Source organism: Aulonocara stuartgranti, assembly GCF_965226115.1.
Source record: "Aulonocara stuartgranti genome assembly, chromosome: 16".
NCBI classification, from domain to species: Eukaryota; Metazoa; Chordata; class Actinopteri; order Cichliformes; family Cichlidae; genus Aulonocara; species Aulonocara stuartgranti.
This window is the reverse complement of record NC_138952.1, coordinates 14216024-14422551: the sequence shown is the minus strand read 5'-3', so window position 1 is coordinate 14422551 and position 206528 is coordinate 14216024. Positions and strand designations below refer to the sequence as shown.

The following is a 206528-nucleotide window of genomic DNA, read 5'->3' as shown; positions in this document are numbered from 1 at the left end:
CTTAAATATGACTTCTACGCTTAAGATGTCCTAATGGAGATTAATCTTCAGCATGCAGTGGCTTCAAATCCACTGCGTCTCTCATGGAAGAGGAGAGATTAACAGAAATCTGCCAGGGAGGATGATAAGTGGGTTTTTTCTTTCCTTTTTCCAGCTCACACAGGGACTGAGGGTCTGCTGAGACGCTGAAATGACCTGTATTGTACCAGAGAAGCCCTTAGCATTAGTATGGTAACCAGCTTCAAGCAAGGACCTTCAAAGTCTGTCAAAGAAATTGTTCGTGGCAGAGACTCTTATGCCCTGCAGGAAGAAGTTCTCAGAATTCAGTCAAGGGTCAGTGAAGTTTTCAGGCCGAGATATAAAAAGCCTTTACTTTAAGATGAAATTTAAGTGGACAAATACTCAGGAGTTTCTCTGGGACTGCTTGAGAAACCTAAATGAGTCAGACAATTTTCTTCCAAGTTAGGTTAATGCAAACAGATTTGTAGGAATACTCGCAACATAAGGAGGAAAATCCCAGGGTGCTACATACACTGAACAAAAATATAAACGCAACACTTTTGTTTTTGCTCCCATTCCCCATGGGATGGACGTAGAGACCTAAAATTCATTCCAGATACGCAATATAACCATCCCTCCCAAACAGTGGTCACAAATCAGTCCAAATGTGTGGTAGTGGGCACATCTGCTATATTGAGATAATCCATCCCACCTCACAGGTGTGCAACATCAGGATGCTGATCTGACATCATGAGTAGTGCACAGGTGTACTTCAGACTGCCCACAACAAAAGGCCACCCTGGAATGTGCAGTTTTGTCTCACAGCAAAATGCCACAGATGCCACAAGCAATGAGGGAGCGTGCAATTGGCATGCTGACAGCAGGAATGTCAACCAGATCTGTCGCCCGTGCATTGAATGTTCATTTCTCAACCATAAGCCGTCTCCACAGGCGTTTCAGAGAATATGGCAGCACATCCAACCGGCCTCACAACCGCAGACCTCGTGTAACCACACCAGCCCAGGACCTCCACATCCAGCAGGTTCACCTCCAAGATCGTCTGAGACCAGCCACCCAGACAGCTGCTGGAACAATTGGTTTGCACAACCAAACAATTTCTGCACAAACTGTCAGAAACCGTCTCAGGGACGCTCAACTGCATGCCCGTCGTCCTCATCGGGGTCTTCACCTGACTCCAGCTCGTCGCCGTAACAGACTTGTGTGGGCAAATGCTCACATTCGATGGCGTCTGGCACGTTGGAGAGGTGTGCACTTCACGGATGAATCATGGTTCACATTGTTCAGGGCAGATGGCAGCTGAGAATGTCCCAGTTCTTGCATGGCCAGCATACTCACCGGACATGTCACCCATTGAGCATGTTCGGGATGTGCTTGACCGGCGTATACGACAGCGTGTACCAGTTCCCACGAATATCCAACAACCTCGCACAGCCATTGAAGTGGAGCGGACCAACATTCCACAGGCCACAATTGACAATCTGATAGACTCCATGCGATGATGTGTTGCACTGCATGAGGCAAATGGTGGTCACACCAGATACTGACCGGTTCTGGGTCCCCAGACCCCCAATAGCGCAAAAAACTGCACATTCCAGGGTGGCCTTTTGTTGTGGGCAGTCTGAGGTACACCTGTGCACTACTCATGATGTCAGATCAGCATCCTGATGTGGCACACCTGTGACGTGGGATGGATTATCTCAATATAGCAGATGTACCCACTACCACACATTTGGACTGATTTGTGACCACTGTTTGGGAGGGATGGTTATATTGTGTATCTGGAATGAATTTTAGGTCTCTATGTCCATCCCATGGGGAATGGGAGCAGTAACAAAGGTGTTGCGTTTATATTTTTGTTGAGTGTATCTAGATATAAACAGTGAATCCTTCAAGCCAAAGTAGGTCCATCTTACACAAACAACCATGTGGCATATTGATTTAGGGATCAGTACATCGTTACCGTGTTGAGTGAGTATAGGGCAGACGCATATCTGTTCATCATTCAGCCAGCAGCAGACCTTACTGATGGCATTTGATGGTACAAAGGTCAAAATTTCAATTGGACATATGAGACTAAACCATCAAATCAATGTTTCTCATCAACTTGATAGAACATAAGCAATCACCCTCCTTCATGATGAAACGCAGCACAGAAACACAGGACTGCATGCTACCCACTGTGTGAATCTTATTTCTGTGGACGTGTCAGGACCTTGTCACAGCTGTGGGGATGGAAGGAGGTGATTGTTGTTCCCATCTGGCCACGTAATGAGCTCAGAGCGAGACACAGGGTTACTAATAGAAATCTGTCATACGCCACATACAGCACAGTGGGAGCAAAACAACAAACTGTACAGCTGTTTTCGCTAAAATAAAAGGAAGCTGGCATTTCATTTTGAGCGTCTCATTTTATAATTCTCTTTCTCACTTACTGTCACAGTGTGATGCGATTCGTCCTTTTACAAAATTACTCCAATTGCAAGGCTTGTTTTTCCTGGGCTCACTTAGTTTGTGAGGGAGGAGGCTGTGGAGCTGAACCGCTTAAGTGCAGCAGTTCATTGAAATTCATGTGGGAAGAGCATGCAGAAGTGGTCTGATCTCTTTAGAGGACCTATTTCACTTTCAAATAAAATGTTACAGTTGAAGGGCAGCCGCTTAAAGGCGTCAGGAGAGCGCAAAGTAAGAAAGTATGGATAGCTCCAACACCAATGCCCCTTTGGTCTTTACCTCAAAAGTGCATAAGAAGCAGTTTCAGCCTAAATCAACACTGAACACAAACCTGAGTGCCAGTCTGAGTTTAAAGAGTTAAAAGTGGGATGGTGGGAAATTTTGTAGTACACAAAGAGCGTGAATGAAATACCAAAAATGAGGGCCAGTGGATAATGTTTCAAAAGCTAATCATTTTAATTTCATTTGTGTAATAGGCCTGGAGGGAAACAGGAATAGATCAGTCTGCTTAAAAATGGCACCTAAGTTCATCAGTATTCCTCTTTCATAAAGTGAGAATTGATGCAACAATAAAGAGGGTTTTAGTGTCTATTGCTGCAAATACACTGCAAGAATGCAAGTCATCAAGTCCAAGTTGATGTCTTTAGATGCCTCATCCTGTCCAACCAATACTCAAATACCAAGTGAATGTGGTACTGCAGAAACAACAAAATCATTACTGGAAGTGCTGAATGTAATAAAAAGGTTGGTGGTTTGGGTTCAGTCCAAACGTTCTGTAAGCTGTCATCTGGAGTCTACAATACTACTGGACTACAGTGTATGTGATATGATATGGCATAGAGGATTTGGCTTAGTAAACCAACCGGTAAGTAACCAAAGACCTAAAAAAAAAAAACCCAAAAAAACCCAAAGCCCATAAAGTAAACAGGAATTCAAAACACAGGTGAGATAGAGAATAAATCCAAAGAACATCGTTAATTCAAGTCATCTTGAATGTGGTGTTGCTGTTGCCAAGACGTTGAGTATATCATTTTCTCACACAACCATCTCAAGTGAGAATGATCGAAAAGAGAGAAAATATCCAGCGATTGGCATTTTTCTGAGTGAAAACGCTATCTTAAAGTCAGAGAAGAATGGTCTGATTGCTTTGAACTGATAAGTAAACAGTAATTCAAATAATCCCAAGTTACACCAAGGTGTGCAGAAGAGCATTGCTGACCACACAGCAAACCGAATCAGCAGAAGACCACACCAGTTGCCACTCCTATCAGCTAATAGGTCAGAATTTGGCATAAACAAGATGAATGCATGGATCCATCCTGCCTGGCATCAAAGTTTCAGGCTAATGATGGCGGTGTGATGTTGTCAGGTATGTTTTCTCTGCACTCTTTGGACCCCTTAATTAAGTGAGTATCATTTACACATAGCCTACCTGAATATTATTGCCGACCAAGCCCAGCAAACCACAGTATTATGACCACAGTAAACCTACCCAACTTCTGATGGCTGTGTGATGTTATCATGTCAATATGGACTAAAATCTCAGAGGAATGTTTCCAGTACCTTGTTGAATCTATGCCTTGAAGAATTGAGGGAGTTCTGAAGGCAAAAAAGGCCCAACCAGGTACTTGCGTGTATCTAATGATGTGATTACAGATTAGACACAGAAGAGGGTGAGATGCGAACATGCAATCAATGACAGGTGAAAATGATCAAGAAACGGACCATGCAGGAAAACTAACCTTCAAAGTAAAACATGAAAAGACCCAAAGAAACAAACACAGTCAACACCAACAATGAACAAAGAAACACAGTGGGACTAAGGAACAAAAGTCTAAGTGAGACAAAGGGCAGAGAAAATAAATACTAGGGAAACTATTAATTATTCCAACAACAATAATGATAATAATGACTTTGTTATATAAGACTCACATTCTACTAGAATGTCCAGCACATAAAACACAACAAAAACAGGTATAATCACAACAGGCAGCCAGCAGACCGTGTCCCTTTTCACACTCAAGGAACAAACACACCTTACACAGAGTGGGATGAACTGAGGTTACAGACTTTCTCCAACTCATGATCATGACTCACAACAGATGTTTATAGGCTGTGTTTGCAGAGTCAAGGTCATGTTAATCCACATCACTGCAGAGCACAGTTTCAGTTATTTTGGTTATGTTTCATGAGAGAGTCGTGTAAAGCAAAGGACTTAGTTAAAACAAAACAAAACAAAACAAAAAAAACACAACACAACAAAACAAAACACGTGATTCCACAAAATTCAATGCAAAAGGCAATTAAACACCATTTCAATTCAATTTTATTTATTTAACACCAAATTGCAACAGCAGCTGGCTCAAGACCCTTTATATTGTAAAGTTGAGACCTTAAAATAATACAGTGAAAATCCTTTAAGCAAGCACTTGGCAACAGTGGGAAGAAAAAACTCCTTTTTAAGAGGAAGAAACCCTGCCAGAACCAGGATTGTGGCCACCTGCCATGAAAGGCTGGGGGAATACTATTAAATGTTCATTTAAATATTCATTAAAAAATTTAATAAAGAATCCAAGTATTGTTTTTCTTTGTTCTGCCCAACTCAATCACTGGTAATGGCTGGTAAATGTGCACAAAGGTATTTTTTATTTAATTTTTTTGTTGTTTAATTTTATTTGCAGCATAGCAATTAACAAAACAATTCACAGGGCCTGTGTATACCTGGGCTTCATATGCAGTCCCAGAGAAGCGACATCTGTTCCACACCCACATACCATACAGTGGGAAGATCATTTATTTACATGACAAATGTAGCGCAAAATCATCTATTACATGTCAACAGACTAAACCGATACGAAGGACTTTTCTGTGCATTTTCTGGTATTAAACTGGTAAATAATTTCTGGTTTTGCCATCTGCTTATGTTTCTCTACCATTATCAATCTACTGCGATCAAACGCAACCCACACAGGTTGTCAATGTTAAACTCTTGATATATGCTTACAGCTCCCTACAATAACAGCAAGCACAACTTTGGTTTGACTAATGGTTTGTTTGCGTGGCAGATAAGGATTACCCAGAACCACAAAAAAACCCCAAAATTAAATCTTGACAAAATGTTATTTTCTGGTAATTACAGATGGTGAAGACACAATCTAACTCTGTACATAAGAATCGATTAAATCCACTAAACATATTCATTAAAATGTAGCTATAGTCACTTTGCTTGTGCACCTTAATCTGCTAACTACATGTTTATCCAGGAATACAAAGGACCAGATGTACAGTTTGCATTTAACTTTTCCTAATGCAGACATGAATACACTGGTGATTTGCTAACTTACTTACTGAGCCTGCTTTCTTACACCACATAAATTAAATTCACCTTAGAAAACTAATTGCTATTTTGAAAACAGACTGCAAAGTCTCTATATACCATACCGTGCAGCCTTCACAGCCAAATAATTAGAGAATATACTGTATAGTTTTTCTTATCTTATTGGTTTAAAGGTCTTTAGTATCAACATACACATATTTTAACCTCCTAAGACCCGAACTCTTTCATGGCATGCATATTTAATTTTTCTTTGCTATTTGGGTTGATTGGGACCTGATGAATGTAAAAACAAAGAATTACCTGTTCCTTTTTTTCTTTTTCTTTTCTTTTTTTTTTTTTACCTAATTTTGGTTTCTGAGAAAAATGAGATCAACATATGAGGACATTCGTTTTAAATGTTCATAGAACAGTGGCAGTATAATGTCCTCGTAAGTGGATATCAGGCCCTTGTAGAGAAAAATTAGGTATTTTGGTCTAGACATCCCAAAATGTGATGTCCACATATGTGGACGCCAGGTCTTAGGAGGTCAAAGTACAGTATTGTGCAAAAATCTTTAACCACCCTTATTTCTTAATATTTTCTTTCTCCATAAAGACTATTGGTGATTTTCACCAAAAATTTCCCAATTTCGATGTTTGACTTTAGACCTTTTGCCACCGATTTTCAGTCCAGTTGTTGTGTAATTTGGCCTAAATACCCCAGCCTTTTCTCCCTGTTTCAGTTCCTTAAAAACACAATAGATGGATCAACTTGAGGTTCAGATGGATCTCTCATGTCCTGTGTCAGGTATTTGCTGGACTTTTCCCCAGTTTTAAAGGACACAAGTATACTGTTCGTCTGCTGTAGATAGTGGTTTAGGTCTGGCATTTCTTCTTTGTTCCTCTACTTGCCCACTTTCCTTTAAAGACACACCGTACACACCATGCTGAGATATGTCAAGTTTTTGGTAATCACCTTGTAGGTGCAAAAATACTATTTTATGCCTGTAAAACTGTGTTATCTTTGCCAGTATTCATAGATTCGACTGAAGAAATTGTAACAAATGTGTTTTTTTAACAACAAGATGTCGGTAAAAGAAATGCCTAAAGATATCATTTAAAATTGGTTCTTAGTTCTCTGTTATGTGTAGACACAAGACTGGTTTATCCCCTGAGCTAGGTTTCCTTTTTAAGCTTGAATGATTCATAGGTCAGTGTTAAGTGGCTTGACAAATTAAAAAAACAAAACAAAAAACGGCACAAAGAACTGAAGACTGTATAAAATATATTTTATATACAGTCATTGATTTAGACAGTGGTAAGCTCACAGTGTTTTTCACTTTGATTTAGCTTTTCTGCTATTTTTATAAGTGTAATAACATTGAACCCCTGAATTCCCCTTAGAGGACGTTTTATATCTTGTATGAACCTTTGTAAACAAATCAACAAGAAAACAGATTATTAATTATTGATATAGAATATAATACACATGAATAAATAAAAGCTATGTGCTCACGTGTAACACAGCGGTAGCTAAGCTCCTGTGCTTTTGTTTTTTTTCCTAATGAGCCCGCAGGGTCCGCTGATAGAGAGGTTTTTCTGCAGTTCTCCATGTAAAAACTGGATCCAAAAGTTAAACAGGTTTGTGTGCCTCCGATCAGAGATGCCTTCTTTTTACTGCCGTAATACATTAACCTGGCAGGAGGAAAATGTGGCCTGCCTTAGCATTAATTATTGAAGATAGCACAAGCAACAGTCGGAGCCTGGGATGACTCCGGGAAGCGGAAGGCAGCGTTGCTTAGCAACCAAGGGGCCAAACAAGCGCGAGCACCATTTCGGCGTGTTAGCATTTTAGCTAATTAAACTTTATCCTTTTCTTTTTAGCATATTACTCTGCGCTCAGTAGTTTTATATTTTTAGTTTAAATATATTGTTTAAGTTGACCAACAAATGGCAGGCAAGAAAAAGGAGGCAACGCTGCAGGTTGTGTTTTTGTGATTTTGTGGGGTTTTTTTTAAAGCTACTTTTATCATCTCTGGGGATAACAGTTTGTCTTTTCATATCCAGGCTTCCGTCACAAACCAAGAGCAATGGGAAGAGATTCTTGCAACCAAGGGTTTAACAGGTAAGATTTTCATCAGTAAAAGAGCTGTTGTCCTAATAAAAATGAACGCTCCACGAGAACTGTTATAAAGATGTTACAGCGTGATGTGAAGGACTGCTGGCATCGTCATTACTTATTTGCTGTGTTCTGCTGCCCCCCTGTGCTCAGTGTGATAATTGTACCAGCCTACCACACCTCCTTTCTGTCCTCCTGTCTTGTACACACACACGCACACAATCAGTTGCTGACTCTCTCATTGCAGTCGTAGATGTGTATCAGCAATGGTGTGGTCCCTGTCGTGCTGTGGTTAGTCTCCTGCGAAAAATAAAGAATGAACTGGGTGATGACTTGCTTCATTTTGCCACAGTAAGAAGAGTCAATAAAAAATATGAAGAATTTAAAATTTTTAGAGAAGGACCTTTGAAATTGTGTGTGTGAGTGTGTTTTGGTGCAGGCTGAAGCAGACAGCATTGATGTTTTGGAGAGGTATCGAGGGAAATGTGAACCCACCTTCCTCTTCTATGGGGTGAGTGTGTGTCTGTGTGTGTCGCTGGCCACTCTATTAGGTATACTTATTCAACTGCTCAGTAACACAACTATGTAATCAGCCAACCCAATGTGCTCAACACAGGAGCAACTTAATGCTGTTAGGCAAGTAGACGTGGTCAGAATGACATGCTGAAGTTCAAACAGAGCTTCAAAATGGGGGAGAAATGTAATTTAAGTGACTTTGAATGTGGCATGGCTCACGATGGAAAACTGGAAAAATGTTAGCTGGTGATGTGAGGGTAGGGTCAGAATTTGGCATAAACAACATGAAAACATGCATCCATTCATCCTTTGTACCAACTGTTCATTCTGCTGGTGGTATAATGGTGTGGGAGATATTTATTTGGCACACTTTGCGCCAACTACTAACTGTTTAAATGCCACAGCCTACTAGAGTATTGTTGCTGACCGTGTCAATCCTTTTATGACCACAGTGCATCCATCTTCTGGTGGTTGCTTCCAGAAGGATAACATATCATATTGCAAAGCTCAGTCATCTCAAATTGGTTTCCTGAATATGACAATGAGTTCTCTGTACTCAAATGGCCTCCAATCACCAGATCTGAATCCAATAGAGCACCTTTGGAATGTGGTGGAATGAATGATTTGCAGTGCAGTCAACTCGAAATCTGCAGCAACTGTGTGATGCTATCATGTAAATATGGCCAAAAAACTCTAAGGAATGTTTCCAGCAAGTTACTGAATGTATGCCATGAAGAATAAAGGCAGATCTTAAGGCAAAAAGGGCTCAAACCCAGTACTAGTAAGGTCGTATATGCCTAATAATGTGGCTAGTTGGCTATATGCTATATAGTTGACTGTATAGTTCAACGACAAAATGTGTGTTCAGTGCTTTATTACTAAGATAAGATTCAGTATACTTTTCTTATCCCAAAGGTTGCGAAATTTCTTTATTAAATTAAGCATAATCTCAAATGTATTAGCTTAAATATGTAGAATTGTATATAGTTAAATAGTATCCAATATAATATGACAAAACACCTTTCAATAAAGATGAAAACTAACTTTAAAATAAAAATAAAAAATGCAATAAAACAAAGAGAAGTAAACCTATAAATTAAATATTAAATGATTGTTAATAATTATATGAATTATTTAATTAAATAAAAGCTGATTAACAAAGTGATATATGTGTGTGTCTCAGTTTCAGTTTCAACATAAACAATATCAAACAAATAAAAATGCCTTATTAAAAGTATACAAATCAAATATCAGATGTCATCACAGTGGCTGAATATAGGATTTTAATGTCGCAAAAATGGCTTAGTAAACACAGAGTGTTAGCATACTATTATACTGTGCCAGACAGGTTTGTGTGTTTTGCTGTTTTTTTATACACAACTTCTGTCTCTAGTTATTTCAGTCTATTTCAGTTTATGATACCTGTAGCCTGTAATGGTTATTACAATTATTAAATTAAATTTGTTGCATTATTCTGTATCTACATTTAAGTATAAGCAAGTATGCTAGTCAAAGAAAGAAATGTTTTGTGCCGTAAAATATTGACTCAATATTTGCTTTAAATCCCCTTTCTCAGCATGTCTTAGAAAGCCCAAACATATTCTCAGTTCAAATGAGATTGGTGATTTGTTTATCAAACACAAATAAGTCATTTGAAGTCCTATGAATTGGCTCAATTTAGTGCAGTCTCAAGCCAAGTGATCACAGAATGCAAAAAACCCTTTGTATGTACAATATTGTCATGTGTCCCACCATGCTGCAACTGACTGACTGACCAAGGCCAGGCTATTCGCATGCTGGATGCTGGCATGTGTTGCTGCAGTCTTGTTCACGAGAGCACCATGTCTGATCGAGTGTTCTTGGTGGAAATCTGACTAGATGGCAGTATCGAGATGAGGCGCTCCAGTCTTTACTTGTCCCATTCTTGCAGCAGTACACCAGCAGCATCTCTTTCAGCAGGAAAATGCCCAAACCCACACTGCCAGAGCCATGCAGGCCTTTCCATATTAGGAGCATATGCAGGCATTCCCTTACCAGCATTCAGTCTTGTTATGGGTGATCGTTTGCATCACATAACCATCTTCAGGTACATTCTCACTACTAGCAATGTGCTTGGTTTAATTGAGGGTGGTGCCTGGTCAGCGCAGCCAGGAAACATGACACCACTCACTTGATGTATATTAAGTGAATAATTAATGTACCTAGACTGTTCTCACATGGGACCAGCATATAGATTTTGTACTTGCAATCTGGCTGGTTAAAGTTGAATATCTCAGATGCAGCTAAAATTTCAGGCCTGTAGTTTGTGTGTGAAAATGGCTTTAGAGCCATGCCCCCCTTGCGGTGAAAAAATATTCTGTAAATTAAATATATTCTGTTGAAATATTTATTTGTCTGATCGAAATTACACTTGTCTCTAAGCTTGTTGCTCTTTTTAAATTTTTAAATATTTTTGTGGATCGCTTACATAGGCCTCTAAAGCCTTTTTGTATCTCACCATTTTATAAATGCTAAATTAAATGTAAAAAAAAAAAGTTAACTTATTACTAGGCTTGTGTTGAATGAACAGGGTGGGGAGCTGGTGGCTGTACTGCGTGGGCCAAACGCTCCCATGCTTCAGAGGATGATTGTGGAGGAGCTAGCCAAAGAGAAGCTGGTCCTGGAGCAAGGTGGTGAACGCAAAGTGGTGAGGAGCTCATTATACACATGAATTCACACATATTTCTGCCAGAACAATAGAGTGTTTCTCTGCAGACATGCTGCCTTGTCACGGCTTGTTAAAGCATTAATATTAATTAATTTTTCTGTTCTAAGTAAAGTAGTCCATAACAACGTGACAGTAAGCCAGCGTGTATGTTACCAGTGCTGAAAGCAATGTGACTAAAATCAAATCAGTCTGTGTTTATTTTATTATTTACCCGTTTCGTTTTCCTACAGTAGTATTTCAGAATTGCTTCTGTGGATGATGGCTTTTAGCCACTTAAGTCAAGCAGCAGAAAATATATCAGCAGCTTTTTTTTAGGTGTTTCTTATTTATTTTTCGACATTTAGAGTAAAAATAAAGCCTAATAACCACCAAGTTCATGTCAAAATCCTGTCAGTCTGACACTAATAGTTGTGTATGAATTAGTCTTTTGCTGCATCTCAGGGCAAAACAGACAGCCTGCACTCTTTGCACTGTCATTTCCAATAAGTATGGTTTAAAAGGCTACCAGTTGAATGTATTACATTTATTTATTTGTAGGTTATTTTTATTAGAATTTATTAGTCGCTTGGCGAGTTAAAATAACCTGTACAGGGCCCTAGGGCAAAATTGGCATTTACTAATAATTTCTGGACTTCAGAGAGCAGTTGGTTTTCCTGAAAACAGACGTGTAATGAAGTCGAATATATATTAAATTGTATCCAGCTAAGTAAAGATTTTGTTTTAATGACATTTGGAGCAAAAATAACAAACATTTCCCGGTTAGAACCTAATGCTTTACTGGGGTTTTTTTCTATATCTTATGTGACTCTTGGGTGGAAAATAAAAGTTATAAAGCCACGTTAAATAATACTAAAGCCACCATTAGCCATAGCTGTAGTTTATACACACATATGTAAAGACAGTCATGTTTAGGGATTCATTATTTTTATTTCCTTTGTTGTGTCTTTGTTAGGTGAAAGATAATGGTCTGACAGATGAGGAGAACAAAGAAGAGGAGGAGTTGCCACAACATTTGGAAAATGAAGAAAGTGTAATTGGTACTGTGGAAAAATATAATTGGCAGTATTTTCAGTGCTGATGTTACTTATCATTGGTGTTTCCTGTTGATTCTGTGGAATATTTTGCATTCTGTCAGAATTACAGATCATCACTCAAGCTCCTCTCTTCTCTTGCAGTCCCTGCCAGTAAATCCTACACAGTTGCCATCATTAAACCAGACGCCGTTGCTCACGGCAAGGCAAATGAGATTATTATGAAGGTACATAAAGAAGATCACTGCTCACATTGGGAGAAGGAAAGATTGTCTCAAGCTTTCCTGCTGATATTAATTCATTATGTTGATGCTGATATTCTCCTGGATAGATTCAGGATGCTGGCTTTGAGATCCTGGCGCATGAGGAACGCACGCTAACGGAGGCTGAAGCTCGAGATTTTTACCAACACAAAGCAGCAGAGGTGCGGTATAGCGAAATAGAGGGGAATGGTATAGAATAACAAAAAGACAATTCTTCTCACAGACAGAGGCTTATTGCATAGATTGACATTCAAGTCAAAGTGAGGAAAACTGATGATGATGCAGTGAATGTTTGTGATGTTAGCCAGGGCCATTAATATTCTGAGTCAACATACCGGTAGCAGAGCAGTCACGACCAGTGCAAAAATCATTCAGTTACTTTGCTACACATGACACATCCATCTGCATTTTAGCACGGGGCTCAAAATAGAGTTGCTGTGTAAGCAGCTTTTTTTTCTATTTTGCTTATGGTGCTGTTTTTGACGAGACCAAATTGTTATAGATACAGAAATTTTAAATATGTGAGAAAAGCCTGGGAAATACTACTGCTGAGAAAATAATAAATGGGCATGAGTTGTATATGTATTTGTTTTTGCAGGTTTTGTATTCAGTGCATTAACATATGTGTCTGTGTCTCGCCTGCTCTTTGTATGTGTTGGTGGTTTGTAGGCGTGCTTTGAGGATTTGGTGCAGTTTATGTCCAGTGGTCCCTTCCATATTCTAGTACTCTCTCAGGTAGAGGGATCTGCAGCCGTTGTACCGGCATGGCGTGAGTTTATTGGCCCAGCAGACATAGAAGAAGCCAAGAGAGAAAATCCAGAAAGGTTAGTTACTGGAAATTATGCATATGATCCAGTGTCATTAAGTAAATTATAATTTCTGGGAAGTACAACATTTGTTTGCAGCATCGACATTTATCTCTGCACTGCTGATTGCAACAGTGCGAAACAATCTGGAGTCTGGAAAAAGGAACAAAAAGCACATTGTCGCCTGCTCCATCAGACACACCCAAACATTATGCTTCTCTCTGGTTGAGCACCAGCTGAGCAACCATCTGGTCTCCTCTCCTTTCTCCCCCCTGGCTTCCTGCAGCTTGCGGGCACAATACGGCACAGAGACACTGTTCAACGCAGTGCACGGTAGTGAGGACAGCGACCAGGCCAGCAGGGAACTCGCCTTCTTCTTCCCCAACTTTCGGACGGCCTCGGTAATGGAGCAGGATGGGGAGGAAGAGCATGTGGAGAGGACACTGGCTCTCATCCGCCCCGACGTTGCCAGGGAGAACAGAGGTGGGGCTCATGCCAAATGCACAAGTACACACGTGGGCAAGCACAGATACACCTTCAATAACAGCTCATATTAACAGCGAGACTGCTCCTTGACTCCTTCACCAAAGGTGTTGAATGACACTGTACAATGCAGTGAAAATGCACATGCTTATTTTAGGTAGACTGCTATGTTTTCTTTTTTATTTCATATCCCTGATTTTGCAGAAGAGATCTTAGATCACATCCACAAGTCTGGCTTTATAATAGCGCTTCAAAAAGAGGTGATGCTGTCAGAGGAGCAGGTCAGACAGTTTTACTGTCAACATGTTGAGGAGGACTACTTCCCTGCACTGCTCCAAACCATGACCAGGTAACTTTCAACAAACTGTATAATTAATCCAGAGATTTTCTTGTTTTGTTTTTATACTCCAGATGATTATACAACAAGTGTATTTTTACAGTGGGCCGGTGCTGGCTTTGGCTCTTGCCAGAAAAGGGGCTGTAAGTCATTGGAAAACCATCCTCGGTCCTTCTGACATCAATAAAGCCAAAGAGGAGAGTCCAGACTGGTGAGTAATGTGCACCACAGTGAGGAAAACTACCAGTAGAAAAGCAGTGAAGTTTAAAAAGCTAATCTACTGTCTGTCACAGATTCTAACAGCTTGTTAGAGAGAACTCGGCACTCTTTTCACCTCTCTTTTTATCCTTGTCAAGAAAAATTACAAAAAGAGCCAAACAACACAAAATCAGCTAGATAAGTGGTTCTTAAAGTTGGGTGCAGGGACTCCCTGGGTGTCTTTGAGTCTGATTCTGTCTGATTCCATTGCAGTCATTGAAAATGGAAAGGGACGGGCATTTATAAAGCACTTTCTAGTCCTGCTGTCCACTTAAAGCGCTCCAGACTGCAAGCCAAATCTAACCACACATTTACAGAGATTTAAACACATTTTCTCTCATACACTTTCATCCACCTCACAACCATGACCAGTTTAGAATCACTTATTAAATGTAAGTATGTTTTTGGACCCTGATCACACTCACACTCTTGGGTGAGGTATTTCAGGCATGTCCCACCGGGTGCAGGCCCCGAGGCAGACCCAGGACACACTGAAGAGATTATATCTCTCGGCTGGCCTGGGAAAGCCTTGGTGTTTTGGTCTTCTCTGCCTAGGCTGCTGCTCCTGTGACTTGGCCCTGGATAAGCAGAAGAAAACAGATAGATGGATGGAATTGAATTTTAGCTCTGCAAATATGTAGTCAGTCATTTTACACTCCACTGATTATAAATAAACAATTTTTCTGAAAAGTTGATGGTAGAGGGGCATACTGGGAAATATATCACTCGTACTTTCTGACTTTGCTTTAATTTGTGCAAAATGTGTATACGACTTGTTGACATCCACTATGACTAACTAAAAACAACTTTTTTTCTTTATATTTTTATAGAGTAGATCCTTGGAAAAGCAACATTTTAAATTATGTTTTAAAAGTCAAAGAAAAGAAATGACTCTAAAGAGGGAAGAGAGCAGGATGAGTATACTTTGGATCTGAGTAGTGTTTTCTGTTTAGTTCTGAGTAGTTTGTGTTTGAATGAGGAATTATATAAATGAGTAAATTGACTGGTTCTTACATAGTGCTTTTCTACTCTACTGGAGCACTCAAAGCGCTTTATACAACATGCCTCATTCAAGCATCCATACAAACACTTTTTTATGCCTAAGTGCTTCCTATCTAACATTCATATACATCTGTACTTTGATGGATTCACTACCGACATTTCAACTGCATGTTTGGTGCGGTGAACCCGTCCAGTCTGTGAAGACCTGTGGCTTATGAGCTTCTCTCTTTGGCTCCATACAGACATTACAGTGTCTTTATGCTACTTTAGCAAAGCTAAATCTGTTTTGGGATTGTGGTAGCCTCAGTGACAAAGATCTTTGTTTTATATAAGCTTAGATAAATTGTCCATTCCCTGACCCATATATATCTGCTCCAAGACATTGTTAAAGGATGAACATTTTCTTTTGCAGACGCATGAACTATCTGTATTTATTTTCAAACAGCAGTGCTTTGACACAATTAAATATTGTCTGTTGTCTTTCTCTGTCTGCAATGCGCCATATGTTTCTGTGCTTTCTAACTGGAGTGGAATCAAACAAGGCAGTCTGAACAGAAGTGAAGAAAATGACAGTTAAATTACACAAAAATTACTCATTAAATTACATCCTTTCCTTTGAAAATAATTTCTGGAAACCATCAATACTTTCTTTTCGACGTGGATAGTGCCAGACAGTACAATCACACTTGTAATTTTCTTCTTTGTTTCCCTCGTACTCAGTCTAAGGGCCCAGTTTGCAGTGGAAAATAAGCCTATCAACCAGCTCCACGGCAGTGGAAGCCGCGAAGAGGCAGAGCGAGAGATCAGCTTCTTCTTCCCTAAACAACAGACTGTGGCAGTGATCAAGCCAGATGCAATGGAGGAACACAAAGGTCTTTTTATGACACAGAAATGCTTGACATTACTTTTGTTTTGACATATTTTTCATATATTTTTGCTCCTCATTCTGACAGAGGCTATTTTGGAGGAGATTCGTGGCCGAGGTTTCTCTGTAACAAGGCTAAAGGAGACCGTGCTGTCAAGGGAGATGGCTGAGGAGTTTTACAAAGAGCACAGAGAGAAGCCTTTCTTTAACCAGCTGGTGGAGTTCATGTGTCGGTTAGTCTGCTCTCGAATACAGCCACCAGAGCAGTGCAAAGTGACAGCATACCCGCCCTAATTCCTGCTGCCACTCCAATTTCTAATGGCACTTTTAACAGTAATCTTAGCAGCTAAGAATCAAGGCAGCCTCAGGCGAGTGGCTGCGAAGTGCATCTCAGTTTCATTCTTTGTCCCACATCGCACATCGAGATTTTAGAGCTATCTTCCGCTCCGATTAGCTCCTTCACTTGGCTGTTACACAACTTTTTGGACAAAATGAGAGAGTTGAGTGCAGCTGGTCACAGCAGCCTGAAAAAATGTCTTCAGTGCCTCAATATTAGCTCAATTTTAGCCTTAATTATGGATTAATAGTATTAATATATGCAATAAGGATGGCTATCACATGAATCTAGAGCTCCTCCTTGAATAGCTTTTATAGAGCTCCAGAGCGTCAGTAACAGCTATTAACGGATACACATTTTTACGATATAATCTTGCCGGCCACATTTCAGTGTAAAGTAGTTCTAGCTACATTTTAAAATATAGTTATTTAAAGCCTAAAGAAGTAGCATCATTTAACCTAGATACCTGTTCTGGCCCAGTTTTAACAGAGACACCTGCACATCGTTTTTTACCTGCAGTGCACCATATTCATCCTTACAGTCAAATGGTGCTTGTTGTAACAATAGGAAGTCTCCCATTGTTGCCCTAGACAATTTAACTGCATTATTTTGTGTGTTATTTCAGTATTAAAATAGTATTTTGTCATGTTTGTTATTATATTTCAAGGTTATATCAAAGGCAGCATACGAGGCCAGACTGAAAAGCTGGCCTCGTATATTTGGTTATCCAAACTTTCCAACAACCAGATGCATTCCTCTGTCTTTGCATGTTTGCAATCATATTGCCAAACATGATAGCTTTACAGTTAGACAATCCTTTCACTCACTGTGGCATTTTCATTACAGCGTGTAAACATCCCACAAATGTTTGTTTCAGGGGACCCTGTATGATGCTTGTCCTCACTAAGGAAAATGCGGTGGAGGAGTGGAGGGCCATGATGGGTCCCACAGACCCGAACAAGGCAAAGGAAGCGTCCCCGGAGTCTCTGAGGGCTCGCTTTGCTGCAGACATCCTCCATAACTCAGTTCATGGTTCTTCCAACGAGCAGCACGCGGAGGAAAAGATCCGTTTTATCTTCGGTGACATCAGCACAGATGCGGAGCTCACCAGTGACGATCCCATTTCAGGTGACCATATAATGAGTGTGAAAGTCTTTACCATCTGTCACACCATCTGGTTTCCTCTAAATAACAATTTGCAGCTGATTTTTTACATCGATTTTCTTGGTGTTAACTAAATTTTTCTTATCATACTGAAATAAATCTTTTTTTTGTTCATCTTTGGCTAAAGAGGAAGTAAAGGCTGCAGAGAAAACCAGAAATTATACAATCTTCAACTGAAGGGACTTGACCCTTTAGAGTCTGCACTTTTGCAGAATTTAAGTTGCTTTCGCATTGATGAGAAAGCCATAGAGTATTTTCATCACTTTACAAAGACAGGGATGAGGTATTGGTATCTGTATGTCTACTGACTTTATTAATGGCCATTTTTCTGTGTGTTAGTCAACAATGTAGCTAAAGAGAGACTGAAATTGGGACACCACAATTACTGTTTACTGTGAACACTGAGTAGATACATCTCTTTACAATGACAATCAAGATTACTTGCACAAGAAGAGGCGTCTCTCCTGACTGAGAGAAAACTAATGCCACTCATCTCCATAATGTCACAAACAGCTGCTGGAATTGCGATGCAAACTGGCGCTACAGCCTCTCCGTGTGTAGGGAATGAAGTAAATCTTGATTGAATCATACCATCTCATACCTGCGGAGGAAAATTGCACCTCCAGTGTGCTGTATCTTTTTTCTGTTGCCATGTTTTTTTAATGCATAATTAGGATCAGGGGACAGAATCTTGAATCTGTGTGCAGCCCATGTTTGATAAATTATGAACACTGCAACAGTGTTGTTCAGCAAAGCCGTTATTACTTATCAGCAGTGATATTTAGAAGAGTTATCTTCAGCATCCCTCTTTATTTTGCAGATGACCCACAAACAGGAGGAAGCATCGATCCAGAGCACTCAAACTGAATCATCACACCTTGTGTTTTCTCTTCTATTATAAGCTTAATGTGTAAAATCGTGGGAACAACAGAGCGCCTGCCATTCTATGAATCATGAAATAAACAAGACAAATATATATCATACTTTTTACACCTTTTGTAGGTGGCGTATCAAGACGGCACATTCAAGAAACACTGTAGACGTGTTCGCTTAATACCGCCGTCGACAGTTTGATGGCTCTCTCAGCTCACATCAGCAGCCGCGGGCTACGTGACTAAAACCAGGATAGTACAATCACCAAAAAGCGACTGACAATTTCAGTGTTCACAGAATCCTTTAGTGAGTACACTGTGCCACTATCAGTACCTTAGGTTGTCTCCTGTAATTTACTACCACAGTGCTGTGATAATATGAACAATATGAAGGTAGTATAAAGAGTGTTACTCCTGTTTATTCAAGGGGTGAGTAGAGGGGACCGTAACAGAGCAATTAGGCTCGAGTTTTTTCCTTTTACCGTAATTATTGCGGGATATTGCTATAACAATGGGACATAAATTACACACTGAAACTACCTTAATGAGGTGCATGAATAAAGAAAATATCTAACAGCTCTAAAAAGCTACATAATTGTTAGTATTAGGTATTTCTTGCAGATCATTTGAAAAAGGATTTCAGAATTCAACCACCTTGCAACCTCCAGGACTGAAAAATGAAGGCAACATGGAAAAGGAAAAAAAACTGCAGTTCCTCTCGAGACTTGTCCTCCCTCTTAAGGGTGGCTCCAAAAGTAAATCAATCCCCATAGCCTCTCATGTTAAAATTGCTGATTTCAGCCAATTAAATAACATGTTTTCAGCCTGGTATGAAAAATTGGTGTCTGGTGTCACTCACCATATGACAACCTGGATAGGCTTCAGCCCACCCACAACCCTGAGTGGGATGATCTGTTAAGAAAATGAATAAGGAACTAATGTCCCTGTTCATAGTAAATGCACAAGGGCAGTGAGAAGCTAAGGTTAAACTCACCCATTTGGGGACTGTTAAAGCTTAAAATTAGGGGCATGGCTACTTTTACTAACAGACAGGCCAACATATGCTGCTTCCAGTTTGTAGTGAAGGTGCCTAATGGAGCGTCTCTAGTGGAAATATGTGACTCATAAGACAGCTTAGTATGTGGTAAAATTAAAAGATCCACAAAGGTTTTGCTCAGTTTTGGTGAGTGAAACAAATATTTTATCAGTCTCCTTCTTAGCTCTAAATAGTTTATAGATGCTGCTCTAATCTAATCTGAGTCAATGAACTGGACTTCTTGCCCATCTTAGTTTTGAGTTTCAAAGTTAAACTTTGGTTGTGTTTTGTATTTGGAATTGTCTGTACTGTGTATTAGTTTATGGCTTATCTTGTTAAAAAAAAAAAAAAAAAAAGACTTATCATTTGCTGATAATTTAGCACGCCACATTCATGTAAATTTGGTCATTTCTGGCTTCAAATCAAAAATTCATAAACTAACAGTTACATCACAGGTGGTAACATCCTTCTTTTACATACAGTCTATAAATTTAAAACCTATAAATGACTATAATCCAAGTTAATCTGAAGTATCTTGAAGGAGTTTAAACATGTAATCTGGCCACCATGCAACTTAAAGGATGTCAAAAGGATGGTAGAAAAAAATCTTCACATTTTCCTGTATTAGCAAAACAAAAAGATTTATTGTAGTTTTCACCCATTAAAATAACTTTCAACTCAGTGCAGGCATGATGTAGCTGAGATGTAGGACTAGGCTTTGCTCCATGGGCAAACCCAAAAAATGATGGCAATAAAATTGGTCAATCATCGGTCTTTGTAGCTCCACTGCTTGCCCGTACTGGTGCCGTGGTGCTGAGCAGACGTGGTTTCGGGCGGAGTGTCCTCCCAGTCATTTGCGGCCTCCAACAAGATGGCCTCATCCATGTCGTCATCTGCAGAGAATGATCTCTGGAACATCTCCATGATGCTCCTCTGGGCAGGATCCTAGACAAACAGAAATAATCAGTGTGTTTTAAAACATAAATGTATATGTAAAAACTCTTAACAACACTATACATTATTAATTTACATACAAATACACAGTTTACCTTGGAGTGGAAGCTGGTGTTTTCTGCAGTTTCCGAGAGGTTTGCCTCAGAAAGACCCACTTGCTCCAGGACATTCATCTTTTCCTGGATCATGGGCCTGGAATGATACATAAATAAATATCAGTCCAGCCCTTCACTCACTGTTTGTCACAATATGCACACCAGTCAGCCCACATTAACCCCTCCTCCTCCCTCTGCTGTTACAGACCAAGACTAATGAATGTTGCAGGAAACAGTCTGAATAGCCACATAAATGCCTGTAGTTGGGTCATACAGTATTTCCTCCTGATTGACACATACCATAGGTGATCATCAGCAGTTCCCTTGGCAACCAGGTAGTGAATGTTCACACTGCTGGTTTGTCCAATACGATGAACTCTATCCTCTGCCTGAATGAGAACCTGCAGTGGAGGAAAAAAGCTTTTTCCTTTATAGCAAAAAAGAGCAAAGGAGTTTCACAGCTTTAGAGAATGATTCTGGCTTTTCATTTAGCTGCAGTGACCCCAAAAGGCCAAAGACTCCTCAAGAAGAAAAATCGATGAAAAGACATTATTCAAGCTTTTAATTTATCTGCCGACAGCTGAAATTAAAGCACTAGTTTCCACCTGGAACTGAAGCTGTGGCTGAATATGTGCTTATAATGAGTCACATTTTTTCTGCATTCGACTCCTTTAAAAAAAAAAAAAAAAAAAATCTAACCCGCATAAGATGTGTGCTTCTGGGAAATGTCTCCTTTCAGGTTTTGGGGGAATTTATCACATTGTGGGTATAAGAAACAGAGCGACATAATGTTTCGAAGGCTACCAGGAAAAAATAACCTAAACACATGGATGATTACTAAAACACACACTATGGCTGGATTATAACATATAATCTAATGTCATAATGTAATTTTGTGTTCTCTGTTACCAGAAAAACTGTGGTGTTCATGAAAGCGCAGTTCCTCTAAAGGCCACTTGAGGGTAGCTTAAAACGTGAGTCAATCCCCACAGACTCCCATATTAAAATTACTCTGCTTTAGAGATTAAATTAACACATTTATTGTCTTGTAAAGAGCAGATTATTATTTATTTTTTCTTCTCGGTAACTAATTTATCTTTTCATAACAAAAGTGCTTTCATATCTTATATTTTCAATTTCCTTTCCCTATTTAAAAGTTAAATGCTGACAACCAGTATTAATACAGTAGCCCTCTAATTTTCGGATTCAGCTTGGTAGCATTAGAACACTTCTTGTTCTATATTTGATGTGTGGGCCGAGAAGCAAACCGGAGCTTTTTAAACAGCGGGATTCCAAAATATTAAAGAATGGTGTTACTGACAGTGTCCTTTCAGTGACAGCGGAGTGTTTTGCAGGGACAGCTTTCCATGTCTCACCCCGGGGTTCCAGAAAAGCTCAGCGAAGATCACCAGGTCTGCAGAGTGCAGGGTTAGGCCCATATTAGCTGCAGTGATGGACAGTACCGCCACACAGGTCTTGGCTGAGTACTGAAACCTTTCGCACAGTTGCTGTCGCTCCGCTGATGGAGTGCTCCCATCAATGCGGATAAAACCGACATTCTGAGGAGGAAGTAAACCTTTGTTATTTTCTGAAAACAATCGCTCAAAAATAATGACTTATTGCAGCAGACCAAGATAAATCACCAAATTAATTAAATAATCCCATCCTTATTAAACTTGAAAGAACAATAAGTCATAGTAGTAGTGCTAAAGCTCAAATGTGCTCAGAGCCGCCCACACTTGTTCTCCACAGCTACTGAAGGACTTGACCCGTTTGACGTTTACTCCCACAAAAGATCTCATCTGAGTAACCGGTTTAAAACAAACAAACAAACAAACAAAAAAGTTCAACTTCATTCTTCTACGTCACAGCTGCATCACTTTCCACTACTAGCCCTTTGTGTGGGGTATCATCAGTATGTGTCTTCCTTACTTTTTTCCCCAGCTCGGTCGTGATATGATCCAGGACTAATTTATGATGGGCAAACACCAGAAACTTCTCCCTCCCACACTCCAGCATGTCTATGATGTACTCCCTGAGAGGGACAGAACAACATACTGCAGAGCTGAACCATTTCAAAAAAACATTGAAATATTCAGTCTTTATCTGAAGTCTTGGTTATCTCCAGTGCGGTGCAATCATAATGCTCTGACAAAAGATTCTCTTTCATTTTACATTTTAATCTCAGCGCTCATCAAATATAAGCTGATTCGACTCACTGATCCCCACCATTAGAGAGTCTGTACTTACATAATGGCTTGTAGCTTGGCTTCGGCTGTGTGGTTATAAAAGACGAGGAGGGCTTCCTTCTCTTCCATTTTCTGAAAAAGAGATAAGGAACATCACAAGATAAGAACTGACAGGAGATTCTGTTTGATGATTTGATAAGACTGCCATTACTCGGAGGAGTACTGTGATTATGCACAATCAAGCTCAGCGACTCACTCCCATCGGGCCGTATAAACACTCCAATGAGGCTGGGCCGGAGAATTCTGGGTCGTTTAAAAGCATTTGTGTGCGCTTGAGGCTCGAGGACTGAGCCAACACATCTGATTACCTTGGGCTAACTAAAAGCTTCCTCAGCCTCTTCTTAACAGATTTGTCTTTTTAGTCACAGTCTTTGTTATGAATTTTGTATTTTAGGAGCGTACAAGCAATACAAGTGAAGACATAAAACAAATCCTACTTTTGCAGATATTGTGATATTTTATAACTACTGAAATATACACTCAGGCACTTTGATTTTGACCTGCTTTTGTCTTCACTCTTTGTGGCACATTCAACAAAGAGCTGGAAACATTCCTCAGAGGTTTTTGGTCCATATTGATGCAGATTTTTTGGCTGTACAACCATAAATTACATGGTCAGCAACAATACTCAGGTAGTGTCTGGTTTTTAAAGGATGCTCAGTTGGTACTAAGGAACCAAAAGGGTTCCAAGAAAATATCCCTGACACTATTGCACCACCAGCAGCCCGAACCAATGATTCAAAGTAGGATGGATCCACGTTTTCATGCTGTTTACACCAAATTATGACCCTTCTGTTGTCCTATTTTGCTGCACCTGTGAACTTTAGCCCAGTGCTGCTGTAGCCTATCTGCTTCAACGTGTTGTGTGTTCAGAGATGCTCTTCTGCAGGAGTGGTTATATGAGTGGCTTCCTACCCAGTCTGGTCATTCCCCACTGACCTCTGACATCAACAAGGCATTTTCAGAGAACTGCCACTCACTTAATAATAAATAATCACTTTCTCCTTCTCAGACCATCCTCCGAAAACTGTAGAGATGGATGTGCGGGAAAATCAGGAGTTTTGGGAATACTAAGACCAGGCCAGCTCATCTTGACCATGACTATAAATGTATTGAGCTGCTGCCATGTGATTGGCTAATTAGATGAGAAGTTGAAAAGGTACACTCAATAAAGTGTCCATTGAAAGTATATCCATCAGTTCTATGATTTCCTGATTATGTAGAAATGATTAGAAAACACAGTATTCAAATTCTATTACCTTCCCGGGTTTCAAAGGTTTCAACACCTATGACTTACATTGCGATGTCCTTTGGCCAGCTGCTTGGCTGCAGCTGACAGAGCAGCTTTCGTGCGGGTGTTGATCCCATCGATGGTCACCGTGACCACCTTGCGCTGTTTAGCGGGAAGCTGGGAAAGGACCTCAGACTTGAGACGGCGCAGCATCAGACACTCCTCCAACAACAGCTTCAGCTCTCCAAGATTAGAAGAGCCTGTGTAGTCCCAGCCCCAGGTCATCTGTAGGTGCAGTGAAAGGCAAAAAAATAAAAGAACAGGTGATAGTGGGAATGACTGGTGGAAAATAAAATGTGGCATGTAAAAGTTCAAATGTTATACTTAGAAAGAGTTGAATGTAAACTTTAAGATTTTTTCTTTCTTCTACAAAAATTTGCTTTAATAAAAGTCAAACATGTGTTTAAACACCAATACACCAGTCATAAGCTTACACTGGTTTTACAGCATGCACTAACTGTAACCTCATAAACCTGTTGTGTACTTGTCAGCAGTCCTATGAATTATTTAACCCATTTTGCAAATGCTAGACATCTCCGATCAAGAACTGGACACTTTACAAAGTAGGCGAGGCACAGATATATCTGCTGGCTAGTCTTCTAATAGTCTCATGTGTCCTGGAGTCACAGTCACATACAAGTAAACAGCACTAAACATCAATTAGTGTAGCAAAAATTCTTTATAGTTAACAGACTACCTGTCTGGCATCACAATAGCGGATCCCAAACTCATGGAAGCGTGGAAAGAGTGTCGGTCTGACGGCCAAAATCTGAGTGTACAGCTCAGCCGGTCTGGACATGGCGGGGGTCCCCGACAGGAGAATCACTCTCTTCGCTACCTGAGGATGGAAAGACGGACAACTCTGATCACAGAGAACTGTTTACTCAGTCTAGTCCATGGGAGCAAATTATATATTTTGATTTGATTACCGTATTTCCCGGACTACAAAGCGCACCTGAATATTAGCCGCACAAGCTAAAATCAGTGGAAAATCCTGTTTTGTACATACATTAGCCGCACCTGACCAAAAGCCGCAGGTGTTTCAATGTTGACTTATCATATGTAAGAGAATATGCACAAAGGGAATTGTCAGGAAAGAGATGGCTGTTTGGAGACATCACTTTTATTAATATTTTGAAAAACAAGTTATGGGTACATATTTGCATAACTTTTTAGGTATATGTGCAAGTAGCGGTAATTACAAGTACGAAACATGTGCTGTGCTTCATAAATGAGTAACAAATGTAGTACATAACAATAACCTACAGCACACCAGAAAAATAGATTCGGACTACCTTTTAGGCTCAGGTGCAGCGACACGGCTTTAACAAGAAGAAAAGTCAGTCATTCACCACCATCTTCCTGCGCACTAAAACCACCAAAGTCCTCTCCTCCAGTGTCGGAAACGAACAGGCTCAGGATGGCTACGTCATCCACTCTCAGCTTCTTTCATTCGTTGTCACTTACAAAACCAAAGAAATCCTCGTTGTCAGTGTCAGAGTCGAACACCCTCAGAAGGGCCGTGGCAGTGTCTTCCTCTCCATAATGCAGCAGTCCAGCCCTTTGAAATCCGTTGGTGATCGTGGATGTTTTCACACTTTTCCACGCTGTCAGGTTCCACCGGTGGAGTTGAGCATAACTTGCTTTTCGCAAGTTTATCGCCGCTCGTCATCCACGACTCCCGCTGAACGCGTAGCGTTAATTTGAAGTTTGTTTTTCGCGCTATTTGTACAGCACTATGTTGCCTGGCGGATGGACACGTGACCAACATACCACTCTTGAACCCCGATACTGTGTGTCTGATCACATGCCCTCCTGCCAGTCAACGTAGTGCCGTACAACAGCGGAACAAACAAAATAAATCCTCTTACGATATGACAAAAATCTTGGACAATCCATAGAAAAGCCGCACCGGACTAAAGATTTAAGATGGCGGCGCGCACAGACGCAGCGGCCCGGAGCTCCTACACTTTTGCACTTTTGGTGGTACTGTGTATTATTTCACACAGTCTGGGGTTACTTCAATACAACAGAGATGATCTACTACAACTAAGCCGTGGAGATCTTCAACTAACATCCGAGTATCTCATCCCCCCGGAGATCGTTAAGCAACCCCCGGGGCTACCCGCAACAGCAAGCCGCAGGAGGAGACGTTGCGAGCGGAGGCAGAAGAGAGGCAAGCGGGGAGGCCTGTAGGCACGGCTAAAGACTAGTCCGTTTAAACCACCACTCCCGATCATATTCCTCTCCAACGCCCGTTCAATCCGTTACAAACTGGATGAAATACGACTGCAGATCGCCACTCGACGGACTTTTAATAACTGTTCGTGCATGATTTTCACTGAAACCTGGCTGGACAGCGCCATTCCCGATGCGGCTATCGATCTAGCAGGCCGCACCGCCTATCGAGCCGACAGGTCTGCGGACTCGGGTAAGAAGACTGGTGGGGGGCTGTGCATCTATATTAACAACCTGTCCCGGGATCTGTGGGGCCGGGCGGCGCTGCTGCACTGGGCCCGGTCTGGATGGGCCTGGGCCCCCTTTCCCTGGCGGGTCGCGGAGTATGGGGGTGCCTACTGGGGTCAGCGGGGGAGCTGGCCCCAGGGAGGGGTCACTTGCCCCTCCCTTCCTTCCCTCCCCATCTCCAGCTGCCTCCCTCTTCCCGCTCCACCACAACCACCCACACATGCAGGGCCTTGGAGTAGGGGTATGTCACCAGGGTGCAGAGGAGGCTACCCCCCCCCTGTCCCCTTCTGGCTGCCTCTGCCTCAATTTTATCCCACAACTTAGACATTCACATTACTCACACTCTCATTACACATACATATAGGATCTTGGGGATGGGCACGATACACGGAGTCCAAAGTACCATCAGGGTGTACACCCCACCCCTGGCATCGTTGCCCACCTCTCAATTTTAAATACACGTAGACATTGAGGGCCAGCAGGAGGGACCATGCGCTTACCTGCTGCTCTCTGGCAGGTAGCTCCAAGCCCTCCTGGGTTTTAAATGCACCTTAGAACACACATGCATCAACATTACAATGAACGGGTGGAGGGAGGTTCGGAGTCTTCTCTCACCCCCGTTCTCTGCGACCTGCTGGAGCAGGGGGGCTAGGACTAGGAGGAGGAGTTGGCCGTCCGACTGGGGTCTGGAGTGTGGGGCCTTCCTGCTGCTGCGGAGTCGGGGCGGTCTGCCTCCCCCCACCGCAGGGAAAAGGGAAACACCACCTGGGTCTGGGTGCAGTTCCCCCCTCCAGGGGCGGGGGCACCTAGACCCGGTTTGTAGAGTACGCTTGGGGAGTGTGATCGTGTGTACAGCGTCTCTTCATGTCTGTCTCCACGTTGGTTGAGTGTGGAGTAAGTGCATATGAGAGCATGAGGGTGGGAATGGATGTTTGTATCTGTGTGTGCCTGTATGTCTGTGTCTATATGTCAGGTTGGGTGTCAGGCGCCACCTCTCTGGGGACATCTCAGGCCCTCCAAGGTTTGGAGGCCTATCTCCCCCTACCACCACTTCCCCTGCCGGTGGCGGACCCCCTCAGACATCGGTGCGTTGGTGGTTCTTTGTGTCCGGGGATGGGCGTCCAGGTACACACCGGCTCACTCCTTGGCGGCCGCTTATCGGGGCCTGGAGCCTAGGGCTCGCTCGGGCCACTTCGGAGGTGGGGTGCCCCCGGCCTCTCGGCCTGGGGCTCGGTCACTCAGGCGCAGCTGGCTGCCGGCGGAGCTCACGGGCGCGTCACTGCAACTCCCCCTGGCTTCTGCTCCGCGGCTGCTGAGTGAGCCCTCATCTGGGACTCTCCTCAGCTCTTTCCGGGACAGTGGCGCAGCTGCCCCTCTGTTGGTCTTCCTTGGTCTCTTGTGTTCTGGGGGCCTCTGGATGTCTGGAGTTTTGATCTCCTCCACACCTGCTTCACGCCCTGGAGGACGGGGCTGTGGCCCCCCCACACCCTCTAGCAGATTATTACATGAAGGAACCTTTTAAAAAAACAAAAAACAAGCGCGTCCATGCTCACAGGTGTACACACGGGTGATCACACCCACAAACTACACCCTTTTTGGCTCCTACCTCAAAGCACACTGTGTTCTGTTGATCTTATGTGCTGCACAATAATGTTTAACATTTAGTATTTACTGTCATATTCCCATATATCATTGTGATGTTGTTTATTCTATTACTCTTGTTCTCTTCTGCTTGCTTTCTTTTTTCTTTCTCAGCAGGTGATCCAGGTGATTGATATATGCATTTTTTTTCTCTGCCCGTTCTGTTGGTTTTTGTCTTTTGCCCTTCTCCCCCGTCCCTCTTCTCAGCTGTTTCTCTTTCCCTCTTTTTTTCTCCCCTTCTTTCCCCCAGTCAAGTCTGTCCCGTATTCAGTAAGTGAAAATAAAATAAACAATAAAAGGTGAATCAAATGGACCATTACGGCAAGGCTGGGATGGTCAGTTTGGTAAAGTAAATCCGTTGGGCATCTTTCTTTGCCTTTAGACAACAATTCTGATGGCAAAAGAGCCAAACGGGACAGGCCAAAAAAGAAAAAAAAAATAATAATAAATATATATATATATATATATATATATATTAACAACCTTTGGTGCACGAACGTCACGGTAACGGAAAAACTGTGCAGTACAGAGGTAGAACTGTTGGTGTTAAAGTGCCGTCCATTCTATCTCCCTCGGGAATTTTCTGCCGTTTACATCTGCGCTGTTTACATTCCACCAGATGCTAATGCTAAGCTAGCGTTAGCACAATTGAGCAGCAGCATCAATAACAGCCTGGTAGCACACCCGGACAGTGTCTTTATTGCGGCTGGGGATTTTAACCACGCGGACCTGAAATCTGTACTTCACAATTTCCACCGTAATGTGAAGTGTGCTACCAGAGGAGATAGAACGTTGGACCAGATGTACACCAACATGGCGAATGCGTACAGAGCCCAGGCTTATCCCCACCTGGGTCTGTCAGACCATCTCTCCCTTCTGCTACACCCAATATACACACAAAAGATCAAGAGCACTGGGATTACAACCAAAACCGTGAGAACATGGCCGCAGGACGCTATTCCGATGCTTCAGGACTGTTTCCACTGCACAGACTGGGATGTATTCAAGGTGCAGGACACTGACAATCGTGTCGCATTGGACAGTTACACCTCCACTGTCTTGGACTACATCTGTTTCTGTGTGGACAATGTAACAACTTGGAAACGATTCCGTGTGTTCCCTAATAATCCACCCTGGATGACACACGGAGTTCAACAACTTATTCGAACAAGGAACAACGCTTTCAAATCCGGGGACCAGGAGGCATACAGTGCTGCCAGGGCCAACCTGAGAAGAGGCATCAAGACTGCCAAGCAGCAGCACAGGAGGCGTATCGAGGCCAGGTTTGAGAACAACACAAACCCAAGGCAGGTCTGGGAGGGCATCAGGGCTATCACGGACTACAAAAGAAGAACACCATCACCCTCAGCCGACAGTTCTACTCTGGCTGAGGATCTAAATCTCTTTTATGCCCGTTTTGACAGGGAGAACACCGACCCTGTCCTGTCCCCTCTCCCCTCAACCGACCCGGTCCTGAGCACTCATGAGCTGAGGCGTGTGTTCCGGAGCATTAACACCAGGAAGGCGGCCGGGCCGGATGGAGTGCTGGGCCGGGTGCTAAAAGACTGTGCTGCGGACCTGGCGGACGTCTTCACCTCTATATATAACACCTCGTCCTGTTCACTGGTACCATCCTGTTTCAAAGCAGCAACCATCGTTCCCATCCCAAAACAGTCAAATGTCACATGTCTGAACGATTTCAGACCTGTGGCACTCACCCCCATTCCCGCCAAATGCCTGGAGAGACTGGTCATTAAACACATCAGAGCTGCTTTTCCACCATCCCTGGACTCGCACCAGTTTGCATACAGGGAGAACCGGTCAACCGAGGATGCGATCGCCACAGTGCTGCACACATTACTGAAGCACTTGGAACACAGGAACACCTATGCACGGCTCCTCTTTGTAGACTACAGCTCGGCTTTTAATACCATCCGGCCATACAAACTCCGTCCCAAACTCCACCAACTGGGACTTAACTCCTCTCTGTGCAACTGGATTGTGGACTTCCTCACTAACCGTAGACAGAGTGTCAGAGTGGGTAAGAACACCTCTTCCACCCTTGTGGTCAACACCGGTGCCCCTCAGGGGTGTGTTCTGAGCCCTCTGCTATACACTCTCTTCACCCATGACTGTATTTCCTCCTGCGCGTCCAATCTCATTGTTAAGTTTGCAGATGACACTACAGTGCTCGGACTTATATCCAACAATGATGAGACAAACTATAGGACAGAGGTGCAACAACTAGAGTCATGGTGCCACGACAATAACTTGGTCTTAAACACCAAAAAGACCAAGGAGATCATTGTAGATTTCCGGAAGAGGGGCCATAACAACCATCTGCCTCTCTTCATTGGCAGTGAGGCGGTGGAGAGGGTGAGCAGTTTTAAATTCTTGGGGGTAACTGTGACCGAGGACCTGTCCTGGGGCAACCATATCACCTCAGTTGTACGGAAGGCCCAACAGCGCCTCTACTACCTGAGGAGACTGCGGAGCGCACACATTCCCAGATCTCTGATGTTGAACTTCTACAACTGTGCCATCAGCAGCGTTCTGACGTATGGATTTCTAGTGTGGTTCCCCAGCTGCACCAAGGCCGATCAGCAAGCACTCCAGCGGGTGGTGAAAGAAGCTGGCAGAATTATTGGAACAAGTCTGCCAGAGATCAGTAATATCTTCCCCACTCGCTGTCTGAGGAGGGTGCACAGTATCCTGCGGGACCAACATCACCCTGCGCGCCACCTTTTCCATCTGCTGCCCTCAGGGAGAAGGTACAGGTCTATACAGGCCAGAACATCCAGACTGGCCAACAGCCTGTATCCACAGGCTGTGAGGCTCCTGAACTCTCTGCCCCCCTCTCACGGACAATAACCATATCCAACTTCTTAATAGCAATGAACTGGTCTGCATTGGTGCATCATATCTTTATTCACTTCCCCCTCCTGCCCCCCCCCTCCCCTCTTTCTTAAATAGATAACTATCATATCTGATATCATATCTCACAGTACAATAATATTGAATGGGTTGCATTGTTGTATTTTGTCATGTTTCTCAGGTCTTTGTCTGAATTTCTACGAACATTATTGCTAAGGATTGTCTTATTGCATTGGAGTCACACTGGGTTAAATATGTACACTTGGGTTTTAAGGGGTATTTATTATTTTCTTCTTTTTTTGGGGTTGTATGGAAGCCCCAAACGCAATTTCATTGTTCTTGACAATGACAATAAATAAATAAATACTAAAATACTAAATACACCTGACTAAAAGCCGCAGGGTTCAAAGCTTGTGCAAAAAGTAGCGGCTTATAGCCCGACAATTACGGTACATGTTTTTAATCTTGGTGGAAAAATAACCATGATATTAATAGTCGCATGGACTGTGGATTTCGCTTAAATTGTAAATTGCAGAGAAACAGATAATTGTCTGATGGCAGAAATCCCAGATCTGTTTGCCTTCAAAATTAAATCAATTGTTCAGCCAGCCTATGGGCTATCTGACACACAGATTTACTGAAATCTGGGCCTTACCTGAATTTTAATGAATTATGAGGGGAAACCGTTCAAATATAATCTAATAACAAATCTAATTTGTGACCCATGCAAAGGAAGGAGGAAAAAACAAACAATCCCTATGGTGTATCTAACAAAATTATTAATCCCAGTAAAACATTAAATAAAAGTGAGAGAGAGAGAGAAAAAAAAAAGTACCTTCAGCAGAGGCAATGCTGCTTTACAACGAGCAGTCTTCATGTTTTTCAGAAAGTGAGACTCATCCTACACAGAACGACACGTCAGCGAGGATTTAGGAACCTTAACCTGAACATGAATGTGAACTGAAAACAGCCATGTTTAAATAATAAGCTCACCATGATGAGAACATTGAAGGGATTTCCTGGCTGCTGCTTGTCCATCCTGCTCAGTAGGTCATAGCTGATGATGTTGATCAAACCAGACCGCAGACTGTCTTTGGCCTTCACCACTACGTTGATGCTGTCAGGAGTCAAGGAGGGAAGCCAGCGTCTGAAGGCCTGCAGGCACAGATAAAGGTTCGTGTGAGAGAGACAGACTGAAAAAACACTCTCAAAGCATCAGGATTGGTCTAACTAGCACTGGGATCCCACCAGTTTCTTAAATTTATAGCCAACATTACTTTGTGAATAACAGCCAATTTATGTTTTTCCACCACAAATAATTCATGGTAACCACTGCAAGAGTGCTCCCATTGAAAAACAATCAATCATGCAGTTTAGAAAAACTGCCCACTGACAATTCGCTTACTCTCTTGCCATTCGCTTGTCAGCCCAGTTTAAACTCATTAAATTATAGCTCCTGTGCTGTGCTGTACATTTGGCCCAAAGCACAAGACTAACAGACAGAGGAAGTGTCCTTTAATGGGACGACATCCGGTGACTGGGATTTCAACCTCTGATAAGAGGACTGCGTTTCGTCCTATTTTGGGGCGGGAGGGGGGGCTGTGAAAGTGAGTGAAATTGGTTTTGAAAATGCACTGCTGCTGCAAGTTAAACAAAAAAAATAGATGCTACAGAACATAAGACACGGATGGTCACTGACACTAGAAAGTACTGAAAGACAGGGACAAAGAGATGTTAATATTTCAAAGTCAACCATTTTTGGCTAGCAGACCAGTTGCCACTGGTTTTCAGTGTTACCTTTTTGGCCTGCTTCCCTTCATTAATATGGATCACGCTCACGTTCTGCGTCAGTTGCTGTTCATCTGCTATAGATAGTTTTTTTATGCTAAATGGTCTGTATTTGTATAGCGCTTTACTTGGTCCTAAGGACCCCAAAGCGCTTTACACTATACACAATCATCCACCCATTCACACACACATTCACACACTGGTGATGGCAAGCTACATTGTAGCCACAGCCGCCCTGGGGCGCACTGACAAAGGCGAGGCTGCCGGACACTGGCGCCACCGGGCCATCTGACCACCAGCAGGCAACGGGTGAAGTGTCTTGCCCAAGGACACAACAACCGAGACTGTCCAAGCCGGGGCTCGAACCGGCAACCTTGCGATTACAAGACGAATGCCCAACTCTTGAGCCACGATCGCCCCAAGGCCTGAGGACACAACGACCGAGACTGTCGGAGCCTGAGATTTCTTTTTTCTCCAGTTTCTTCTATTCTTTAGAGGCTAATAGCTCTTTGAACCACCTTGTTGGTGCAACAATACTATTTTTTCCCCTTTGTCAAATTGTGTTAACATTGGCAATTTTTGCAGACTGAACTAAAGAGATTGGAATAAATTATGATTTTTTGTGAATATGGTCTTTGTAGAGACAACAATGTTTCACCCCAGTGTTGTGTAGCGTCACAAAAAAGAAATCCTCTGGTCAGGTACAAGGACTGGGCTGAAAATGAAGCAGTTGATACCCAAATAAAAACTTGGCAAGACCTTCAGAAAGCCATTTTAAAAATGACATCAAAGACTGTCTACTTGGATGCAAAATATAAAGAAATGAGGGGTGACTCAAGACTTTTGCACAGCACTGTACCTAAGATTACAATTTCCCAGTCTACTTTTCTTTGTCACAAAGAAACAGAAAACTTAATATCAGTTTTATTTTTAAGTAGATAAAAAGCAAGCCATGTGAATATGTTTCCTGTGGATCTGGTAACAAATAACTGATGTTTTTCTCTGTTTTGAAAAGTTCAAGATGAAACAAGTAATCATTTAACTTGAAAAGAACTAATTAACAGTGCATTTAAATATTTGATTTCAGGATAAAAACAGTCAAAGGAAAGGAGTCAAATAAATACACCATGTATTAACACCTCCACCATAAATCAGTGCTTCACAGTTCTAATTATCAAACGCACCCATGAGACAAAGAAATGGAAGCATTAAATTCAAGGCTGCCATCTTCGCTGCTAAGATAAAGCACCTAACAAAGAGCAAGAAGTCCACAGGGAACCACATTAACATTCTTCAAATGCAGAGAGAGTTAAGCAGAAACCAGGATTATAATGTGGAGAACAGAGTTTGAGTCAAAGGACAGTAGAAGGATATCCTTAAGACGGCGCGTGCTGACCGAACGTGACGCTATTAAATGGAAACAAAGCGATGAACTCTAGCACCTCCTAAGTAATGAGCTTATTTTTCTTTAGGCACAGTTTTTACCTCAGCCCAGGTGAATCGTACAGAGGACGGAGTCGCCACCAACAAAGGCCACTCCTTTTTGTAATAAGCTGCTATACAGATGGCCTGAATAGTCTTTCCCAGGCCCATGTCATCAGCCAGGAGGAGGCGGCCCTGTTTAGACACTGCAAAGCTGCAGAGACAGAAGGAAATATTTAAGATAAAAGGTCATTACTGGAATGTCTCACAAACAGTGGCTTTTAATGTGCACACATAGAAGAAATTACAAATAAATAACTGTTTATTGTTATTATTGGCTACACTGCTTAGAAAGAGCAATAATGACTACCCAAAGAGACCTACTTGACTCCCTCCCTCTGGAAGGGCATGAGGCTTCGGGTGAGAGAGGGGTCGATGCTAGAGAGGTCTGCCTCAGGGACGTTTAAAATCCTGGCTTCAGTCCCATCAAACCTGGCAGAGAAAGCCTGGATTATTGCCCTGGGAAGAGGCTCCACCTCCACTGCTGCTATCCCACTGAGGAGATCCACTGGGTATGGAACACAGCGCGGTAAGACAAGATGGCAAATGTAACAGGGACATTGGTAGACCTGCTAAATAAAGCCAGTGTCATTACTCACTGAGTCTCTTATAGTCCTCGAGTGAAAAATTCCACTTTCTTGTTTTCATGTCTGCCACAGACAAAAAAAAAATCTGAGATCAGAAACCACAAAAGCAAAGAGACTGTCAAAAAAACAAACATAATCAAATAAAGCCACTGTTACCGTAGTTCTTTGTTGGCATTTGCTTGAATGCTGCAATGACATCAACATGGTAGCCAATGTCCACCTCAAACTTTGTCTGGGACACCAGAATGCACTGGCCCTGCAAAGTGGCTCCGGGCTTCTGCCAGCCATTACATAACTTGAGCAGCGCTGCCAGGGCCGTGCCGTCCCGAGCTCGGCTGGTGGCCTCCGTCACGTCCACCGCTTCCATTCCCTCCAAAGGTCTCAAAGACACCGAAGGAATGGCAGCTGCTTCCTCCACTGCAATACGGGGTCAAGAAAAAAAGTAATGATTTAAGACAGAGTTTGTTTAAAAACAGCAGCGTGCATGAGTTGAGCTCCTGAATATGGAAGATCCTGTGAATACTTCCGTACTTAGCTGTCGGTAGTCTTCTAGACTAAAGTTCCACATCTTGGTGGCAGGATCTAAGGCAGAAAATTGCATTTTTAATTCCAAAAGCCAGCAAAATCAGTATATAATACAAAATAACTATTTTAAAATTGCTAATCATCCTATATAGGATTAGAGATTTATGTTCATAAAAGAAGATAACAGTTTTTACAGTTTTTGCATTAACTGTTTAGGAATTACAAAAATTTTATATATATTTTCAGAGACTATTTCAAGCAGAGAATAATTGACTGGTAAGCAGTTTTATGGCCAGGTGAGGCCTGTTCCCTTTTATGACAAAAGAAACTGACATAATATCTAAAGCTGATCCAAAGTGTTGAATTTGTGCTGTAATTTTAAATATGACATCCAATGAGATCTCAGTGCAGTGAGGGAGGCCAAGTGCATGATCATAAGAAAAACTCAAGAAAACAACTTGACAGCATCTAACCAAGTCAATAACACTTTTAGGAGGTAGGTGTCACATTGTAAATGTCTAGTCACATGGTTGATATGACTGTATACCAATGGCTTTTGGTGGTCTTCAAGAGTAACAAGCACTGAAAATTCACTGCAAAATTCACGGAGTAACATATCAGCTGCAAAACAGCACAGTAAGCATCTCAAACACTTACCATAGTTTTTTGAGGGGATGGACTTGAAAACAGCAATAAGCCCTGCATGGTAGCTCACTTCTACCCTGAAACGGTCTTCTGTGTGAGGTACACATCTTCCCCTTACAGAGATGGCAGGCTTTTTTGCAGGTACGACATTTGTAGAGGTGGGGTTAGAGGAAAGCTGTGCCACTTGACTCTGAGCAGGTTTACTGGGCTGCTTGTAAAATGAGCCAACTGCACCTCCGGAGCTGCTGGATGAGAGTTGATGTTTGCCCTGAGCTGGCCCCACGGGGATGCTTCCTTCAGGAGACAAGACGGAGCTCCTCAAATGTTGACTTACCAGAGGAATTGAGTTAGTAAGAGTCTGCAGAGACATATAATACGAAGCATTATAAAACTATCCTCACCGACAGTAAATGACTGCACATTTAAGCATAAACCCCACCTGGTTTGAAGATGCAGAATTACACACAGTGCTTTGGTTGAAGTGGCTGCTAGTGCCAGGCAGCTGCTGCTGACTTTGGCTCTGTGGTTCCCTTTTTAAGGGAGGGGGGAAGCATTTTGGTCCCGAGACTGAGGTTTCTCTGTGCTGAACTGAGGCAACAGGATCCGGACTCTGTTTGGGGAGCTGTGTTTGCACTGAAGTACTTTTGGAGCCTACTGAGGGCTTAACATTGGTGCTGTTAGCCTGTCCAAGTCTTTGGGCTCGTCTTTCTAAAGCCTTCCGCCTGTTCTCCTCAATCATTCGCTGTTGCTCTGCAGTCAGCTGATTAGACATGTTGACAGCTAGAGCTATCTAGCAGACATCGGCTACAATCTAAGACACCCTACGTCTGCAAAAAGGTGATCTGTGTAGATCCATGTTGCCTTTTAGAGCTACTAACTTCGTTTTGTTTAACGTTATCTGCACTGCTGCTTCTGTTGCTAATGGTAGCAGCTAGCGACCCTAATCTGGCTGCTAACAGTCAAACTTAGCAACATAATATTATCGGAACAACCACAGTAGCATTAAAGATACTTGAACTTTAAGCCGTCTGAAGCGGATGACCCCAAAATACAATCTAAAAACAGCGAAGTCTGCAAGAATGTCGTCAGCAGAAACTTTTAACGCTAGTTTACAACTTCTTGGTTCAGGATCTGGCGCGCAGGAAGTGACGTAGGAAAACAAGTCGGCACGTGCAGGTAGTAAAGGCAAAAATAATCTACTCTTGAGAAACTACAACGACTACAGGGACGTTTTTATTGCCATTAACCACGGCTTTAAAAAAAATCATTTTGTACTGATAAAAACCGCGAATATGTTATCTTAAAAAAACAGGAAAATATTTATTTATTTTGCAATTTGTGATTCTCCACTATGAAGGTGACACTATTGCTACCGAAGTTTACGTAAAACATTTACATTTGTCTCTAATTATCAGTTAATGTGAGTATTTTTCTGCTCTAGTACGCACATTTTGTTAATACTTCTTACGTAAGACATCTAGTTAAAGAGAAAATGGAGAGGTTTGGAGGGGGGTTATGCTGTTATGCTGACTTTAGCTCAGTATTTCTATAGTTTAACTTAATCATTTTCTGCTGGACCATCTCTAATTTGCCTAAACATTTTATGGTCGAAAGTTTAGACGTATAAAATGATTTCTTCTCCAGCCAGTGGAGGAGCAGTCATTCACAATCTTACCTTCATATATGGTCACAAGGGCGATTGTGGCTCAAGAGTTGGGAGTTAGGGTTAGGGTTAGCCCGGTGGCGCCAGTGTCCGGCAGCCTCGCCTCTGTCAGTGCACCCCAGGGTGGCTGTGGCTACAATGTAGCTTGCCATCACCAGTGTGTGAATGGGTGGATGACTGGATATCACACCAAGTAGACAAGGAAACCTTGCCTTGCAGGACTACTCACATGAAGTGAACACCTAAATCCTTTTTCCCATTACTCTTAATTGTTTTGCCATATTTATGTACAAAATTGCATTGGTACTTGTACTTGAATTATTAGAGTCTTTTGGCAATGTCTGTGCACACAAAATGGGTTTATTTAATCAGCCAGTATTCAGACATTTTTTGATATGTGTGTCGTGTCCCAAATTACAGATCCTGATTTGATTTTATGCAGAGAATGACCAGTCAAATTTTCAGGCTTTGATCTTTAATCGCTTTTGGTGTATTCATGTTCAGAAAATACCTCGATATGAAAGAACATGCTGGAAGTACCTGATGGAGTATTTTGATATATTAGCAATCATTGTATATGTTATAACATTTTTTGGCAAATCAAGTAGAAGCACAACAGTAATTTGACATAGAATGACCCATTTGTTTTATTCCAAGCGTGGTTCAGCTTGCACCAGCGTCCGTCAGTTCATCATCTTCCTTTAAGGCATTTTTTCCTTCTGATTGGTTACCTCTAACAAACCAAAAAGGGTTTCATTTAGTAACGTTGCCTATATTTTATACATGGCACTGCACAGGATCTGCGTGACAAAATATTGTAAAGAGCATAATAAGTCCACTTTAAAGATTTAAAGAAGCTTTGTCTGAGTCTCAAGTGCTGGGTGATGGGTATACAGATACATGTGTACAAATATGAGTTTTTTCCCAGAAAAACCATCAGAAAACAAATTTCTGAGGTCTCCTAACAAAATTCAGCACCAGAATTTTGTAGCTATAACATTTCCTGGTAAAAGGTAGAATGGATCCCAGTGAATAGCAGCAAATTCAGCAAGCCAACACATCATACTGTCTGTTCAAAAAAAAAAAAAACAGCTGAAGATGAAAAGAGGATAACTCCTGCAACAGGATAATAACCCCAAACACATCTAAAATTCTACAATGGAGTGCTTCAAAAGGGCCAAGCCATGGCCATCACAGTCCTCCAGCTGAAACACCATCAAAAAATTCACCTCAGAAGTGTAGTTCATGCAAGACAGCCCTAAAATCTACAGAGCTCGAAGAATTTTGAGGGAAGAATGGGTGGAAAAACCCCCCACACATGAACTAAAAGCCTCTTAGCTGACTACGAGCTGCATTTACAAGCATATGGTACTTGTCAGAGGTGGTGTCACAAAGCACTGGCCATGCACGTTCCCCAAAGTTTTGTTTCTGGCTCTTTTTCTTCATGGTTATGTTTGAAACTGTTAAAAAAAAAGAGAGAAAAAAAAGTTTTATTTCAAGTACTGAAGAAATTTCTTATTTAACTTCATGTCTTTTGAAGATAATGTCAGCCTCTTCTTCCTTAGCTATGTTTGATCAGCGCTTTAAAGTTTGTCTCAACTTACCTGCTGCTCTCTGGCAGGTAGCTCCATGCCCTCCTGGGTTTTAAATGCACCTTAGAACACACATGCATCAACACTACAATGAGCGGGTGGAGGGAGGTTTGGAGTCTTCTCTCACCCCCGTTCTCTGCGGCCTGCTGGAGCGGGGGGGCTGGGAGGAGGAGTTGGCCGTCCGACTGGGGTCTGGAGTGTGGGGCCTCCCTGCTGCTGCGGAGTCGGGGCGGTCTGCCTCTCCCCACCGCAGGGAAAAGGGTAACACCACCTGGGTCTGGGTGCAGTTCCCCCCTCCAGGGGCAAGGGTACCTAGACCCGGTTCGTAGAGTACGCTTGGGGAGTGTGATCGTGTGTACAGCGTCTCTTCATGTCTGTCTCCACGTTGGTTGAGTGTGGAGTAAGTGCATATGAGAGCATGAGGGTGGGAATGGATGTTTGTATCTGTGTGTGCCTGTATGTCTGTGTCTATATGTCAGGTTGGGTGTCAGGCGCCACCTCTCTGGGGACATCTCAGGCCCTCCAAGGTTTGGAGGCCTATCTCCCCCTACCACCACTTCCCCTGCCGGTGGCGGACTCCCTCAGACATCGGTGCGTTGGTGGTTCTTTGTGTCTGGGGATGGGCGTCCAGGTACACACCGGCTCACTCCTTGGCGGCCGCTTATCGGGGCCTGGAGCCTGGGGCTCGCTCGGGCCACTTCGGAGGTGGGGTGCCCCCGGCCTCTCGGCCTGGGGCTCGGTCACTCAGGCGCAGCTGGCTGCCGGCGGAGCTCACGGGCGTGTCACTGCAACCCCCCCTGGCTTCTGCTCTGCGGCTGCTGAGTGAGCCCTCATCTGGGACTCTCCTCAGCTCTTTCTGGGACAGTGGCGCGGCTGCCCCTCTGTTGGTCTTCCTTGGTCTCTTGTGTTCTGGGGGCCTCTGGATGTCTGGAGTTTTGATCTCCTCCATACCTGCTTCATGCCCTGGAGGACGGGGCTGTGGCCCCCCCACACCCTCTAGCAGATCATTACATGAAGGAACCTTTTAAAAAAACAAGCGCGTCCATGCTCACAGGTGTACACACGGGTGATCACACACACAAACTACACCCTTTTTGGCTCCTACCTCAAAGCACACTGTGTTCTGTTCATCTTATGTGCTGCACAATAATGTTTAATATTTAGTATTTACTGTCATATTCCCATATATCATTGTGATGTTGTTTATTCTATTACTCTTGTTTTCTTCTGCTTGTTTTCTTTTTTCTTTCTCAACAGGTGATCCAGGTGATCGATATATGCATTTTTTTTCTCTGCTTATTCTGTTGGTTTTTGTCTTTTGCCCTTCTCCCCCGTCCCTCTTCTCAGCTCTTTTTCTTTCCCTCTTTCTTTCTCCCCTTCTTTCCCCCAGTTAAGTCTGTCCCGTATTCAGCAAGTGAAAATAAAATAAACAATAAAAGGTGAATCAAATGGACCATTACGGCAAGGCTGGGATGGTCAATTTGGTAAAATAAATCCGTTGGGCATCTTTCTTCGCCTTTAGACAATAATTCTGATGGCAAAAGAGCCAAACGGGACAGGCAAAAAAAAAAAAAAGTTTGTCTCAAAAGTTTAACCATTAACTAAGGGATATCTCCTACATCAGTGAAAGTCAGCTCTTAGCTATCTATAAGACAAAAACTGACTCCCAAACCAGATGTGATGCCACAAATCCTGCCTGGAGGTGTCGAGCTCAGGGGAAACTTTTCAGCAGAGGTGTAAAACTGAATTGTTCCCAGAGAGAATCAAACATACAAACATTTTTTTTCCAAGTAAAGTGGGACTTTTAAGAAAAGGCCTAATTACTTACTCCACCTCTGCTGTTATATAATCTTAGTTTGTGTCTGCTGTTTTTCTCAAAAAGTCCAAAATGACGGTTGGCTTATTTTCAACAGCACTTTAATCAGGCACTACTTTGCACCTGAGATGCGATGTAAGAGCAATCACTGGCAATTATCTGCCAGAATAGAAAAGCAGCAGGAGTGAGAGGTGCCAGTTTAATGTGTCAGTTTACTGTTGGCAATCCATTAAATGCTCACCCCATGGCCACCAGCTTGACCACAGTCATACAAATTCTGACAACCCCCCCTAAAAAACACATTTCAGTTGGCTGACAGGGTCCAGTCACAGGTGTGTTCATTTCAATTGTTCAATCAAGCTGCACAGTTGCCCTGACAAGCCGGATAATTGCTCACCCTTTGTCTACCCAGCTTCCCTGGAGTTGTTCTATTTGTCAAAAAAAAAATAAACCAAGGGAATTTTCTGAAGTAGCAACTTTAAAATACTTTGAGTATTTTTGATGCTATTTCTACTCCACCGCATTACAGCTAAACGTATTATACTTTTTATTCTGCTGCATTTGTTGGTAGTTAGTGACTGCTTTTTCTTAGATTTAAATTACTACCCAGTAGAATAAAAAGTATAAAGGTCCGAAGGAGCTGCATTAAAGAAAGTAATGAGAGAGGAACTTTGTATGTGAGGGTGGTGCAGGACATCTAACAGCGAGATAGTGGTGAGGTGTGTGGTAGGAGTGAGGAAAAGGAGAGCCTGGAGAGGTGGAGGTATGCACTGAAGTGATGAGGAAGTAGAAGCAAGACTGATGAATGGCTTGGATGTGGTGCCAGTGCCAAAAAGACGTGTCGGAGCTGAAGATGTTAAATTTTCATTGGGAGTGACCAAGATAGACAGAATTAGAAGTGAGTTTATCAGAGGGACAGGCCAGGTCGAGCGGTTTGAAGGCAAAGTTAGAGGGAGAAAATGTTGAGATGGCTTGGACATGTGCAGGGTAGGGAAAGTTGATATATTAGAAAAAGATGCCAGAAAGGAGGAGAAGAGGAAGAGCACAGCAGAGAATCATGGATGTAGTGTAGGAGGACACGCAGAGGGTTTGTGTGACAGAGGAAGGTGGGATAGGCCCTATCCCATCTTACATCTCCCACCGCTTACATCTCACCCTATCAGATAGGGTGAGATGTAAGCGGACGATCAGCTGATCTCCCTAAAGGGAGCAGCTTAAAGAAGAAGAAAAAGAAACTACCCAGTAGTATAGTGTAATTCGAATGTGTCATCTTTAATGTCAAACTACCAGGAAAATCTTTGGCTCACTCTGAATAACATCTGTATGTTATTTTGTTTAATTATTACAAATATTAATAAATCATCGTGTGCTCTGGGATTTGTGATGGAAGTGGTTGATGGATTGGGGGTTTTTTTTCTTCCACTTGGGAACCAAATGAATAATTGATTTTTTTTTTTAAAGAAAACAGATTAAGACAGTCGTGCTACTTTTTCTTAAGATTCTCATTATAATTTGTCTTTCACAACTTGGTTTGAACATTTGTTTTATGCATCTTTTTATTGCTATACTGCTTAAAATCAGACGCATTTTTAAATTTGTCATCTAACCCTGCACCTCCCCCTTTTCCTTGTTCATACTTGATGATTTGCAATATTGTATCCTCTTTCACCCTATTTATCCATGCCACACAACTACACCATTTACCTGAGATATTACTAATCATTTCTGCTAAATTATTTGTGCTGTGTGATATTTCTGCTAAATTTGTGCTGTGTGATAACTGGATTCTTTTAATAATTAAAGGGAATCCACAACTTTAGTTTCGCCTCTTTTTGCCAGGTGTAAAGGCAGAAAACACCTACCCCCTTAAAATAAGATAAAACAAACACCGGTGTCACCTTTAACTTAACGTCTCCTTGTATCCCTGAAACAAATAAGGAAGCATATTTGTCTCCGTCCACAGTTGTAGTAATGAGTTGGCTGCTTGCATCACTGTGCGGTGGTGACGTGTGGCGTCTGGGAGCTGTCCCAGCAATCATGGTGCTGAAGCTGCAGCACCAGTTCAGCAGCCAATGATCACAGGAGAATCCGGGGCTACGGATGCTTTCACCCGGAGCAGGACAGTCCGACCATCGCGTTGGATTTAAACGGACGGATTTAAACCCTCCTGCTTGCTTGGAAATTCGATAATTAGGGATGTAAACCTCACTGAGACTTGCCAGCGACCTGCAGTCTGGCTGAAAATCTATGGGGGGGGGGAAAAAAACGAGACTGTGAGTCGTGTAGAAATCGGTGTAGCTCGCCAGGTAAGACAGATTTTTTCGCTTCCCTAACATGGCACGCCATCGATCGACTTAACGTGGTGTGAAAAGCTTACAGGACGTCGACAGCTCCACCGGTTTTAAAGCGTGGCTTTCGTTGTTGTGGCTGGATTTTATTTTTAATTTCTAATTTTAAGATTGAGCGCTGACATTTTGTTCTCTATCTCAGTTCTTTGAACCAAAGGCAGATTTAAATCTTGGTCTCTGCACACGTCGCGAATCCGGAGGGAGAAGCCCGTCGAGATAGTTTATGTTGTAGAGAACAGGCAGACTATTAAGGCCATGAAATGACAGTGGACACTGAGTGAGCGGGCCATAACCTTATTACTTGAATGCATATTCCTATCAGTCTCATATTTGACTTTCCTCTAATAGCCGTTTCATTCATTGAACTTAGGCTAATGGCTTCAGACACTTGTTTGCATAGGAGGGATTTTTTTGCATTTTATATCCACACCCTCGTGGGAAGACAATAAAAAGCACCCAACCTAAATAAAGTGGATTTAAAAAGAAAAGAAAAAATCTTAAAAGGCTGCTTTGAAACCAAACAAGCGCTGGAAGACGCACCTCAGCCCCCACTATCCCATCCCACCACATATGAAGAAGTGTTTGCTTATGACGGGGACGCATAGAGTACATACTGTTTTCTTCCAGCACCTTTGGATGGTACTGTGAGTTTCTGGCCGGAGACAGCCTGATGCTGCGCAGACAGGGCATGCTGAAGAGCCGCTGTTGCGTCCTGCTTGGTGACCTGAGGGTGCTCCTGCTCGGGCCACCGGCGCCGCCGACAACGCTTCCTCCGCTGACCCCCATGAGCGGCCAGGCTTCGGAAAGCCATGAAACAAGCGTCACCGTCCCCGAGAACAACAACACGTTAACGCGGAGCCACCAGCACCCCGGGGACCGAACTGCCCAGCCTGCTGCGGGAGCCACCGAGCCACCGGGTGCAGAGCGGCCGGTGGCGGGCTGGGTCGATGCTGCAGAGCTGTCGGCGGCCCTGCGCGGCTGCAGCAGCTCCTCCGATGACTGCTCAAAGGGCAAACTGGAGGAGAGGTTCTCTCTCACAAGCTACACGGAAAGTGGCTTCAGGACGCCTGTGTGCAGGATCTGCTTCCAGGGACCAGAGCATGTAAGTGAAGGAAAAATGTCCACCTGCATGTTTAAATTAGATTAATGCCATGCAATGTCAGCCTCATCCATCAATTAATAATAACTCACCCACACCTGCTCTCCTGGGGTTTGTAACACAATGCAATCTGGTGCTGCTGCTCTCGGAGGAGCATAGGTTAACTGTAGCAACAAGTCCTTCCGCCGAGTGGCCGGATCAGGTGTTGGAAATGTTGCACATTTTGCAGACTTTTCATTAGATGAGGGTGCACTGCTCAGGTTTTATTTATACAGTGAAGAAGAAAAACACTAGTAGTGTCTTGTTAGGGCAGCCAGCAGTGTTGGTGGTCTACAACTCAGCATGAGTCGCATTACAGTAACTCATCAGTTGCAGTTTGGCTGGTGCAGCACAATTGAGCCTTGTTCTAGCTACAAGATTTTCCTGAAAGGTGTTCTTTGGTCTGTTTTTATTGCCAACTTTGTGGTAAAGAGTATAAAAGAGACCTCGCATGATTATGCCAATATTTAAGGTTTAATGCTATTAACTATAATTACATGACACTTAGGTGCTTTTTTGTGTGGAAAATCGAGAATAGTGTAATCTTACTTTCAAAATTATTTAAGGAACGACCCCAATACTGGCAGCTGCAGGGCTAGAGAGCTCTCTGAGCATAGGGCCCCACTGCATCTTGCACTCATCCCATTGCATGGCTTGAAAAGACAGCTAAAGCTAGCAGTGGGAGGATAATGAAAGACCTTGTCCCAGTGGCTGACAAGTGTGGAGGATATGCAGGGATGCCGTAACAACTCATTATAGCCAAACACTGAATTCACATCGAGGCATTATATGCATGGAAAATAAAAAAATAAATAAAAAATACCTCTCAGTCTGCCTCTCACGCACACCACCTGGAAACGGCAACATAATAATAACGTGCACAAAGCAGATGGAAGAGAGCCTTCAAGTTAATCACACCGCTTGCCTCCGCCTTTGGGGCCATATTGATGATAATGTCACAGTACATCAATCAGAAGAGGAAAATGTGAAAAGATGGCCACGAAGAAATAACATTAAATTATATCAGAGAGGCAGACACTTAGCAATTTGCAGGCACATTAGTTACACTGTTTGACAGAGCTTTTGAGAGCACGTTGACAAATATGTCACACCTCGCCTGTTGGTAGTGGAGGTAGAGAGGTTATAAAAAAAAAAATCAAGAAGCAAGATAACCGAGGTGTAGAACATCATTTTTTTATCCGACAGTCTGCACTCACAGTTGCTTTTCCTTTAAGCGGAAGATTTACTGCATCATTTCATGGTCATTGCACAGTGTATAGCCTATGATCTTTCTGTATTTCATCAACTAATTACTCCAAGAGCAATTTTGTGCATCATTCCACCTCTGAGCTCAGACTTTGTAATTATTACTGACATGGGGTCTAGTTATGAGATTGGAAGACAAGGCTTCATCCTTGGTTTTTTTTTTGTTTTTTTCTCCCCAAACTCCATGGATAGTCAGCACATGCTGCACTGCATACAAAACACTGCCTTGAAAATTTGCAGTATTTCCCATGGCCTCCTCCAACACATCTCATTAATGCTTCCTTGAGACATTGCAGCAAGTCAATAGCACTTGATTTCATGCTGTCTTATCATTATGCAAGTTTTTATCTTTTGCCAGCTTTCCTCTTCTTGTTGTCTGAGTTGTTGGCTTGGGTGAAGTCCAGATATGGATCTGCTGAGGTGTAAATGGGTACAAGGAGAATGAGGCTCCATTTAAAAAAAGAGGGATGAGTGGACTTTCTGTGTATCGCTCTGTGATACAGGCAGTGGGGACATTAGTTATCCTCTATTCTTCCTTAGCCTTCAGGATGTCACATAGACCAAAGCAGCCAGTATCTGATCTGACAACCCACCTCCAAAACACTTCCATCCCCAAGGCTGAGATAGGCAAGACAGAGTAAAGAAGGGAGTGAAAGACATCGCTTTCCTCAAGCATCCCACTAGAAAAGAGTCTTGAGTGCCTAGGAGAGGCAGCCATTGAAAAATGATTGCACTGTGATTTAATATGACACCAAACAATGTAATAAGTCCATGTAATCGGATACCTGTCAGAGTTATAAGTGCCGTTTTCCTTGAGGTGAGATTCACAACCAGAAGTACTTCTGGTTTTAAGGATTTCACATTTTCCTTTTAAATTCAGGGAGTTCTATAGGGAATTTCCAAAAATGTGGATTTTAAGAGGTACTGGTGATTGTAATGGTAACTTTTAAGGTATGCCATGAGACAATGCCTTTTAAAAAAAATCTCTCTGATATTACCTCCTCTCTGCAGTAACAAGAAACACTGAACACATAGTCTCGATAGCACAATTTACAGACTGTGGACTGTTTTGTAGAGTTGTTTTTCCTCTCTTGAATTTTATGGCCAGTTTGGTAAGGAAGAACCAAAGAATAACTCTTTCAGCTGACATATAAATTTATATATCAGCCTATTTTATCAGAATTGACTGGAAAATATAATCCACTCTGTAAGACACATACTGCGAACAATATAATGAAAAACGAAGCCAATATCAGATGAAACTGCATGAATTCATGTCTTTCACCTCTGCACCTCGGGTTATTCATCTTTTTCTTCTTCTTTTTTTCTAAACAGCTAACTTGAGACATACATACTGTATTTCAACCCACTATTGCTTCCTTTTAGCTAAAGGTCACTGAGAAGCTTTACAGAGCGCTCTCGGTAGCTTGCTTTATTCAGGCTCCTGCTTTCAGACTTAATCTCGACCTCATCACTCAAAGAATGTGCAGTTTTCAGGTCATAGATTTTCCCACGATACATTCGTGTTATGCACATACTTCAAAAAAGAAGTTTATTGTTTTTTTTAAGTAATGCAAAGGAAAAATTGTGGAATATTTTCCACGTACGAAGGTTACCGAAGTGCTCTTTGAGGCAATCCTCCTACTGTTGTCTTCACGTCAGTTGGATGTTGAAACTGTGCGGGTGCCTGTTGCTTGGGTAGAAATATGTGTTTGCTTTTTCTCCTGAGCACAGATAATGCACTTGCAGAGTGTGTTGTGTCTGAGGCACAACAAGAAGCCTCCAGGGGTCACGTCAGCATCATTCTTTCTGTATGACCCCACAGTGCTGAAGTTTGCTCTGTTCCATCATATGTTGCTTGCCCGTTCGTTGGAAATGGGATATAAACAAGTTGCCAAAATGTTAGATTTTATTTATTCATTTATTTTTTTGGCATTGCTAAAGTCTGTTTTCAGAGGCTGTAAATTCATGAACATAAATTAGAAACCCTAGTTTCTCTTTTTATTCAATTACCTTTTAAAGAGTCATTAACCGCCACTGTAGGCCCGATGGTTCCCATAAAATCAGCACTCAGTGGAACATCCCTCTGCATATATTTTACGATCAGTCATCATAACTAAATAAACTTAAATATTATTGGCCTTCTGCCTCATTTTTCACTTATTGCTCTTATTTTCCTTGTAATTGGTTTAATATGGTTACGTTTATAGATGAAAATTTTTCCCGGCAGTTTTGCAGGTTCTTAAAGAAGAAAAGCCCGCAGACTGATTGTTATTGGGCATCATTGTACAAATCCTCCTTCATTCTGCTTCTGTGCGAGCCAGATTATCATAGCACAGCTTTTCCTTGCTCAGAGTTAATGGAGTTCACTTGCATTGATTCGAGACCCTTAAGAAAATGTGAATAGCCACCTCTAATTTATTTTTATGCCATTATATACATTGCGAGGGAATCCAATTTTCTAAGGAGAAAATGACTTGTAGGGAGGTGTTTTGGGAAAATGCAGCACAGAGATGTGAAATAACACAGCCATATCTTTTTAATATGTTGCTCCATTGTGTTGGGCTTCTTTTCACTGATTATTGCTGTTTGATCAACAAAAGGACATTTAGTTATCACTTTCTCCATGCGTGGGCTTTGGTGCCACGTTTGTTATCGGTCTCTCTTGCGCTCCCTCCAGCCTCGGTTGTATTGGAGTGATCTAGGTTTTGGCTCTTGGCTGCCATCAGGCCAGTCACAGTGAGTGGCCCGAGTCCCTCTGGACACGACAGAAGTGTTCTGGTCCTCCTGCCAATACACTCCCACCCTGGCCATCTGTAGATGGGCCTTTTCTCCCCTAACTCCCTGCTTTTTCCTCTCTTCTCTTCAACCAGGGTGCTGCTCCGTCTGTCAGAGGTGTCAGCTAAATAACAACGTGGAGAAATCATTTGGAAACTTGCTGCATTTTTTACTCTGTTCACTGCTTCGTACAATTTTTGCACTCAGGGTAGACATGGAGAGAAAACACTGAATTAAAAATACCTTAGAAATGCAGTGGCTCAGTTCAGAGAGTAAGGAAGGGGAGGGGTGTTGGGGATTTCTTTCAGCAGACAGCCGGCTAATTTCTTTTTGTTCATTCACTACAGGCTCTTTGTTCATTCTCATTAAGATTAAAATATCTGTACAAGAAGGTCTTGCTATGAATTTTATAGAGCCAAGTTTCTTAAGTGCAGGTCAGAACCTTAAAAAGGTGGCATGCCTACATCTTATGGGTCATCATCAATATCCAATATGACAAGATTAGTAATATATTTTAATGAGCTCAGAGCCTGGGGTGAGAGATTAGAAAACTCATCTGTTCCTCAGGCTAAATACGGCTTAAGAGGAATGTCTAGTGAAGAATATAGCTGAGCACATCTTGGTACAAAATGGAAAAAAAAACCCTGAGAGGTGTCAAATTTAGTGAACTTCATGGTTTTGCTGCATTTTAAGTATTTACGAGCCTTCTATATGACAGAGAGAGGGGAAGAAAAAAAAAAGTAAATGCTTTGGTTTTCTGAAATCTTGTCACATCCAGCTGGATTGAAAACATGATGGAAACGGCTAAAAATAAGGCAGCTTGATCTCTGCTCCCTCACCTGACACCAGTGATGTTTTCATGTGGTTCACACGTCTGACCACCGAGCAGCCGTTCAGGGAGCGAAGGCAGACCTTTACTTCAGCTGCTTTAAGGTGGTAAAGTGAAGGTCATTTTTAAAAAAGGATATAAGAGCCACCTCTTTAAGATATAGTTCAGTGCCACCTAGAGTTTAATAAACCCGCAACACAAACATTTATTCGGCTGTCCGGTCACATTAATCATACAGTATGTGGCTGTCATCGTGCTGACAGAAGGGATTTGAAATGCCCTTTAACAACCTCAGTGACTAACAGTGCCTTCAAAAATGTCACTTTATGATGGACAGGATGTCAAGAAACCATCCTCTGATAACTAGACCAGATACTGGATCTAGCTCTGAACTGTTATGTGAATTGTAGAGAAATGTAGGTCGACCAGAACGAGTATTTTGAGCTTCTTTTGCATTTCTGTAAGTATAAAATAGTTAATGTCTATAGCAGCTCTACTGATGTCAAGAGCTGTGGTTTGTCTGCTCCCTTTGTGCTGTATGCTGCAGCTTTGTTAGGGTTTGCTCTTTCACAGGTGCTTCGGTGACTAATCCTCCACTTTCAGCGGTACTAGTAATCAAGCATTTTGCCTGTCAACTAGGTGTAAGGCAAAGCTTTCATTTCACACCTGATCTGTTGTTCTGCTGTAACAGGCATGCAAAGTGCTCTGCGTGTGTGTGTGCCTAGCAGTGCACAAAGAGCGCTCAGAAAATCAATAAGCCAACACAAAGAAGTGCAAGAAATATAAACACAGTGTAACGCACTTATTATTGTATGTAAAGGGGTTACGTCAAGAGGTAAATAAGATGGAGAGAAAGGGTCCGTCAGCTGGTATTTTTTCTGAATCATAAATCACTTCTTAGAGTGTACTCAACGAAGGTAGTATAAGGCCATAAAATGGTCATCTAAACAATGTTAACCAGCCCATTAAATCAAGTTATATTCAAACCAGAGCAGAACATTTATGCATTTACTTTGGCTGAATTATGAGAAGCTCTTGTCATGGTTAGCAGGGACTAACTTATTCTGCCTGTTTCCTGCAGGGGGAGCTCCTGAGCCCATGCCGGTGCAGCGGGTCAGTGCGCTGCACTCACCAGCCCTGCCTCATCAAATGGATCAGTGAGAGAGGCTCGTGGGCCTGTGAACTCTGCTACTACAAATATCAGGTCATTGCCATCAGCACCAAGAACCCCCTACAGGTGAGCTGTGGGTGTTAAGTTCACCAATTCAGAAATATCACTGTGTCTAACTGAACACTGCAAAATCTCAAATCATAGAACCTTTGTTATGTAATTAGGAGCATGACACCACTTATATGGAGTTACTTGTTTTCATGTCATATTTTGTTTGTTTTGTTTTGTTTTTTATTAAGAAAACACGCATTAACCGCAGCTCCAGCTGGTCTCTGATGACCAGCCAGTATATTTCTAGTACCAGTCCCAAGGCTAGATAAAGGGTTGGGGAGGGTTGCATCAGGAAGGGCATCTTTGCCAAATCAGACATGCAGCTCTTCAATAAGATTGGTCGAGATCCAGGTTAACGACCGCCACCGGTGCTGTTGAACAGCAGGGTGCGGGTGGAAACTGTGCCATTGTTGCAGGAGGTTGGGGAGGGAGAAATGAGGAAGGAAGGCAGTCATGTTCAGAGGATGTTTGGGGTGGACAAAGGATGTTAAATATGGAGCTGCCAAGCAGGAGGAAAAGAGGGAGGACATGCAGGGGGGACTGGTGTGACAGAAGAAGATGCTAGGGATAGGGTGTGATGGAGACAGATGATCCGCTGTGGCTACCTCTAAAGAGAGCAACCCAAAGAAGGAGAATCTAAACTGAGAAATTCAGGGTGGAAAAAAATGAAAGCATCTGAATTAAACAGGCCTTTCCCCTCTGATGTTTAGAACAGAAGGATTGCAGAAGCAGTTTCTTTTTCTGTGATTTGATGGGGTTATGAGAGGCCACAGATTTCTGTTTTCGAGGGTGAGAGCGCTGTGTGACTTCGTCTTTTTGTTGAGTTCAGCCCGATTAACTTATAATCTGAATGTTTACATTAATTGGTTTATGATTAGCTTCTCAATTTTCTCCTAAGCTCTACCGCTAATCCTTCTACTTCTTCTGCTTCTTGCAGTGGCAGGCTATCTCTCTGACAGTGATAGAGAAGGTGCAGATAGCAGCAGCTATCTTGGGCTCCCTCTTCCTGATGGCCAGCATCTCTTGGCTGGTGTGGTCGTCTTTTAGCCCGTCAGCCCGCTGGCAGCGTCAAGATCTGCTTTTCCAGATCTGCTACGGCATGTATGGCTTCATGGATGTCGTCTGCATCGGTGAGGCGCTAAGCAGTTGCGATTTATCACTTTTCAAACTGAATGTAATATTTCTACGTCTTCTTTGAATGGGTTTGAGCATTTTACTACTGAAAATTATATTGAGTGTTTTTCACTCTGGTCACATTAATTCATGAGCATTCAACAGGCAAAAGTAAATGTCAAAAGTGCTCAGGAGAGTGGGTAATTATACATAACAGCTGCCTACAAATAACTGTAAATGCCACGGGCAGTTTCAGTGCAATTAATCCATACCACAAAGTCAGCTGCTTCATATCAATATTTGATTGCATTGTTTGGTCAATCTCTACGATTATTTGTTGTTGTCTTTATCGCTGTTTCTATATTCACAAGGCTGAGATGCTGCACCAAAGCTCACATCATAAATTAAACATGAACGCTGAGTGTTCAAAATTCAGCTAAAGTGGCTTTCACTGCATACATTAAAATGCATTTCAGTCTATAATAAAAAGCTACGGAGCCAAATTCAGCCAAACGTTAAAGACCATTATGTGCTGTCATAACACAAGAGGGATTTTGTTCTTCATATATATATATATATATATATATATATATATATATATATATATATATATATATATATATATATATATATATAAAGATAGGTGCACCAAAGGATTTCTAACAGTTCCCTGCATTGGTGCGTGGGCGTCCAGATTGAAATGTATAGCATTTAAGCCTGCTGTCCTCCTGTGGCGCTCAGAGGCCCACATGTTTTGGACAACTGTGTGATGGCATCTCGCATTAAGGAGACTCTAAGTGCCACTGCAGTAGACAGCAGGGTGTAAGGAAGAGGTGATTGATTGTCTCCGGTTTGGTGCTGTGGAGGATTGACTGTGGAGTCATTAACGGTGCACTTTACAGAGATTAACTTGTCACCTGGTGGATGTTAAAGAGCAAAGACCTGACTTTCACTTATCCACAAAGTTAGAGAGGGAGAGGAGCAGAGTTGAGGAAAGCTGGCAGGATTTTATAAGTAAACTCCAGCTGCTGCAACTGTAGTCATTGGCTTGTTAAACAGCAATATTACATTACTGCTGTAATAAAGTAGTTGGCGAGCAACTAGCAGACTCCTTGAAGATCAATATGTAGTGGTAACACTTAATAATCTCCTACTTTCTCCTTTTTATAAGCAGCATTTAAGCAAGTAATGCCATTAAAATGCATTTAATGCCGTTACAAGGAGATTTAAAAGCATTCAAGTGTTTGAGTGCACAGTATTTTTAATTATTACAATACCTCCTATTTAGATATATTTTATTTAAAATATGTATTATTTTGTTACTAGAATTAGTTATATAAAATCATCATGTTTAAGTTGTTAACAAATACCTTGAACACTAAAAAAGGACTTTGCATGTAATGTTCCATGATGCAAACTATATTGTAGTGTTAAAAAACATGGTTATAAGTGCTAAATGTGGACTGATCCATACATGATGAATTTCCCTTTACATGCCTTTAAAATGGAAAACATGCAGTAAAATATTGGGGTCCAAACAACTTTGCTACAGATGGATTTCAATTTTCCAGATGCTGAGTTCAGTGAACATGAATCAATAAGCAATTTTGAATCTGAGATAAGCTGCTATCGAACGAGGCTGCAGAACGGATGCATTATTTTTTTTTAACCTAAATCCAAATCCAGTCCCTGCTTTTTCTAAGAAATAAAGATTTGATGTCTGGTTTGTGGCGCAGTACTTTAAAGATGAGTTGTTTTGTTCTGTTACTGCCAAAGCTAATACTTTCTTCACGCTTTACCACAGTGTGTCTACCAGTGTTCTGGGATGTAGTGTATCTCAAGACTGCAGCCCGACTGTGACATTGTCTAACTGGTGCTCTGATCTCCACAGCACTAATTGTCCACGAGGGACCTTCTGTGTTTCGCATCTTCCACCGCTGGCAGGCCGTGAACCAGCAGTGGAAGGTTCTGAACTATGATAAATCGATGGACAGCGACGACCTGAAGGACACTACTGTAGACAGGACTCTATCTCAGCCCACCCAGGGCTACCAGACTGGGATAGGAGTATCCACCTCCACCTCCTCGCTGATGGTGGTGGCCTCCACTGCCGCCGGCTCCACCTCCACGACCGTGGTGACGGCCGCCGGAGGAGTGGGAACACACGTGGACCCCAACAGCGGCAGCGCAGTGCCAGACCAACACTGTCCATACAACATCCTCCACCTGCTCAGCCACCTGAGGCAGCCGGAGGCCCGCAGCCAACCCAGCAATAGCACAAGAGAGCTGGTCATGAGGGTTACTACAGTCTGAAGAGTCAGTTGAGGCCTTATCTCACACGAAGGGGAGAGATTTTTGAACCAGCTGACAGCTGAAGAAAAGATCCTGTCTTAACTGCACTGGATTAATATCAACACAATCTTGTTTGTTTGAAAATGCATCTCTGATGTCCTTACATTGATTGAATAAAAGTCAAAGTTGTTTGATTTGCAGAATCGGTTGGAAAATGGTTATTTTGACAGATACGTTCAAAAATATGTGCTTGAATTGTTAATCTGTAGGGAAACCACGTACTGTGGTTTTTATACTTTTTTCTTAACAGCAGCTATAATTTCTTATTGGCAACCTGTCAAGCATCTCCAAAACAGCAGCAACCAAAAGAAAAAGAAAGTTAACGGGTAGTGTGTTCACAGTGGGTGGGTTTTTGAGTATGCTGTACACTCTGCAATCATCTTCCACATGTAGGTCTGTATTGCTCATGAGTCAAAATAGGACACCAACCTACCTTGTGATGAGGTGGTTGCCCAGTGAATGCCATTCACATTCAGTGACCTATTGCAACCAGTTGTGGAAACCAGAGGTTAAGCGTGCAACACCCTCAAACTCTGTGCACAGTTGTCCACCAGGCTAAATGTGGGTGATTGCACAGGTTTCCTGGTGGACACTTGTGGCAACTTGTCTCCAAACAATTGCAGTTCAGCTCGGACCAACTGCATTTGCAATTATCTGACTATTTGTAGAGGAATTTCTTAGTTTCAGATCTGTGAGATTCTAGCAGGGCTCTGAATATAAGTAGTTAATGTGATTTTCTTTGTAGACAACAACAGATTTGTAATTTTACTTTTTTGTTGTTTTGAGTGTGATTTTTTCCTTTACTAGATAGTACAGTGAAGCAAGGAGCGAGAGTAGAGGAAGACGTGCAGCAAAGGACCTCAGGATAGCCTTGCAGGACATGGTCACTTGCTCGATCTGTAAATTAAACCAACACCACATTTTATGATTTTCACTGATTTGTCACAGTTAGTTGCTGTATTATCACAAAGAGTATGCATGTAATTACCAACCTTTGCACACTGACTCTGTCTTCTTGCCATTTCATCACTTTTATTTCACTGTCTGGTTGCTCCAAAGATGCAACTGTCTGTGAGCAGCCACAGACCTGGTCCTCATCTTTGAAGCAAGCTTTTCAAAGGCTCCTACACTGGTTTCCCTACTGTGACTGCAGATTGAATTTAGATTTTATTTAACCAAAGAAAATATTTTGAATGTTTAGATCTGCATCCAAATCTTAAAGTACTCAAATTCAGATATGGAGTAGTTCAAAAGGAATCGGTACATCACTCCATGGTGTCCTTTTCTTCCATACATCACACTAAGATCACATTTAACCAATTTAGAAAAGCAAAAGTTTTGATCTATAGTCTGTTTAGGAACAACACATAGACTGAGACTTCATAACATGCCGCGCAGCAGCTTAGTCAGTGTTTTAAGAATATCATATGTATTCTGCGTGATCTGCAACAGTCATAAAAGTGAGGGAATCACATTTCTAAATCTCATATGCAGGTCTAACCTACTTATGTCATAAACCGTCATGTTTGTAACACTACAGAGAGATGCTAGTGTTGAATTTAGACTTCTTCGTCCATGTTGTGTGATCAGAGAGAATATTACAGTAATATTACAGTAGGTGTGATGTGCACATCGCTATGTGGCCTGATGTAAATCACAGGCAAGATGTAGTGCAGTAAACAAGTTGCCTAAAACCATTTGTAAACATTTTTTCAGGGTTTTCCCCCCCACTACATCAAAGAAGGCTTGATGGATTTTGGGGCTTTTTTTTTTAAGAAAACAAAAACAGCTTTTTTTCTTAGTAATGTCTTTGATGGGCATTTCGTCTGTCACTTTCAATGTGATTTTTGTTGATTGCAGGAAGGCTATTTTTTGCAGCATAGTTTGCCAGGATGCATAAAATGGGGGCTTGTGGCTGAACAATAGAAGAAATCTCTTTTAAAGGAAGTCACCAGCTAGTTTGTTTAATTGCTTCAGCCAGTGTCTGTATTCACAGAAACGCGTTTCTGCTACAAAGCAGTGGTGTCACTTACAGTCCATTAGGCCCACATTCAGGCTCACATTCGGCTCACAAAGCCGGTAATTTCCTCCGTCTCCTGGCTCTCGGATTCTGATGTGCTCTTTGATATTTCTTTCCAGGTCTTGTTTCATGTCCATGAAAGATCAGTTTTTATCTCAGGGGGCAATGCTAAATCATGTTGTAGGAGGGGAGAAACACTGTTAAAAACATCTTCATAGCAGGGGGTGATGGAGGTTGGGAAGGGAACATTCCCCCCCCCCCCCCACAAGGAAAGACACAAGACCACGAGATACTACACAGTGAAGACGCTGTGCTTTATTGCACAATTTCTGATTTGGATGAAAACAACAATTTTTTAAAAATGGATGCTAATTTTATCCATTAGAAGCAAAACCCGAAAGCAGATCATAGTGTGAAGCATTTCTCAGGAGCTCTGCCTCTGGTGCCTTTCAGCATTTTCCAACATGATTTACATTAAATCACGCCATTAGCTTTAAAGCGCATCAAATCGAAAAGATATTTAAATGATGCTGGTGCTTAATGTCAAGCACTCTGTTCTTGCAAGTCTTTGCAGGGAATCAGTGCCATAATTTAAACCTGCCATATCAATATATATCCCTGTTTGCTTTGATATTTGCATCTTCACAAACTCAACTTTCTGCTTCCTCTTTAGCCTTTCGTATTTTTATCAATTAACCTCTACTGTGCTGGATCTGCTGTTTCACCATCCCCTCCTCGTAATTAAATACAGGAGTACAGTATATGCAGAGAATCAGGTAGCGTCGTGATTTTCTGCTGAATTATTTAAGCCGTGAAGCGCTGATATCAATGGGTGGGAGCGGCTGTATAGAAACCACTTGCAAGGAGCTGGGAGGTTGCACAGAGTTCACCGTGATTCTGCTCGTCTCCGTTCTCTTCACACCTTGTCTCTTTGAATTCACAGATGCGCAGACCTAGCTTTGATATGACACAAGGGGAAAAAAACAACCAGATGCATAGGATTTTAAAAAAATATTCTTTAGATATAAAATGGTGCTGCATATTTAAATTCATTTCATATATTTGCTTCGGGGTCATCTCACTTAATTTTAATGGATTGTTTTCAGTATAAATATCTCTGCTCTTAAGTGCATCTCCTTAAACATGCAAAACACTTGCGAGGTTGCTTCAAGCCCCTTTTCCATTATGGTTCTCGGGTTTCAATAGTCCCTGTATACCCTGCACACTGCTTTCCCAGTACACATAATTGCATTTTGCTATTTGTATGCTACAAATGAGTCCAAACTGAAACTAAGGCTGAACTGCTGAAATCGTGAAAAACTCAATTATGCTGCATCTATCAGATTTTCAATCCAATTTGAAAGCCCCCAGTACTTGTGCTATTTGAGGAGACTTGAAGGTGCGAAATATCAGCAGGGCTGCTGTTCTTCTGGTTGGTGATGATGTTCATTTCCAGAACACTGACCCAGAACTATTTTTGCAGACTGTAGGTGTTTAAAAACATATTCTGGTGCACTTGCAAAGGTTCGGCGTCCTATGAACCTTTTGAAACTGAATAAATTGCATACAGCTAATGTGCTATTCATGCGAGTTGTCTGAAGTCTGAATCACTCGGGAAGAAAGCCCTGCATTCACTGCAACTTCTTCTGATCCTGAAAATGAAAAGAAGCATTTTGAATAGCTGGGTTTTTCTTTTTGTCAGGTGAGATGAAATGATGGGTATTATTGGGAAGCCCTAGAAGCAGCAGCGGTCAGCAACAAATTGCAGGAGAGCAGCTTTCACAGTTCTAGACACATTCTTCTTGTTTTTCAATGCAATGATACGCTTTACACCTGTCCTCCGTCGGCTTATTCGTGTTCAGATTTAGAGGCTGGTGGAGGCTGATAAGGCATTTGCTGAGAGATTTTCAGAAAAAAAACCTCAGACATATAGTCAATTTATAGTTATAGTTCAGAGCACACTTGCACACAAAGGAAGAAACTCCAAACAGGAAACCAAGAGCTGAGAGTCACACCGAGGATAGTTACTGTGAAATGTCAGAAATACTACTCCAGGGCCATGCACTTTAACTATGTTAAAAAACACACACACATAAAAAGATTATTGCTTTATCTTCAATCTTCCATTATGTTTAAATAGACTTTTACAAGAGTGGAACCAATTGAAAAGATGAAAGCCGTTCTGTACTTTACTTGTCAGAAATCATCATCTTGCAATAGGAAAGATTAGCAGTGACATGCGTTCCCCTCTCGGCGGCTAATGGGCAGACTGCTTCTGACGACTTGTAGAGCCTTTTACTGAACATCCAGTGTGATGTTTTTACCAAAGTGGCAAAATATGATTTATGGGCAGAGATTTGAACCTTCAGCATTGACGTGTGTGACGCAATCAGCGCTGTCGGCTGTAACACGTGTTGTGATCACGCTACACAGTTTCTGAACTCACTAGTGCTGATGACTCAGGATGTAATCCCTTCCACAGAACAACTGCTTTCTCCTTATAGAATCTCACTAGACTTTAAGAGTTAAATGACATATCCATAGCTTTAATATAGTAGACTTTGCAGTCTCTGAATGGCATTGCTGGGATTTTGAAAATATTAAAGGCATAATTTATTCAAGCTCAACACTTAACCACGGGAAGTTTGATAACTTGAAGCTTAAATGAAGTTAAAAAGCACATATACAGCACACATAATATCCACACCAAAAACCACTGTTGTCTTTTAAGTTAAAAGAAAAGTCATTTTAATCATGTCCTTCAATTAAAGTGTTTCCGAGGTTTTAACTTTCTGAAAATGATTTGATGGTCAAGGAGGACATTTAAAAGAAGTCTTTGGAAATGCAGCTAACAGGGAGAGGTACACAGGTAAGATGGAAATTTACACTCACCAGACATTAGGTGCACCTTGCTGGTACTGGGATGAAGCCCTTTCGTTTTCATAACTGTCTTAATTCTTTGTGGCATACAGCCACATGGCCTATATTGACAGATTTGTCTGGTGCTCTTGGTCAGCAACTATACTCTGGTAGGCTGTGCTAATGAGTCCAAAGTGTGCCAAGAAAACATCTCCTACACCATTACACCACCTGTCTAAACAGCTGATACAAGGCAGGATGGATTCATGCTTTTATGTTGTTTTATGACAAATTCTGACCGTACCAACAGAATGTTGCAGCAGAAATCAAAACTCATCGGACCAGGTAACGTTTTTAAAATCTTCTATGCTTTGGTTCTAAAAAGTGGTTGTTTGATTTACCGTTTCCTTCCTATCAGCTTGAAACAATCTGGCCATTCTCCTCGACCTCTGGCATTAACACGGCATTTTCACTCAGAGAACTGCTGCTCACTGGATATTTTCTCTTTTTTTGAAGCATTCCCTGTAAACCCTGGAGATGGTTGCGTGGAAATATTCCAATAGATCAGCAGTTTCTGAAATACTCAGAGCAGCCAACATCAGCCATGTCATTAAATCACCTTTGTTTGAACTTTGTTTGAACAGGCCGTCTTGCCTATGTCTACATATCTACATGTATTTTAACTGTAGGATATATACTCTGTCCATGCTGATAAATCCCACAAATGGTGTCATTGTGTTTAGCTTCAAGGATGATCGTGCGCTGTTACATCCTCAGAAAACCATGAAACCATGAAAATACGTGAATATATCTGCATGCCATAGCATTGGTCATATTGCTGATGTTAGCAGGGTGGTGATGGGAAGGCTACAACCGCACCCTCCTAATCTGTGAGTCAACCAGCAGGACCAGGTCTCCAAGGTCACGACCAATGAGATTGTGAGCAATATTTCACATTATTACTTTATTTAGTATTTCAAAATACCACACCAGTGGATGGATCACAAAGCCTGATTATGTCATGAACTGAAAATGCAAAATATCTTTTTTTTTTCTGAAAAAAAGTAAAGCCATCCTGACTGGTATTTATTGGTATCAATTAAGTAAACATAAAATTTAGTGAAAAACAGTGCAGTGTTCATAGGTACACAATATGTTTAATTTGGCTGTTTCTTAGTCTGTGTTTAGTCTCTAATGCCTGTTTCCCTTCTCATAATGTTCAGCTGTTCTTCTATAAACATTCATCTAGATGCAGCAGTGGTTTAAAAAAAAAATGTTTCCCAGGAGAAAGACTCTCAGATTGCCTGCCTCTCTCTTAATCGCTCACTTGCTCACTCAGCATCCCTTTGGAAATGCACCCCCACCCTCATACACACACAGCTGCTTTAAAAACAGCAGCAGCACTTCTGCACGGTGGGTCAATGCTAGTATCCCTGCACTTCTCTAATTGAGTCCCTGATGAGAGATTTCCTGAGCTTGCTGTCTTTGAACGCCGATAGCCGTCCACTGAAGCATCCCCGCTTGTAGTCACAGTGTCAGTCTACAGCGTGCGACCTGATTAAAAGACATTTCCAAAACTAGGACGCATCATGCCTCTAAATGTCTGGTCTCAAAGTGCAGTATTCCCAGTTTTCCCATTTTTAACAGTGCTGCTTGGTGACGGATGAACTGGGAAAGATGAGAGCCTTCTCAGAAAATTTCAGTGAGCCTTTTTCATGCCATGTCAAGATCTTCTTTTAGTTTTGTTCTTACACAAAGGAGTTAGCCTTTTTAGCCACAATAGATATCCAAGACCTTCCAATTTGAGTAGCATCACCCAAGGTCATGTATATGATGAAGGAACCAATTTGGATCGTATAACAATCTGTATAATATCTTATAAAGTGTTCTTATATAAAATATTCTTACATAAAGACATGCATTTAGTAGGGTTAAGTTAACTGGTAATTCTAAACTGCACATAGGTGTGAACTTGAGTGCGAATGGTGTCCTGTCTCTATGTGTTAGCCCTGTGACAGGCTGGTGATCTGTTCAAGGTGTAGCTATGGTAGCTGGGCTCCAGTCCGATGGATAATGTCAGTAACAAGCTCTTTTTCCATATCAGCTCCAGCCTCTCAGTATGGAGTTGTAACTGATTAATCTTAATGGTGGGAGTCCTTGGTCAAGCGCAGTGCGGTTATACACTCCAGGGTCTGTAAGTGTCTCTCATAACATTTTTGCCATAGCACATCTACACTTGCATTTACACACTTAAGTTAAATGAAGCATAGAGTTTCAATCATCAGGACCCACTGAGTGACCTCCTCACAGCAACTACAGAGAAGACATGTTCCTGCCCTTCATTCATTATATTATGAATAAAATCAGGGAAGCATGAAAAGGCAGGCAGGTCATCTGTAATAATCTACCCACAGTGTATGACAGGAGAAATGTCCTTCAAGAGATAATGAACGATTTATGTCTCGTAACAATGAGACCTAAACGCAGCAGAAGCTCCGGTGCCAGATTCAAGACTTACAGTTTGAGCCTTCAGTGAGCATTTTAACAAATATTCAATTTTGGTGGGAGTGAAACAAATACTCTTTAATATATCAAGAAATCTCTGTACATGTCTGTGTGTGTTACACCCATCTTTAGAAGGGGTCTATTGCTGCAGTGTCAGCTGTTAAGGTCATTGTTATCAGAAGTGGTCTCATGTCTTGGTTTGGGGGTTTAATGCATGTTGTAAAGCATTACATGGCTGTCTGAAAAGATAGTCATGCTAAAAAAGTGCATCCAAAGTTGGGTACATCCAAAATCTTAGCATTGAGCTAATAAGTAGCCCAGTGCAGTTTTGTAGAATACAAGTGCGGGACACTATACCACAAGGTCACTGGACAGTAAGCAGTGCAGGTAAGATTTAAGTGTTTTGAATTGAGTTACTACTAAAACAGCAACATAAATATTTGGTTTAAATATCTAAACCATTTATGCACCGAAGGGTTGGATCGGTGTCACGTACCAATTCATTTATCTTTGTGGTCTTCAGCGTCTGATTATTCACTGAGCATTCATCCCTGTATGCTGACTCATCTCCTCCTGTGATGAACGCAACAACAGTCAACAAATTTAATTATGGTGTTGGATGGGTGGACTAGTATGCAGCTGTAAGCACAGACGGAGTGGAGGACTGGAATCAGCACACAGTCTTGAGCTGTACCAGCGTTTAGTGTAATGGAGGAAGAGAGGTGAGGGGCCTATTTTGACTCTCTGTGGGCGGTCAGTGAGGAAGTCTTTGATCCAGGTGCAGATGAAGATGAGGAGGCCAAAGTCTCATAGCAAGCTGATTAGGATATCAGGCGTGGTATTGAATGCAGAGCTAAGGTCTCATAGCTACCTATAGTAGTAGTAAAGTTTGTGAGAGTGCACGCATATGGTTGAATGTGTGCGTGTGTCCCCAGCACATGTGTGCCAAGTTGCAGCGTATGTTTTTTCAAGCTTCTATTAAGTTTTTTATTTACTGAGGATTTAAAAATTTAGGGATGCTAGTTTGGTCACAGCAGCAGCTCAGGTGCCGAGCTGTGCCTCTGTGTGAATTTAAATGTTTGACTCTGGAAGTATTTAGAATTTATTTATTTTAATTCTGTAATTTTTGATCACATGGAGTGGCCAAAAGCATGGTGCCACTTAGACGATGAGGTCTGTGCCTGGAGGATATTTACTTGTTGTGAGTTTAAACTTTAAAGACTGGAGTTTAAATTGCCGTTAAGGAGCGTTAATGTGGACTATTTGTGGAATTGTATTGTTTGGATCAGCCGTTTATTGTCAGCTTTGGTTTGGTCTTTTTGTCTGGAATGTTTTTCTTGGGCTATGAAGACAGGTTGGTGCAAACATTTTCATTAATGGTGTGCTAAGAGTGCAGCACTGGGATCAGCACTTTCCAAAGACCTGAAGGCTCAACCTGATGGCTGGATAGCTGCCTTAGCAAATAATTTGCTGTCCAGTGGGAAACGTTTCCCACATCTTACTGCTGATGGCGTCGAGGTCTAATGCCTGGTAGACCCTGCTACATGAACCCACTTGAGGGGTGAGGGGGATGGGGATGGAGACGCAACTCACCAAACCAGCACAAAGAGTGCTGCTACTGCTAGGCAACCCCATTACCATCCCCAGTTTATTGCATTTCTGTAACCATCCAGCTGAGGTCACAGCTGTTTAAGGGACTTGTTATTATATAAAAGACAGCTGAAATCAGTGAGTCTGTTGCTTCTGTGTTTTAGACACACACTATTAGACACACAAATGCACTTTGCTCACTGTAAAAGGTTTGCTGTCTGTACCTAAAATCTGTATGACTCCTACAATGAGCAACTATTGTTCCCTGTATGTGCTGAAGAGAGAAAGAGAGGATTTTTGCATTCAGGAGACATTTGAGAGGTAACTTTGTGGCTGTGTTGTGTCAAACAGCATATTGCAGCCAAAAAGTGTTTGCATACACTGTCTTGCTACAAAAAGTTAATGAACAGTAAGTTCATTGTGTATTGTGCTGCGTTTAAACTGAGCACAAAGTGAAACCGAAAGAAAAGATAATGGAATTTCCCCAGAATCTTGCCAGCTCTTTTGTCTTCTCAGAAGACCTCAGCGTTTCTTCATCTACACTGAAAGTTTTCATCTCTTAAAGAGTCCCAAAACTGGTACGGGAAAGGTGCCAGGTTGGATTTAAAGCTCTGTGTTCTGTGTTTACTCTGTTGCCCTAAAGAGCTCTAAAGAGACTTTAGTCAGGTTTTAAGTCGTCCACTCCGAATCATAACTCAAGACACTCACATAACTCAACAGCCACCTGTGGCCTAAGTAACACAGATAATCTAAAACAGAGAGAAAGCTCACAGAGAAACTGTGCTGTGATAGGCAGTACCTTCACTTCCATAGTTCACACGGACTTCCCCTTCATGCTCTGTAACATTTTTTCTTTACCTTCACTTTCACAGAGAAGCTGCTTTTCGTTTTAATCGTTTAATTTTCACGAACAGCAAAGATTTACTGCGATGGAAACCTAAAGACTTCATCTTATACCGCTGAGGGTAAGACTCTTGAATCAGTTCTGCATGATGTTTGTTTATAGGATCTGATACAGAAGGTGTTCGCAGCATCGATGCAGTTATTAAATTGTTGCTAATGCAGCTGCAGACATTAGTGAAGAAAAGAGTTTTTTAGAGAAGTAAATGAAGCAGTGGTTTGTAACAAGAAACAATACTTACTTGTATCTAAATCCAGCCAGTTACTCAAAAACTTTGAAGTTACAATCGTTACAGTTGACTAAAGGAAAGTTAGACAAAGGCTGAAGCAGCTTCAAAGCAGGCAAGGCCCAAAGCTGCCCTCACGTTTGATCATTTGTCTCCACAAACTCGATATTATTTAACAATCCAGAAAAAATCAGAATAATATATGACAGTTTTTACTGTTTTAATGATCTTTATTGATAATTCAGTGAAATAATTGTCACACATTTTTCATTGGAGTGGTACTGTGTGAAATTCTTTGGTGATTAGGACTTAGGCTGATATGTAGGCACGGCTGCCATCTATAATTTCTATATGAACTCTGCATAATATACAAAACAAACACTAGGGCCATGTTCCAGAGGGCACGTTTAACAAACTCTAACTTTAAATTCTGAACTGATTATAAATTAACTACATTTTGACTTCCTCAAGAAAAAGTTCCTTTTAAATGTTGTTATATCTTTACAATAGCATGGAGCTTGTGAGGGAAATACATATTTTCAAGCCTTGATCTACATTTAAAAAATGTTAACATTTTATTTTATTTCCTCGTGTGCTCTAACGTTTGTGCCACATCTGCCCTAAATTAACACTAATGATAATTATTTTAATTTTCTCTCATGGTTACTACATCAGTATGTACAACCTCTTTAAGCAAAAGTCACATTTTAATGCTGAAATCCACATATTGTTGTTTTCCATGAATTTTAAAGTATACTGTTTTACGTTAGAATCCAAATTATAGTTGTTTACTTACAGAATAGCTGGTTTTAGTGGTTGGATAATATTTATGAATAATATCAGTGAAGTAAAGCGTGTCAGCTCAAATGTGGGTGTAAAATCGTGAATTTAGTTTGTTATTTGTTTGATAATAAAGAATATAAGTTTTAGTTTTAGTTTTTTTTGACAGATCTCTAATATATCTCTGTTCTAATATATTTGTTAAGCACTGTAAGCAAACCACCAGGTTATTCCTTTAAATACTTTTTTCTTTCATTATAAAAAAAACAATTAAAAAAAACAATCAAACAAAAAACAAAAAGCAAGTCAATTTTTTACCCTGAATCATAAACATTTAACTTTTTATCCACATGAACCAGGTTTCCTGCTGCTCACTTACATTTTTTTTTCAGATGTTCTCCTGCTGTTTTAGATCATACAGCTCATCTCCTTGCAAATCTCAGTGAGACGGTCTTCAGTTCAGGAAAGTCTTCATTCTGCCATATAAAATGACTTCAGGAGGAAATTCTTTGACAGCTGCAGTGTTGCTGGTAAAATATTTATCATATAAACTTACAAGAAGCTTTTTAAAGAAAAATTAAAACTATTGTTTTTCCTTCTATGTAACTATTTTGTAACCCCGTCAACATTTTCTGACTCACATCTGCATCACTGTGTGAATTACATGCTAGAATTTCCTCCTGTACTGTCTATTTTTCATTTAAATTGATGCTGTCATCACTATCTTCCTTCTTCACTCATCAGCTCTCATTTTCAGGTTGTTGCACATTTCATTTCATATCTTTCTTCTTTTCCACCTCCTGCTGCTCTCTGTTAGTCGAGCCATTCTCAGTTTGAAGCCTAGTTCTACTTTTAAATGTATTCTTTGTTCTTCTTCTTTGTTTTCAGATAATCATGATGAAAGTCTTCAGTGTCCTCACTCAATCATGTCTTTCAACAATGTATCAAGCACAAGACCTGTGCTGTTCAAAGTGTCCTGCAGGTAAGAGCCAGCTGAATGTTAGAGGCTGATTTCCCTCCTGCTCTTTACTGTCTCTCTATATGTGAAAGTTCAACTTCATACCTTTATAACTCTAAATGTTTCACAGTTTAGATGAGTAACAGCGACATGTATTGAAAATAGTCTGCTTTTTTCTATTATAACAGGAAATCGAGTCAAGACAGATTGCACAGAGACTGCACACACTTCCTGTGTGGCCTGCGAGGATGGAACCCACATGGATAAGCCCAGTGGACTCAAACAATGCACTCACTGCACAATCTGTGACCTAAGTAGGTTTTTATTCATATTTCTTATTTATGAAACTAGTGAAGCTGTTACTGCTGTATAAGAATTAAAAGTGTTAGATAGACAGACAGACAGAACATTTTATTTTATTTCCTCGTGCTCTTTAGGTTCCTCCGGGAAATTCAGTAAAGATTGTTATAAGGGTCCTATTGCTTTGATTTGACATTCTTACCCTCTACGATATGATGTTGCCTACAGATAATATACCGTACTTTAGATTTACATCAAAGTAAAAGGAAGCATCAATTTCATTGATGTTTTCTATAAATATTTTTTTCTGAATTAAAATGTTCAATTGTTCAATCTGACAATTATTACAAACTTTTAATATATCAGTAATTTTAAAATAATTGATTAAATGTTGATCACTGTTATAGTGTCTAATTTTAAGCAGGAAAAACACCATAAGTCACTTTTGATGAATGACATCATAATATCACCACAGCAGTGACCTCTCTGCCTCGTTCTTTCCCAATCCCTAGCATCCTGTCTAACATGCGTCCTCTCTACGTGCTCACAGATTTAAATGTGAAGAAAAAGAGGGCATGCACAACAACATCAGATACAATTTGTGAACCACGGGATGGATTCTACTGTGTTGACTATGACGGTGTTCACTGTGTGGAAGCACAAGAACACAAACCCTGTAACCCAGGAGAATACATCAGCCAAGCAGGTTGTATTCTTGTGCTTACGTGTAAATAAACTGGATGGAATAATATTTCTGTTGCATACTTGCAGTGGTTTCTCAATATGGTGTTATTACTTTGTAGTAAAGCTGCTCTCCATCACTCCACCACATGAATGAACTCAGAAAGATCAAATTTAGAAACTGAAACAAGGAAATGTTTTTAGATGTATTTTAAACTGGTTGTCATTAGACACATATAATTACTCTGATGTCACAGTCACTCACTGATCCTTCATGATGTACATGCTGAAAATGGTGCATATTCGTGTTGATGCAGGAACAGCCTTCAGAGACACTGAGTGCTCTGTGTGCAGCTATGGGACATTTTCAGATGGAACTTTAAAGTTTTGCCGGCCACACAGACCGTAAGTGAAGCTTCACAGCAGATACAGACACGTCTGATTTCCTCCAGCACCAGTGATTGTGGCACATCTGTACATTTTCCTGTAAAGTGTCTCTCTGTCCTTCCAGATGTGAGTCACTAAACCTTAAGCTGATAAGACCAGGAAATGCTACAACTGATGCTCAGTGTGAAGAACAAGATGAGAATGTGGTTCTTTCTTGGATCATCACTGGCTGCCTGTTACTGATTTTATTAATTGTGATACTTATAGCTTTGTGTCTCTGTAGAAAGGAGATTGGATGTCTAAAACGAGGTGAGAGTAACAGAACAATGAAAATCTTATCATGATCTATATAGAAAATAATATTTTTACACTAATTTTTAAATTGTTTTTCTTTTTGCAAAGGCGAAAAAATAATTGTACACCTAATCAACTTGAGGAAGGTATGTTTGAATATCACAGGAGTGTGGACTGTAACGGATGGCAACACCTGATTTATCAAAGTAATTATGTCTTCGTTTTTTTGTTTTTTACTAAGAATGAAGAAAAAGAAACAGAAATAGAACTGAAAATACTGAATGAGAAACCAGGTAAGATGGCCATGAGTTATCCACTCAAACCTGCACTGCCTGATGTCTCTGCAAACGTACAAGAGGTTTGCTATTTAACTGAATATCTTTCTCTCCTCAGTGTGAAACTATATGAAGATTAACAGAAGAGACCCCACCTGCTTGATCCACCTAGTCGCAGTTTTTTCCTCCAGTAGTCAACCACCAGCTCTTTTTGTCTTGCTGACATTAAGGAGGTGATTTTTACCCGACCACTCCACAAAGTTCCCCGACAGCTCCCTAGACTCCGACTCCTGCTCACCCTTAACCCGCCCATTCACTATAGTGACATCAGAGAACTTCTGCAGGTGGCATGATTCACTGTTGCACTGAAAATCTGAGGTGTACAAAGTGAACATGAATGGAGACTGGACCGTCCCTGTGGTGCCCAAGTATTACTAACCACCACATCACACATTGTGCCTAACATCAATAGAAACTGAGGCCTCTCTGATAATGGATGGCGCAATGTAGAGGAATAAAAGTACTGTATAAAGCAGCAGTAAATGGAAAAGGCTGCATTTATACATGTCAGCTAGGAAAGCTTCTAGTCCTCTTCAGTCTGTTCAGTGGTGTGAAAGCAGAAAGTAAAAACATACTCAAGTATCATACCAAAAACATACCAAAGAAAGGCAAATAAATGATATTTTATTGGGTCAAAGTATATTTCAGTGTGGATGATAGAAAATGGATAGGTTTTTTCCAGATAACAGCTAAAATCAGATGAAGGTGATATAGTGCATTAGTAACAGGAGCTTCATCCCATACATTTGAATTCATGTGCACTGTTTCGGTGTGATGCTGCTGTGACTGAGCTTTTTGAGTGACAGCAAAAGATCATACCACAATCTAAAGAAGCTGAAGAAAAGACTTTTTTAATATTTTATTTATGTAATTCTGCGCAATAAAAGTTCATTTTTATATTATACAGTTTATTTCCTCTTATTTTGGAGCACAAAGCTGATTCATGTCATTCACAATACAGCTAAAGTCACATCAGTTTAAGGAACTTGTTATTACATTAAAAAAGCAACTGACATCAGTGTGTGTAATGTTTCTGTACGTCATGGAGTTACATTTAGGCACACAAGCTTTCCATTATGGGCTGATCACTGTTCAGAAATGAATAGTAAGGTTTATTAGTAGTAAGGTAATAGTAAGGTGTATTCTGCCATTAGAGATGTTTACACTGAGCAAAACAAAGTGAAACTGAAAGACAAGAGTTCAGAATTACGCAACCCGACAGACTTCTGTTTTTCTTCATCTATACTAAATGTTTTCATTTCTAAGAGTACCAATATATATGAGAAAAGCATCTGTTTGCTCTGTGAAGAGATTTTAAAGAGTTAAAGCTCATTTAAAGTTCATTAAGACTCTCAGAATTAGTCTGCTCCAGCTCATCATAGTGTATGACAGTCACTTTTACCTCACAGAGGTCATATAAAAATGAAAGTACAGTAGGAAAATATGGAGGTCTACGAGTCCCATAATGAATTAAATAAACATATCCTTAAACATTCAATCAAATGTGGCGTTAATCAATTACAATTGGACCCAAAATTTTCAATTGCCCATAGATGTGAATGTGAATGTGAATAATTGTTTGGGTCATGAAACAAGCAGCTTGCCCAAGGTGTACCTTGCCTCTGGCACTATTACCCACCGACCGCTCCCAGCTCGACACTCCTCCATAAGAAACCGGCCATATAATGTCATGACGGACTGCGCGTTTGTTCTCTTCTGCATGTTCTGCGCACTTTCGCTTTCTCCCTGAAGCTTAGCCGTTGTTTTTGAAAGCTTAATTTTCAAGAAACGGCAGATGTTTACTTTCCAGTGCGTCTTGAACTATTCAGCCTACGGTGCGCTGTGACGGAGACTCTCCGAACTTCGTCTTATACCGCTGACGGTAAGTTCCTTAGATCACTTCTACAGAATGTTTGGTTACAGGCTGTTAAACGAAGCAGCTATTCGGCTGTTTGTAATGCGGCTGCGGACCATAGTGGAGAAAGCAGGTCCGTAGAAAGTGAACGGTGAATAAAACAGTAACCAAAGTCCTGTTCAAGCAATGCTTTGTAACAAGAAACAATACAGACTTTTATCCAAACCAAACTGATCTCTGCAAAAACTTTGTCGGATATAATTATTAGATTTAATAGTTTGGTATTGATGACCAAGGGGAAGTTAATTGCACTGTGTCTTCGTGGATCTAGAGAAAGTATATGATGGGTGCCAAGAGAAGAGAAGTATGTGTACTGAGAGTAGGGAGAAAGTGGAAGCGAGCCTGGAGAGGTGGGGGTATTCTCTGGAGACAGAATATGTGCGAGAATGACAGGTGAGGAAGGTGGGAAAGTGAGCATAGAGATAGTGAAGGTAGATGAGTTTAATTACCTGGAGTCAAATATCCATAGCAATGTACAGTGCACAAGAAAAGTGATGAAGTCGGTGCAGGCAGGTTGGAGATGAGTGTTAGGGGGATTTGTGACAGAAAGATAATAGCAAATGATTCAGATTCACCTAACTTCATTCGTCCCATGGATGCTGTTGAGAGTGAGAGTGATAAGAAGGTATACAAAATGGTAGTGAGACCCGCTATAATGTATGGTTTGGAGATGGTGGTACTGACAAAATGACAGGAGACTGAGCTGGAGAGTTGAAGATGTTAATATTGTTATTAGGAGGGAGGAAAGAGTACATCAGAGGGTCCGCTTTGAAAGACAAAGTTAGAGAGGCAGAGCTGAGGATATTTGCAAAGGAGAGAAACTAGATGTACTGAACAAAGGATGTCGAATATAAAGCTGCCAGGGAGGAGGAGAAGAGGCAGACCTCAGAGAAGATTCATGGATGTAGCAGGAGGACATGCGGAGGGTTGGTGTGTCAGAGGAGGAGGCAAGGGACTGGAAAGGGAGCAGCTGAAAGAGGGCGGCGACTTTAATATGCTAGCTGTAATAAAGTCAAGATCATTCCTTTGAACAATTTTCCATAAAACTGTAGTTCTTCAGTGGTCTCTGCATATTATATGAGTCAAACAACAGGGCCCTGTTCTGAAATGATGAAATCTGAGATGACTAACTCTGAGTTTTGACTTCCTTAAGAGTTGATTAAAATTAGTTCAATTAAGTGAGCTGATTCAAGCACATCTGTATGTAATGAGTGAAAGCTTTCCGTCATCAGGCAAATAAAGAGCTGAGCCCTCACTTTAATCTCATGGACCAAGAAAGTTGAATGCTTATGGTAAATGCTTTCATGCAGAGGAACTTGCTGACAACCTGACAGCTGCCTATCAGTGTTGGAAAGATGTATCCTATAGATTTTGTAGTGAATCCACAATATACGGTCGTCACTGTCTCTGTTCTTACAGGCTGTACACCTTAAACAAGCTGCAGGTGCAACAGCAAGTGAAGACTTTGTCAAAGAACATCTGCAGGTAGGTTCCTGCCGTAAACCCGCTTCCTGTAATACGGACCAGGGAACCAGAAACAACAATTTTATTTTATGTCCTCTTGTTCTTTATGCTACAACTTTACTTTATGCTCACTCACCCCAATATGTTGTTCCTTTAAATATTTTTTTTCTTTAACCTCCTAGGACCTGGCATCCACATATGTGAACATCACATTTTGGGTTGTCTAGACCACAATACTAAATGTTGCTCTACAAGGGCCTGATATCCACTGATATCCACTGATATCCACTGACATTTGTTTTTAAAATTAAAAACAAATGTCCTCATATGTGCATATGAGGCCCTTGTAGGGCAAAACCAGGTAAAAAGATAATTCTTTGTTTTTACATCCATCGGGTCCCATTCAGCCCAAATAGCAAAGAGAAATTAAAAATGCATGCCATGAAAGAGATCAGGTCTTAGGAGGTTAATTATGATAAACAAACAACAAGATACTACTTTTTAACCTGTACCGTAAGGTTTTAATATCCGCATGAACCAGGTTTCCTGCTGCTCACTTACATATTTTTTTTCAGATGTTCTCCTGCTGTTTTAGATCATACAGCTCATCTCCTTGCAAATCTCAGTGAGACGGTCTTCAGTTCAGGAAAGTCTTCATTCTGCTGTATAAAATGACTTCAGGAGGAAATTCTTTGACAGCTGCAGTGTTGCTGGTAAAATATTTTTCATACAAACTTACAAAAAGCTTCTTTTTTTTTTAATGTAACTAATTCATACTTAATATTTTTCCTTGTCTGCAACTATTTAACCCACTCAGTATTTTCTGAATCACTTCTGCATGTGTTTAATTCACCTTGTGAATTACATGATGTAATTTCCCATACTGTCTACTTTTCCTTTAAATTGATATCATAATCCTCACTATCTTCCTTCTTCACTCATCGGCTCTCATTTTCAGGTTGTTGTGCATTTCATTTCATATCTTTCTTCTTTTCCACCTCCTGCTCCTCTCTGTTAGTTCTCAGTTTGAAGCGTGTTTCTACTTTTAAATGTATTCCTTTTTCTTTGTTTTCAGTTAATCATGATGAAAGTCTTCAGTGTCCTCACTCTCTCGTGTTCTTCAACAATGTATCAAGCACAAGACCTATGCTGTCAAAAGTGTCCTGCAGGTAAGATCCAGCTGAATGTTAGAGGCTGATTTTACTTTGGTTATTAAACATGGAGTCCTGCTCTTTACTGTCTCTCTGTATGTAAAAGTTCAACTTCATACCTTTATAACTCTAAAGATTTCACAGTTTATATGAGTAAAAACAATATGCATTGAAAATAGTCTGCTGTTCTTTTATTATAACAGGAAATCGAGTCAAGACAGATTGCACAGAGACTGCACACACTTCCTGTGTGGCCTGCGAGGATGGAACCCACATGGATAAGCCCAGTGGACTCAAACAATGCACTCACTGCACAATCTGTGACCTAAGTAGGTTTTTATTTATGAAACTAGGGAAGTTGTTACTGCATGTTCTGCTGTTAATGTGATGTAAGAATTAATACAGTTAAAGATGGTTTGACATTGATTTACAACATGTATGACTGCATGTAAACGAATGTGACAAACTGGCGACATGTTTAACACACTAACTGATTAAGTAATTATGCCTCGAGATATTCCACATGAACTCATGATCAGCTCTCACGCTCTGCGATATGATGTTGCCTCCACTTAACCTTTAGATTTCCACCTAAATAAAATGAAGCATCATTTCATTAACGTTTTCTATAAATGTATTATTTTAATTAATATGTCAAATCATTCAATCTGTCAATTATTACAAAATTTTAGTAAATCAATCAAAATAATCTTAAGTAACTTTTGATGAATGACATCATAATGTCACTACAGCAGTGACCCCTCTGGCTCATTCTTCACCAATCCCTAGCATCCTCTTCTCTCACACCATCTCTCCATCTCTTTCTTCACCACATCCATGAATCTTGTCTATGCTCTTCTTTTCCTCCTCCTACCTGAAACCTCCATCTTCAACATCCTATGTCCAGTGTATATTCCCTATCCCTCCCTGCACGTGTAGAAACCATCGCGGCCTTGTCTCTCTAAGATGTGTCCTCTCTACATGCTCACAGGTTTTGGTCTGAAGGAGAACAGGACATGCACATCAACATTAGATACAGTTTGTAAACCAGAGGATGGATTCTACTGTGTTGACGTCGCAGCTGGTAGCTGCATGGCAGCACACAAACACAGGCAATGTCAACCAGGAGAATACATCAGCCAAACAGGTTGGTTTCTTATGCTTGTAGTGTAAATAACCTGGATGAAATAATCTGTTTGTTACTTGCAGTGGTTTCTGAATGAGGTGTTATTAACTTTATAGTAAAGTTTAGAAGGATCATATTTGTATTTTTACATTTTTTTAAATCAGAATCAAAGGTGGAGTCACCTGGCACGTGTAATTACTCCGATGTCACAGTCACTCACTGATCCTACGTGATGTACATGCTGAAAATGGTGTAAACATCATGTTTGTGCAGGAACAGCCTTCAGAGACACTGAGTGCTCTGACTGCAGCAATGGGACATTTTCAGATGGGACTTTAAAGTTTTGCCGGCCACACAGACCGTAAGTGAAGCTTTACAGCACATACAGACACGTCTGATTTGTTCCAGCAGCAGTGATTGTGGCACATCTGTACATTTTCCTGTAAAGTGTCTCTCTGTCCTTCCAGATGTGAATCCCTAAACCTTAAGCTGATAAGACCAGGAAATGCTACAACTGATGCTCAGTGTGAAGAACAAGATCAGGATAATGTGGTCCCAATCATCATTGGCTGCTTGTTGACGATTTTAGTTATTGGCATAGTTATAGTTATAGTTATTTATGTCAAAAGAAAGACTCTGTGTCCAAAAAGAGGTGAGAATAACAGAGAACAATGAGAATGGTATACTCACTGATAATATATATAATATATATTATCAGTGAGATAATATATATAATATATATATTATATATATAATATATATATATATTATATATATATTATATAATATATATATATATATATATTATATATATAATATATATATATATTATATATATATTATATAATATATATATATATAATATAATAATATATAATATAATATTTTACACTAATTTCTTTCCGCCTGCAGACGTGCTGTAACTCCAGTTGGATGCTGAGACATCGTGTTTGCAGTGAACAGAAAACTACAAACTTCCCTGATTCACTGCTGTCCGAATTATTACCTGGAAACTGGACGTTATCTGAAGACAAAAGAATAGAAGATTCATAATCTTTACTGCATCATGATGAACAAATGGATGCTATCACAGGAAGAGTTTAGAGTATCTTCTAAACCTTTCCAGTGTTTTTCTAAAGAATTTCTTTTTTTTAAAAAAGAATTTTATTTTAAAAGTTTTGAACTTTAAAAAGTATAATGATGATGCTAACTTATAATTCAATTGAAATTGTATGTCACAATAATTTATGTAGTATATTATTAATATATACTATAATAATATGGTATAGTAAAGTATATAAGGTCTCAAAGTCCCGGCGGGTCTTTCTGCATCAGAAAATTTTTATTTTATTTTTTGGATTTTTTTATGTGGTTTTTAATGGACTGTTGGATAAGTACACATGTTTTTTTTATGGAGATTTTCATCCCAGATGTGTAACCTCAGTTTCAACAAAGTCGGGACACTGTGTAAAATGTGCATTTGACAATAAAGAATGCAGTGATTTTCACATCTTATAAACCCAAATTGTATTCACAGTAAAATGCAGAACATATATCAAGTACTTAAACTAAGGTGTTTATCATTTAATGAAAAATACTAGCTCATTTTGAATTTTATACCAGCACATCTCCAAAAAGTTGGGAAGGGGGGAAACAAAAGGCTGACAAGCTGAGTAGCTAGAATCCGATATCAGACAAGAATGGGACAATATTCCTCTCCCAAAGGTCCAGCAGCTGGTCTCCTCAGTTCCCAAATCTTTATGGACTGTTGTTTAAAGAAGATCAGCTGAGAGTTCTTGATTATATTAGAAGATCTCTGCTCATACTGAGAAACTGAGACTGCAGGCTCATGTGTTGAGACTTGTCAATCACGGGGTAGCCACTCCTCTTAAGAATACCATATGTTTGTCTCTACAGTATCCAACATGGTTGACCACAAATATGAAATATTTATTTAATGCAATGAAACCATGATCCAATTTTAAAACTGATTACTGAGGTTATAGTATAACTGAGCAGTAAGGTCATTTTCCCAAAGGTTTCTGTACAATTTGATTTCATTGTGCAACCAAAGTATCCCCCTGCTGGCCATTGTAAGGAATGCATATTTAAGACACTGCATTAGGCTTGACTTTTAAGAGACACTGAGCCCACTCAGTCGTTTTTATCCACTTAAATGGTGTGCATGACTGATTTTACCTCTGGTGGGCCACGTTTTCATGGTATAAAGTTACGGTCCAAATAGTCCTGCAGACTCCAGTGTTTGTTTTGTCATCTCACAGATTATGTGACCTTATACAGCAAATAGTCAAAGGAGCTTGCAAAGAAAAGCGTCTGGACTTCTTTAAGTTGCTTGAAGACGTTTCACCTCTCATCCGAGAAGCTTCTTCAGTTCTGCAAATAGGAAAACTTTGTCTTTATCCACTGACTGTGACATATACTTTTGCTGATGCTAGCACACCTGCAAATTATTATTAAAACTGGAAAATAATAATGAAAATATCTGCTCGTCTGCCACTTTATTGGCCTGATCATTTCAGTCACATGACAGCGACTCAGTTCATTTAGACATGGTGAAGACGACCTGCTGAAGTTCAAACTGAGCATCATTTAAATGCCACAGTCTACCCGAGTATTGTTGCTTACCATCCTTATCTTACACCATCGTACTTGCTGTTGTTGTCCATGTCACAAAGCTCAGATCATCTCAAAATGTCATCTTGAACATGGAAAACAAGTTCAGTGTAACTCAAATGGCATGTGGAGTCACCAGAGTTCAGTCAAATTGAGCATCTTTGGTATGTGGTTGAACAGGACATTCACATCACGCATGTGCAGCTGTGTGATGTAAAATGCCCTTTGTTGTAATGCCACAAAGGATTAAAGCAATTCTGAAGGCAAAAGGGGGTCAAACCGGTACTAGGTACTGTGTACTTAATAAAATGTCCCGTGAGAGCTTAAATTTAACGAAAAAATTAAACTGCTTTGTTTTGACCACTGGTGGCGCTGTGGAGCAAAGGTTTGATGAGCGGGTCCACGTTCATGTGAAGGGCATGTCACTGTGGCCTTTTTTTTTTCTTTTTTTTTCTTTTTTTTTTTTTTCCAATACTTTAATTAAATTTATGCACATATTACAATCTCTCGTTGGGAGACAACATTAGTGCAACAACATCTTGAATAGGTTGAATAAGAAACCAAACGAAATAGGAAAAAAACAAAAAAAACAAAAAGCACATATATACATATACATAAATATATGAAGGCCATTTTTATGACATAAAACAGTTTCCTTTCTGCGATCACTTTAACATACATGTGGCTTACTTAGTACACCAAAAACACAATCATTAAAAGGATAGAGATTGAGTCCCATTGTCGCATATCAAAGCAGCCTCTTTACATGAATCCCTCAGTAATTCTAAAGATGACAAAAAAGATTTTAATTCAATTTTCAATACAGTTATGGAAGGTCTTTTACTTTGCCATTTGCATTTGTGTATGTGGTATTTGCCCATAATTATCACCACCTTGTGTAGCATGGACAGTTCCTTAGATGGATCACCATTATTATATAAAACTTGTGTTCGAGTCAGTGGGGTCATCCCATCTATTCTTATACTCAACCAGTCTACTAGATCTTGCCAAAAGTCAGTTGTTACTGAGCAGGAAAAAAACAAATGATCAATACTTTCCGCATTTTGTGAACAAAATCCACATGGCTCTACCTCAAACCCAAACCTTTTTTTAAGCATTTCAGCTGCTGGGTAATATCCATTGCATTTCTTTGACTTTGGGGGGGATGGGCCATTTTAAAAAGTGCGTATATTTGTTCGTTATTTTAACATTACTCCCTTTTAGTTTTGTGTTACTGTTAAAGTCGTGAAATAATTTGTTTTTAAATATCTTGTTCATGGTTTTATTATTACAGTTTTTATCCGTCAAAGGAATCTGGTTTAGATGTAAAGAAGGTAGACTAATTTGTGCCTTAGAGTAATACAAATAACCTTGAATCAAACTCAACAGAGGTAAAGGGATTGCCTTACAAACCTTGTCATATTCTCTAAGGGAACACTGAATGTTAAACTTAGCATTAAAAACACCCACTGAGAGAAACTGACCCCTTTCATCAAGTAAGTCTGTTATAAAGATTATGTTTTTTTCAAACCACTCTTTAATAAACAATGACTTCTTATTAATTGTAATTGTTCTGTTATTCCACAAGGTGAAGCAATGTGGTGAAAAGTTATGGGCAAACACCATCTTCCAATAAGACAAGACCTGCTTATGATATTCTGACAGTTTCACAGGCAACTTCAATATATCAAAATCACATTTCAGGAGAAAATCCAACCCTCCCACCTTTTTGAAAATATTTTTTGGGATATGGAACCATATGGAGTCAGGTTTCAAGAGGAAGGCTTTTATCCAGTTTATTTTAAATACTCCAACCATTGATTGAAAATCAATTGACTTTATACCACCTTTAGCGTAATCTTTGACAAGTTGTGATTTTTTAATGTAATGTGTTTTATTGCGCCAAATGAATTGATAGATTATAGAGTTAATCTTTTTAATACTTTTCGGGGTAATGTATAGTGAGTATGCTGGATAAACCATCTTTGAGACGCCCTCTGATTTGGATAATAGATTGCGTCCAAAAATTGTAATATCTCTCGTCAACCAATGATTTAGTGTTTTGGACATGCCATCAATTTTGTCTTTTAGGTTTTTTGATTCTCTAGTGTTGATGTCTTTGTTTAAATAGATGCCTAGATACTTAACTTCATTTTTCACTGGAATCGTCCTCATGCCATTTTCCAAACAATCATAAAGTGGCAAAAGTTCACACTTCTTTAGGTTCAGACACAAGCCTGAAGCTTTAGAAAAAATTGAAATGACATTCAATGCTTTCTCGAGTATTGATTTATCCTTTAAAAATATTACTGTGTCATCTGCAAACTGACTTATTTTCAGTTCAATATCAAAAATGTTTATTCCTTCGATGTCTGAATGGTTCACAATGAGGTAAGCCATTAATTGAGTGGGGCACACTGTGGCCAAGTTGACAGGGTGTTCTAGGAATCCATCCTACCCTACCCGTTGTTTCTGCGCATGCGCACAACACGAAATCCAGTGGCGAACCGTCCTACCTTTGTGAATATGAGCTAGAAACATACTCTGATGGGTAAAGTGCCAAACCATGCTACCTTTGTGAATGTGACCGACAAGCATAGTTTAACGGGTAAAATGAAGTGGCAAACCGTCCTGGCTTTATGAATATGAGCTACAAGCATAGTCTGATGGGAAAAGTTAAGTGGCAAACCGTAATACCTACTTAAATTTGTGTTGGAATTACTCTGTGACAACAGAAATGTGCATAAACTACACTGAAAAAAATAATCAGTGGTATAAACGTAAAAAAATTATTGTAATCGGTTGCACGAAATTAAGTTATGTTTGGTTAACCTTAGTTTTTTATGTTATACCTGCACACATTTTTCTGGTAACACAAACATGACTTTTTTATGTTGTTGTTATGTTTTTCATTCCGGTCAAATATTTATAGAAACCACTTGTTTATCAGACATGAACTTTGTGTTAATTGTATTGGACTACTATGTGTTATATTGACAAGATTATTTTATGGTAAGCTTATTTTATTTTATAACAAATTTCTAATATATAATATATAATATAATATATAATTGAGTGTTCAATAAATAAAACTAAATTAAGGCTGATCCTATTGTATGTACTGTACACTTTCTCTCAATCAAAGAAATAAGCAAAACATTTTTGAACAATGACCTGTATTTTTGAAAATACTACACAGTTGTAACAATGGACTTTCAATTCAGGCTTCCAAAATATACATGAGTCATATTTGTACAATGCATCTCTTGAAAAACATTCCACAACATTCCTCAAAGTTATCTGCTGTAACCTGAATTCAACATTGTGGGGCCTTATGACATCGCGCTTATGTAAAAAATAGTTTTTTAAATGTAAGAGCCATAAGGTAATATGGCAACAGGGGTGTAATTATTAAAATGACACAAAGAAGAGACTTAAAATAACATTATAACCCACAGGCACACAACCAAGAGACCTAAACTGATTAGTATTGGCTTGCTTCTATCACTAAACATCACAATCACTAATACTACACGATGCAATCTGTTTGTAGTGGTGCACCTTGGGAAAAAAATTGCAAACTGGTGAAATTGGTGCAAGGCACCATTTCCATTGAGAAAAATGGACATTCAAAGTTTGAATTTTTTTTTAAAAGAGTCATGGCTTGAAAAGTGAAAACTGCAGTAATAAAGGCCCCAAGTTGAAAAGTGCCAGAAAAATAAGTTTCACTATGTCCTGCAACTTTACCAGTGCTGGCTTAAAAGAAAGGATGGTATATATTCGAAGAGGTAAACATGTTGTTCCCACATCATAACTGGAAAACTGTTCAATCGTACAGTCTGGTCCTGAAAACCTGGGCCTTCTTTGAAAGGCTGTTCCTTTTGAGCTCCATAACCAGTTTCTATAATACCTCGAAGGTATACTTTTCCAGTGGGTAGGTGAGGTTCAAAGTGTACATTAGTCCAAACAGCATTGCAGCTGCTAGGGTATAGTTATCCAAATCCTGCCAGACTCTCTGGCCTTCAAGGACTATCCCGATGTCCTCAGGGCTGCCATTGGCATCTCTTGACTTTATGATGTAAATTCCCATGGTTGTTTCCTTATTAGATCGTTGGATAATGGCTTCATCTGTGGCCTAGAAAATGCAGAATTCCAAAATTTAATTAAACAGAACACTGGTCAAAGAACATTATACCAAATCTTATTTTAATCTGTGTCACTATTCCAAAAAATGTTAACATTAACACATTAGGTGAACAAAAATGGATTCATTACAGCATGTGACTTGAGTCCTCAGAATGCTTAAAAAGGTAATGAAGTGAAATCTCCATGCAAAGAAGCAGAATACTGTCAGAGCACAGAGAGGTGTTCAACTATCAACTCCACACATAGAAAAATGCAGGTAAAAGAAAAAGAAAAAAAACGCACCCATGGTAAATTGTGAAAATCCCAGGTGATTTTCAACATACTCCTGGCATAGAGTGACAAGCAGCATTTTGTTAAAATTATTATTTTCCCTAAAGTGTATACACAAATGAATTTTTTTCTTACCTGGGCCGTGGGCTCCAGAATGTTCTGAAGTCCTCTTCCTATTTGTCCTCCTCGCCTTTTGAAGACCTTTATTAGTTTGTCAGATAGCACATCTATCTGCGAGAGTAATCTGGACTGCAGTGGCATGGTGGTAATGCGCTTAAACTCTGCATTTATCTAAAAAGACAAGTTGTCACATAAAAATGCTGTCAAAATCTCAAATCTCACAAGGTTACATCCACACAAAGTTATATTACTATTTATTAGCTATGGGTCCCATGTTGCTGAGCAGTTCCATAGTTGCCCTTACTTCCAAACCACCCAAAGCCTGTTTGCAACCACAGCAGTTGCCTCCTTCTGGCCATTTTGCAGTTCTGCCAAATGACCCAGAAACTACATCTATTATTGTCATATACACATCAAGGTCTTTCATTAATACTTAGTTAAATTAGTTAATTTGACCTTTCCAGAAAATTTACCTTACAGAATGTGAGATAACATATGCAAATCTTCACTAGTAAATAAAACAATGTTATTAAAACCTTAACTGTAACACCTCTACATAACAGCGCTAGACAATTGTTCTGAAGCAACACCAATCTGCCCTTCAGCAGGGATAAGCACCATATATCGATACAGAAAAAATAAATTTAACATATTTATATTGTCATTATTTTTATCTCTTTAAGCCCTCCTCTCAGTCTCTCTATAAATCAGTTAAAATAATTTGTTGGGTTTTTGTGTGTCTTTAACATGTTATCAGTAGATTACATTCACTGTCCCAGAACATGAAATAAAGCCCCACGTCATGCACTTCCTCTCCTAATGAGTACTGCATAGGTGTCATGCCCTAAATAAACCGACTTTAGTGAAGACACCCCCCCCCCCCCCCCCCAACACACACAGAGCCCACCCCATGGCAAACTAGCTTATTTAACTGTTTAACTAAAACATTTTAGGTACAACCAGTTAACTAAATGGACACGAGTTTGTTAGTCTGTATTCACTGAGAAAAAACAAGCGGATGTGACTGGGCACACACTGAAAAAAAGCTAATGCACATAATATTGTCCCGCAGCTTAAGCTAGCATTATCGTTAGTTAACTTAAGGAATGACTTTCTCAATTCATGAGAAAAACTTCCCCATCTAATGGATGTTCTCTTCGTTTCCTCTCAAACATGTAGTTTTCAGTTTACCTTGACAAAGTAAAGCTCAGCACCAAACGTAAACGAAGCGAAGACAAAAAATGGCGGACCGCCACAGTGAATTTTCCCTCGTAGAACACACCCTGGGGGGTGGAGTTTCAACAGAAAACATAACTATTTTCTGTTATTTTGATATGACTGGTTTTAAAAGACTGAACATCCTTCTAAAACAAGTGAAAGGCGTGAGACTTAATTATGTTTAGACCAAAAATATAAATGATTCATGTTGGATATATTTACTGTATTTTTACTAATTTAACAACCTCATCATTGCATTAGTCGCTTTATGCTATAGCATTACGCTTACATTAGCTTGAAGCTCAAGGTCGTCATTTTATTTAATTTCTTTTTCTGGGCTTACAAACAGGACACACAACATTTAGATAACCGTTACACTGAATCTTGGGTCTGTGTTGAGTCTTCCAGCTGCTGACTACAGAAGCTAGATTGACCTTTCAGCATGTTTATAGCGGCTGTGGCTATGTGCTGGTAATGTTACCGTGTGTGAGCAGTCACATTGGCAGCAGACATGTTTCAACAAACTAGTCATATCCCGGCCCTACATTAGCTTGTTTAATGGTTAAGACACTGCAGGTACCACCACTTACTACAGACACCGATGCAAGTTTGTAATAGTCTGTTAATTTAGACTGAAAGAATATAGAAACAATATTAACTCACATTATATATGTTAATTACTAATTTGCTTATCGCATAATTTCGGTTACCATTAGCTAACTGGAGCCTAACATTGGCCTCTCATGGTTTTCGATAAACAGCCCACATACCTGTAAAATGACAACACCCCAGTAAAAGTCCACATATATAAAGGGTCTACACTCTTTCTCACTGGTGTGTTAGCTTTAAAATCTTATTTACCTTCAAGTGTAAAACTCCAGATGGTAGTAGATTTTCCAAAGCGAGAGACAAAAATGGCGGACAGCGCAGCCGATTTTTCCTTTCCAGGGGGCGGAGCTTGAGGATAAAACACGACTAACTTGTTTCTTTTCAACATGATTAGTTCTAAAAGAATCAATATTCTTAAAGAATATGTGAAAATTAAAAGACAAAAATATGTTTAGATGTGAAATTTAAATTAGTCATGCTGGATATATGAAGTAATTCTATGCAAATTCAACAACCACCCTATTGCATTTTTTTCAGTGTACTTACGGTAGGACGTTTTGCCAAAGTAGGACCGGTGGATGCTGGCTTTCTCACTGAACTACAGGTAAAGACCAGGTATATGTGGATGCAAACACGCCTCCATATATTAAATATATACATTTTTTTTAATTAGACCTCATGAAAATGTACCCAGAAAATGGAAATAGGAACATTTCTTTAAAAACAAACAAACAACAAAAACGTGCTAATTAAAGTAAGCTGCATGCTCGGTTTTCACATTGTCAGCATCTTTCTTTGTCTTAATTCAGGGTCTCTTTGATTTTAAAGTAAGAAAAGCAGTCAATCCTCATCTTTGACAGGCTGGAGGCAGAAAACACTCATCATTTGATTTTCCTTTCAACAGTCTGATCTAATAACTGGATAAAGTGAAAGTATGGTAAAAAAGAATAAAGCTTCTGCACTTAAATTCCAGCATGACATCTCTCACGCTGTATAGCCTTGAAACATAAACAGAGGGGGTGAGTGTGAGCAGCTGTCTCCATGTAAGGATATGTAGCACTGGGAGCTGATGTGTTTGTAAAGCTGCCATTAGAGAGAATCTGCTGTGACTCTTACATTGAATCCGTCTGATCAGGTGGATAAATGGCTTATTTCAGCCTTTTCTATTTATTCGAAACCTCTTAAGTCTCCAGACCTGTCCTGGAGACCTTGCTGATCTCCAGCTGCCAGCAAACAATCATCTGAACATCTCTCTTTCTCCAGTGACGCCTGCGTCTCTAGCGCTCGTTCGCAAACGACCCAGAGCTGCCCCTCCATCCCCCCTCTAATGTTTTCTTATTGGGAACAGTCCCGCTGAGACGGGTGTGTCAGGTTTACCATCTGTACAAATTGCTTGAATATCTTGTAGGTCTCTAATCGCAGCTTGGAGTTTACTTTCTCTTTTCCGTCTTCTCGGTAAGCAGCCTACATTTTATTTTAAATTTACCGGAGATTTAAAGGGTTGTACTGCACGCTATACCGACTGATAGACCGTATAAATTAATCTTCTGGTTACCTCTTTTTTTCCCTACAGTTAATGTGAATTTTAGAATATATTTAGATTCTCTGTGGTGTAAAACAAAAACTTTTTTTTGACTTCTTTCAGAAAAGAAAAAGGTGTTCCATCTCTGTAGTACTCCACTTAACATGACAACATTAATTAATTTTCATTAAATGCTTATATATATTATATTGCATGTTTATTTTGAAAAGAAAAGAAAAGAAACTGCATAAAACATGAAATTACGTTTTAAAGGTTATAATTGGGCCTGTGTCTGAAATCAGTCTTCACATGTTTTTTTCTTAACTTCTAAATGTGTATAAAGTGGATAGATTTTTATTTTTGTGTGCCTGTGTGTGGTTTTTCTGCCATTGTGTGCCTCAAGCTACGTTTGAGGCACACAATGTGTTTAAATAAAGGATTTAACAATACAATTAAGCATCGGCACAGGACACTTTGTTAGGTATAATCTGTATAATGTATAATCTAATAAAATTAAACAGGACTGCTCTACCAGAGAGTCACGTTTCTGATTTACTTTTTATTTGTTTTATTTTTTTGATCACGTTGACATTGAAATGTTAATAAAGTAAGTGGAGCATTCAGAATGCATTGGGCAGCTTTCAGTGCAAGTGCAGTGTGGTAACAGAGAAGAGAGTTGACTTTGAGCATGGCATGGTTGTTGTTGACAGGATCTGAGTGTTTAAAAAACTGTTGACTGGAATTTTCCTGCACAAAATTGGATGATAGAAGATCGTAAAAAACATTGCCTGGTCTGATGAGTTTATTCCTGCTGCAGCATTTGGATGTGATGCTATCAGTTAAATATGGAGCAAAATCTTGTGTGGATTGTTTTTACCACCCTGTTGAATCCATGCCGTGAAGAATTAAGTCAGTCCTGAAGGTAAAAGAGGGCCTAACTCAGTACTTGCAAGCTATGTGAAGTAGCATGTAAATACAGTATGATTTTAATAGAATAAAACTGTTCAGTATGCCCTCTGGGACGTGATAGAGCGGAAGCATTAAACCAAATAAGTTACATTCCATCTCTGTGCAACATCAACATCAGCACCCCCGCCCACAGGTTGGATTTTTATCTTGTTGTTTTTTTGTATTTGAAATTCCTGACATGAAATAGTCTGGAAGCCCCTCCTGCAGACTGAAGTTGCACTAACCAGCAGTTTTAAGCTGAGTTTTATTCATTTGTCATTTCTGATGTTGGTTTATGCTGTTGGAATTTTCCACTTCCAGAAAAAAAATTGTAAATTATCACCAGCAATAACACACCACCGTCTTGTCAGCTCTTATCAAACAGTAACTCTCGTGGGATGGTAGTTCCACAGAATATTTCCTGCTCCTTCTGATTTCAGTTTAATTAAACAGGTGGGATGAAACATGCAGTTTCAAACATTCTTCTGTCTTCTGTTTCCACACAGTGCGGTTGTTCACTGACATGACTTAAAACAACATTAAACATTCCTAAGCGCTGTGTAGACGCCTTCTGTGAACACTCACATGTTTGACAGCTATTTCCTGCATTAAGTTACAGCTTTACAGTCAAAAATAATCTCTGAAGAACAGTTTTATTCATCCCTGCTTGTCTTGTTTGGGTTTTTCTTTTTTGTTTCTTTTCTTTTCTTTTCAGAAAAAAATGACAATGCTTTCAGGGTTTGTCTTTGTATTGCTGGTCCAAACTGTAAACCTTCAACTTACACCTCGAGGACCCAGACCAATACCGGGGCGAGGTGACAGTCCAGAGCCAACGGTACCTCCACTCTTGCCTGAACCCACACCAAGACCTGAAGGCTGTGAAGGTGAAGGTTCCCTTAATTTCTTTCTGGGTTAAAATAATGGTAATTTTTTTGTTTTTGTTTTTTGACTTTAATTGATTCAGCTGTGAAAGTATTTGGATCCTCTGTATACCAAAGTAATCTAGAGTCAAATGTGAGGATACCTGTGTGACAGCATGCAGCTAAAGCTCAGCTAAAGGAAGCACAGCAGTAAATTTGCAACAGAATGGCTGAGAAAACCAAAGAATGGAGCTGTTGCAATGGTACAGTTAATGTCTAGACCTTAATCTGATTGAAATGCTCTGGTAGAAACAAGCTGTGCAGAAGGAAATGCCTGCAAACCTCAGTAAAGGCAATGCTGTAAAGATAAGCGGCCAAATTTTGTCGACGATGATGTGAGAGACTGATAAAATCATACCAAAAATCATTACTTCAAGCTATTGCTACTTAAGGTGGTTCTAATAAGGTGGTTATATTAAGATGGTTCTATAACCTGAAGCAAAGGCTCCAGCTCCTATGTGCTCTTTAATTTCTACACGTTTTAGCGAACATGTGTTTTCCTCTGCAAGACTGCACAATCTTAAACAATCTTGGTTTGCTGTGCTCAGCTAAAAAACACAAACAAACAAAAACTAAGCCAGATGATTGACCAGTTATTTCCCCTCATGTCCCTTTTCAAAAAATAGCTTCAGTCATTTTTGCACAGTGACCACGATTTACATTTATAGACTTAAAAAAGAAAAACACGACGTCCGGTCAGCAAAATTTGAATCTGAGAGGCCTGTGCTATCTATTTAGCATGTAGTAGTTAGATCTCTGCAGCACAACACATAAATGTCTTATAGTCCTCACATTTTTCATCATTTTCATTCTATCTATGTAACCTGGCAAAATCAACCAGCCCAGGACACAAACTACACAGATTAATTTGCTGCTTTTTATTATGATGTTTCAAGTATTAAATAATTAGGGTGAAAGTGATGCATTTCAGCATCTAAAAACAATTTCATTATTTTTCTAATTAAAAGTAACAGCTGTCTTCTCCTCCAGCAGGTATAATCGACTGTCCCATCAGGGTGTACTTCACTATTGACACCTCAGAAACCATCGCATTGCAGGAGCCCCCACCTGGCAGCCTGGTGGAGAGTATCAGAGAATTCACAAAGATCTTTGCCGAGAGGCTGGCTGATGAGGAGTACAGGGGCCATATCCAGATCACTTGGTCCATAGGTGGGCTGCACTTCTCCCAGAAGCAGATGGTCTTCAGCCAGCTCACAACCAGAGAGAACTTCATCAGGAATCTCGCTTCGATCCGATACCTGGGCAAAGGCACTTACATCGACTGTGCCCTCAAAAACATGACTCACCAGATGACCCAACATTACACAGAGACGAAGGCGGTTCTCTTCGCTGTGGTCATCACTGATGGCTACGTGACAGGAAATCCATGTTCAGGGATCAAGGTGATGGCGGAAAAGGCCCGGGATCAAGGGATCCAGATTTTCTCAGTAGCAGCGTCCAAGGAGATCGATGAATTTGGAATGAGGGAGATAGCGAACTCTCCGTATGAGCTGTTCCGTGACGACTACATAGCGGTGGAAATCGTTGATGGGAAACCAAGACTAAGCACTAAAACCATTGATCGTATCGTAAAAGCAATGGTGAGCTGACATCTTTTAGCCTTAAAATGTTGTGTCAGGTGACTCTCACTGACTGCTGTCTTTTTTCTCTTTTTTTTTGCAGAAATACCAAGCATATTTACAGGTAAGAAGGTTACTCATTATGTTAAGTTCCACATAATGAGTGTATGTGCAAGTAATCCCTATTAGCCACAAGCTCAGGATCCAACCCTGTCAGTTTCACACATTTTTTGTACTGTTGGCTGTTTGTGAAGTCAAAGAGAGGATATGTTCCCCCCGCCCACTTGCCTTTCAAATACTCTCTTTACCAAAGACAACCAATCAGAATAAAACTGCCACAAAGGGAAGGGGGAAGGAGCTAAAAAGGCTTGTTTCAGTCACTCATGCAAAGTTGCTATAAGTCCAAGACTGAAACAATGAAGTTGGAAATTAGCAGAATAGCTTCCTTTAAACAATTCTGGTATTTAAAAGGCTTCAGTCTTTTAATATTGTTTTGTTTTTCTCTTCCATCTCACAGTGTTACAAACCAAGATGTTTCGAGAGTCCTGGGCGCCCTGGACTAAGAGGTCCCTCAGGTCCAAAAGTGAGACTTAAAAACTGAATTAAAGTCAATAATTTTTATTATTGCTCGTGCCAATGATTCATCTTTTGAAATGCGTATGTCTCTGGATCTTTATAGGGCACAAAAGGAGACAGAGGCCCTCTAGGGCCAAAGGGTGAAAGAGGAAGACAGGTACCTAGAATTTACGTCTAGAAACCTAAATATATTTTTAAAAGTGCATTGTTATTTACTGAGTTATATATTTGTTACATTTCAGGGTGATCCTGGCATTGAAGGTCCAATTGGACGACCTGGTCCAAAGGTTTGCTGAGCCCAACTCGTTGATGATTTTATTTCATTAAAATTAATTTTATTATTTAACTGATTTAATTAAAATTACACGATGTATTTTTAATCTCATTAATGTGTCCTTTTGTGCTTTTCCGTAGGGAGAGGCTGGTTTAAAGGGTGACAAGGTAAGAGTTAAAATCCTTATATTTCTCATTTCTGTTCATTTATTAAACTGAAGGAAGTGTTTTGGGTGACTAATGGGTCTGTTTTATCTCAACAGGGGGAAATTGGATTAACTGGAGCAAAGGTAAAAAAAAAAAAAAAAAAAAACAGTTTAATGCTTCATCTTCGTGCACCGCAACATCCAAAATTAAGAGCGTTTATGCACTGAAGTTCATTTTATCTCTTCGCTAAAGGGTGTTGCCGGTTCGACTGGCAAGAATGGAACTGATGGGCAAAAGGTGAGTGTTTACGGTGAGATTTTTACTGTAATGGTAATCTGATTATAAATATACTGATATTATATGAATGCTCCTTTGAAATCTTCAGGGGAAAATTGGACGAATTGGAGCTCCCGGTTGTAAAGGTGATCCAGGTGACAAGGTAAGTCGAGCATTTAATATTTATTTGTATGTCTTTGTTTCATTTTAACAACTTATATCAGCCATACAGCTGCATGTATTTCACTGATTCTCTTTAACATTGACTTTTTCTAGTATTGTTAGCATTTCTGGTTAAATGAACCATTGAGACACTTTTTATTTGTCTCTAATAGGGACCAGATGGCTACCCAGGAGATGCTGGTGAAACTGGACTATTAGGTGACAAAGGAGAAAAGGTTTGAATTAAATCACAATAATCTAATCATTTCGGTTCATACTGAAAGAGACAGAGTGTTATTTAGAGTGAACAAAAAAATATATTCACACGATTGCATTTTGGTATGTGGTCAGTTGGTAATTTCAGCACTTGAGTCTAGAGTGAAGTATTCACAGTAATTAGATGGATTCTAGTGAAGTCATTTCCGTACTGTAGTGGTTATCACATTCACCTGATAATAACAAGCCCAACCTTTTCAGAAAAGTGGTCTTGTAGTAAAGATTGACCCTCACAAAGACCAAACAAAAATACATATTAAACCTTGTCTATCTAAAATACTAGTAGTTGGTTCACTTAACAGAACTTACTGTTTTAACCTGACATGCCAGCTTGTGCAGGCATTTGGTGTTTAATCTTAGCAGATCACAATTGAACTTAGCTGAATTGAATTGAACTCAGGACCTTCTTGCTATGCGCCAAAAGTGCTAACCACCATGCCACCAGATATATGAAAGGAAAGTACTGTCACTAGAAAACAGCGTGAAATTTTCAGTGTGCTTCTTAAAGGTGGCACAGCAGAGCCTTAAAGAACCATTTCTAATATTTCTTTAGCTTTAACAGGTGTCAGAACAGCTGAACGATGTGATCTTCTAGGATTAAACACCAAATGCCTGCACAGGCTGGCCTGTCGGGTTAAAACAGTAAGTTCTGTCAAGTGAACCAACTACTATTATTTTTAGTTGGGCAAGGTTTAATATGTATTTTCTTTTGGTCTGTGTGAGGGTCAATATTTACTTCAAGACCACTTTTCTGCCTATGTGGTGCTGGTGCTAAAGCAACACATTCATAGATGATTCACAGATACCGTGATTCATAACATTTTGACTGTTTATTAAACAGTCAAAATGTGCTCTGATTGCCAAAAGGTACAAGCACCAAGAAAGGTCAGAGAAAAATATTTAAAGACCAGCTGTTTGGAGATCTCTAAATCGCCACACGTCTCCTTTATCTTCTGCAGGTCTGGACTGTAGTCAGATAGATAATATAAACCCCAAACTCCTTTTAATAACTGCTTTACCTTGAGGTTGACAAAGGTTTTGTGAAGGAAAGAGAGAGTCTCCTTTATCATGTCATATTAAATTTGTTGCCCCCCATACACACACACACCCACTGCTGCTCTGTAGATGTGCCCCTGTTTCCTGTTACGCTCATACTGCAAAATTTTGCCCAGCAGCAGCTGCATTTCTTTTTGCCTGTTTTGCGTGTTTAACCTTTTCATATCTTTTATTATTAGATTTTGTCTTCCTTTGAAAAAGTACTCCTCTGCTCCTAGCAGACCTATCAACACCACCACTTTCATGGGAACATGCCCACAGCTAGATTGGAAAAACCTGACTGAACTTATCCTGTTGATAAGGACTTTGTGTGACTGCTTAGCCAGATTAATGACTGAAAGATATCCATGGTATGTTGAATTTGCTTGGTAGTGCAGCCTCTTGCTGTTGTGCTAATAAGAGCTTTAGATTATGATATTATGTATTGCCTTTCTGTGGCAACACGTTTGCCTCAAAATTGATAGATTAGGCTTATGTGGGCTGTCTGACCGTTAATTGAAGTATAAACAGAAAAGCCCTCCACCAAAAACACTGTCGTGTTCAAGACGAATGAGGGAACGTGAGAGCAGCTTCAGCCAGTGAATTAGAGTTTAACAGCTCTCATTAGTTAAGGCACTTCTGTGACACTGAGATGTGCATTGATTTGTGGGTGCATTTTAAAATATGCCTGTCACAACGGAAGCAAAAATCCAAATCTTTCAGTTTGTCTTCTTAAAGGATTTTTTTAAAAAGCTATAATTAGGTTTTTGTCTTTTTTTAAATTGATCTTAAAAATACTTGTCTGTATTGCGTGGCACGTGGTGTAGTGGTTAGCGCTTTCACCTCACAACAAGAACAGTCCAGAGACATGCGTGTTTGGTTAATGGGTGATTCTAAATTGGGCATCGGCATGAATATTAAAACAAATGTCACAAATTCCAGAACTCCTAATCTGGACATGCATATCACAGAGAAGCTGAACATTAGTCTGAATAGCAGTTAACATGTGGCCTAACATGTGCCACCAAACAGTGTGCTGACATGTTAGCACCTTCATCGTGCTGTATTCATAAACAGGAACCCCCTCCCTTTTCCAGCCATGCAAACATAACATATGTTATGCAGTGAAATGACAGCACATAAATACAAAGAGGAAATGCTCTTTTTTTCATAATTAAATCATCTGACATAGCTGACGGCTGCAGCAGCTCGGCAGACATTTTTTCGACATTTTTTTTCTTGACATATTTGTGTTTATTCTGTCAGTACATTCAACATGTACAGCTCATGCAGATGTAAATGTTGGTACTGATGATTTCCGTAATTATGCGTCATGAATGTAGCCAAAGCACAGCTCAGACTAAATATTTGGGCTGTGTGCAGACATCCAGTCTCGATCAAAAGTTTAAGACCACTTGAAAAATGACCTAAAAAAGAAAGAAATCATAATTTGCATGGTTGGATCTTAACAAGGTTCCAAGTAGAGCTTCAGCATGCAACAAAAAGAAATGGGGATGAGCCGGAAAAAAATTTGAGCATACAATTTATTGAAAACAATGTTTAAACTGCCTGATCAGTTTAGGACCACACCTCAAAAAAACAAACAAACAAACAAACAAACAAAAAACCACTGTAACCTGCAGGCACTGTGTACCCTAACGTTGTCCTGTTGGAAAACCCAGCTGTTACCACACAGACAATGTTGCTCTCTGCAACATCTGGACATAGCCAGCAACCGTTTGACACCCCTGCACCTCCTGAAGCTCCATTGTTCCACTGAAGGAAAAAGCACCCCAGACCATTAATGCGCCCCCTCCACTGTGGCGCGTAGAAAACATCTCAGGTTGGATCTGCTTGTCATGCCAGTAAGTTTGGAAACCGTCAGAACCATCAAGGTTACATTCTGATGTTTATGGGGCTCCAGTCAGGACCAGTAACGGCCTTAATTTGGTTCAAGGACTGTCCAGTGTCTTTACAGGCAGGCAATTGGATCCTCCAGCTCAGTGCTGGTGAAATTTCTTTGGGTCTTCCACTTTTTGACTTTTTTGTTCCATAACGCTAGGAGTCATTTAAGAAATTCCAAATGACAGTCTTACTGCGCCCCACCTCAGCAGCGATGGCGTGCTGCAAGAGATCCTGCTTATGCAGTTCCAGGGGTGCACATAAGTGAGCTGTTTGAAGCCAGCTCATTTCCTGCAACCACTTTTCCAAGAATACGTGCTTCTTTTGCGGTTCTGACTCCTTCTGACATTTGTTTGGAGGTGTAGGAACACCAAAGTAATTGCTTAAAGGAGCTTGCTTCTTCGACATCTTTAAGAGTTCTAAACAAATGTCTGTCCTCTTCCAGAAAATCTTATGTACGCAAATGCGCGTTGCAACTTCTTATCTGGTGCGTGTCTTTTATTTTGACCACGCATGCGCACCTGCGGACCACTTATGTGCACCCCTGGCAGTTCAACATCCCGACCACATTCAAAAAGGGAACATTTTTTTTGCCATCAGAACGTCATGACAGTGTGACTACCTGACAGAAAATGACAATGAATCCACATTTTTGCACAGATTTGGCCTTTGAATGGCATGTAGTTATACATTTTTGATCAGCTGTAAAACAGTTTAAGCGTTGTTTTCAATAAATTGCATGCTCAAAAAATGTTCTGTCTCGCTCCCATTTCTTTTTGTTACATGTTGAAACTCCACTTGGAACCTTGTTAAGATCCAACCATGCAAAATATGATATTTTGGCATTTTTAAAGTCTTAGATTTTTGATTGGGACTGTATCTTTGCCCATGCTCACTCAACTACAGAATCAATGACTAGACAATCAGACATGACCATTTTTTTCCTTATAAACTTATTTTATTATCGTGGCTCAAGAGTTGGCAGTTCGTCTTGTAATCGGAAGGTTGCCGGTTCGAGCCCCGCCTCCGACAGTCTCGGTCGTCGTGTCCTTGGGCAAGACACTTCCTTAGGGACTAGTAAAGCGCTATACAAATACAGGCCATTTACCATTTTTTTAGAGTTCACTGAAGCTCAGTTATTAATAATGTTACATTATGTCCAGTTATGTATTTTTTGTGGCTTTTCTTTTTGATTGTTTTTGCATTTGTTTAGGGTGACACAGGCCTTCCTGGAAAGCCAGGCCCCCCAGGCCCTAAGGGTAATCCAGGTCTGAAGGTAACCTTCAAATTAAAAAAACAAGTGGAAAAAATACTGAGCGCACAACAAAGATTTTTCTTTACTTTAAAACTGAATGTCTGCTTTTTAGGGTGAAAGAGGAAACCAAGGAAATCCAGGACAGCCTGGACAAAGAGGGAGTCCGGTACAGCCCTGAATTTATTTTATTTTATGATTTTTTTACATGTGCACTAAACTGATGTTACAAAACCAACTCTCAAATTAAACTGTTGACACTTGCAGGGGAGAAAGGGTTCACCTGGGGCAAAAGGCGAAGAGGTATTTGACTCGTGTTTTTACTTGGAAAAAAAAATCCCCATTTGGAAAATAGTTAAAAGAAATTTACTAAATAAATATTCATAGGGGAGGAGAGGAAACCCGGGAATAAAGGGATCACAAGGAAACACTGGGCCAAAAGGGAAAAAGGTAAGCTTTTGTCATTGTTTTTTTTTAATGAATTGTCTTATTGTATGAATGGCATTTCATTTTCCGCTTATTTTTAAGCAAAATTGCACCATTTTAGCTGCTGGTTTGAAATACTGTGAAACACTGGCTTCCTTTGACCTTTTAAGAAAGATGAATTAAGAAAGAACTTTGAGGAAGAAAGTCTGAAGTGTGCTTGTGGTTTTTAATTCTGAGGAACTGAAATAGTGAAATCCCAACTACTATAACACAGTTCTGTCTTTCAGTCGGTCATCTCAGAAAAATTCCTCAGACATTTCCCTGAGCCAGAAGTATTACCTCCCTGTTACTGTTGTGTCTTGTATATATTGGGAAGTAATTAATGGTTTGGTATGAATTCTGACACATTCATTTATTTTGTGAGGGAGAACGAGGCCCGGAGGGAAGCAGAGGTCGGCCTGGGGAAAATGGACTCAAGGGCGCTAAGGTGAGGAGATCACGCTGTGGGTGGATTTTTGATGAGCAATGACTCAGAGGCTTCCCAAGAACCTGGCATGCCTTCATTAGACATTCAACACTGGAGCCATGCCTTCATCATAAAAACACTTATTTTCCAGATGAAAATATCAGAAACTATACAGTAATTTGAAATGATTAGCTTGAAACTGCCAAATCCACATCAGTGAAACTCATCCTGCATGTGCCTGTGTGGGCTGGAGTCAAGGTCGAGTCCAGTAAAAAGGGCTGTCTGTTATTTTCTCTCTCTGACAGGGGGACCTGGGACTACCGGGACCGAGGGGTCAGCCAGGAGAACTAGGCGCCCCTGGACGAAATGTTTGTTCCTTTATAACTTTATCATCATTGTCATCATCATTGTTACTGAATTTCCCGGAGGAAGCCACCCGAGGGATTAATAAAGTTTCATCTAATCTAATCTAATCATCATTTTCTGCTTTTTCAAGTAGATTCTTTTTTTATTTGAATTTTATCTTCTGTGGCTGCAGGGCACGACGGGAGATCCTGGAGATTCAGGACCAAGGGGAGACATTGGGCCACTTGGACCAAAGGTAAAAAGAAAGTCTGAGCATTTCTGTTCATGATTATCAGTAAATAATTTACTCTCATCCACGTTGTTTTTCTTCTAAAGGGTGACAGAGGAAGGCAAGGTTTCAGCTATCCTGGATCAAGGGGACCGCCTGTAACAGCTTTCTTTTTACCTCATAAAATGACCTGCATGTCTCAAGATGTTTCTTCTTGAGGCTAAAGCAACTCTGATATTTAAAGGGAGACAGGGGTGCACCAGGTAGGAGAGGACCCAGAGGGAGCAGAGGTGACTGTGGCGCCAAAGGAGAATCTGGAAATAAAGGGCAACCAGGAGCGCCTGTAAGATGCGATTGTTAAACCACTGATGATGTACAGTTTTACTTTTATAGATGTTTGCACTCATAAACAGGACAGGACAGAGAGACTTGGCCTTATCCGCTGCCTACACTGTTGTCCACAGAGGCTTTAAGTCAGCAAACAAGCCAACGAGATCCTTGATTAAATTCATGTGCAAACTTTAAATTTCCTGTTGTCCATGCTGTTCTGCTGCAAAAAATACCTGAAAGTTGGTCCACACATCCCAAAAATTGTCTTCTCACCTCTTGGAGAATGTGAACCTACAGATGGTTATGACAGCCAACACAGAGCAGCGAAGCACACAGCACTGTGTGACAGCACGACAAAGGGGCAAGAGTAGACTTAGAAAACAGTTGGAAGACACAATCGGAACAAATCAGGGATAGCGAGGCAGGGAATTTAAACTAGATACAGAGCACAAAACACACAAGACAACCAAATTAAGACAGGAAGCAGCTAAACATGCAGACTCATATGCAACACAAGCTGGAAACAACCACAGAGGAAAGACTCGGGGAACAGAGGAGGATCACAAAGGGAACTAATAAATTTAAACTCACCAACAGTGTTGGTCAAGTTGCTTGAAAAAAGTAATCAGTAACTAATTACTGATTACTTCCCAAAAAAAGTAATCCCGTTACTTTACTGATTACTTATTTTCAAAAGTAATTAATTACTTACTTAGTTACTTTTTAAAAACACGATTTACAACCTGAATAGGTGATAAAGCGATAGATCTTTCAGCCCAATTCTACTTTTTCTGCATAATCCATCATACAAAATGTAATCAAATGGAAAAGTCTCTTTTTTTTAAACTTGTTTTATCAGTTTTAATCTTTTAACTTTATGCATCAAGCAAAAATTAAATTATATGCACCATTCTCTGACTTGAAGAAATTAGTTTAACATTTAAACCTATTTTCTGCACATTCCAGCACATAAAATAAAATGTTTTTTTGTGTTTACACTCACTCTTTCAAACAGATGCAAGTAAAACACAGCAGAAAATAAATAACATCAAAGACTAGCGGTCCTGTTGCTCTATTTTCACCTGTAAAGCAGGAGTGGGGTAGGCGGAGGTTTACCCTGGTGCAGGTGTGCTGCACCGATCAGTTGAAGAATCCACGAGTTTCTCTGTGAATTTCCCATTACGTCATAGTGCACTCGGTGCTTGTTTAGGGGTTTTTTTTTTCGTTGTAAAAAGAAGTTTTCTCCCCACGCACAACGAACACTAATGTTTTTGTCACTTTTTATGGAATCAAACTCAAACTAAGGTCAGTACTTCCACGCTTTAAACGCTGCATGCACGCTCATACTCTCTCCCGCACTCGATATATGATCCATTGTTGATCTGCACACAGCTGTTGTCATGAACGTCGCACTTGCTTACATCACTGTCATGAGACATTCTCGCAAACAAATCACGGTTTTAGTAACGCAGTAACGCAGCGTTCCTACGGGAAAGTAACGGTAATCTAATTACCGTTTTGCAATAGTAATCCCTTACTTTACTCGTTACTTGAAAAAAGTAATCAGATTAACGTGTTACTGCCCATCTCTGCTCACCAATAAGTGAATGAGGTACTGAAGATACAAAAACAAAGAAAATGAAAAGCATCTGGGAATATGATAAACAGAAAGCCAATATAGAGCAATTCCTTATTAAAACTAAAAGAGACAAGAGCACTTAGAGTGTCCAACAACCCCAGAAGGGCAAGGTTTATAGATTTTCACATTTAGTGTGACCTTGACCTGATTTTCAACAAATCCAAATCAGCTCAAGCTGTTTTTGCTCTCTACAATCACACAAAATGACCCAATTACCACGAGTATGTTTTCGCAAATTGCATTATATTAAAACGATGCACAGAAATAACACGGGCAGAAAGTAATCAGGTGAAAACATTTATTTGGTCATTTTTTCCTTCTTTTTAATTTTTTTAATGAAAAGTTTCATTCCACCTCCCCGAAACCAATAGTTCATTCTGAATTCTGTTTGCATGGACCGTTATTATTCTACCTTAACCAATCAGAATAGAAAGCTCGGTGTTTCTGGAAATAGATGTTGCTGGGGATTTTTTTCCACCTTAAACTAAGCATTATCCACCTCTGTTGTGTTGTAATGGAGGCAAAAACGTAGCTGACGAAACTGAAAATATCTGCAGTGCACGGCTGCAAGTCATTTGAGGTTAAGTGTTAAAAAACAAATAAATGAGGTTGAATTTAGTCTCTGGAGTGTGAGCATATCACTTTGTCTTTGCCTCACAGTGACAGTTGTAAAATATGGCAAGGTAAATAAAAAATATGTATGAATTAGGCCAAAGAACAATGCCATTTATGCTGCTGGATATTTTACCAGGTGCTGTTTCCTGTTCAAACACATTACAAATGATCAGACCACAGCAGTCCCACAGGATCACATGACACCAGCTGCATGGGTGTACTGTGCCTTAACAACAGTGTTTTTGCACAGCTTTCAGTGTTTTGTGAGTCATTTAGGTTTCATTGACTGTAAAAATGTTTGTATCTAGGGTGAACCAGGCCAGTCGGGGCCGCCAGGAGAAAGAGGGCCTAGAGGAGAACGTGGACCTGATGTAAGCTACAGCCACACAGATAATGAGCTGACCATGCATGCAAGTTTGAGATCCAGGTGCATTGTTCTGTGGTGTGTGTGTGTGTGTGTGTGTGTGTGTGTGTGTGTGTGTGTGTGTGTGTGTGTGTGTGTGTGTGTGTGTAGGGGGATCCAGGACCAGCAGGCGATCCTGGGCTCACTGTGAGTAAAATTTTAAAAAGACTGATGTATTTTAATGCAAGAATTCCTTTACTCACTTCAGTGTATTACTTTAATCTGCACACATGTCACTGCAGGAATGTGATGTCATGAGCTACATCAGAGAGACGTGTGGTTGCTGCGGTAAGAAAGTATAAGCACTCAAACACAGCTTCATAAATGTGGTGTTTAAACGCGCTGATGGTCTTCTTGTTGTTTGTCTCTCAGACTGCGAGAAGCACTGTGGAGCTATGGACATCGTGTTTGTAATTGATAGCTCAGAGAGTGTCGGGCTGACAAACTTTACCCTGGAGAAGAACTTTGTTATCAACACCATCAACAGGCTGGGATCTATGGCGCCCGAACCTACATCAACAACAGGTAACGTCAAGCAAGCAATCGTTCTACAGATTTACCCAAAAGAAATTAAAATACACACCAATCTTCAGTAACACTGTGACTCTGCAGAAACAACTACAGACTAAAGTATTTCAAATCGTGCTACATAAAAATGGTTGATTAATATTCATGCTGAGAACACAACACCAAAACAACAGTTTGTTGTTGTTTTTTGAGCAAGTTGCTAAATACCCAACAAGAGAAAATGAATAATATTACAACTGTGATTCATCCAGGGATGTTTTACTTGTTAAGACTACAGAGCCACTTGTCACTTGCTGACATTATAAATTATGATTGGAGTAAAGCCTGCAACCGCCGTGCTGCTGTAAATGCATCGGTGTTACCGAGTAACCCCTAACAGATTTATCTGTGATGCTTTTCCAAAAAGATTTACAGAAATAATAAATGTAAAAGTTTGACTTTTAGACTGATTAAAGATGTGTGTATCTCCTAGGCACAAGAGTTGGAGTTGTACAATACAGTCACAACGGGACCTTTGAGAGCATTCGTCTCGATGACCCAAACATAAACTCCATGACTGCATTCAAAACTGCAGTGAAGAATCTGAGGTGGATTGCTGGGGGCACCTTCACCCCCTCTGCTCTGAAGTACGCCTATGATAACCTCATCAGGGACAGCAAGAGAGCCCGATCCAAAGTGTCCGTCGTCGTGGTCACAGACGGCCGCTTTGACCCCCGAGACGACGACAATCAGCTCACATACCTCTGCAACGACCCCGCTGTGGTGGTGAATGCCATCGGGATAGGGGACATGTTTGACACCAGACACGACAGCGAGACTCTGGTGTCAATCGCATGCAACAAGAAGGATCGGGCTACTGAGATGAGGCGCTACAGCGATTTGGTGGCTGATGAATTCTTAGAAAAGATGGAAACTGTCCTCTGTCCTGGTAAGCCTGTACCAATAATCTCAGCAGCCTGACAGTACTAGTCCTTGTGTGTTTGTCTAACCTATGATTTCTCACCAGATCCAGTCATTAAGTGCCCTGATCTCCCCTGTACAAGTGGTGGGTTTTATTCATAGTTATATGATTGGTTTATGATGAAACGCACTTCAGGAAGTGATTGCTCTTTTTTGTTTCGTTTCAGAACTTGACTCAGCACCTTGTGTTGCGAGGCCTGTGGATTTGGTATTTCTATTGGATGGTTCAGAGCGTCTCGGGGAGAGAAACTTCCTCCTTGTTCGTGAATTTGTTCAGAAGGTTGCAGACAGGCTGGTACTGGCCAGGACCAGGACCGATCGAGAGCGAGCCCGTCTGGCACTGATGGAGTTTGGCAAGGAGTCAGAGAATCGGGTGGCTTTCTCTCTAACACATGACCCTGTCCAGATTGTTAACAGTTTAACAGCTTTACAGTATCTAGATTCTTCTTCAAGCGTGGCGCCCGGCATCATACATGCCATCAACAACATCCTGGTTAGAGGAAGCGCCCGGCAAACGAGGCCCAATGCAGAGATTTCATTCGTTTTCATTACAGATGGTGTCACTAACAGCGACAACCTGGACGAAGCGATCAGTGCCATGCGTCGTTACGAGGTGGTCTCCACGGTGATTGCCACAGGAAGTGATGTTGATCAAGAAGTCCTGACAAAGCTGGCTATGGGGGACCAGCACGCCATCTTTAAAGCAGAAAAATTCTCAGATTTTTTAAGGTCCGGTATGTTTGATCGTTTCATCCAGTGGGTGTGTTAGAGAGAGAATGCTCCTGTGAGCCAATACTGGTGCTACAGCTGTTAATCCAGCATTTTCAAGGATAATTAAAATTTATTTCAACCTGATAGTATTTTACATTAATGTGGCTGTTGTGGCTCTATTGAGGAAAGCATCCTACAGTGAAACAAGACTGTGCTCTCTGCAGCTTTATACTGGGTCATAGTGCAGTCCTTGATTTTACCCTCTGAGGATATCTCAGATATCTCTGAGGATATTCTCCATCTTTGAGACCATGCAGAGCCAAGAGCCAACTTCATCCTCCACTTTGTTTAACACCTCACATGTGTACTAAAATTTAAATTAAAACAAAACTTTGACAGGATTTTGTTTTAGCAATTTGTAGAAAATCATCCCAACACTTTCATTTTTGGATGCAGATGCAATTAGCAACAGGTCCACTCCAGGCAGCTAAATTCTAAGCTTAGGTCAGAATCAAAAGCAAAAGTTAAAAGACTACATTGTCTGGATAACCTCAGGAGCTCGCGCTTGTTTCCTCTTGAAGCTTGTAGAGCTGCAATGGCCAAACTGATTGGGGAATACACAAGGTTGAAATAAACTAGATTTCTTCTTTAACCCATAGACAGTATATAAAAGAAACACAGGCACCCACTATGTTTGAAAAGTGAAGCCATGTGCCATACAACTGAGGGTCTCTAGGTGCTTCCTTGTTCTGTCAGTGGTTAAAGTAATTCATTGGCAGCTGCAGCTCAAGCAGAATTTATGGTCCCGCAACGGTGGTGCGTTCACTGTCCGGTAGCAATCCAAGGATGGCCTGTCTGCCTGTTGCCAGATGGAGGCAGTGTGCAAAATATGTGGTACAGCAGTCTGTGGGTCACTCTAGCTTGTGCTGCTGTTGGTACATCAGACAGCCGTGGAGAAGAGCAACTTTATAACATACAAAGAGCTGAAGTGAAAATTAGTGTTTAAAAACAATGAAAAGTGTCCAATGTCTGTGCTTTTCATGTTGTATTCTTCCGCTAGCAGTCCCTGCTCTATTCTGGCCCTCTTGTCAATGAATCAACATTCGGCACACGCTTGCATCATCTGCTTCTAGACACGTGCAGTCAGAATGTTGGGAGGCCTGCACCGGAGTGTGTCTGGGGTGGGTGGACACATTTACAGGACCATAAATTACACTTTGCCTTGTGTAACTCAATTTAAGTGGGACTAGATTTTTTTTAATATACACTATATTACCAAAAGTATTCACTCACCCATCCAAATCATTGCATTCAGGTGTTTCAATCACTTCCATGGCCACAGGTGTATAATATCAAGCACCTCCATATGCAGACTGTTTCTGCAAACTTTTATGAAAGAAAACTCTCAGGACATCAGTGAATTTCAGTGTGGTACCGTGATAGGATGTCACCTGTGCAACAAATCCAGTTATGAAATTTCCTCGCTACTAAATATTTCATAGTCAACTGTTAGTCGTATTATAGCAAAGTGATGACAGGGACCCAGCCATGAAGTGGTAGGCTACATAAAGTCACAGAGCAGGATTAACAGCTGCTGAGGGTCATAGCATGCAGAGGTCACAAACTTCCTGCAGAGTCAATTGCTAAAGACTTCATGTAACCTTCAGATTAGCCCAACAACAGTCTACAGAGAGCTTCATGAAGAAGGTTTCCAAGCATAACACAAAGTGTCAGGGTTGTTTTTCAGGAGTGGGGCTTTGCCCCTTACCCTTTTAATGCCTCAACACAAAACACAAGATATTTTGGACAATTTCATGCTCCCAATGTTGTAGAAACAGTTTAGGGAACACCTGTTCGCAGTGCACAAAGTAAGGTTCATAAAGACATGGATAAGCGCGTTTGGTGTGGAAAAACTCGTGAGCTGTGGGCCAAACCTTCTCGTCCAACATCAGTGCCTGACCTCACAAAAATCTGCTTCTAGAAGAATGGTCGAAACTTCACATAAACACACTCCTAAACCTTCCCAGAAGAGTTGAAGTTGTTACAGGTGCCCAGGGTAGGCTGACAATAATAAACCATTAAGAATGGGATGTCACTCAAGTTCATATGCATGTGAAGGTAGACGAGTGAATACCTTTGGTATATAGTGTATATGGATAAGTGGGACAAAACCTTTTCCATTTTGAACCATTGTCAGCATACTCATGGCCCTAATTAAATTGGCATTCCCACCTCAGAAAAAGGGTTTTTTCTCCAAGAGTTTCTCACATGTTTCACCCTTTTTTCCAAATATGGTCACTTCTGGCTCCAAAGTGCTAAAGTCAAGGATTCAACATGGTGATCCACAAACCAAAGGTTGGCATTATGGTGGCAACGTTCTCTTTTTTTTTTTATACAGTCTATGCTTTAAACACAAAACTGGTTTAGTTTGCTATGCACTGTATAATTTGCAAATGATGTCACAGCATTGTGCTTTGCTACATCTTGTCAGAAGATCGATCAGTATTTTCATACACAAAAATATAATGCAAGTCATGCGCTCTTAATCAACCATAAGGCTTTTAATGATTTTTCATAATAAACTGTCAGTTTGTTGGGCACTGCATTTCTGTCTTCTGTAAAGTCTATAAGGGTTTCTTTATTTTTCAGTGCATACTGTAGCCATAATTACTACATAAGTACCACCTTAAGACTCACAAGAACTGCAGTCATTTTTAAAATCTCAAACAGAACACAGAAAGCCTTTGCCTGAAGTATGCGGAATATTTTTTGTAATTTCTAAAGTGAAGTACTTTTAGACAGCATGTGTAAACCACAGTTGATCCATTAAGTGCAGAGTTACAAAGTATGGCAGGACTCCAAGTGGGAGTGAAGGAACAATGGACGGCTGAACTGGTTTGGTCTGGCTGGACTGAGAGCATGCATTCTTTTAATTTCTCTGGAGTCCACCGCAAACACTCCTCTTCCATCTTTTTTTCTCTTTACATCATATCCAGCTGCACAGAGAGGAAAAAAAAAAAACATGCAACCTCTAAGAGTTTATATCTGAGAGCTCAACACATCACACACGCCCCATGTAGATACACAGGAAATGGTTTTAACACCATTCGAGTCACAACAGTTACATAAACACGTATTTAAATAAAAATAAAGAAATGTCAGAAATAAAAACTGCACGCTTACCAAGTCATCAACATCTCCAGTATCTTCAACTGGTGCAGGAGCTGCCTCCTCTTTCTTCTCCTCAGCAACCAGAAACTGAGAAGAAAAAAAACCCAGTTTCAGTCAAAGAAAGAGACTAAAGATCATCTCAAATTCATACGTGTACCAAATTCAAATTAAAGTCACCTGATTAGCTTCGGCTTTGGAGACCGAGCTTCCTTCCACCTCATCCTTGCTGATCAGCGTTAAACCATCTGTTGATCAAACTCAATGTTAGATACAAACTGCCTGAATTTGAGGCAAAACTTTTTTTTCTCCCCGCAAAAAAATAAAATGAAAAAATCACCATTTTCATCAGAATATTTTAGGTTTGCAATGTTTCTTTAAACAATTTTCATAGTTTTTATGAATTAACAGTTTAGGAATTGCAATTATTTAAATATACAGGCCCTCGATTCTAAAACTAACTCAAAAAAAATCAAAACTACCTGGTTTACTAACATAATTTTAAATATAAGGATTGTTTTCAATACTGAAAATCCTTTAAAGCCAATAGATTGAAGTCTAGAAGCTTTGGACATCACTAAATGCTATATTTCCTCCCTTGAGATGATCTGCTACACCTTCACCTCAACAACCTTCAGTTGCTGCTTTTTTGTTGGTCTGTCTGGTTTCAGTTTTGTATTTAATAACGAAAATCTGCTTTAATGAGTGACTGACATGGTGACTGATGTGACCATTGTAGACTTATCCCATTTCTTTCCCTTGGGAAACTTGGGTTGCTTTTGCAGTTTGCTTTTTTTGCAATTTGCTCTTCAATCAGTTTTCAGCATTTGACAGGATCTGAGCAGAGATAATGAACTGATCACTCTGTTTCTATCAGCAATTGCATCCTCAATCAACAAGTGACCACCGGCATAAGACTGCCTCCACTATGTTTGACAGATGATGTGGTATGACCTGTCCCTCGTTGTGGTACAAATTAATCTTGTTTTCATCTGTCCAAAGAACTCTGCAGGCACTGTTAGGTGCTTCCTGACAAAGTCTAATTTGGCCATCCTCTTCTTGAGCATAAGAAGACAAAACCAAGTTGTAAACCCTCCGTTTTTCCATTCATGAAGGCATCTCTTGATTGGACCTACTTCCTTCTGAGTGTTCTTGACTTGGTTAGATATTGCGAAGTTGGGAGAAACACCACAGCTCTAATTAAAATGGCGTATCATACCTTGAACGAGCAGTTCCCAGAACACCTCTAGTCCTCTGTTTGGGATGCTTCCTTTCAGGGACTGAAGGTAGCTATTGTAGTGTTCAGCATTTCCCAGCTGAGTACGAAAGATAAAACATTTAAATTCCGTTTAACAGTCTTGAAAAAACTCTAATCTACATACAGACACATAAGCAAATAATTGTGTGTTCAAGAAAAGAAACAGAGTCATAATCTTATTAAGGCTCATAATCCTAAAAACGCCAAACCAACAGCAAACACCGCATCATCATTCGCTCCTCCAAAGGAAGAGCAATGTGAATGTTTATTTACCTTAACGGATTGCTCTCTGAAAGCCTGGATACAGGTGATGCTTTTCATGTAGTACTGTGTGTTCTTGTTGCTTAGCAACTGCTCTATCCTGTGAGTCAGCTGCTGGCAGACTGGAAGGACATAAGGGTCACCGCAACCAAACAAAGAGATAAACATAATTACAGGGGCTGTACATGAGTGATTACGGTTTATAGTACAGGCAGGAAAAAAATAAATAAATCAATAAATAAATTCTGGAGCTCACCTTCTCCGAACGGAAGAATTTTCTGTTTGATCAAAGCGCGGAAGTCTCGAGCTGGGTCAACACTTCCCACCTGGTTAGGGAATGAAATGGAAGTTTTAAAACGTGTCAGTTAAAAAAATTGATGATTATCCAGAACAGATAATAGTTATCTCCATCAAGGACACTGCGTGATGTCCTGCTGCTTGTTTGTTGACGAGAATATCTGAATAACTTCTGTCATATCCATCCATGTGGATCCAGGTGTTTTCAGGATACTTCACCACTCCACGAGAGGGCAAAATTGAACATTTTGTGCATTTTATATGTTCAGAAATACTTAAGTTTAACTGTTAAGCCACTATCTTGATGCTGTTATCATGTGATCAAGAAGATCCAAAGACTTAATTCATCCATGCTGTAGAAGAAATTTTCAGCCTCTCTTATAATAGAGATCAACTGGATCCTGGATAAAAGAGGCCCTGTAGCCTTTACACAATCTGCTGGAACAATGTGTTGGAAATATATTCATGTGACAACTTTATCTTAAACTAATTTTCCTCCCTATAATGGTTCAGTGAGCTTTATCATCAAAATGCCCATCCACCAACAGAAAATACTGCCACATCTCAAAAGACAGCATGTTTTTTGGAAGGATGGAAGAAGAGCCATTTAAGTACCTGATAGGACAGACAAACAGGAAGGACCGAGCTTGCATAAAAGCAAGCATGAAAGGGGCGAAGTGCACCAGCGGGAGGGACATATGGTGGACAAAGTGGAGCAGGTGTGACTTAATTTCTGTTATTTGTCTCCTCTTTTCGTTCCTTTGTATGTAGATTGAAAAAATATTCATAGGGGAGGAGGCTAGCTGCAGCACAACCACAGCGGGCCCATCTCCTAGGATTATTAAGTCGTCCAGCCCTCCCCCTGATTCTCACCGAGGTAACAGAGCCTTCAGCAATGTCGGCCAAGTTATACTCCTCTGCTTCATCTTCTTTTACTTTCTTTGCCTCGGACTCCTCTGACCTTCAAATGAAAAATGGCAGCTTGTTAATATCTTGAAAGTCAATCCTGCTTTTTTTGTTGTTGTTTTAACATTTTTATAACCAGTAAATGTAAATGAATCTTGCAACAGACTACTGTGAAATGAAACAGCATAAATCATATAATCCTTTCCAATATGCATTATTGTCCATGACGCACCACGTCACAGAAGCTAAACTTACTCTTTGCCAAAAATCTGAGCACTAGTTTTAAGCTTCTTTTTCTTCTCCACTTCAGTGAGAGGAAATTTCCTCTTCAGCACGTCAAGTGGATCCTGGCAGCGTTCTGTAATAACCTCAGGACGATCAAGAGCAGCTTTCAGCCATGGCTCTATCGGAGGAAGAGGGGTACCGGGGCTTACTGCTCGATGGTGCAGACACTAAAATGATGGTAGGAGAGGTGAGCCAAACAGAGACTGAGCAGGAAGCAATTCTGGCTAAATAATAGTCAATTACTAGCTTGTTGAGCTGTAGTCAGACAGATGAAAGCTTTTTCGTCTAAGCTGAAATAACACTCCACATCTTCTTCAAAAAAAGTTGCAATCTGCCTCTACTCAGAAGTAAAAGGAGACCACACTAAATCTCTTTATTGCAATCTGGACTGCAGTACCTGGAAGTGCCTCTGGAAGGCAGGGTTGGGAATGCGATGGGGCTTGAACAAGTCTCTTTGTTCTCCGTTCTCATCTTCTTCTACCAACATCATGGAGTCAATCAAAGAGTCCACAGCAGACAGCTGAGCATCTACAGCAATCACACGACAATGACGGCTCATTCAAGGTTACATCTTAATCTCATTTACACTATACAGTGCAAGTCGAATGAAGTCGATATCATAGAACTGTGGGGCCACAGTTATTAGACCAGCAATTCTGAATCTGTGCCAATATAAACCATGACTTTTTTCAGATGTTTGTGTACAGTGATTTATGCTTATGCACTAAAACGTTGGCTTGAACTGAAAGAACACTTTATCTCTTCTGCAGAAACATTAAGCCTGCACACTGAGGCTGTTTTTCAGTGATATTAGAGACATCTTGCTTTCAAAATAGACAAAAGTTCATCATTTCTGTTTTTACCGATACATAATATTTAAAGCAGAGTAATTTGCAAAACTTCAAATGTACTTGCAGAGTAAGACGATCTTGGCAAAACTCACAGCCAAAAAAGTATAATTAAACAGCAGATTCACTCGACCTTTAAATATAATTTTTTTTTTGGAGGGGGGGGGGACACATGGTTGTTCAGTAGGGAAACTTAAGACTAGCGAATATTTTTGACAGTGAAGGCCTTCTCACAAGCAACTTTGTCGACCCCATCAAAATCAGTTTAACCAAAAGGCATTTCCAGTTGAAACTGGCCGACATATCCTCAGCATAACCATGTATAATATCCACAAAACTTAAAAAGAGGTTATACATACACAATACGGTAATATTATGTTGAAGCTCACTCCGCGAGGCTCCTGACTATGGTAGCTGTAATGCTCCGACAATCCATCAACCAGTGCGGCTTCGTAGCTTAGCAAAGTCGTACTAAAACATTTGACAGATTTTCGAGCGCCGTGTACCACATAAAATCGTTTCGAGGTCAGTAAACACAACCAGAATTCATACATAAGGCACACGGGATTATAAGGGGCACTGTCGATTTTCAGAAAAATCAAAGGATTGATTTTAAGTGTGCCGTATTTTCCAAAAAACACGGTGATAACGACGGCCCGCTAGCATGCTCTACCAAAAATAGTGCTTTGTTCTGTATCTGACAGACGAAAGCTAAACCAGTTCCACACCACTGAAGTTGCAGCATTTTTACAAACCAATTCTGGTTCATCTGTTTCATTCAACGATCCACTTTCGCTCTTCTCATTCTCCGTCGCCGGCACGCTTTTTCCTCCATGTGCGTATGAAAACAAAGGCACTGCGCATGCGCGTTTTACCCATATTCTATTGCGATATTTCATTTTCTTATCATTGCCCAACATTATACCGGTATTACCGTGAACGGTATGATATGGCCCAGCCCTATCCCCTAAAATAGAGAAACGGTACCTGATGGAGTAAACTTTTTGTTTTCAAGAGAAGGAAACGTGAACTGCCTGAGGTCTTCCATGAACGGCAGCTGGATGTACATCAGGCACTACAAAGGGTGAGAGAAGCATCGTTAGCCCTGTGCTAATAGCCACAAATGTAGTGAATATATACATAAAGGAAAGCGGCTCTTCACCTCAGAGTCCTGCTTGATACAGGGGAACGCTGCGCCCACCTGAGGGTTGCTGATGCGGTTAAAAGCGTAACGTACAATAGCCACCATCTGGAGTTCATTCAGCGCGCGGATAAGAGCCGACAGAGCCACTCCTGCGTGCTGCTCACGCAGCACAAAGTTGACAATACATGTCAGTATCAACATGTATTCAACAGCCGTGTAGCATTTATCTCCATTCTTACCTCATCATCCCTCGCAGCAAAGATTTTGATGATTTGAGAACCCATAAACTGATTACGACGTATCTGAAAGAACAGAAACAAAAACAGCCTCAGCCTTAGACAATAAAGCTACTTTCAGTTTTACTCACTCGGGGTTGCCAAAGCACTGCATGTTTGCATTTTTCCCTGGATGCCCCTCCTGTTGCAACCCCAAATTGATCTGTGTCTTCACAGAAAAGTAAACTACCGTGCTCTGTTTGGTGAATCCCAGCACAGCGAAGCACTTCCCATCGTGCTTGTACTTCATCTGTTCTTGATCGACCTTGGAGAAGGGAACAATGTCACTTCCATAACGAAAACCTGGGAGCAGAAAAAAGTGAACTTAAATGATCACCTGAGCTCAGAGTCCGTCTGTCAGTAAGCACAACCAGAATTCATACATAATGCACACCAGATTATAAGGTGCACTGTCAATTTTTGAGAAATTTAAAGGATTTTAAGTGCGCCTTATAGTGCGGAAAGTACGGTAGTGGGAAAACGCAAAACTAAACTCTGTTTGAAATGGTCCTCCATACCTTGGATGATGTCGTCCTTTTGCACCTCTGTCTCATTGTCATCGTCCAGGCAGTAAACCGTTTCTCTCTTCACATCATCTTTCTGGTGAGATTGAGCATCAACTGTAATCCACATTTTCTTCAGCTTCTCATCGGTCACCTGGAGGACGCGACAAGCAACATTTCTAGGTCACAAAACACCTCACATGGAGAACATTTACATGACCGTTACTGGTGAGATAGAAATCAGAAGTTACTCATTACCAGAAAATTACATGAATACACTGCATCTTCTCAAAGCAGTGTAATAAGCATAACACAGCAAAAGGGAATTAACAAAATAAGTTTTAAGCAGTGATTTAAAAACAGTCAGTGATTCTTCAAACCCCGTACAACCTTCTCCAACCTGTACATAAATATTACATCATCTGTTTTTTAATAGTTATTCAACTGTATTCTAAGCACCAGGTATCTGTTAGAATTTTTTGAGTTTACTTAACTAAAATTAAATGAGGCTAACATATCATTTGTGTGATTGTTGTTTTGTTTTTGTTTTTTTTTGGGGGGGGGGGGGGGGGGTTTCGGGCATGTTATGTTTAACTGTCAAAGGCTTGTTAGAAACTATGAAACACATCATGCAGACTTCTGGATGTTAGAAGAAAACTAATAGGCTACTGCTCATGAATGACAGTAAAGGCAGGAAGGTGTCCTTTAAAACTAAACATGTATAACATTTATATAAGAGCTGGACGATAGAACGATAACGATATGTATCGCGATATAACTTTTACTCGATAGAGAAATTAAACTATCGCGATAGACCTCGCCGCTCTTGTCCTCTTATTAAAAAAAAAAAAAAAAAAAAAAGGTCAGCCAATCCAAATTCAGTAGCGCAGAGCCGAACCAATCACAGCCGCAGCGTCACGTCGCGTGACTTGTTACGTACAGCACAAGTGCCAAGCCGCACGTGTGTTTGTTTGGGAAGCAGCCAGCGGGTAATGGAGGAAATGAGTGTGCCGACTAGAAAAATCAACCGAGCGTGACCGAAGAGAAAACAGATGATGGTTCCAACGCCGGAGAGATTGTCAAACGGAAGAGCCATAGAAGTTCCGTAGTGTGAAGGTATTTCGGCTATTTCAAGTCTGACAAAAAACAGAGTAGCGTGCACTGTAAATTGTGCCGAAAGCAAGTCTGGAAATACAATAAACTGGTGCATGCGTCACACTGTGCGCCACGTTATTGTTTCGGTGAAATGAATTTCTACAATACTGTTAATTCTACTCTCTGCAGTGTTTAAATGCTTACATATACACACAGTTACTGTCCCTCCACACATACGACTCGGTTCTGCTTCTATGCCCCAGCTTTGTTTACTTTTCCCCACCGAGGCTTCTAGTCTTCTGATTGGCCAGTATTTCTGCACGGTTAGGAATCTAGCGCCACCTGCTGCTTTGGCATGTTCATAGCAGCGTTTTCCTTCATTTCTGCCTTTATGTGTGGACGGGATTATTTTTTAAAACGAAAACGGAAAATCTCCGTTTTCAAAAATACCCGTGTACGTGTGGACGTAGCCTCAGTCTCTGACTGGAAGCGCTAATTCGTCATTCGGCTTTTGTCAGACTAAAGTAACTGTTAAAACTGTTTGAAAAGCTAAGCTATACAACAAGGAGAGATTGAGAATTTCCTTTTAGTTCTCAGTTTATTTGATATTGACAAAAGTTAGTTTTGTCTGTTCTTCTGTAAAACAAACTAAGATTTATTTTTAGAATTAATATTTTGTTTCTAAGTGGAATTGACAATTTAGTCTGTTTCATTTGTTCTATTTTGAAACTTAAACGCTTTAGCGGCTGCCTTTTGTGTAGTTTGCAATATTTGCCTTTATTTATCTGAAAAAGTCTCATGTTCCTTAAGTACATCTACCCTGTTGAACTTATTATGGGAAATAAATATTTAAATAAAAACAAGCTGCTGATTATTTCACATTTTACTTGTGAGCAACGGCACATTTAAATCTTACAAATATAGTTATTTGGCTTATATCGTGATAGATATCGTTATCGCCTGAAATGAAAAAAACATATCGTGATATGAAAAAATCTCATATCGCCCAGCTCTAATTTATATCATAGTTTATAATATAGCACGTGTATTTCAGCAATAGCCGATTTATTTTAGTGTAGTGGTGGACAGTCACACAGCTTATGTGGGCGTTATCTGTGATACTCCTTAACTATAACTTATCCACGCTAACTTCAGTTAACCATTCAGACAGTTCTTTTGAAATGAAAAACATAAACACTCATGTCACCGGTAGGTTTTCGCTGTGCCAGCTGTTTAAATTACTGCTGCTTATGCAGTAACCATGGTAACCACGGAATCTGAGCGGCTGGATCGACGGAGGTCAGACAAAAATTTTACATGTATGATCTTAAAACAGGACACAGCCACTATACATGCTGGCCTCATATCAAATGTGAACGTAGACTGAGTCTATGTTTGACGTTTGTTTTATATCTAATCTTCCTCTCAAACATTTAAACAGCAGCGAGTCTGCAGCTGAGGGAATATAAACTCAAACTGTCGGAACAAGTTTGATCATTTCTTGCGTGTATTAATTTGGTGATTTATTAAATGTACAAATGTTATTCTAATCTGCAGCTGAGTCTCTTACGCTGATGAAAATGCAGATACCACAGATCGCCTGTTCGACCAATCACATTCATTCCACTTTGATCTGCGACAAACTGACACGCTCATCTCTGTTACAGTGTTGCATTAAACTGCTATATTTTTGTGTTCTTTATACTGTAGATTTTCACGTCTCTGGAATAGTTGGCAATAATCATATTGTAAAATCATATTGATATGACCCGTGAATTATTCCTAGATGACCGTTAGATTAGTTTGATGCTTAAACTCTGGTTAACTCAGAGAGCTGAAGATATTGTGGATATGCTGACCTTGCTCCGTGGTGTACAGGGCAGTTACTACATGACGGAAACACCAACATTATTTCTTTTAATAAAGTTTATGCGTTTATACACAGGTCACGCTGATTATTACACAAAAACCCAAAGATCAGATGTTAATCGGATTTATTTGCTCTCTCTCCTCCTTAAACATGTTTTTAATGTTAGTTATAATTCAGAACTGGCGACTGAAACAGGTATGACACATACGAACATCAAGAAATAAAAAACAGATAAATATAACCTCCGTAAATGAAGTCAGTGTACAGCGGGGATTATGGCAGCTGCGCTTTGTCGGCAATAATAACAGCTCGATTGCTTGCAAGGCGAGCGGGTCCCACGCTCTGCCTTGAGACTGGGCTGGGCAGACATTTCCGAAAGCCAAAGCAATGCTTTTGACTCAATCAGCGTTAACTCCGCCCCCACGGTTTGATGGGTGAGGTTGACAGATAAATTATTTAATGGTGAGAACTGAAGGAGTCAATAGTGCCTAAATGAATTAATTAAATACACCATTAAATAATTATTTAAATGTGGCAATGATTAATTAAAATATGAAATAATTTAATTAATTAAATGTGTCAAAAATATTTATTTAATTAATTCTTTCCCATTTTAATTAATTACTTACAATTTTAATTAATTATTGCCACATTTAATTAATTATTTAATGGTTTATTTAATTAATTCATTATGGCAGTCCTGGCATTCCATAGCTCCAATGTCCTGATGGTAAAAGCATGGCTAACACCAGAGTGCTCAAAAAGACCCCACATTAGGATCTACAACTAAAAGCTGGCTTACATCAACCTATCTGATGTGTAACTTGGAGATAGCCCTAGACATGCTTTAAAAAAAAAAAGTTTAAAATACACAGTCAACTTACTGCTTTGTAGCCAACGATTCGGATGGAGAGAGAGCTGCCTATGGTCAGCTGACAGGGCCAGGCCACGGGTCGCCTCTCCACCCGCTTGAACATGCACAGCTCCTCGATCGCATTCCTACAAGATTAAAACACATGGAAGGAGATAAACTTGATCATAAATTAAAAACACTGTTTGCCTGAGTTCAAGTCCAGTGAAATAGATCACAGATTCTATCCTGGTTCTCAAAGATAAACAACACTCTGAAAATCTAAGGAAGGAATGTTCCTTTTCCCAACATTAGAAACAGAGCAGACATTGGTGACTCAATACTGAAAGTATTTCGCGATGCTTGGTACCAAAAATGATTCAATTAAGGGCGCCATCTCTAGAATGTATTTTTTTTTTTAAAGACTTCCACTACATGATACATTGCAGGAAAATGGGAATGAGAGGGCAATTTTTTAAGTATTGGGCAAGAACTGGCTGAATGTTTGTAAATGATCACATACGGCAAGAACAGAAATGTTTAATTTGATATTTCTCGCACTGAAACTGAAAGCGCATTTCGCAGGTGGAGATACTAAATGTTGAAGGTAATGTTGTTTTTCCACTTTATTTTTAGAAAAATGTTAATTTTTGGGGGGAGTTTTCCAGAAATCTTGATAACTGCTTTTAAAAAAAGCATTCACAAGACTTTGGTTACTTCCTGCACCCCCTTCACAGAGATCCTCTTGATTGATACAGTATGATAACATTTTCTCTCCATCTTATAGATGCAATTTTTTCTACTTTCCCCTCCCTTACAGTCTGATTGGCAAGCTCCTCATTACTCTGTGTGCACACTCACCTGGCAAAAACAAGTAATCTAAGACACCAAAAATCAAGTTCATCCTAATTTACAAAGAACATTAATCCATTCCAGAGAACAAAAGTGTAACAGGAAGTCCACTAACCTGAAGGTGTGAATTTCATCCAGGCCGTCCTCCACATCCAGGCTCAGCATCATCTCTTTCACCAATTCCTTGTTTTTCTTCTGCTCCCTGGACAGACCTTTGCCTGTCCCCGGGTGACCGGGATCTCTTCTCTCTGAATCCCCTTGACCCTCCTTATCCTCTTCCACAGGGAAAGGCAAACTGGACATCCAAAGATTACAGTTACATCAAGAAAAAAACTAAAAGATTGATAAAAGTAACCAAATATCATGAAATCTGCTTCAATCAGCTTTACAATTCAGTTTGATAAGCCTCTCCTGCACTCTGCATTTTTACCAGTTATCATCAAAATATTGATTATCACATAGAAATATTAATATTTTCATCATCTTAAGTATCATATAAAGTAATAAAACATTGTGAATGTTTATGTTTGAACCTTACAAGAACTGCACGGTGATGCCAGACTGAGTGAGGTTCTTGATGATAACCTCCAGGCTTTCTTCGTTGGTCTGGGTGTTGAGGTCAGTCAGCAGGGCAATGTTGAGACAATCATACTTTTTCCCCCTTAGAAAGGTACCATTAAGTACTGAATACAGGTTTTATTTTTCAGTGAAGTGCATGAATTATTTATGAAATACAAGAGAGTTTCTTACTTTGTTTCAGTATGAAGAAGATCCATGCAAACTACAAGGGCATCCAGCCCTGTTACAGAGCAGTTAAGGAGGCTCAGAGAAAATGTAAGCACTTTATCAATTTGCACAAAAATCTTATCCCACAGACTTCAATAAAGGGTCAGTCTTCATCTCACTAGTGCCATATATATTAGTGTTCATAAAAAACACTAAAAGAAAAATAAAGACAGGATCCAAGTTCTAATCAAAGTTATCCATGTTCCCATGGAATAAAAAAAAGGAGGAGGACTGGATAACTGTAAAATCATGTATAGTACTGTGCAATACTCCTTCATTTCTTTATATTTTCATTCCAAGCAGCCAGACTTTATTGTATTTTTTTAAGAGTGGGCTTGGGTTATAGTTCTCCAGGATTTCTGAAGGTCTGTCACAGATTTTATTTGGACATGTTAAGAAGAATCTTATTTGGGGGGGATTGTTTGTATGGCTACTTAACACTGACCTGTGAAACATTCAAACATGGATAAAGGCCCACATTCTAAGAAGCGCTTTGATAGTCCTTCAAGAAGCCTGGAGAACAATTCCTGAAAGAAATTACAAGAAAGCTGCCTATAAGAGTTAAAGCTGTGATAAAGTCATATTTGGTGGTCATACCAAATATTGACTTTCAAGCTTCAAATTTTCTATAAATCTCGGCACTTATTTTAAATCAAATCAAATCAAATCACTTTTATTGTCACATCACATGTGGAGGTACACTGGTACAGTACATGCGAGTGAAATTCTTGTGTGCAAGCTTCAATACCATAAGAACAAGCAAAATATAAGAATGGCTAAATCTGAGAGTTTTTTTTAAAGGCAAATATAATGAAATGATGGGCAATTCAAGACTTTTAGTACAGTGCTCTGCCTGCAGAGTTAGGTTTCTACATGGTATTAATGAAACGTGTTCGGGAGAAAGGATACAGTCACCCTGCTGACTCTCTGGTTGGACCTGATTTTCAATCTCTATCAGTAGTTCACAATCAGGGATCATAAGGTGTCGATGTACTCTGATGTTCTGGTACTGGCCATCCTGGCTCAGAGGGTTGTCTGTGGAGTCTGTGCCAAACAGGACCAAAGCCAGCTCAATCTTCGTCTCTGAAAAAACCTGACAGAGGAAGGGGAAAGCATGTTGGGAGGGTGCTAAAATCAGCCTCATTAGGGTGCTTTGTTTTATAAATGTGCAGTTGTACCTGGCGCTGGACAAACTTCTGGATGACTTTTTTGGCAAGTTCAAAGGAAGACTCTTCCCCGGGTGCAGAGTTGGACATGGTAAGCCCCACATCCATGCACAGCACCACAGCTGTCTGCAGAGGACATACTTATTTAATTTACGACACTTAGAGGTGCCAAAAACACAAAATTACTTCTCAAATGCTGCGTTAAGGTCGTGCTTTCTCATGCAGATAAGATAAAACGAGTATGCGAGCCTTGTATGCACTGAATGAGGAGCGTGACCGTTTCAGGCTGGACATGTCTCAACACGCCGCTGACGCTAAACGTCTCAAAAGTTCAAAGAAACATAAAAACAAAATGTTCCTAACGAATAAAAGCTGCACATTTAATATCGTGAATAGTATCTAACAAGCATGTATAAGTCCGTGACTTATCTCTTTAACAATTGAAGATAAAACAACTTACTTTTGAGCCTGCCATTTTTTCTTCTTTTCCCTCCACCAAAGCAAAGACTGTGTCACTTTGTTATGGATCCGGAAAGAAACAATGAACTAGGAACCGAAACTAAGTTTCTATTTACGATGAGACTTCTTCCGTAGACCTTATGAATTTATTATTGATTGTTGTTCACCTTAAATTACAATGTTATGTCAAGACCACTTTTGTGGTAGTAAGACTGAAGAGGCGGTCCGATAAAAGCTAAAATGAAATGTAGGTCAAACGCCCTCCGGCTAACCGCGCGCCTACAATATGCAAACATTTCCGAGCTGTGGTCAAGATTTCAGAAATACTTAATTCATACAAATAATAATTCTAACTAATCACTGAAAATACAAAATAATATAACAACATAAGTATTAAAATAAAATAATAATAATTTAAAAAAATACAAAATCTGCGCAAATTTTAACCTTGTCATCCCTAAATTGATTGTTTTGTGTTTTATTTACTAACGTTACTTAGATTTTTCATTTGCAATTATAATAGTTTTTGTGAAATAATAAGCCTGACTTCCCTACATCAAGATATTGAAATCAAACCCTCCTTTTAATGTTCCCTCAAACCAGCCCTGTATGCTCAGAAAGGTTATTAAATACATAATTTTATTATCTTCGATCATCCAGGAGCTATGTTCAGCCATGACTCACAGGTTTGTGCCTTTAGACTTAAATCACTAAACATGGAGATGTGTCTTTTTAATATATGCATTAACACAGAGCTTGTGTATTTTAACACCCCAACTAGAACCTAAATAAACTTAGGCCATAAATGTAACAAATCAGACATTTAAAAAGTGGCCACAGCAGAACAAATTAGCAAATGTTAATCTGACTGTATTTCTCATGAACTTATTGTATTTGGAATGGTTGCTGCATAAGGATTTTAGATTTTGTTCAGTGAGTATTGCAGGATAACACTGGGGTGCCAATAATCTCAATTTAAAGCACCCCTCGCCCCCAGAGAGCCATCTGCATTGCTGTGCACCATGCAGGGTTTACATGCTGACTCTTGTCTTTGTCTGCTGATTAGAGTGACTCGCTGGTTTTAACGATACAGTAAATATTAGTCTGTAGTTGAGATGTAATAACACAACACTTTATTTCACTTGTGTAAATGTTTGCATCAATATAGATTCACAACATGTAAAACTGCATCACTTAACCCAGCCAGTCATATCCATAAACATTTCAACAAACATTTAGACCATCTGGATGTTTTAATCCAGTCTTGCTTGAATTTCAATCAGTTTTTTTTGATAGCTGTTTACAGTACATATATCTCAAAGTGCTGAAGTATAAAAACACCTAGCTAGAACATCTTCTAGGCTTAAATATAGAAAGCAAATTGAAGTAATATGTAAAATATGTGAGCATGGAAATGTAACAGGAATTCTTCAACTTCAGCTTTTTTGTGTGTGTGCGATTTAAAACTGTGAAGACAACACAAACACTTGTTTTAATGCTGTTCAACGTATGAAAACATGAACAAAAAAAGAACAATCTGTCAGCTTGTTCTCACTATGGCTTTGTAACTGCTTAATTAACCCTCAATAAGAAAAGAGGTATTGGTCTCCTTTCCTTTCAATCTCCATGCATTGTTTAGATACCTTGACTATGTACAGAGTCCAGAAACCAACAAAAACTCACAGGCCAGAATTTTTCTTACCCCAGAGTGTGATGTAAGGATCATATCATGACTTTTAATTTTTAAAAATCCCTTGCAAATAAATAATCAGCAGTGGATTAAGCTAAAGAGACTCCTTGGAGGTCTTCAGTGCTATGAGATAATTATTGTTCAGTTATACATAAAAAAATAAAACTTTTAGTTGTCTTTTACTGGAATTGTTGTCACCAACAAAAACATCACTTAGCCAACATTTTCCTTCATCCAAATGTGTATTAACCTACAACAAAAAAATCCCAAAGAAATATACGGAAAATGGCTCATCTAAAGTCCAGGCTTTTAAAGAAAATAAATGCATGTCTTTTAAACACTAAACAACATACACTATTAAAGGACGAAGTACCAGACCACCTACACCTACAGTAGCCGCTCAGCCATGAAAACCAATGCCACAAAGCTCCAGACACACAGTTTTTGTGCTTCTGTATTGAAGCCAGGGGAGGTTTGGACCTCTGCAATATGCGCCTCAGCACTTGGTGACCCATATGTGACCTTATGTGACCTGGCTGTGGCAGTGGTTCCTAAAAGCTTTCATTTTGCAGTGATACTTACGGTTGATTGTGGAATATCTAGGAGGGCTGAAATTTCACAAATTGTCCTCTTGCAATGATGGCTTCCTATTATATCACCACACCTCAAATTCAGCAAGCTCTTTACAACAACTCATTCACAATTATTTGTGAAGGCAGATTGCATTGCTAGGTGCTGGAATTCAAAGACTCAAGTGGTATGACCCAATACCTTTGCCCATACGGTGTATATGTTGCTCAAAACAAAAGATTCATGCATTCTGTAGTGACTGATGGCTGTGGGGTTGCATGCTATAGGCAGAGGAGGAAAAGTCCAATTTTATGACAATGAATCTGTTTTTTATGGTCACGCTGCCCCTTAAAAGGACAGATTTTCACACTGGTGCTCTTTGGTGTATATTTCCACTAAAATCAGCAACTCACACAAAGTAAACCCACACCACTGCCAGGGGACGGTCACCCCCTTTGCCCATTTTTTATGCCAGCCTCACTCTAAATCCACCTTCAAAGTGATTATGATTACTTCACAAAGACAACAGTGTTGCCTTTGAAGGTATTTTTGATGGCATTGAACAGCACAGTGATCATATATACTTAATGCAGATATTTACAGATGAAGTGAAAGTTGATGTAAACTCTCAGGAGTGTGTGCATATCAGTGTCCACGCCTTAGCTGTGAAAACCAAGGTCCATATGTTTGAAAAGGTCTTTGAGTGGGAGTGCTGTTCCATAATTATTGGTGGCTATTTAGTGATCTGTGAAAGCTGTAATGAACCTGTAATCAAAAAGAAAAGTCCCATAATAATTACTCCAGTGCTTCAACTCCAATAATGCTAGGTGATAGCAGTTCAGCACCAAAGGAGAGTTCAGGCAGTGCTTACTGTGTGATTATTAACAAAAGAGACATTTTGAAATAGTTTTAGAAAAGAAATTCTAATCAAAAGATAATTTTCTTACTCCTGTGGCTTTCAGGAAAGTCTCAAACCCTTCATTAGCAAAAACATAGATAGTAGTGGTGCTCATTTTGACACTCAAATTATTCAAATAATTCCCAACTTTGACCACATTAGCAATATGCTCCTTGAGCCCAGTGCCCACTACTTCACACTGATGACGTTTGGGCAAGTTCACTGGGTGCCTTGCTCTGTAGAGTGCCAGAAACAGTGTCAGAGTCAAGCAACTCCACTATGCTGTATGGCGAACAGTCTTCAAGCCCCAATTTCCCACAGGCCCAGCCACAGAAGCCTTTCTCCAGGTCGCGCACCGCCTGCCACCACTCACTGAAGGCCCAGGACACCTGCACCACAGCAGAGTACAGAGCCAGTGACAGCGCCAAAGGCATGATGAGCATGGGGTAGAAGATGATAAGAAAGGGGCATATTGTTATCTTGTGCCAGAACGTCCGCTCCTCATTGTACACCAGGAAGACATTGTACCAGGTGAGGGTGCCGTAGTAGAAGGAAGTGATGAACGAGAGGATGAAAACCACAGGTGCGCACGAGATGCTCCACAGGACCACATGGGGTCCCTGACACGCACCTAAGCTACAGGTGCGCTTGGAGCCTTCGCTCGCTTCGCATGCTGCATCAAGACGCTCCCTCGACTTGGCGAGTTCCCTGATTTCCTTCTCTGTCAAAGTGACGTGTATGTCCACCACCTGACCCTTCTTCTTTCCACGCGTAATAGTGCCAGTCAGGGTCACGTAGCGGCTGTCTGGAGGAAGACTCCAGCCTGTTCATACAGGATATGACATGGAAGTTAAGCAAGCGACACACAGGGAAGCCCAAACGTAACTGTAAAAAAGCCTGTGCAGTGTGTAAAAACATAATAACAGAACACAATCATTTGCAAATCTCATTAACCCACATTTTGAATCTGGACCAATAAACTGAAAATTCAAATTCTTTTTGGAAAACATGGGCACTGAATGCTCCGGACTACAGAGGAGAGAGATCATCTGTCTAAAAATCAGCGTGCAGTTCAAAAGCATCTCTGATGGGGTTCTATTAATGCTTGTGGAATTGGCAGTTGGCACATCTGGAAAGGCTCCAGCAATGCTGAAAGATAGACACAGGTTTTACAGCAACATTTTAGCAAAGGCATCACATATCTCAGTGATACAACACTAAAGAGTTGCATCCATTACAGCATGGCTTCATAGTAGAAGCCTGCAAGGATTGTTGTTGAAAGAAAAGAAGATGCTACAGTACACAGTGGTAAACATGGCCCTGTCCCAACTTTTTTCAGATGTGCTGCTGCCATCAAATTCAAAATCACTTTATTTTTTCTGGGTATGTTTTCTGTGTTGTATTGTGAATAAAATATGGGTTTATGAGATTTTCAAATCCCTGTATTTTGTTCTTATCTATACTTTATACAGCATCCCAGCTTTTTTGGAATAATGGTTGCTGTAACACTGAAGTCTATTTTGTGCACAAATCCTGTCCTACAGTACTAACATCTGACATGTTGGGTTCATGAGTTTAACAGTGTGAGACAGCTTTTTCACCTTCGCCTGTGGGTGTGCAGAGGAATTTAGTTCCCTCCTCAGTGCTCCTCTCTGCTCCTTCGTCTCCTCCTTGGTCCTCTCCTGGTGCCCTCTCCATTTCAGACCGATAAACAATGAAGGACTCAGGACGTGGATCTTTCTTCTTCTTCCTCTTCCTCCTCATGGAGGGTCCTACTTCCCCATCATCCGCATGGCTCCCTGACACGTCAGACCTTAAGGAGACCATCTGGGGGCTGCCTTCCCCCTCAGTCTGAGGCTCCTCTACCTGTGCCATGTTCTCTCATTCATCCAATCCAACTCTTACTCTGAGGCTACTGTTTGGATGTGTTATGTGTGGAAATGAATAATGAAATTCTAAGCAGCATACAAATCTCCAACCATTGCATTAAGCCTTTACTCTGATGACTAGCTGATTGCAAAGTCATAAAAACATACACACTAGCACACACAGACACACACACACAGAGCGTCATTAGGAAAAACATGTTTTTAAGCTCAGTGTGTAAGCCTGTGCCCACTGATCCTGGCCCAGATTCTGCACAGTAGCCTATTTTTGCTTTATGTGCTGATGTCAAATGTCATGTTATCATTGATTTCATGGCATCTCATGGTATGGCATGAACAGGAAACAAATAGGATATCACAAACAAAGCATGACACAATTGTTCAAAGGGGGGGGAGGGGGTCTCTTTGCATGACAGCGCAGCAATATAGGCTGAAGCTCAGGCTAATATAATCACGTCCAGACACATGATAGGGGGAAAAAATAAGGAATTTAAAGAAGGAAATGTACAGTTGGTCCAAAACAATGCATGTTTTTCAGAAGAGGGGATGAAAGCGACAATGAAGCCCTTCATACAGCTGATCCCCTCCCATTTAAATCCCACCCATGTCCGCTCTTTTGTCTGCAGCCGGTGAATGTGCTCTAACCACAACATTTCCACTGCGGCTTCATCTTACCTTCAATCTGCTGGACGAGCTCCGTGTAGATTAACTTTCACCGTGTGAGAATAAATTACTGAATCTGCCTGACACACAGGAGCAGAGCCCGCAAATTTCAGCGCTGTGTTTGTGTCCATACAGATGCGCTACGCAAAGCGATTTCCAGAATAGCACTAGTCCCGCCCCTCCAACCTCTGCCGCACACCAATCCCCACCATCCGTGATCCTCACGGCTGTCATGTGAACAAGGAAAAAATGATGATGTGGGAAAACCATCATAGTCTAATATAATTCCCGGGTATTATATTAGACTATGATGTTTTTCCCACATTTTTCCTACAGTCTAATGAATCCAGTCCTTTTTGGCCTTTTAAAATATCATTAAAGAAGTATTATGTTATTCTTGTTGCAATTTCCTCTGCTCAATTGGCCAGATCACTCTTTTTTTTTTTTAACGCAATTTTAATATCAGTAAGACTTTTGAGTGGTATAAGTGAAGGATATAAGTCACTTAAGTCGCTAAAAACTGATTGCAGCATTACTTTGGGACAGGAGTGCTATTTGTGGAAAATCCTAAACTTATTAAAATATGAGCAAATAAATGAGTATATAAGGTCAAAAATATTTTTAAAAAAAAGAAGCTCAAAATAGCTTTTTGTGGCTAGTAGACAATAGTAAACAACACACTGATTAAATATATGAAATGAGTAGGCTGTAATAGCGATGAATTCCTACTGTTTTTACAGAAAATCATTTATCATTTAAAATTTTCATACAATACCAACATAAAATTATTATTAATAATAACATATTAAAATTACATAAAATGAATTTAAATAAATGAATTGGGAATTTTAAGTTTTTCTTAATAAAAACGTTCAATAATATGGTAGCCTTTAAAAAAAGTCAGTAGAAATAATATGAATTTTGATTCCTTTACTTCTAATTGAACTAATTAAAAATAACATTAAAACAATGTCATTTCCTGAAGAAGTCTCAGTTCCTAGCCTTTAGCTTTAGCTTCAATAGCTCTAAAGAACGGGATCAGTTGATGTGATAATATTAGCCTCAAAGTATAAAAATGAATGACCAGGATTCATTTGATAATATTGACCAGCTCCTCTTTCACCTCGGTAAATTCACTTATTCAGTTTATTACAGTTTATTACATCAGTTATGTTATCTTGGATTAGCATTAGCTTATTAGCTGTATGGCTAAATGTCAGTCACAAGCCAGGAAGCTAGCTAGACAACATGACAATTTAAACAATGTTAAAAAGGTTTTAGAGGTTTATTTATACTATTGTTGTTTTTGTTATTATTATGAAAGATAAGTGTTATATGTACTTTTTTATAGCTCTTCAAGCTCGGGGGCTATCTCAAAAGAAGAATGAAATTAACCAACAGACTAAAGGTATGTGTTGATGCTAATGTTGGTGTAAAACAGTGGCTTAAGAAAGGTAATGATAAACTGGGCTAAAGACAGGCCTTTGTGTCTTTTGTTATTAGATATTAAACACCATTAAGCTTTTTTTTTGTCAGTTTAAGTCACAGAGCCCCTCTTGGCCACCTTGATGTGTCCTCCCTGTTTCTGTCTGCATGTTATATTATGATTGGGTCTATATTTTGTTGTACAACACCAAAATGTTTGTAGTTTCTCCTCTGTACTACACAAAATTAAGTAATCAATACATCATTAAAGCTAAAACTCTGTACTTTAATCACATTTTGATTGTTTTATTTAAAATTCACAAGTGGTAACGTGAAGGACCAAAATCAACAAAACTGTATCTATGTCCAACAACTGTATACTTAATGTCTCAGTAGTTGTTAGTCACTTGTCCTTTTGCTGACTTCTCGCATTACGTTGAAGGGTGGTTTTCTCATATGTAGGTGTGTTTTTATTTCCTGCTTTTGTTCTCTTCCCTCATTTCTAACTGTCTGTCATTAGATTTCCTTATTTGATCACTTTCTCCTGTACTCAATCTACTCCTTTGTGTATATGTATAGACTTGCCACGTCAATTATCACCTTGTCTGTTTGTCTACCTTTTGTTTCACAAGCCCATTTCTATTTAGTTTTTCTTGTTTTGTTTATGTTTTTTTCTCTGTTTCTGTTTTTTGGATCAATGACTAAAGGGTTTTTTTGTTATGCTTGCCTGTGGGTCCAGTCTCTAGCATTTTATGATACTAAGTGGCAGTATCCTCTTTTTAATATCTGGTCACCTTGTCTTGAGTCATTTAAAAACATTGCCCATTCATTCCCTTGTATAAGGTCCATTTAGCCCACTATTGTTTAAAGATCCCTGCTTTAGTACTGATTGATCAGGCTATCCATTGAGTACACTTCCAACCACCTGACTAGCCTTAAGGGATTTGATTTTAAAGTGATAGTGTCCTTTTGAATTTCCTTATCAGCTATTAACAGAAGCACAATGTTGGGGAATCCTGTATCATGAACTTTATCTTTTAATATAAGATTATTGTGTGCTGTGTTAATGTGTTTGGCAACAGTTTCCAGAGCCAACATTGCTGAGAAGAAGTCTTACATTGAAGCAATCAACAGAAATATTGAGCAACTTGAAGAGGAAATCAGTGTGAAACAGAGCACTGTAACACGTAATAAAGCAAATGCAAAAAGGTACAGCATTTTGTAAAATTAAACAGGAAATAAATGTGCCAAACCATGATAGATTACGGTGCAGGAAGATTGTGCAAAAGTGTTGAGCCACCTCTCATTTCTTTATATTTCGCTCCAAGGAGCCAGACTTTCTTGTGATTTTTACAGTGGTCTTGAGTATTATTTCTCCAGGCTTTCTGAAGGTCTTTTAAAGTTTTTCTTTGGACATTTGGATGCTTTTTCACTCATTTTCAATCTAGTCCTTGTTCATGACCAATGTTTTTTTTGTTGTTGTTGTTTGTATCTTTATTAACACTGCCACTTAACACTGACCTGTGAATCATTCAAGCATAAAAATGCATCTAAATCAAGGAATGAACCAGTATTTAAGATAAGATAAGATAAGATAACCTTTATTAGTCCCACACGTGGGAAATTTGTTTTGTCACAGCAGGAAGTGGACAGTGCAAAAGTTATGAGGCAAAAATTAGAATACAATAAGAATAAATACAGTACACAACTGTACAGAATAGAATAAAATAAAATACTATATACAGTAGAATAAAATAAAATAAATATACAATAAGATAAAAATAGAATACAAATACTATATACAACTGAGTAAAAATACAACGATGACAGAAAGGATTATTGCACTTAGTATTATTGCATATGTATGGATGTGTGTGCTTGATCAGTTAAAGTCTTTATTATGGAGTCTGACAGCAGTGGGGAGGAAAGACCTGCGAAATCTCTCCGTCCCACACTGTGGGTGCCGCAGTCTCCCACTGAAGGAGCTGCTCAGTGCTGTCACAGTCTGCTGCATGGGGTGGGAGATGTTGTCCATCAGGGATGACAGCTTAGCCGCCGTTCTCCTGTCACTCACCACCTCCACTGGGTCCAGAGGGCATCCTAGAACAGAGCTGGCCCTTCGGATCACCCTGTTCAGTCTCTTCCTGTCCCCAGCAGAGATGCTGCCGCCCCAGCAGACCACGCCATAAAAGATAGCAGAAGCCACAACAGAGTCATAGAAGGTCTGCACATAACAGATAACGTAGCAAGGAAGTCATTTTAAACTGTATTTTTAGGCACTTTGTAATTAGCACCCTGCCCTAAAAACATATAATTTACTCCCATTTCTTGAGTCGATTCTACAAAAAATGCCAAAGATAACTCAGTTTGATAGAAATGAAATAGCATTTTGCACCAACAATGATTCCCAAAGAGCTTAGCTGAAAACTTGGTATATCGCAGGATGGTTCTTAAAAAGAAATAATAGAAAATAGGACAAGTGGAGGATAGAAGAAGTGATGGAAACATTAAAAAGCTAAAGATGAACAGGATCTCAAAGTCCTATCCTTGAGAAATAGAGAAAAAAAAAGTCCAGTAAAGACTTGACACAGGACCTGAGAGATAGATCTCTACTGTTCACTGAAACCAAACAAAATTGGTCTCACTGGAAGGATGATTGTCAAGAAGCCATTCCTAAGAAGTGGTATGCCAGGCTGAGGTATGCCAAATTACACGTGACTGGACTGAAAATCGGGGAACAAGGTCTTATGTAGTGATGAATCCCATTAGTTTAAATTGTCGTCAGTATGTACAGAGGAGGTCAGTCAAGTGTCTACAGCCAGCTATAACACATGGTTAAGGCTGGATGATGGTTTGAGGCTCCATTTCAGCCTGTGTTGTTGTCAAAACTGGTGAAGTAATGAACAAAGGACACTCTCATCAAATTTTGATCCATCGTGCACTATCCCCTAGAAACCCTGTGATTGGGAACAGCTTCATTTTTTGTTAGTTCTTTTGTAAGTTCTAAAAAAGTCTTTTACTTAATTAATATGTAGCAAGTGACAGAGTAAAAGTAAATAACCTACAGAGTACCTGCTTGTCTTTTATATAAATTTAGGATGAAGGCGACTAACGGCCTGCTTCTTCAATATGAGCAGACGTTGAAAGCAGAACTGGAGAAAAGAAAAGCCGACTACAACCATGACACGTGGGTTCATTTAGCAGCCTTGTTTGTGATTAATACTTTTGTGTGTTGGAAACAGACATGTTAAATGTTCTTTATTTATACCTAAACAGGGAGGTCTTTCAAGAAAGGATTGCAAGCTACAGAAAGATTTTCCAGGAGCATAAAGAATATTATTTACAAAATCCTCTTGCTGAAAAGCTCCTCGTGCTGAAGGCTGAAAAAGAGGAAATTGAATGTAGGATCAAAGCTTGGGATGAACAAATAACAATGAAGCAGAAGGAGCTGGACCATCTTACTGGTGATAAACCTTTCGTATCTTTGAGCTTTGCTCTGTTAGAGCTGAAAATTTTTACAGCTTGGTATACAGTCCCTTAAATTTTTGTCCGAACAGGTCCAGTAGTTACTTCATTTTCCACCGAGAAACTGCCAGATAGGTATTTTAGTGAATCACTCACAAAGAATAATCACATAGCTTACAGGAATGGTCATTTCTGACTGACCGAGCCCATTTTTTGTTTCTAGTGCTTTTGGCTTGCAGCCTGTAACAGAACAAGAGAATGGATTTGATCATCAGACAGCCAGGGACAGAGAGCCTTCCATTGACATCTCCTCTCTGCATCTCAATCAGACAACGGTACAGATTTAGTATTTTATTAAATGCATCTAAACACTGGCAAGCAATCATGAAAGGCAGTTAAAGCTGTTCCAGTTATAACTTCACACTTTGATAAATCTGAGCATTTGTTACAGAGTAGTCATAAAACATCTGATGAAGAGGTAAATGCTGAAGAGATCCATGAGGAAAACATCCAGGATTTACTCACCTGTAGTACTTCCCCAGAGGAAGGAAGTAAGGAGCTGTGGTCCAGTCAACAGTTTTGTGGTGAGTCATATGCTGAAGGGTGTGTATTCGGGGTCACTCACATTAAAAGGGGACATTATTTGACTCTTCTTACTCATAATATAGATTGATTGCTGTCTATTTCAGTCTGTCTTTGGATGATAAAGAAATATGTAAAGTAAAGATAGAAAGGACTAAAGATAGGAAAAGGGCAATCACAAGCTTTCTTTTTTAAGCCAGAGAGAAAATCTCACTATTCACCATTGAGAAATTTAATTTTTTTAAAAACAACAAATGACATATTCTGTAAATAAAACCATCCTGTTTTATAATTACAGGGAAGTCTGTGCAATTACCTACACATTTTTACAAATGTATTTTTTAAAATTGAATCCCAAACAGTCATCCTCATCATCTAGCAAGATTAAGATGACCTTGGTAACTTATGTGATACTGAAAGCTCAAGCTCGACATAACCTGTTAATCTGGCTTTGTGGTGCGCCTCTCTGGTGCCACGAGTTTAGTTTGAATGATCATGTTAATCAAACCACGTGAACAGAATATTTGCTTCTTCAGACCAGAATCAGCCAGAGGACATGCACACTGAGGAGCAGGAAGAGGAGACTTCACAAGAACACCAGGTTTTCTGATTTTTAGTTTACTATACTTGCAATTTCTGCTAATACACCTGAACCAGTTAATCAAACAAATTTGCCAAATGTATTGAATGTATAACTTTTTCTTTTTTCTTGTTATTTCTTCTTGCTGTCCTAGTTTACCTTGCTGTCTCCACAGCAGTGTGTGTTATAAATAGGTAGTTGCGGCTTCTAGTAAAGGCATTCCACAGTTTTGTATGCCTTTACTAGAAGCCGCACTGCTTATCATATAGAAACCCAGCACAGGATTAGAAATTACCACTGTTTGTCAGAAACCTACATGAAAAGCTGGGGTTGTAGGGGTTACGAGGTAACCTAACAACAGACCGAAATGTGCTGTTTTGTGGGAAATGTAGTCCAGACCTGCAAAGTATGATTTTGACATTTTTATCAATGAAATACAATTTTTAAGACTTTTAATAATCTATTCTACTGTATCAGAGAAGTTTAGAAGCCGTGTATGTTTCCAGGAAAATATCAAGTTGCTCGAGGCACTCCACAGAACAGTATTGCCACAATGGAAAACCCACTTTTACAAGTATCCATCCGAACTGTTGGAAATGCTTTGACCCCCTCGACAGGAGAAGCTGCCCACAGTTTTCTATGCAGAGGAGATTTTTGAGAGTGAGATGGAGAAGGGAGCAGCTACACATGAAGAGCAGCCACCACACGACAAGGACGATGAGGAACTCGCTACTTCTTCTCAGCCTCCATCTCAGGAGACTGATCCTCAGTCAAAAATTACAATTGCGTCTTCAACCCCGACATTCTCATTTAAGTAAGACTTTGGATGAGTGGTCTGATGCTTTGAATTACACTCACTCAAGTCCTGACAACTGGTTTTCGTGTGTTCGCTGTAGCTTTAGCCCAGCCAGCTCCAAAGATCAAGGGAGCTCTGAGACCAAATCTCCAGCTTTCTTGTTCTCTCTGAACTCTGATCCCAACACACCAGGCTTTCCTGGATTTGGATTTGATGTGGGCTCATCACAGGAGGAGGTGAGGAATAAATGATCTCACAGAAATCATTGTGTAGGTTTTTAGGCATCCAGCTCATGGTGTCTTACATGCTTGAGTTTAGGGAAACTGGACGTCCTTTTTGGCTCATGACGATGTTTTATTTCCCATCCCGTTATTATAGTTAAATCAAATCAAATCAAAATAGATCACTTTTATTGTCACATCACATGTGCCACTGGTACAGCACAAGCAACAGTGGTAACTAAAATAAACCTAAAAAAAATTTAAACTAACATAAACAATTTTGTGAACTTGGAAAATAAAATAAAACAAGATAAAAAAAACAAAACAGGAATAAATAAGGAAAAATAATTAAATATCCTTAGTTTTTGGTATCTGTTACTTTGGTAAAAATGTTACTATAGTGTTAAGGTTCAAAAATTGAGGAAGGGTACAAGAGGTGCTCGAAGAATAACCACACTGGTCCGGCCGGGTGAAGTCAAACGAAGATTTTAATTCACACGTGGGAAGATCACTGGAAACAACAATTGATCTTCGACTTAATCAAAGCATAAACAGATATTTTATACCGTCAGGGCTTAAATTTAATGACGCCCCTTCAACGTCACAGATACATTTTATACATAGATCAAATCAAAACCACAATGACTTTTGACACCGTTTAAAAGAACAATTGTCTTCTATCTTCATAACAGGTGCTTCCTGTCACTGCCGGATGCTTGCTTGTCATCCTGACACCTCAGCAGCAGTTCTGCGACAAACTGCTCTTTTTGCAACCCCAGCAAAACATGATTAAACTTTCACCTATAAATGATTCTCTAACTAAGTGTGTGTGTGTCTGTGTGCTAACCACAATTGCACCCTGTTTCACCTCGCGACTAGCTCCTAACCTCTAACCAGACAGAGAGACAGAAGCCACTCTGATATGTAACAACTGAGACTATGTATGTGTCCTCTACTAAATAAATGTTTTAATCAAGAACCCCTACTAAAAGCTTAATACAAGAATATGAACATATAAAAGATATTAAAATGAACTGTTGTGTAAGCATGTACTGCAATTCCTTCTATGTTCTAGTTTTCCCTCAGCATGGATCATCTAGACACTCTCACTAGATGAAGCTCAAAACCATTAATGAACCTGAACATCAACTCAAATAAGCACAGATATGCAATATGTATAAAATAGTTATAACTGCACCTGGAATACAAAGTTAACATCATCATAAACATCTTAAGGCCATCTTAAAGCTATCTGTTACATTGTTAAAGCAATGATCATACTGCAGATTATATTATGCTGGTAAAATACTTTTTGTTCATCCCCACAATAGCTTTCCTGATGGGGCATTGTTGGATGTGTTTTCCTAAATATTGCTTCTAACATATGGCCTCCTTATACAATAATAATTAAAAAGACTAAAACTAGCACCGAGTTTAATAAAAAGTAAATTACAACCATACAGTAAAAACTATACTGAAACAAAACTCTGGAAAATAACTGAACCTAAACTTAACTAAAAACAAATAGTCAAAATGAAAAAATAATGAAAACTGATTATAAAGTACAAAACTATTATTAACTCTGGTTTCAACCGCCACTCACACTGTGACCCATGTGGGAGGGCCAGTGTTTTGCAGAGAATTCACACCATTGCTTCTGTGACCTTTAACAGCCCTCATGACAGCATGGGCCAGCAACTCTCAGGACCAACTCCGGGAGGCTAAATATGTCAGATTCCTCTTGGATAAGGCTTGAAACTTTCTCATGAACCAAAAAATCCCCCAAAATGTCCAGTTGCCTTCAACAAACAATTAAGACAGAAAAAAGTATTTTCCTGCTTTTGGAATTACCTCCAGGTTTCTTTGCAGGACTTTTTCGGTTTCACTGGATCTTTGTTCACTGAGAAGGTAATGTTTTTTTCACTGAAAGCCTACGCTACTTCATGTCGTCTCGGTTTTGGAACAAACATACTAAACTATGATTAACCATTTCTAGAAAACCGCTGAATCTAAATCTTCAAGCAGTAAGTATCAAACCACAATGTGTTTGTGTGGTGTGTCGTTTTGGACCACTGATGTGTGCTGTATATGATTTCACAGGCCCTCAATTCCTGTTTGACCAACCAGAGACATGCGAGGACTTCCAGTTTGCTTTTGCCACCAAGAGCCCTCAATCAGCTAAAAAAGAAAATAGTGGAAATGATTTTCCATTTTCATTCAATTTCTAAGAGCTGTAAAAGTGTTTTCAAGTTAAGTTCTTCCATCTTATGTTGTGACATTAGCGGGAGCTGAAATAGCAACACATTTTTTGCTCTGTTGAGCAGTCATTATTAATTTGCAGGTTTAACCTAAAGTGAAAATTCAAACAACAATTAACTGATTTCTAATAGAGTTCAATAGAATTTTATTTAAGACAGATATAGAGACAATAATACACACGTAAGTTCATATTTCTTTACAGATTTCATTGTTCATGTGAAATAGTTTTTTGTGAAGTTTAGTTTGTTTACAGGTGTGTGTTCATATTTTGTTGTTTGCTGTTCGGTTTAAAAGGCAGAAGCAGTTTTCAGTCGAACAGTATTAAAAAAAAACAAACGAAGACACTTAACTGGCCATTTCAGGTCACATTCAGACATTTCATGTGTTAAATAAGATTATATAAGAGTATCTCAATAAACATTTAGTAGCTCTTATTTATAGCTAATAAAATATTAATAAAACTGTAATAAAACTGTTAAAAAGATTCCTTTATCATATGATTTCTGGCTCATTCACTCATGATTTTGGAGAGAAAGCATTTATAACACCTTGCATACAGTCTTGTTTCATGGCACAGTCATTAGTTAATCTATAAAATGTTTTGTTCAGTGGCACTTATGACTGTCTGTTGAGCAGTGGTTTAAATATACAAAGCCTCCCTTGGATTTTGGCACAATAAGAAAACATTTGTGCTGAATTCCTTGTCAAATAAATACTGGTACACAGGTGAGATCAGTGCTGGCATTTAGAAAGTATATTCATGGTCATTCAAGTTTAAGAGATGGGCATGGAGTAAAGGTCCCGCCACCTATTGTGCCCATACAGTATGCCCCCTAAGCACAAACAAAAAAGTCTGGGCACAAATTGGATCATGACCAGAACTTCTCTGAGCAAATAAAAGCAACTTTAGTGCAAGAAGGAGCACACAAAACCTCTGAATCCATCAGGTTAACTGATATATCAGAGGGCAGAGCAAGGGAGTTCTGCATTTTGATGGAAAGCATTGAAATATCTTTACGTGAAAACAAGAAGTCAGGCAGTCAAATTGAAAGCCCAAGCTTGTGAAGAAAGGTTACATACGATATGTGATGATGAGAATTAAAAATGATGGATAAAAGCTAAAAGGTGCAAAGCATGCTGCCATTTTACAGAGAGCTTAGAATCCACTGTCAATGCTGATGGAGCGTTGAGTCACATGTTCAATCTCTCCTGGGACATATTCATTGAAGCTGGTTTGGTACTTGGCCAACATCTTTAGCATGGGCCGCAGTTTTAACCACCACTCTACCTTGGGCATCCGGTGCCTTGGAGATTAAAAGGATAATAATTAATAAACAAGACAATGTGTTTTCCAAAAGCAGCATATTTTAGATTTTTTTTGTATTACTTACTCAAAATCGGTTATTTCCTTCAGTTCAGTGACAGAGGTGAATGAGACAACCTTCCTGTTAAGGCCGATGACACATGCTGTTTCTGGTGAGTTGGCAAACACTCGGCCTGGTGGAAAAAAATTCAGTCAATACACCTGATGTTTGACTCAGGATTGCTTCATGTTCTATCAATGCCATCCACGACTTGCAGTAAACCTACCTTGTCGGTAGTTTTCAGTCAGTTTCTCTGAAAGCCACTCGATAGCTTTCACGCCCAGCTTCGTGCCAAAATTTCTATCAAAGGGAGAAGGTGCCCCGCCCTACAGCCCAAACCGAGAACAAAATTATCACATCAAAATGCCAATTGCAGTTGAGGTCAGACATTTAAATATACTCATCACAGGCATGAATGTCATGTTGATTTGGGGCTTTTAATGATCTCTTTCAACTGTTGTTTTTCCAGGAATGACGAATTGTGTGCACACGTTTGAATTTATTTTTGGATTTTCTCTCCACACAAGGTCAAAACTGTACACACAGGTTCAAATATATATGTGCAAAAGGTTCTAAAATGGCTTTTAGCTTGGCAAGGTCAAGGACTATTAGCATCTCGTCAATGATCATGATTGACTACAGTGGTAGTTTCTCTGCTAGAATAAAAAGGTTTTTGTTTGACAGCAGTCATTGGATTGACCATTACTCAGCACAATGGGAAGGTCCAAAGAACTTAGTGACGATCTAAGAAGTATTGTCACTTGGAGCCATTTCTGACCAACCACAGATTCCAAGATCGTCAGTTCAAGCTATATGGTCTGGAGGAAGATCCAAACTGTCAACCTCAGATGAGAGGAAATTGGTTAGGATTTGCAGGAACCACCAAGGCTCAAGCCTGCTATGAAGTGGAAACTGCTGGAACACCAGCATCATTGTCTACAGTGATTCAAATGTTACAACACTATGAACTATAAGGATATGGGCCAAGAAAGAAGCCCTTTCTCCAAAATTGACACCTTCAGACTTGACATGGACAAGTCAAAAGCCTTCTGGATAAAAGACTTATGGTCAGATGAGACAAAGATTGACCTTTTAGGCCACAATGAAAAGGTAAATTTGGAGGAGTAAAAGTCAGACTTTTGAACCTAAGAACACTAACAGCATCATGCTTTGGGGCTGTTTTGCTGACAGTGGTACTGGTACATTGCAAAAAGTGAATGGAGTAATAAAGGACGAGGACTACCTCCAAATTCTTCAACTTAATCTCAGTTCAATAGCTAAATAGTTGAAATTTGGAGACAAACATGAGGACAGCATAAACCAGAAATAAAATGATAATATTCAAGGATGTTTTCATCAGCTTTTTTAACTGCAGTTGGGTGTTAATTTAAAGCGTAGTAAAGTTGATTTAGCAAGACATTGAAACTCATTCAACCTTAAGACATTCCCGAGACCACTGTCTAGCATGTTGATTTAAAAAAAATCTAAAAATAATTCAAACACATGCACCTAATTGTTGTTTTTGTTTTTTTAAGTTGTTAAAGATGCTGTACAATCAATAAAAACAGAACAGCTCAAAGAAATCATTAAAAGCACAAAACAATCATTCCCATGACGAGTCTATGTAAGCTTTTGACTACAACTCAAAGTTGGAAAACTGATCCATACCTGCTGGAGGTGTCCCAACACGTTGACTCTGCAGTCAAAGATGTTCTTCCCTTCTGATGAATACAGCTTATGGATGAAATCTGTAGTGTAGTTTTCATGGCATTTTTCATTCCTGTCATGACAGAGAACATGATCAACAAAGGAGTGCCACAGTGTTATTGGATGCAGGCTCAGCTAGACAATTATAAAAACTGATGTGGCACTTATACAATAATTATCCATAATTTTCTGCTGCTTATCCGGTATCTGGTTGCATGGGCAGGAAACTAATTTCCACAATTTGAATCTATCTATAAATACATCAATTCAACAATTTGTGTGCTTCACATGGAACATAGAGTGAAATAATGAAGTCAAAATACATAATACATCTTCTATTCTATGAGTAAATAGCTGCAAACTAAAACTTAGCTGTACTGTTCTACCTGAAGACAGTCCTGTGAGCGCTGCCTAACATGTCAATTTTAAATCTCCCATTGTTCATTTGGGCTCAGATTGGGTGACTGTCAAATCGGGTTGATCTGATATCCTCGTGTTGGTGTTGTTCCCAGATCATCATACTAAATGTTGTTCCAGGATCAACATTGCAAGTGACCAATCAGAATGTTGTGACGTCATACCTTTGAGACTTCGGGAAAAACCGGCGTAAAACAAAAAACTGTACTTAAGCTGCGTGAAACCGCCTCTGTCCGCCGATCAACGGACCCTGACCCTAACCCTAACCCTAACCGTAACCCTTTAATAAACAGTAAGCAGAATTGATATTGTCCTTGCAACATTGGAATTTCATAAATGCACGAATGGCTTGGCGCGCAAAGGAATAACGTCACAACAATGTGATTGGTCACTTGCAATGTTGAACCTGGAACAACATTTTCATGATGGTCTGGGAACAACACCAACACGAGGATATCAGATCATCCGTCAAATCGCTGCATGAGTTCCTCAATTGTTAGACTTATCAAACTATTCAGTGACCTCTTGTGCCCTCACTGTAGGAAAAAGGATACATGCAATACAGCTTTTTCCTTTAATTTGTCACTTGTTTAAATTTAGTTCACTCTATAAAATGTTACGTACCTCAGGATTAGACCTCGTTGGACATCTTTCTTCATCTTTTCAGATAAGTGCTCCACATTTGTCTGCAAACAGTTCACATTATTAGAGGAAACAGTGCTGTGAACATCACAAAAATGACTTTAGACAATATCTTTTTCTTCTACCTTAAGGTCAAGGATGTTAAAGGGATCTTCAAAAATGTAGGCTGCATCAGCACCCACTGCTATGCCAGTAGCGGATGCCAGATATCCACAGTACCCACCCATGGTCTCCACCACAAACACTCGTCTCTTGGTCCCACTGGCAGACTGCTTGATCTTGTCACAACTCTGCAGAAGAATTTGATTCTTTGGTTGTAATATGATATTTTAAGATATTTTCCGTTTGACACCATTCTCTTGAAACTCTAGAGACTGTTTTGTTGGGAAATCCAATTACATCAGCTGCTTCTGAAATACTCAGCCTGTCTGGCACCATCAACCATGCCAACCATGCTCTTTTCCCCCCATCCTCATGTCTACATGCCTGTTGAATTGCTGCCATGTAATTGGCAGATAAGATATTTGCATTAATGAACCAGTGAGCAGGAGTACCTAGCAATGTAACCTGTGAGTGTCCGCTATTAATATAGGTTTAGAGTGATAAACTGTACCGCACCGTTTCATTTTCCATGTCTTCAAAGCTGGAAGATAACATCTCAAACACTAAATGTTTCTATTTGGTTTATATGCAAAATTATAATAAAAATGAACAAAAATTAAATAAACTCAAGTCTTTTAAACAGCTTAAAGGTCAAAGCAGTTGTGATTTCAAACTTAACACTGCAAAGAACAACATTTGTACAGAAAGCCATACAAAAATATATTTCTGCTGAGCCCTACCTCCATTGCACAATTGACAGCAGTGTCTGTACCCACACTGAAGAAAGTTCCCGGGACGTTGTTGCTAATGGTAGCAGGGATAACGACCATGGGGATGCAGAGCTCATCGTAGTGAGTCCGGGCCTCGTAGAGCTCAAGCACACCTTGGTACCCCTTTGAAAGTCAAAGGCATACAGGTCAATATTAACACGGTAACTTATGGCTCGAATAATTTAGATTTGACACTTTTGTGCTTGTTATACCTCAAACCCTCCTATTACAAGCAGAGCTGAGATTTCGAACTTGGTGATGGTTTCCACAATCTTCTCCAGGTGAGAGTTGGGAAGAGTCCTTAAGAAGGAAATTAAACAAAACTTGTCATCAGCGTATGGCAAAATCTCGTAACACCTAAGCCACTGCTGCGTTAGGTTAAGCCTTTAAGATCAGGTAAAGTGATTCATATCAGTGAAACACTCACCGTTTTGTCCCCAGCAGTGAGCTTCCTTGGCCCGTCCATCCAGCCACACTGTGCCATTCCATCTCAAACACCTGCAGACAGACAGGTTGAAGAACACTTTCCTTTCAGTCTCACACAGGTTACTGTGGAACTGCTAAAATCTCCTTCAGTGTTAAAAAACAAACAAACAAAACAAAAAATTACAGCCTCACCGCTCCATCGGCAAGTCCCAGAAAGCCGTCATTGACCCCGTAGACTTTGTGTCCATGAGAGAGCCCTGACCTCACCGCCGACCTCACTGCAGAATTCATTCCTGCCGCCGGAGCTCCCACGTTCAGAATAGCAAAAGAGAAGTTGCTCTGAGGAAGCATAAGTCAGACATAAAAGAGAACACCAAGATTAAATCCTGGGATCATTTCACATCATTTATGGCTTAAACTGTCTACAAGTCCTCCAGACCTACCTTAGACTGAGGAGGCTTGTGGAAAGCGAGACTCTTGTAGATGTTCCAGTTGCTCTCAAAACTCCTAAAAGTACATCGTTAGTTTAGTTTTTTTAATTTGCAATAAAAACAATAAGGTGACATAAATCAAAACTCTCACCCTCCACGCAGTTTAATGGCTTCATCAAACCTCTTCTCATTCATGGCCGTCTGCACCAACTTAGTCTGCAAAGGGTGGTGCAGTAAAACCAGAGCTCAGCATCTCACTTCTGACCTGTTCTGTTCATTACAAATAAATTACACGAGGACAGGAGAGAGACTCACCATCTCCACACACTCCACCAGAGGGAGGCGGACTGCTTGGTTGCCCGACAGGCCGATGACACAGGCGGGGGTTTCAGGAGAAGCCTCCAAGAGGGCGACGACCGCTTCCACACCCAATATGCTGCTCTGGAAACACGTGTTTGGATATATGTGCAATTAAGACAGCACTGACATTGAATACTGGGAATTAACCTCATACTAATTTGAATATTTATTTATTTTTAAATCTACTCAGGCAGCCTTTGTTAGTATGCATCAATAGATTATTTTATTATCGGTATCAGGTCATCTTGTTGTGTATTATGCCACATACAGAAACTCATCCTGTGCTAGTTTTCTTCGTGTAATCAGTTTGTGTTAAGTCTGATTGTGGCCACTTGTTAGTAGTGCAGGTTCATTGTGTTAAATAGTGTTTAATAGGGCTGTTCGATATAACGATATATATCGGATGACGATATAAAAACGTCTATCATTTCATTTTTCGCTATCGTTTCTTTCGTGGTGTCACAAAATAAACTGTTTACGGCAATATTTTTTCATCATTTTGATGGTCACTGCAGTGGCTATATTAATTTCTTAAAGTTCTCTATTTCTCTTATATTTAATATAACCACACTATGGACAAGCGCCTGTTTTTATGGGTTGTGGTTAGCAACAACGACGGTAACACCATCGCGTGTCCGCTTGTTTATGTTCCACTTAAACCTTTCACAATAAAGCTCAAGATCCTGTTGACTTTTCAAAATAAACTGAATCACGTGAAAGAGCAGATTATTTACGGATGAGAAGTAAAAAAGAGCCGCCAGGTGCTAAAAAATAGACCTTCGACTCAAACGTTAGAACAGGCTTTTCCCCGCAGCACCCTGTGTAATAAATACTCACAAAACAACTTGTGTCTAAAAATGTATAGTTTCATGCATCGGTTAAAACACTCGACTCCAGCTACATGACGCGCAGCTGGAAACACTTCACGCAAATCGAGCTGCCCGAGATTCACAGAATTTACAGAAAATGTTACATTTTTGCGATTTATATCGTTATCGGACGATAGAATTCTTATATAAGGATAAGAGATTTTGGTCATATCACACAGTCCTAGTGTTTAATTATCATTTTAATGGTCAGCCAAAAGGAACAATCAGGAATATTGACAGAATAGCTTTGAGACGCAGTTATTTTTGTTAATGTCCCTGAATTTATTACTTCAACAATATTTACAAGTTTTATATGAATATGAAATCTGTTGTTCAGCTTACCAGCATTCTGTCAAACGCTGAGGGAATTCCTCCTCGCTGAACGTGGCCAAGTACTGTCACTCTGGTGTCATAACCCAGTCTCTCCTGCACCAGCTTAAAAACAAACACATGGAAGAATTTCAGTGTTTTATGCATTTGAAAAAGCTCTCAGCAACAGCTGTCGCCAAGAAAAACTACAGCCGACCTTTGCAGGAGTGAAATAAACAATCTATAAATCAGTATCTGATATATTCAGATTGTAGTGCTGCATTAATGTGCGTTGTCTGACTTACATCTTTTATATAATTTGAGGAGATGGGCTTGCCATTTATGTCAATGGCTCCTTCTGCGACGATTATGATGTTCAGTCTCGACCCCCCGCTTGTGCGGCTCTAGAAGGAAACGGGTAAAACATGTTATTGTGTCATTAAGCACAAACCTGTGTCCAAGTTCTTTAAAGTCAGAACAACTACAGTCAAAGGAGGACTGTTATTTCCATCTGGAGTAATTTATCTGGTGAAACGGCTCTGTTTGGGAACTTTTAAAAAATGAAAACCATAAATCAGGGAGAGCTTCCTGTACTACTCTATGTACACAAAAAAAGCTGGAGGTGGCAACAGGACAGGCAAGACCCTCATTGGACAGAGCCGACTTGGTTTGCACAGTGCCTTGCAGATGCACAGATGCTTGTATGACATTAGCAAACTGTCCTGCTTTCATGGCATGCCTAAACTGACACTATGCCCAATTCGTCTACTTCGACACAGGCCAAACCTGTCATGTGGATACACACAGTGAATGTAAATCAGTATATGCATGGGGCTAACATACAGTCTGGACTTGTGTCTTACCCCCTTTAGACGGGCACACATATTGTCCTCCCAGCCCTCCTGAGGTGGAGCCTCTGGAATAAAAACCCAGTCTGCCCCTGATGCCAGAGCTGACACTAAAGCCAAATACCTAAAGTTGTAACAAAGAATAAAAGGACAGTTAATGCATAACAAGAGCTGCATGCAGCTGCAGTGCATATGGGATAGCAAAATGGGTTAAAGTGCAACTCTCACCCGCAGTGCCGTCCCATCACTTCCAAAACAAATGCACGCTGGTGGCTGTAGGAAGTACAAAACAGTTACAGTGAGACTCTTTTCCACAAAGTATGTCAGCAAACACACAAAGAACATGCTGGTGTCTGAGAAGGCAAGTCTGGGCAAGATGGAAGTCATGCCAAAAGCCTTGAATGGTGCAAAAGACCACATTCCATTAAGAGTTAATCATTCACTGTTCAGGTATATTCAGATAACTCTGATAGGGCTGAGATTAAGTAATGCTAAATCATCAGCATTACTCCATGTCTGTTCAAGTAACTGAATACAACTACTAAAAAAAACCCCAACACACACATGAAAAGCTGGAACCACAAAATGTTTGGCATTACTTAATCGCCGACTAATCTTTTCTTGATCTACGTGCAGTATGTTTACTACCATAAATCTGCTCCTTTGAAGTAGCACTGCAGCACATGTGGTGTGCTCGACACATCTTCCTTTCTGTAACTCATTTACTAATTACTCACTTATCCAGTGACCTTGTGCATGCTTCTTTTATGAAACACCAGGCGCTTCAGTGCTGTTCCGAATTACCCAGCGGCTCACCTCTGTGCAGTGGTCATTATGGCGTCAATTATCTCCATGATGCGGTGCAGCGCAGAGTCGGCACCGATGGTCATGTCGGTGCCGCAGAAGTCGTTGTCTATGGAGCCGACGAGGCCCACGATGTTCAAGTTATAATGCTGCTTAGCCATAGTGTCTGTGATCCTTCCTTAAGTAACACACACACACACAAGTGTTGAAATTAAATAAACTCCAAACACGTTTCTGAGACTTCAACAAAAAATGACTCCACTTCTTGTTTCTGATATGCACTCTGAGTAGTTTGATCTTCTTGAGCAACACTCACCTTTCTTTACGAGTTCATCGAGTAGATCGCTCCACTCATTGCGGAAGATGTTGGCTCCGGTAAGGCTGCCGTCGCCGCCACACACGCACAGGTTGGTGATGCCTTTCTTTACCAGGTTGAAGGCAGCGGAAACTCTGCCCTCACGCGTCATGAAGGCCTTGCAGCGGGCACTGCCTATCACGGTCCCACCCTGCAGCAGAGATGTAAAACTAGTCAAAAACCAAACTAAGGCAGACAGAATATTTTAATCAGGCATTTTGTAGATCAGTGAGATTCATAAAGCAATGGTTCGCATTTTTGGTGGATACAAAATTCAAACAGCTAGTTGTGAAATAATTAGATTTTTCTCCAATTGTTTTTGTTTTGACCTCTCAAAATGCATAAACATAAACCTGGGGAGGAGGACTCACACAACAATAGAAGGGTGGGAACCACAGGTACACACAGATTAGATTTACCTGCAAACGGGATACTCTGGCAGATAATCTGGTGGTAAGCTACAATTACTACCTCACACTGAAAGACTCTGCTAACCAGGCAAGCTGCAGTTTGCATCCATGTCTGTTGGGACTCATAACATAAATGTAGTGAGATGTTTTGAAGGAATTTAATAAAAGTTATTCAGCATATTTATGTTTGGCCAATAAAAATTGCATCAGAGAGCAAACAACGCTTCAGATCTGGATGTGACAACTTCTAAAACATGGATGCTTCATCAGCACTTTCAACCCAGCAGCACAGGAGATCTACTATACTGGGCTCGAACACATTTTATCTACAGCCACTACAGTTTCAAGGTGGGCACCCAACCAAAACACAGTTCACGTATGTGAAATATGGTCACATATTTGGCACTGGATAAAGGCTGTAAAAATAAGGGAACCTTTGGCTATTTGGATAATAAATGTCAACACTTTATCCTTTTGTTTTAAGATATTTGTATTAAATTTGTCATAATAAATGTCTGAATTATGGCAACAAATGTCCCGGTGACCTTTGATCACCAAATTCCAATCCGTTCATCCTTGAATCCAAATTATTATTTGTGCCAATCTTGAAAAAAATTAATCAGATGCTTAGACTGTTCCTCCCCTATGCAAGGCCACCTGGGTTGGCTGGAAGACTGTTTACTTAGCCTGACACAATAGTGCAGCCTGCGTCTGATTAGGCTAAAAGCGCATGCAGCAAAGCTCCTTACCAGGTTACAACCAGTAATAGGAAGAGAAGAGACGAGAAGACATGGATGAAATAATAACAATAAAACTATAAAAAAAAGAGAGAAATAGAGAAAATTTTAAGCTCAGAAAAACAACAACAAAAATTCAAATTCTTTTCAGACATAAGCCACATGAATTTTTAAGGAGATCCTTAAGGGTCTTAGAGAGAGCAAAAATAGGAAACTGACAATTAATTCCTAAATTAGGTCCTCCATAAATTTAACGAGTAAAATCCATGATGGCTGAATTTAATTAGCTGCTTAAGTGTCCATGTCCTGTATGGTGGCTCAGTGTCACACTGCCCATGCTTGATATGAAAATGTCCACTCCTGAAGTGTTTTGTAGCAAAATAACTTTTACTCTGTGCTGAATATCGTCTCTTATAACAGCTACCTTTAACCACAGTAATAGTTTAACCTACCAGCTGAATAATGTCGGTCACACTGTGCCAGTGGGCCAGTTTGATGTTGTCTTCCCCATCCACCAAGCCCTGGTAACCCTGAGGAAAAGAAATTATTATGGAGGGCAGTCAAGCAATAATGAAAAAAGAACAATCTCAGAGTGTTTATAAGCTGTATTTATATGTAAAAGATGGCCAGAGTCAAAATAACACAGCGTACTACAAGTACTTTCAACTCCTCTCTTATCTACAGGGGTTTGCCACACAGATTTTAGATGCCCTTCATTAAGTGCCACTGCACAGCATGTTTACTCATTCTCCTCCTGCTCCATATCTTTAGACAGTGTCCCACATTTTGACTGATTTTGCAAGACACACAGTTTTCAAAAGTCTGGCTTTATACCCACGGCATATAAATGATTAAAATCAAATAAAGGTTAGCCTGTCTAGCCCGTCAGTAAAAGTTACAAGTTACCAAAAAGTCACTAGCATTGCAGAGTTTGGTGAATACGGTAGAAAAACACCACAAAGAAAATAAAAAGCCAATATATACTCAAAATTGTCTCCTTATTGCAAGTTATTTTTTTGCACTGTATTTTATGTGACATAAATCACTAAACATTGCTCAAATAGTCTGATATGGCTCATAAAAAGTATTCCAATCTACAAATGAAGACTGTTACCAGACAGAACAGCAGCTGAAATAACAGTAAAATAAGAATATAGGAGCATGTAAAAACTATCACATGACACCATACGAACAAACTCTAACTTGCTTTTATTCCTTTTGTATTTATTTACCAAGAGAGTTTGAAAAGTTGCATTCAAACACATTTCCACTTTGTCCAGTCTGGTCACCCACCCAGCGGGTTTTTCTACCTGAGAAACCGCATACATTAGCCACGCCCTAAATAATAACGCTGAATCAAGGTAAAACAAATACAGCATTCATGTTTTGAAAGTGACTGTAAAGTGATGGGTAAAACTTCTTTAGGAGTTATTTTATAGGAGTTTTCGTCTGACGAGTCGCCCCCTGCTGGCCATTACAAAGAACATTTCATCTGTCCCACTTGAGGACTATCTTTATTGTCCCATTTTTTTAATGCAAAGAGGCTTACATACAAAGCTTGTTTACCTCATGAATGAGATAGACCTTGGCCCCCACATAAATGCCCATCCTGGTCACAGCTCGGATGGCAGCATTCATCCCTAAATCAAGGATAAAAAGTGTTAGATCTTCCTCTTCTTGGGTCTTTGCACACAGGCTGTTGCATCACAGCTCTGCATGGGGTAATCAAACTTCATTATCTGTTATCTTCTCTGACCACAGCAATAGACAATGGGAGGCTTTGATTAGTCAGAAACAGATACACTGTGTGAGTTCAAAGGGGAGGCAGAAGGGTCTAGCCTTTTAGAAGCACTAACATTGAAGTGTTTTACACCCCTGAAAATGCTTATAAATGGTACTGTGAAGGCATAAAGCATGGGCATACAACCACATCTTAAAGTACTGCTATTATTCCACAATAGTGCATTATGTTGGATTGTCTTAGAATTACTGATGTACGAATGCAAACATCAGATTATTGCTGCAGCAAGTAAAGTAAACAAGTATTACTATAAACTCGTAGTTACTGTGTGACCTTTGATCCCTACTCATCCAGCTGCTATTCCGAGCTGACTACCAGCTGCTGTCACCTCAGCCCTCGACCTAGCCACATTTTCCCACCACACAAACACGGATTTACATCCACACATATTGTCGAGTTGTGAGGTCACCTTGTGCATCTCCACCGCTGGTCAGCACTGCCATGGCCCGACCAGCGCACGTCATCTTCAGCTTCTCTAAGTCCATCAAAGACATTTTTTAATCTCTTCTCCTCGCAGCTACAAAAAAAAAAGAGAGAATTTGAAAAAATAAAACCCGTCGGCTGGGAGAGTAAAATTAGCTCTTAGTGTCTTGATCCTAGGGAATCTAGCTGCCGCTTCCTCGTTTGCAAGTTTCTCCTCAGCAGATCGTAACTTCCAGCGGTGACACCCACAATATACAGCTGAGGGGGGATGTTTGCTCTTTTCACCCGCTCCGCCCGGAGCTGCGGTTTTCTCCACTCGCTCGTCTTCGAGAATCTCCGCCTTCTCTCTGAGCCCCGAGGCTTGTAACCGAAGGAAGTGCAACCAGCACGTACACCATGGGCAGGTATTCATACCGGAAGAAGGCGCAATCAGTGGAATAATACAGCAGCAGAACAGAGCATGTAAAACCTCAGGTCTGAAGATGTTAATGAAGTAACTTTGAGAGCCTGCCTATCAACAGGAAGGAGAAGAGCTGGTTTAAAAGCCAACTCAGTAATATTTTATAGTAAAAAATAAAAGTATACAAACTTCTGGGTATAATAAAGTATACAGTGTAGCCTCCACAGGACTACAGTAACGTGCAAATGTCTCGAGCATCCTCTCATTTGTCTGTATTCCAAGCTTTGTCATTCTTAAAAATTTTCTTCAGACATTTACTGCTTTTTCACCCCATCCCCTCCCCTTTTTTAACCTGCCACTAAACACTGACCTATGACTCATCCAACTTATCAAAGAACCATTTTTTAAATTAAAGAGCATGACAAATAACATTATTTGATCCAATTTATTTAGTTTAATTTATGGAAAATGCTGATGATAGCACAGTTTGACAGACCTAAAGTGTTTTTGTACCATAGAGGTCACTCCCAGAGAAGTTTTAGCTGAAAACTTGGCATATCTATGCAAGCTGTGCAGTGTGTTGTGAAAAAATGTGGGGAAACGGGACAAGTAGAGGACAAAAAAGGAAGTTCAAGCTTTAAAAAACATTTAAAAGAAATACTATATAAAGTAGATAAACCGGATCTGAAAGTTATGTCCTTAAGAAACCTGGTCCTTCAGCTGACCCATCTACTGCTCACTGGAGCCTCAATAGAAATGGTCTCAGTAGAAGGGTGGTTGTCAACAAATCATTCTTAAGGTGGGGAAATGTTGAATTACGCCAAAAAAAATACTCAAAAACTGGACTGAAATTAGTGACAAGAAGTCTGATGGAGTGAAGAAGCTGAAACTTTTGGTTCAAATTACTGTCAATATGTACGAAGGAGGTCAGGAGAGCTCTTCAACAGCAAGTGCCTATAGCAGTCTGTTGTTTGGAGCCGTATTTCAGCCAGTATGTTGGGGATCTTGCCAAAAGTGATGGAATTATGAACACAGAAAAACACCACCAGATTTTAACCTACCATGAAATAACAGCCAGAAGATTTCTTATCCAATGGTTGGAAAAAAAAAAAAAAAATCATACCTGGATTGGAAAACTCACAATGGAACATCATCACTCATGAACTCAGCCTGGCTTTTATTTTACTTCATTACTATTCCTGAAGACTGCTTAATACCTAATAGAGTTCAGGCTGTGTTGAACAATGAATGTGGTCATACCAAAACACTGAATTGTATATGCTCTGTTTTTGTCTTGTATAATTTATATATTCAGTGAACATTTGCACATTTCAATAAATAAAGAAATGAGGAGTGGCTTAATACTTTCACACAGGAATATACATGCATTTCTGTCTCTCAAGATCTATCTATCTCATAAATGAGATCTAGATAGATATTTATGGAACATTTATGTGTTACCAACAAATAGCTGAATTCTTTTTTGTAACAAAACAGGAAAACAGGTAGATCTTTGAAGGAACGATTGCACCCGTTTTCAATTTTCTTCAGAAAATATGCGGCGTGGCTTTTGCACACACACAGCAAAAAATAAATAGAGGACAATAAAAGAAGCACTAAAGAGTAGGGGACAAACAGAAGAGCCAGACCACAGAGGTTTGGGTACAGTACAGCATTTATTCCATGCAGTTGTTTGCGCTGATTTAATTCTCCCAGTTACTCGTTGCACTGTACACTGGATAATACAGGAAATTGACAGGATTGGTTGATCATAATGCCTTTCAACAGGAAAGAGGATAGAAACAAGAGTAACAAAGAAACATGAGTCCGATAACACAGGACGAGGCAACAGGATGTCCACAGTTAGAGAGACGATTTCACAGAAATTTGAATGCAAGTTGTTTGTTTTTTTCCTAGTAAGAATGAGAGGAAGTGGGGGTCCCCGCAGATGTACCGAGGTCAGCATCGCGCATCCCTCCAGGCTTCACGCCTCATTTACACTGCGGAGACAGCCCACTGACTGACTTATGTTTGAAAGTGGTTCCTAACAACCTACGATGAGATAATTACTGATGTAAAGTCTGCTAAATCAAAGCTAAATGACGAATGGTCCCCTGCAGGGTCAACGTGACGATGCTTTTGTTCAACCACACACACAAATACTGTCCTCTTCCCTGACCAATTCATTGTGCTTCCTTTAAATAATACTTTCCAGGAGAGAAGTCGTAGGTCGTGACATTTCTGAAGCTGCCTGAAATTAAAAAGAACACTATTCCTCCTCACCAGTCATCCAAAATAAATTAAATTCAACAATCATGTAGGCCAGCTACAAAGAAAAAAAAAAGAAGATCAAAATTAAATTAAAACTACACAACAATCATACTTCACAGGATATACGCCAGAAAGATAATGTTATTAACAGCTTGATCGGATTACCCCGTCATTACAACACGCTGGGTTATTTCACACGAACGTAAACAAGAGTGAAGGAGGAGGTTCGAGGAAAGGCAGAAGGTGTAAGCCTTTCTGAAGCTGTGGAGCAAAAGGCAGTCCGTCCATCGGCGTTAATAATCACCTTGTGCTGCTCGGGTTTATGACTCACACCCTCCTGTAGTGTTCAATACTGATGTGGGGACAGACTTCAAGAGTTTCCTGCTCAACCAGTCCGCTGGTCATCAAGCTCGAGGCTTTGCCAGAGCTGTGCAATGACAAAGAGAGAGAGGGAGGGAGGCGATAATGGGTCACATGACATTTACAGGTGTTTATGTACAGGAGTAACACTGAGATGAGGTCGCTCCGGTGCTCCGTGGCCTCGTCTCTGGCTTATGTTCCTTTATATGCAGAATCTCAGCCGTCTGCACACGCTTGAGCCGGCAGCTTGACATCATTATCGTTAAATTGAAACTGGCTGTTTGTCAGCTTGAAGATCAGATCAGTGAGGATGATGACAGAAATGGGGCTTATTAAAAGCAAAACAAAAGAGAGCTCTCTCACAGATGCAGTATCCCTTTTCAGCGACAACCAGAGAGGTAAAAAGTAATATTGTTCTGGATAACCATCAGGAATTAAATGATGTTAGTCAGAAAAAGGGATGAGTCAGGTTATTTACATAACACAAGCCTAACTGTCGCCATCTAGTGGCTGCCCATATATTGCTCTTGCACAAAACCTGACCATCCCAAGCAGCAAAGACATGGCCACAAAAACAGGGCATTTTAACAACGATATTCAGAAAAATTCAGAGAAAACCGTTTCTGCTGGATGAAGAACCGCAAAACAAAAAACATCAGCGCTTTGTTTTGAATCTTTATCATACCGTTTAGCAGCACAGGGTTAGTCATTTTATCACCTTTCACAGAAACACAAAATAAAGATTCCCTCTGATCACATGTTTAAAGATTGCTTTTAGGAGAAGGGTTAGCTCTGTAATCGTGAGATTTTCCATGCATGTATATGGAGTTTACAGGTATGGCTGTTATATGCTAAAACACACCAAGTGCATCACCATCTCATCTTCCTGTGGACGGTCACACAACTTGTCATTAAAGAGAACATTTCATTTAAAGGCTTTTTCTCATACTTTTTTTTTTTTAAAACTTTAAAACAATGTCGAGTCCTGACTGCCTTTCAAAAAAAAAAAGCAGCCGTGCATGTTTGTGTGAATTGGAAGTCTTTGGAAAAAAATGTAACTCTAAAGTGCGAAACATCTCACCATTACACAAAAATTCTGAAACCACCTGTGGTATGTGCTAAAAGCCGCAACGCTGATTAGACTGTGCGCCACACTAAAGATCGGAGATGGCCTGAAAGCTGCAGGGAAAGACCTCGAACCAACCATGCATGCATTTTATCCGCTGAAGACACAACTATAAACCCACAAACAACCAGAACAGATTCTTGACAAAATATTAAAATTAGCATTTAACTTATGATTTTTCTAAATTTGCACCCCGTGTGGAGTTTGCATGTTCTCCCTGTGTTGTCTCTGCGTATGCAGGCTTCAGGTTCGGTTAACAGGGGATTCCTAACTAGCTGTAGGTGTGAAATGCGAAGCTCCAGCCTCCCAATCACTCCTTTTTGGATAAAGAGAAGGAACTCTTTGAGCTCTTGCTTTTTCAAACCTTTGATTGCACTTTACTACATGCACTAATGTTCCAAGTTATTAGGAAGAAGTGTAGCATTTATTTTGATTTTGAATCATAAATGAATAAACCATCCAGATTTAAGGAGGTGTGTGTGCTGAGGAGGACAGAGGACATTAGCTAACCATAAGCCTATATTTTTTCAGATTTTTTAAATAATACATTTTTAGTTTGGTCTATATGCTTCTTAACCCCTTATCACAACACATGACAAAATAATTTTCATCTTTCAGGAACCATTTGAATTTTCTCTCAAGGCAAAATCAGTTGAGGAGTGCACATGGTAACATCTCGGCTTAGTTGGTTTTACTGTCCGTGTTCAGCCATCAGTACCTTGTGAATGCTTTGTGGTACCGTGACACAACAAATATCCCTGTGAAGCTCGTGATCCCTTCTTTCTGAAACCCTTTGAATTGTGTCTCTGGCACAAACAGAAACAGAATTACGGTCATTTAAAGAGCTCTTCTAAAAGGGCCCTGCAGCTGGGCTGATGGTGAAAAGAGTTAAACTGATAAATTATTAAACATGTGATCAAAGGCACCTGTATTTGCATGTGTTTGGTGAAAAAGGATTAACCAAGAAACTCTAACTATTTGGGACTACATAAGGAAGTATTTTAAGAAAAATAAATAAATCTGGCCTACAAGATTCACACTTTGAATGTGAATGGATTAGTGTTTATTTAAGTATTTTAAGTGCCTTAAAGGAAATTCTAAAATCCCACTCTGGACTTAAAAAAATAGCCTCTATAAGCAGCTCTGACGCCTGGCGCTCTCCGCTGGCTACCAGTCACTGTGCTCGCGTCTAGCCAGCTAGACATGCAAGATCCTGAACAAGCGACTTCTTTCTCACTCGTGTTATTGCTGTTATAATTCGCAAATAATGACCATTTTGGACATCGGCATAATCCACCCTGCTAGAAAATGATCCGTGGAACATGCCGAACCTGAAGATTTCAAGAAATGGGATACTGCACCTGGATGCCTCGTCTCCACATCCCATTAAAGTCTGTTACAGCAATAAAACGTTGAACATCAAGGCTATCTGTAAGACCTTTTCGAGTATTCCTGCATGGTCCTTAATATGTGCCGCTCAAAAAAACAAAAAAAACAAAACACATTCCTTCATATAATTGGTCCAGTCCAGTTTCACAGTCCTTGAACGATCCTGAGATGAGACTTGAAACTGTAATGTCTAATGGAGAGGAAAGGACTTTGCGTTGTCACACTCACATTCACTCACACTCTCACACACAGATAACTCCCTCAGTAACTCTGCCTGTGACATCTGATTGCTGATGACGATGACGTTGGCATGTCTTTAAGAGAAGGACGAGCAGAGTCAGAGAGGAAGAGTCTCTTTTCTTTTTTCTTTTTTTTTTTCCTATAGCTCTCGGCCATGTCTTTATCTCCGATGCTCTGTCCGCTTCATGCAGTCTTGGGGCAGCGTTTTCATTTCGCGAGCTGCAGAAGCATGCTTCGACAGCTACGTGAGGGCGGGGGGATCCTGAAGAACAGACACATCCGGTGGTTTCAGGGAGGGAGAAAATCCAGTTGCGAGGCAGGTTGTTCATGCTGGTGTTCACAATGTTTTCCATGAGCTCCATGCTCCCCACTTTACTCACAGTGGGGAGGCGGGGTGGAAGCGGAGGAGGTGGGGTACTGGGACTTGATACTGTAAACTCATGATAAAGCAGGTTGGTCAGGCTGCAGTATGAGCTGAGCGATTGCTTGTTGTTTGGAGATGTCTGTCCACAACAGTGAGATGTTGAAAGCCGCTTTTATTCTGGGTCAGTCACCTGAGAAACCAACTACTGCAGTTATGCATCTCCCCACTGAAAGCCATCATCTTCTGATTGATAAGCCCTTCTCATCATTATCATGATCATCATCGTCATCATCTACACCGTCTTCCAGTCCTGGTCTCTCTCCATCACAAAGTAAACCCTTGTTTGGATTCAAAATGTCTGTTTATTTCCTCTCTGTTCAGATCAGAGAAGTCTCATAGCTCCTGAATTTTCCTTCAGAACTCAGACAAAAATAAATTATGAACGTTAAACTATCTATTGTACATTATCATTCAAAAGGGAATCCCTGCAATGGGTTGCCTGAATGCTGTGCTAGATGAGGGGTGGGGGTCATATGGGAGAGATTACATAGGACGTTGCTATAGGGAGCTTTGTTTACAATGTTTGTCCTCTTATTGCTGTATTTTCTGCAGAGCAGAGAAGGACATGATGGCCTCCAGGCAAGAAAGATGATGAGCCCTTTAGGCAGGTTCACCACGAGGAAGGAGCCCCAACTTTGTTGTTTCTAATAGTGGCATCGGAGCACTCTGCTTCTGACGAATCGCAGTCCGAGTCCCCAAACTGTAGCGGATTCTGAGAGACAAAAGGGAACAAACAGGGGAACATTAAGAAAGATCCAGCATCAGGGATGATTTGAGATGCATTATGATCTCAAGAATGAGGTTTTGTGCAATGCAGTAAATAAAATAAACATAAATTAATGTTTCTTATGACTCCAAACAAAAAGGGTTTGGATTCATTAGTTCCAACTTTAAATATGACAGGCTATTTGTATTGCTGACATATCCACCCCTTTATGACCACAGTGGGTGGATGTGCTGCCGGCAAATCTGTAGCAACTGTGTTATGCTATCATGTGAATATGGACCAAAATCTCTGTGGAATGTTTCTAGCACCTTGTTGAGTTTGTGCCACGAAGAACAGTTCTGAAGCCAAAAAACGGGTGCAACCCCCGCTTCTTTCAAGGTGCATGTAAGATGTACCATAGTTTATAATAAGGTCAGTATGGACTGATTACACCCAAACAGCCCCTGTGACTCAAAAGCTCAGGCTGCAGACGGCTTTGCTCCTGCTTGTGCATGGGGAGCAGCTAAAACCACTTGTTTCAGGCAGAGGATGAACTGATGAGCTGCAGGGATTTTTTTTTAAACTGAGAATCATTCAAAGCTACTGTAGCAAAGTTCAAAGATAAAAATATAGAATTAGAAATGAGCACATTCGGTCCCCTGTAAATGAATAAATTAAACATCAAAGTAAAATGATTTAATGCCCTACATACGAATACAGAGTGTGTTTATCAGTAGTGATAGAGCAAAGGCTTACTATTAATAAGTGATGTGCATAGTGTCACATTATTTCAGTCTATATGTAGAAGCCCAGCCCTTTAAACCATCTGAGAGCCTTTATTTGGCCACAGAAGTGCTTTCAGCTAAATGCTCATATCCGCATGCTAAACCCATTTTGGTAGTAATCCTTTAAACAGCCGCTCATGGTGGCGCTGGAGGAAATGTTAGGACACCATTAAAGTCAGAAGACCACATGGTCTGGACTCGTGTCTTTTTACAAAGCTGCTGAGAGCTATCTGGACTGAAGCGGTGGATCTTACCACCCTTCGAGCTACATCTGCATAGAGATTCACGCAAACTGACCTCGTAGCTGTGTTCGTCGGAGCACAGCTTCCCCAACGAGATCTGCGTCTTCACCCTGCGGACGGCACACTCCTTGTCAGAGAGGCCGTCTGACTGGGTGGAGATGTCGATGGGGATGTCCGGCGTGTGGGACAGCAGCTCGTCCAGGTGTTCCTCCTGACTGGCGCTCAGCCTCTCCAGGGGTCCGCTGTGCGAGTGGTCACTGGTGTTTCCTTCCTCTCCGTCAGACACCGACAGGTTCTCTGAGCTGAAAGTAGAATAGGACTGGAAACTGCTCATACAGCGATGAGGTCTGTCAAGGAGAGAGGGGAGAAAAAAATGAAAAGAAAACTTCCACATGGTTACTGCAGCAGTTTCTTTTGAAAATGGCTCCTAGTTGATCTGCTAAAGATCATTTTCTTTTGCTGCAAACTAAATGACCTTCTGTATTCACCTCTGTCTCCTTGGAAACTCCACTTCACTATCCACCTCTCCCTCTTCTTCTTCGGATGACTCATCACCACCCTGAAAAAGAAGCGGTAACAGCTTTTAATCCCACACAAGCACACGTTACATACTCATCGGCGTAAAGCTCTGCTCACCTTCCTGAGCGGCCTGAGAGTGCGGGGCAGTGCAGAGGGCAGTGTGTGCGCGTTCTGGGATGCATCCTGTTCCTGCGTCTCTGTCTTCTTTGTGGTCTCTCCATCTGAGACTGTGTCTTTGTTGTGCGCCCCCAGAGAAGACTGGTTGCCCTCTTGGGTGTTGAGCAGCGAGTAGTGCGGCAGCTCTGGGTGGCTTGATAGGGGAGGGGTCTCCTGACAGTGTAGACAGCCGGGGAAGGGGTGAGCCTGGCAGCAGGGACATAAAGAACCAGCACCAGCGCCTGATGCAGGTTTGGAGCTGGTGGATGAAGTCCGCTGTCGCGTGTCTGCATCCACAGCGGTGGAAATGAGGTCAGGACTGGAGCCAGAAACGCGGCGCTGCATGTGGTCAGTTTGAGGGCTACGGAGGGCGGCGGCGGGGCCGAAGTATCGCAGGTTGTTGGCACAGTTGACAACAGCCTGCTCGCGACCTTTCAAGGGGAGAAAGTTCCCCTCCGTTTGAGGAGGGTGGTGGTGGTGATGATGGTGGATCGGTTGCTCCTGGAGAGAGTGGGTTTCTTCTGGTGCTCCAGCAATGGGTTTCAGCACAGTGGAGAACTCGCTGTGGCTTCCTTTGCTGTTGGCGCGGCGGTGACGAGGCTTGCTTCGGTACCGGGCTTTGCCAGGAGGGGTGGAGACCTTCGGGCTAGCAGACAGCGGTGAGGGCGACGGGAGAGGGTCTACGCTAGGGATGCCATCAGAGCGAAGCAGGTCTGGCCTGGAAAATATGAATTGTATTCAACAGTTCATTTAAGTATTTAAATGACACTCTGACCTGAACTGCGATAAATCACACATCTGCAGCTGAACCTACAGATACATGAACGTGTAACTTTTAATAGACATAATACGTTTGAAAATCAGACCTTTTGGTGGGAGGCATCCCAGGTTTGTGGGAAATGCTTCCTTTCTTCTTGATGAGCTTCTCCACAGCGTTGGATCTAACAATCGGTCGGACTAAGTGGCGCTTGTAGCTGCCGGGATATTTCTTCTCCACCGCCTGCTCTCTCCTACGGTGATGCACAGAACTAGATTTAAGTCAGATCATGGGGGAAAAGCAGTCACACTGCACTTTAGTTAAACACAACATAGCAAACATTAATGGGAAGTGAAAAGCATTCCTGACAAGTAAAGCTACATCGAGGAATCTGCAATAATTTAAGAAACTCACTATTTATGTACATCACGTGTAAGTCAAAAAAAGCAGAGACTCATAGGAAAAATCTAAAAATACTGACGATACCATTCAGATCATTTTTGTCACTCTAGCTAGCTGAACATGCTTTCAGTTCTGTTGCAGTTTGTTACTGGAAATGTTGAAAGAGGAAATACGGGCACAATGAGAGCAGGATACTAGTAAAGCACAGATATGACAAAAATGTTTATCGACATACTTCATCAGCTCCTTTTCTCGGACCTCCAGCTGCAGCATGATGGCACTGAGCTCCATGTAGAGGTTGTTGGCTCTCTCCAATTTCCTCTCATAGTGCTCCCGGATGTCCAGTGCATGCCTGAGAACATGCATGAAATGCATCCAAATGTTCAACTCCAGTAACTTCTGCTTTATGTACAAATTAAAAACCATGTCTTCTATTAACAAGCCACATGTCTGCTCTCTTTTCCCCACACACCTGAGTTCATCCCTCCTGCGTCGGATCAGCTCCTCGTCCAGCCTGTGGATGCAGGTGCCTTCACTTTTGATCTTCTCAAAATGCTTCTTCACCTCCTCCCTCCATTCTGCCTGTAATATGGACTTACACAGTCAACATGCAGCCAGAGCATTCACTGCACAAAGAATTACACTGCAAAAAGCACACAAAGTTAAGGTGTAGTCTTGCATTTCTCAGTATTGGTCCAGACCTGAGACTTAAAGTAGGTCTCCTGAGGAGTTCCCAGAACATCTGCAGAGGCGATGTCGAGATGTAGGAGAATCTGACGAAACGACGGCCTATTCCTGGGCTTTCCCTGCCTGGAGTTCATGAAAATCATGAAGGAAGATACACAGAGTATGTTTACGTTCTAGCAGTCATCATATTTTAAGTGATGTAGTAGAAAAGCTGTTTTTGCTCACCATGTCTGTTTCATGAGGATTTTAAACCCGTCCGGGCACGTGGAGGGGACGGGAAGGTGGAGACTGTTGCTCCCGACACCCCAAATAATGGCGGATGAGTCCACATCTTTGTAGGGAATCTCTCCAGTCAGTAGCTCCCATAACACAACTCCAAATGACCTACAACACACAAGCAAAGATGGACAGGTTTCATTGCAGAAACATGACTATTAAAGATGACACTTAAAACATCCTTTTCTATGATGTGGAAAAGCTAAACATTGCTTCATATTTCTTCATCTATTACTCACCAGATGTCTACTTTTTCAGACACAGGCTCATTTCTTATCACTTCTGGGGCCATCCAGGCCACCGTCCCCGCAAATGACATCTTTGTACTTTTATCACTGAGCTCTTTGGATGTGCCAAAGTCTGAGATTTTCACAGTGTCGTTGTGGGTCACCAAAACACTAAAAGATGCACAAAGAGAAAACACAGCAAGGTCAGTCTATTTGGTTAAGAGGAGTGTAAAAAAAAAAAAAAAAAGAAAGGAAAAAAAAAAAAAAGGCAGACAAAGCAGGATGAGTTGGCCCGGGGTTAAAACATTCAGGCTGATGATGATGATAATGCACAAGTTTTTACAGGGTATGAGCTTTTCTTTCTTTAGCACTTAGAATCAGTTTTAAGCCAAAACGACTTCGCTGATAGAGAAGCATCTGAATCACCCCATTAGTCGAATGAGTCTGACCTTTCCAGCACATTCAGACTGCTATTATTCTGCTGACTAATACAGTGTGCGGCACTGCTGCAGCACGATGATATTGATTAGAGATGCAAGCGTGCAGCGGGGATGAGACAGAACAATCTGTCATACTCATACATGAAGACGAGTAGCTTTTGTTAAATTTGAGAATGGTATTTGAGTTAATGTCAGACTATTCAGAGCAGAAAGGATGGATTGTGTGAACACAGCACTCATGATGCACCAGGAAAACTATGCATTTCATTCCCACAAAAAAAAAAAAAAGAGTAAATAACTTAAATTTGATTTGGGTCTACTACTGTGTTTTCTCAACACAAATGTATAAGATGCTCCTCCGTCAGAAAGTTAATCAGCTTCCTGCCCGACAAACTCACTTAGGAGACTTGAGGTCTCTGTGGATGATCTTGTGCAGGTGTAGGTAGTTCATGCCGCTGGCAATGCCTGTGGCCCAGTCCACCAGCAGCCTTGGGGTCACTTTCCTCCCCGCTCTCAGCACCTCATACAGCTGACCCTGGGCACAGTACTCCATGATAATGCAGTAACAAGGTGCCTGGGTGCACACACCCCTGACACAGAAAAAAAGACAGAATACATGTTAAACACACCCAGAGCGCCACCAGATGAAACAAACGCGTCACGCACAAGGGCGAGTGACTGTGGACTTACTTGAAGCTGATGATATTGGGATGCTTGAGCTTTCGCAGGTGTTTAATGTCCGTCTCCTTCTGTTCTCGCACCTTCTTGATAGCCACTTCCTCGGAGCGAAACTTGCCCAGGAAGACGGCACCCTGTGCTCCGCTGCCGAGCCACTGCAGCTCTGAAATCTCCTCGAAAGGAACCTCCCACATGTCTGAAATCAGGTTAGCAAGTTTTGTCAAAATGACCACAGCATCCTGGTACTTTGCAAAGTGTACATGATGAACTACATGTGTTCTTTAGCAACTTTTTTGTCAGTAATGTCAGTAATACTTGCTTTTCAGAACAGTGTTTTATAGGCTTAAAGCCCAAGGATAAGGATGTTTGTGTGTCTTTCATTTCGGTTTATATAAATGTGAAGCTACTCCTACAAGTTATGAAGAAGTAAATACTTCATATTGGTTTATAGCAGTGGTGTCCAAACCCAGACCTCGAGGGCCGGTGTCCTGCAGGTTTTAGATGCGTCCTTGATCCATCACAGATGATTTAAATGGCTAAATTACCTCCTCAACACGTCTCGAAGTTCTCCAGAGGTCTGGTAATGAACTAATCATTTGATTCAGGTGTGAAGACCCAGGGTGAGATCTAAAATCTGCAGGACACCGGCTCTCGTGGCCAAACCTGCTCCATAGGTTCAGATACCTATAGGTACCGTCTCCATCACAGCAGGTCTCTTATCTTGTAAAACCTTCTTTCATCCTTGCTGCTATCCTTCTGTCCCCTAACACTCATCTCCACCCACTCCACCCTGCCTGTTCTCTCCATTTCACCCCTCTTGTGCATTGCCCGTCGCTTTGGATGGCTGGCATCGGGTACTTAAACACATCCACCTTCACTACTGACTGCATCTTTCTGCTTGCCTCCCTCTTATTCACACACATTTTGTCTTCCAATATTTTTGTTAAACCCTTGAATTATAGCTGAAAGTCTGCACTTTGATCACAGCTTTCAAATCCACAGTGGTGTAAATTTCCACAAATGACCACAAAAATACACCAGAAAGTACATATTTTATAGTTCTTACCAATATTTGTATAAATAAGCCTTTAGCTCCTATAAATGTCTTAGACCTTCAAATACTGAATCATGCTGTTTAAGTGGTTTTAGAAACAGAAGCTACGACCTCTAGCCCAGACTACGGCTAAGCAGCCACGAGATCCAGCCCAGTTCTGTCTGACCTCGACTCATATCCCGTAGCTCTCGTCCAGCCTGAGCGTGCAGCCCTGCGGCAAGGTGAGCCTACCTTTACCATGACCTCAATTCAAACTGACAGCTGTGCAGCTTCACTTGCAACAGCAAAGCGGCGAAGCCAGGACGGGCTATTCAATTACAGTTTCAGAATACATTAGGAGAAACAAGAGGGAATCTTTTGTTCGTTTCTCAGAAGTTTCACAGGTACGGGGACATCTGAATTAAACAAAAAGCATTTAGCATGTTAAACTGATGCAAAACAGAAAGATAAAACCCAAAGTTTACCTTGCTGTTGTAGCTTGTATTCAGTAGAGTAGGTCTTCCCAATAATGTTCCACACAGGCCGCAGGCAGCCAAAGAGCCCCTCTAAGAAGCCTCCCGACCCAGGAGGGGCTCTTTGGAAGTGCAGCTTGATGTCATCAGGGTGATGCGGGAGGTTCGGCTTGCCCTCTCCATTGTGGTCCATTGGACAGTCCCCCTCTCCCATATGCTCGTCCATGCCGCTGCCACATCCAACGTGCTCATGGGATGCCGGCGACCCAGCTTCCTCGTGGTCCTGCTCCTGCAGCTGGAGCACGCTGTTGTCAAAGTGTCCGCCTTCGCTCCGAGTTGAGTCCACGCTCAGGGCTGCGTTTGGTGGACTAGTACCGCCCAACATGGACTCCTCATCCTGGCCAGGCGTCTGCAGCAGGGGAACGGGCAGGTGTGTCGGCGGAGCGAGGTCTGTGATGATCTGAGGAGGTAAGTTGGATAGAGGGGCCTGAGGAGGCTGCGGTTGGGAGTTAGGCGAGCTGGATTTCTTCATGCTGTCCCCAACCACAGTGAGTTTGAGCTCCTCCTTCAGCTTGCCCACCAGTAGACTTGGACAGGAAGTCCAAGAGAGCACCTCAGGGGAGCTGCCCATGGTGTCGTGCATGTGTATGGGCTGCCCAGTGACGATGAGTGGGACGTGTCCTAACACACTGGTTTGTCTAAATGCTGAAAATCACCTGAAGAGAAAAACAGAATGAGAAACTGTTAACTAGATTAAAAACTACAAAAACAGGAATGCAATTAAATACATTTACATAACTATAGTCACCTCAGATAAAACATAATTAAAGCTGTCTGCATGATAGGACCCTATTACGTCCTAAAACAGACATGAACACCTCTCATGTCCTCTATTAGATCTGCAGGGATTGACAGAGCATTAATGATTATTATTTTTAGCTACACAGTGCAAACACTGCAGGGTAAATGATGTTGGAAATATCAGAAAGGCATCAATTCAGTGCGGAAGAGACAACACTGCAGAATTAATACTAATAACTCATTTCTAGGAAACTTATAGGAAACAGTCGGCCGAAACCAATCACACACACCAACCGAGGCTTTTCTATTATCTCTCTGAAGCAGTAACACTGTAGACGGGATTAAAGACCTTGCTGTGTATTAGGACTGCTGAGAGGAAGACATCTGGCACGAACAGCCCATTCTCAGTCTTAAAGCCAACAAAGGCCCAGGCAGCCGTGAACACGGAGGGTCAGAAACCGACACAGAATCACCAGGTGAAGATCTTTACCATCCTAATGTGTCTGTGAGTCAGGAAGGGACACAGCATTTAAAAATAAACGACAAAAAATATGCAAATCCTCTGTATGCACTTTTATATTTGGATTTTGATATTGTGACATATTTGGTAAATGCACTGGTGCTTTTATAAAGCTTTTCTACTCTATTTAAGCACTCAAAGTGCTTTCTTTCTGCAAGCCTCATTCACCCATTCATACAAGCACCCTTTTCTATGTCTAACTTTATATAACCTGCTTGCTCTTTATAAAACTATAACTTTTATCCTAACATTTACAACTTGGGGTTTGGTGTCTTGATGAAGGCTATTTTGACATGCAGATTAGACCAGCCCTGCGAAAGATTAACGGCTTGTCCAGGAAGTACCCTGCCTCTCGCCCCATGACAGCTGGGATAAGCATGAACTGGATGGATGGATGGATGGCATAATTATAATTCTTTGTTAATTGAGGAAATAAAATACCAAATCACACTGACAAATTGCCTATTGCATCCACAAATATTACACAAATACTTCCACGTCCACTGATGGTGACGTGGCAAAAGCATAAAATCAAAATAATAATAATTAAAAAAAAAAAACATTAAAATTTTGTTGTGTTACATAACACTGGCTCACATGATCTGAAGGTTAAGGTTTGATAGTTTAATAACACTAATCAGGAAATAAATCTGAAAGATCATCCAGCTGGTGAACCCCGAGTAGAGATCATTTCATCATGCATACCGATCCAAAGGTTAAGCACAAACATTCATGCTCAAGCACTTTTTGCCTGATAACATCAGGCATAGTTAAAAATTACCAGCAATTTTGCAACGTGACAAACAAAACTATTTATTACGCAACAACAGAACCAAAACTATCAACATTATTCACCTTCTGCTACCAATTTTGCAACTTTTAAAAGGATCGGTCATTTCCTAAAAGGCAGATTTTAAAGAGACTGTGGGGAACTTCAGGCAATGACTAATTTGAGTGCATTTACGACAGTAGGATGAAATATAATAAAAACTATGTTTGGATAAAAACATAAAGTAGTAAAAAAAATTAACTCCTGGTTAATTATTCAGCAGCAATTTCTGAATATTTTTAATATTATACTAAAATCTCTGTGTGTTTGATTACTACTCATTGCTTCTCAAATATAATATTATTTCTTACCTGTGCTGAAGCCCTTTTTCCTGTAAGTGTACCTACATTCATGATGTAGTAATTGGGTTTGTAGCCGCTCATATATAGCAGGTCAGTGTACCTGGACTAGAGGTGTTCTGTACGCACAGTGCCTTTTTCCAACACTGCCACCAGGAGTTGCCAAAGTCAAAACCGGTCAAATCCTCCAGGCCGAGGCTTTAATTTGTTGCAAGTGTGCCGCACGCTGTGTTTTCAGACAAACAGATGGCCTTTTATCCACAGTCTGACTGTGTTCATCTACCCAAAAGGGGAAAAAAAGTGAATCAATCACTGTGTAAATGACACTTGAGCTTTTTCTCTTTTAAATCCACAAGGACAAAAATCCAATCATGCCTGAGCAAGCTGTAGAAAACAGAGGGTGTGGGAGACAGAGAGAGAGAGAAAGGGACATAGTGAGAAGCTGCACAGTGCGCACGGTCACAAAAGATCAAAGTCCAGGAGGGAGGAGACAGAGAGGCAGAGCAGTACCCTGGCTCTGTGTTACGTGGAAGGAGGACAGTCATATAGTCCAACTGAAGCCAGCGTGGTTTATGTTGCTCTCTGCAGCACGGTCGTAGAGCTCCTCCACTTGGCACGGGTCAAAGTACAAACAAGCCCTGATTACTCGGCTGCAGATAAGTTCTCTGCAGACAAAGCTGCAACAGACTGCCTGGAGTCCCGACTTCAAACTTAGTTTTAATCCCACTTTTATTCCAAGCTTCTGTTCAATGCTTTTTGCAAGTGTTCGCCAAAAGCATGTACTGTATCCGTGTATCTACTGGACGGGTAACATGAGTGGTGTGAGTGTGGGGCGGCTGCCAGGAGCTCATCTATAATGCAGGCCTGTCTCTAAGCAGGCTGCTGAGAGTGCAGGGGAAGGAGAGAATGCTCTCTCAGGTATCCAATAAATCCGTCCCTTCCAAAGCAGAGACAAACGAGCTGTACGAGCAAAGGCCCATGCTGTAATTCCACCTCACAAACGGCTCTCAGAGCTGGGCTTCTGACGTGGGCTTGCTGTGGGTGGATAAGGCTGACTGGACAGAAACATGCACAGGAAGACCTAAAAATTAACACCTTTTTACTTTTTTGTTTTTAACTAAATCTCTTTCCAAACAACAAGAATCTTTAGTGCCTTTATTCTACAAATCCAGCACCAAGAACAGGAAATGGACCTCTTGCTCTTTTCCATTAATCTCTAATGGAAGATCTCTATGGGCGTAGAATCCCATGAATAATGTCTGTGCTGCGGGTTTCATTTCCACAGGCATTTATTTACAGGACTTTCCGAAAGAGATCGTGACTGAGTAAAAGGACAAACCGACGGAGTGTTTGCACGAACTCGGTGCTGCTTCGCAGAAGTACACAACCCACTTATTTAGCAGAATGAGTAAAATAAAGAAAGAAAGGGAGGAAGAGAGGGAGAAATTATCAGAGGCTGATCATTTAATCCCTCTACAGGGCTCTAGAGACATGCTTGTCCAAACACAGACCCTATTCAGCCCTCCCCCTCAATTTATCCTCCACATAATTCCTTTCATTTCTTGCCTCTCTAAAGGTGACCTAAAGCCTAACAGATCATGACATGTACATGCATAGTATATAGATACAACCTTAAAAGAGCAGAGCAGCACTGCCGGATAAACAGCTCACTGCAATTGGTTATTGTAACGCTTCATATCCGAGTGCATACAACAGCTGGTGGTGCAGGGGGATCAGGTTCAGGGAGCACACATGCTCACACACACACAAACACGCATACACAGACAGACGCACACATGCCCAGGGCGTGTCTGGCGAGATCCAATAATCCCACTACTCCCAGCAATTCACGGGGGAATGCAGTTTTTTTTGTATCACTCAGCAAAAGCCAGTATGGTTGTTTAGATCCTGCTTCAACACTCTGTGCCAGCAGGACGTTCAGCAATACTTTGAGCGTAAACGCACGTACACAGTCCACCCGCAAAACGCGGCATTGCGGGCGGCATCTGCGTCTCTGTGCTCCTCATTAAGAGAAGCCCTGCTGGGACCCATAGAGGGAACCTCCCTTCAGGTGACAGCTGCGACCCCCTGACAAAGAACCAATTTAGCCCCTATCCCACCACATCATTCACACGTTACCATGTCAACACAGCATCCGTCCTGACCTTCTGCTTCCAGTCGCACTCAATCTCATCCAACACTTGGAGAGGCTACAAGCGTGAAGGCTGTAGTTGTAACATGTGCTACCTTGTCTTGGACACAGAATGATATCTAGATCTGGATTTGGTTTTTAGAATATCAAGATAATGTCACTCAAGCCTTTTTTTGTTTACATTTTATACATATTAGCAAAGATGTGAACTGAAATAGCAACAAATCCTCTAAAAACATTCCAGGATACAGATACAGACGTGGATCAGCATCAAAAGTCAATCACGTCCAACTTTAGCCTAAACTCACCTCCGTTAAAACCTGAGCAATCCCGCTAACAAGCAGACAAACTGAACCAATCACGTCAACTCGTCCACAGAGGTCACGAGGACGAGGAAAACCATATCATTCCACTGATCAGTTCTTCAGCTTCCTTTTGAACAATAAGATGTCAGAAGAGAAGTAAACATCTCACTTGATGAGATACTGGAGGTTCAACAGCTGCCCTACAAACAAAATCAAATCGCACACATGCCTACAGCACAATGAGGCACAGCCTTTCACATCCGGTCATTCCTGAGAGCTCATTTCTGGGAGGAAAGAAATACCTGCAACAACAGAGCACTTTCATGCCTCCCACTTCCCTCTTGTCTTGAAACAAACATGAGTGAGAGACAGATGGTGAGAGCAGCGCTCGTCTTCACTGAGCATGTGCTCGTCTTGGTTATTCTGGGTCATAATTGAACAGCTGAACTCTGATGTCTGTGCTTGTTTCTCTCCTCGGTGCACTCTATGGACTTTTGCGGCCTCTGCTTATCTAGTGACTAAGCAATGATGTGAAATTTGTAAACATGCTGCTCATATATTTCCATAAATTCCTCGGAAATGTGAGCTGCCCGGTCCTGATTTGATAGTCAGGGATGTGGTCCGACGTGTAAATCAGCTTTCGCTTGCTATCAAGGCCTGCCAGAGGGGATTGGACAGGCTGCCGTAGGTGGGTGAAAGTAATAATCTGCTGGTGTGGGGAAGAGCTGTGGAAGGGAGAAATAAACGAATCTGGCACAGCGCTCGGGCATCTGCCGTCACACGGCTGACATTTCCCACTAATACCCTTTTTTCATATTCTGATTCCCTCTGCTGACTCACCTGGGCGGACTTAAAATACCTGTTATTGGCCGAAGGCGAAAGCGGGTCACAGAACAATAATCCCTGCCCGTTTACCTGCCTGCTCAGGGTCTGACTGGCGTTGCTGGTCGAATAGGAACAAGGTCGAAGCTGCCGCTAGAAGCCACAGGGAAAGTGCCAGGTGGGATCATGTGTAATTGGGTTTGTTGTGAAGACTAGATTGAGTCAGGTGGAGGAGGAGGAGGAGAGGGGAGGTTAGGTGCATGAATGAAAGTGGCAACGAGAGGCGATGAGTAGGAGGGAATGAAGAGTGAGTAAAAACAAACCCGAAGAGTGTGCTGTCAGCATTCAAACCCTCCAGATGACCAACAGAATGAGCACGACTGTGAATCATTAGCACTCCAAACACACACACACACACACAACTTGTGCCTCAAATAGCCTCATCTGGTACAAGCCAGAATCGGAGAAAATAAATAACTGAAGAAAAGCTTGTGCGCCATCGACACGTCACACTCTCTCCCTCCAGCCTCTTGGCAAGGCTGCAGACAGCACTGCAACCAGGACACAATGCCTAAAAATCTGCAACTATCTGGCATATGCTCCTCTGCAAAACTCTCAAGGCTTCAATACGAGCCTTTCTAGTCAAGCAGACTCTCTGCTCCCAGTGATGCTTAGCAATAAAAGCTCTACAGAGGTCTATTTATGAATACTAACCACACTCCCACACACACACACATCCAGATAGCTGATGAATTCGAACAGACAGAGAGGGATGGTGAGGCCAAGGAGACAGTGGAGGGAGAGACTGGCTCAGAGAAATGTAGATAAAGGGGGGAAAAAGCAGATTAAGAAGGCAAAAGGGACCAAAGAAGCTGTGAATGAGGCAGATAAAAAGGAGGGTGGACTGCAGAATGAGTGAAATCAGAGGAAAAATTAAGACGAAACAGAAAAACAGACGTTTTGCTGTTTTCCGTGGCTGCTCGCGGCGCAAAACTGTACCGACCACGCTCCAGTGGGAAAGACTCCCAGAGCGACAACAAAGGACACAAGAGGAGCCGGCTCCATGTGAACCGGGCCTGTCTGCCCTGCACGACCAGGAGACAGCGGCACGCACGCGCGCACACACACACACACACACACACACACAAAATACTGCACAACAGGGCAGTTGCTGCCACAACAATTCCCCTTGTGCTCTTTTAATAGGGACGGCCTGCCTGGCCCGACAACAACAAGGAGAGAGACAGACACACAAACAGTGACACCACAGACAAACATGCATATTGCAGGAGCCTGCCTGTGACTGACACCGTTATAATGGCTTAAATATGAAAATACACAAAGCCCCAGCTAAAAAAAAAAAGAAAAGGAAAGAAAAGTGGGGCAAGAGACTCTAAGGGGACCAAGTGGGTGTTGTACTACATGTTCTTCCTTCTGCTCAAAAACAGCCTCTCTAGCACAGCAGAAAGCCCAGAAAATCAATACACATTAGTGCTCCTGTTATCTCCTGGCTTCATGCTTTCCCTGCTTGCTCTTAAAAACACAGCATGCATGTAAATCTAAGCAGTGAACCTCCCCCAATCAGCAAAGTCAGACACTCTGGAGAAAACCCCTCATAAACATGAATATCCAGCTTTTTATTTATTTTTTTTAATGCTCTCTTGCAAAAGGACGGCTGGATGTACGTACGCTGGAGTCGTCCCCTCCTCCACCTCCTCTCCTCTAAAGCCTGGCTGCTGGCTACTCATCTTGTGTAGTTACATAAACATGCTTAGTAGCAGAGGACAGAGGTGGGCACACACAGAGCTCTCCTGCTGCCAAGTAAATACAGAGGTTGATGTAAAGAGCTGCAGGAAAGTCGAACATGGCGAAGCGGGCAGGGGGACGTTAAATATGCAAGAGTTGAGAATGAGAAGCAGTGGAAGGAAAGTCAGTGTGGTTTGGAATGACCGTGACTGTACACAAAATACATGTGGCCCAGATAAGTCAGACTGAGGGGGAGTTATTTATCTATTTATTTATTGTTATTATTTATTGCATTTGCTGGCAAAAATAAAGCAGGTAAGGGCGGGTCTGTTGCCCTGTATCTTTACCTACATCCCACCTGTCCTTCAGAGGGCACAGAGAAGCACTGCATCAAAAAAAAGAAAAAAAAAGAAAGAAAAAACCCAAAACCCAGCAGCGGCGTCACCGCTGATCCTAAAATAGCTCCAGCACGCACCAACGCACGACTGCTCAACACACTCCTGCAGCACTGCTACTGAACAAATACTGACATGTGCTCTATACACACAGACAGACTCCCTGCAGATGTGCGATGTGCAAAAGAGAAAAATCATACCCATAAGCATGAGAAGGACAAGTACCTCCACATTACAGTGCTTCCACTCAGATGAATGGCAAAAGACATAGCATCAGCAGATTACTCACAGCAGACACGGCTCAGATTCATGGTCCTCTCTCAGCTAAGGCAGGGATGTGTGGAGGGGGGGAAAAAGCCGGGCGAGAGGAAGACCGAACTGACAGTCGGGATTCAGAAGAAAGGAAAAAAATAATAATAAAAGAACAGGAGTGAGGGAGAAGGCAGAGGATGGAAGATGACAGACATTCCTCTAACTCCTGCAGCACCTGGGCTGTGAGTGGGAGGGCGGCATAGTCACCAGGACGATGAAGACCTGCTCACGTCACACTTTTCATGAATGGAGCCGTCTGACGCAGGGAGGACGCAGCTCAAAGAGCAGAGGAGATGGGGGGGGCGGAAAGGGCGGAGCTTGTTGCACAGACTCAGAAAGGAGGAGGTGCAAACGGAGATGAAGAGGAAAGCAGAGGAAGAGAGATGGAGGAGGAGGAGGAGGGCGTGCATTTCAAAGCAGCACCAGCTGGGAACAGAAGGTTAGGCTGCGGTGGCGTCTCCATAAGTAGGACAAACTGTTTCGGCATAGGAGAAAATCCTTTTGTACCAAATCAGTTCTTTCACGCCAATTGTGTCAAAATCACAAATGTCTGCAGGCTGGATCCAGTGAGGACTATCCATTTGTCATGAAATACTGCCCCCCACCCCCCTCATAAAAGAAAATTGGGACAAAATATCTTGCTTTGCAATCACGTCCGGTGGAAATTAATCCCTCTGCAGCGCCAGTGTCAAATAACAACACATGTTCTTATTTTTCAGGCTTTTAAATAGCATGAAGGGTTTGCTAAAGGTCACAATTAGCACAGCAGTAGAACATTTAGAAGCTGAAAGTCAGAACCAATTAAATGAGTTAATCTAACTAAACTGAAGTCAAGATGAAATAATCTCTAACAAAAAAGTGTTTTTAAAGAAATTAGGGACCACCTTAAACACACTTCACCAGTGTGTTTCATTAAATTTGCAATTTCTCCATTACAAAGTATTTTTACTGTTTAAATGGTAAGTTTTCCCCCAGTCTTTCTGTGTTTATAAGAATATGGAGTAGAAAAGATCCCTGGGATTATTGAGAAATATCAGCAGCATCACAGCTGAGCAGGGAGCAGTGCGGATTAAAAGCAATGTCTTTATATGAATATCTAGCAATAAAACAGAACTCTATGAAACACACATCAATATCAACCCACTCACATATTCAGACAAGATGCCTTTAAACCCCATTTACCCCCACAGGTGAGCAGCTGGAAGAGCCACACTTCTATCTGTACTCTCTAAGCAGACTTTCCTTCTCTCTTTGGCCTCAGATAAAGGAAGAGGTGATCAGTGTTGATGAATGAGATTTAGCTGAAAGCACAGAAGTATAATTTGAGCTTTCAACACAAAATAATAACTTGTGAATAACCCTGATTAATATCTTCCACACAGATCCGACGGCCAGGCTTGCTCCACTTCCTCAGTCACCTTCTAGAAGCCATCACTGGAAAGCAGCACTTCAAAATATCAGGAAAACTCAGTAAAGAACAATAAAGACACTGAATAAGGACATTACAGTGTACCAATACCACCTCTGTGATTTTCTCCTACAGAATTACAGTTAAATGAGGTCACATCCCATTCATCACACACATACACAGCTGCACTATGAACACATAAAACCACACAAGCAGTCAGAAATGTTCCTGTAAACTGTGGTCATGTGACTTCAGTTATCGAATCATTATGACCATTATAACTAGCACGGGGTGTAAATGCTCTGCACTGCTGCTCTTTCTCTATATTACATAATAACTGTTCCAGTACAGTTTAACTTCAGGTTCCTGCACAGGAGGCTTTATGCATGCTCTCCTCATTTACATAAAACACCTAAATCTACAGCTGAAATTATTAGAAAATGTATCAATTAGTTATTCTACAGGCAACAACAATGCAAAAAAAATTACTGAGTATCTACATATACTCAGGTAAACAAGATGGCAAAAAAAAGTCCACTCAAAGAACTCAGGGCACAGTTTCATACCGAAGTCCTTACTGCAAAGGCCAGGCAATTACCTGCGTGTCACTCACTCTCTCTCTCCTATCCACTCTATACTTCCCTAAGTAACAAAGGCCCAAAATGCTAAAAAATGTAATAATAATAGTAATAAAAAGAATAATCTTACAGCAGTAGGGGTTTAATAGCTTCAGGGCTGAAAAACTACGATAGTCAGAGAGAAAATAAAAAGGTCAGAACGTCAGGAGAATTGTTCTTTTCTCTCACCAAAAGGTCATCTATCGTCTCACACAGTCTCTGACACCCTCCCCTCAGTGGGCACCATCACTTCGGCCATTATACTGGTCAGCACATGCTTGTGACTTTGCATGTGTGTGAGTGTGTTCATTTACTGACCTGTCAGGTGGTTTCTGACCATCTCAGAGGTCTGCAGAGCGGGAACTGGATTCAGCTTCTCACCTGCAGCATAAACACACACGGAGCGGTGAAAACGGGGTTCGTGCGAGCAACATGTTCCACTTTAAAGGCTTAAATAAGGACAATGCACTGTAAGCATGATGCGCAATTGGAAATGCTGCCAACTGCAACATTTCCACAGTGACATTAATAAATCAACTCAACGGATGAGTCACCAGATGAGAACGACACCCCCCTTTCCCCAGACTGCTGAGGGAAGGAGGTGCAACTAGGGCAAAGACAAGTAGCGGTGGTGTATCTGTCTGTGAGTTTGTGTGTGAGGAAATGGCACAGACTGACACTGACTGCAGCCAGAGGGAGTACATCAAAAAAGACTGATAGAGAGGGAGGCCTGCGGGTGAAAGGAAAAGCTCGGGGAACAGATGATCCCCCGAGTGCTCTTGTTTCAGGCCAAAACCTCTGGGGAAGAGGATGCTGGGGAAGGGCAGCAGGAATGTAATGATGCATTGAGAGTGGGGGGGGGGGGGGGGGGGTTGGGATATTGGAGCCGCATTGTCCAATCTCTATCGTAAAGCCACACCCCAGCAGGGGTCCCTGCCAGAGGAGGCAGCCTGGTATCCTGGGGCAAATAGAGGCAGAGGCGTCCAAACACTGCCTATAAATGGCGTGAAATGAGTCACGGTGCAGATGGCTGTGGATGTAAGCTCTGACATTAGGGAACGGTGAGTGTGTACTACTGGATTTGTTAAAACTGCACTTTTGTGATGCACGGTTTAATAAGTGATATGTCAAGCAGTCATCCCGCCCCCGACGGGAGAGAGAAAGTGAAAGGTATTCTTGCTGTGCGGGTAAAGATACACAAGAGTTCTGGTTAAATATTGACAAAAAGGGACTTTCAAGTATCAACGGGGAGCTGGAATAAAATTTTGGCTCTGTTTGTTTAGCGGGGACAACAAACTCTGCTCTAAAGCTGAAACTGAATTACAAAAACACGCCAGAAAGACCCCGAAACAGAAAGTCTTAGATCCGCTGCTTCAGTTGAGTTTAAGACATGTCTTCTATAAAATCCTCTAGTAAATAATGGTAAAAAATATAAGTTGAAATGTCTTTTCCCACAAAAACACAACCTACACTTTTGGAGCTTTATAATAAATACAGTTATAAAGTCATAGCATGATTACAGCCATTGAAAGCCTCTGTGTCTGTTTGAGCAGTGATATGTTCCCGTAGATTTATTGAGACATAAATTCAAATTGCTTTGTGGTGTATTTAAGGACACCACAAAGCAGCACAAAAACTTAAAACACTGTGAGTCAAGGCTAAAATCAGACCTTGCCTTTACATTTAAAATAATTGTCTCATTTAATTTCCTCCATCTAACTTTGCTAATAAGTCTTGAATTCATTTTAATGTTAATGTTCCTCAAACTGAAACTTTTGGTTCAGGTTTTCTCCTGAAATGCTCACAATTTTCATCTCAGCAATGCATGAAGCACAAATAAAAAGGTTACAATGATAAAGTCATTCAAAAAAAATTCAACAAGTACAAGACTGCACCATGTAGATCAAAGCAATGCACAGTACTTTACCAAGGTTCAACATAAATTTTACAACTAACTAGAGCTGGGCGATAGAACGATAACGATATGTATTGCGAAATAACTTCTTCTCGATAGAAAAATTAAACTATTGCGATAGACCTCACCGTTTCTAAGTGGAATTGACAATTTAGTAGTCTGTTTCGTTTGTTCCATTTTGAAACTTAAACGCTTTAGCGGCTGCCTTTTGTGTAGTTTGCAATATTTGCCTTTATCTGAAAAAGTCTCATGTTCCTTAAGTACATCTACCCTGTTGAACTTATTATGGGAAATAAATATTTAAATAAAAACAAGCTGCTGATTATTTCACATTTTACTTGTGAGCAACGGCACATTTAAATCTTACAAATATAGTTATTTGGCTTATGTTGTGATATAGATCGTTATCGCCTGAAACGGAAAAAAAAAAAACATATCGTGATATGAAAAAATCTTATATCGCCCAGCTCTACTCCTAACACAACTTTGACCGTTTGCAGTGCCAGTCAAAGGTTTGGACACTCTCAGTGATACTGGAGTATTTCTTAGCCTTTCATTACATTGACTTGCATTAAATAATCACAGCAACAACTACTGAGTTCTTCAGTGACTACAGCAAGTTTAGCTTTCTTCACCAGCTCAACTTGCAGTGGGTCAGTGAAGTGTAACATGAAACTGTGCCTTCTTCCATATCATCTGCTCCTAGCTTATTTTTCTAATAACTGTTTGGGATAAATCATCAACAGCCAAGTGAGAGGAAAACTGAAGCACAAATTCACCTTTAAAGACACCCAGGTCAATGTGGGGCGCCTCGAATGCTTACAAACTTTAATCCTCAGCAGTGGCAATGTGCAGAGTCTGCAGTGGCTGTAGGACAGACCTGACCTCCCTAAGGGGGCTCCATTCACTCCTGTTCCAAGCAGCTTACATGATTCTGTTTAAACAAACCTCATGACAACATTGCAACCCACTCAATGGAAACAAAGAGGAGTTATCCTTCTGATAGCAAACAAAGGAGGGGAAAAAAGGAGAAAGACAACCAGACAGCAGTAAATGGAGAAAATAATAATGATTAATTATAATGCTAATTTACTAACGTAACCAGGGAGCTCAACTTCCACTAACATCACAAATTGTTAAAGCTTTTATTTACACACACATAATGCCTTCAGTATGAATCTGAACAGAAAAAAAACAAGTTCAAAAACAAGTTCAAAATCCATCAATCCATTCATTCGCTTCCACTTTTCTTCTCACATTCACTCCTGCATTCATATCTAGGGCTGTGCGATATGACCAAAATCTCATATCCCGATATAAAACATCTATCATCCGATAATGATATAAATCACAAAAAATTTAATATTTTCTGTAAATTCTGCGAATCTCGGGTAGGTGCACTGTTTCCAGCTAGGCGTCTTGTACCTGGAGTCAAGTGTTTTAACCGATGCATGAAACTACACGTTTTTAGACATAGGTTGTAACGGTCCTTTGTGAGTAATTATTACACGGTGTGCTGCGGGGAAAGCCTGTTCTAACGTTTGAGTCTAAGGTTTATTTCTTAGCACCTGACGGCTCTTATTTTGCTTCTCATCCGTCAATACTCTGCATACTTTTTCACGTGATTGCGTTTACTTTGAAAATTCTCAACAGGATCTTGAGCTTTATTGTGAAAGGGTTATGTGGAAAATAAACAAGCGGACATGCGGTGGTTTTACCGTCGTTGTTGCTAATGACCACCCATAAAAACAGGCGCTTGTCCGTCTGTAGTGTGGTTATATTAAATATAAGAGAAAGAGAGAACGTTAATTAATATAGCCACTACAGTGACCATCAGAAAAATATTGTCGTAAACAGTTAAACGATAGCGTAAAATGAAACGATAGACGTTTTTATATCCATCCATATATATCGTTATATCGAACAGCCCTATTCATACCTATGGGTAATTTAGTATTTCTACTTAACCCCACTAACTGCATGTCTTTGGACTGTGGGAGGAAGCCAGAGAACCTGAGGAGAACCCACGCAAACACGGGGAGAACATGCAAACTCCGCACATAAAGACCCTGGCCTGATGGTGAAATTGAACTCAGCACCGTTTTGCAGTGAGGCAACAGTGCTAACCACCAAGGCTGGACACTGTGCTGCCGAGCACAAAGTTCAAAATCATTTACAGCATTTTTCAATGAGCACATTTTACAACACACTGCATTTTTTCCTCTTGTCATGTAGCTGCACAGTTAAGTTTATTCTTGCTACAAATTATGTTAAAACATTTTAAAAAGTACTCTTCTGTCCAACAAATAAAAAGCGTATTTCAGTTAGTGAGGTTATGGTGATGACTTTCGTCTCAAGGGCAAATGATCAGATCTGTGGTGTCTAGCCTTGATTGATCGCCACCAAAAACCAAAATCCACAGCAAAAACTGTTTAAAATGCATAAGTGGGTTATCGTTTATTGACTTTTATGATAACTTTTATCATATCAGTGAAGCCCCTAGTTAAGGAAATCTAAAACAAGATCATGAAATCTTTCAGAGTACAGGATATCAAATGGAAGAAATAAAGAAGGACAAAAACAAACAAAAATCAATAAAGACGTAACTAGAGAATATTTGGGGTTTTGTACTCAAGTTGTATTCAATATTTACTACAACCTCCTCACATCCTGCGGCCTATTACTTGATTCAGTTTAGTACAGTGTTTCATACCTTGGTAAACAATAGTGACTATCATGTCAAGCTGTAAAATAAACTCACTGCACCATATGAGGACATACTTTCTTAACGACATTTACTTTCTATTCAAAGATGATTCTTAGTTCTTCTACTTATCAGGTCCAAAATGTAAATGTTCAGATCTATGGAAGATTATTCCTACCACAGAATTTTTCATTTATTTTTCTTTTTGCCGTTCTGGAGTCAAAACAAGTACACAAGTTAAAATTTTGGGATATCTAACCTTAATTAACAATAACCCAAATTTTCAAGCTAGGTAAAGGTTTTAAATGCATCTAAACTAAAAACAACTCATTTTCCCATCCCTCAGATTTTTGTATGTTCTCTCCGCTGATTGCACAGCGAGAACAGTAAATGATAACAATCTGTCCAGTTTCTTTCTTCCTCAGTTTATAGACGTTTTGAATACTTAGACAACCTCTTCAAAATTTCCAAAGCAAATAAATTCACAGAGTCTGACCTCCGTTTCTCAGTTAACCTCATTCCAGCGGTTGCAGCTGCCTCCTGCTCCGCCTCCATCACCGGCACACACGAGGAGCCGGTCGGCGCTCCATGTGTGTCCTGGCTTTGCCTCCGAGTGCGACGGAGCTGTAAACCACACTGGCTCACCTCTGTTATGCACACTCATTACTATTTCACCAGCAGGGGAACAGCAGCACTGACAGCTCCTGTGTCCTCCACATTAATAAGAGAAAAAGCAGCATCGCGCACATAAGCTTACAGCGGTTTACCTTTCAACCTGCCAGCGCAGACACGCACACACAGCTATGATTACAGACAAACACTTCCATCAAAGTTCAGCATATTTACTTACTGTGCATGGAAAGAAAATAATGCAACCCATCGCTTTCGCCACAAAAACCTCCACACTTAAGCAAACAACCACCTGTCATAAAAGCAGGGGAACAAAAGCATTGTTCAGCTCCCCGGCAGATGAAAGAGAAAATCTTTATGTACTTCTCTTTATCAAGGATTACATCATTTCCTTTCATGAACACTTTTTATTATTATTATTTGGGAAGTCTTTAAACATTTATCCTCTTCTTCAGTCTTGTGTACGCATCTCTAGACATATTTAACTTTATATTTAAAAAGACTTAGCTTGAGCAGGAATTTATATTTGTTTCAGCCACAAAAGTAGACTTCACCCTAAACAGAGCTGTCATTAATACTGAGGACATAACATGAAGCCATGAATATCAGCGTTGGGACTGATGAGGGATGAATGGGTTTGCATAAACAAACAAATACTGGGGGTTCAATTTAGCTTAAATTTGACACGAGAGACATGAGATTGGTTACCAACTGACTTTATACATATACAGTTGTGTATAGAGTATTTACACCTGTGGGTAGGTGAGCATGCAAGCATTATATTTTCAGTAAAACTGCAGGAGACCTGAAGGACGCGTTCAAAGCATATTAGCAAAGTGATGCATTATGAACAAAAATCAATAAAGATATGTGATACAAGGTAGCTCCAGGTATCATTAGCTCAGTGGAGTAACAGTAAAGCTGTTTTCACACATGAACCGGCACCCTGAGCCTTTCAACATTACCCGTTGTAGCTGCATGTGAGAATACAAATGTGTTTAACCTCCAAACTTCCCGAGCGTAAACTGTGTCTGACTGCAGCCGTATGAGCTATCTGTCCAGTGAAATCTCAGCGAGCGAGCATCAGACGTCAAAGCCAAACAGGAGTGGGAGCGCATCTGAGGTGGATAATTAGCTCTGCATGACCCGATTCGCCCGACACTGACCCAAGCTTTTGCAAAAACACAGTTTAGGAATAATCAGATTAAAAAGCAGATTTTTAAGTATTTGGAGGGTTTTTTTTTTTTTGGGGGGGGGGGGGGGGGGGGGTTTAAAGGAATGAGAGAAAAAAGAGTAACCCCCAAACTAACATTTTAAATCATTTTTTCCACCAGTTCTTGTAGTAACTCAGTTATATTGTATACTCACACTACCCATGGTTGCTTTGTACCATGATCCTGCACTCACATTCTCATTTATAGAAGCTGTTGAAAGCTGCTCTCACAGGGCACAGTGAGGTTCATGATTTTATGCATTTTGTGCTTTAATTGTGTTTCACCCTCTCATGTGCCTTTTTGATTTGTTAATTAACACAATGATTTTCACAGGCATGCCCGAGTCCGGCTACACCACATCCCAGCTCCCCTCTTCAGTTTGCTGAAGTGGGTCCAGGCACGCCGATGCGACTGATCTCTCTGGTCAAACAGACTGGAATTTGGCGTCAATCATGCTTTCGCACTGTATGGATTGTTAACAAAACGACTTTAACTGCCTGATTGTGTAGTGTGAAAGTTTGTTATTAAAAAGCAGTGTTAACACTTTCACCAAATTCTTTTTTTGGTGGGGTTACGAATCCCATAATTTGTGGCCCAGGGTCAGCTCAATGTGCTGAGGATGTCAGATGAATCAAAGAAAAGACTTGTAAAAAAAAAAAGGATCTGCTCTGAGTGAAGCCCAATTCATGGTCAAACCTGTTTGGCCAAGATGGATGACAGGAAACAAGCCGGCCATGCTGATTGGTCAAATTTACAAAGCCTGCGTGAGTGAGGATGAGTGAATCCTGCCCACAACAGCCTCTGCTTCTGGGAGGCAGATAATGCTTGTGAGATTAACATCCTCAGCCCACCAACAGCCCACAGCTTGACCAATCCGTGCCGAGTGGAAATTACATAACAATGAGCGTTCAACACACCCGCAGGATTCTGCTGACAATCCATCTATGCTAGCCCCCTCCCCTCTTTATCATGATGATGAGTAGCAGCACATCCTCCCCTCCCAACAGCGTGCACCTGGTAATCCCGAGCGTGATTTGTGGGATTGCGTGCAAAGCCATAATACCAAACACGGCAGCCAGTCTTAGATAACATAACTTTTTGAAGGTTTTCCAGCCTTCTTGCCTCCAATTATTTCACTTAAAGAGAATTTCAGAAGTGGGACGCACAAAGAAGCAATGTTGTGTTCATTCAGACCCCACTTCCCTAGAAGGAATATAAAAGAGGAAAGAGTGCAGGGTTACAGTCGGTGGCAGACAGTGGTGGTCTGAGATTACAGCTGTGCAGCTGGGAGAGGATGCTGCTGCTGCTGCTTGGTGGGGTGAGAGGTTAGAGAAAAGAAGTGAGGTCACAGCTGTGCAAAGGCAAGAGGAGACTTAAGGGCAAAGCACGGACATCATAAAGTACCCGTGCAAAATATACTGCATATATATATATAAGTTACATTCACATCTGAATGTGAAATAAAGTGCAAGGGAGAAAATTCCACATTCCTGCACTCTTGTTTACCACTAATACATTTAATCTATGACATTACAACCAGATGATGGTCACCTGATGCATTTATTAAACATTACAATGTAATAAATGCATCAGCGGTAAAGCGAGACCGCGTGTGGAGTCGCATTTAATTGTTTTTGTAGAATTTTATTATGTGCGCAGGCTGCTGAAGAGTTACATGGTTAAATTACTTTTCTGTTAAACTAAAGGGTTAAGCAGCCACGCTGTACTTTTAGCTAAAATTTCATGTGAAAACACTGCCTAAGATGCTTTTGTGCATACACTGCATTATTAATATTGAGCTCTAACACTGCTGCTGACACCTTATGGCAACGGATTCACACTTTGAATTAGGTGATCAGTGACAGACGCTCACTGGAAAAGGAGGATGGAAAAAGCTCTTCATTTTGGTTGAACTAACACACGCTGCTGCCTGCGAGCTGCAAACACTGATAAAGCCTTCAGTTTTTTTCTTCTGTATCGTCAGAAATATCATTAGCGCAAATTTCGCTGGAATCCTGTGATATAATCTTGAGACTTTATGGCCTACCGCCAGTCTGTAAAATGTTTCCAAGCACCCTGATTTATCACAGACGTTTGGTTTCAGCCCTGAACACAACTTAATCAATTATATAGTTTCAGATTAATTAATCTGATAGACTGACAGTGTAAAAGTAGGACTGCACCAATGTTTAGTCCACCACGGCCCTGTTATTTCAAAATACGCAATTTCTGTTCTTTAGAAAAAAATTCTCACACCTTGGCAATTAGGGCCCAAAGGCTATTTACCGTTTTAAATTATTTATTGTTTTCTAATCAAAAAACAGCAAAAACATCGACTACTCCTATAGGTAAATACCAACTTGTTTGGCAGTAGGCAGATATCAGTCAATAAAGCTAAGGGTAAGGCTCAGGTATTGTTCCATCTCCACCTAAAACCTAAAAATATTCCATTTAAAAGCATTTAAAATCAACCACATAATAAATCAAATGAATAATAAATTATTTTTCTGCCATTCACCATCAGTAGGACATCCCAGTTTAGTCCAACTCTTCATCAATGGCGACCCAAACCCTGTGCAGCTGATTATTTTGGTGATTATCAGCTAATTCAATGCATCACTGTTCAAGTTAAAGAAAGAAAAAACACATCCATTGTTTTCTAAAATCAATATAAATATTTTTCAACATCTAATTTGCCTCATTTGTCATCATTTAGTGGAAATGTTCTTCACGTGGAGTTTGCTGCACACTTGCACTTTGCGACCAATTTTGAGGAATTATTCCTGTTGCATTGAGTGAGCGTTACGTAATCCGTGGGTAGCTGTGCATCGCTGTTATTCATACATTATTCTAAAGTTGCACACATCAGCAGTCGGAGGTGCTCGAACGCACTCGGCCTGTATGACTTGTGCATGTGCTCTGGTTCTTGCTCCTCCACTCGTGTGTGTTAATATGCTCCCCATGAGGCGCTGCAGGCTGTGGTAATTATAGAAGCTCAGCTAGCACACATATCACAAGAGAGATGTGCATTTAAAGCAGTGCACTTTTAGCATGAACACAGCCCTATATGCATGAACACAAACCAACGGATATACCGAAGATGGCTGTGCAGATATTAAACGTCGTGCTGACTGCCTTTTTATCGAACTCTGTAAAACAGTTCTCCTCTAAATAAGTCTCAAACTTAAACAGAGCTGACAAATGCACCTGTTTTCTTGACTTCATATTTCTTCATAATTTTAGCAGCAGAGTCTGGACACACTTGGGGTTCAGCAATGCTGCGTTAATCTACCCCCACCCCAACCTCACGGTCACACAACTGTAATACCCTTGCCCAAATATAAAGGGCTTAACCCACTTCTTAATAAAATCCCAGTCCTCACACACGCTGACCAGCAGGGCGTCTGCGAGTGTGTCAGATAAACTCTTTGGCAAACGATAACTCCATTAATGCCAACGGGGACAGACGAGCCCAGGAGATGGAAAATGATTACTTCCTTAACCACGCCGAGTCGTCATTATTGGCATTTAACAGTCTGATATAGATGTAAGGCGTGCCCGCTCTGCGTGTGCGCACAGCAGGCCAAGGATGGGATGGAGGCAGGGCCTGTGGAGTGCAGACATTATTATTACCGAAATGTCACTCAGAAAGAAAGGAAGGAAAGCAAGGAAAGGAGGAGAGGGCCTGAGGGTGGGCGAGCGAGTAAGTGGATACAGAAAGAGTGGGGAAAGAGAGTGACGGGGTGGCGGTAACACATTCATCTTCATATCCCTCTTTTAGCCCAACATTTGCTGTTTGGCTTTTCCACTCAACTGCTCTTCAATGGCTGCGCTGCCTGCAATGTGAGGGCTATTTTTAACAGCTGTTAGGCTTTCTGTCATGTTACCTAATCAAACCCACGACAAATCATATTTTTAATACAAATTTGAGAGATTAGGACATAAACTGTGTTTAATCCCACACTCTGGGAAATTCACTCGTTACAGCAGCACAAGGGACAGGAAGAAAAGGTGAATTAGAGAAATATTAGAAAACAATACAAATAGAAGATAAATAAATAGGAAAAATAGTGACAAAAATGATGATGATGAAGGACCACAGTGGAGGACTGAGCTCTAACAGTCTACTGCTATCAAAAGGAACCAAGACCTCAAAAGCAAAACAAGTCTGGACGTCTTCTCTGGAGTTTACAAAGTGAAACCAAAGACCTTGTCTCTAGTGGGAATCAAGTAGCATCAAGGAGCATCAAAAGTGTAATTTTCTGTGCTTTTTTCCCCCCTCACTTCATTTCAGCTCCACTGTTATATGGTGACTTCCGCACATTTGTAGTGTTTCTCCTCTGCTCCGTTTCACTGCATTATGATGAAGAATGCTACAGAGCAGAGCAGACACATTGAGCAAAGCAGGTGAGAGACAGGGGAAGTTAAGATATCTGACTTGTCAGGATACTGTTACAATGCAATTAAAGCTTCCAAGCAGGTGTTACTTAATCTGCACTTAGCTGTTGTCCACTGTTCTCCACTCAGGGCAATGCTTTTACTCTTCCCTGAGTAAAAGCACTTTTTTCTGCAGAATGGAGCAACTTTGTGTCTCCCCCCCATGACACAATTTGTAACCACATGGGGCTCATCAGCTTTATCCCTCTGTCATTACTACAGCCCTGCACATCACCTTGTTCTTGAAAATTGTTACCATTCCTCAAGCATCCTCTCACTCTCCAGGATCAACATGGTCAAAAGTTCTACTGCCTTGTCTCCCAGACATCTCAGGTGATAGGTATGTAATGTGGACCAACCACTTTTCATCCTTTTCACAGGCACATTGACTTCCTCCTTACTAATCCTCTGCACTTCCACCAAGGTCCCTCCACCCACCCTTCTTTTGCTCTCATTTTATTCACTTATCAGCTCCTTAAAGTCATCCTTCTATCTTCTCAGCACACTCTCCTCACTCGTTAGTCCATTACCATCTCCATCCTTAATCACCCTGATCTGCTGCACATCCTTTCCAGCTTGATATCTCGGCCTGGCCAATCAATATAAATCCTTTTCTCCTTCTTTGGTGCACAGCCTTACATACAACTCAAAAATGACTAAATATGTAGTTTTTATGAAGACAGACGAGTTTCTTTAGACATTTAACCCTTTCCAATGTTGGGAATTGCACCAGACGTATATAACCGTTCATAACTGGGGGTAGCACACTGCTGACAAGAAATTTTAAAAAAATACTTTAAATGCTACATCTTACGAAACACAACAATGAGCTTATTTATTAAGCCCGATAAGACACCGAAGCTGCTGCTATATAAATGTGACCCAAACAAGCAAAGCGAGTCTCCAGGGCTGGGATTAGTGAGCTCAGACCAGCTGCAAGGCTGCGTCGCTGCTGCTGCTGCTACACATGTCAATTACATAAATGCAGCTTCCTGTCTCTGCGCCAGCATCGGGACCTTATTATGCTCTGCTGACGCTCCGCTCCACTCCACTCGGGACTCAATAGCTCAGATGCGCAGGTACTCTAGAAACAAACGCGCTGTTGCAATGCAACACTGTAACCGTGGAGACCGATGTCTTTAAGAAGACAGGATTTAAAGGTCGAGCCATGTAAAGCAGGGGCGGGCAGTTAATTTTTCCCAAGGTGCCACATGAGAAACTGGGACTGATGTGGAGGTTCACACCAATGAGCTGCTAACACCCACAACAGTCCCAGTTTCTCATGTGGCCCCTTGGGAAAAAAGTAACTGCCAATTCCTGATCTCAGAGATAATAAAGGAGGAATTCAGTGTTTTTGCTGTGGAAAAACATCCCAATTACAAAAAAAATATGTCCTGGGACAACTTTCAGGTGTGGATTTATAAACAGTTGGTGGACTAGCTGTACGTAGCACATCACATAGCTCCCTAATGTGTTTTGTTTTTGTTTGTTTGGGTTTTTTGGGGTTTTTTTTTTTATACAAACAATAAAAAAAGCTGCGTGTTAGAATCTCACTTCTTTTCATAAAAAGTTGATTGATGATTCTATTTTTCATATTAGAGAGGAATAAAGCCAGAAGGCAAAATTTCTGCATATTAATTTTCTGTCAGTTCACTAATCAGTCAGCTAATCTGTTCTGCATACAGCCCTTTAAACAACAGTTCCACCAACAGCTTGCAAGACAGGTGAAAATTCCAGGAAGTCTTTCAGGAAATTACACGTCACACCTATGCGAGTGCACTTTGTTGAAATGAAAAACAACCCGGTGCTTGTTAGTGGCAGTTTCAATGTCATAAAAAATATACTACAATAGCTTCAAATGGTAGATTGGCCCCACATGTATAGATGTGACACTGTAACACCACCTGAGAGGTGCAGTCTCCAGCTCGGAGTCACCTGGGGGGAGACCACATTTGGCTGATTAGTGTCGAGTGTGACCTGTAACTGCACCACAGACAGGCAGCAGTAACAAGGGAGGCAAAGCCATTAGTGACACATGTGGGCACTTACTGGAAACATCCCTCTCAGCACAATGAGGGTGGAACACAATGCTGCTGCTGCTGACAGCCCACAGCAGCCGTGGCTCACATGTGCGACGCCTTGTGCCGCCGACTGACTGTCAAAGCGTGTTGGCACAAATGAAGAACCCAAACGCTGTTGTGACATCATGAAAGACACATGAATGATGGCGGCTGATTTGTGTCAGATGGCTCCCGCTGCGCTGCTCATGGAGCGAGCGTGCAGGGTAAGAGGTCCACACCATCTAAAACTCAGTCACACGCTGCCAGTTTATTAGGCACAGATTGGTCCCGATTCAGTTTTAGGCAACACAGGCGCTGATGAGGGAGGCGATTAATTACTGACAAATACACATCCAAACAGTGTCCACAGCTGCTAAGGGGCACGCCTGTGAGGCACTTTGGTTAACATTTTTTTCACTTAAACCAATTTTATGGAGAAACTAAAGTGAGTTGATTGAGATCTAAGGTTGTCTTTAGGCTCTACTCATGGATAAAGTTTTAAAAGTAAATAAATAAATCCAGCATTTTTTTAGTTAACCTTCATCTTGCCAACTGGCTGACATGCACCAACACAAAGATCACTGATGAACTACAATCACGTTATACAGCAGTTCACTTCAGCCATTCACCTTTCATTGATTTCTGCTGAAGTTCAAAGTGAGCATAAGAATGGGGAAGAAAGAGGATTTTAGTGACTCTTAACATGATATAGGTTGTTGGTGTTGTTGTATTTCAGAAGCTGCTGATTTCCTGGGATTTTCCCACAACACCATCTCTAGGGTTGCAAAGTGAGCAGCAGATCTCTGGGTGAAAATGTCTCACTGATATCAGAGGAGAATAAACCGGTAGCTCTGAGGTGAGAGGAAGGTAACAGTAACTAAAACAGCCACTTGTTACAACCAAAGTATGCAGAAGAGCATCTCTGAATGCACAACACCTTTAAGTAGCTGGGCTACAGCACCAGAAGACCACACCAGTTGCCACTCAGCGAGCATCTCGTATCAGTGGTTCAGGCCGGTGGTGGTATAAGGGTGTGTGGGATTTACCACACTCACCACAGTTCGTACCTTTTTAGTACCAGAAGAGCCTCACTTAAACACCACAGTCTACCTGAGTATTGTGGCTGACTATGTCCGTCCCTTTATGACCACAGTGCACTCATCTTCTGATGGCTGCTTCCACCAAAATAACACACCGTGTCACAAACCAGTTCACTGTACTCAAATATATCTCAGTGTCAATATAATAGAGCACCTCTGAAGCCCATTAATCTGCAGTAGCAATATGACCAGTATCTGAGAGGAATGTTTCCAGCAGCTTTTTGAATCTATGCCACAAAGCATTAAGGCCTACCTAACCAGCTACTATCAACCGCTGTAAGACATTTATCCCCTTTTTTTTTTTTATTAGCATGACTTGCAATTCTCCCTATGCTCAGAAGGCTTAACTCTAGTGAGGACCAACAAAACCAGCTACACATATTTCCCATCACATTATTAACAAACCACAAGCTCATTTAACTTTCATTGAATATGTAAAAAATAATTATTAGGGCTGGGAGGAATTAGTGGTGTACAGATGACAATTTAAAATAAATGATATTCAAAGTAAATAAGCACCAACCTGTCCCATCCTGTATCTGTTTCTCTCTTTAGCCACGTAGTCAAAAAAAAAAAAAAACTAAACTAAACAAAACTTCAGTCTGAGAACTCAATAACAAACATTTCTTCACCAGCCTCTATAATTTCACCTCCTCTCCTCAGCAGCCTGTAATTTCCTCCCTCTCCTGGGTCAAACACAGGCTCTCTGTAGCTCGCTATTTAACGAGATTGTGCACTTGGTTACATAATGACGGCGAATAAGAGCACTAACCTCACCTATACCTGCCGTGTGACTCCCGTCGCTTAAAACCACGTCTGTGAGGAAGCCACAGGTGAAGGTGGTAAAGCTGCTGAGGACCGGGAGCCGATTTGTGGCTTTGATTTCATTCATAAACACTTTCAGGACCAGTCGTCGCGTTAGACAGCAGTTCAGTGACAGCTGCCCCGGTCGGCACATTACAGCCTCATCACCCCACCAACAAACCAACAGACCGGAGCGTTTCTCTTCACCCTCTTCACACATTAACCTCCTCTCGGTAAATGTCCCACACACAACCCGGTTTCTTACCCTTCGGCGCTTCTCCGTCCCTCACACAGGTCCGCCTGTCGTCTCCGGGTCCATCTATTTACTGTCCACACAGAATGGTACGGTCTAGTCTTGTGAGCGTCACACGTCACTTCCGGAGCCTCTATAACCCGTGCACCTGTAAAGCTGTTCACGTGGTCAAAGATCGTCTATGTCGTGCGTGACAGCACAGGAACGTGAGTTTCTAATAGCACTGAAGGTAAAATATATGAATACATTTTTAAAAGTTCTGCTTTGTAATTACATCATAGCAGAAGACCACAAGCTGATTCATGTTACATGTGAATTTCTTTCTAAGTTTCTTTCTAGATAGATTATTGATCCATCTGTGATTATCTTGATAACTGAACTGTCATAATGCTTTAATTCTGTGCTGTACATTTGCAGTTTGGCACACAAAATAATACAATTTTAATTTTCACATACAAAAATACAAATTTATGTAACGTGCATATTCTTATCAAGGTCTACCCTGATCAGAATATTTTGATCAAGGTATAGTACTGGCTTTATTTATGTATTTATTTTTCTATGCTTATCGTTCTGTTTGTTTAATTTAGTTGCTTTTTATTCTTGATAGACACTTTAATGATTCTGCAAGAGATATAACTGTGCTACAGGACCTTCATAAAGAATAATAATAATAAAATGAGTGTAATCTACAATGAACACAAAATGGTTAAAGGTATCACAGGCTCATATTTATGGTCTTATTATGTGAGGTGGTGAAATATTTTATATACAGTATGTACATATACACACTTATACAAAAGTTAAAGAAAAACAGCAAGACTGAGATTGTGCAAAAGAGAATTCTAGCAGATATACTGTAGATGCCATAAATAAATGCTAATTAATTGTTTAATTATTATTAATTAAAGAACGACACTGTGTAGGTCTTCATTGTCTTAAGGCTAACAAGAACAACACTATGCACTAACTAACACACTTAAAGTACTTTTGTTTTTAAGTGTTGTGTATCAACGTTGCCTGATTGAGGTATTTGTAAGTGTTTCCATTTCTGGTATTTTATACTTCTGTGCCATCACACTTTCACTTACTTTCATTCATTACCTGTCTGGGAACCTGAACACGGTTGAACTGAACTGTTTATTTAAAAGAAAATATTGTGCCTTCTTACATCTATTTGACCACTTTACATTTCAGGTCAACATTTTCACGTGTCAGACATGATCTGTTCATAAAATCGAATTTTTATTTTCTGCTGAATTAACATGGAGTCGGGTAATCAATTCAGTTTTATTCAACAGTATGCACCATGCAGTATTGATGTTGTTCATAATTTGTACAGATTGAGATGAATTAAATCATATAATTTACACACAGTTGATCTGGAGCTTTGAATGCTTTTCCAAAGTTGAATTTGCTCAAATTAAAGATGTGAGCATAAAAGATGTTTGACATACAAACTACATCACCCTTTGAGACTAACTTAATTTTCTATGACATACTATAAACAGTTTTTACTCCCTAAGACTTTCTTGATTGCCCCCACTTCATTACACAAAGTAAACCAATAACATCTGCTGTAAATCAGATTTCAATTTAAAAACTGGCAGTAATTTCCTGAAGGAATGGCTCATGTGTTCTTTAATTTTAAGGCTATCGCTTCAGTGCTTCTTTTTCTCTCTTAAGGCTCAATAATTGAGTATATTTCACACAGCATGGTAAATATTTACACCTGTGCAAAGGCGTAACTTTCCACAGGGCAGCTCAAGGGCCCAGAAGCTATGAGGGGACCCTTCAATGTGCACTAGAGGAGTCAGAGAAAAGCCTTAATTTCATTTTACCATAAAAATGATTGAAAAATATAAACAGTGTTGGTATGATAAACACAAAGCAATAGAAAAAAATGATGAGCATAACATGTCATTTTATTGGTTTAAAATAACTTGGGGCCTGTCAACATACACACCCAAGTTATTCTACGTTTAGTTTTTATTGTTATTGTATTCATTGTGACTTTTGTTTGTAGTTCAGTTTAGTTTCAGTTTGCTTGTTTTGGTTTAGTCTTATTAGTTTCAGCATTAGGTTCTATTCTTTTGAAGGGTTATTGTATTCGAGGGCGTACGCCCGAGGCTAGACTTAGTGAAATCGCTGTAGGTGTTACAATAAGGAAGCAGAGCTTTCTGAAAGCAGCTGACTTAAAGTCTTGTAACAAACATGCTCTTCAAAGCCTCACCAGGCAGATTATGATAACAAACGTTACCAAAGATTAAAACTAAGTTTATTTCCGGTTTTTATTTTACTTCATTTTTCCAAATTCACAAATCATTTCAGTTATTTTTAATCCCCCTCAAAAATCTAGTTTCTATTCTTGTTCTATTGAACTAAAATGTTTTTTATATATAGCTTTAGGTAACAACCTTTGTTCAGACTAACAGTGACTCTGTGAGGACAGTTGTTTTTTGCTCCAGAGTGGGAACTCTTCATTTTGTTTTGTTTTTTTGTCTCTCTTTGACGTTGTGGCTAAAAATAGCGTCCGTGCGCTGCCGGGAGGTGGAGATACAAATAATAACAACTGAGAGAGAGAGGGAGGGAGGCCGGGACTCTGGCGCCTGCTCGGCGCACACAGTTCAACTTTCAGGTCATAAAGTCACAACAAATCCACGCGGTTTAGCAGTTACTGCTCTTTCAAGCACACACAGACACAATCGGGATGATTTGTGATCATTTCGTGCCGGGACAGGTGATCGATTGGGCAGCCGGGGAAGGGAGTGAAACCGATACTGCGTAGTCTGGCCACCTCTGGCTGCACCAATGAGAGCCCGCGGAGGCTGCTCCGAAACTAGCGCAGCGCTGCATGCTTGGCAGGTGGACAAAAGCTGAGCTCAGGGCAGAAAAGTGTTTCACAAGCTTCTCTGTTTTTAAACAGGACGGGAGAGAGTGCAACACGCAAACAAACTCAGGGAAACGGAGATAGATAGTGATATCAGCGAGAAAGCAAGCAGCAGTGCCACAAAGTCAAACTGCTTCAATACAAGTGAATAAAAAAAAAATTAATCGAGTAAAATATATCCAAATTAAATAAAGGTGAATCAAGGCAATCTAAAAAATGTAGATTAATATTTAATTTCACCAAGTTGTAACATGATTATTATTATTACTGATGATTGTCTTGTGTGTTATAAAAGAATAAGCTCTATAACTGCTACATACTAATAGACAACTGTAAGTTAAAGCACCCTGTGCGCCATTAGTGAACTCTGTTCACTTATAAGAGATCTGTTCCACTTTTTCTGTCACACATATAACAATGGCTCATATCAAACATCACTGAAGTTTCTAATAATGAGGCCACTATATGTTCAAGTAATCCCTGTCATCTGAGTGCTTGTTTTTATAATATTCTTGGCTCTGTAAGTCATCACTGAGTACATATCCCCAATATGGTATGAGCACAGAAAGGGGAGAGTCTAAAGGGCTGCATAGTCAGGAAAAGATAAATAAGGATTATTTTGAGCTGTGAATCATGCAAAGCTACTCTAGTAGAATTGAAATTTAAAAAAAACATAGAGAGCTGGAAATCAACATAACTAGTCCCCTTTAATTATTCCTCCAATTTCTTATCCAGGTTCAGGTTGCAGGGGGTCTTAGCAGAGAGGCCCAGCTGATCCAGCTGTCCGGGGCCTCCTCCCAGTAAGACATGCCTGAAACACCTCACCTAGACCACCCAGACCACCTCAGCTGGCTCCTTTCAGTGTGGAGGAGTAGCCACTCTTCTCTGAATGTTAATATTTGATTGTTTTTAGTGAGCAGCAGTTAACAGTGTAGGTTCAACATTCATTTCATAGTCAGCAGCAGCACAATGTAGATTATGGCTTTCAGTGCAACACAATTAATCGACATATTTAAAGAAAAGGCAGCAGTGACGGGGAGATGTAGAGGCACATTTACAGCCGCAGCGTCGTGAATGTCAGAACTTCCTGTTGTGCAGCGCAGCAGCCAGCCGCAGCGACTCTCTTTGGTTTGAGCTAAGTGTGGCTTTGCTGCTCACCTCCTGCCACTGAAGAGCACCGTTACTGCTCAGCACCTAAAAAGCAACAGATAATAACATGTAAATGCAGAAAGGAGGAAATGTAAAACAGTCGGCCAGCCAATTTATTCTTCACGCTGTAAAACACTCGATGTTACCGTGTTGTTGATGTCCACCATCACCTGGCTTTTTCTATCCAGGTGAATGTTTAGGACAGTCATTTCCACCCAGGCGTTATCCGTGTTCCTGCAGTCATCCACATAACCCTCAAACACCTAAAACCAAACAACCACGTCCATCAACAAATTAATCGATATCATATTAATGTACCGTTTCAGCCCTGGCAGGATGCTCCCCTTCTCTCTTGAATGATTCAAACATTTCTCAGCTCAGGAAATAAGTAATTTATCTTTGATGTTTACATTTTTTATTTTATAATGTAATATTTAATCGAATGCTTTCTATTGTATCACTAAATTTACTAACCAGTGTTTATATCAAAGACAAACAGAGGGCCTGTTCTTCCTGCTCTCTCAAAATGCTATCAGTGACAGCTGTTGACATGTTCTTCTATCGAAAGCTGTCGTGCTTTACAGCTGTTCTTTGTTTTCATTGCTCCTGCAGCTACTTTAAAGCTTTACCACCACAGTGCTGCACTGACTTACCTTTGTTCCCTCTGACAGTTTTGCGTTGATCGTTTCATACAGCTTTTTCCCCATTGTTTTTTTAAGAGTTGGTGGCAGTTTATCAGCAGAATCAACAGGGCCCTGAAGGTTTTAAAGCCACAGTGTGATTGAACAGTGCAAAAAAATGTATAAACCACATTAAATGGACAAAGACTGGAACTCACTCCAGGTAAAGATAAAGTTCTTCGACTCTCGTCAAAAACTGCCAGGTACTCCAGAACAGACTTCTCGCTGTCTCGCCAGCTAAAAATAAGTGGAAAGTCTCAGATATTTCTGTGCAAAACAACCTTTTTAAAACCTCTGCAGGGGCATTGAGATGACCTACCGTGTAATCACAAGCTCTACACTGAGGTTTGGACCCAGGCGGCTCAGTGCCCCACGCCCACTGATGCCCGTCCTCCCCCCTGGGTTTCTGAGATGACAAGCTCCTTATCAGACATCAAGACATGCTTTTGAGGTTACTATAAGTAATACTGAATAGGTTCTATATCTGTTCTTGTGTCATACCTGTAATTAGCTAAGGCTTCTGGTTCTGATCTGCAGGGAGAAACAATAGATGAAGAGCGTACAGAGATTGGAGGAGCCGGTCTTGTAATTACACAATAAAGTCAAAGTTAGGCCAGAAAGCTTATTTACTGTGTTCAAATAGATTCGACCTGAAAACTGGTAATTCACTTGTCACCGAGGCCCATTCATTGCCTGCTAATTAATGTTTTTATGGGTATAATATGCAGGTTAAAAACACAATGTGTATACTCACGCAAAATAATCCCTTTCAATGATTACTTATAACCTACTGGAAGAGTGTTGCTTTCTAGACATGTGAAAAACAGACTCTACGCTGTCCTCAAATAAAACGCTAGTGAAAACAGGAAAGTATGGCTTCACACACCCATCCACATGGTCTTCGCTGTCGTCAGAGGTATAATTAGTTGGTTTGTATGAGCTGAAACTGACCTGGAAAAAAAAAGGAGATAAAAACCACCAGAATTATTGGACAATTTATCAGTTCAGTGACTTTCTGAGGAGTGGCAACTGGTGACTTTGTGGTGGAAAAAAATAATATTTAATAATATTTAAATATATAATAAGTACCTCCCAGGGCACCTTCTCCTCAGGCACAGGGAAGCGCGTCAGTTTGCTGTTTGGGTAGGAAAACTGACGGGAATACACATGGAAACCGTTTCCTTTCTCCGATGTATTCCTGAAAGAATCTGGGGTCTCATCTACGCCAGCTGGAGCTGCAGGTAACCACAAAAATGTGCGCAAACAGCAGCAGATTTAGAATATTTATCAAACATACAACTGTGACATGTAAATAGTGAATTAAATTTGGTACTGACTCCGTGACTGTGTGTCTTTTGAGGGCAGACCCTGAGATTTCAGACTATCCATAATCCACTGCAGGGCTTTAGTAGACTGGCTGACCTGATGAGACAAAGGAAAGTGGATCAACTACTTCTGTTAGCTGCTTAGATCAAGGACGTCAAAGTAATTTTACACGTATAGCTAAGTTTGATCTTAAGTGGGTCAGAGCAGTGAAACTCCTATTTCTGTCAGTGTAAAGTGTAACTACACGTTTAATCCCCGAGATAGAGATTTTTTTCGTTTAACTGTGAACCCACTGTATAAGTACACATTTCTGCATTAGATAGTGAAGAAAACAGGAATCTTATGCCACTTAATTGGTTATTTGCTACTTTATGACTTTGGTGTAGTATGAATGGAAATGGGGGAGGTGTTTATCAGTAGGAAAAGCCATAAAATGTATTAAAAACGCAGTTCAAAGTCTAAAATTCACACCCCTGACACACAAGAGCGTACCACAAAAAGCGTGCCGTGTCTTTAGTGCCTCAGGTCACCCTCCATTAGCATATCGTGACATATTACAGACACAGGTGCAACATTAGTGCCAACCAAAAGAAATCAGGCCACAACCTGCTCTTCAAGTTGAGTCAGTCTTTTCAGCATGGCAGCAGCGCTCGTTTCCCCATTTCTCTCCAGCAGATCAGTTATGATGTTAACCCTGCAGAAACAAGTGTCAGTTTGAAAATTACTTAAAGAAAATCATCAGTCTTTACAATAAAACAAACAGGAAATTATTATATACTACTTTTTTTTAATAACAGAGTGATTTCAATCATTTTTATGTAAATATTGTTTGGTGAAGCAGCCACATCCAAGTCCTTGGACAGAAAATATCTCAAATTACCCTAAATCTATCCAACTGTGTGTGATACATAAGGTGATTATGCATGCAAATTGGTCCTTTGGTCTCTAAAAGCTCATTAAAAAAAAGAACGTGCAATCACATTTTGGCTGGACTGCTCACTCCGTTTTATGGAAACTGGTGTGATGATGCATAGACAGCACACATACAGCGACTTTCAGCTACATTACTGTGAGATTACTTCTGGGCTGTGTCCAGGATGCGTCTCTCCGTGCTCTGGCTCTGCTCCTGCCGTGCAGACACCAAGTATCTGTCTTTCATCAAGGACTCCCAGGTCAGCAGCTCCTCATCCTCTGTCGGGTTGAGCTCATTCTCTGAAAAACAGCATCACATGCTTTGAATCACTGCATAACCTAATTCTGCACATCCATGCGGACAGAAAACCCTGCACAACAGATAAACTGGGAGTGAGTTAAACAGAAAGAGCAAATACTAGCTGCTCAGCGACCTTTTCTTTTCAGTTCATGTTCAGTTTGGGGGGGTTTTTTTTCTGTATTTTATAGTATTTTATAGTTATAATAATCTTTTTAAAACACAAATTAGGTTTTTGTTTAAAGCACTGTCAGGGTCTGCAGATGACCTCTGAATACATTAAACTTTCAGCATCTTCACTGCCACGTTCTCAACAGCACCAAAAACAGGTAAAAATCTGTCGACCATGAGCAGAGGCAGAGGAGATCATCTGCATTAATGAGATAAATAAAGGGTCATACTCTGGTTACAGTATGATGGGGATAAACTGATCCATCTCCATGGCAACCGGGCAAACTTCACCTGCTGACGAACACCATGAGATGTGGCTAAAAGCTCTGAAACTTGTGTTTAGATCTAGTTTTGAAAACGGAAGCCTTCACCTGCATTTGAGATACTTGTTTTGATGTGACCTAAATGTGGGATTTCAGTCATGTGATCTGGTTTTGCTCACATGACTGACCTGCTTTTGGAGCCATACTCACTCCACTGGTCACTCAAGAAACAGTTTTATGTGACAGAAAATACAATATTAGATCTTTTGATCTTGTTATTTCATAGTTTTAGTTACAGTGAGTTAAACGTCACCACTAGATGTCAGTAGATTGCAATCAACTGAGTTCTATTTTCTAAACTCTCCCAATTTAGGTGCATAATTCTAGATAAGTTGGTATTGGACTTGGACACTTAGCAAATCAGCTGTCACACGATGTGAGAATATGGTCAAACTGTTCATCAGAGGGAAAGTGGGATCTTTAGGACACTTGAGCCTAACATTAGATGGAGTGATGCCAGAGTAAAAGCAGCTGTTGTTTAGCCGACTCACTGTCTGCTGTACAGAGATGCGAGGGTTGCATGGCTAATCTGCTGATATGTTTTTGTGTGCTAGAGCACTGACTTCAGTTCAGGAGATGAAGCTTGAGGTGATGAGGAAGAGGATGACCTTTTTAAAAAGATCCCATCTCTTTCCTTAGCGTTTTCACCATACATAGGTCTAGCTACCATCTTTCATACCTTGAGTCTGAAGTTGCAGGCACAAATTTAAATCTGCCTTCGTGGCATGTGAACGCCTACAAGTTCTCTTCTTCTTCACCTTTGGGGTACCCTGTATGTGGGTGGTCTGTAGCCATGTACATAAATAATGAAGCATTTTTAATTACACAAAAGTCTGCAAAGGTGTGGATAAACACTTCAGCACTTACTGAACTCTTTGTATATTTTGGGGGGCCTCCGCAGCACCATGCTTCTGATGAAGAGGTAGATATGACTGAGGATGATGAAAGGAGGAGGGGCAGCAGGTCGACTGTGGTACTCCTTAATTAACTCGTATCTTTGAAACTTCCATATTTTGTCTGTGTTGTCCTGGACTTCCTCAAATGTAAAGCTGTGCGGGACGATAACACGAAACATAAGGAAGTTTAAAAATAAAAAAAAGGCGAGGGCTCATCATCATCATCATTAAAACAGTAAGATGACAGAAAAGCTCATACACTTTGATGACAAGGAGGACTCACTTGAAAATTGCTATTAAGAGGTTGAGCAGCAGTATGTTGGCAAAGAGCAAATAAACACAAAGCATGATGATGGTGAGCCATTCAGGAAAGACCGGGCTCTGGTTTTCGTTCAACACGGGACATTTAGGCTTCAGGGGATCTGTAGCATTCACGCTGCAAGAGTTCATGTTAAACTCAGTGTCTGCAGGAAGAAAAATGACATCCTCATTAGTGATGAGCAAAGTTGAAGCCTTTGGAGGAGAATAAATATGTGTAACAAAATACTGAAACAAATTATTACAGCTAAAATAAAAAAATATATATATATTTTTTAAAGTATAAGATTCTCAAAATCCACTCACTATCAATATTTTTGGGAAACTGGCCAAATATGATGAGGTATGGCTCGTAAAGCACCCCACGGATGATCCAATCCAGACGATTTTCATTGTGGATGAGGATGCCTTGTTTGGCGACACCATAAGCCACCACCCAGATACTCAGGAGGAACATGAAGAAGAACATGTCCATCATCTGGAGGATAGAAAGGCACCAATCACAAGCAAGAAACACTCAGAAATTGACACATTTAGAAACACGGTTGCAAATTCTGACATCTCATGTATGCTTAGGGAGTAAATAAAGTGTAGCTGAACACAAAGTTGAGGTCTGACTGACTGAAATAAGTGTGGTAACAAAATGATCCAAGTGTTCAAAACACCTTTTTGAAACACAAGGACTACATTTCATCTGCAGACTATGATCGAGGCTCGGTGAGGTAGAAGCCTCTTATTGTATTAGGTAAGCGTGTTTTTTTGGTGTAGCCATAAAACCTCAGGTCAGCATGCTTTGTATTTGTTCTGTAAACCCCTCACCATCTTTCTGACTATGATGATTTTGGGTCCAAGGGTTCGGCTGATCGTGAAGATGGCCATGAGACGGAGGCAGAAGACCACAAAATCGATGCAGAGGATGATTTTACCCAGATAAAACAGCTCGGTTGTCAGCCTGAAGTAGGAAAAGCTTGGTGATTCATAGATAATGCAGTGGGTGGATTGATTTCCACAGACTGTCTTAGAGAGCAAAAACCCACCTAAATGCAAGGCCGATAAGGAACAGGACGATGGAGAGGACATCTAAAATATTCCAAAACTCATTGATGTACATCTTGGCTTTCTTACGAAACCCAAAACCATCTGGATCATGAAAGAGCTGAAAGAGAAAAGAGAATTAGACATAAGAGGATTTTATATTACTTAGCATTCGACATACAATCACCTATCATTTAAATTATTTTGATTACTTTCTAATCAATAAATAAATCATTAAAGGATAAAGAAGCCTTTGAAATGAAAACAACAAAAAAAGACAGAAAAAGGGAGTTACTCAGGGACAGGATTTAGGTAGGTAAACAAATTGACTGCCCTCTGTACATCAAGGGGAACTGTGTTAAAATGGGTCACACCCAGAAATCCTCTGAAGACCTTTCCTGCCAGCACCATTAAGAAGGTACAACAGCGACTACAACTGCTGGACCCTACAAGCTGCAGGCCTTGCCTTTTAAGCTCCTCTGCTTAGAACGTAATGGCATATCGTATCTCTGAGTAACAGATCACAGAGCTCTTCAGTGGGTCATCAACACAGCACAGAAAACCATGGATTGCTGTTTACCCTCCCACTGCCAGCTCCTGTCACCTCTTAGGGCTGCACACTTGCTATAATTCCTCACATCCAGGACGCCACCTGTTTGACCTGCTACCCTCTGGATGGAGCGGGACCTTCAGAGCATTTTAAGGACTCAAAGACAGTTCGTTCCCAGGGCCATTTACACAGTGAATTTCAGCTAGGAGTAAATGTCTGTTTACAGGTTATATAATGACTACCTTTTAGGGAAATGACTACTAAAGGTAATTACTTTCAAAGATAATTATATTCATTCTGGTGCAATAATTACTCTCACTGGTGAAACAATGTCATTCATACTACCCCAAAGATTACCCTGATGTAATTTTATATTTATTTATTTGTGTAATGCTTCCTTTTCAGGCGCATGCTTATTCTTTTCTGTCCTATTTTAAATGCATTCGTTTTTGCTGCATTTGTTACAACTACAAAGGTTTTCTATTCTCTGTGGACTTGCTCTGTTACACTGCTCCCTCCTCTAAAAGAAGAAGGGTACTCACCATTTCTTACTGCTGACCTTTTAGACATTTGAGCCTCTAAAGGTGAATGGGGCCACTGTCTGTGTTGAAAAATTCAAAGACTGTCTCTCTACAATACAGTACAGTGCACACAAAGAGAAAAAAAGGCTATTTGTTTGTTGTTTTGTATCATTTGTGGGTCTGAGCCACAGTTTCTCACCTGTCTGATCTCCTCACACACCAACGAGAGCAGCCAGATGTAGAGCAGCAGCTCGCCAGCAGAGGGCGTGCTCTGGAAATCGATCATCAGCACCACAGCAAACAGGAAGAGGAAGGCAAAATAAAATACAATGTTCCAGTAAAATTTAACCTGTGGGGAGGTGTACAGGTACATCAGCCTGGACCAGCAGCCCAGAGGCTTCATGGGCTTCAAGCTGTGGACAGAAAGATCACTGCAGTTAGAGAGACAATGCCATGTTTTCATGTATCCACTGTTTATTCAACTTCAAATGACATTTAAGGTCATGCAGCGATGAGGGTTGATATTTGCATTAAGGAACAAGTATGTACATACGGGCCATAACCATTTCTTCTAAGTGTGCTTCCTGTCAGGATCTCCACTGTCTTCATCTCCTCGTCTTTCGCAGTTTCTCTCTGGATGATTTCATCATGTCTGTGGAACAGTTACACTTTTGACCACAGCTGAAACTCAATCAGGTATTATTATTAAAAAGAATACAAGCAGAAAGTTAAATTGGGGCATTGTTTAATTAACAATGTCAAAAACCCTCCAAACAAAGGCATTTGAAACCATTAATCACATTCGTCAATAATGAATCGTAGTTTAAATGCGTGGCACCTTGCATTATGAACATTGTTCAGCATATTATGAAGAATACGCATTGCTCTATAATTCATAACAACTATCTCAATTAAAGTTAAAATCTAAAACGATAAATAATCCATCCATTTCTTCCTTTGGGTCACAGGGGGCCTAAACAGAGAAGTCTACACCTCCCTCTCCCCAAGCCACCTCCTCCAGGTTATCCAGGGGAACACAGTGGCCAACCGAGTGTGTCCAAGGTCTACCCAAGGGCCTCCTCAGAGTAGGACATGCCCGGGAGGCGACTGCCCCAACTGGCTCCTTTCGACATTGAGGAGTAGCGGCTCTACTCTGAGTACCTCCTGAATGACTCCTCAACCTATTTCTAAAGAAGAAAGCTAATTTCCGCCACTTGTATCTGTGATTTAAAATAATAAGTAACAATAACAGGCTTAAAAAGGAGGTTAGGCATAACATTTAGGACACAACAATTTTCCAGTTTTTGGCATCAATTGAGACGTTAACAATTAGATTAAAGTACAAGTACATCTAGTACCGACAGTAGTAACAATTAGTCACACACATCCTTACATTACACCAGATGTAAGAATCTCCACTTAGTCACTGTGTAAACTGTCACGTTTCTCTCGGTGAACTTCTGTTTAGCATCCATGGTGTTGTTGTCAGATTTTCCTCCTATGGGTTTTTGGATGTTAACTATTGTTTGGCCATATAGCTAATCTCTGTCAGGGAAACTTCCAGCAAAATACACATCTAAATCTTGGAAAGTGACTTCATTTTTTCCCCTGAATGCACTGATGAAAGCTTTATCTGCATTTTCCCTCCTTTATCCTTCTTATTTGCTTTAAAAAATCATCCACACATGGCAGCAATTCCATGGTGTATGAAAGATGAATCAGGAGTCATTTTAGATGACACAGTTGTAGATATGTGTTGTACGGTATATTTAGTCAGTTTCTGTCAAATGAAAACAAGTGAGAGTTGTCTGTGCCTGGACATTACATTGGTGGCTTACTGTATATTTATGTATTTGTGTATGTTTAAAATTAAGTTAAAGTAAAACTTTTAATATGTATGTATTGTGACAAAGTGGTAGGCTTGAACTTATTTACCACTTGTGCCTTAAACATATTGATTTATCCCATGTTATTTTACAGTTGGCCATAATGCTTTAGTTTAGACATTGCTGGTGTAACTTTGCTCTACATACTCTCCTGGGTTTGTTTGTGGTAGCGTTATGTTACAGTTTACATCCATGCATATGCTTTTAAAGCAAATACTACTTAACCATCAGGTGGTTTGAATTTTTTTCTGCCGTAGGCAGAATGACACGGTAAATTATGTTTGCTTTTGTTGCTTTGGTTATAATTACCTTTGTTTGTCCCTTTGTTCTGGTCATACAGCCAAAACAGGTGTGTGGGAGGGGCCGAACTGGCACTTCCTTTTTATATAAGGTCATGAGGTCATTGATTGCATCATTGGGTACAACCAAATGAAGGGTTTTTCCTTTTGTATAGTAATGTTTATTTTCTTCAGGGTTGTTTTGAGATGGTAGAATGGAGATGCCAGGAAAAAAAAATGTGACCAGTGTTGCGTTGATGCAGTCTATTTATCACTTTCCTTACCACTTGCTCTAACCTACTTCAAACACATCTGTACAGTAGCATGGCATTATCCATTATTAGGCAAAAAAGCCTTTTGTGTGTGGTCTAAAGCCAGCCCATCCAACTCCCTAGTAGTCATTTACAGATGCTATGCTTCCTTTCTTCACTTGGGAAGAATTTATTTATCTTATCTCTATTTTTGCTCCATTCTGTTTGCCAGTGTTAATAAAAACACATATAAACACAGTAGCATTGTACAAGCCATTGTACCCCTTAGCTGGCTGGCAGGTCTCACCTGAAACACAGAAAGCCAGTGAAGATAAGAGGGAAAAACACCATGCAGATCAGCACTCTCCACACAGGGTTCTCTACTGAAAGCTTACCACACCAGATCTGAGTCAGCAGAGCCTGAAAGACACGTTTACACAGACTGCATTATAATGCAGCACCAAGAAAAAGTTTGAAATTAAATTGAGCGATTTCTTAATTTTGTAACTTTAATTGATCTACTCAACATTGTGATGTATAACACACTGGCAATCCCCTCTGGAAAAATCTAAAATTTCCTCTACCTGAACACCAGACTGAGCTATGACGTTTTTGTCATCTGCCTCGAGTGCCAGCCGCAGGCATGTCGTTCTGCCCCACAAGTGTGACATGCGAACCAGCAGTTTCTTAGCGCGCGACTCGTCACTGTTGTGGCACTCGGTGAAGACACCTGGGACACACATATACGCAGCCTGAGGATAAATTCAAGCTCCGCAACAATCACGGTCAATTCAGCCATGTTATGATATGTGTTATACCAATGGCATGTTTCTCATAGTGATTGGCGAGTTCTCGCATTTCTTCTGCATCATCTGCATCGCTTCCTTCTCGTGCCATTTTCTTCAGGATCTTACTGGCAGCCAGAGCAGCAGACATACAATCCCTACACTGTTAGTACACAGATACAGAAAGATGTGAGGTCATAAACACGCCACACAAGCAGCTATGGTTGAAGTTTCCAGAAGTGCTTTCGTCACCTGCTCCCAGGCAATTTCAGCCAGTTCCTTGTTATTCTGGACGACAGCCCAAAGGAAAAGGTCTGTGCCCGGGTCCCTCTGTGTTTCAGGACTGTCCTCCCTGAGCTGAGCTTGGGAACTTGTCTGACTTTTAGACGGCTAAAAAGAAAGTGAAGGAGTCTGTTATTATTATATGATTAATGTTCACAATGCCAGGATTTCTGATATAATGATACCCTACAGCATATTCAGTCTAAATACTTTGCATATTTACTGAATATTTTACTCCTACTAACATCTATTTCCATAAAATAAGCTTTCTCAAATTATAAAAAATAAAATTGGGTAAGATACAACACGTGATTAATTGGCAAAAAGACAGATTCAGTGTTTCAAACAAAAAAACAGAGTGGATGAACTAACTCACTGACAGTGACGTTTCATCCATGGACATGTTTAACTGGTCTGTGGTGGTGGAGGGAGGATAGAGGGGCTGGGTGAACTTCCCCAGCAAGTGGCGCACCACATCAGAGACATAAGTTAAGGAGATCTTTTCGCCTTGCTCCCTGCAAGCTCGAGGTCTGATGCCGAAAGCTTGCCTCCCGCTGCGTCGAGCACTGTGGATCCGCTTAGCCAGCTTGCGCAGAAAGAAGCAGCTGGGCAGCTGTGTGTAGAGCTCACACAGAGTTTCCTCCTCCTGCAGGAAATCCCTCAGACTCACACCGTTCTCCAGCAACAGACTCACAAACTGAGGCTTGTTGCCAGCCAGGGCTGAGAACATGGCCCAGTGGAGGTCGCTGGACTAGAAGCAGGAAAAAAATCAGAACAACATCATCAGAATTTTTGTTGTTTTTTTGTCTAGTATCATTGTTTTAGAAACAAAGGATGGTGTGATGGCAAAGTTCAACATGGAGACAATAAAATGAAGGAAAAGCAGACTGCTATTTCTTTCTAGACCTCTTCTCTGCTACTCGTAAAACCTTTATAATATGATGCATGCTGCTGCTGAATCAGCTGACTTTATGGTGTTATGGTGGCAAGAAGGCTTTCTGTATTGATAATATGGGCTGGGTTTACCTTTGGAACCAGTTTCGAACACAGCAAACTCTCCCTATAGTTAAACCTATATGTATGTCAATTATTTACAGTTTTTCACTTCTCCAGTGAAAATGGCATGTGTGGCCAGTCTGGCACCTGATAGGCTCACATAATTACCTATTTCAGTTTTCCCATTCAATAAATTTATCTTACTAATACAAACCAGGATTTCAATGCTTTTTAATCACAAAGCCTGTGCTGTAAAGGTCATGATTTTTCTCTTTCATTTCAATTCCCTTTTCCCCCCTAACATCAGAAATCAGACTAAGCAGTCACACAAGAGGTAGGTATCAACTAAATAAGGCAACCCAGAGTTTCCCAATCTAGCTATGAGTTTGTTTGCACAAAAGGGAAGCATGTAACCAATCAGAAACATGGACAGCTTTACTAGCAACAGAGTGATATACTTTACAAAGAAGGTTAAATGTTAGAGAAAAGACTGGAAAAGCAGTGTGCATGAAGTCCAAGAAAAGTGTGTAAACTGAAAGTAAGTAGAGAAGAAATATAAAAACGTTAATTTATTATTTTATTTTTACATAATTCAAACAGAATTACATTTTAGAATAACATCACCAGGTGCAAGGCTTAGGTGCCTTGCCTTACAGAAGAATAAAATTCAGCATTACTTGCAGCCAGCAGGACAGAAGGAAGGGATAAAGTTATTTGGAGGAACTGATGTTTCTTATTGATGTTCAGCAGGAAATGGGGGAGAAAAAACACTATCTGGGTAACTGATCAGAGAGTGATGTTGGTTTTCTATTTAAAAGACAAACCCACCTTCCACTGGCTCTCCTCAGTGAAGATCTCAGTCTCAGCTATATCCACCCGGTTCCAGGTTATAGCCAGCTCCAGCTGCCTATTCCAGCATTCAACTTCCAGGAATTCACTGGATCTTGAGGCTGAAAGGAGAATTTACAGTGATTCGATTTATTTGTCTCTTGTCTCTCTAAAAAGCTCATCCACTGCTCGGTGCATTTTAGATAGTATCGGAGCGATCGTGGCTCAAGAGTTGGGAGTTCGCCTTGTAATCGGAAGGTTGCCGGTTCGAGCCCCGGCTCAGACAGTCTCACTCGTTGTGTCCTTGGGCAAGACACTTCTCCTACCGCCTACTGGTGTTAGCCAGAAGGGCCGATGGCGCGATATGGCAGCCTCGCTTCTGTCAGTCTGCCCCAGGGTGGCTGTGGCTACAACTGTAGCGTGGCTACAACTGTAGCTTGCCTTCACCAGTGTGTGACTGGGTGTGTAAAGGGCCTTGGGGTCCCTAGGGGGACTAGTAAAAGCGCTATACAAATACAGGCCATTTACTATTTGAATGTAAAAAGTTGTTTTTTTCATTTATCCAATGACTAATCTAATTGATTTTTAAATAAATTCTTACACATCTGAGAATGATGTTTTTCCCCCAGCAAATCTTTTAAAAATATTTATATTACAACAAAAAGACAAGCAAGAGTCCAGTCTGACAAGATGGAAGCATGGACGTGTTTGGCTTATCATCAAAACCAAATATCAAACATAAACCAATTATTTTTCTATTATAGTGTTCTTGATGCATTAGTACAGGAAAATTTCCAGTTGTACTACCAGGACTGTAGTCATGTGACTATAATGGGAGACACTGGATGACCTACATTAGCTGAGATAGCAGAAAGGCGCCCAGATAATGTGGTTTAATTACCCAGATGGATGGAAAGTCTGGACAAAGCAGATAAACTAGAATGATGACTCATCACGGTCAAAAGATTAAGTGAATGTTCAGTGTGGTGGACACACTTACGGTTTCAGTGCACTTTAGCTCAGATTTCTTTGCTAAGCTTGGTTTAAATGGGTTTCTTAGGTATTTTTTCAGAATATCATGAGGCGTTATTAGTCTGAAGGAAGCATGGCACATTTTTAAAGACATCAAGTGTAGTTTTCTCTCTGTAAAGATGGTATCAAAATATCTTCAACTGTGGGACATTCGATAGCACATTTATTTTTCTGACTGGAAATATTATACTTGCTAAGAGCCTGTTTGGCACTAAGCCAGTCCTTCTTCATACTTAATAGCGTGTGTTATGTTTGTAGGCTGTCTGGTTAGGATCCGGGCATTTGCTTCAAATCCATATTCTTACCTTTGAGTAGTGCTTGAAGAATGGCCACATCCAAATCCCCGTGATAGTCCTCGCTCACTCTGAACACTGTCAGCAGGTGTGACATCCTGATGATGTCCTGAATCTACAAATTCAATAAAGAAAAACGTTTAAATACTGGAACCACTGTTTCTTTGGCTCTGGCTCAGACATCTCTGGTGAGCACACAACAAACTTCGTGCAAATATTTTCATCTTTGATATTTAGTCATTTAGCTGCAGGAAACAGTTCTGCAGCTAAAACTGTGCTGTTCAACATATGTTACTGAAGATGCATGGTGATGAAGATGAAGGTGTCATCCTGACAAAGAAAAATGTGAACAGCAAATGTAATAGACCTAAATCTGACATAAGACAAGCAGACATGAAACACATGAAGGGAGAGGAGACTTAGACACAGGGGGGTGAGGACCTTAGAGGAATCGAATATATATCGAATATATATAAGGTGCAATATGGGAAGAAGGCAAGCCAGCAGAGGCAGTGTGATGCTTTGTGCAATGTTCTGCTGGGAAACCTTGGGTCCTGCAATTCATGTGGATATTACCTGGAAATGTACTAACTAGCAAAGAACTGTTGCAGACAATGTAGAACCTTTAATGGAAATGGTATTCCCTGATGGGTGTGGCTTCTTTCAGCAGGATGATTCTCCCTGCCACAAAGCAAAATAGTCCAGGAATGGTTTGAGGAGCACAACAACGAGTTTGAGGTGTTGAATTAGCCTCCAAGTTCCCCAGAGCTCAATTTCCCCAATCGAGCATCTATTGGGGAAATAAAGACTGATAATGACTGAACAAAAAAACCTATGTACATGGATGCCCACCTCACAATTAACAGGACTTATAGGCTCTGTTGCTAACATATTTTTGCAGCTATAACAGGACACCTTCAGGGATCTAGTGGACTCCATGTCAAGGTCGATGGGTCGGAGTCATTTTGGCAGCAAAAGGAGGATAAACACAATATTAGACAGATGGTCATAATGTTATACCTGATTGGTGTATATACATTGTGGCAATATCTAACACAGAAAACATCATCTGAGATGATAATGTCAACTACTAGATCAGTCACAAAATATGACTCATGACCATCCAAGTAAGGCATGTATGAAAACACTGCTTTTACACTGTCAATTTAGGGCAGCTATTGCATAAACATAAGTCTGGGTGGTTGTCTAATATCCATCCATCCATCCATTCGCTTATCCTTTTCAGAGCCTATGCCAGCTGTCATAGGGCAAGAGGCAGGTACACCTTGGACAGGTTGCCAGTCTGTCGCAGGGCTAACACACAGAGACAACCATTCGCACTCACATTCACTCCCGCAGTCACACCTATGGGCAATTTGGATTAATCAATTAACCTATCCCCACAAACTGCATGTCTTTGTACGGTGGGAGGAAGCCGGAGTACCTGGAGGGAACCCACGCAAACACGGGGAGAACATGCAAACTCCACACTTTGGGCAAAATAGCTTCTATAGTAAGTTCAGTAATTTTATGGTATTCAGTATATTTACATACCTTCTTGGTCCATTCTATGATTTTGCCATCTGAGAATTGTTCATACTCTTGACCAAAAAACTTCTTCATCAACTGCTGGATGAGGGCAATAGTGACTCGGATTAGTGGCAGTCCTGACACATGTGCAATAACATCTGCTATTCTCCCAGAGCCCTCCAAGATCACGCATGGTGTTCCATGGAGCATAGCATTGTAGATGGTCTGAGAGGAGACACACAGGGCAGTTATACAACACACACACACTGACACTGACACTGACACTGGGGGAGAGAGGCCAAAAAACAGCTGACTCACATTCAGCGTGCCTCCTCCGCCATCCAAAACCACACACACCACAGGAATAGTCACACCAGTCCCTAAAGATCAAATATTTGATCAATTAAAAAATATATATATCAAAAGCTTGAAAGATATATTATCATATTTCAATAAATATCTGTGTTGTCTTATTGATTTTTTTAGATACTACATCTGTTATCTTTAACCTTTATTTCCAAGACACTTTCTGGTGATCCACATCTCTAGGCAGCTACGCAATTTAATCTCTACACCATAATGTCCGTGGGTTCCATCATCCACCAGTAGGAAGTGGGTATGGTTGCTGTCGAGAGTGGATAGTTGGCCCTGGTTCCCAGTGTCCATCAAATAATGGGCAGGGAAGCATCCCTAAAGGAAAAAGACGGAGAGTGAGAAGAATTTACAGTAACCGAATGCTAAGAAGATGATGCCATCTCACCATAAGTGTTTGTCCTACCTCTGGATGCACCAGTGCTTTCCTGTTATGAATTATCCCCCATGTTGCCACTCCAATAGTTACAATCTTGCCCTGCATGGAGCTACTCATGGCGTAGTCCCTCACAGCCTGCCCCACGTGCTTCATCACACCTGCGTGGGAACCACCAGTGATGATCCATGCACCTGCGTACAAAGCAGCATATTCACCAGTAGAACAAAATATCTCTAAAATATGAAAGTCAATATTAAGAGCCTTACAGTCCTGACTTTAAAGATAGGACTCCTATGTGAATGTTTTTCTGGAAACAACCTAAAAATCATGCAAAAAAAGGGGGGTGGGGGTGGTTAATGGGGGGGGGGGGGGGGGGGGGGTTGAGTGTGGGACTGTTTCTGGGCCTGGAGCAATCATTTTCTGAAAGCTTCACAAGTCCGCAAGGTTACCAGGAAACCAGGAGAGATATTCAGGATGCTAGAATTACAAGTTTTTACTGTTTTTACAGTTAGTACAAACGCAAACTACATATAGCTGAAGTCTATCTGACTACCAAAATGAACAGAACAGAAGCACGGGAGGTGGCACGTAGCCATAAAAACACTACTTTCTGTGCAATGAATGATCTCTCACACACAAATCTATTGCTCGCTTGCTCTTGTTCTGGCTGACCTGTTGTCTGGGCCACTTTGATCAGCCCTCTGTGGAACATGTTCTTAAGATGAGACTTCAGATAGAAATTCTTGGCTCCTCCGGTAACTGAGATCAGTAGATTGGGGGGGGACAGTTTCCATTGTTCAGTCAATAACTGGTACAGGATCTCAGGGCTGGTGTCTGTGGACACTCGGGCGTACTGACGGTGGACATGTACACACAGATTTAAAGGATGGCATAAAGACTTGCAGATGTGCATTTACACAGTAACATAATGTAGAGTAAGGACTGGCTCACCTTGCCTGTCTTTTGTCCCAAACCACCAAAGCTGATGTCTCCAAAAGCGTCAGTGGGCGCTTCACGGACATGTCTGTGTATGTTCCACGACTCGCCTGTGAAGTCTTCTGGCTTGATGGCTTCGTCTGTATGATCAGTTTTTGCGTAGCCACACTTACACACATCCCCACTACAGAAACAGTAGAGAAACAGAAGCCGATGTTTAAGATTTAAAAAAGTATAAATACATTAATTCTTCTTCACCTGCTTTGCAGATATCCAGTAGTTTTAATTAAAAAGCTAATTTGTTTAGAAATGCCCATTTTTTAGTGTTCAAAGTTTGTTTTGCATTCTGTATTTTATTTAGCTGAAAACTGCATTATCATGTAACTGTCCCCACAGCACCACTCTATTACAGCAACAACAAGAAGGTCAGTCCTAAGTCAGTCCTCATCAATTCAGCATAGTGCAGAGCAGCCCAGCTTACCTTCCATCTTTTTCAAAAAAGCAGCATTCCTTCTTGCAAATGTTTTCCTTGATCCAGGAGGCGAGAGCAAGGCGCTGGAACGAAGGGGACAGAAAAAGGTGTTTAGAGGGTCTGGCTGTGTTAACCGCCAGAGTATGAACTAGCCGTGACTCCAAGCCAGCTTCCGACATCCTGGCACAACATGGGAAATTGTGTTGATGAGATCGAGCTTAGGATGAGGTCTGCCAGAGTGGCAGGAGAGAGGAGGCTCTGCAGCAACCGCTTTGGGTGCTCGACATTGCAACAGTGATGTCAGAGCTGTGTTGCTGCTGAGCAAGCTGCACGAACCTAATACTTACTGTAGAGGAAAGGCAGCAGTCGGGCAGTGGTTGTGGATCAACACATAAATGCGTTAATGAGTGAGTTAATTGCACTCAGATTTCTTAATGAGGGCATAAAAGAGCAATGATTTTTAAGGAACTAGCACAATTTAAAAATAATTCCTATCATTATAGCCAAACTATTATACTTGTGAACAAAACATGAAAGACAGTTTAGGTTTAACATAACATGAAATAGTAGAAATCAAAGCACATTTATTCAGTTACTGTACTCTACTTTGCTCACACATTTTAATTAAGTATCTTGATTTCATGATGTCTGGCTTCTCCTCCACTCTATACAGCACTTTTCATCACAGGAGCTATTTGCCAGCTACACTTTGTAGATTAATATTGTATATATGAAACTCATGATAGGTTAATGTAATATAAGTCATTACATGAATACTTTTGGTTTTGATATATTACCCCATTTATAGTGAAGTTTAGAAAACAGTACTTTTAATATGGATATGATATAGTTACAATGCCAGTTTTCTTAATCCTAATCCTGTGTGAAAAATAAAAGCTTGTGACAGATAAACACCCACCTTATACAAAACCAATCCTTGATATATTCCATGTGTTTTTTGCTGCTGCAACTGCTGAGTCACTTGGTGTGGGTGAACCTTGCTCTCAAATTTAGGTAGCATATCTGAAAGCGCAATAATAAAAAAAAGAAAAGCTTGCTGTGTAAAAGATTTCTTGAAGAGCTAGCGTCCAAAAACAACAACAAGAAATAATTTACAGCTAGTTACACACAGATAACACAACATGTTTAAGCCCACACTGACCAGCTGTTTCAGACATCATCAACGAAGCCTTCAAGACGCCTCACATGAGAGAGTGAGAGGCTGCGTGACTTTATCACATCACACTGTTAAACTGGCTCCTCCCTCAGAAAACAATATAAACCACCAAGGGATTTCACTAGATGACATAATCTGCTATCTAGCCAGGCTTCGTATTACTCACAGTTACATAGCCTGAGATATACCCTCACTGGCCACTTCATGAGGTACACCTTGCTAGTACTGGGTTGGACCCCCTTTTGTCTTTCAAGATTTCTGGTCCATGTTTAGTTGATAGCATCACACAGCTGCTGGAGTTGGCTGCACATGAATGATGTGAATCTCCCATTTCACCACATACTAAAGGTGCTCTATTGGATTGAGATCTTGTGACTGTGGATGCTTTTTGATTAAGGTGAACTCAGTGTCATATTCAAGAAACCAGTTTGAGATGATTTGAGCTTGTGACATAATGCATTATCCTGCTGGAAGCAGCCATCAGAATCTGGGTACACCGCAATCAAAGGGATGGACATGGTCAGCTGTAGTGTTTAAGCAGTGGTCAGTTGGTAATGAGGCGCCCAAAGTGTAACAAGATCTCCCACCACCATCAACCAAGCCAAAGCATAGATGCAAAGCGTCCATGCAATGTTGTTAACGCCAAAGTCTGAGTCCAACATCCAAATGTTGCAGCAGACTCATGAGACGAGAAATTTTTCCAAGCTTCCATTGTCCAATTTTGGTGAGTATGTAAGAATTGTAGCCTCAATTTCCATTTCCTCGCTGACAGGAGGGGCACCCAGTGTGGTCTTCTGCTGCTGTAGTCCATCTGAGCTGTGCACTCAGAGAAGCTCCTGTACATACTTTGGTTGTAACGAGTAGTTATTTGAATTTTTTGTGTTGTGTTTTCTGCCCATTAGCTTGATGC

At 40.7% G+C, this 206528-nt stretch overlaps 12 protein-coding genes and 1 long non-coding RNA gene across 21 annotated transcripts; 6 read left to right on the top strand and 7 right to left on the bottom strand.

Annotated features, from left to right (window-relative positions):
* The first annotated feature begins 4674 nt into the window (after positions 1 to 4674).
* On the top strand, positions 4675 to 20043 carry LOC309690806 (thioredoxin domain-containing protein 6-like). 3 transcript variants are annotated; one of them, XM_082508169.1, is made up of 16 exons: positions 7566 to 7768; positions 7853 to 7910; positions 8152 to 8255; positions 8344 to 8415; positions 10990 to 11106; positions 12080 to 12164; positions 12303 to 12385; positions 12490 to 12582; positions 13091 to 13245; positions 13514 to 13710; positions 13915 to 14059; positions 14151 to 14258; positions 16028 to 16179; positions 16261 to 16405; positions 17387 to 17637; positions 18494 to 20043. In XM_082508169.1, the coding sequence occupies exons 1-16, from the start codon at positions 7736 to 7738 to the stop codon at positions 18538 to 18540; spliced, it is 1845 nt and encodes a 614-aa protein (XP_082364295.1). In that variant the 5' UTR covers positions 7566 to 7735; the 3' UTR covers positions 18541 to 20043. The 3 variants fall into 3 exon arrangements, with proteins under 3 accessions (XP_082364296.1, XP_082364295.1, XP_082364294.1); XM_082508168.1 differs by having other exon boundaries at positions 8329 to 8415; XM_082508170.1 differs by lacking the exons at positions 7566 to 7768; positions 8152 to 8255; positions 8344 to 8415 and adding an exon at positions 4675 to 7426.
* A 160-nt stretch (positions 20044 to 20203) lies between these two features.
* smarcal1 (SWI/SNF related, matrix associated, actin dependent regulator of chromatin, subfamily a-like 1) lies at positions 20204 to 37911 on the bottom strand. The gene is made up of 17 exons (XM_082508167.1): positions 36618 to 37911; positions 36191 to 36536; positions 35540 to 35590; positions 35165 to 35425; positions 35021 to 35071; positions 34746 to 34929; positions 34425 to 34575; positions 32145 to 32306; positions 31987 to 32052; positions 24868 to 25008; positions 24177 to 24395; positions 22881 to 22951; positions 22563 to 22665; positions 22007 to 22189; positions 20931 to 21031; positions 20631 to 20727; positions 20204 to 20526 (listed from the first exon to the last, which is right to left on the bottom strand). The coding sequence occupies exons 1-17, from the start codon at positions 36948 to 36950 to the stop codon at positions 20347 to 20349; spliced, it is 2700 nt and encodes an 899-aa protein (XP_082364293.1). The 5' UTR covers positions 36951 to 37911; the 3' UTR covers positions 20204 to 20346.
* Positions 37912 to 40379: 2468 nt separating this feature from the next.
* Positions 40380 to 54403, top strand: LOC309690807 (E3 ubiquitin-protein ligase MARCHF4-like). Its single transcript, XM_082508171.1, has 4 exons — positions 40380 to 44699; positions 50690 to 50845; positions 51768 to 51960; positions 53835 to 54403. The coding sequence occupies exons 1-4, from the start codon at positions 44268 to 44270 to the stop codon at positions 54254 to 54256; spliced, it is 1203 nt and encodes a 400-aa protein (XP_082364297.1). The 5' UTR covers positions 40380 to 44267; the 3' UTR covers positions 54257 to 54403.
* Positions 54404 to 64088: 9685 nt separating this feature from the next.
* On the top strand, positions 64089 to 69033 carry LOC309691311 (tumor necrosis factor receptor superfamily member 5-like). The gene is made up of 10 exons (XM_082508935.1): positions 64089 to 64234; positions 65569 to 65706; positions 66065 to 66158; positions 66323 to 66448; positions 66985 to 67140; positions 67433 to 67520; positions 67627 to 67811; positions 67905 to 67942; positions 68038 to 68089; positions 68190 to 69033. Exons 2-10 carry the CDS (start codon positions 65665 to 65667, stop codon positions 68192 to 68194), a joined length of 786 nt encoding a protein of 261 aa, XP_082365061.1. The 5' UTR covers positions 64089 to 64234; positions 65569 to 65664; the 3' UTR covers positions 68195 to 69033.
* A 742-nt stretch (positions 69034 to 69775) lies between these two features.
* LOC309690809 (tumor necrosis factor receptor superfamily member 5-like) lies at positions 69776 to 75295 on the top strand. Its single transcript, XM_082508175.1, has 9 exons — positions 69776 to 70013; positions 71466 to 71531; positions 72086 to 72223; positions 72586 to 72679; positions 72865 to 72990; positions 73653 to 73808; positions 74061 to 74148; positions 74255 to 74439; positions 74700 to 75295. The coding sequence occupies exons 3-9, from the start codon at positions 72182 to 72184 to the stop codon at positions 74708 to 74710; spliced, it is 702 nt and encodes a 233-aa protein (XP_082364301.1). The 5' UTR covers positions 69776 to 70013; positions 71466 to 71531; positions 72086 to 72181; the 3' UTR covers positions 74711 to 75295.
* A 4285-nt stretch (positions 75296 to 79580) lies between these two features.
* Positions 79581 to 83151, bottom strand: LOC309690213. Its single transcript, XR_014271667.1, has 3 exons — positions 83037 to 83151; positions 80973 to 81128; positions 79581 to 80556 (listed from the first exon to the last, which is right to left on the bottom strand). It is a non-coding gene; the product is annotated as an uncharacterized lncRNA (long non-coding RNA).
* A 660-nt stretch (positions 83152 to 83811) lies between these two features.
* LOC309690803 (collagen alpha-2(VI) chain-like) lies at positions 83812 to 101495 on the top strand. Of its 3 annotated transcripts, none has more exons than XM_082508164.1 (28): positions 83812 to 83919; positions 85970 to 86138; positions 87165 to 87775; positions 87858 to 87878; positions 88272 to 88337; positions 88434 to 88487; positions 88573 to 88617; positions 88745 to 88771; positions 88867 to 88893; positions 89003 to 89047; positions 89136 to 89189; positions 89362 to 89424; positions 93615 to 93677; positions 93769 to 93822; positions 93921 to 93956; positions 94041 to 94103; positions 94504 to 94566; positions 94851 to 94913; positions 95084 to 95146; positions 95227 to 95277; positions 95364 to 95462; positions 98012 to 98074; positions 98218 to 98253; positions 98349 to 98394; positions 98479 to 98631; positions 99107 to 99562; positions 99641 to 99679; positions 99762 to 101495. In XM_082508164.1, the coding sequence occupies exons 2-28, from the start codon at positions 85976 to 85978 to the stop codon at positions 100361 to 100363; spliced, it is 3126 nt and encodes a 1041-aa protein (XP_082364290.1). In that variant the 5' UTR covers positions 83812 to 83919; positions 85970 to 85975; the 3' UTR covers positions 100364 to 101495. The 3 variants fall into 3 exon arrangements, with proteins under 3 accessions (XP_082364290.1, XP_082364291.1, XP_082364289.1); XM_082508165.1 differs by lacking the exon at positions 83812 to 83919 and adding an exon at positions 83926 to 84239 and having other exon boundaries at positions 87168 to 87775; XM_082508163.1 differs by lacking the exon at positions 83812 to 83919 and adding an exon at positions 83926 to 84239.
* Positions 101496 to 102845: 1350 nt separating this feature from the next.
* On the bottom strand, positions 102846 to 116576 carry LOC309690804 (X-ray repair cross-complementing protein 5-like). The gene is made up of 21 exons (XM_082508166.1): positions 116330 to 116576; positions 115882 to 115995; positions 115613 to 115796; positions 114668 to 114716; positions 114456 to 114578; positions 114033 to 114212; positions 113100 to 113214; positions 109266 to 109404; positions 108938 to 109050; positions 108712 to 108774; positions 108491 to 108628; positions 108316 to 108403; positions 106878 to 107008; positions 106451 to 106647; positions 106163 to 106250; positions 105249 to 105318; positions 105005 to 105114; positions 104693 to 104789; positions 103654 to 103721; positions 103489 to 103563; positions 102846 to 103301 (listed from the first exon to the last, which is right to left on the bottom strand). Exons 1-21 carry the CDS (start codon positions 116342 to 116344, stop codon positions 103287 to 103289), a joined length of 2172 nt encoding a protein of 723 aa, XP_082364292.1. The 5' UTR covers positions 116345 to 116576; the 3' UTR covers positions 102846 to 103286.
* An 859-nt stretch (positions 116577 to 117435) lies between these two features.
* tmem169b (transmembrane protein 169b) lies at positions 117436 to 122219 on the bottom strand. The gene is made up of 3 exons (XM_082507805.1): positions 122048 to 122219; positions 121088 to 121525; positions 117436 to 120309 (listed from the first exon to the last, which is right to left on the bottom strand). The coding sequence occupies exons 2-3, from the start codon at positions 121359 to 121361 to the stop codon at positions 119681 to 119683; spliced, it is 903 nt and encodes a 300-aa protein (XP_082363931.1). The 5' UTR covers positions 121362 to 121525; positions 122048 to 122219; the 3' UTR covers positions 117436 to 119680.
* Positions 122220 to 122999: 780 nt separating this feature from the next.
* LOC309690625 (uncharacterized protein) lies at positions 123000 to 131388 on the top strand. 2 transcript variants are annotated; one of them, XM_082507801.1, is made up of 14 exons: positions 123000 to 123162; positions 123387 to 123443; positions 124543 to 124669; positions 126558 to 126647; positions 126737 to 126924; positions 127018 to 127060; positions 127149 to 127260; positions 127377 to 127509; positions 128044 to 128108; positions 128705 to 128901; positions 128984 to 129119; positions 130974 to 131012; positions 131101 to 131128; positions 131205 to 131388. In XM_082507801.1, the coding sequence occupies exons 1-14, from the start codon at positions 123111 to 123113 to the stop codon at positions 131330 to 131332; spliced, it is 1395 nt and encodes a 464-aa protein (XP_082363927.1). In that variant the 5' UTR covers positions 123000 to 123110; the 3' UTR covers positions 131333 to 131388. The 2 variants fall into 2 exon arrangements, with proteins under 2 accessions (XP_082363927.1, XP_082363928.1); XM_082507802.1 differs by lacking the exon at positions 124543 to 124669 and having other exon boundaries at positions 123140 to 123162.
* Positions 131389 to 131481: 93 nt separating this feature from the next.
* On the bottom strand, positions 131482 to 144588 carry pfkla (phosphofructokinase, liver a). The gene is made up of 22 exons (XM_082507795.1): positions 144125 to 144588; positions 143481 to 143554; positions 142367 to 142444; positions 140729 to 140918; positions 140425 to 140590; positions 139837 to 139881; positions 139624 to 139732; positions 139066 to 139164; positions 138794 to 138886; positions 137538 to 137663; positions 137374 to 137438; positions 137235 to 137298; positions 136984 to 137130; positions 136793 to 136863; positions 136578 to 136665; positions 136336 to 136488; positions 135619 to 135783; positions 135476 to 135537; positions 134396 to 134507; positions 132954 to 133053; positions 132755 to 132860; positions 131482 to 132667 (listed from the first exon to the last, which is right to left on the bottom strand). Exons 1-22 carry the CDS (start codon positions 144207 to 144209, stop codon positions 132520 to 132522), a joined length of 2346 nt encoding a protein of 781 aa, XP_082363921.1. The 5' UTR covers positions 144210 to 144588; the 3' UTR covers positions 131482 to 132519.
* A 1607-nt stretch (positions 144589 to 146195) lies between these two features.
* map3k13 (mitogen-activated protein kinase kinase kinase 13) lies at positions 146196 to 183152 on the bottom strand. Of its 4 annotated transcripts, none has more exons than XM_082507791.1 (15): positions 183065 to 183152; positions 168254 to 168316; positions 157742 to 158445; positions 156236 to 156419; positions 155944 to 156135; positions 155118 to 155276; positions 154828 to 154986; positions 154617 to 154725; positions 154388 to 154497; positions 154151 to 154267; positions 153623 to 153784; positions 152718 to 153474; positions 152570 to 152640; positions 152137 to 152428; positions 146196 to 151060 (listed from the first exon to the last, which is right to left on the bottom strand). In XM_082507791.1, the coding sequence occupies exons 3-15, from the start codon at positions 158370 to 158372 to the stop codon at positions 150959 to 150961; spliced, it is 3045 nt and encodes a 1014-aa protein (XP_082363917.1). In that variant the 5' UTR covers positions 158373 to 158445; positions 168254 to 168316; positions 183065 to 183152; the 3' UTR covers positions 146196 to 150958. The 4 variants fall into 4 exon arrangements, with proteins under 4 accessions (XP_082363917.1, XP_082363920.1, XP_082363918.1 ...); XM_082507794.1 differs by having other exon boundaries at positions 153623 to 153766; XM_082507792.1 differs by lacking the exon at positions 168254 to 168316 and having other exon boundaries at positions 183065 to 183131.
* A 3063-nt stretch (positions 183153 to 186215) lies between these two features.
* trpm2 (transient receptor potential cation channel, subfamily M, member 2) lies at positions 186216 to 205637 on the bottom strand. Its single transcript, XM_082507790.1, has 34 exons — positions 205604 to 205637; positions 205361 to 205464; positions 204451 to 204524; positions 203985 to 204153; positions 203706 to 203886; positions 203061 to 203224; positions 202792 to 202972; positions 202601 to 202662; positions 202307 to 202507; positions 200765 to 200867; positions 199428 to 199549; positions 197980 to 198354; positions 197574 to 197711; positions 197355 to 197484; positions 197121 to 197266; positions 196844 to 196956; positions 194675 to 194773; positions 194321 to 194534; positions 193053 to 193171; positions 192835 to 192967; positions 192322 to 192493; positions 191981 to 192161; positions 191669 to 191850; positions 190177 to 190309; positions 189704 to 189791; positions 189109 to 189193; positions 188861 to 189006; positions 188658 to 188722; positions 188273 to 188302; positions 188091 to 188177; positions 187930 to 188008; positions 187745 to 187846; positions 187238 to 187354; positions 186216 to 187136 (listed from the first exon to the last, which is right to left on the bottom strand). Exons 1-34 carry the CDS (start codon positions 205620 to 205622, stop codon positions 187020 to 187022), a joined length of 4431 nt encoding a protein of 1476 aa, XP_082363916.1. The 5' UTR covers positions 205623 to 205637; the 3' UTR covers positions 186216 to 187019.
* Between the last annotated feature and the right edge of the window lie 891 nt (positions 205638 to 206528).

Coding starts and splice junctions, on each gene's coding strand:
- LOC309690806 (XM_082508168.1), top strand. CDS start 7,736: ATGGCAGGCAAGAAAAAGGAGGCAACGCTGCAG. Junction 11,107..12,079: donor AAGGTGGTGAACGCAAAGTG/GTGAGGAGCTCA, acceptor TGTCTTTGTTAG/GTGAAAGATAATGGTCTGAC. Junction 13,711..13,914: donor CGTTGCCAGGGAGAACAGAG/GTGGGGCTCATG, acceptor CTGATTTTGCAG/AAGAGATCTTAGATCACATC.
- smarcal1 (XM_082508167.1), bottom strand. CDS start 36,950: ATGTCTAATCAGCTGACTGCAGAGCAACAGCGAATGATTGAGGAGAAC. Junction 35,072..35,164: donor AATGCCAACAAAGAACTACG/GTAACAGTGGCT, acceptor TGTCTGTGGCAG/ACATGAAAACAAGAAAGTGG. Junction 32,307..34,424: donor TACGATTCACCTGGGCTGAG/GTAAAAACTGTG, acceptor CTGTGCCTGCAG/GCCTTCAGACGCTGGCTTCC.
- LOC309690807 (XM_082508171.1), top strand. CDS start 44,268: ATGCTGCGCAGACAGGGCATGCTGAAGAGCCGCTGTTGCGTCCTGCTT. Junction 44,700..50,689: donor GCTTCCAGGGACCAGAGCAT/GTAAGTGAAGGA, acceptor TGTTTCCTGCAG/GGGGAGCTCCTGAGCCCATG. Junction 50,846..51,767: donor GCACCAAGAACCCCCTACAG/GTGAGCTGTGGG, acceptor TGCTTCTTGCAG/TGGCAGGCTATCTCTCTGAC.
- LOC309691311 (XM_082508935.1), top strand. CDS start 65,665: ATGACTTCAGGAGGAAATTCTTTGACAGCTGCAGTGTTGCTG. Junction 65,707..66,064: donor TGACAGCTGCAGTGTTGCTG/GTAAAATATTTA, acceptor CTTTGTTTTCAG/ATAATCATGATGAAAGTCTT. Junction 66,159..66,322: donor CTGTTCAAAGTGTCCTGCAG/GTAAGAGCCAGC, acceptor CTATTATAACAG/GAAATCGAGTCAAGACAGAT.
- LOC309690809 (XM_082508175.1), top strand. CDS start 72,182: ATGACTTCAGGAGGAAATTCTTTGACAGCTGCAGTGTTGCTG. Junction 72,224..72,585: donor TGACAGCTGCAGTGTTGCTG/GTAAAATATTTT, acceptor CTTTGTTTTCAG/TTAATCATGATGAAAGTCTT. Junction 73,809..74,060: donor AGAATACATCAGCCAAACAG/GTTGGTTTCTTA, acceptor ATGTTTGTGCAG/GAACAGCCTTCAGAGACACT.
- LOC309690803 (XM_082508164.1), top strand. CDS start 85,976: ATGACAATGCTTTCAGGGTTTGTCTTTGTATTGCTGGTCCAAACTGTA. Junction 87,879..88,271: donor AATACCAAGCATATTTACAG/GTAAGAAGGTTA, acceptor TCCATCTCACAG/TGTTACAAACCAAGATGTTT. Junction 88,488..88,572: donor AGGGTGAAAGAGGAAGACAG/GTACCTAGAATT, acceptor GTTACATTTCAG/GGTGATCCTGGCATTGAAGG.
- LOC309690804 (XM_082508166.1), bottom strand. Junction 109,405..113,099: donor GAATCGTTGGCTACAAAGCA/GTAAGTTGACTG, acceptor CGCGTCCTCCAG/GTGACCGATGAGAAGCTGAA. Junction 105,319..106,162: donor CTGAAGGCTCTGTTACCTCG/GTGAGAATCAGG, acceptor TTCCCTAACCAG/GTGGGAAGTGTTGACCCAGC.
- tmem169b (XM_082507805.1), bottom strand. CDS start 121,361: ATGGCACAGGTAGAGGAGCCTCAGACTGAGGGGGAAGGCAGCCCCCAG. Junction 120,310..121,087: donor CTGCACACCCACAGGCGAAG/GTGAAAAAGCTG, acceptor CTGTATGAACAG/GCTGGAGTCTTCCTCCAGAC.
- LOC309690625 (XM_082507801.1), top strand. CDS start 123,111: ATGAATGACCAGGATTCATTTGATAATATTGACCAGCTCCTCTTTCAC. Junction 127,061..127,148: donor ACCGAGAAACTGCCAGATAG/GTATTTTAGTGA, acceptor TTTTGTTTCTAG/TGCTTTTGGCTTGCAGCCTG. Junction 131,013..131,100: donor GATCTTTGTTCACTGAGAAG/GTAATGTTTTTT, acceptor AACCATTTCTAG/AAAACCGCTGAATCTAAATC.
- pfkla (XM_082507795.1), bottom strand. CDS start 144,209: ATGTCTTTGATGGACTTAGAGAAGCTGAAGATGACGTGCGCTGGTCGG. Junction 139,882..140,424: donor ATAATGACCACTGCACAGAG/GTGAGCCGCTGG, acceptor TACTTCCTACAG/CCACCAGCGTGCATTTGTTT. Junction 137,131..137,234: donor ACAAGCCTCCTCAGTCTAAG/GTAGGTCTGGAG, acceptor ATGCTTCCTCAG/AGCAACTTCTCTTTTGCTAT.
- map3k13 (XM_082507791.1), bottom strand. CDS start 158,372: ATGCACGACACCATGGGCAGCTCCCCTGAGGTGCTCTCTTGGACTTCC. Junction 155,277..155,943: donor AGAGACCTCAAGTCTCCTAA/GTGAGTTTGTCG, acceptor TGCATCTTTTAG/TGTTTTGGTGACCCACAACG. Junction 154,498..154,616: donor AGACCTACTTTAAGTCTCAG/GTCTGGACCAAT, acceptor TCCATATTACAG/GCAGAATGGAGGGAGGAGGT.
- trpm2 (XM_082507790.1), bottom strand. Junction 187,355..187,744: donor AACTGTCAGAGGGAACAAAG/GTAAGTCAGTGC, acceptor GTTTGGTTTTAG/GTGTTTGAGGGTTATGTGGA. Junction 187,137..187,237: donor TGGTGGACATCAACAACACG/GTAACATCGAGT, acceptor GTTGCTTTTTAG/GTGCTGAGCAGTAACGGTGC.